Source organism: Hyaloscypha bicolor, assembly GCF_002865645.1.
Source record: "Hyaloscypha bicolor E unplaced genomic scaffold K444scaffold_57, whole genome shotgun sequence".
Classification (NCBI taxonomy): domain Eukaryota; kingdom Fungi; phylum Ascomycota; class Leotiomycetes; order Helotiales; family Hyaloscyphaceae; genus Hyaloscypha; species Hyaloscypha bicolor.
In genome coordinates, this window is record NW_020194559.1 from 566254 (window position 1) to 797398 (window position 231145).

At 35.2% G+C, this 231145-nt stretch overlaps 39 protein-coding genes across 39 annotated transcripts; 19 read left to right on the plus strand and 20 right to left on the minus strand.

The window, feature by feature from the left end:
- Positions 1 to 11059: 11059 nt before the first annotated feature.
- Positions 11060 to 11905, minus strand: K444DRAFT_628968 (uncharacterized protein; the record flags this gene model as incomplete). Its single annotated transcript, XM_024882986.1, has 1 exon — positions 11060 to 11905. The coding sequence occupies one exon, from the start codon at positions 11903 to 11905 to the stop codon at positions 11060 to 11062; it is 846 nt and encodes a 281-aa protein (XP_024737846.1).
- A 604-nt stretch (positions 11906 to 12509) lies between these two features.
- On the minus strand, positions 12510 to 16315 carry K444DRAFT_560330 (uncharacterized protein; the record flags this gene model as incomplete). Its single annotated transcript, XM_024876895.1, has 1 exon — positions 12510 to 16315. A coding segment is annotated over exon 1 (3471 nt), but the record flags the coding sequence as incomplete, so codon positions are not given.
- A 2581-nt stretch (positions 16316 to 18896) lies between these two features.
- K444DRAFT_662915 (uncharacterized protein) lies at positions 18897 to 32131 on the minus strand. Its single transcript, XM_024886763.1, has 2 exons — positions 27640 to 32131; positions 18897 to 27592 (listed from the first exon to the last, which is right to left on the minus strand). The coding sequence occupies exons 1-2, from the start codon at positions 32107 to 32109 to the stop codon at positions 18983 to 18985; spliced, it is 13080 nt and encodes a 4359-aa protein (XP_024737848.1). The 5' UTR covers positions 32110 to 32131; the 3' UTR covers positions 18897 to 18982.
- A 1408-nt stretch (positions 32132 to 33539) lies between these two features.
- Positions 33540 to 35554, plus strand: K444DRAFT_560350 (FAD/NAD(P)-binding domain-containing protein). The gene is made up of 6 exons (XM_024876896.1): positions 33540 to 33879; positions 33936 to 34203; positions 34253 to 34425; positions 34480 to 34937; positions 34996 to 35322; positions 35386 to 35554. Exons 1-6 carry the CDS (start codon positions 33843 to 33845, stop codon positions 35431 to 35433), a joined length of 1311 nt encoding a protein of 436 aa, XP_024737849.1. The 5' UTR covers positions 33540 to 33842; the 3' UTR covers positions 35434 to 35554.
- A 1637-nt stretch (positions 35555 to 37191) lies between these two features.
- Positions 37192 to 37951, minus strand: K444DRAFT_612226 (uncharacterized protein). Its single transcript, XM_024880088.1, has one exon. It carries the CDS (start codon positions 37820 to 37822, stop codon positions 37367 to 37369), a length of 456 nt encoding a protein of 151 aa, XP_024737850.1. The 5' UTR covers positions 37823 to 37951; the 3' UTR covers positions 37192 to 37366.
- Positions 37952 to 38850: 899 nt separating this feature from the next.
- K444DRAFT_527363 (Di-copper centre-containing protein) lies at positions 38851 to 39938 on the plus strand (the record flags this gene model as incomplete). The annotated part of the gene is made up of 4 exons (XM_024874633.1): positions 38851 to 39067; positions 39123 to 39219; positions 39270 to 39655; positions 39718 to 39938. 4 exons carry the CDS (start codon positions 38851 to 38853, stop codon positions 39936 to 39938), a joined length of 921 nt encoding a protein of 306 aa, XP_024737851.1.
- Positions 39939 to 43930: 3992 nt separating this feature from the next.
- On the plus strand, positions 43931 to 44844 carry K444DRAFT_527671 (uncharacterized protein; the record flags this gene model as incomplete). Its single annotated transcript, XM_024874651.1, has 2 exons — positions 43931 to 44174; positions 44240 to 44844. 2 exons carry the CDS (start codon positions 43931 to 43933, stop codon positions 44842 to 44844), a joined length of 849 nt encoding a protein of 282 aa, XP_024737852.1.
- Positions 44845 to 45030: 186 nt separating this feature from the next.
- Positions 45031 to 45930, minus strand: K444DRAFT_628975 (uncharacterized protein; the record flags this gene model as incomplete). Its single annotated transcript, XM_024882987.1, has 1 exon — positions 45031 to 45930. One exon carries the CDS (start codon positions 45928 to 45930, stop codon positions 45031 to 45033), a length of 900 nt encoding a protein of 299 aa, XP_024737853.1.
- Positions 45931 to 46832: 902 nt separating this feature from the next.
- Positions 46833 to 47172, plus strand: K444DRAFT_720644 (uncharacterized protein; the record flags this gene model as incomplete). The annotated part of the gene is made up of 1 exon (XM_024888484.1): positions 46833 to 47172. A coding segment is annotated over one exon (340 nt), but the record flags the coding sequence as incomplete, so codon positions are not given.
- An 834-nt stretch (positions 47173 to 48006) lies between these two features.
- On the minus strand, positions 48007 to 49167 carry K444DRAFT_628977 (uncharacterized protein; the record flags this gene model as incomplete). Its single annotated transcript, XM_024882988.1, has 1 exon — positions 48007 to 49167. One exon carries the CDS (start codon positions 49165 to 49167, stop codon positions 48007 to 48009), a length of 1161 nt encoding a protein of 386 aa, XP_024737855.1.
- A 4665-nt stretch (positions 49168 to 53832) lies between these two features.
- Positions 53833 to 55741, plus strand: K444DRAFT_652458 (para-nitrobenzyl esterase; the record flags this gene model as incomplete). The annotated part of the gene is made up of 6 exons (XM_024885796.1): positions 53833 to 54111; positions 54156 to 54446; positions 54493 to 54668; positions 54721 to 55088; positions 55140 to 55433; positions 55484 to 55741. The coding sequence occupies exons 1-6, from the start codon at positions 53942 to 53944 to the stop codon at positions 55739 to 55741; spliced, it is 1557 nt and encodes a 518-aa protein (XP_024737856.1). The 5' UTR covers positions 53833 to 53941.
- A 1879-nt stretch (positions 55742 to 57620) lies between these two features.
- K444DRAFT_588391 (homogentisate 1,2-dioxygenase) lies at positions 57621 to 59557 on the plus strand (the record flags this gene model as incomplete). Its single annotated transcript, XM_024878053.1, has 5 exons — positions 57621 to 57734; positions 57793 to 57815; positions 57870 to 58044; positions 58099 to 58701; positions 58750 to 59557. The coding sequence occupies 5 exons, from the start codon at positions 57621 to 57623 to the stop codon at positions 59329 to 59331; spliced, it is 1497 nt and encodes a 498-aa protein (XP_024737857.1). The 3' UTR covers positions 59332 to 59557.
- A 1892-nt stretch (positions 59558 to 61449) lies between these two features.
- Positions 61450 to 62729, minus strand: K444DRAFT_560361 (FAD dependent oxidoreductase; the record flags this gene model as incomplete). The annotated part of the gene is made up of 2 exons (XM_024876897.1): positions 61450 to 62264; positions 62439 to 62729. 2 exons carry the CDS (start codon positions 62727 to 62729, stop codon positions 61557 to 61559), a joined length of 999 nt encoding a protein of 332 aa, XP_024737858.1. The 3' UTR covers positions 61450 to 61556.
- A 1322-nt stretch (positions 62730 to 64051) lies between these two features.
- On the minus strand, positions 64052 to 65941 carry K444DRAFT_612232 (uncharacterized protein). Its single transcript, XM_024880089.1, has one exon. It carries the CDS (start codon positions 65864 to 65866, stop codon positions 64235 to 64237), a length of 1632 nt encoding a protein of 543 aa, XP_024737859.1. The 5' UTR covers positions 65867 to 65941; the 3' UTR covers positions 64052 to 64234.
- A 1224-nt stretch (positions 65942 to 67165) lies between these two features.
- K444DRAFT_588400 (enolase) lies at positions 67166 to 68995 on the minus strand. The gene is made up of 4 exons (XM_024878054.1): positions 68804 to 68995; positions 68457 to 68752; positions 67663 to 68366; positions 67166 to 67612 (listed from the first exon to the last, which is right to left on the minus strand). Exons 1-4 carry the CDS (start codon positions 68892 to 68894, stop codon positions 67327 to 67329), a joined length of 1377 nt encoding a protein of 458 aa, XP_024737860.1. The 5' UTR covers positions 68895 to 68995; the 3' UTR covers positions 67166 to 67326.
- A 191-nt stretch (positions 68996 to 69186) lies between these two features.
- K444DRAFT_588403 (citrate synthase-like protein) lies at positions 69187 to 71094 on the minus strand. Its single transcript, XM_024878055.1, has 4 exons — positions 70885 to 71094; positions 70645 to 70829; positions 69898 to 70596; positions 69187 to 69847 (listed from the first exon to the last, which is right to left on the minus strand). Exons 1-4 carry the CDS (start codon positions 70930 to 70932, stop codon positions 69352 to 69354), a joined length of 1428 nt encoding a protein of 475 aa, XP_024737861.1. The 5' UTR covers positions 70933 to 71094; the 3' UTR covers positions 69187 to 69351.
- A 293-nt stretch (positions 71095 to 71387) lies between these two features.
- Positions 71388 to 73226, plus strand: K444DRAFT_642814 (isocitrate lyase and phosphorylmutase; the record flags this gene model as incomplete). The annotated part of the gene is made up of 2 exons (XM_024884784.1): positions 71388 to 71787; positions 71836 to 73226. 2 exons carry the CDS (start codon positions 71388 to 71390, stop codon positions 73224 to 73226), a joined length of 1791 nt encoding a protein of 596 aa, XP_024737862.1.
- A 2015-nt stretch (positions 73227 to 75241) lies between these two features.
- On the plus strand, positions 75242 to 75886 carry K444DRAFT_527288 (acyl-CoA N-acyltransferase; the record flags this gene model as incomplete). The annotated part of the gene is made up of 1 exon (XM_024874625.1): positions 75242 to 75886. The coding sequence occupies one exon, from the start codon at positions 75242 to 75244 to the stop codon at positions 75884 to 75886; it is 645 nt and encodes a 214-aa protein (XP_024737863.1).
- Positions 75887 to 78616: 2730 nt separating this feature from the next.
- K444DRAFT_628986 (uncharacterized protein) lies at positions 78617 to 78985 on the minus strand (the record flags this gene model as incomplete). The annotated part of the gene is made up of 1 exon (XM_024882989.1): positions 78617 to 78985. One exon carries the CDS (start codon positions 78983 to 78985, stop codon positions 78617 to 78619), a length of 369 nt encoding a protein of 122 aa, XP_024737864.1.
- Positions 78986 to 80910: 1925 nt separating this feature from the next.
- On the plus strand, positions 80911 to 86087 carry K444DRAFT_384319 (WSC-domain-containing protein). Its single transcript, XM_024872367.1, has 10 exons — positions 80911 to 81591; positions 81644 to 81734; positions 81786 to 81885; positions 81932 to 82219; positions 82275 to 82541; positions 82591 to 84162; positions 84219 to 84445; positions 84494 to 84539; positions 84592 to 85303; positions 85352 to 86087. The coding sequence occupies exons 1-10, from the start codon at positions 81208 to 81210 to the stop codon at positions 86012 to 86014; spliced, it is 4350 nt and encodes a 1449-aa protein (XP_024737865.1). The 5' UTR covers positions 80911 to 81207; the 3' UTR covers positions 86015 to 86087.
- Positions 86088 to 88210: 2123 nt separating this feature from the next.
- K444DRAFT_662928 (uncharacterized protein) lies at positions 88211 to 89910 on the minus strand. Its single transcript, XM_024886764.1, has 3 exons — positions 88785 to 89910; positions 88567 to 88734; positions 88211 to 88515 (listed from the first exon to the last, which is right to left on the minus strand). The coding sequence occupies exons 1-3, from the start codon at positions 89527 to 89529 to the stop codon at positions 88412 to 88414; spliced, it is 1017 nt and encodes a 338-aa protein (XP_024737866.1). The 5' UTR covers positions 89530 to 89910; the 3' UTR covers positions 88211 to 88411.
- A 2011-nt stretch (positions 89911 to 91921) lies between these two features.
- K444DRAFT_527429 (uncharacterized protein) lies at positions 91922 to 92713 on the minus strand (the record flags this gene model as incomplete). Its single annotated transcript, XM_024874636.1, has 1 exon — positions 91922 to 92713. A coding segment is annotated over one exon (792 nt), but the record flags the coding sequence as incomplete, so codon positions are not given.
- A 2270-nt stretch (positions 92714 to 94983) lies between these two features.
- K444DRAFT_720655 (uncharacterized protein) lies at positions 94984 to 95190 on the minus strand (the record flags this gene model as incomplete). The annotated part of the gene is made up of 1 exon (XM_024888485.1): positions 94984 to 95190. A coding segment is annotated over one exon (207 nt), but the record flags the coding sequence as incomplete, so codon positions are not given.
- Positions 95191 to 95932: 742 nt separating this feature from the next.
- Positions 95933 to 96204, minus strand: K444DRAFT_612242 (uncharacterized protein). Its single transcript, XM_024880090.1, has 3 exons — positions 96159 to 96204; positions 95983 to 96125; positions 95933 to 95957 (listed from the first exon to the last, which is right to left on the minus strand). The coding sequence occupies exons 1-2, from the start codon at positions 96178 to 96180 to the stop codon at positions 95983 to 95985; spliced, it is 165 nt and encodes a 54-aa protein (XP_024737869.1). The 5' UTR covers positions 96181 to 96204; the 3' UTR covers positions 95933 to 95957.
- A 206-nt stretch (positions 96205 to 96410) lies between these two features.
- K444DRAFT_612243 (cysteine proteinase) lies at positions 96411 to 99172 on the minus strand. Its single transcript, XM_024880091.1, has 3 exons — positions 98886 to 99172; positions 97943 to 98827; positions 96411 to 97893 (listed from the first exon to the last, which is right to left on the minus strand). The coding sequence occupies exons 2-3, from the start codon at positions 98680 to 98682 to the stop codon at positions 96690 to 96692; spliced, it is 1944 nt and encodes a 647-aa protein (XP_024737870.1). The 5' UTR covers positions 98683 to 98827; positions 98886 to 99172; the 3' UTR covers positions 96411 to 96689.
- Positions 99173 to 99723: 551 nt separating this feature from the next.
- K444DRAFT_384401 (uncharacterized protein) lies at positions 99724 to 100271 on the minus strand. The gene has a single exon (XM_024872368.1). It carries the CDS (start codon positions 100087 to 100089, stop codon positions 99808 to 99810), a length of 282 nt encoding a protein of 93 aa, XP_024737871.1. The 5' UTR covers positions 100090 to 100271; the 3' UTR covers positions 99724 to 99807.
- Positions 100272 to 100788: 517 nt separating this feature from the next.
- On the plus strand, positions 100789 to 105651 carry K444DRAFT_642817 (uncharacterized protein; the record flags this gene model as incomplete). Its single annotated transcript, XM_024884785.1, has 9 exons — positions 100789 to 101028; positions 101078 to 101606; positions 101659 to 101885; positions 101936 to 103370; positions 103420 to 103731; positions 103809 to 103920; positions 103972 to 104080; positions 104129 to 105223; positions 105463 to 105651. 9 exons carry the CDS (start codon positions 100789 to 100791, stop codon positions 105649 to 105651), a joined length of 4248 nt encoding a protein of 1415 aa, XP_024737872.1.
- K444DRAFT_384405 (HET-domain-containing protein) lies at positions 105507 to 106191 on the minus strand. Its single transcript, XM_024872369.1, has one exon. It carries the CDS (start codon positions 106070 to 106072, stop codon positions 105707 to 105709), a length of 366 nt encoding a protein of 121 aa, XP_024737873.1. The 5' UTR covers positions 106073 to 106191; the 3' UTR covers positions 105507 to 105706.
- A 40998-nt stretch (positions 106192 to 147189) lies between these two features.
- Positions 147190 to 147411, plus strand: K444DRAFT_527260 (uncharacterized protein; the record flags this gene model as incomplete). Its single annotated transcript, XM_024874623.1, has 1 exon — positions 147190 to 147411. A coding segment is annotated over one exon (222 nt), but the record flags the coding sequence as incomplete, so codon positions are not given.
- A 23624-nt stretch (positions 147412 to 171035) lies between these two features.
- Positions 171036 to 171701, plus strand: K444DRAFT_628993 (uncharacterized protein; the record flags this gene model as incomplete). The annotated part of the gene is made up of 3 exons (XM_024882990.1): positions 171036 to 171085; positions 171171 to 171207; positions 171450 to 171701. The coding sequence occupies 3 exons, from the start codon at positions 171036 to 171038 to the stop codon at positions 171699 to 171701; spliced, it is 339 nt and encodes a 112-aa protein (XP_024737875.1).
- Positions 171702 to 172309: 608 nt separating this feature from the next.
- K444DRAFT_384442 (uncharacterized protein) lies at positions 172310 to 174100 on the minus strand. The gene is made up of 4 exons (XM_024872370.1): positions 173632 to 174100; positions 172938 to 173530; positions 172710 to 172862; positions 172310 to 172578 (listed from the first exon to the last, which is right to left on the minus strand). The coding sequence occupies exons 1-4, from the start codon at positions 173837 to 173839 to the stop codon at positions 172372 to 172374; spliced, it is 1161 nt and encodes a 386-aa protein (XP_024737876.1). The 5' UTR covers positions 173840 to 174100; the 3' UTR covers positions 172310 to 172371.
- A 669-nt stretch (positions 174101 to 174769) lies between these two features.
- K444DRAFT_483701 (ankyrin) lies at positions 174770 to 175039 on the plus strand (the record flags this gene model as incomplete). Its single annotated transcript, XM_024873056.1, has 1 exon — positions 174770 to 175039. A coding segment is annotated over one exon (270 nt), but the record flags the coding sequence as incomplete, so codon positions are not given.
- Positions 175040 to 183997: 8958 nt separating this feature from the next.
- K444DRAFT_527470 (ankyrin) lies at positions 183998 to 184507 on the plus strand (the record flags this gene model as incomplete). Its single annotated transcript, XM_024874639.1, has 1 exon — positions 183998 to 184507. A coding segment is annotated over one exon (510 nt), but the record flags the coding sequence as incomplete, so codon positions are not given.
- A 182-nt stretch (positions 184508 to 184689) lies between these two features.
- On the plus strand, positions 184690 to 185424 carry K444DRAFT_527474 (putative ankyrin repeat-containing protein; the record flags this gene model as incomplete). Its single annotated transcript, XM_024874640.1, has 1 exon — positions 184690 to 185424. A coding segment is annotated over one exon (735 nt), but the record flags the coding sequence as incomplete, so codon positions are not given.
- Positions 185425 to 185736: 312 nt separating this feature from the next.
- K444DRAFT_506083 (ankyrin) lies at positions 185737 to 186069 on the plus strand (the record flags this gene model as incomplete). The annotated part of the gene is made up of 1 exon (XM_024873392.1): positions 185737 to 186069. A coding segment is annotated over one exon (333 nt), but the record flags the coding sequence as incomplete, so codon positions are not given.
- A 1456-nt stretch (positions 186070 to 187525) lies between these two features.
- K444DRAFT_384468 (uncharacterized protein) lies at positions 187526 to 188020 on the plus strand. The gene is made up of 2 exons (XM_024872371.1): positions 187526 to 187541; positions 187639 to 188020. Exon 2 carries the CDS (start codon positions 187681 to 187683, stop codon positions 187894 to 187896), a length of 216 nt encoding a protein of 71 aa, XP_024737881.1. The 5' UTR covers positions 187526 to 187541; positions 187639 to 187680; the 3' UTR covers positions 187897 to 188020.
- A 7092-nt stretch (positions 188021 to 195112) lies between these two features.
- K444DRAFT_628996 (uncharacterized protein) lies at positions 195113 to 196432 on the minus strand (the record flags this gene model as incomplete). The annotated part of the gene is made up of 1 exon (XM_024882991.1): positions 195113 to 196432. The coding sequence occupies one exon, from the start codon at positions 196430 to 196432 to the stop codon at positions 195113 to 195115; it is 1320 nt and encodes a 439-aa protein (XP_024737882.1).
- Positions 196433 to 197235: 803 nt separating this feature from the next.
- Positions 197236 to 198087, plus strand: K444DRAFT_628997 (uncharacterized protein; the record flags this gene model as incomplete). The annotated part of the gene is made up of 1 exon (XM_024882992.1): positions 197236 to 198087. One exon carries the CDS (start codon positions 197236 to 197238, stop codon positions 198085 to 198087), a length of 852 nt encoding a protein of 283 aa, XP_024737883.1.
- Positions 198088 to 199057: 970 nt separating this feature from the next.
- Positions 199058 to 202543, plus strand: K444DRAFT_662934 (uncharacterized protein). The gene is made up of 2 exons (XM_024886765.1): positions 199058 to 199132; positions 199191 to 202543. Exon 2 carries the CDS (start codon positions 199247 to 199249, stop codon positions 202190 to 202192), a length of 2946 nt encoding a protein of 981 aa, XP_024737884.1. The 5' UTR covers positions 199058 to 199132; positions 199191 to 199246; the 3' UTR covers positions 202193 to 202543.
- Positions 202544 to 231145: the final 28602 nt, after the last annotated feature.

The following is a 231145-nucleotide window of genomic DNA, read 5'->3' on the forward strand; positions in this document are numbered from 1 at the left end:
AAGAATTTCTTTTAAGTATATTCCAAAATAAAAAGTAAATTAGAATAGTTTTAGATTATATAAAGGTATTATATATATTCGAGTTTTTCTTTCTTTCTAGTAAGAAAATAAAGCTAAAATAGTAATATATATAATAGGGAAAGTAGATATAATAATTAGATATATTTAAAGTAATATAGTTATAAATTAGAAATAATTATAGAAAGTAAAATATAGAATTAGGCTTCTATTACAGAAAAGAATATAAATATATATATCTAAAAAAAATATAATTAAGGAAATAGTTAAGGCAGGTTAAACTAAATAGTAATAATAAGGAAATAAGAAAATAATATAATAGAAATATAAATATAGTAATAATATTTAAAATATTAAAATATAAAAGAAAATAATAAAATTTTTATAATATAGGTATATTCTAATTCCCTATTTATTTAGAGATATCCCTATTAATTCAAAAAATAGTATAAAAGAAGAGAAATAATATAGGAAATATATAAAAAGTAAGATATATAAGTATACTAAAGATATTAGGGAAAATATAAAATAAGTATTAATAAAAAAGAAGTTAGAATAATAGAATTAAAAAATAACTTAGAATAAAGTATTACTCTTTCTAAAACTAATTCATATCTCTTCTAAAGGCTAATTATATTTATTTAGTACTTATTAAAGTCGACTTTATATAATATAAAACTATTTAGTTAGTTAGGACTTTAAAGTAATATTTATATTTATAAAAATAATACTAAAGATATTAGGATATATAGAAAAAAGAATTATAAGATAATATAAATAGGATTTATAATACTATTATTAAATTTAGAATAATTAATATTAAAGTTAATATAGAATATAGAAAGATTAGATATCCTGAATTAGTATTAAGAATATAGTATTAAAAGTATTTTCTTAATTATTTAGATAATATTTAATAATAGGAAATAGATTAATAGTAAGAAATAGTAAATTATACTAGCTTTTTAAAGAAGTAATTAGTTCCTAGTAATAAAATAGTATTATAGTTAGAGAATAAGTTCTATATAAGAAAAGTTTTCTTATATAAAAGTAGGAATATATAATATACTAATTAAGCCTTGGTATTAGTTTTAAGAACAGCTATAGTTATATTAAAGAGAAATAGGTTTTCTAATATAAGATAGGCTTTAAATAAGTAGATCTAGTTTATCTAATATTTAATAGATTCCTAGAATTATATATTATTAAGTATTTTCGGAAATAATTATTGGGTTTAATAAGGTTTCTCTTTTTTCTTATAGGGCTTCTAGTTTATTTATTTTATTTATATATAATTTCTAATTAGGAAATTTATTTAAATATTATAAGGAAACTTATAATAGTAGTTTAAGTTAAAGTTAAGATCTATAGATATTATAGTTAAGCTTTAGACTAGTATAAGCTATAAGAATAGCTAGGTAAAAGAATAAGTAAAGCTTTTAAAAGATTTCTAGTTTAGTAAGACATATATAAAAGGCCTCTTTCTTTCTTCTCTTCTCTCCCTATTTCTAAATATAGGTACTATTTATTATTATGGTTCGGAATTAAGAATTTATAAAATAACCTCTCGATTTTCTATTTATTTTTATACTAAAAGAAATTCTTTATATTTAATTTCCAAAATCCAGTAGTAGAATTTCATATATTAAGAATACTATCTAGTAATAATAATTAGATAATAGTAAGAAATAAATAATAATAAAGCTCGTCCGATTTCTAGAATAATAGTTTAATAATAATATTTTCTAAAAGTTATAAATAATAGTTAAAAGAAAAATTCAAAAAATATATAAGAAATTAAAAATAATAAGCTTTATTTTAGATTAAGAAAAGTTCCTATTATTAGATACTTCTTCCTAATCTTCTATAAAGAAAATATATTTTATTTTCTCTAATTTTAGTAATTCTAGAATATATATAATAATACTAATAGCTTTCTCGATTTCCTAAATACTATTTTGCTTATAGTATTCTATAACTACTTCTCTTTCTAGTTCTATATCTATTTTAAAACGTTTATTTATAAATATATATTTATTATTAATTTTATTTTTAGGGAAATACTAGAATTTATTTCTTTTAATAAACTATTTAAATTAATTCCTAGTATATATTCTTTGGAATATAATACTATTAAGTTCTTCTAGTATATAATATTCTTTTAATTAATTCATATATTTTACTTTATATAAACTAAACTAATAATATAATAGCTTTATATTCTTTAACTTATCTTAATTTATTAATTTAATATTATATATAAGAATTAGATTTTTTTCGGAAATAGGCTTTAAATAAATCTAGTAAGTAGTATTAAATTACTTCTTTTCCTCTCGGTATTTTTTATTTTTCTTTATTCTAGCTTCTTTAATATCTTTATTTCTTATTTATATTTGCTTTATATATATTTTTAGAAGTATTTCTCTATTATAGACTTTGTCTTATTTAAGTATTCTCTAGGTTAGAAAGTATATTTCTATAAGTAATATAGCTTCTTTATTATAAACTATATAAAAAGAAATAAATCTAGTTAGTTTATATATAATAACTCGATTAGTAAATAGAATATATAATAGTAAATCTATCTAAGGCTTCTTTTTACCTATTATAAGTATAATAAGTACTTAAATAATTAATTAATATTCTTTTTTAATTATATTATTTCTTTTAGAATTATAGGCTAAAATAATAATTCTATTAATTCCTAGCTTATTAAGTTCCTAAATTACTATTTTTTTTAAATTCCGATTTACTATTTACCTTAAGCTATTTAAATAAACTATATTTATAAATAATTTCTTCCTAAATAAACTTAGTAATCTTCTTACTAGTTAGGTTCTTTAAAAGTCTAGCCTTAATCTATCCTGAGAAATTATTTCTAGTAATAACTAATAAGTTATATCTTTTATAATCTAGTAGTTTAATTATATTAATCCCAAGATAATAAAAAAGGAATATAGCTTTTATTAGATATAAAGCTTCTTCTTATCTTCTTTTACTCTTATATTAATAGACTTTACAGGTACTAATATACTTTTATATATAGTTATAGTAATCTTTCTAGTAATAGTAGCTAGTTACTAAATAAAAAGTACTTTTTCTTCTAGTATATCTAATTTTATTATATAGCTCTTTAATAATAATTTCTCTTTACTTTTAATTATTAATAATAAGTCGAGGCAGGTATACTTTAGATATAATTCTCTATAATAATTAATCTCTTATATTATAATTTAAAGCTTTCCTACTTAACTTTTGAAACTTAGTTCTAGATATTTCTTCTAGTCTAAAAAATATTATAAGATATTATATAATATTCTAGTATTATTTAGAATAGCTATTATTTAAGAGATCTAGTAAAATAGTTAGGTTATTAAATAAAATATAAAAGTTAGTATTATTATTTACTATTTTACTAGAGATTATATATAAAAGGCTATAGCCTTTATTATATAACTTCCGGAATTTATTATTTTTTAATATTACTAATTTGCTTCCAGATATAGTAAGGCTTTAATTATTAATCTCTAGTAACTAAATACTATTATTTAAATATCTAATAAAAGTCTTAGAAATCTAATTTCTTAAAATAATATTATATAACTAAACCGGAACTGCTTTCTTTATTCAAATTTTCTGCCTAATAAATATTATTCTAATAGTATTAAGCTCTATTACTAATTATTTATTAATATCCTTATTATCTTTAGTATTACCTTTTTATTATAGATATCTTAATAATTTATTAGTAGTAATATATTTGGTTCCCTTAATATACTTAACTTTAAAGTTAAATAACTAAATCTATACTAGCTAGTAAGTAACTAGAGCTTTAGGAAAATCTATAGCTATTTTATTTAGTTATATAACAAGTATATTAGTATCTAGTTTAAGAATAAAATAAACTTTATATAGCTAGAATTATACTTTTTATAAATACTTTACTAGCCCTTAGTATTCTCTCTTAATAATATTATATTTCTATTTAGTATTATTTTAGATTCTAGATTTATATTATATAACTTTCTTTTTCTCTTTATTATTATATTAACTAAGAGTTCTACCTTATCTATTTAGGCTAGTATCTATTACTAATATAATTATTCCCTAATCTTCTAATAAATTATAGTATAACTTATAAAGTATTAAAATAGTAATAAGCTTTTTCTAAAGAATTTATATAGCTTGCTTTTATTTATTATTTCAGTTCTATATTATACTCTTTCTTATTAAGTAGTAAATAGGTTTAGTAATAATTATAAAGCCTTTAATTCAAATATAATAGTAAATAATAATTCTAATAAATACCTTGCCTTTAGTTATACTATTATAATACTTCTATTTTAAGATCTTAGTAATTCCTGAGCTTAAAGAACTTCTTCTAAATACTTTATAAATAAAGCTAATAATAACTATATTATTATAATAGAACTATAATTTTTCTTCTATATTAGCTCTAGCTTATTTAATTCTATTTAGGATTATATCTAGGTTTTAAAAATATTCAAATATAAAATACCGAATTCTAGGTAAAATAAGCTACTTATTATAGTTTATATAAGGTTTCTTAACTCTAATATTATTAATAAATAATATAGTAATTTTAGGAAATAGATTCTTTAGAATAATTATAATAATTCATATAAACTATATAATAGAATTAGTAGCTTCCTGAGATAGTATAATTATTCTTAATAGTTCTAGAGATATTATAAATATAATTAAATCTTTATTATAAGTATCTAGTATAAGTTAATTATATCTAGAAAAGAAATTAATTAGAGAAATATAAATATATCTAGTAAATTTCTCCGAGATCTTATTAGTAAATAGAAATAAGTTAGTATTTTATAGGATTACTAAATTCGTCTTTATAATAGTATTAATTAGTCTATAAGTTCTAGTAATCTTTTTTATAACTAAGAACTATAGATTTCAGTAAAATCTATTATATTTCTTAAGGATTTTATAATCTAGATATTCTAATAATATTTTTATTATTACTAGTATTAGAGCTTTAGGATATGGGAAATTCTTTTTTTATTAGGCTTTATATTTAATAATCTTAATTAAAATAAGTAAGTTAATATTCTTATAAACTTTTCCTATTTTTTTCTAATTAAATATAATTATATTTTCTTAATTAATTATTAATTCTCGAAATATAGCTAGTTTCTCTTTCTAGAGCTAGTTATTAATATCTAATTATTCTAAACATTCCGGAATAAGTTATAAATTTCTTAAAATAACTAATATTTTTAATAAAAAGTAATTCTTATATTTCCTAGTATATTTCTATAAGTATTTTCTAGCTTTAGATCTCTTAAACTAGTTTGGATATTTATTAGGGCCTTCTCTAATTCTATTATTAGTATTTACTAATTAAATCTTCTTATTCTTTATTTTATATACTTCTATAACTAGAAATAAACTATAGTTATTATTCTTTTTTTTAAGAACTATAGCTATTTTCTCTAGTACTCTTTTTATCTAATTTCCGGAATTTATAACCTTCTTACTTAGCTCCTTTCTAGTTAGATATAAAAAGCGCCTTTTTATCCGGAGTCTTAATATATCTTTCTTAAGCTCTTATATATTTCAGAATTCTTTCTAGTCTTGGATTTAATATTTCTTAACTTCGGGAATATATTTCTTTATTATTAGGAGATACTACTTTATCTCTTTTTTTTAGAAATATCTTTACTTAATATCCTTTTTATTTCTTTTTTTATTAATTCCGGAACTATTCTTAATAATATTCTAATTAGAGCCTTTTTTATTTTAATTTCTCTAAAAATATTATTAATTTCCTGAATTTCTAAACCCAAAATAAAAAAATCTATAAGAAATCCCGATATCTTTCTATTCTCTCTAATATTACTACTAGTTATAATATTAGGCTCTATTTTTCCTTTTTATCTTTAGTTTCCTGTTTTATATTATTTAATTCCTTAACTCTAGAAGCTTAGTACTTTTAAACTATTACTTTTTTCTATTTCCCGGTATTCTTTAAAAATAGAATAATTATAATAGTATAGGTATTCTAGTTATTTTTAGGGTTAGTAAATCTTTTATTCTATAAATTATTACTCTAATATATAATATTTATCTTTATTTTTACTAAGAATAATTAACTAAGCAGGATCTTTAGAGCTTTTTTAATTAGGAAAAATATTTTTTTATATCCTATTCTATTTATAACCTTAGCTCTAAGCTTTATTATTTCTATAAATCCAAATTTAGCCCTAGTAATAGTAAATATTTAATAATTTATAGTATTATATATTACTTTACTAATATTTCTAGAAATCTTTTCGGGGAAAATATTAACTTTAGCTCTAGTATTAATTATTTTTTTATATTTAATACTTTCTTAAGATTCTTAAAATATGAATTAGAGATATAGTAATTATATAATATATTTATAAGCTAGTAATATTCGAATATTAATATTATTATTTTTAAATTAAATAATCTTATTAGTATTAGATACCTAAGCTAGTATTTCTAATTCCTTAAATATTCTATTTATTATATAAGCTATAGCCGCTAGTTTTGCAAATCTCCTAATATATCTAATTATATTTAATATAATAGTATTTCCTATTTATAAAATAGTAAAATAGAAAGTATTATTCTTAATTTATTAGTTCTAAAATATAGTAGCTAGATCCGGTATTTTTAAAATATTAATAAGTATTTTCATTTCTTTCTAAGTTTTTAGAAATAAAATAGTTACTTTTTTTAGTAGCCTTATTAGAATATTATTAACTTTAGGAGTCCTATACTTATTATAATTAAGAATATACTAAGTTCCTAATTTATTTAGTTTATTTCCGGAAGTATTAATATCTATATCCTTAGCTAGACTATTTCCTTATTTATTATTTCTTAAAATAGTATTCTTCTGGCCTTTTATATAAGATAGCTTTTCTTCTATTCTGGCTTGTTTTTAGAAAACCTTTTTAGCTATTTCTACCTCTTTTCCCTTTCTTCTTAATAAGAAACCTATTATAATATTAATAGAAATACTATTTATAGCCAAATCTTAGTATTATTTATTAATTCCAGAACCTAAAGTATTAGTAATTCTAATATAATTTCCTTTAAGGCAAAGCGGCTATTTAGATTCCCTAGATATAACTTACTTACTTCTATATATAGATCCCGGTTAGCTAGTTCCCTTTTTTCTTTCTTGCCTAATAAACTAGGTATTTCCTATTAATCTCTAAATATTTTTAGGTTAAATATTTAAGTTATAATTAAATTCTTTTCTTTAGACTTAGGAAATAATTTAGTTAAACTACTAGTACTTACTAGTAAAGAAAAAGGAAATACTTTCTTATCTAGGCTTAAATAGCCTTTTATATTATCTTTTATTAAATTAGTAAATATATTTATAATTTATAAGTTCTTCTATTAATAAGTAATAGAACTAAGAAATATAAATATATTTTGAGTTAATATTATTATTCTTATTTCTACTATAATACTTATAGTAAATTCATTTTCTTAGTTCTAGATTTATATTATAGGCTATATTAATTTAAATAGTATTTTCTAATTATACTTAAGACTAACTTCCTCTAGAATATAATTATCTAGACTCTTTACTTATTCTAGCTTAATTACTATAGCTACTATAGTATTCTCTATATTCTTTACTATAACTTCTAGTATATCCTCTTTAAAAACCCGAATTATACTTACTAGGCTATTAATACTATTATATTTACTATAGTTAGCTAGATTATATAAATAGGCTATAGATATTCTCCCGAATTATAATAGCAGCTATATTAAATTATTTCTATAGGTTCTCTTAAGTTATAGTAATAATAAATAGTTTTTCTAGATTTCTTATTAGCTAGTTAATATTATTTCTTTTAGGTTTACTACTTTTAGTAGGTTTTATATAATTAGTTATAGGCTAGGTTCTTCTCTTATCTATATCTATAATAGCTTCAGGAAATATAATAGGAAGAACTAGTAAAGAATAATTATTTTCTAGTTTAAGAACTATATTATAAACTATTATATTTAAATATTCTTATTTAAGTCTAAATATATCTGGGTTATTAGTAATATTAAAATAATATTTCTTCTCTTTATACTAATAGGATATTACTACTTTCTTATATATCTTACTATATTTATAAATAAAAATATTTATAGGCTCGAAATTCGTATTCTTAAGAATATAATTCCTTACTAGAATAGATAATTCTCTTATAAACTCTTAATACTAAGTAATTTTCTCTATCTCTTTTCTCTTTAGTAATTTCTTTAATACTTTATTAAATATATTAATATAAGACTTAAAAGAAATTCCTTTATTCTAGGCTTATATAATAATCTAATTAAGAAAGTTATAGCTGATTTTAAGTATTTCCTAGTTATACTCTCGGAATTTCTTTAGTAAGGCCTTAAAGAACTTGGTTTCCTAGTAATTTCCTGGATTATTAGTATAATACTCCGGTATAGCCTTAATCTAATTCTTATAAATAGGAGAGATATAATAGATAATTCTCTCTCTTTTAATATTATTAGAAATATAATAGTTTTTATATATATTTATATACTATTTCAAGAATATAGAGATATTATTTTCCTAAAACTATAATATTTCAGGAGCTCTTATAAATAGCAGGTTTAAACCTAGTACTAGTATATACTTATTCTTAGCTATATTAATCTTAATAATTTCTTTTATAATTAATTATAGAGTTTCCATACCTAAAACTTCTACTAATAAGGTTCCTAAAAAACTAATTTCCTACTTAAGTATATCTTTTAGTTTAGGAACCGGGATTTAGGAGAAACTAGTTAATAATAACAAATATAGTTAAGGTTTAAGCTTTAGTATTAGTAATAATAAGGTAATAGCTTTTCTAGTCTTATTTCTATTACTTATACTTTCTTTTCTGCTCTATTAGCTTAATACCTATAGTATTTCTTCTTGTTTTTACTAAACTAGATATATTCTATAGTATTATTAATAAATATAATAAAAAATAATAATAATAAAAACGATTTTTTTAATTCCGTTATTTTTCCTGATTTCTCTAAATTCTCCTTATTATCTCTACTTAGTAATCTCTCCTTTCTCTAGAGACTTCTCTAATTTATTTATATAATTTCTTATTTCTAATTTCCTTTTAATTCTTTCTAATTTCTATTTATTATTTTATTTGAAATTAAGGGCATTCCCTATTTTAGGTATCCTCTTTAGACTTAGGAGTAAGCTTTATTACTAAGATTAAAGCTATTTTAATTTCGACTTTTATTATAACTAAAAATAATATATAAATTAATAATATAATCTCATTTCCGAGTACTAAAGTCTAATTCTAACTAAGGTCTAACTTATACTATCTTAGTATAATATTTCTTATTTTATTTCCTCCGTTTCTTTTCCTTCTATAATTAGCTTCTATTCTTATTACTCTTATATACTATACTAGTAATTATATCTTATAGCTAACTCATATCCAAGTTACTAGATATATCGGAAATTAATATAAGATACTAAGATTAATACTTATATATCCTTAATATTTTAGCTTTAGGCTCAAGGTATTATAATAGCCCTTTTTCTCTCCTAACTTACTAAGCTAATAATCCGCCTTATAGACATCTTTTAGAACTTTATAAGAGTATTACCTTAACTATAAAGTTTCTATTCTTTTTGTATTATTTACTATAAAATATATAAAAGGGAAACTATAATAAGACAAAAACCTATATAAAGTATATAAGAGTATAAAACATAACTTAATAGTAAAATAATAAATTAAAAGCATAAATAGTAAAGTATAAATAGTATATAGTATATAAAAGCTTAATTAATTAAATACTTATAAAGGATTATTCTCTAAGTCTATAGAAAAACCAGCTTTCTTATATGATTTCTGCAAGTTATATATAAAAGGCCGCGGCCTTTACTATATGACCTAAACCTTAAAACCGCCAAAATAACATGATTTTCGATAAGTATGGCCTGCCGTACTATACTAGCTATTTTCTTTATATATAAAATTAGAAGCCTCTGGGAAATATATTCTATATACGGGTACTAGAGAGCTTAGCTTTACTTACTTAGCGGCTCTCTTTTATTTAGCTAGATCTAGAGACTTTCTTTAAAGCTTCTTTTAATTAGATAACTATTTATATAAAATTACTATTTCTTATTATTTATAATACTAACTCTTTATTCTAATAAAGAATCTAATTGAATTATTCTATAAATATTTTTATTTAATAAATATATACTTTATAAACTTGTTCTAATTATTTAAGGCCTAAAATTTAAAAAATAAACCTTTAATATATATAAATTTAAAAGAACTAATTAGTCTTTTCTTATAATTTGAAAAATTAGATATATAAGAAATATAGCTTAGAGCTTATATTGCATGGCAACTGCGTGCTAGTAGTCACGTGCAGGCTCACGTGACTACATTCCTGTATTTAAGCTTTGGCTATTTATACCACACCTCTCTTTCCTTAAATCTATTAATATATTATTATTATAATACAATAATAATGTTTTATTATAATAGCTTAGATATATAAGCTATAAGAGGCTTTATAGTTCTAGATATTAATATTCTAGAACTTTTATATTTTAGTAAATTATAATAAATACTTTATATTAAATCTCTAGTAAAGTAATTTAAACTAAGAAAAAAGAGAGCTATTTATATAAATATAACTAAATTCTGAAACTATACTTATAAATATATATTTAAAACTACTAATAGTAAGAGCTAATCTTTTAGTTATATAATAATAAGTAATAGATTTTTAGCCCTAACTTTTATAATTACTTAATATATGAGATACGAGATAGCACGTGGAAAACTGCTTTTTATAACGAGTTTTATGCCTTAGGCTATATATTTACTTGATCTTAGCCGCACTTTCATTGTGGGGAATAATAAATACTTGACTTTCTAATAATTGAATTATATTTCTTGACTAATAACGAACTAAAGAGAAGAGGATAAAGACTTAGTAAGGCAAAGCAATCCCACTTACCTCAAGCCACAGCCTCACCTCTAATATACGTCATCCACCACGGACTAACGACATCCTCAATTTCTGCGAGATAATTGTCCGGATCAAACAGCTTATTACAAAGCGGACAACTAACCCGCATCTGCACAAAATGCCTTGCCAAGCACCGCTTCCCAAAAACATGACCACACGGTAACTCGACCGGCTTCTCCTCTTCCCTATCTTCGTCCTCCTTCGCGACAAAACTCTCCATGCATACCGGACATTCCCTCTCATCCCTATCCAAATCCATAACGTCAACAGGCATGCAAAGTGCCCGCCACGGGAACTCGATTCCTGGAATACACCCGACATGTTGGTCAAGTGCAGTATTGAAGACAAAGAATGCTTCCTCGATGCCATCAACGTGGGCCTGTTCGAGAACCCTGCCAAGGTTTTTCATCAGTCGCAGTAGGCGGAATAACTCGGCTTGACTTTCAGAAGCAGAGGTAATCCGCTGCAGCATCACGGCTTCTACATAATCCTGCACGTCGCCCAGTACTTCATCGTCTGCGTTCGTGATGCGGCCGATGAACGGTCCGCCCTTGCCTTCGGGAATCGGGACGTGTCCTTCGACGAGCAAAGAGGCGCGGATACAGGTCTCCTCGATTCCGGCTTTGGCTTTGAGGAGGTTGACTTTGACGTCGGAGAACCGGGAGAAGAGCCTGGATGGGGTGTGGGCGAGAGGGCTGGTGCTGCATTCTTGGCAGAGGTGACGGACGTCGACCTCGGCTCTTGTTTGAGAGTAGCAGGGTGAGGTTGTGTGGCAGTAGCGGGTCTCTGTGCGGAAGTGCCCGCAGCAGTTGCCTATTGTGTATTCGCGGCACATTGTGCTCCTCTGTTTTGTCCTCCTTTGGGTTGATGCCTGCTCGGAAAATTGGCAAGAAAGATTGATTGAGATTGATTTGTCCAATCTTCGACAGTATTTATGTGCAGGAGATCATTCTTGTTCTTCGAGGCTGTTTATCTTTCAGTAATTGAGACAGCTGTTTCATCTTTGTATTTGAGAACAGGTTGTCAAGAGGAGTAAAAGTAGAACATTCGAAAAGTAGGGAACACTCGTCTCTGCTGGTTAGGATGTTCTGGGGTAAGTAGCAATAATCAAACAGTACTCTTTGTCTGCTTATTTCCCGGCGGATCTAGCTAGGCACAGATATAATATATGACAGAAGGGACCATTCGTGCAGGAGAGAGCTACTCCCATGCGATAGAAAGGAGGGGTAATGGTCAATCATAGAGCGCAAATGTATGCAAGATCAACATGATTATGATTGGATTCCATCCCTTGAATCTATGAAACCATCCGACTCGATCCCAACCGTCTACGCAAACGCCATACAATGAAAATAACACAGTTCTATATGCAAATGCATCCAAGGAAGTCTGAGTCTATGACACATGATCTACATCCTCCCGATTTCGTCAACTTTCAACCTCCCATTTCAACCAGCGTGAGTGGGAAAGGAATCTAGGACTCGTCATCCGTGTCTGGCGGGTGGGGAGTTCCTTTCGGTGAGTTGAGCCTGTCATCACATTAGCTTTTGAACCAAATGATACTGGAACGTGGTGTGGGGGAACAAGCCATTCAATATGCCTCAATCTTCTCCTAACCTCGCGCTCCTTCAACTCCTTCTTCGTCATCTTCTTCTTCTTCTTCGCGCGGAACGCCATATCGCTTCCATTGTCCTCGGCCCCTGAGTTCACAGCAGACGCATTCGCACTTGACACCGCACTCGATGCCACAGAGCTGTTGAATCCGCTATTGATCCCACTTCCCGGGCGACTACTATCCTCAAATCGATCCGCACTCACAGCCAAGTGACCCTTGTGAGTTACCCGGCCATCGGCAACATACCACTGCTCAGGGCACAGCGCGCCCACGAACTCTTCGTTATGGGAAATCATGACCACGCCTCCTTTGTAATCGCGGATAGCGACGGCAAGACCGCCGAGGGAGTCACGATCCAAGAAATTGGTCGGTTCGTCGAGAACGAGCAGATGAGGATTATTCCACATCGCTCCAGCAATCACAACCTTGACCTTCTGCCCACCCGACAGTCCAGAAATCTCATTATGGTTCGCAATCTCCGGGTCCAGACCAAGATCCTCGAAGTGCTTGGAGATGACTTTTGGCGAGAGTTCGCGGAAACCGAGACCTTCTCGAGAGGCTTCGTGGTCGTCGAATTCTTGGACCAGTTTGTCGAAGCCGAGTTCGATGAGCGTCTCGCGGGAGATCTGGGAGTTGTATTTGGGCAGCATGCCGACCCATTTGACCTCGTACTGGAAGGACTTCTTCCATTTTTGGCGGCCCATGATGGCTTCGACGCGTTTGCCGCCCATGCCGTCACCGAGATCGACCATCTTTTCCATTTGTGCCTTGTCAGCTTCGGAGAGTACGCGCGTTTGCTTCATGTACACTTCGCGGTCATCACCATTGGCGTAACGCCACTGGAGGTATTGGTTGGGCGTCTTCTCTAAATGCATTTCGACGTGCTCGAGGGCGTGTTGTTTGATGTACCCGATTCGGAGGTTGGGGTGCTTCTCTACTTTTCCGGTAGTTGGGATAGTCTCGCCGGTGAGAAGTTTGATGAGGGTTGACTTTCCGGCACCGTTTCCTCCAATGATTGCGGTTCGGGATGAGAGAGACAGTTGGCAGGAAACGTCGTGCAGGGATGGCTTCGAAGCGCCCGGGTAGGTGTATGAGCAGTTGGTCATTCGGAGGATGGCTCGGGTCTGTGACTTGACGCCGGTGAGTATACCTGGAGGTGGAAACTTGAACTGTGCATTTGAGGCGGAAAGGGTGTAGTAGCTCTTTGCTTCAGGTCTCTCCTTGACAAATGCTGCCAAGTTGCCTTTGTAGGACTTCAGCTTCTTCCCTGGCTCGTAATGGTAGATGTCCGTGCAGACTTCGTCAAGGAACCCTGAGTCGTGAGAGACGATCAAACTCGTGATCTCGGTGTGAGACTTGAGGTATTCTTGTAACCATTTAACGTTGGCGACATCCAAATGATTCGTAGGTTCGTCGAGAAGTAAAACATCGGCCTTCATCAACATAGCTCTGGCAAGAGCCAACTTCATCTTCCATCCACCAGACAAAGATCCAACCTTCTCGGATTGACGGCCTTGAGGGCCAGCAGTGAAGCCGACCTCGGACAAAACCTGGGAGATACGCTCGGTTCCTTCCTTGCCAATCTCCGGATCTTTGGCAACGAATTCCAAAATGCTGATATCGGCATCTTCTCCCTGGTTGTGTTCGACAAAACATGTCCGGAGAACATCATGGGATGGAAAACCTTCCAGCTTGCCATTGGCAATGCTGCGCATCAGAGTGGACTTCCCGGCTCCGTTTCTGCCGCAAAGACCATATCTGTGTCCCTTCAGGAGACGAAGATTGGTGTGAGACAAGAGGAGCATGCCACCGTAAGCCAAAGAGAAATCAGCATTGACAATTTCAACTTCTCCGTCATCTTCTTTCACTGGCTGACCATATTTTCGATGATCCTCCTCAATGTAGAATTTTTGAATGGCATCGCCGACAATTTGGGCTGATCCTGGTTCCTTCATGATGTGCTGAAGATATGGGGCGCTTCTGGCTGAAATGCGAGAAATTTGTCGGTGGTTGATGTCCTCTGCAACCATGCTGCAGATATACGGTCTCGCGAGCTTGAACACATCGAGATCTCCACCAAGGCCACCTGCTTTCTTGACCTCGGCCTCCAAAACCTTTGCAACATCTTCAGCAGTTGTTCTTGCAATAGCACCGCTTGCAACGCTTCCATCATCGTCACCCATAGCCTTGTTGATAACGCTGACTGCTCGGGAAGCCATTTCTCTGACCTCTGGGAGCGAAGCACGATCCTCCACAGCCTTCACACCGGGTTTCAACTTTGGCAAGAAAGTTCTAGCCTCAATCGGGTCGTGGACAAGCTTAGTCAAGTTCTCAACTACAACAACTGTTTGTCTGAGAACTTCTTGAGCTGTGGTGGGAGTATTGAGAGATCTTTCTAGGAGCGGCGTAAGAAGGGCCAGGACGGGAGAGGTGACAATAGCAACAAAGGTTGTCTGTGAAAGTGCGTGGATTGCCTTCTGGAGGGTCTCTGTCGAGGGATTTTGCATGGTTGCAATAAGAAGTGGAATTCGCGGAGCTACATCGTCGTTGGAGAGGAGTGTCGTCAAGGAAGTCATTGTTGCAACAGCCTGCTTCTCAACCTCGGCCTTCAAATCGTGCATTCCGGCCTCAACAACTGGAATCAGGCCTGCCAACTTCGTTCCCATAGCCTCGCGCAAGATGTCCTTGTTCCCAGCCTCCTCTTTGCTGACTCCAACTTCCATCTTGGCCTTATCTGCCATTCTTTGCAGTAATTTGTATCCACCAACTGTTCCCTGCCATTTTCCTGATCTCTTCAAAAGGTAAGTGTTGAGAACCGGCATAAGACCAACAACGAGAGCCTCGGAGCTCAAATTCTTGAATAACTCGTCAAGACCATATTGTGCAGCATCCCGAACAACTGGTCCCTTGTCTGCTAGTGCATCCAGCGCCCAGGCAACCATTCCTCCATCTTGTAATAATAACACAACCTCACTGATGGGTTGCTGAGGTGGCATACGCTCAAACAGAGCACCGAGCAAGTTCTGAGCACTTTCTCGTCTTGTTCCACTCTTTTTATCGGCGGCGGCCTTCTTGATCTCCGCGAGAATCCCATATTGCATCAACCCGCGGAACCCGACAGAGTTCAGCATCAAATCACACAATGCATAGGATGCCGAGACTGAAGCATCGGAACTGGGCGCATTGAAGACGGTATCGAGGAGAGCGGAGACCTCTGCTTGCGTCGGCGCGGGGCCATCGGAGGTTTTCGAAATCATCGTGGGAAGTGCGCGGGGAGGCGAAACCTGGTGGGGCATGCTTGAGCGTGGAACGCCCTTGAAATTCGCGCAGTTGAATAGCCACAGGCCGATGAAGAAGATAGTCGGTGCGAACGGGTCCAGCTATGTGGAAATGTTTGTTGGTGAAAATTTGCGCGAAGTTGCGAACGGTGTTCTTTTTCCAAGGAACGTGGCCGAGGCACTGGTCGCAATCGCAGAACCGAAACAACGTTTGGTAGAGTGGAGATTGTCGATCCGAAGATCTATCTGGCCAAGCAGACGCCGTCAAGAAGTGAAGAGTGAAGGTATTCGAAGTCTCAGCCGCGGGTGGCAGGAGACGGGAGGGTGGAAGAGGACAAGAAGAGGGATGCAGATATGAAAGCGGGCTGAGCGAACGCAGTTTTTTTCTTTATCGAGATTGTCAGCCAAAATTAAAATCCAGCCCAGCTGTTTTAGGCTAGCTCGCAGAGGACAGAAAAAGCGTACTAATTTTTCGATGGCCCAAGTCACCCTGGGCCTATTTCAATACTTCACGTCCGGAAGTTCCTTCGATTTTATGTATGTCCAAAGTCTACTTGCTGCTATTGTCCTTGAAGTTCAATAACATTTATAAGTTGTCTCCTTTCAATGGTCAGTTTGGCTGATAATTATTGCCGCTTTTTCTGCCTATCCAAGGCTAGCCTGAGCATCGGCTTACTCAGCGCCGGCGGTGGCGGTGATTGGCGAGAATGCCGATAAGTGATAGGAGATCTCGCCTTTATTTCGAAACTTCACTTCATCCGCAAAGTGCTGTGTGATCCCCCCATATTTTCGGTCCTCCTTATCTATGTCCAACCCTTCTCCTCTCCTTCACTGTCATGAAAGTTCATCAGACTTCTCTCTTTCACAGAGAGGATAAGTCCAATCAAGTAGAATGGCCAGAGGTATTTATTACCATTTCGTTTACTACTTGTATAATTAATATATGAGCTTTATATTTATATTTCTCTACTTACTAGACTTTATTTTCTCTCTCTCTTTTTAGCTAGCTACTTAATGTAATATAATCTTATTATACTAATTAATACTTTACTTAAAATCCTGTTTTAGAAAGTATAATAGTAATTTAATTACTTTACTTATTAAACTTAATTTTATTAATAAGAAAGTAATTACTTCTTTTATAAAAAGACTAATATTATACTATTTGAATTAAGAGAATAACTTATAATATATTTTAAAAAAAAAAGTTATTAATTAGTAATTATTTAATTATTCGGCTTCTAACTTAATTTGTTTTAATTACTAGTTAATAATTATAATTAACTGAATACTTTAACGCACTGAGAGAGAGACGTTCTTACGGCGACTGGTCATGTGCGCTCGGCGTCTTGGTATTGGTGGGGCTTTATAGCAGGGGAGGTTAAGCGTTCCAGTGTTTCGGGTCCATCGATTAGTTTTTGTCAATAATTGGTGCTGGGGCGCGCAGCGTTTGCCGGTCAAATTGTAACGAACCTGCGATCATAGGTCTGTGTTCTACAGGGCATTTTGCCGAACTTCACCCACCTAAAATTTCTCATCCTCTTCCACCCCTATTATGGCGCCTTCTACACCCCCACTTGACGACTGGCAGTATCAGAAAGGCTTTGAAATTGCGACTAAGCATAAGGAGGCCATACGCCAATTGCACTGGTTTGGAAAGGTACCAATTTGTATGCTTATTTTACGATATAAGGGGCTAAAAGAGAGCTCGATTCGCAAGATCCTTGGCTACCCTCACCCAGAACGACGACGCCCTAATCGAACAGGCCCTACCTTCCTCCTATCCGATCAAGAAGTTGACGAAGCTACCGTATTTTGCTTACAGCGGTGGGAGACACATATAATGAATTGGTGGAAGGTACGGGAGGAGCTTGGTTTGATATGCTCTCTATAAACACTCAAGCGCAGGATGTACCAACGAGGCTATTACCGTTGCGTAGCGTGTCAAAAGCCTTATTTAACTCTTGTACAAGTTACAGTACGATATCTCTGGGCAATCGCACATCTCTTCTGGACTGTGGAGTAGCTACGAGTCTTGTGGTCAGACGAAGTTACCTTCCTTGTAGGAGGACGATCCATAAAAGCTAGGGTTACAAGGAATACGAAGAAGGGACAATCGGAGAGATATTGTGAAGACTGTATTCAATACCAGTTTTACCGTGGTTATACGATACCTGTCAATGCTTGGGGGGCTATTGGATTTGGCTACAAAAGCCCCTTAATCTTTGTCGACGGTACAGGCAAGAAGGGGGCCTTTATACAAGTCGATTATCTAGTACAAGTCCTCAAACACCTTCAACCTATTCTCGACGCCTTTGCTCTTGTCACACACGCCCTTGGGCTTACGCCACTATTCATGGAAGATGGTAATTCAGCCTACGGCCACAAATCAAGCACGAACTGCTATACGCGATACCGTTCAAGGCACGGCATTATCCTCTTACCTCATCCTTCTACCTCTCCCGATATGAATCCTATTGAGAAGTGCTGGCGTTGGATCAAACAAGCTCTCCATCGACGATCCCACCAACCTACCACTGAGGCAGAGATGAGGCAGGCAATTTTGGAAGAATGGGAGGCGATACCACAGGAATGGATAAACAAGCTAATTTTGAAGCAAGAGCATTGGGTCACAGTTCTAATGCAGCGCCATGGCTGGTCTACTCCTAATTAAATCCTGCTTTTTACCCTAAATTTGATGATTTTGATGTAAAATGCCCTGTAGAGCACAGACCCATGATCGCAGGTTCGTAATGCTTCACCCTGATATTTGACGCCGTGATGGTTAGCGAGCTTGGCACACACATGTAGATACAATTAGTTTCTATAAGTGTTCCCTAATTTTACTGCTTTTAGACCAGCTCAAGAGAGGTCCTCACTTTGCTTTTACTTATGTATATTCAATTTAGGTTGAGAGATTGCCCATTGAATACCACCGAATAAATGAAGAAACTCAAGCAAATAAGTAAAATCTACATCCTACCCAGGGCTTGTTGAAGTACATAACTTTTTGATCCAATCAAAAATATCCATATTGGCGATCTCTTACTCCCCTCTGTTCAATCAACACAGCTTGACCTTCCAAAGTATCATTATCTATAACTTCCCTCGCAGTCAAACCGTAACCTTCCTGCTGAAAACGAGACGCTAAAATGCAAGCAGAAACGAGATCTGCGCCGGGAAGAGAGAAGAATGATGTCGATGGAGGTATATCCGACCACCTATTTTTGAATTGTCCCTTATCCAATACGCTGTGCCACAGAGATTGCAGTTTTGACTCCAACATACTCAAATGTCGAATACTGGCTACAGCTGACCCTGGAGTTAGTCCAGTCGAGTTGTTTGTGGCAGAAGGCGTAGAAGTTGAATCAACACTGGGTTCTCTTCCCTTCGCCACGTCAAAATGCGCGACGTCAATATTCGCCACCTTGGTATCGAGGATGTCAGAGAGCTGTGCCACTAGACGGCATAATATTTCAAGCCAAATATTTGCCTCTGGTTGGGAAATAACCTCCTCACAGTATCCAATTTCAACCTTCAGCTTTCCGTCCAACGTCATGGACAGAATCTCAATATCACTGGTATCAATAGCGTCTCTGTACGCAAATGCCTCACACTCCACACCATCCATCAAAACCTTCTTCTTCAACTCCGGGATGTTTTGGTGCTGTACCACTGAGCTGTATCGCGTGGAAGGGTGCCAGTCAGCGACTTTGACAATTTCTCTGAAGCCTAGTGTTTCGAATGGAATTGATGACAACTGTTGGTTTTGGATTTGGCGCAGGAGTTCCAAAACAGTACATGAGGGATCAAGGCGGACTCGCACCGGAACGATATTCAAACAGGGACCAACTACTCTATCCAATGAAAGACTACGACCAGAGACAAGATTTCCGAAGACGAGGTCGCTTTCGTTGGCGATATGAGACAGAACAATTGACCACGAGGCTTTGATAAACGTAGCGAGCGTGAAATCAGGATGAATTGAAGGTAGATCTATTATCTGATCGATGGTTTGATCCAGTGGCCTGCGGTATGAGGGGCTGAAATTACTCGCTATAGACGTCATTTTGGAGTTTGCTAGCAGGTCTTTCCAGTATTCTCGGGCATCTGTTTTGTCTGCAATAGCACTGATGAATGTCGAGAAAGGGGAGCTTGATGGGATATCTTGACCTGCGTATGCTTGGCTAAGAGACTTCCATATCGATGGAAATGAAATCCCATCATATTGAGCATGGGATATACGCATAACGAGTCGTTGGTCAGTCTTGTGGGTCAGGAAAACAAATTTGACGATGTTTTCCCCCAAGCGCAATTGCTGTTGCTTCTGAAACCATTGGTGCCAAGTGACATCGATACTCTCAACACATTTGATACGCTCAAAGTGGAGCAAGGGGTTCTTCAAGACCACTTGGAGAATTTCATTCCGATAAAGGACAAATGTCGTCCTAAGGATTGAATGTGATGAAACAACGTCACGACAAGCCTCCTCCAATCGATCTTCGTCAAGCTCCTTTGCAGGAATAAGATTCATGTAGGTGATGAATCCTGCATTCATTGACCCATAAGAAACTGCCCACGCTTGAAAGTCTGTCGATGGCATTACATCTTCAATTTGGCACTCTGGGTCAAAGAGCCTGGAACGGATCTCCTTGAAAAATGCATCAATGTTGGTATTGCAGAGAAGAGAGAAGGGCTTTGGTGCTTCTTCATGCAGCTGTGTCCCCGGTACGAGAATCTTCGCCATGCCATCAAGGATAGGAGTGTGGAAAATTGACGCTACTGAAAGCTCCCATCCCTGTTTTGAAGCATATCCTGCTAATTTCATTGCAGCGATCGAGTCTGCTCCAATATGGAAGAAATTGTCGTCAGCACCAATCTCTTCAACAGGCAGATTCAGCACAGTGGACCACATTTTCCGCAACTCCAATGCAAATCCCATTGGCTCACGTTTGGTACCGTCTGAGAGCGCGTATTGTGTTCTTTGTGTGTTCCAAATTACTGTAGCAAGTTCCTGAAGCCGCTTCCGATCCACCTTGCCGGAGGACGCGAAAGGCATTTCATTTATCGGGATCCAGAGGTTGGGAACCATGTACGTCGGTAGAGTAGAGATCAGCAACCTTTCAAGTGTCTGCAGATGCAACTTGAGAGCTGGTGTCATTGTGCAAGCTTCTGCAGACTGAACATCCAATTCCTGAGTGTCTTTGATGATGAGGACTGCGACTAATACCCGGGCGTCATCCGTGGTAATTGTCTCCACTACTGCTTGCTGTACGAAATGCAAAGCTCGCATGATATGGTGCTCAATTTCACCCAACTCAATACGATGCCCATTGATCTTCACCTGCATGTCTTTCCTACCAACGAAGACTATCGTCCCGTCAGGATCATACCGAACAAGATCACCCGTCTTGTATAGCTTGGAGCCACGTCTCTCAAGCCATCCGGGATTTTCAACAAAGGCTTGAGAGGTCTTCGTCTCATCATGGAGATAACCTCGAGCAAGTGTAGGCCCCTCTATGATTAATTCCCCAATGCAACCAATTGGGACCAGCCGTTCATGATTGTACATGTCCGCAATCCACGTCACACACCCGACAGCATGTCCAATATTCGATCTCGCAGCTGCCGTCATCTTCTCATTCATTACCGCCGAAAGCGATGACTCTGTCGGCCCATATCCATTAATCAAATGGAAATAGATTCTCCATCTCTCTACCAACGCGGGCGGAGCCGCCTCACCAACCACAATCACAGTCTCCAGTTGTGGAAGCTCCTCTGGTGACATAAGTGACAAGACAGAAGGCGTCAGCGCTGCCACAGTAACACCCATCTCATTTAACGCAATTCCCAACCCATTGTTTCGTCGAGAATCACTGCAGATGCATGTGCAACCACCCATCATGATTGAAGTAATTATCTCCAGACATATTGCGTCCACACTGTAAGAAGCAAATTGTGCCACTCGTGATTTAGAATGTATGCGGTGCACAGGGCCATGGGCGATAGCAGATGTTGAGTAAGCCTTGTGTTCAATCACCACCCCTTTCGGCTTTCCTGTGCTGCCACTGGTATAAATGACATATGCAGCTGTGTGAGGATCATCGTGTGGTTCCAGCTCCACGTCTCGCTGGTCAAATAATCCAGGGTCCACTACGAATGTAGTTTTGGCCAACCCTGAGCAGAGAACTGCAGTTTGTTTTGATGTCACTACAACCTCAGAACCTGTTTGTCGAATCATTTCCTTCCTTCGTTCTTCTGGATGGGCGGGATCCCATGGGAGAAATGCGCCGCCGGCTTTGAGAATTCCAAGCATCGCAACCACTACCCAGCCAGACCTCTCGAAGCACATAGGAACTATATCTTCCGATTTAACTCCAACTTGAATCAGGTCGTAGGCTAGATATGACGAAAGTCTATCTAACTCAGCGTGAGACCATTTCACATCCCACGCCCAGACTGCAGGTGCATCTGGTGTTGCAATCGCCTGGTTATGAGTGATCTCGTGGATACATTTCTCTATAACCTGTGGGACGTCTTTGTTCCATTTATCGAGTACATTGTAATCGTATGGGCTAACTTTTGATAGTTCTCCAAGTATATTTAACGACTCCTCACCGAGCTGTCTGAGAACATGCTCAAAGTGGTGTAGTATTCTGTGCATCTGGGTCTCGCTAACGATGGAGTCGTCATAGTAGCCAAATACATCCACACGTCCGTTGTCGATCTTACACTCAATGGCTAGTGGGTATGAACTGATGTTGGCAATAGGTGTCAAAACAGGGTCAAGGCCAAGAAGGCGATTATCGCTATTGTCGTCTTCCTCTGGTCGAATCACCAGAAGGCTCGGAGCATCGCAAGCTTTCATCGCATCTGTGCTTATGCGCCGAATGTTTTGCAGGCCATACTGCTCGAAAGGAATCATGGCACCTGTTTGGGATTGAATGGCTTGAAGGAAGTCTTTGCCTGATTGCTTTAAATCCACGTCAATACGAATAGGCACCGTCGCGATCGTTGGTCCTGTGATCCCCATGATTCCTTGCAATGGTGTGTTTCGCCCACTCAAAGTGGTACAGAAAACCACATCCTTACAGTTCGAGTAACTTCCTAGAGTTACGGCCCATGCACCGCGTAGCAGTGTAGAAGTGGTGATTTGAGACTCGCTCGGTCGCGAGATTGAGATGGACCGGCGAATTGTCTTTGTCTCTGATGGTGTATAGCTTGGCGTAGGTAGTTGTGGAAAATGTGAGGTATCCAAGTCCTTCAAATACGTTGCCCAAAATAAAGCCATTGATTCTTTGTTGTCATTCAGGATGTAATCAATGAAGCTATTGTATGGTGTTGGTTTGCTGACCAGTCTCTGCTCATAGAATCGGGTGACACTATCAAAGAGTTTAGGAAGGCTCCACGCGTCGAAGGTGGTGTGATGGAGTAAGAGAACAAAGTATTGACCACCATCAGCCGTCTGAACAATCATGAAGCGACTCAGCCTGGCTCCAAACCCAACTTGTAGGGTATTCTCGCGAAGAAACCCGTCGAGATCAGCCGTTGAATGGTTTTCAAATTTTGCAGCTTCCTTGACAACCACTTGCAACATCACCGAGCCTTGCAGAATAATCCGAGTCCTAAGGATAGTATGGAGTTGGCTGGTTGAATTCCATGCCTTCTTGAAATGTTCCAAGTCAATGGAATGCGGTATACGGAAGATGTACTGTGCCACATACGTCCCAGGTTGCTTCGTTGACAGAGCCATGAGCCCCTCTTGTAAAGGCGAACAGGGGTATAAGTCCTCAATCTGGCCAGCCATAATGCTGCACTGTAGAGCAACAGATTCCAAAACGTCAGTTTCGGACGATTCAATCAAAGCGAATGGCGCTACCGTTTCCTCATTCCCATTCGTCGTCTCCATCTCCTTCGCCATTTCGGAGAGCGTTGGATTATTAAAAATAGTGGCGACTGGCAGGCTAATATTCTGAACCCTGGCCGCTGCAGTGAGCTTGATAGCAGCAATTGAATCTCCTCCCAAACGGAAGAAATTGTCCTCTAGGCCAATTCGTGTCGTCGATATTCCTAAGAGACGGCTCCAAAGCTTCTGCAGTTGTTTCTCAGGCTCTGTCAAAGAACAAAAATCCAAGGGTTTGTACGATGGAAAAGGGGTTTGTAGCCTTGTCTCCTTCCAGTTGCTCTCCAGTTTCTCCTTTAGCGACTGCGCGTCGGTGTTACTTGTGTGGTGGTGTTCCTCTTCCCTGGCTTCAAAGACCATCAAGTCGCCAATTTTCGCATCGATTTTCCCGCTAATCTGCTGAAGAACAAATTGGAAGTCTTCCAGTACTGCATCCATTTTCTCCGAAGAGATTATTTGTTTGTCGTAACGAGCGCATAGGATACTTTCAGCCTTGGCTCCTGGCCTGTATTCTAATACTAATGGATAGGTATCAAAGTCCGCGTTCATGACATGCACAATCTCGGAGCCCATGAACTTGATTGAGTCGATATCAGTGTCCTTAGATTGTACAACAATGACACTAGTGAAAGCGGCGGCATCCTTATTCTTGCTATAATTCTTAATCACTTGTAAGCCAGCGTGTTCATGAGGAATCATTTCTGTGGCATGTTTTTGCAGGTCTTGTAGGAAGTCGGAGATTGGTTGTGACAAGTCTAGCTTAACACGAATTGGTACAGTCGTGATTGTAGGGCCAACAATTCTCGTTGCTTCAGCAATGGGAACATTTCGTCCACTTAAGACCACCCCGAATAGAACATCGTTGGATACCGTTGCTCGAGCAATAGTAATTGCCCAGGCAGCGCGCAGAATTGTTGACGGTGTTACGCCTGTTCCAACGACTTCCACGTCTTTCAATTTTCGTGTTATCGACTCATGGCCACGGCAAATATACCCATCGTGGACAGGGTCTGGGAAGTGGTGGATATTAGCACCCAGAAATTGTGTGTGCCAGTACTCACTGCTATTCCCGTTCGCCTCAGCCAAGTGCGCAATAAATCGATTGAAAGGTGTCAAGTGCTGTGGCGAGTGTCCACCATACAGCGCTTCTACCTGCTTGAACACGAGAAATAGTGACCAGCCATCATAGATTGCATGATGTACTGTCAAGCGAAAGAAGCATTCTTCTGGGCCTTCCAAAATCTCGAAGTGTTGTAGTGGCATGCCAAGCTGTATGGGTGCCACATTGTGAACTGCAGTGGTCGGAGATTCTTGAATTTGGCTGTATTCCCAATGTATTTTCTGCTCAACAACGGCTTGCAGGATGGTCAGGCCATTCACGACAATTCTAGTCCGGAAAACTTCAGTAGTGGCAACCACGTTTTCCCAAGCAGCCTTGAAGCGCTCAACATCCAGCCCACTCGGTAGCTGAAGTACGTACTGGGCTACGTAGCATCTAGGCTGTTTCATAGACAGGGCTATGAGGCCTTCTTGAAGCGGTGTGCATGGATAGATGTCGTGGATATTATCTAGTGAGAGCGCACACTGTAATGCTACGGAAGTGCGGATTTCTTCCGTGGATCCACGGATGCCTCGAAGGAGTGTAAACGGCTCGATGTTAACCACAGGGATTTCGTTCAGTGACCCTTGGGAATCGAGATAAGCCGCCATGCCTTGAAGAGTAGGGTCTTGGAAGACTGCCGAAACAGTGAGGAAAAGTCCTTCGTTGTGGGCGTTTGCTGTGAGCTTCATCGCAAGAACCGAATCCCCGCCTATTTTAAAGAAGTTGCTTTGTGATCTGATTTGTTGAGGGCCAATTCCGAGCACTGTGCACCACAACCTCTGCAGCATCTTCTCCGTCCCTGTTTGTGGCGCAACGTCTTGGGCAACGGCCTCGGCTAGTGAATATAGCGATATCTGATAGTGTGACAGACAGTCCACTAATTCGCGCAAATACGCCCGGTCTAGTTTTCCTGACAATTTCAACGGCATCTTCGTTAAAGGTATGAACATATCAGGGACCATGTATTTAGGCAGTGAAAGCAGCAGCGACTGGCGAATTTCGCAAAACTGGTATCTGGTCGTTTCATCCATCTCCAGGATGGTGTCGCCTGATGACTGACCAGGCAGGACGATGAAGGCTATCAATTGTCCACGACCCGCAAGAAGTTTTCGAAACACAACCGCAACCTGACGATGATTAGGCAAGAGAGAACGCACACCATCCTCAACTTCGCTAACCTCTACTCGTTGACCGCGAATCTTCACTTGTGATGTATCCTTGCGACCAACGAAAGACATACTCCCGTCAAGACTATACCGTACTAGGTCACCTGTCATGTAGATATGCGGATACTTTGTCTTGAGCCACGAAGGAGGCTCAATAAAGGCCGCAGCTGTCTTTTCTGGATCATCGAAGTATCCACGAGCGAGAGTTGGGCCATCAATAAAGAGTTGTCCAAGAGCTCCTGGAGGAACCAGGTTTTGGCAACTGTCTAGTATCCAAACTCTACATCCTACTGGATGACCGATGTTAGATGCAACAGAGTTTATGGCATCCAAGTTCAACGTCGCGGCCACCGTGGCTTCTGTTGGCCCATAGCCGTTGATGAGATGCGTGGAGCAGTTCGCCCAAGAACGGATTTGTTCTTGAGACATTACCTCCCCAGCAACGACGAGTGTTTGAAGGCAAGGCAGATATTCTTTCAGTAGGACATCTGCTACCAAAGGGGTCAAGTTGGCCCATGTTATTTCAAGATCGCGCATGGTTTTTGGGAGATTGCTCGACCTATCAGCTTCAGTTGGTACGCAAACTGTGCCACCCGAGATCAATGTTGTAAGGATCTCCAAAAGGCAAGCGTCGAAGCTGTATGACGCAAATTGGAGGACTCGCGAGCTGTTCGTCATCTCCAACGGCCCGCTATGAGCCTTTGCGGCAGACACAAATGCGCCATGTTCGATGACAACTCCTTTCGGCTTTCCGGTTGAGCCAGATGTGAATATGATAAAGGCAGCATCCGTAGATTTCAAGCCATCTGCGAGGGTAATCTTCTCTGACTCTCTCGATCGCTCAACTATATCTGGCCCAACCTCGAAAACAGTCCCGACAAACGACGACGCAAGTTCTGTTTGCTGCCGAGATGAGATCACAACGGTCGGAGAAATCTGAGCTACGATCTCTTCCAGCCTGGCTTTTGGATGTGACGGATCCAACAGGACGAAAATGCCGCCTGCCAGCATCACAGCAAGCATTGCCACGGTTGTCCATCCCGACTTTTCGAATAGAAGAGGAACCACTGCCTGGGGACCCAGTCCAATATCTAGTAGGCCCTTTGCGACCAGGAAAGATATTTTGTAAAGTTCGCCGTATGAAAATGATGCATCCCAAGCATCGATAGCGGAAGCTTCGGGGCAATAAGCAACTTGTTGCTTAATGGCAGAGTGGATGCACTCGGTTGATCTTTCAAGCTCCTGGGCCGCAAACGATAATATTGCATCCCGCCCTTTATTGCCGACGCGATTGACAGTTCTGATATCCTGGGAAGGGTTGTCCGCAAAGGCGCTCAGAACTGCGTTGAGTGTGTCGATAACGTGTTCGGCATGATCTCGCGAGAGTAGTTCCGATTGAAAGTCCATCTTCACAAAGATCTTCCCATCAAACACGTGTACGCCGACGGCTAGGTCATACTGAAACAACGTTAATTCATTACTGCCGAAGTATATGGTCCACGTACCTCGCTTGGGTCATACTCTCCTATCTTCTCAAATTCAATGCTGGATTTCACTGCGACTTTGCTTGCTTCATGCCGTTGATAAGAAATGATCGTGTTGAACAATGCGGGGACCCCGAGAACGTTATGTACATCTCCAAGAGAGCAAAATTCATGCTCCAGACACATTAGAGCATCAGCCTGCATGGATTCAAGTGCGGACGAGACCGAATCCATCTTTGATAGATCGGCACGGCATATTAGCATGTTCGAGAAAGCGCCAACGAGGTCTTCGATACCGGGGAGGGGAACATCCCGACCAGAAACTAAATAGCCGAAACAGACATCATTAGTGCCAACGTATGATTGTAAAACTATTGCCCAGGCGAGTTGGAAGAGCGTTGACATTGTATAATTTTCTTTCTCGCAAAATTCCCATAACTTCTTGGCTTGGCCGGGGGAAATCATAGACCCCATGCTCCGTAGTTCTTTTTTCACATCTGAGCTCACCTCGAGCGTTGGAAACAAGCAAGGTTCAAGATCTGCAAGGCGTACCTTCCAGAATCGGAGAGATTTTGTGTGGTCCAGGCCACGGAGGAGTGATATGTAATCTCCGTACGATGATGCAGGAGCAGGCGGCAATCGATCGTCATACGCCAGGAGAATGTCGCGGATGATGTTGTCGATTGAAAGGCCATCCATGACCAAATGGCTAATATTCAAACTGCTGAATACCCTCCCGTTCTCAGCTTCATAGATCGTAAATTGGAGGGGAAGTTGAGCCTGGCCATTTAATTCACCGCATGGCTGATGTAATTCAAGCGATTTGCTAACCCATTGCCGTTTAACAACTTTTACTTCGACGTTCTTCAATACTACTTGATGGAAGGACTCGTTTGCTGTGACGTTTTCCACAAATATTGTCCGTAAGCAAGGGTGGCGAGAAACGACCTGCCGCCATGCGTGCTCAAGTCTCTCTATGTCAACCCTTTGACTTCCTGGGCTTGACTCTACTTCCCACAAGGTATGAGTGTTGTAGCTCGCTGAACCTTTGACCTGACTTATTAAAATTCCTTGTTGCATTGGAGCACAGGGATATATGTCCTCAATCTCAACATTTGCAGTCATGCCCGGATGTGATAATACCTTTTCAGCTAAAGTGTCCAGAGAACCATACGTCAATCGAGCTTTTGGAAAGTCGCTGAGAGTGTACTGGACTGGTAACTGCCTGATATTCTCTGCCAGATCTTTGAGACACTGTTTAACTGATACGTTCCACTTCTGAATGCGTTCCTGATGAGCCATGCGGGAATTAAATTTGAAGGAGAACCGGAGGCGGCCCTGCTCGACATATGCGTTGACTTCAAAGAGACTGAAACGGGTCATTGACTTGGCTGCAGATTCCTGCATTGATGACTCAACCTGCTCCAAGAGACCATCAGGGCGCTCCAGTTGCTGGTACAACCCAGAGTAGTTGAAAACGAGCTCCATCGGTCCATCTATGGCTAGTGTCTTCCTCCCCTCTGGATTTAGGTATCGAGATGCGAAATAGCCCCATCCTTTGTGTGGAATCGCTTGCCGGACATCTTTTGTAAATCGTACCACATCAATTATTGTATCGTTGTCACCAATTGGGATATGGAGTGGGCAAAGTGTTGTAAACCATCCAACTGTTTGAGAAATATCGATATTAGAGTCCCACACCTCTCGACCATGACCTTCCACGTGTATTGATGGGGTTTCGCGTTCTGGAAATGCTTCTCGGAAAGAATAAAACAGAGCTGACAAGAACAGATCCATCGGCTCTGTTCGAAGAGCCCTATGGCAATCTTCACCCTTCAGGAGCGAGGTTGTCAATTCTTCATCTAGCTCAAAGACTTCTTCACGGGTGTCCCTATGAAAATTGTGTGCAATGTCCATCTTCCAGAATTCGGGGTTTGGCGGTTCGACTGCGAATGGGTATGCGGCTCCAGGAGTGAGATGTTCTTGGCTGTATTCTGCCTGCAGTATACACCAATTTTGAAAAGACACAGGGACATCCGGGAGACTATCTCCTGGCTCTAGCGATTGCTCTAGGTCGTCGAATATGATCCTCCACGAAACCAGATCGACCACAACATGGTGAGCAATAACAGAAACAAAACAACCTTGCTTTGTATAAAATAAATCACAGACGAGGACCGGTCCATTCATGATGTCCAGACTTTCCTGTCGCGAATTCAGGATGGGGAGAATTGCATCGAAGGATGCAGATTTGTGATATTGAAAGCGGTAGGAGCCAGACACATTGTTCGTTATTCTCTGTACCCATAAGCCAGTTTTATCAACGACGAAGCGGGCACGGAGCATAGAATGTCGCTTTATGACCGCTTCCAACGCTCGCTGCATCTCGCTCGACTTAATCACACGTTTCGCTCGCAGAAGAAAGCTCTGGTTGAAGTGAGTTTCTCCGTTCGGTGATGTTTCGAAGAACATTTGTTGGATTGGCGATAACTTGAATGGCTTCTCAATTGACTCCTCTCGAATAGGAGCAAATTTGACGCTGACCACGACCTGTGGAAGCAGTCGTGAGATAGTTTTCCATTTGAGGATGTCTTGCACGGCTATTTTCATTCCTTTTTCTCGACACTTTGACACTACTTGGATTGCTGATACCGAATCTCCCCCGTAGGAAAGGAAGGACTTATCCAGGAGTATCTGATCGGATGGTATATTGAGAACTTTTGCCCATATTTGTGACATCATGAGCTCCAGTTTCGTCCTTGTTGTGCGTCCATCTCTGTCATCCTTTCTCGTTTGAATATCAAGTAAGGTTGCATCGTCAAGGCCTCCAATCCACTCAGTCATTTGAGATCTGTTGACCTTTCCAGAAAGCAGAAGTGGAATGGCCTCAACCGGCAATATGACAGCCGGAATCATGAAAGAGGGCAAGCTGACTTCTGCTCTCGCCATGAGCCTAGAAAGATACTCCTGCGCCTTCACCGATTCTACCCCCCGAAGAAGCCGGAGATCTTTGGTATCCACCATCTTGTTCGATAATGTCTCTAAACAAACGATTCCGACTAAGCGGCAAGCATATGGACCAAAATTTGGCCACACTACAACCGTTTGTGAGACTCCATCTTCCCCAGCCAGGCATTGCTCAATTTCCCCAATTTCAACTCGCTGGCCTCGAATCTTGATTTGCATGTCCTTGCGACCAACAAAATCCAAAGTGCCATCAACATTTCGGCGCATCAAATCCCCGGTTTTGTAAAATCTTTGTCCAGGCTTTTGCCAGGTGGTGTTGTCAATGAATGCAGCTCTCGTTCTTTCTGGATCGTTCAAATATCCTCGAGCAAGATTGGGCCCTTCGATTAGTGCCTCTCCGATTTCGCCCTCGGGAAGAAGTCGATTATGGTCATCTGGATCAATTATCCACATGTGACATCCAACAGGAACACCAAGATTTGCGGGCCCAGCCGCCTCAGTCACTCGAGAGTTGACAGTTGCAGAAACTGAGGCTTCGGTTGGGCCATATGCACATAACAGATGTGGAATATCGGCCCAATCTTGAATCTGAGACTTCTGCATTGTCTCCCCGACCATAACGAGGGTCTTCAGCAGGGGAATGGCCTTGGGAGCTAATAGAGCTGCAACAGTGGGTGTGAGGATTGCAAGATCTACTCTCAACTCGTGCATTGCCCGAGCAAGATCATTGACGCGATCTATCGCGCTTGGTACACAACAGCAGCCGCCTGACATAAGAGTCGTTAATATTTCGACGAGACTGGCATCAAAACTGTAAGATGCAAATTGCAGGACCCTAGATGTCGATTCGATCCGGTGAGCTGGACCATGAGCAACAGCACAAGCGCAAAATGCCCGATGCTCGACAACCACACCCTTTGGCTGACCAGTACTTCCAGACGTGAAGATCACGTACGCTGCACTACTTGGTTGCGACGAGAAAGAGGCAGCATCGCTGGGCGCTGGCAGCTCATCAAATGTAGAGGAGCTCACTGGAAGCAATTTCCGGACCAGGGGCCTGCAGAGATCGGTATATTGAGTTGAGGTGAGGATTAAATTCGCGCCAGTCTGGTGGATTATTTGTTCCAGTCGCTTCACGGGGTATGAAGGGTCCAGGGGTACAAATGCTCCTCCAGCTTTCAACACTGCCATCATGGCCACAATTGTCCATGCTGATTTCTCGAAGCAGAGTGGCACCAACACTTCCGATCCTACGTTTAATGAAACGAGCCGAAAAGCAAGCCTCGAAGATAGCGTATCCAGCTCCGAATAAGAAAACTGTTGATCCCAGCCACAAACAGCTTCCGAGTCCGGACTCTCCCGTACCCGTTGAGCGAAGACTTGGTGAATACATGACTCCCCCATCCCTGGTACCGTGGTTGTAGCCGCTCGTTTCTGGTTTAGATGGAGCGTGTTCTCTGAGTGAAAAACATCGTGATGTGAGTTGAGAGCTGGGCTTTGCAGCATATGAGTCTCTTGCGCCATGACGTAGATTGATATTCCCAGTGTTCTGCTAGGATACGTTGCCGTTGGAATGAAGCGCTCGATGATTGCCTCGATCTTGTCAGTCTCCAGAGTGAGAATTAAACTGTATAATGTTCCGTTCACATCAACATACACATATCTCTCTAACGTATGATGCGTAAGGCGACACGAGTGACCGCCTTAGCCTCCGTAACGGGAGAGTGGACGACATGAATTAGGCGAAGAAGGGAAACAACGTTGTGAATATCGAAGATAATGTCAAAAGCGCCCACAAAAACACTTCCGCCGACATACCACCGGTTTCGTGCTTCTCGGAGAGCGCTATCAAGGGTCAGCCATTGGCTTCAACATTGAAATCGACATCCTTGCGGAGAATCAAGCCAGGCTAGTTAAAAACCATTGTTCCCGAGTCGATCATCGAAGAAGTGTACCGTGTAGCGAGGAGGATTCGTGTCGCGCTTAATTGAGTTTGCGTTTGCATGGTTCTAGGGGGAAAAGTAAAACGACAACGCCCCGGGCATCGATTGGGAGCTAGACTAACCGACTAAAAGCCTTACTAACCGAAAGTAGAGTCGCTCATATAGGAATCACAAAAATCTGGTTTTCTCTTTAAATTTAATTTGATTTATAAGGAATTAATAGAATTTAATACATTATTTTATTCTATTATAGAACTAATTAAGGTTTCTTAGAATTTAAACTTCTTATAAAAATACTAATTCGTAATAATACTTTAAATTAAAGAAGTTATAAAGTTAATATTTTATAATCTAAAAGTAGCCTTTAAAAAGCCTAGAAATTTAGTAATTAGGTTTCTATAACCAGATATAAGAGCTTTATAGCCCCATAATTTATAGGCTCTTATAGGGCTTAAACTAAAATTTTATTAATTAATATTTAAACTCTTTTAAATTAAATTTATATTATAAGCCTTGTAGTATACTAGCTTATCCTAATATTAAAGAAATAACTTAAGGTCTCTAAAGGGCTTAAGTAGCTAATTACAAGTTGCTAATTCTCTAGCCCCTATTCGATATCTGGGTGGGGTGTCTCATTACTTTTTTCCGGTTCTAGTAGGATAAGCCACGTTTCTGGGCATTCTCTCAACCCGGTTACACCTCCGTATTCCGCTAAATAAATCGCGCATAGTTAATAGCGAATAGGACTAAGGTTAATAGTAAGCTTACAGCAAGCTTACAGCAAGCTTACATTAAGGGCTCGGCCCGTTTCAAAATATGGCATCGGTCGGACACGTACGTGGGATTCCTAACGTTAAAGGGAAACTCTTCAACTACCGTTGAGCTTCACGTAGTAATGAAAGCATCTAAAATATGTTAGTGTAGAATCTCGCGGACCAACCCACGTGCTTGAGTCTTAATCACTATTCAATCCAATGTAAATTGCCCCGTGGTCTTGTTTTCATATATTTTCTAAATTCTGGGTCTGGCGTCCGGTGCACAGTCCAGTATAGCCAGCCTCTTGGGAAATGAAAGAATCATATTCCGATGAAGATTCTCGATTTCTTTAGTCAACGGTTTACCTGGACTGAAAGGATCTCGAATTTTCTCTACGTGTTACATGGTTGGATCAACTGACTCCCACCATTGCCACCAAGTGTCTCTTCATGCGGAGCACCGGTTGCTGTCGCTTGATACCATACGACCAACGACCAATTCCAGCGTTTAAATTGTGAATTCCGACAGAGCTGAGCCTAGAGGCTCACACAGCTGAAAATGGCTTCCAAATTTCACGTTATTATTGTCGGTGCAGGTAAGTGCATTCATGGCATTTGTTAGTTCAATTCTACAACTCACACGACATCACAGGAATTGCCGGTCTGGGAGCGGCAATCGCTTTGGCAGATAAGGGGCACAAGGTCACGGTTCTCGAGCGCCATGGGCAGCTCCAAACCTTAGGTAGTGTCATAGGCATCATGCCTAGCGGCACGCGTGTTCTCGAGCAATATGGCGTCTTAGACAAAGTGTTCAAAATATGCGGAGATCGTTCAATGATGATGATATATCGAAGATGGCAAGACGGAAGCGTATTGTTATCACAGATTCCCTCTACGAGAGAGAATCTATGGGGAATTCGGTATGTGCACTAGGGTTTATCAGCGAACGTAGCTGAGAAGCACCTGCAGTGGAGCAAGCGGAAAACGAGGCGATTTCCAACATATTCTATATGAGGCAGCTACAGAGAGAGGTGCGATTATCCGGTTTAACTGCCAGGTGGCCGATGTCGATGATGAAGGCCCGTCTGTCACACTACGCGACGGAGAGGAGATAGAAGCAGACCTTATTGTGGCAGCGGATGGTACGTTATAAAAGTGACCCCAGTGTTGGTGGTGAAGGATCTCACTTCGTCCAGGTATCAACTCTGCTATTAAAAGGGTATTCTATCCAGACAAACGCCAACTCTTCAGCGGGATCGATGACTACATGATAAGTGTTCCGACTACCGAGATCAGACGAAATCCAAAACTTGCCCCACTCCTTGATACTGCAAATTCCTGGTGGGGGCCAACTGGTTGCGTGATTGCTGGTGTAGCTGGAATCGGTGAAGATGTTGAATATTGCATGGAATTCTGCATCCTGAGCGAGGAAGCTGGTAGCGAGGGAAACTTGGTCACAATTACCAACATCGACAAGATCAAGGGGGCCTTTAAGGGATGGGATCCTGCGTTAATTGAGCTGCTCAACTTTGCTGAGCAAGCAAGAACTTGGCGGTTGACGTATACGACCCCGGACTTGGACTGGGTGAGCAAAAGCGGCCGAACAGTTCTCATCGGAGATGCTGCTCATGCAATGCTACCACATGCGATGGCGGTGAGTTTAAATATTTTCGGCGCCCCTCTTCTTATAATTCTTCTCATGCGAATTTCAGGGGGCCACGACAGCTCTAGAAGATGGTGCTTCCCTGGCAGAATGTCTCGCCAGAGCAGGTCATAAATCTGAAATCCCGAAATTTCTTCAAGCTTTCGAAGCAATCCGCAAGCCTCGCCTCACTTACATACAGAATGAAGCACTGGGTAGAGCGAAGATGTTCCATCTTCCAGATGGTCCAGCCCAGAAAGCACGTGATAAGATGTTTGCAGCAAACCCCACTATGGTACCGCCATCGTGGGATGGCAAACACATTGACAACCCACCAGACGAGACTCGGAGAGATCTGGGAGTTGCCTATGTGGTGGGGCATAGGGCAGTAGACTTGGTGAGTTCCCTTACTTATTCTGTCACATCCCCGGACCGATTGCTGACTCAAATTATCCAATAGACAAACAGGAAACTAGATGAGATGTGTGGTATGGAGTCAAAAGCGTAATCAAAACGAGCGTGTAGTTCATATTAAACAGGGTCAGAAACGATGGAAGCTATTGTCCAAAAGCAGTAACTCAATTACCGATTACCCATTACATGTCGTGAACCAATGAGACAAGAATAATTAGCTGGTTATGCCTCAATATTCGTATCCCCGAAAGCACTAACAAGTTTCGGAGTGTTGAGAACTTGAGTTGCGTTTGCCGAGTCTACATGTAAAGTAAAATCTAGATATTACGAACCTCGAGATAACAAACACATACATTTACCTCACCGTAACGGAGCATACGCAAAACACTACGGGATAGTTTGTAAGAGAATAGGCGTTCTATATCACAGTCTCTCGGTATATCAAAAAATTTAACCTCTCGCCCATACCAATTTCTCGTGTTCGTTATAACGAGGTTTTACTGCAACCTTCGGATTGTTACCACTCTTGCAGAACACTGCGCTCATGATTTCTAGTCTCTGCATTTAAACACGCAACTCAACAAGTTCGACGCTTGCGGATTAGTGACTACCCAAAGGGGCAAATGAGGGGTACACGTCAGTTTTGTCGGTGCTCCAGGAAGGAGCAGACACAGCCCAAGAGAAGTCGGCCCGAGAGGCTATTCGAAGTCACCCGCATGGCACCAACACCGATCCGGACTGGGGTCCAAGGGGTACTCCGCATAGCTTATGTTTCAGTCAGCAGCAGACACAGCCCAAGAGGAATCGGTCCGAGAGTTCAGTTTCGATATCACTTCGTGGACTCGACTTACTCATATTTTGACAGTCAAAATGCCAGTTTTCTTAACGGTCCCCCACACACCAACATGAACGTCGCCGATCGCTTATCTCATGCGTCGGTTCCCTCCAAGTCGACGGAAGCAAGTATCCCATTTCGCTGACAAAAATACTCTGTTTGGAATTTGTCAAGGAAAATCAACTTTAAAGTGAGTTTTATTTATTGATAGCCACACATCAAGCACAATAACTTAAGAAAGTAAAAAGTACCAAAATCCATTGTGTTTCAAGATGAAATTTGAAACGGAACACTTCCTTCTGTAGACTAGGAGCGAACCAACCTATGCGATGAGCGCTCGACGATTGGTGTTTGCTTAACTTGTTCGGCGAAGGTGAGGTTGCAGCGCATATCAAAGTCATACGCGAACAGAAAAATTGCTGCACGCTGACGATGTCCATTGGATTGGAGAATAGGACACCAGTCGACTAACGATATATCGAATTGGTGTTGCTTATTCCTGAAGAACCCCTTGGTATTTTTCTCTACGTGCATTTAAGGTTCGGCGCCAATTGCTTATATGAGCCAAACCAATCGTGGTTTAGCAAGCTCCTTGTTCTCGGTTGCACACCGTTCTCGGCGTCCCTTCGTGCAGCTGCCAAAACCTACGCTAGCAGGGGTGAGATTTTGCAGTGGGAACGTCGCCTAATTGACGAGATATTGTCTGCGGATATAAATCCTTCGAAATTTTAAGGAGCGAATGAGAGTCGCGTATTCAGGGGGCCTGCTTGCGTAGGATTGGCGGGCGCACGAGGGGATATTCATCACCGAGAATAAACGCCATGTATCGCCCATCTCTCACGGCAGAAAGGGGAATTAAACACACAACGGACAAGGGAAGGGTTATGAATTAGGAGCTAAATTGCACAGTCTACAAGTGAAATGAGAGTAATTGCTGCCAAACGACTTGAATTCCGGCTCATAAAAAACTGTTCCCAAATTTTAACCAATGAGACTCCACAAAATACTGACCACTAACTGACTCCTCAGCCCCCCTACAGTTCTACTTGATCCACAACTGCGCGATGTCCCAGTTCTCCACTTTTGAACCCTGGTCACGGATTAGGTTGCTTGCTTCGAGGTCGCGAGGTCCAGACAATCTACACTAACCTGGGTCTGAATCGTTCCGCGAAGTTGCCAACTACTTAACGGTCTAGTGACCGAAGTGGGGATGACTGTACTCCCTCTTCTCGTAAATAGCAGGCTTGTCGTATGAAGACGGTTTCTCGTATGAAGATGGCTGTTCATACGAAGATGGCCTCACATATGAAGATGGCTTCTCATACGAAGAGGGTTTGCTGTACGATTTGACCTCGTAGTTGGCTGGTTTGTCGTATGAAGATGGCTTCTCATATGAAGATGGCTTCTCATATGAAGATGGCTTCTCATACGAAGAGGGTTTGCTGTACGATTTGACCTCGTAGTTGGCTGGTTTGTCGTATGACTTGGTCTCATAACTGGTGGGCTTATCGTATGAAGTTATTTTATCATACGACTTTGGAGTATCATAGCTTGGAACTGGACGTGCAGCAATTTTGGCTGGGATTGCGAGCCCAGTGGCGAATGTGGAGAGCACGACCATAATACCGTAGTGTTGTAGAAGCTTCATGATGGGAAGAAGATACTGCAGCGAGGCTTGTATCAAAGAGGCTTGTAGGAGGTTTGTATGGTGCAGGATATGAGAATATCAGCGAAAGGTGGGGAGCGGAAATGAGTTTATGTGGGAGTAGCAGAAAATATATAGGTGAAGAAAGTCTGGGAAAAGCAACTTTGGCTCTTCTCGTCTTTAAACACGCTTACAGAGACGTCAAGGATAACAATGTAGCGCACTGGAATCATTAGCTTGAAACGGTCTTCTGCAAATCTCTAGTGCCAAGCAAAGTCCACAGAGTCAATGCAAGAGTAAATTCACCTAATATATTGAGCAGTAAAACAACTTAGGTATACGCAATTTGCGGCATGAAACTTCGGGGGTATCTTGAAAATTCTAAGAGCAAGGTCTATACAGTCTCATGGCTAACTCAGTTCTTACGCTTTTCAGCTTAAATTGGGTGTGAAGTACAACCTGCGCTTGTCTCTCCCACTCGGCAGGACTGTCGGTCCAACTATGGGTCCAACTGTCGGCCCAACTGTCGGCCTTATATGAAACGAAGGATTCACGGGGAAGAGTAGAATGGCGCTCGATGGCAAGCGCAATACGTGCCTCACAGATTAATACTGTAAGTAGGCGCTGTCAAGAAGTGTAGACCATAGAAGAGCTCTAACTTATTGGAGTGTTAGGAGCACACTTCTTCGCTGCCACCTAGACTTGGTGTCCTTTATAATTCCGATTCTTTCTCCTCACTCCATCTTCCAATTTGTGTTCCAATCTGCAACTTCAAAACTGCTATATTGCACGCAGTTATTTTCCGGCCATTTATTATGTGGCCATTCAAGAGTCAGCAGCGATCGTCTGAATGTATATACCTTCACCTCGTCGATGGGTCAGAAAACGGCTTCGAAAGCGACAAAATCGAGGAGGGCCAATCTTCAGATCCATACAGCAGGCGGTATTGCACAGCGGTTGCTTATTTCAGCATAGTAACAATTACGCTCGCCACAGGGTTTATTGCTGGCTTTTTCATGGAGAGAAGAGGAATGCTTTACTTAACAGAAGCAATTTCAAGTACACATTCATCACATACTTTATGTCATAATCCAGATACTCGTCGTGAATGGCGAAGTCTCAGTCTGGATCAGAAGCACGAATATCTCGAGGCTGTGCAGTGTCTTCGACATATTCCTTCCGCATTGAATCCGAATATGTCACTCTATGATGACTTCCCATATTTGCACAACACAATTGGGGATTACGGTACGTGAAATCGCTTGAAATTTACCATATCGACGCATTTTCTGACTACTACCAGCTCATATGGCTGCTCCATTTTTGGCATGGCACAGATACTTCATTCACTTATACGAGAGAGCACTCAAAGAGCAGTGTGGCTACAGTAGCAACCTGGCGTGAGTAAAATTCTGCCTAAAACAGTATTTAAAAACTAATTCCAAGGTAGCTATTGGGACTGGAGTCTTGACTGGGAAACCATGCCATACGCTCCGGTTTTCAGTGCTGAACACGGCTTCGGCGGTGACAGTCATCCCAACCGTGCACCCAGTGAAGATTTCATTATCGGCGAAGACCGTTGCGTTGACAATGGTCCTTTTGCCGGTCTCGAAGTTCACTGGTTTGGCAAAGAAGATTTCCCTCACTGCTTATCACGTGGCTTCCGTGACGGAAGCCCAATGCCGGAAATGGGTTATCTTATTCGACCAGAGGCCATAGAAAATCTTCTTCGTGAGACCGATTATGAGAAGTTCTTTTTGGGCTTGGAAGAAGGGCCCCACAATGCTATCCCGAGTGCTATTGGCGGGGATTTCTCGTACACTATTGCGCCTTATGGTGAGTATTTTTTCCAGTTTTGGCCCATCAATTCCAATGTTACTTTCCTGACATAAATAAAGATCCATTATTCTTTCTTCATCATACTCAGCTCGACCGTACTTGGTGGCGTTGGCAACAACTCCATCCGTCACACCAGATGCAGTACTTTGGCGCTGCAAAGCACCATTCTAATAAGTCAGCCTCCTTGGATGATATTCTTCCAATGGGGGGTTTCGCACCTGGAATCATGGTGAAGGAAATTATGAATACTGAATCAGGTTTACTTTGTTACCGATATTAGAAACTTCAAGGAAATACTAGGCATTACATAATGTTGTTCTTTGTTATTGATTGCTATGGGTATCGGGTGGACATCCTTGTGGTAGGAGGTTTTGATTGTTATCTGTGGGCACTATACTTCGAGGTGTTCTAGACATTTGTCTCAATATTGTTCAAAACCACAAAATTATGGGTTCCTGGCTAGCGCAGTGTGGGCTCCGATAAATTATCGATCGTAATTATCGATTAGTAATCGTTATCGGCTAAGCGATCGATAGTCGATCGATATCGATAATTATCGTCAATAAAAGTGGGCCCAGCCATTAAGCGAGCCCCATTACATGAATATCTTGCTTTCTAGTTCAATTATAAACCGATTAGTATAAAGATTAGTATAAAAGTAGACTATTATTACTATACTATTATGTTTCTATTTAATAGTCTATTATATAATATAGATAATATAATTATTGCTAATACTATTGATGTAATGGGGCTCGCTTGATGGCTGGGCCCGCTTTTATCAATAATTCCATCGATAAAAGGGGGCCCAGCCAGCCATTAAGCGAGCCCATCGATAATTCCATTAATAATAGCGGGTCCCAGGGCCTTGGCAATACTGCAGGGCCACTACAGGGCCACTACAGGGCTAATACGCTATATTTATAGGCCTTAGACCGCCTTTATAGTACTAAATCTATTAATAATAGTGGGTCCAGGGCCTTAGTAGTACTATAGGGCTACTACAGGGCTAATGCGCTATATTTATAGGCCTTATACCGCCTTTACTAAATCGGAATTCTGCTATAGTAAAGAAAAGGTGGTATGAGGCCTATAAATATAGCGTATTGGCCCTATAGTGGCCCTATAGTGGCCCTGTAGTATTTCCAAGGCCTTAGTTCGATAATTATCGTAATTGATAGTCGATTATCGATTATCGAAAAATTAGCGCGATTATCTAATCATCGCTTATCGAGCTTATCGGAGCCCACACTGGGCTAGCGAAGTTTTTGTTGAAGTGCCAAAATGGATGTCCTGCATATTGATTCAAACTCTAGCCTCGCTAATAAATGAATAATTTCCACCCCTTATTTCAAACTACATTATTATTTTCCTCAAACTAAGATTCGGTTCGACTCCTCTTTATACTCATTACTAAAAATAGCTCTTAGGAATCCTTTAAAGCTTTACTCACCCTTTTGCCTTTCAAATACTTATAATTCATATAATATAAACCCGCTTTGAACCTTGTCTATTATACTATTAATAGAACGAAGTCTGCTTAAAATAAAGGAATATTAAAAATCCCATTTCTTTAACTTATATTAATCTCTAATATATTAATAAAATTTGAAGCAAAAATTCTATATTTATAATATAAAACGTTATTTAATATATTATTAAAGTAATTATATAAATATTATAGTATAAAGTAATAGAATTATAGAATATTTATATTTATATAAGGGTTTTAGCAAACTTTAGAATATGGCTTAAGATACTATACCTGCTATAAATCTTATAACTCTAGGCTTAAAGACTTAAATTAGGGTATAAAATATTATAAAATGATAGAAAATCTTTAGAAATTATAATATAATAGGGATTTTACTTTTATTAGTCACGTGGTTCTATTATATAACCTCCGGATATCTGTAGTTTATAGTTTGCTTATATTACTTCTTTCTCTTTTTTAGTTCTTAGAAATTAATTTACTTTTACTTCCCAATTTCATATCTTATTTATATATTATAATTCCATATTATAGAAGCTTATTCTTTTCTATATATTACTATTATAATAATATTCGAATATTATAAAAGAAGTTATTATAAGGCCTTTTAATAACTTTATTTTTATAAATACAAGAAATATATCTTTTAAAAATATAATACTTTTTTATTTATAGTTTATAATATACTTATAAGAAAATAGCCTAGAAATATAATTGGCTTTAATAAATAAATAAAAAGCAGCCTAAAAATAAACTTATAATATAAATTCTTTATTTTATATTATAATCTTTATATTTGTTATTTCTTTATAAAAGATTACTTGAGTTCAAGTTTAGTTAAAAAATTATAAGTGAAATTTGTTTTTATTAATAGTATAATAAATATATATTCTGGATATTATTTTATTTTTAAAAAAAATAAACTAGTATTATAAATATTAAATAATTATAATTAAGTTTATTTTCCTGGTTTAAAGGCCTTAAAAGCAAGGCTAGATATAAGTAGTATATAAGAGCTATAAAGTAATAATTATACTTATTACTTTTTAATTTCTTTTTTTAAAAGTAATTATAAAAGAACTAAATTATTTTTAGAAAAGCTATAATATTTACTTTATATTTGCAAGCATTTCCGTACCCGGTTCGGGCTAGTATATATAATATACTAATACTATTACTTCTAATAATAGCTTCTTTAATAATTCTTTTATAATATTAGAATTACTAAACTTAATTTATTAATATAAGTTAGCTTTAGTAAAATAAAGAATTACTAATAAATAAAGCTTTATTAAATAGTATTTAATTTAATTTAACTTAATTAAGCTATTTTTTTTAAAAAAAAATTCTTTTAATATTACTTGAAAATATATCTTATATATTATATCTCTTTTCTCTTTATAATCTAAATATATTATAATATAACTATATTTAATATAATATTATATAAGTAATAAACTTTAATTTTTATTATATACTAATTTTTAATTTTTTTAATAAAATTTATTATATAACTTATATATAATAATAATTTAATTTATATATTAAAAATGTTTTAAACTTTATTTTTATATATATTATTTTAAGTCTTTTAATTAATAAGAATATTATAAGAAATTAGTTTAATTTATTTAATAAAGATTTATATATAATTACTTATTATATAAAAGAAGTTATAATATTTTATAAAAAATTCCTAATATAAATAGTTTATATTATAATACTAATTTAAAATTAATTATAAAATATAATAATATAAATAATATTTATTTAATTTATATAGTATTTTTTAATAAAATTATTTTTAAACTATAATTAATTATTTAATTTTTAATTAAATCTTTTATTATATTTTATATTAAATTTCTTTTTAAATATTATATTTATAATATTTTTATTATAATTAAATTATTTATATAACTAGCTCTTTTATATCTTAAGATATTTAATTAAAACTTTTATTTTATAAGTAATAAATAGCCTTTTTTCTTTTAATTTCTTTTTTTATAAAAAAAATATAACTTTATTATAATTAAAGCTTTAAATAAGTTAATTTTAATAAATATCTCTATTTTATAAGTATATATTTTGCGGGGTTTAATTATTTCAGGCTAAAAAGTTAAGAAATAAGCTCTCAATTTAGTAAAGAAGCCTAAGTTTTAATACATACATATTTAGCAGCAGTGACCGCCCTCCTTGTATGATCTTAGAACCCACGTACGTGGGAGATACACGGGCTATGAGAGGCCCTATAGCTTCAGGTATTAATACCCTAGGGCTTCCTGCGTTTCAGTGGATCATGGCAGAATGCCCTAAGCGAGACCCCTAGCGGGACAGCCCAGGCTGTCCGTACAGACGTCGTGGTTTCAAATTGTAGGAGATCACTGTTACATGAGTTCTGGCTCAAAAAGGAATTAATAGTTGCATTCTACTCGCATCTTGACCTCGCTGTTCGCCTTGATCCTGCCTTGACCCCACCTACTGTACCACTACCTGGCCTCTAACCCTACCTTGACCCCACTACAGAAATGGCAGCCGAGATCAAAATTCACTGCATGCCTAGCCAGCACTTAATCCCTTTTTAGACAAGCCTTCCTGAGTCGCGTTCGTTCGTCATGCAGCATCAAAATTTCGTAGGGCTGTCAATTATTGGCGAGCTCATCCCGAATTCCCGAACAGTGGTGTTCGCGATATCGCAGGAAAAAGTAGGTCTGTTTGCTTTCCTTCTTCTTCTTCTTCTTCTTCTCTCTCACGATGCTTCCCCAACACCGCCAATCGCAATGGTGAAGAATCCTCCTGTGAAACGGCAATCCGAACCCGCTCTGCCAACAACAGAGGACCGCTCTCCCAGCAGATCTCTGGCCAAACCTCGACAGACCGCATGGCAGTCCGCCCGCAGCCACCTCGGCAACGAAATCTCCCTCTCGCACGCAGACATCCCCATCATAGCATGCTGTCTCGTCTCCGGGCTCTGCGACAGCAGCGCCTACAACGCCTGGTCGTGCTTCGTGTCCATGCAAACTGGTTCGTCCTCGCCTCCCCACCCACCCCTTCCCCACTCTCGCCTTGACTCACAACCTCTCCTCCAGGTAACACCATCTTCCTCGCCCTCGGCGCCTCCGGTCAGCCAACCAGCCATCCCGACGGCTGGCTCAAATCCCTCCTCAGCATCGCCTGCTTCCTATGCGGCTGCTTCTGCTTCGCTTCTACCCGACTCATAAACCCGAAAGCGCGGGGCACACTCGCGGCATCCTTCCTCCTCCAAAGCATATGCATAATCGTCGCAGCGGCGTTAGTACAGGCACACGTCGTCCCCGAGCCCAAAGGCCTCGTCACGGAAAACAACCTGGGCTTCGATCCCTACGAACTCCTGCCATTAGGTTTCCTTGCTTTCCAGTCTGGGGGGCAGATCGTGACATCTAGGCTACTGGGCTTTAATGAGGTTCCGACGACGGTATTGACGAGTGTTTATTGTGATTTGGCGAGTGACCCGAAGATTATTGCCCTGGATAATGTGAAGCGGAATAGGAGGGCCGCGGCTGTGCTTGCGATTCTCATCGGGGGTATTGCCGGCGGGTGGATTAGTAGGAGTCAGGCGGGGATGTCGGTGAGTTTGTGGGTAGCTGCTGCGATCAAGTCTGGGATTGCGGTGAGTTGGTCGCTCTGGAAGCCCAAGACCGCCAGTCTGCTGTGATCATACGTGGAAGATGGATTTTCTTGGTTACGAATCACGATTTAGACGACTATTTAGACGGGGACTGCTTGGAAGGACACCCTCTTGCGTTTTCATCTGTATGATATTGCATTTCAATCTATCATTGTATCCTGCAGGGTCCAGCCCATCCCTCTCTTCAACATCTCGGTTCTTCTCTTCTCTCACTCACACCAGCTTTCTGCCCTGTGGCTTCTCTCCCGGAATTGCGCCCACGAGCTTAAAGAGTTCTTGTCTCTCAAAACTCTCGACATTACCCGGGCCAGGCAGCTCGTTTTCCCACTCGTCCAACTCAAAAGCATCAGGATGGATCAAGCCATCTTGCACCGGCCATGTCGGCGGAGGGACAGCATGTTCCATCTCTTGCGCATTCTCGTCAAGCTGGACCAGGGCAAGGCTGTCGAGGCGTCGAGTGCCGAGATCTGCTCCTTCGGCGCTGGGAGCGCGGAAGAGTGTCTCCGTGGAACTGGAACTGGGTGATCGAGGTTGGGACCGAGATGACGGCGATCTGTGAGGGACGGGGCCAGGCCAGAGCGTGCACGTCGAAGACACCGAACTCCTCCTCGACCTCGACCCCTCTTCTCTGCCCCCCTCCAATCTTTCGCCAGAACTCCGATGGTTCTCCCGGTCGGTAGACGGTCGTAGATCGGATGCCAAGAAGGTATCAAGGTCGCCCTGCTGTGGGTGACTATCGTCAACCCGATCACTATCTTGGCTCGTTCTGTCCTGCCTCCAGCCGTGACCCTCTTCTTCTTTGAGAAAGCTAACAAACCCCTCCGCCTCCCCCACAGCCGGTCTCATCGCCCCCTCCCACGCATTCCTCCTCCTCCACCCCACGACCCTTTCCCTGGCTTCCTCCCCTCCGATCCCTTGATCACTCCAAAACTCATCGCATTTTGGACAGAAATTGGCCGATACCGTCGTTTCAGAAGTGCGGATGCATCGCGGCGGTGCGAAGACAGAGGATAGGAAGCTTGGGAGGAGGTAACCTGTTGATGCTGTGCAGGGGTGCACGGTTGTGAGGGTGTGGCGGCATGGATTGTGGAGGGTTTGGAGTGTGTGGCACATTATTGGTAGATTTTTGTTTCTAGATCGAAGAGAGAAGGGTTCGGGTGTTGTTTTGATTTGGGTGTTGGAGGTGAAGGTGATATCGGGCAGGGCTGGACTGTGTGGAGTGATGAGATGGGTAAGAAGAGGCGAAGGGAAGGGGGAATAGTAATGGTAATGAGATACAATGCAAGGAAGCTATTGTTCTGTTGTTTACGGGTGAGACATTCACCGTGGTTTGGAGGCGAAGTCTTCTTTGTTGAATGGGGTGATTTGGGTACTGTCTGAGTCTCCACAATGTGTGTTGAATGGGGATAAAGGAAGGAAGAGGGAGGAGTGGGTTAGTTCCAATTTGATTGAGATACAGAATTCTAACGGATGGTGAGGTGTGAAATCCCTTGTTATTACCATTACTCGTAAATCATTGTAAACATTGGGATTGTTCTTTCACGTCATGTCCCCCCCACCCCAAATATATATAAATTATAAAAAATGGTATACAATTAAAAAGCACTTTGGTAGGAGATGTAGGAGATTGTGGTTTTTGACGTGCCGTAGGAAAAGAGAGAGTGCATGAATACGGATCTACTTTACGCCGTATTCCCGCCTGAAATATACTTCCTCCACGACTAACTCGCAACCTCCTCAGGCTTTACGAGATCCACGCACTCGGCAGGGCCAGAGCGGGCTTTGCAGACAGGACAACAGATCTGCATCCTCAGGTTGAAATCCTTCGCCAAGAAGTGCTCCCACAAGCAACTCGGTCCGAGAATGTGTTCATAGGGCAGCTTACACGGTTTCTCCTCTCGTCTGCCGTCGGTCTTGGTCGAAAGGCATTCTTCCATGCATATATTGCATTCCCTCTCCTCCCTGGCGAGATCCATAACGGACGTGAAGGACTAGAGAACCTTCGCCGCGTACGCATGTTGCAAAATCTCTTGTTCGCGGAGATTGATCTCGGCTTGCTCGACGCAGCAATGCAGTTGCACGAGAAGACGCAGGGGTCCGTGTTTATCATTTTCGATGGCAAGCCTATGCGTGACTCTCTCTGCTATCCTTTCAACTGCTTTAAGGCAGTCCAGATCGGCTTGGAGGATCCTGCCGTGGAATGGGCCGTCGGCCCCTTCTGTGATTGTGATAGAGAAACAGTTTGGATTGGCGAGCTTGAGTGCATTAGTGACTTTGTCGCAAATGTGGTTGCCTTCGAGCGCAAGGGCATCGTCTAACGATGGTACGTTGCGCTGGAGGTCCTTCATGATATTTTCCCTGCAGCCCTGGCAGAAGTGGTCTATAGTGATCTCGAACTTTGTTATAGAGCAGGCCCGCAAGGTCGCAACGGGGCGGCAGAGTCTTGTCTCTTCGCGAGAGTGTCTGCAGGCGTTGGTAACAACATATTGTTGACACAATTCGAGTATTCGCTTCTGCTCCTGATGTTTCTTTTGTGCAAGTCTTGCTTGAAAATCAGACCTTAGGGTGAAAGCTGAAACTCTGTCTCCAGTTTCTTTCTCTCAAGTTGACGTTGTATTACAGGTTCCTTCTTCCAGCAGGAAAACCTTTCGTAATTATACCCAACACTTTTCTTTCACCGCTCAATATCATTGTCCTTCAATAAAGTAGTTTTCTTTCAACGATTGTCACGGTGTCTTCATCTCTGTAATCGAGACCAAGCCGTCATAGAAGATGAGTTTCTTTTACTTCCCCATATAATGAATTGGAGAACAATTCCATAGATCGCGAGGCGGACAGTAGCGACGACTATACCCACAATCCAATTTCCTAGGCGAACACTTCATTGATATTCTATGACACAGAAATATAGGGAAAGAGGATCTTGCTAATTAGTGGATGAGATCATAAGATAGTCAGAGATGGGATTCTGTCGTTTGTTTCATTTTTTCACAATGCAAGGGGGCCAACGATCCAACCTTAATTTGGAAGGAGGCGGTGAATCGAGGACTTATTTTCGACGAACTCCGAATTATTGCATGGAATGGCCATACCCGAAATGTCTATTATTAAAGATAATTGAATATGGACGAAAGGATAGGGGTGAATTGAATTACTAAGAACTTTACAAAAGAGTGTCCGATACTAGTGCTACGTGTACGATCTGAATGCCTCTCGAACGCGAGTGGGAAGGAGATTCACGACTTGCGTCCAGATTCTCGGGAGAGCCCTTGGTCGATAATCAAATTCGAAATGGAAACCAAACATTCTTTCCATATCGACAATTGTGTGCCGCAGGCGAGTATTAAAGGCATCCTCTTCACTATTAGACGCGTAGCCGCCATTGTCCTTCTCATATTCTTCTTCTTCTTCGTCTTCGCCATCCTCGCCCTCGTCCCCCTCTTCCATGTCGGTGGCATCAAGAAGAGCAATCATCCACTCTGGAGTTTGAGCTCTATCCATTCTCACAATTTTCCCACACCAGTTTTTGAACTTTACTTGGCGTTTGTTTTGTGTGACAGGCTCCTCTTGGACTTCAGGTTGGGCGTTAGGAGTAAGGATGCCCTGGCAAATGGGGCAGGACCACTCACCTTCATTCTTAGTTAACCACGCAGCCATACATAGATTACCAAACATGTGGTTGCATGAAATGGTCTTGACGCAATGCTCCACTTTGCCGTCTTCGTTTGGGATACCGAGAACTTCATGGCAGATATTGCAATAATCATTCTCAGCGATATCTTCTTCAGGCACAACAGTAGTAAGAGAGTTGATCTGGTCTGCTCTGCGCTGAAATTCTTCCAGAGCAAAGTAAATAAACCCTTGGTCTCTGACTTTGATGAGCTGGAGGATCAACATTCGCTCTCGCAGCGTTGGCTGAGGAGAAACATTGTACTTGATTCTTGCCCAAAAGTCCCGCGTGAGCATTTTGAGCACATGTAGGACAACCGAATTCCGCGTATAGTCAAACGTTGCACCGTCCGGGGTCACGAGGGCCAAGATGTCATTCGCCCCAGAAGTAGCTTCGTAATATTTTGCTGCCCGCGCGTACATTTCCTTGGCTCGATTTCGTGTAGAGTGCCAACGGGACGTGATTCTCATGATCCGATATACTTCATATGTGTACGGCCTTTCCACATATTGACGGAAATCTACAATATCCATTAGAAAACACTCAGGACAAAAGTCCAGAATCTCGTCGTCTGCCACAACTAGGGTGACCTTCGTGCAGCTCGGAGATCCACAAGGCTTGTACTCCGGCTGGCTATGATGGCCGCAAGCCTCGTATTCGATTCTGAATTGGTAACACATATTTGGTTATTGGAATGTTCCAAGAATTGAAGTAATGTAACGTTGAAAGTGAGAATGATTGGATGGTTGACGCTTTTATGAGATGAGTTGAGTGTAGTTGAACTAGCGAGTACAACACGAATCGTAGGGATTGAGACCAAGAGTATATTCAGAGTATCAGGTGCTGTTCCCTAAAACAACATTTCCTTGTTGTTCCTCATAAATTTGTTTCTAAATGAGAAAACTGCCTTCAATTGTTCAAAGGAAGCTGGAGCCTGGAGAATGAACAACGAAAGAGGAATCGAGAGATAAAATTTGAGGTCTGCGAGGAGAATCTAGGCATTCACGTTAGAAAACACTCTTAGCAGAGTAGAGTAGGAGGATTATCTATTTTCTAAATGTACGATGTAAACATACCGAAGAGAATGCTGAGCATTTATTTCAGATATTGTCATATTTTGACAGTCATCCATTGATCAAACGGATGTAAGCAACAACTTCTATTGCTGTTTACTTAGTTAAGTGTAAATCCAAAATTTAATGCGGCGTTTCGAGAGCAAAACGAATACTTAGCAATCGACTAGAAGAACAGACGTTTCACGAGCAACCAATTGTTCATAACATTTAAGTTGCTGGACTTTCCATTCTAGACCTTCGTCATCCAACACAAAAAACTTGATGGTACAACAAGCACACAGATAGAAACGGCGATGAATATTACGCATGTGGTCATACCATGGAACTGGTAAAGTGGAAATTCATCTCTGACCACTCTGACCAACACCAGGAGAGGCGCGATTTTACCATTACAAATGGAAAGAAAACAGACGGCGATCGTTATCCAGTACTCTGCAACAAGTGCTTTCTGCTACCCGACCCAAGAAAGTCGGAGAATTTCAAAGCACGTGGTCAACACTGGTACATTGGAGCACATACAGAGAATTCTTCGAGAATGAGCACGAGATAGCAGAAGGTATGCTAGAGATGGCAAAGAAGCCCGGAATAAATGAGTTCTCGGACCCGTTCGACTTCGTCAAGGCAAGCCTTCCAGACGACGGCGACGCCTTTTTTCAGGATGGAATTGTCCCCGACATTCCGTACCTTGGTAAGGACATTGTCATAAATCTCGAGGCGGCGCACAGAACGCTGCCTGCCACCTTTTGGTTTTCACTCGTATCAAGAAAAGTGGAAATTGCACCCTTGAACATCGCATTTTGCTATTGCAGCTACAGAATTACCTCAACTACAGCAGATTTGCGTTCAGGGCAAGAAGAAAATACGCCGCCAACCCAACCTTAAAGGACTGAATGCTTCAGATCCATAAAGAGGTGACAACAGTGTCACCGAAATACTTGAAGAAAGAAGAACGAGTGTGCAATATCTGCATGGTGCCGTTCGACGGCAACGAGAAGGGAATCTCAAGCGATAAAAAATGACTGAAATGCCGGTCGTAACCTCTTGTGCACATGGCGGGCATTTGATTGGTGGAAAATGTCTCCGATGCTGGCTCGAGACCAATGACAGTTGCCCACTTTGCAGAGACCGTCTTCTTCCACTGGGGGCGACTAAAGCTGAGTTTGAGGCCGGTGAAGATGCAGCAGCAGCGAATCAGAAGATTCCTGAGTGGGTCATCACCCTCCTCGGGAAGAATCCTAGTGAATAGGAGAATTAAATGAGCCAGCAGAGGAAGTATCTCCTTTTCTACAACCCCAACAGATTGCTTTAGACGCAAATTGCTTTGGTCGCAGGTGCGTGGAACAGCTTAGACGAGAGACGCAAAATACAGAATCACTCTCCCCGAAAAAAAATTATTCCACAATGCCCTACACAATTCATGGTTGTGTGATTTTATACAATAAGGAGAATAATATTTGCCTATGCTAGTTGCGAAGGTAAGATAAGAGTGTAAAAGAAAGCGAAACTGTTTCGCTTATAAGGTAATGTCACCCTGGTATTCAGGGGTTCGGTTAGCCGTTGTGAGGGGTTAGCGTGGCCCCAAGCGAAGCGCTAGGAACGAGCGATTATTTAAGGAACCTCTGAAATCGTAGCTTCTTAGAAATCAAGTCCTCTGGACCCTACCTCTCTTCCAAGCCAATTCAATCAACCGGGTCTCACCGTTCGGAGAACGAGTGGATTCTGATTAATAAGTGCTGTAATTTGTCCGAGTTCTGTCTTTGAGCACCTAGACGTCGCAATATTGCGTGCAGGTGGAATCTGGGAAATGCGCCTGCGTAAGGGATAAGGTGATTGGTGGGGCCTCGTCGTGGACTGTAAATGCGGTATCAATACTCGTCGGCATTTCATCACCCTGTTTAGGCCATAAACTCTCTCCTACAAGTTGATAGTTATTCAAAAATACAAAGTATATATCTCAAAAGGCAGTACAACTTGCAGAGGCGAGGTTATTCTGACAATTCTGGCCCTCGCCGATCATGAGGTCTTGAATGTGACCGGGGAGAAGAGGAAGCCTTTCAACGCACCTCTTAAAAACTCCAGTGGATGAAAGCTTATGGCAATATTAATTAAGCAAGTTTCAAGATTCTCTTTCCCACAGTTGTAATTGCTGCACATCCAAAAAAAAAAAGGTAAAAAAAATCCAACAGATGATGCTAACTATCCGCTTCTTCGAGTGTGTCCCCCGAGTACATGAAAGTGGTTCTGGGATTGATAGATTTAAGAGGCGGGATTGAAAATATTCAGCTTCCCACATTAGCAGAGGTGATTGTCAGGTAGGCAACTGCGTCCATTGCTAGGCAGCTTTCCACAAAGCCATTAACAAAGAGATCTCCAGAGGAGTCCTTGTCAAGGCTCTAAATAACTCGTCAAAACAAGTCCACCCACCCTTGCGCGTCTACGAGTCCTCTACTGCCTCGGTGAAAGAGCGGGCTATATCGTCTTCCAACGTTCCTAACCATGGGGGAAACGTCATAATTACTTCCGGCGAACTCCTAATGAGGGAATAACCGACACGACGTTTGAGTTTCTGAATCCCGTGAGAGCTGTTACAACGGGTATTGATCATCATCTCCGAGGCTAACTCGCTGGATTGACACTTGGGGAAATAGCCGGGACACGATTTGGGGTTCAGCACTACTCTTACCACTGCCTTCTTCTGAAGAGCTCAAATCTGCAGCGCCAGGTCCTAATTTATACGAATGCTGCCACCTAACCGCCATAATCTTTAGCGCAGTAGTTTTGTTCCCGATTCCGAACATCTACGATGTGTTTCAAACACCAATTCGGCAGCTCAAAGTAGCAGTTAAAGTTGAATCGATTAAACTTCGAGGAATGGATAGCGGCGGTGAACACTTTGAAATTCCTTTTGTGGATTTTTGTACTTGGAGGAATTGACGCGTTACATAAACCGGAAAGACCTTGTTATGTTTTGCAATTGGCAGCTGTCACGGAGACGTTGGAAAGAAGAACAGACTTGGAAACTGTTGAGTCCATCATGGAAACCTTTTTGTGACTGAAAGTGCCTGTGGTTCTAGTGGGCACTGTGGGCGTGGGTTGTGGGAGGAAGTCGAGTAATTGGTTAAAATTGAAGTAGGGTGACGAGGGTCGGAACAAGAAACGGTGGTGGAAAATGGAGACGAACGCGGGAAAGCCAGACGATGGAACTTTAATTAAGTCTTATATTAAGTCTTATATAATATCCTAGCCCTTAGCTCCTTTTCTTTTAAGCTCACGTGACTAATTAATTAATTATACTCAATTTAATTAATGGATTAATTAATTATAAATTAATTATTAGGTTTCTAAGCTACTATAATTTAATTATTTCGTAATTGTTATAATTAATTAAATTACTTGAAACAATAATATTAGCGAATAGCCCTAGGAGAGAATGAGAGTTTGGGGAGGAATACCTACCAAGGTAGTGACGGAGGGGGCCAACCGCGATAGACAGGAAAAGCGGCACTTTTCTCCTTTCCAACTTTCTATGTCAAAGCTGGACAACCACAGATACTTTCCAAATATATCCTCCCTCGAGTTGTGGTATATTTGACTGCTATCTCATGCAGATATCTCGGAGGGCTAAAATTTGGAGCTCTTTTCACCGTCCAAGTTCACAAATATGTTCAACTTTGACTTGGTATATTGAAGATTAAGTGCCGCCTTCACTGTCCACCACGATACGGGTTCTGTGTATATATTCAGGTCACTCATCAAAAGAGGGGGTTTGTTCGACTAATTTATGACTCCTGAGCCCACGCAACTCACCTCAGGCAACCACCGCGAAGGTTGTGTAAGGTTTGATTAAGCAAGAATGGAGAGTACTAGAAATTTCACAACCTTATGACAGACACCAGAACTGAAAACCAACACTTGGCACATTGTAAGCTTAGGTAAGTTTTGAGAGGTTACACAGCAAGAAGTATTGCGCCCCACAAGGGGGTTTCCCGGGAACCCACCAACAAGAACGGCCCCACGAATCGCCGACATTTGCTATTTGGGGCTGGTGGGGTAAATTGGGGGTAATTTTGGGGTAAGATCTCACTTGTCGGGATTCAGCTCTGAGCAGACCGGCGCATGGCCAGTGGTGGACAGGTGTAGATCAACCATCCTGAGGCCTCATCTGCTCATTAGAGCATTGGCTAGTGGATTTAAAGTGTGACTGGGAGCAAGTTCGAAAGCAAGACAACACGTGATCGGCGACTCTCAACCCCGCGGCCGTACAACCGAGCCTGAACCCGCTCAAAGGTTCATAAAGGGGATACCAAGGCAACAGAATCTCTCTCGAGCCACACCCCCCTATCACAGACGATAGAAACAAGAGAACAAAGCCAGCAGCATGTCAGCTCAAATCAAACACCAGACGCTGGGTGAGATCCAGGGCCGACAAGGAAATGGCGTCGTCCAATTCCTTGGCATCAAATATGCTTCCTTGAAAGACAAGTTTGCTGGGAGTGAATTGGTTGAGTATGGTGAAACACAAGGTGTGATAGATGGAACACAACTCGGGTATGTGACTTTTTTCGAGTCTCGAGCACCTTCTGACTGAATAGTCCCACGGTCATTAATCCTCCCATGGGCCTCGAAAACGAATTCGGATTCATTCAACAATCACTGCCAGTCCCTAAGCTGACATCTTCTGACTTGGAAGGTTTGAATCTAAACATCAGTGTCCCTTTGCTTGAAAGCAAACTTCCTACTCCTACTTCCAGCCTTCCGGTGTTTGTATTTGTTTATGGTGGAGGATATGGCCTGGGTTCAAATGCATGGCCGCAAAATGATCTAGAAAGGTTTGTGAAGCTGTCCGCTGATATGGAATTACCGGTGATCGGAGTGGGAATCAAGTAAGGGGCACCCAAACATTATAGAGCAATCATTGATTTCCCCAAGCTACCGATTGGGAGCAACCGGCTTCCTGACTTCTCAAGAACTGCGCAATGCGGGGTATCCTAGCAACAATGGTTTGAGAGATCAGATTAATGCCTTCCGTTGGGTGAAGAAGTATATTTCCGACTTTGGTGGAGACCCTGCGAATGTGTCATTCATTGGGGAGAGTGCAGGATCAGGTATGTAATTTCATCCCCGATCAGCGGAATTTCTGGATTTATTTCTACCTAGTGGCCGGAAACCTGCTCCTCCATACCAAGGAACCCCTCTTCAAACGGTACATCAGCATGTCTGGTACCGCTCTGATGCTCCAACCACTTCCGCCACCCGTCTCGGAATTTGTTTACTCAAATGTGATCAAGAGCATGGGTGCAGAAGATCTATCTAGCCAAGAGCGTATCAAGAAGCTCTTGGACTTGCCAAACGAGGAGCTTCTAACTCTCGTCCCGCCAAATCTCCCTCTTCTTCCTATTGTCGATGGTGGAGTCATTGCTGGCAATTTCAGCTACGCTGAAATCTCCTCGAAGGAAGGCCCTGCTGTTTCAATGCCGGGGAGGAGTTGGTGCGAAGAGCTCCTGATAGGAGATTGTCAATTCGATGTAAGTTCCTGCAGCGTATCCCTGGAAGAGGTGCTGAAGATACACGAACAGGCATCAATCTTCGGGTTCATGCTTGGCCCTCGAATAGCAGGTATTGCAAAGACGTTTTGCAACATCGTCCATAAGACTCCAGGAGATGTCGGTGAGAAAATACTCCAAGCTTACGATATCAATCCAAGCCTCTCGGACAAGGAAGGACTTTACAGAATCCTCAAATTTTCCACGGACATTAACTTCTTCGCTCCAGCCATTGCAATTGCAAAAGGCTGGCCTGGAAAAGCCTACGTCTATCATTTCAACGAACCCAATCCATGGGACGGAGAGTGGAAAGGTGAAGCGGGGCATGTCTCGATGTTGCGTATCTTTTCCAGAACTATAATGAATTTCTGGATGAGGCTCAGAGACAGGTAGCTGTCGCCTTTGCTGGAGATTTCATCAAGTTCATGAATGGGAAGGGCGCGTGGGCAACCTTTGGCAGCAAGGAAGGTGCGCAGGTTTATGGGCAGAGTGGAAAGGGCTTTACCTCGCAGTACGTGGAAGGAGTTGCAAGGGAAAAGTCTGGGAGACGGAACACGATCTATCAGCTGGCTGAGGATGTCGGATTAGATAGTCTGGCGGGAGCTTGGGTTACTTTCCTTACTACTGCGGGCTAAGTCTCTCAATAGTAGGGAGTTGACTGAAAAGAATGTCTTATATTGAAAAATATGAATGAATCTCGTTTTCTCAAATTTCTCCCCAAAATTTGGGACTTTATCTTCACTTGGTTTGTCAACATGCGAAAGTGGGGAAAATGTAAAACGACCTTTCCCCCCCCCGCGGGTGTCGATTGGGGGCCAGACCGCTACTACCCAAAGTAGAGGCGCTCGGACAGGAATACTAAAACTCTGACTTTTTCCTTGATTTCGTTTAATTTTATAAGGAATTAATATAATTTAATGCTTGTTTTTATTTCCTTATAGCGCTAATTAATTACTGTTTAAATTTTTTTATAATAAAATTCAAATTAGTAATAGCTCTTTAAATTAAAGAATTAATGATTTCATATTTTATACCCCAAAGATAAGCTTAAAAAGCCTAGAAATTTAGTAAATAAGTCCCTAAAGCCAGATATAAGAGCCCTATAATCTCCTAGTTTATAAAGCTTTATAAGGCTCAAAAACTAGAACTTAATTAATTAATATATAAATTTCCTTAAATTAAAATATTATTTTAAGGAATCTTTTTATTATAAGTTAGAAAGCACGTGATTATAATATATTAGCTTATACTTATATTAAAAAATCTAACTTAAGATTTTTAAAGCACTTACGTATAATAGCCAATTACAAGTCATTAATACCCCTGCCCCAATCCACACCCCCCAGTCGACACCTCCGGGGGGGGTGTCGTTTTACCTTTTCCCGGAAAGTGTGGCATGCCCCAGAGAATCTCCTTTCTTAGAAATGATTCGTGAGGTAGTGAGGGAAGTCGAATAGTTTTGAACGAAGCTTGACAAGGTCTTCTCAGAGGGTATACACCCTATACGGAGATCGCGGCATAAATTATCGGGAATATAGGGCATTGGGAGAATTTTACACCCTCTAGCGTACAGATCAAGGTAGCGAACCCGATAAGGCCCTATTCCAGGCCCTTTCCCAAAAAGTAGTCTGTGCGCCTTTGACAAGGGCTGCCACACCATTTTAGGGCCTCTTACAAAGAAGTCATTGCTAAGGAGGCCTATAATAGTTGCTCGTTTAACGTCCAAGCGCATAGTTACTCTGCTAATAGCTCTATAACTCTAGAAGATCTACTTATTCCCTCAGAAAGTCTTATAGCGCCTCTTTACGTCGATTTAGGGAGCGCTGCCTGAAGTTATAGGGGCTTGTAGCGAACTCTTATCCTAAATTCGCTCTCTATAAAATACCAAAGGTTAAAATGCCCAGTATTCCCGATAATCTATGCCGCGATCTCCGTAGATCTTTCGGCGAGGTTGTCGGTTAAAGTGCCGAAACCATGTCGTTTCACAGGTAATTCCTACGATTTCTTAAAATGTACCTCGCACTCCGACCTTGATCCAAACCGGCAAGATTAAGCCGATGACCTGTGGGGATGCTGTTGGTGGGGTAAAATCCTTTGTGAGAATTTGATCAGAATTAATAACCCTTTACCCCACTTAATGTACCCGCCATCTTGGCGCAATTGGCCCAGAGCAACGCCAAGAGCTTGGCGAGACAAACCCAAACAGGGTTAGTTCCAGCGTGCCGAGTGAGAACGGGGGACGGGGTGTTATCCGAAAGGGGGTTTTCCTGATTGCGTCGCGCATTCACAAACGTCAGCAATCTTCAGATGAAGCCTTTGAAGGGGGCGTAGTTCTCAGGCCCTGATACGTTAACATGACTACTATTTGTGCGGGGCACTCCTGTCCGCTATAAGAGTCGCTCAGATATGTAGGTATCCGGCTTCCATTTCATTCTTCCCGTCCTCCGAGCTTCAACATAGATATCAGGTTCCAACAAATAGCTCGCTGGAGTCGATTGGAGTTCTCTAATCACAATGCCTGCCCAGCTATCTGACCCCACAGAGTACCAGAATATCTTCCACTGGGCCGAGACCCAAAAAGATGGGGCCATTCCTTCATTTGCTGTGAGAAAGAATGATCCGTATGAGGTGAGATCTCTGAGGCATCAGTGAACCAGGCCCAGTATGGGTTGTTAACAAAGTCTAGTATCAAGTTGGATTTGGGAATCAGTGAGTCTCGAGCAAAACTTGACTGGATACCATGACCTGATGGGTGATGAAAAGTTTCGAATCTGAAGCTGTTCCGGGAACAATCCCACAGGGACAAAACAGCCCAAGATGTGTCCGCTTCGGCTTGTACGCAGAGCAGATGACTGCATCTGCTTTCGTCGCTCCTAAAGGAAGTAACAAGAATGCCTGGTTGTACAGAGTCCGACCAGCTGTGGCTCATGAAGGCTTCGTGAGTTTCAACATCGTGTGCCAGGGGCAAGTTGTGCTGACAGCCATGTGCCAGACTGATCTTCCAGACAACAAGGACATGGAATCAAACTTTATACCCAGCAATCCTAAAGTCCACGTTTCTCCTACGCAACTGGCATGGCTTCCATTCGATATCCCCACAGAAGGAGGTATTGACTTCGTTTCTGGCCTGAAGACGATCGCAGGCTCAGGGGAACCAACACTGCGAGAAGGTATCGCTACTCACGTCTACACAGCAAACACGAGCATGAGGCAAAAAGCTTTTGTGAATTCTGATGGCGAATTCTTGATTGTCCCTCAGCAAGGAAGCCTCGACATCCAAACTGAATTCGGCCCACTTTTCGTGCAGCCAGGCGAGATCTGTGTCATCCAGAGAGGTGTCCGCTTCCGTGTGGAACTTCCAGATGGACCATCTCGTGGCTATATTCTGGAAGTTTACGGCTCATACTTTGAGTTGCCAGAACTTGGCCCTCTGGGCGCAAATGGCCTTGCCAATTCACGTGATTTCCTCTATCCCAAGGCCAAGTACGAGATCAACAAGGACGGGTGGGAGATCGTGTACAAGCTCGGTGGGAAATTCTTCAAGAGCACTCAGGAGCATTCTCCTTTTGATGTTGTTGCATGGCATGGCAACTACGTGAGTTCCTCTTCCCCATCCAGGATACAGACTCCTGACCTCTCTCAGATTCCATACAAGTACGATCTCACCAAGTTCGTCAACGTTGGATCAATTTCCGTAGACCACATTGATCCATCGATCTTCTGTGTTCTCACCGCCAAGTCAAGAGATCCAACTGCACCTCTCGCAGACTTCCTCATCTTCTCGCCTCGCTGGGATGTAGCATCACACACCTACAGACCACCCTACTACCACCGAAACGTAGCAACCGAGCTCATGGGCCTGATCTACGGCGGCTATGGAGGAAGATCTGATTCCTTCCAGCCAGGTGGCGTTTCTTTCGAGTGCGGGATGGTTCCCCATGGCGTCGCATACGAGGAATTCAAAGCAGCTTCTGCCCAACCACCGCCTGAAATGCAGATCTCGAAGGGCGCCATTGCCTTCATGTTCGAGTCGAGCAGACCGTTTACTGTCACGGATTATGCTTGGAATAGCAAGAAGAAGCATGAGCATAACCCCAAGATGTGGGATAATTTGGTGGATAACTTCTCCACGCATGCGAACGAGATTGAGGAGATGTTGAGCAGGGCGGCGAATGGAATGAAGATATTAAATGGGCGTGGGTATGCTTCTGGTAGTGCATGGTGAGATTCTGGGAAGGGAGAATGACCGCTGGGTAACTGCTCTTCGTTTGTATTTGTTGTTGTTGCGGAGATGTTGGCTGAACTTGAGGAGGCTGCAAGCGCCAAAGGAACAGCTTCGATTTAGCAAATTGTTGCGTAGTTCTTCATGTCTACGACGATTAATATTCATATTACTTCTTTGTTGTCCAAGTAAGGATCTGGGGCTCAAAGGTGGACTCAACAAAGCTTCGGTCACATGATCAAAGTACCCCTATTCACCTACTTTTGCAGTGCCCCGATGTCAACAGGGCCAACATTTCTTTTTTGCCTTACAACAAATCACCTTTCGACGCAATCTCCCTCCAGACATGGGGAAAATCTCCGCGGATGACCATCAGATGAGAAGGAGTAGCACAGCGAACAGAGCAGACCGAATCGACCTGGGCAGACTCGGTACAGCATTCTTTCAAGGCAAAGGTGAACGGCTTTGAACTTTGGTCATGTAATTGAACTTCCTTCTCACCTAAATTTCTCGCATGATCTAGTACTTCCGCTACCCAAATAAAAAATCATTTCAAACCCTCCATCACCGCGCAACCTTTCGTAGCTAGCATGATCGCTGACACAACATTCTGGATGAGCACCTGCAAGCAAATCCCTATGCAGTTTCTCAATTACCAAACAGGAAGAGGGGTACTTTCTTTCCTTATGTGGGTGCCTGCTCTGTAAAGGAATGTTTTGAGTGCAAGGCTCAGTTTCGATGCGAGTACGCCCAGCAAACCCGGGACTACCTACAGTATACGGCGGGTCTGAGCATCTCCGAGGCAAGGAACATCTTTACAAGGCTGCTCTATTAAATTGTACTGACTCTGGACAGGCGAACCAATTTTCGAAGTCCTGCTCTACATCGATCCAAGGTGATCTGACCTACTTGCGTCAAAAGGTGGCCAGCCATGGAAATGCAATTATCAATCGGTGGAAGAAGAAGCGCCCAGAACAAAGATGAGCAATCCTCCTCTAAGCCTTTCCCAAGATCAACGAGAAGCAGTGGATTTTGATTCATGCTAAGAATAGCGACGATAAAGAAAGGTATGTCTAACTTTCTTTGTGTTTCTTAGTAGTAAAGGTCAAGCATATACTAGGATTATACCTGGCGGGACGTTGGGTGGAGGTCGAGAATAGAGGAGTGCGAAATAAGAAAGGGGTAGTGTCCCTTTAGCAAAATAAGTATTCATTTTATCTTAAGTTCGAGCATATGCAAGACGCTAATCCCTACTATGGAAAACACAAGGGTATTTGTGCTAATTAATAGTAGGGAACAGCTGAAGAGATAGTAGGGCTCAGCTTCTGGATCCGAATCATGAGCTGAGTGGTTGAATCTCTTATTAGTCATTGTTACCACTATTCTTTGATACCTTGGCCTGAGCGCACATATCTTTGACTAAGAGTACGCGCCTTGTGCTGTTGATCATAAACATTTTCAGGAATTAACTTACACTAATGGCTTGGAAAGATTCCTTCAAAGATTGACCTTATTAAATAAGCAAGTTCTTCCCTTTTAGCATACGAAATCTCTTTTGATTTGCCCATTTCCTGGTCATAAGACTTCAGGTTAGATATAATTCTATCTACCTACTTCGAAGTATCATTTTTATGCAGTGCGCAAAACACTATAATAATATCCTTCTCCGAAGTCAAAATTTATCCCTCAAGCTTCGTCTTTCTATCTTCATTCACTTTGCTTGACTCACAATGCATTTCATATCCCTCCTCCTAGCTCGTTTTCGGCGGCGCCTGTGGTGACTTATTTGAGGGTGGAGGTGATAAACTTCGAAAGTTTTGCAATGATATGAATACTAAGGTAACTTTCTTCCATCTATCTATAGCTTCTACCTGGTATAGATAGGGTTATGAAGTGCTAATGAGGTAGAATTACAATGCGAATATTGACATTCATGTCGCTCTTGCCGATGAGGTAAGTTGAAATATTTGGGAGCGAAGGAGAAGAGATCGTGTGGAAGAAATGTTAATATTGGATAGTTTACCACACAGAATGATGCAATTTGTTTGCAAAGGCAGGTCAGGGAGTTGCATGGAGATCCTTGCACGCCTTGAGTGAGTGGGCGAGTGACTACTGAGAAGTGGTGCTTGAAGGGAATGGGCTTTAAATCGGTCTTGAAAACTACTTGCTATCTTGATCCACATGTCGTCTCCAGTCTAGAGGTTGTCCGAATCCAGGAATCTTTCGCATCAATTTATACTGAGTGGCTCGAGAAGCCGTAGCACTTCTTCTGCACAACCGATGCTGTTCTGATATCCAGCCCCTGAATGTCCATAATTATGCACCACCCAAATGCCATCAATCTTCCCCTTGTCTTCGACCTCAACTCTAGGCCCCCCTGTCCTTCCCGGTCGGAAGCCAACCTGATAACTCAAAACCTCAAAATCCCCACCTTGTCCTCTTAGCTCATCACACAAACCAAATCTCTTCATTCTCGCGACGATCCTCTCATTGAGCTCCTTGTCGACTTCCTCACTCCAGTTTCCAACTTGTTTGCACCCACCTAAGATGGTGGTTCCTGTGCCGGGACGTGGAACCACGTACAACATTTCTGATTCAGGAGCGTCAGGAATCCCAACGAGTGTCCTCGTCATTTCTGCCTCTCCTTTCACTAAGATAGTCTGTCCCCTGATTGGAAACAATGACTTTGCTTCATCATTTTCTAGAAAATGCCGTGCTGCAAGACCAGTGCAGTTCACCATCGCGAACACCTCATCCAACCCATTTTTTCCAAGCACAACTTTAACAGATCTCACCACACCAGAAAGTCCCGAAGCAGTGTCCACAGATATCTTGATGACTTTTACTCCCAACTCCTGTACCTTTTTGAAGAGGTAATCGAGGTATTTCGGCGGGTTGAAGCAGATACTCTTATACCTAATCCCCATTACCGCACTCTCTGGGACTTTCTCCCTCCCATTCTTCCTCATTTCGTCAAGGTCCAAAACATCAAACCCAGCAACCACATCACGAAACCAAATTCCTCTTCCGTCTCTGCCTTCCGTCTCAGCGATGTCTTTCCCCCAGTAATACCGAGCCGGTCGGAAACCGATCCCCATTTCCTCTTCCACTTCGGCCCTCCCCTTGGCATCGCGAGTTGTGTATGCGGCGTTGAGCATCTGTGTCCATGCTTTATAGGTTCCTGAATCATAAGACCGAAGTGCGCTATCAGAAGGAGATGTCCCGGCATGAGAGCGCCAGTGCCCTCCGGCCCATGGAGATGTGTACGACGGTGAGAAATCACCAGGTGTATGACTTGCAATTATAGTCACACGGTAGCCCCGCCGGAGGAGGGAAAGAGATGTTTGCAGGCCTGATATACCGGCGCCAAGGACGAGGATGTGTTTTTTTGCTGCTGCCATTGTTGTGATGTAAGACTGCTGGGATGAGGTCTAACGCGAGAACAACAAATTGGCGGAAGAGAGAGTTAAAGTGAGGACTGAAGGGATTCTAGGCTCTGTTCACTTATTGGTAAGATACTTTTGAGGTGGATGAAGCCGGACTGATGTTTAGCCGATATGATTCCTCTTGCGCCTCACATGACTAGACGTTGAAGGTGGGGGGATGTGATAGGAAACTTCTCACGGCGATCTACGGCATGTCAGCAGCTAAATATTCTGGTCCAATAGGACTCCAGTGGTTAGAATATGGAAGATATATTTTAAAACCCGAGCATAATGCTGCAGCAACACGATTGAGGTGACCACTTGGCTACAAATTGAATGGCGTACGGAATCTTCTCCATTTCTGGAACTTTTTAATTGCTCAATAGAGGCAGATGCATTGCATATAAAGTAAGTAAACCCATTCGACAACAGATTTGTAAGCCTACTTGAGACACTTGGGGCGGTTGGGGCGGTTGGGGTGAAAATCCCGTATGCTCCGCAGTCACAACAAGAGAAAGAGTTGAACATCAAAAAGAGGTAAGGCACATGGCTTTAAATATATTGAGGTGCTTATCAAGATTCCACGTCGTAAGCCAGATGGTCACTCCAACGCAACAACCATAAGCTGCTGGTTATCCCGTTGGACGAACAACCCGGCAAGACATTTCGTGGAGTCGGACCTGTTCGGTGCGCCGTGAGACGTATTCCGGTTCTGTGAGGTTAGTACGAGAAGCCTGCATAAATCCTTTGATTACCCCATCTTTGCCATCTATTCCTCGTTCCCCGTTCAGTTATGCAGCCAGTGGGTGGCTATGAATTGAAGTGATACATAGTTCTACAAGTGAGGTTACTTGAGAAAGAGAGAAAGGCAGGTATTGCGGTTATCTTACTTACTTGGGACGTCTGTGGTGATGTTTCAATAGATTCAGAACATGCAAATAATAGTTAAACATCCTATCCTTTAACCACAGGTTTCTAATCTTGGGCTTCAATGGCTCATGCTTACTTTAAGAAATAAGAACATTGGGCACAACGATGCAAGATAGGAGGTGTGGTTGGCTCAGGCCGATTGCACTTCATCATTGTCTTTCTCCGAAAGGCAAGAACCTTCTTTAAGGCGGTGTTGAACCTGGGTCGAATGCACAAGGCACAGCCAACAAGAGGCGCTGTAGAGTATTCACTGTTGGCCGGTAGTGTTGAGTAAATACGAACCCCTCTCATTCACTCACAGGCTCCCGGGATACCCGCAACATTTGCTACAACTATAGCATATATTTTGAATACACTGATCTTGCGTACAAGAAAGTTATTGGATATTTCCCATTCCTTCAGACGCCGTCCCATACTCTTACGTCTAAGAGGGTTTAGCGGAGAACCTGCCATATTTATGCTACCATTGGAGATCTCGTCTCGGCAACAAATACTAAACCAGCTGCCGGAAATCAGCTGTTGTCGTGATTTACTACTGCCGCTCTACCCTTTCACCTTTCGTTGTCGGGCGCAGGGAACTCCGCTTTCCTTTCCCTTCGTTCGAGAAGTAGAAGCAAGCTCTGTCTCTTCCTCATCAATGCCTCAACAAGCTCTTGCCGCCAATACAAATATGCAAGCATCATCAAGACCGGAACCGAGACCACCCAGAACACCCAGGCTTTCGGGTTGCCAGGCAGAAAGTCGCCACTCATTGAAAAGATACTCGCAACTGTCGATAAAGGTATGAAGAGCATGGTCAAAACTGTGATCTTCGACAAAGTTTGTGCGTTGCCATTCGAAATCCGCGCTTCTTGGATCGAAATGTACTGCAGATATCCCGTTGCCAACGCATTCGTTAACCCGTCTAGGACATGCACAAGATCTAGCACCGATCTCCATCCATCGATTTCCCATTGTGGCGGCCCTCCCGCGAGGCCTGAATTCCAGGCGGTTTCATTCTTCATTGGTAGGCCGAGTGAGACCATGTTTTCTTCCATTTCCCGGATGAGCTCCTTCATTGCCGCGCAACTGCCGACGATAAAGTCGAAGAATTCGTCGTGCCAACTCGAGAGTGCGCCTTCTGAGAAACTGCTGAGGTAGTTATGGCGAAAAGTCTGATTGGGCTTGACATGCGTCTTTTGGATTCTGAGAAGGTTCAGATACCGACGTCGTAGGAAAGCCAGCATTATCCCGATAACGAGTTTACGGGGAAACTTGACTACGGCCATCGGATTGTCCATTTCACAGACATCCTGATTCCTGGATGCAAACTCATTCACCGCATCATCGAAGATGGAGATATACTGCGGACATTCATAGGCGCTGGCCCATTCCGATACCTCCTCGGGAAGTTCTTGCAAAGCATTCATCTCAGGATACAAGCAGAGTTTCGGTATTGAACTTTCGTCTAGAAGTTCGTGTCGAACCGGTGCCAGTTGCATTGATGGCAAGCACTTAGCGTGTCCTCTGAGAGGCGGGTCTACGAGCAGCACAGCGTCCCAAGACCCATCCATTCCGAGCGGAGAGCTCCAAAATGAAAGGATATGATGACTCCTCATTTCGTCGTAGAGAGGGCCTTTCGGGTCGTATGCATGAAGATACCGACACACGTTTGTATTGAAGGCGTACATGCTGCTCCTCTTGTGTGGTGGAACATCGACTTCGGCGCGGTGCGAGTTTCCATATCTGACACGGAATTGCGATTTCGTGTGGCGTTCGAATGGGTTCCGATGATTGAATGTGGAAGATGCTGGATCGTCATAATGGCCAGCGAAGAAGCTGGGTGGTATCCTTAGCCGTGAGCCAAGTGTCAAGATGTAATTACGCGGGAGATCCTCCAATATGAAGAGGCGCCGTTTAGGTTGCTTCTGGCAACCAGTTGCTGGTGATACTGAAGTTGCTAACAGATAATGCCGCAGCTCCGCTGAGTTTCCGAACGAAGAGGTTCGCTGGTTGAATCCCTCATTAAATTCTACCACTGCACATCTTCCAATTTCTCGTTCAACGAGCGATTGTCTTGAGAGGGCTGCGGCAAAATTGGGAAAGAGAGGTCGGATTTGATTTTGTATTAAACCCATGTATTCCCGCTCGTTATTGTCAACGAAGTGGAAAGGCCACCCAGAGGTATTGGAGAGGTGGTCCATCTCTTCCGCAGGCGTATTTGGGGTGAGTCGCTTCTGATTAGGACCGTCGATACAATAATATATGACAACCAGCCGAAGGCGGGGTTGAGTGGCTTACCATCCTCGTATGCGACCGCGGAAATTGGCCCATATTCCCTTTAGCTGTTTGACAAGTTCTTCTCTAGTAGCTTTTGGGAGATCTTTTCTCCGCGTTTCAAGAACAATTCGATGGTTACCTTCCTTTTTAAGGGCGATCAGTGGGACCGGAGAGAAGGCTGAAACTAGGGCTGAAACCTTCGGACAGCTATTCCCCGCCTTCCTTCGTCCTACTTCAAATAGGGGCTGACATTCCCCAAAACAAACCGTGCGTGAGATTCTCAACCGTTCTTAAGATGGACACACCTCCGTTTCTAACGGTCGTTGTGCAGAGCCTTAATCGAGTCTCCTACGCCGACACCGGCGAGGCGCAGCCCTGTCGCTTCAAATTCAACTCATCAGGGTCAAACTTCTAAACCTCGCAACTGCTGACAGAAGTCTGTGGTTTTAGCGAGGTTTTCAGGGGACGCAAAACAAAGTCACCTATTTCACTTAGTTTCATAATAAATACAGATTAAAAATCTTACATAATTTAAGCGCACACGATAAAAGCAGTTAGAATAAGTTTAGAGGGCTTTTAAACCAATTTTAAATATAAAATAAAAGCGTCGAAAACACTTACAGGGTTCGTTCGTTGCTTGGCAAAATGCCCTAAAGCCGATGACTTTTATCAGGCTCGTCACGAGGCAACGAGCCTACGGACCAAAGTCCGTATTTTTAGCGGTATTTTCAGATATCGCAAAACCAAACTCGCCACATTCACTTTACAATCTCTTAACAACTATAGATTAAAACTTTACATACTTCAAGAGCATATAATAAAGGAAGCTAGAATGAATTTAGAAAGCCTTAATAATTAATTTTGAATATAAAAGAAAAGCATCCAAAATAGTTATGGGGTTCGTTTCTTAGCGAAATGCCCTAAAAACACAGACTTTGGTTCACAGGCTTGTAAGTCGAATCACCAGGGGCTTATCGCCTAGCTACAGGGCGATCGCCGCTAGCACAGGAGACAGGATTTAGATGCCACAATCCATTTCTAGCAAATAACCCGGCACCTCATTTTACTTGAACATGTGTATTTGGTCTAGGGAGAACCCCTTTATTTAGTGATTGCTTAGTTGACAGTGCCGAGTTATGTCGTAATGCCTAAGATATGAGGTGATAGTCTGCCTTCGTCAGTCCTTGCCAATGGGCATTGTTCTGCACGGTACAACGTTACGGGCCCCCGAGCCAGTTTTATTCTATTTTATTTATTTCTTATCCTAGTTACATTCGAACTTCTACTAAGGCTCTTTGAGTCTAAACAGAGATATTTGGAATAAACCAACGTACAAAAAATATGTGAAATTCAATTCCGTCTCTGACTCTCTAGACCAAGTTTCTCAATAACCGTACACGTTGAACGGAATCTTCGGGTCCTGCAACTTCCCATGTGCGGTTCTGAAATTTACACCAGCATACTCGACTTCCTCCCCGATCGCATTAAGCTCATCTTCGATATCCATCAAGCGGTTGTACTTCACCACTCTCTCCCCTCTAGCCGGCGCACCAGTCTTCAAGTGTCCCGTCCTCAGACCAACAGTCAAATCCGCAATGAAGTCATCCGTCGTCTCTCCAGAGCGGTGAGAAACGAAGATGCCCCAGCCATAGCTGAATGCTAAGTTTGCCCTACCTCCCCTGTTAGTAAATAAAGAAATTTGGAAGGGAGAGAGACGTACGCAGCGATAGCCTCACTCACAGTTCCAATCTGATTAATCTTCAAAAGTAAACCGTTACACGCCTCCTTCTCTTGCGCCTCCCTCACCCGCTCCACATTCGTAACCGTCAAATCATCACCCACAATCTCTGGCATGCCCTTCATCTCCTTCCCCTTCTCCATGAACTTGCTCCACGTCTCCCAATCATCTTCCGCAAATGGATCTTCCAGCAGAACAATCGGATATTGGACAAACAACTCTCTGTACAAGTCCGCAAGTCCGTCAGGGGTCAGTTTTGGAGAGGATCCGTCTTTGATGCCAAGATCGTAGTTCCCTTCACGGAAGAATTCCGAGGAAGCAGGATCCATAGCAAAGTGAATCTTCCCCGTGTGCCCCGCCTTCTCAACCGCCTCGACTAAGAGATCAAGAGCTTCACTCGGCTTTGAAATCGGCGGCGCAAAGCCGCCCTCATCGCCAATGCCAGTAGCAGCTGGTCCGAACTTCTTCGTAATCACCGCTTTGAGAGCATGATACGTCTCAGCACCCATCTGCACGGCCTCAGTGATGGATTTGGCGCCCGTGGGCGCGAGCATGATTTCCTGGAAGGCCATCGTGTTGCCCGAGTGCACGCCGCCGTTTAGCACGTTGAAGAAGGGGACGGGCATTATGTAGGGGGTTTTGAGCGTCCCGGCTTCGAGGCGGAGATGCTCGTAAAGGGGGATTTTCTGGGTCACGTGTCAGTCCATCTTCTCTTACTACTTGACCGATTTTCTCTTCTTTCGCTGAAAATTTGAAGAGAGAGATAGGGTCCATACAAGACTCGCAGCACCAGCTCTAGCACACGCCATACTGACGCCCAAGATCGCGTTGGCGCCCAGCTTCTTCTTCCCCTTCGTGCCATCTAGCTGACACATAAACGCATCGATCTCCTTCAGTTGAGTTTCGACATCGAATTTCCTTGCAAGTAGAGCTGGAGCGATGGTCGACGTGACGTTGAGAACTGCCTGGTTGACTCCTTTCCCCCCGTATGCGGTGGAGGAAGTATCGCGCAGCTCAAGAGCTTCGTGGATTCCGGTTGAGGCACCCGAGGGGACGAGACCTGTGAACGTACCTATGAAATATTAGCAGACTTGTCCAAAGATCTTATTGATGGCATGAGTACCTTTATCCGTCGTAAGGCGCACTTGTACGGTTGGGTTACCCCGAGAGTCGAGACGCTGAGCGGCGGTGATGGAGGTGATAAATGAAGGCATTTTGAATTTTTCGTAATATTTTGGGTTGGGATTTTAATTATGGGTTTAAGAAAAATGAAACGAATGGATGCACTGGCTTCTTATATCTTGTTTGAGGAGAGAAATATTTTGCGTGTGGCATGATGTCGCGTATTAACATGAGCGTGGGTGACGCGGGATGTGGTGCGGGGGAAAGTGGCGTGATGGGAAAATATTCGAGAATGAGGTGCAAAGGGATGCAGGATTGGTTGCTGGATGAACGTACCGCCGACTTACGATTTCTGTGATGTTCTAGATGTTGAGATAACCTTGTGCAGCAGCTTTTCCTTGGGATATTGTTTTCCTATATAAATGAGACGAGTAGTAGTAATTAGATTTTTTTGAGTCGTGTGGTAAGTACGGGAGTAAAAATACACCCGTCGAACGCCTTGAAAAGACAACTCTAAACAAATTTTGAGGTAAGTTTCTGAAGAACAATTTACGCGCTCTCAGCGAGCTTGAGCAATCCCTCCAAATTAATGCTTTTTGGTCGCTCAATGGGCAAACCCAGAGCTCGGTCCCAGATCAACTGGGCCAGAGGTCCCAAACCTCTGCTAACACCAAAGGTAGCTGTGTAATATAATGTCTCGTGGAAACCATAATGATGGAACAGGACACCGGAGCTGGAGTCGACGTTTGGATAAGGGTTCTTGGTCTTCCCATGCTCCTTCAGCACCGTCGGGGCAATCTCGGAGTTCTTCTTCACTAATTGGAAGACAGGGTCCCTTGCGATTTCAGGACGGGATGATGCGTAGTCCATGAGAGCTTCGAATCGGGGATCTGGTTTACGGAGAACTGCGTGGCCGTATCCAGGGACGACTCGTCCGGACTTTAGGGTTGACCAGAGATAGTCGGAGACATCTTGGTCCGAGAACTTTGTCCCAACGTGTTCTTGCATTTGGAGAATCCATCTCAGGACTTCTTGGGCGGCAAGCCTAGAAACTTTTAGCAGACAATTAAGACTGGGAAGATGGCTGCTACTAACCCATGCAAGGGTCCAGCAAGACCTTGAAGACCGGCACTGTAACTCAAGAATGGATCGCTCAATGCACTACCAACTAAATGTGTAGCATGCGCCGAGACGTTGCCACCCTCGTGATCGCCGTGTAGGGCCAAATAAAGTCTCAGCAGATCTTGGAAGTTCTCGTTCTTCTTTCCTCCCTTGCCGAGCATGGCGGCGAAGTTGTACGACCAATCCTGCTCCAAATCAATCTGGGCTGGAAGAGCTCCGCCACCTTGGTATGAATTTTGGTAGATCTTGGCAGCAATGACTGGGAGCTTCGCAAGCAAAGAGATGCTGTCATCAAAAGTTGGTTCCCAATAATCAGCCTTGTTAATACCTTGCTCGTAAGCCTTGGCAAACTTCGAGGTGTGGGAAAGGGCAGAGACCGCAATAGCGAATTGGGTCATTGGGTGAAGGTCTTTGGGGAAATTGTCCAGTATCTTGTTGACAAAGTCTGGCAACTCTGCCTTTTCCGCCAGCTCTCGGGAGAAAACTCGAACTTGTGATGTAGAAGGGACTTGGCCGGTCAAGAGCAGCCAGAACATGGCTTCTGGCAGCATTTCTGTGCCAGTTGTGCCCTTCGGAAGCTCTTTTTGGCAATCCTTGATCGTGCGTCCGTGGAATCGAATACCCTCGTTGGCGTCAAGAACTGAACCTTCCCATACCATAGCCTTCAATCCTCTGTGTTTGTGTCAATCCCGTCCCTCTCAAATATGTCAGTATGCCTACCTCATGCCGCCAATTGTGTTCTCAACCTTAACATCTCCAATAACCTTGCCGCCCAGCGCCTTGACCTTTTTCAGTAGTTCGCGCTTGGGTGCAATGCACTCTTTGAAGGTCGTTTTGAGATCTGGCTCGGAAGAGGTCGCATAGCTTCTGTAGGCAGGAACAATGACTTGGCGGACAGCAAGTGGCTAGCACAAAGTTAACAGAGCACCCCGAGAGAAGTATTACAATTGCAAGACTTACTCGCAGGGCTCTTATAGCCCGAGGGGCAGATCTAGCATTCATAGCCATGCTGACAGCTTGCCGCGGGGCACTGAGGGGTAATTGTTGATGCTATGAAAATGCTCCTGTGTGGAAGGCGTTCCAGAGGCAAAAATCCAAGAATGATATGCGTCTCTCAAAGCAGTGTAGCAATCTGGCCGTCTTATGTCAAATTTGTAGAATTGATCAAGGTTGGAGAATGCGAAAGGTTTTGAGGAGCTTCGTCCACAGGGCTGGGGCCGTCGCTGAGCCGAGGAAGTGGATTGACCACTCACGGCGCATCGGATTTGGCAGGTGCAAGCAAAACAATGCCGAGCACAACCGTCGCCCTCACCCGAACAGCCTTGGATCTGGATCAACATCCGTGATCGGATGGAAAAGGACTTGCTGCTTGATTGATTAGCAGCGGTGGGTAAGAGTAGGTATCTTCTTGGGCGACCCTTCCTTCTCTCGTTTTGTCTTCTCCCAGGTTTGCATTCTTCACAATGCTTCGCAGAGCGGCGGCGACGGTCCCACGGCGAGTGGCGGCGGCGAAGTCTGCGAATATTTGCGTGCGGAACTTTTCAATATCAGCTCAAAGGATGGCTGTGTTGAAGCCACTCGAAAATCCCGTATCTGCGGCTCTTCCGTCCGACACCTTTCAGCTCCTCCCAGAATCGCAGAAAGCCGGGGCCGCAGAAGATGCCCTCTACGACCAGCAGATAAAGGATGTGGAGGCATGGTGGGCGAGTCCAAGATATGAGGGGATAAAGAGGCCGTACTCGGCGGCAGATGTTGTGTCGAAACGGGGGACCCAGCTGCAGTCATACCCAAGCTCGGTCATGGCGAGGAAGCTGTTCAATTTGATCAAGGAGAGGGAGGCAAAGGGAGAGCCAATCCACACAAGTACGCTCTGCAATCTTGTCCACAATGCCTATTCCTAACACTCCGCAGTGGGCGCCATCGATCCTGTACAAATGACACAACAAGCACCGAACCAAGAAGTCCTCTACATTTCCGGCTGGGCATGCTCCTCCGTCCTCACAACCACAAACGAAGTTTCTCCCGACTTTGGCGACTACCCCTACAATACCGTACCAAACCAAGTTCAGAGACTCGCTAAAGCACAATCAATGCACGACAGGAAACATTGGGATGCGCGGAGGAAGTTGGCTCCAGAGGAGAGAGCAAAGACACCATACATCGACTACCTACGGCCCATCATTGCAGATGGAGATACTGGACATGGTGGACTGTCAGCAGTTTTGAAGCTTGCCAAGCTGTTTGCAGAGAATGGAGCTGCGGCTGTACATTTCGAAGATCAGATGCATGGCGGGAAGAAGTGTGGGCATCTTGCCGGAAAGGTTCTTGTACCCGTTGGAGAACATATCAATCGTCTTGTCGCTGCACGATTTCAATGGGACGTTATGGGATCGGAGAACTTGGTCATTGCAAGGACGGATTCTGAGAGTGGAAAGCTTCTCAGCAGCGCCATCGACGTTCGAGACCACGAATTTATACTTGGAGTCGCGGAGGAAGGCATCGAACCTCTGGCCGAAACTTTACAGGGAATGGAAATGGCCGGAGCGACTGGTGCTGAAATTGATGCATTCGAAGCACAATGGGTCAAAAATACCAAGCTGATGACTTGCGACGAAGCTGTGGTCAAGCAATTGAAGGCTTACGAGGTGTCAGAAGAGGACATTTACAATTACCAGACAACCACGAGTAACAACCGCGATATGTCGATCACGAAGAGGAAGCAACTGGCATCACAATTCACAGACCAGCCTATCTATTTTAATATCGATATCCCTCGAACAAGAGAAGGCTTCTACCACTACCAGGCAGGCATGAAAGCAGCCACAAAGCGAGCCATCGAATACGCTCCCTTCGCAGATCTATTATGGGTCGAGACAGGCGATCCAAGCGTCGCCAACGCAGCCCAATTCTCAGGAGAAATTCGTGAAAATCACCCAGGAAAAGGGCTCGTCTACAACCTCTCACCATCTTTCAACTGGATGGGCCATGGCTTCTCGCCCGAAACATTGAAATCCTTCATATGGGATATCGCCAAGCATGGGTTCGTACTTCAACTTATTTCTCTCGCTGGATTACACAGCGGGGCTGTGATCACGAATGAATTGAGCAAAGGATTTAAGGAGGATGGAATGTTGGCTTATGTCAATCTTGTGCAAAAGAGAGAGAAGGAATTAGGTGTTGATGTTTTGACGCATCAGAAGTGGAGCGGTGCGCAGTATATTGACGGAATTCTGGGGTCGATCCAGAGTGGAAGCAGCAGTACTAAGGGCATGGGAGAAGGGAACACCGAGGGGCAATTCTAGAGTGGCCGCACGGCTTGGTAGGAATATTTATGAAGTGCTGGGTCCAATCTTTTCTTTCGTTAGTGATTTTTGCCAGTTGGTCTTCGCTGAAGCCATGAGAGTGGAATAAGCTGATGACCTGAGCTTCATACGGGCTACTACAGTACCCCCTCTGAAGTTCTAGGTGCGGTAAGGGTCTTTCTGGTATGGCTAGTCATTGTATTATGAGGTTCTGCAGTTCATTTAGGGGCCGCGCCGCCGACCTGCATCACTCCGTCCCCTTCGTACGAGTCCTGTAGTCCTTAACATATATAATTCCCGGCAAGCGCTTCCACAGCTTTCTATTCCCACGATCAAACTCTGTTTATTTATCTTCCGTCTCATCTCACTTCGCCTTCACCATCACACCTCTCCTTCTCTCGAAATGAACCACAACATCACGCTCCGCCCCGGCCTACCCACCGTTCTCCCGGAAATCGCCACCCTCGACATAGCAACATACCCCCACCACCACATGGCGCGCCTAGCATGGAGCAATTCCTCAAACACCTGCCCGATCCTCCTTTCCCGCTATGAATTACTCTTTTTTTTTTTTTTTAGCGCACTACCATTTCCTAGTCGCCATGCAGGCAGAGGTGGCTGGCTTTGTGATCTAGAAAGAATGCGGAAAGAATGCGGTGACCACGAGGACCCGGAATTCAAATACCAGTCTCCAGAAAGTGCGAATGTGGGCATGATTACGTATTTTCTGGGGAAGAATGGGGAGCTTCAGAAAGATCTGAGGATTGAGGGGATGGCGGAGTTGGAAGTCCTTGGCGTGAAGCCGGGGCATCAAAGGAAGAGGATTGGTGCGTTGTTACTTGAAGAGGTGGTGAAAGAGGTATGCAAGATCTTGTTTTAGTGTTGATGGGTGTGAGAGATGAGAGAGCTAGGGCTAAGTTGCTGTGTAGTTGGACGAGCGGAACGAGAAAATGTATGTGAGGAGTAGTCGGGTGGGGAAGGGGCTCTATGAGAGGTTTGGGTGGAGGGTTATGTGTTGTGACGTCAGCGTCACATGACCTGGCCCTAGCGTGGCACCCTGTACTTAGCTCGAGCTCCCCGCTCCTCTCTTCTCTCTTTAGACGCACATACACACCCAAAAAGAGCTGTTTACCAGACCAGGTCTTCAGCCCAGGGACGTGATATTATGGGAGGAGAGGAGGGGAAGGGGTTTATAATCGAGTTGAAGGTCTGTCCAATTCCTTGGAGTATCATTCCCTCCCGGCCTTTGTATTGGTTGCAGGGGGTTATACAATGTTCAACAGCTCCTGGAACATTCTAATCCTGAAAATACTTGGAAGAAGTATACTGACTCCAATCTGTTAGCAGTAGGATTGTGGGGTTGATGAGGGGCATACTGCTTAGGATATGGTGAGGGAAGTGGGGGCGTTAGGTAGGAGGCTTTTCAGCCCCGATTTTCTTCAGCGTGAGTGCTTTGTTGTTCGTTTGCTCGTTTATTACTTCGTGACGAAGGGAATCGATTGTACCATTCTCCCAAGGAACATTGGTAACGCATGGTGCGATGATTGATCCAAGGGATCGGTTTTGCGGGCACTGAGTCCTCAGTCGGCTGATGACGTGAGCTTGTCGCCGTCTTGGTCCTGCCTTTAATCCGAGCCACAGAAGCGTGTGGAGTCTTTATTGTCCTGATTATTTTATCTGTTCGGCAGGGCGTCCAGGGACAAAGTTATTCGGGATGCAATTTGTACCTGCCCAATTAGGTAAGAACATATCCCTATCGCGTTGATTGAGCCAAGGCTTCTCACCCGCCGCAACGGCTCACCCGAACCCCGCCCCGAACGCCGAGTCTTGCGCGAGTCCTTAAGACATATAAAGTCTTGGCAAGCTCCTCGTTTAATGTGATTTCATCACTTCAATTCATTTCCTCATTCCAAATTTAGTATTTGGTTTCTTACTTAGACGTCGCCTTGCTTGCACAGACCAACCCCTGTTTACCTTACTCTAGCTCTCACTCTTCACCTCTTACAGTCCACAAAATGTCAGCAATAACCCTCCGTCCAGCAACACCCGATGACCTCCCAGCAATAGCCCAAATCGGCATCGACACCAACATCTCCTTCCCAATCTACTCCATCGGCCTCGCCCCACCCGCCGACGCATTCGTCGTCTCCCTCGCTCGCACCAAACACTTCTTCGCTCAACCCTATTATCACTTCACCGTCGCCGTTGAGGCAAACTCTCCAGCTGAAGTGGTGGCCTATATATGTTTCAAAGATGGAGGAGAGTTCGAAGAGGCTCCCTTTCAGCCCGACCTCCCCGAAGGCGCGAACGTAGCTTTTATGGAATATTTTCTCGGCACGAGTGGTGAGCATAAGAATACGCTACCAATTAAAATGTTGCCAGAACTGGAGATGCTGGATGTGAGAACGGGGTATCAGAGGAAGGGGATCGGGAAGATGTTAGTGGAGGAAGTGGTGAAAATTGTGGATGGGAGGGGGGAGGGGTGCTATGTGCACAGTTCGAGGATGGGAAAGGGGCTTTATGAGAAGTTTGGGTGGAGAGCGCTGAATGAGAAGGGGTTTGGGATGGAGTTGGTGCAGTTTGGGGAGCGGGAGCCGTTTGTGACTTGGGATATGGTGAGGGAGGTTGGGGGTGCTGTGGGTGGTAGGAAAGAGGAATGAGAAGGCGGCCGTCAAGGTTCCTGAGCGGACCTCGTAAAGAAGAGTGGACAGAGCTGTCCCTCCGAGAGGCCCCTTGAAATGGCACAATTGTAGGTTGAGGCGACAAATGCTGCCAAGTAGCGTTCGATATCATCAACATATCCCATGTGTTGCTTCAGACCAAGGAGGCTTTCCTTCGCGGGTTTTGTTGTCCACTAACTCCATCTCCGAGGCTCAAGTGGCCGTTGTCTTCCATTTTGTGGCCTTCACCAAATCTAGACCGGCGAGAATAATGACACTAGTGTTCTTGCGATTGGCGGCGTTAATCAAAAGTCGACATAGCTGAGGGTTGCTATCTAGGCAGGAGTGAATATTGAGAATGATATGGAAATATTGGCATGCACGTGCGAATTGACCCAGGAGTTTCTCAGCTTTTGCTCACTTCACTCAGTGTGTCAAATGAATAGAGTAAAATAGAATAATGGCTGTTACTCTTATTTTATTCAAGCATAAACCCTATTACTGTGGTGGGGATTGGGCTGACATTTGGCATGATCACATGTTCTCACGTGATCTCTTAGTTCTTCTCTCCTTGTTGTATTTAGCCTTCGCCCTGCTCACGAAGGGAACATTAAGCAATCCAACACACACTTCACCGGTACGATGCCTCCTTGATTCGTGGTTACTCCCAGTCAGTGTGCGAAAAAATTAATCTGATTAATTGATTAATTCATGAATATTCATGAATAGCGTGAATAGAATTTGATTAACGTGATACTTATGTAATTTGATTAGATTAGAATAATTAATCATGATTATTCATGAATACCTTGATTAATGTACACGTGATTACAGCACGTGATAGTCTAGCCTAATTAAGTAAGGTTCTTGCTCTAGCACTGCCTTAGCGAGCTTTTCTCTCTAGAAGCAAGGTAGCACTAGAGCCTGATCCTTACCTAATTAGGCTAGCCTGTCACGTGCTGCGGTCACGTGTACATTAATCAAGTTATTCATGAATATTCATGATTAGCTTAATTAATTCGTGAATAGAATATGATTAATGAGAAAATTTCATGAATAGATTAGATTAATAGCAATTAATCTAATCTAATCTATTCATTTCTCACACTGCTCCCAGTCGATCTCCTATTATATATTATATTCCCTCTTACCTCTCTTTATTACTTATATTTTATTTATAAATATTCATAAATAACTTGAGTAATACACGTGATTTATATATGTAATAAGGCTAGCCTAGTAAGGTAAGGCTTTAGGAAGGCTAGTACTTAGCCCTATCTCGATATCTAATTAGGTAATAATAGTACTTAATAAGTAAATTAAATCTTAATAATACTAAAGAATTTCTAAAACTAAAAAAAATTAAGATTTCAAAGAGAATAATTAGTTTATAATTATATAAAATTTAAATTTAAATAGCCTTAAATAAGTATTAGTTTAGCTTATATAATATTATCTAATAGATATCTTAGTTCTTTTTTAAAAATTTAAATATATATTAATTTATTATAATTACGTGACTTTCTTATAATTATTATTTATAATTATTTATAAATAATTATTCTATTTTACTCAAGTTATTTAAGCTACTTATTATTTATATTTTATTTAAGTTATTTATAAATATTTACGAATAACTTAAATAACTTAAATAATTCTTTAATATACTTATTTAGCTTATATTAGAACTTTTAGTTAAGAAACTAACCTTATAACTATTTTCGACGCTTTTATTTTATGTTTAGAACTGTTTTAAAGATCTTCTAAACTTAATCCAGCTTCTCTTATAGTATGTGCTTAAGTCACATAAGTTTTAAATCTATGAAGTGAAGTGGGCAATTATGGTTTGTAAGACTTGAAAACATCGTTAAAAATACGGACTTCTACCGGCGGGCCCCTAGTTACTTAGGCTCTCTTCATCATTTTCCATACATGTTTCTCAATCTATCCCGGCTCGCACAGTTACCATCAAACCTTCGTCCTGCCACGCCTCTCGTGCTGTGAATCGTATTTTTGCGACGCACGCGATAGAAATTCAGCCATCTCCCCAAATCAACAACATATTCAAAAACCCAGGATATATCGGGAAGCTTTTGAAGCACCAGACGGAATAGGAAACTAAATGCCAGGAATAATTTCCGGATCGGCCAAGTACAGAGCCAGAAAATTCTTTTCGCAGCCCAGATAATGCACCAGAGGCAAAATGAGATGCAGAAGATGATAGAGGCGAAGCTGTAAGCAATGAGAGCGAACCATAGTTTTCTGAAGCCAAATTGGATTGTGCCGAGTAGAACTAGCAATGCAGCCGTGTCTAAGGACTCGAGATTCAAGGGAGTGTTACACTCCGTGTCGCTGAAGCTTGACCATAGGGGCGGAGGCGTTGTCTTTGCTGCTTTTACAGCCGGAAGTGTAACGGTGTATGTCTGAAAACAAGGGCCATAGAAAGTCAACTTGTCAAAGGCTGGTAAAGGAAGGATAGGATATCTCCAGTCCATATCAACGAGTTCCCAGACCGCATCACTGATTCTCGCAGGGAGTATGCTGTCGACTGTATTATGTGTAAGAGTTGCCCAGTACTCCCCACAAAGTAAGTCTCCATCCTGGGTACACTGGCGTTCATTTTGTATGCCCAGAACCACGGTTGCCTTCGTACGGCCTCCTCGCAACCTCCACCTTCAACTTCGTTATTAAGTTTCTCACTAAGCCGCCTGAGATACTCGCTGGAATCGATCATCGTGTCATCATTGGAGCCCCCCGCCACCAATCCTCCTTCGTGTGCAGCTTCTCATAAGCCTCGTTTACCAAGATCATCGCTGCAGTGGCATTTTTCTTCTGTGCCGAATCGCGGATCTTGTCCGGGTGGAGACGTAGGATTGTTCGGCGCCATTCGGCTTTGATTCCTTCAGTTGATGCACCCGATTTGAGACCGAGGTTGCGGTAGTGAGGAATATAGCCATTTTCAGGGCATTTGCGAAGGTTGGTTTTTGGTGTAGACTCTGGTGGTAGAGTGCTTGAGGAGGTGTACTTTGGTTTGCGGCGGTTGCTGAAGGTCTCTTTTGCTGGCTTCGGACCGGAGGCGCCGAAGAAATTGAACTTCATTGTGAGAGATTTATAGGATGCCGAAGCAAGAATTGAGATAGCGTCATACCGCCCGAAAATCGAGGTGATATTGACTTCGAGTTTCTTTGTTGCTCTTTCCGGCCTTGTCCCTTATGCATCATCGTGAAAAATGGACGTTTTGAGATGAATCAACAAGGAAAACAAAGGAAATTTACCATTTAGCTTTGATCAACATTATTTGGGCTAAAGGTAAGAAAGTTGTGTTTGAGTTACCTTGCAAACGTGCGAGCTGTAAAAAAGAGCCCTCCTTTGATCGAGATTTGAGGGAAAAGCCCGAGGGAAAACACAATGTATAATAGAGCTCCTTACCTTACTTCTGGCTGCTGATTAACGTTGTTTGTTGTTAATTATTGCTAGCAACTTTGGAGTTCCCAAAGTATATTCTTAGTTCTCAAATAAACTTCAAATACGCTAAGATCTTCTATTTAGTGCAATGTCACAACAGGATTGAGGATATTCTATGACATATGGACATTTTACGAAACTTAGATCTAGTAGCACCTCCTACACCGACCTTGTTCCACCTACTTCGAGCTGTATTGTATGGTGAAGAAACTATGATTATAGCTCTGCCATAAAGAGGAATGCGAGAGATTTGATTCAGAAGAGGTTACCAAGTTGGCCTGTATCACGTGATAAAGGGAAAGTTGATGCGCAGAACATGACTTCAACTATAAGACTGTGTCTTTTAGTGGCAATTTAATTTAGATAATGCGGTTTTGAAAGTACTCCCTCGGTGATAGGGGGAATGCAGACACGTATAAACTAACTCCAAGGAAATCAAAATGCAGGCAATTTTACTAATACGGAACGCAAAATCATGAAAGCACTTGCCACTTCATGTTCTTTGCAGTGCTATATAGTTCTCTTATTGATTAATGAGAGCGAGAGTGAGGAAGAAAGATTACAGCATTATCTAATGGCCGTGAGCGGCCGACTTTAGCGAGCTCAGCCTGAATAAGGGCTGACCCGACCTGTGCTATTTTTAAGGGTTACGAGTTAGCGCACTACAGAGACCTCCTCTGGGCCAGAACTTTGCTTGCTCTCGCCACACTTCTCTTCCACCACAACCTACAAACAATGATTACTCATGTCGTGCGCTCTGTGCCATGGGTAAACAATATACACCTTGGGGACCCCCCGGCCAGAGCTGCACCAGCCTCGACAAGATCAGGAGCTGGCGATCGAGGGGTTCTGGATCGCTCGGTCATCGCCAGCCCCACTTTACCAGGTCCTATCACCGCACCATTGAGCGCGAACTATTCTAGGCCGGTGTCTACAGTAGTACCTGTACCATTGCTCGGCTTTCAGCAGCACACTTACCGCCACGTTCTCGTTCACTATTGATGTTGATCCGATATTTTCTTATCAAAAAGGTTTGGACCAAGACTTTCCCCCGTTTCCCTATCACTGGGATCTTCGTCTCACTCGCATACACAGGGGTTAGAATTCCCATCTTCAACTGTTGCACATGGATGACATGATGACATCGAGGACAAACAAGGCAGGCAAGCCCTTACTTATCAACGCCAATCTCCCGCGTTCAGCGAGTAATCCAGGGGCGAAAGCTATTTGGATTTCAATTGAACCTCACTGGTTTGCCAAGGCTGAAGCTCAGGGCGGAGGCTTGATGGGCACCAATCACTGGCGTTCAATAGTGCGGTCTCAACAAGCTCCAAGCTAATGCTGGCATGTTGCAGACACGAAAAGCAGACTCAGTCCTGCTGCAGACTCATGCCCCACAGAGCAGGCGGCTTTGCCAGATTTATATTAAATCTACCTCCCGCTTGGCAGACCCTCAACTCCGATTCGAGTGCCAGGGCGCGTCGCTCCCCGTGGGCTGAATCCTGGCAGGATGGATCCCCTCAGCCGATTACGTGCCAAGCCGCCAAGCAGCCAAGCAGCCAAGCATCTACTGCAAGGTGAGCCTGACCCTGCGTGCAATTTGGACAAGTCAAGCTTGGTAGCTTCCTGGAGCGTGCATGGTGGAAAGTCCCGCCAGCGTGGACCATCGTGGCCGCGTGCGACCTTCCTTCTGTTTCCTCCTCGCGGAAGCCATTACTCGCACCACTCCCGTTCCTCTCCAGCCTCCTTCTGGTCAATAAAGATGACTTGACCTCCTGTGCCCCGGATTCTACATCCACTGTCGCTCATTCTTTATTTTTTCCCCCCAGCAGGCATCGCAGCTGTGGAGGGGTAATATGTGGCCCAAACTTTTCCTTCTCCTGGCGCTGGTGCCGACCTTCGTTCACTCATTGGCTGCGACGGACGAAATTCAAGATGCCGACCCGGCTCAATCGGGATACATGGGTAATCATAATATGCACCCTGCGACTGTTGGATCTGCGATATTTGGTCAGCTATGGAAGAACTTTTATGGGAACAATAAAGAGAAATGGTATGCGAAGCCCTTGGTTTATACGCCACCTGGAGGATCACAACTCGTCTTCCTCGCATCTACGCTGAATATTATTCGAACTGTCGATGCTGTCAATGGGACTCTTCTCAATCAGAGAACTGTTCAACCGCCGTTTCTTCAAAGTGATATTGGTTGCACGGACATCCCAGATTACATTGGCATCGTTGTATGTATTCCCAGGCGAGCGAGGAACCCGGCCGTTGTTGATACCTGCGCAGGGAACCCCAATCATAGATCCAAACACGAACACTGTCTTTTTCTTCTCAAAAGGTTACAAAAATGGAGCGTCAAATGGCGGCGTTGCAAATGGTGAGTGACACCCAATGTTTGCGCTTGAACTTTATTGATTCTCTTGGGAAGGCATCTATCAATTTTATGCTGTCGATATTCTCACCTTACAAGACAAGCCAGGCTTCCCGATTTTGGTTGACGGGCGTCCGGCAGATAATGATAATACTAGGTATGAATTTCCACTTCTCTCACACCTCCTGTACTCACCTCGATAGATACTTCATCGGAGGCACGGTCCTACAGCGGCCATCCCTCACCCTAATTAATGGCTATGTAGTTGGTGCCTTTGGTGGCCATTGTGATCTCTTCAACTATACTGGAATGCTGGTTTCCATCAGCACGCTACCTTGGGTTGGAGTCGCCTCCATTTATGCTATGGAAGCGAGTCCTGGAGCCCCACCGGTTCAACCTGACATCATGGTTCAGAAGGGCGGCAAAGCGGGGATCTGGGCAAGTGGAATGGGTATTGCAACTGACAGTGGTCGGATCTACATTGCTACAGGGTAGGTCCTCTTCCCACCAGCACATTCTTAGGAGATATTTGCTAAGAGGTGCAAGAAACGGAATTGGTCACGCCAACGGCGATGTGGCAGCCTCCGGGAGAACTCCTCTTTCTACCCTTGACGAGGTAGTAGGAAACTTTGCAGTCTCTTCTAACGGGAAGATTACTTTGTCCGATTACTTTGAGCCGTACGAGTATGTATCTATGGATGCTGGAGATCGAGACTTGGGATCCGCTGGTGTGATGCTTCTCGACCCTACAACGTTTAGTGGAGCAGGAATCTCGAGAATGGCAGTTACCATCGGGAAAAATGGCAAAGCTTAGTAAGTGTTCCAAATCGCATCTATTGTGTTTCATCACTGACAATTCCAGTGTCTTGGATGCCAACAACCTTGGAGGCTTCAAACAGGGTTCTGGAGGAACTGACAACGTTATTCAAACCATCATTAGTGCCGGAGCCGTCTTCGGCGGCCCAGGGTCCTATCCTCTGGAAGGAGGCTACATCTACTTTACCCCTGTTGGGTATCCCACGGTGGCCTACAAGATGGGTTTGGATTCAGCGGGAAAGCCAGTCTTCACCCAAGTCGGCGCGACGGCAGCTAATGCTGCTGGGCGAGTTGGTATTGGGATTCCAACGGTCACGACTTACAAAGATCAACCGGGCACTGGAATCCTCTGGATCTCCGATCCTTCTGCAGGCCTCCAAGCATTTAATGCTGTGCCAGTCAATGGGGTGTTAACCCAGATTAATATACCGGCAACCGGAGGCTTGAACAAATTCCAGCGACCAGCGTTTGGAGACGCAAGACTCTACACTTCAGATTCTAACGGCCACGTCATATGCCTTGGATCCCCTGTTGCCCTACCCCTTAATTGTTCCACGCCTGTTGATTTCGGAGATGTCTCCATTGGCAGTACTGCCACGAGAACCATCAACTGCACTGCGTTGATCGCAATTAGCTCCATCAATGGCTGCACCACCGGCAAAAAGGAATTCCAATGCTCAAACGCAACACTTCCGAAGGGAGCTCTCTCGGCAGGACAAACCTTCTCCTTTCCAGTGACGTGGAACCTTACCCAGGCTGCTATCAACGATGCCCAGAACGCTTCCTATGGCATAGTACTTCCCGGTGTCGCGGGTACCAACCTCGATATCTACACAACAAATGTCCCTGCCAAGTACAGCAACGACCTCCCCATCTCACTGACCGGAAACACTGTCTCCCAGGACCCATTCCTCACCATCAACCCGCCAGAAGTGGACTTCGGAGGTATCGTCGTCGGTTCACAGGCTTCCCAATCCGGACTAGATGCAGCAGTGATCCTATCCAATGTCGGTGCTCAGAGCTTGAAATTCTTAGGCTCAGCATGGACAGGCAGTATCATGCCAGGCGACGGCCCAATCGTATGGAACAATATCACAAACGGCTACCTCGGCAACGGCTTCAGCTCTAGCTCACTCCCTAACGTCGGCGACATCCTGGCTACGGGAGCATCAATTTCCGTCCCGCTGAACTTTCTTGTATCTTCAACAGGCGCATACACTACGTTCGTTCAATTCTGGACGACAGGAGGAAATAAAAACGTCCTCTTAACGGGCTCCGCATCCACTGCCCCCATTGCCAACATTTCAGTCTCTACTGTCGAAGGCGGATGGGATTACTCCAATCCTGTTGTTATGGATTTCGGGAATGCTGCAGCGGGGAGTACCACTTCGAGATATATTCAGATTTGCAATTCTGGAGGGTCGAGTCTGACGATCACGAAGAGCAAACCGCCTATTCAGCAGGAGTTGCTAGCGCCTAATTCGAATACGGATTTGCACGAGGGGCAGGTGGTTCCGATTAATTCTTGTGCTAAGGGACAGGTGAGTATTGTTGCTGCTCCTCTCGGTGTTAATCGTCTCGATCATTCGGTGAGCGACGTGTGGATCTTGAATACGGAGTAAGTCTTTCCGCCTGCTGCGTTGGAAACAGCTTTGGGAGCTGACTAATGGCTAGCGATGTCACATTTGGCGTCCACGATGTTGCGGTCCAAGCAAACATTGTGACTCGACAAGTTGGACCTTTGCTCGCCAACGGCTCCGCAGAGTATCTTTACCTTGGATGCTATTCTGATGGCAGTGGACGGCAGCTGCAGAAGCAGTACAACATCGCGAGTAACGAGAATGGGGTTTGTCAGACAACTTGCTTTAATGCAGGCTATAAGTTTGCTGGAACGGAGTATCGTAAGTTTGCCATATTCTCCCTTGTGGTCAGAAGGCTAACAGAGATAGATACCGAGTGTTGGTGTGGCAACAAACCGCCAGCAGCTTCAAGATAGTAAGTCGTTGCGATTGATTTCTAGTTTTTTTCCCCAGCTAATCTGTGTTAGTACCGCCGACTCGTTGAAGAAATGTGCTTTCAGCTGCCCAGGCGATACCTCGCAGGCTTGCGGCGGCGATGGTACTTATATCTCCGTATATTACGATCGCACGAAGTATACCCCAGGTCTCGACTCGATTCCTCCCCCTGTTTCATCAAGCTCCAGTGTCTTGACCTCCACCTCGACGAGCATCTCCTCTGCCTCCTTGCCGACTGTCTCTACATCCTCTTCAACAGACCTTCCTGTTTCACCAGGCTCCAGTGTCTCATCCTCCGCCTCCTCGTCGGCTGTCTTTACACCCTCTTCAACAGACCTTACATCTTCCTCCTCGTCAGCGGTCTCTCCATTCTCGTCTTCAATCAGCTCAATCCCAACCACTTCGTCTTCGACGTTTTCAATCGTGCCTGGGACGAGCACAACGCCTACTAGCGCAAGCACAGCCCCCAAGCCGACAGGACCTACGAACCTGCCTACCATCGGCGCATATTCTTATATCGGCTGTTACACCGAAGCTACAACTGGCCGTGCCCTGACTGGTAAAGCGTACTACAATAATAGCATGACGATTGAAATGTGCTATGCTCAGTGTACTGGATTTGCTTGGTTTGGGCTAGAGTATCGTAGAGAATGTTTTTGTGGGAATAGCCTGCAGACAGGAAGTGCAGTGAGTACGAGTGGGAATACTTGTTCGTTGACGTGTCTGGGAGACGGGACCGAATTGGTAAGTTTCATGTCCAGATGGGGGTGAGGTATGCTAACCATTCATCAGTGTGGTGGTTCATCGAGATTGTCAATGTACAATAATCTTTCCCCAGTTGGCGGATCAAGCTTGAGTAGTTCGGTGAGCAGCACAACCTCGCCATCGAGCTCTAGCTCTTCGAGTGTGCCGCCGTCGACAATCGCTTCTCAGTCTCCAAGCGAGTCAAACCCAACAAGCACAACCTCCTCGACACAATCCTCAACAACCTCAATACCAGCCGTAACTTCTACCTCTACGACCCTCGCAACAACAACCAAACCCACCTCTACAGCCACTGTAGTCAGAGGCTTCTCACCCGCCGGCTGCTTCGCCGACCCCGCCGGCGGACCATACACAGGGCACAACCTCCCGAAGCTCTTCAGCAACGACAGCATGACACCCGATCTCTGCATTTCCTCCGCTCTGGCCCGTCTCTCCGCCACACCAGCAACAACATACGCCTACGTCGGCCTCGAATATGGACGAGAATGTTATGCGGGGAGTGTGGCGCCGACGCCTGAACCGACGAGTTTGGCGGGGACAAAGGTGTGTACGATGACTTGTAAGGGGGATGCGAAGCAGAGTTGTGGAGGGCCGAATATGTATAATTTGTGGGTTGCGACGACAGCGACGATTACGGGGACCGCGAGTAGTCAGTGGCAGAGTGCACCGGCAGTTAGTACTGTTGCTTGAGTGAATGGCGGATCTGGTTTGGATCATATTTGGAAAAGGGTGGATTAGAAAAATGGCGTTACCAGACAGTACATGCATGGTGTTGAGGGGGTACAGAAATTTTCAATTCACTTACAGTACCCACACTTCTCCGAATCTAAGATACTCTATAGACGAACATGTCTTTTGCTTCGCGTTTCAAAGGGAAGGACGCAACTTGAGCGCAATTCAGTGACCAATGCCAAGGAGTCACGATATGGCACATCCCTCGAGCCCGTAGTATTGGCCCTCTTTATATGATTTCTTGTCCCACCCAAACTACCAAGGTCTTCGTCTGCGACACTGCTCTGCATCTCTACAATCAATCACCATTTAGTCAAACCAATAATTATGAATTGATATTACCCCGCCACCAAAATACCGGAAGTTGAATGTAAGTGTGTCTCTTGGTTAGCCAGCATTATAACTTTATGCAATATATCCACACTTCATCCCTCTTTTGAGTATATAATATCAAGATACCAGCAAAATGAGCTCCCTAGCTCATTTAACTCTATTTACCTCTATCTTTTGTGTGGGTTGGGGTCTTGGGGAGCAAGCAGAGGGCCCCAAGGACAATCTGCAGAAAGTGGCAACGGGAGGAACATCGAATTCCGAGCACCCTGTCTTTGAGGTAGATAGTTCCGGCTCAGTACGATTTGAGACTTGCTGGAAAGCTGCAAAATCTACATCCCCTGGATGGAGTTCATATAAACATACACCTCCTCATAATATCACATTAAACGTAAGCCCACCTCTTCCCTCCAACAACCTCACCCGCAAACCACACCACCCCGGCAATATTGAAACCAAGGGAATCCTAACAAACAAACAAACCTACAAAAACGTGACCCTCTCCTTCCTTCGAAGTCCTAAACATCCCCCTTTCCGCAGCGTTTCTGGCTGTTGAGTATGAAAATTAAGGCCCTTGGTTTCATAAACGAGAATGAAACGTTAGAAATGGAGATTAATAGGTGGAGGCTGGACGGCAGGCAGGTGGTAGATTACTGGTCAGATTGGATTTTTTTTTGGTTTGGGCCAGGGAGGACGGGGAGTTGGTATTTGGGGATGGAGGCTTTTGATAGAGGGGGGAAGGGGGTTCATATAATGGAGATTAAGCTTAAGGCGAGTAGTGTTTCGGATTGGCGATTGGCGGGTTATGGTGCAGATTGTCGGTTTGCGGTTGATGATTTGAGGGTTAGGATTTTGGATGGGGAGGGGGATGGTTGGGAAGAGTTGTAAGATAGGCATGTCAGGAAGTTGCAATTACCGGCAAGGAAAATGGAAAGTTGTAGTTCAATTTGATAACCTTTCCAAGTGGATGAAATTCATGACCGAGAGCCGCCACCGTTCTAATGGTTATTGTTATTAATATCAATAAAATCACCGCCGCCATTTGCAGCTGCGCCTCCTGTTTACAATCACAAATATTAACATATAATAAAAGGGATAGACAAATTTCCAGACTTATCACGCACCTTTTCATTCTCTGACACTTCTCAATCAGATCTTGCAGACCTCCCGCCGGTTGGCTGGCAATAGCATTCGCAACTGGCCCTTCTCTATTCACTGAATAACCATATCCTTGTCCTTTGATCAAAAACTCATTGAAATATGTGCCGTGAGGAGACGTAGAGCAGGCTTTTATGTTCCATCCATTGAGGTCATGTATCCAGCCTGGGACGACGTCGAGATGCACGGCACCGCGGCTGCTGTGGCAGCACGAGTATCAGAAGAGACGAGAGCGATCACCACAATCACTCGTAACAAGAGTCATGCCATGACTGAGTTGATACTGCCATATTGGTTGATTGTTAATATATTTAGAGGGCAACTCTTCGATAGAATGCTGGAATTAAGGAAGAAATTGCGGACGAAGATCTTTTATCCACCGCAAGGGCTTCAACTTAAGGCTGCACGCATTCGCTTACTGCAATGGAAGACACTGACTCCCGAGCAGTCACCGCTCTTCACTTCCAGAAGGATCTCAAAGTGTTGGGACTTTGGGAACATCAGAACGACTTCAAGATTCACCCACGACGTCAAAGGCGATCTCGGTGTGCCGAGAACCTTTGGAGCATTAGACATAGGAGAATCAATTTCTTTTACCTATGGGGATGTGGTAGTGTCGGAGAAGGCTGGGCGACTTGTGGAAACCAACCTAGCCGAGAGAGCTTGCTCCAAATGTGTGTGTTGTTCAATTATTATCCCAAATTACAATCCCAGAATCCCAAAACGCCAACGAAATATATATAAAGTTAGGACGTAGTCAAACCTTTCGTATCGACACAGTACATATTACCGGGTATAAAGAAACACAATAAAGTAAACGTATTTGAATAAACCTAGGCAAGAATTCTCTTCTTGGAAACTAGTATCTTAATGATATATAAAGGAGAGAACAAGCAATAGAGCCAGAATCGCGAGGAGAGAGGTTATGAGATATTTCACTTTCAATGGCATTGGGTTTCTCGTTACCGATCCTGGAAAAATCATCAGCATTGATATCAATATTTTGGGCCGGGCGTACACACCTTGTCCTTGCAACGGATTCGTTGTAGGGTCAACTTTCTTGGGGCTAACAGCCCGTGGCTGCTTTAGACGTCTGTTCGATTTCCGTAACCGCATAGCTTGACTAGGAGGAGGGTTGGTTTCATTTCGGCATCTTGATACTTCTGTGAGCTGGAGGTTTTGCTCCGTATCTGCGATCCTTGGTTAGAATGCGAGCATTTGAGATTCCAGGGGAACTCACGAGTATGTTTCTCTTCAGCGCCCCAATCTGCCCGTGGCGTGGCCGGCTGGTTTCCCTCCAATTTCAGAACCGTTGACGTTATCTTCAACCTTTCCTCGACAACATTCGCAGCTTTGTCCAGCATCTCTCGCTTGAATTTCAAATCTTTCTGGCTCTCGCCGAAGCCAAGTCGCAACCCAGACAGCGAAGACTGCAGTCTATCGATGCCCGTATACATATCATATAACCGAGATACAAGCCTCTCGCCTTCCAGCGCGTTACTTTCTATCTCCTTTTTGAGCTGCCCCATCGACTCAATCCATTTCTTTCGAATCCTCCCATCCTTTGAAGAAGAAGCGTTCAAGTACTGAAACGGAAGCAATTTCTCCCATCCTTGGACTTTAGTCTCATCCGCACGTCTGATATCCTCGTATGAGAGTGGATTGATGCAAACGACACGGTCCAGGGAGTAGCAAGCCTGAAGGAATTGCCATAAGGCAAACGCCGGAATAGGATGCTGGATGAAGAACGCGGAAAATTCCAGGTCCTCTACTTTTTTGAGATCCTCAAGCTTTACATCTGGCGAGTCTGGATTGGAATGCTTCTCCAAAAATGATTTGGTGCGCTTGAACCATTCAGTCGAGAAGATGTCATCAGCGGCGTCGCTATTGCGCGCTTCGTGCCAGCTGTACACTGCTCGTTGTTGTCGCGTCGGATTTGAATTGGAAGCATCGATTGCTTCCACTGGAACAGATTTCGCGCCCATGGTGCTAGTTACAGTAGCTAAGGCGGTGAGTAGGGTGAGGTTGATAACAAGGAGATCGGCGGGGTGTCTGATGAAGCTCGATCCCAGTTGACACAGTGAGCGCGTCTCTCAGGTTCGTCAAGCCTTTGATGGTGCTTTGCAGTGTCTTCTAATCCTTTGATGACAGGCAGCCCTTCATATCCTCATATCTTCGAGCCTCGACGTGAAGAACGGACAGAATACCGATCTCGGTGAGCGAACTTGATGTGCTGAGCCTGGTGGTATTGCCGAGATGAAACCAAAACCGAGGAAGTTTTGCTGGGGTTTCGCGACTGAACACATTCCGCCCAACCCGGCTTTGCTTTTGACGGTATGGGACGTGGCAACCGGGCGGCAAATGATGTGCAGAAAGTCACGTCTATTGGCGAGTGTGAATAAAACTGTTGTGAAGGGTGTGGCTCGGGGCCAGTGGGGCACCCTTCGAACTGGCCTTCGGGAGAACCCCTCAGCCTCACCAGAAAGTAAGGTCAGTTTTGGAAAGGCTACGAGGGGCAGTGTACAGGCAGCAATTGACAATAGCATTGACATGCAGTTATATAGCCTCACTTCAAACACGGCCTTAACAGTCTCTCCTGTTCTCGAGGCGCGCGTGGGAACGAGGGCATTCTCTCTTGCCGTGTGGGTTTTCTTTTTCTTGGTTGTGCAGACAATGCATAAAGATGGTGTGTATGGCCTCCACATCGGGAAATGCAGCAAGCCACACTGGGCAGAGCGTGATTGCATCAGGTGCACAAAGTCTTCAGCCGTGTCTTTCGCAATGAGGAATTGCTAAAGCTCCGATTCTTTTCACTGGGAGAGATTTCGATCGCTTGCAGAGTCAGTACTGTTGAGTTACGGCTGATGCTCCAGGACTGACGGACGTTGAACACATGGCGAAAGTAGCATGCTACCTATGCAACGTGGTCTACAGTCACTGGGGTTGGTTTTCTAGTTTCCTGCGACCAGGCTATACACCCCTTGGGCATCAAGTTCTGCCTCTAAAGTTTGTTTGCCATGATCTTTACATGTTAATGTTGACTCACCGGGTGTTGGATATGGATTGGATGTGTTTGCAATATTCTATGAAGAGGTTCTTCATTCAAAATTACAATTAGATTAGTGTGTACCCCTGCACCTCAGTGTATGGATGCGGTGGGATATCAGGATGCAAAGACTCGCCGTCCATCTTCCCGTGGACATAGCACTCCCCAATGAACTGGTATAACCCTGGCTGTTTCCTTGATTCACGAAGAACGACTGGTACACTGCAGCCGAAAAATATACAAATGATGTCGTTTTCCTTAGCTCCAGCTGGAGCCAGTCCATAATTTCCCCGATTTCCTTCCTCGTTTCCGTCGGTCAAGAAGAATTTTCTACACCAAACAACTCCTCGCACTCTTTCCAAAAACAACTTCATTGTCCTTGGGGTGTCGGGAAGCGCAAGGTCTTTGAACTCGTTGGTATTCAGATCTCCATTCGTGTTGGTGTGGTTGAGGCATTCACGGCAAGCTCGTCGATACCAAGTTGGGGCATTCGTGCCATCAGGCCCTCTGTCTGCTACTAGAGTGCGCCATATGCACTCCGGAACATCGTCAGGGTATTCGCTGTCCTTCGACTTTTTGGGCCAGCCTCCAAGCTCAAACGCTTCATGCGGGATCACTCCATTTAGTACGCGACCAGATAGATTTGAAATGGTGTCCAGTTTGAATCCTTTGACATGAAGAGTTCCGTCGAACTTGTCCAACCTCGGCCGTGCTTGCTTTTCGCCGCGCCGCTGAGATGCTGTGGCTTCTGCTTCCCTACTTGTTGAGTTTCGATTTGATTCGTCTTCCAACCATTGGTCATTAGGCGGCATTTCCTTGTTCTTCCCAAACATCACTGCTGGCTTCAAACCCTTAGAGGCTCCGTAGTGCTGCTGGTTTCGTCTTTCAACGCAGCCCACAAGACTATCAGCATTCTTCCTTCCTTCAAAGACGCCCAAGGGTTCGCCATAAACGTGTCCTTCAATTGATGGAATCCAGGTTGGTCTATGTTCCGTCTGCTCTTTCAGACCTTCGATCCTCAATCTGACTTTTTCACTTTTCGTGGGCCTCTTTGGCATGGGAGCCCAGTGGCGACAGAGTATGTCCAAGGAATCTGACGTCTCAATACAGTATTCCATAAAGTCTGCGCACACGTCTGTTAGACTCTTCTCATAGTCCGGTGCAATTCGATCGTCCAAGTAGACAGAGTATGGGTCTGGTGGGGGCGAGAGCTCTTTGGCCACACGCACAGATCCGAAGTACTGATAGATGAATGCCACACGGCAAAAGACGGCTTTGAAAATTTTCCCGGCTGAGTAATTGGCATCTTCCATCCACGGAGGACGCCCGATGGACTTAGGACGGGGCATTGTGTCTTTGGCCAGGGACAAGACCGCATAAATGGTGTCTCGCGGTTCCGAAGCTTCGAAGGCAAGGAACATAGAGGATACCAAGACCTCCAGGTCGACGAGGCGATCTTGGATCCTTTTTCCGTCATCAGATCTCCGGAACAAGTTCGTAGTGGCATCAACGAGAGTGTTAGCACCCAGTGCTTGCGGTTCTATCAGGCCCAGATGCGCATCGTGGTCTTGTTTGTCCGAAAAGGTTTTCGGCTTTTCCAGGTACGCTTTGATCTCATCATGTCTAGTCATGAATAAAGCAATGGCATCAGCGAAGTCCTTCCAAAGCATGCGCTCTGGGCCCCACTGAACTGTCGCTTTTTTTGCCAACGCTAATTCCTGGATTACCCAGCGTCGAGTGAACCAAGGTAGTCTCATCAATTTGACGATCAACATCCACTGCTCATATTTGTTTGTATCCTTGATCAACTTGTCGAGCTCTTGCAAGTTCAGGATTGACCTCAGAAGTTTGAATGTCTTGCGTGTTTCGGTATTCCCTTCGCCGAGCCAGACGACGACCTCTTCTGCTTCACTATATATCTCGTTCATTCTCGAAACCTGCGTTTTCTTCTCTATATTGTCTCTTTGGTTGATACACAAAGCATCCACCCAAACATTGACGTCACTGTATGGAGATCTGAATTGTCGAAGCGCCGTATCCAGGTTTTTGCGAACATGAAATACGCGGCTTGTGGCTAGTTGAACAATGGCCACACCCTCACGCACTCCGGTATCGTGGAACATCTCGACCTGATGAGAAGCATCATCGTCGAAGCCCCAGAAGTATGAAAGAGCTGTGTATGGGTAGAATTCGAGTTTGGAGTGCCGACTCGAGGAAGGAACTGCGCTTGGAAAGAGCATGCACATCAAAGGGTCATTTTGGTTTCCTTTCAAAATCTTGAGGATTCGAATATCGTTATGGAAATCGATAGGTGTGTAAGTATACTTGTTAATCTTCGGTGTGGTTGCTTTCTTGGCCATCTCCCAATACCCACTGGGAGCCTCGCTCTTTGCTGATCCTTCTCCTCGGGTCCCTTGATTGTTCGATGGTGCCTTTTCTCCGTGATCATGGTCGGACATCTTTCGCAGTCTGCGAGTTCCAAAACTCGAAATCCGACAAAAATAGAGTAGACGTTGTCAATTTGCGACGGCGAGGCTGCGCTCTTTATCACCTCCTTGTGATGCATTCGGGAGGTGGGCGGGAGCGCCTCCGATTCTCCGATCGGGCAATCGCCACCATAGTGGCGTTCCAATACGGCAGCAGCCGTGGAATTACACCATTGCAGCAACACATACAGTATTGGTTCTCCAGCTGAGGTGCCACCGTGATCTGGGGTGCATCTTGGGAAACAGTTTCAGTCCCCAACCAATAACGATTGTGAGGCGTCGTCGATGGTGGATTCAAGTGTGTTGCCCACAATAGCTGGCTACATTGCTCATATGCACACCAACCATACTTGCTTTTTTTGCAATTGCGAACATCTCAGGGGCTCACGGGGAGCGGAACCGGGGTACCATTGACCCGGATTTATTTGTAGAAATTGACCCATGCAGTGCGGGGCAGGAGGCTCCATCAATACAGTAGGGTGCCATAAGTATTCGCACATGGCCCGTGCGGACCCACTGTATTCAACCAACTACAATTCACGCTGAGACTTCTAAGAGAAGTGATTGGCTGATGAGCACAGACCCTGTGCGAATACTTATGGCACCCTACTGTATTATGAAAGGCGGCTCGCGGATTTATGCAAGCTGCAAGCTGCAAGCCATGACATCCACATCCGATTGTATTGGGCGAATGCTTCGGGAACATTCAGCTTCCTTCGGGGGCTTAATAGTCGGACTTGACGTCGCGCTAAAGGGGCCCTTCCCTTTAGTCGGGGAAAGCGAAGTGTCCCGGGAAAGCGAAGTGTCCCGCACCACACCAAAATTTCTATGCAATCGCAGACACTTGAATTGCACTACACAACCAAATAACCCTTAAATTAATACGCAATTGAGGATATAATCTCTCATTACTCTAATGCTACAAAATCTGCATTTTGAGCTATTGAATCAGTCGATATTACTGATCTAGGTGGTAAAGAATACAGAATCACCTCCTCCCCACTAACCCCACCATTTATACCCTCTCGTGCCTCCTCTACCTCCTTATCTGATCCCCTAGACTCCTCTAATATTGCCCGTATATATAATTGACTAAGAGGGTTCCCCTTTACCCGGTGAGCTTATTCAGATGCGAGTATTGCAGGATTAATAGGGATATCGGTAAAGATTGCGGGATCTTTGGCCTGCACACGATCGAATTCAGCTTGCTCCTTAGCTACCTTATCATAAAGTGATTAGTGCTTAATTCGAATGGCTTCAAGCTCGCTTTCCGTAGGTTCGTTTTGGGGATCGCGAATTGGTATTAGGAGCTCGGGAGGAATAATTATATCGGTTCCAAGGACTTGCTTCTTTGCTTATACCTCCAGATCTCTCACTCTCTTCTTCCTCTCTCTCTCTGCCGCTCGTGCGGCGATTCCTACTCTTTTGAGAGCTTCCTTTTCAGCTAATTCAGCCTTTGCGAGCTGTCTTTTAGCCTTCTTTAGCTCCTCCTCTGCTGCGTTCCTCACTTTAATCTTCTTCTTTTCCAGAGTATCAGATGCATTTAACCACCCCCCTCTTTGGAAACTAAGCCGTACATTTAGCTTAGCCTTATAACGTTCAACCTGTGCCTTACGAGCATTCTGGGCATCCAGCTCTTATAAACTTCCAAGCATTAGGTGGTTCTTGGTAGCCTTAATTGTGACTAAATACTCTTTGCGAGGGGAGGAGCTTAAAGTATCCAGAATCTTGTCGTTAAGATTATCGAGCCGTAGAACGCATTCGTTATATGAAGAAGGAGGTTTTGGAAGGGTAGGTAATTGGTATTCGTAAACAGGAGCAGGAGCAGGAGCAGGCGTGGTAAATCGTGCGTTTTCTGCGTTTTCTGCGTCCGATTCAGTTTCCGATTCAGATCCAAACTCCAGAAATTAAAGGCCAGTATCTTTCCTTCCCTTTTTGCCATACTCCTTGAGCTTTCTCCGTACTGCTTTGAAACTGACAGGCCAAATTCCAGCGTTCTGAAAAGCGTATTTGATCATACGGATAGTAAATATCTTCTCCCGTATTCCAGGAAGATCGCAAAAGAAGTACTGGACATTATATTCCGGCTCGTACGAGCGAATTGCATTCATAATATTGACCTGTTAGTAGTGTTTCCATTTCCTAAAAATACCAATATCGCATGGTTAAAATAGGTGGGTTTAATAAGAGGGGAATTAGACGATTCGTATCTTATTAAACGTAGCTTTTAGGATAAAATCGTCCGCTTGGTAGCAAGTTACTCCGTTAATCAAGAGAATACGCCATTCCTTGTCAGGACCGCAGTTATTATACTTAATAAAATAGTCTAACTAAACCATATAAATACCCTCGTTCGTATATCCTATAGGAGAGACTATAATAACCTTATAACCGGTTATATTTTCATGGAACCAAGAAACCATAATTATAATTCCAGGGACAATTACTACTAGAGGAATTGCCTTGCTATCTGCAGATATATACTCAATTATCGTAAGAGATATGCGATTTTCTGGTATTCCTGTATATATCTCCTTGATTCCAATTAGAACCACTACTTCCTTTTCTAAAGGCATACAAATTCGTATGCCTTTCTCGTCTATATTATATATCCGATCCCTATGGCATATACCAGTTTCCTCTAATACCGGACGATATTCAGTCTCAAACTAATCGCGGAGGCTCTATTCGGTATAGAGATCGATACGGTGGCTCGCAATGGGCTTCGTCTTAATTATATGGAGTTCTGGAGTGCTCTTTAGCCATTGAGAGAACCATTTCCAAGATAGAGCTATTTTATTATTCTCCGTTCGCATCTATATTGCGCAGTTATATATTATTTGCTTTATAGCTCCTTTCCCGCTATTAATCGCATGTGATACCGCATACTGAATTAATGCCGCGTATTAATCAGGACGGAGGATCTTATTCTGCCCCCCTTTTTGCACTCTTACTATCCCCATCTTCTTCCTCTCTCTCTGCCACGCTTTCCTTACTGTATCTTCATTTCGTACGCAATACGCGCGTGCCGCAGTCGCAGGAGTCTCTTCTGGGTTGGCCTTAAGGAACTAAATAGCCTTACGGAGCTTATCCTTCTCTGGCATATTACGGAGAAGCGTGTTTTTGGGGAGGTTGCTTAGGCGAGCCATTGCTGTTGAATTTGACTGATTTTCAGGGAAATTTGGGCTGGTGGTGATCAAATTGATTAATTTTTACTATGGGTGTTCCATACAAATTGGAAATTTTTGCGATCGGTGCGGGACACTTCGCTTTCCCCGACTAAAGGGAAGGGCCCCTTTAGCGCGACGTCAAGTCCGACTATTAACACCTCCAGCGCGTAAAGAGAAAACGAAATTTCTACATTTGAATCATGAGCAAATATGTCAAAATCAAATGCGTTGGCGTTTAAGATCTGTTTCAAGGGAAATCATCAGTTTGCTAATTTCGAGCGCAACCAAATAAAATAGAATGCGCTAAAAGTATTGGCTGATTGCATAGCATGAATTTGATAGATAGATACTGGTACAATGTCATTGAGAACTCCAAGAATTAATTCCAGAATGCTAGTTCGAGGATCACATGCCAACACTCAGCACACGCCGCTCTATATTGCCTACTTGGCTACTTTCTCAGTGGCGTCCTTCTCAGGATCATCAACATCCAGATTAGCTTTCCCCACAGCAGGTGCCGCAGCAGTTGGCTTGACAACTCTAATCGCAGCTGCCATACCAGGCGTAAAGACCTTCAGTCCAACAACGCAGACGGCATCCCATGGAGCCTCATCCGACGCTGGATCCGGCTCTGTATCAACTGTGAAAGCAGCACCCACGGTTGTCCCAGCAGCACCAGTTGCGTCGACATTGCTGGCATCCACCGCCACAGCAGGTTCAGATGGTGCCGATGGCGCAGCATCGGCTGTCATCGTCATCACGCTGGCGGTTGGTTCCGGTTCCGGTTCCGGTTCCGATTCCACGCCCTGTCCTTTGGCATTTGCAATATCATACGAGAGGCCAATTGACATCAACTTCTCCCGGCGAGCAAGCCAGTTCTGTTTAACGACATCCTCAACTTTCGGGAGACTGTCGAAACGCTGGCCGGAGATCTGCAAGAGGACTTCGTAGGTGCCGGCTTCGAGGTCGACTTCGGTTGTAGCAGACCTGTCTCCGCTTGAATAGCCTCGAATGATATGTTGCTTTTCACCAGATTTATGGAGACGGAATGAGAGCTGGAAGGTATACTGACCGGTCAAGCCCATGAAGTAGCGAGTGTCAAGCTGGGACAGTACAATCACAGCCGTTGCAGGTTTGGGCAAGTCGAACTCAAATTTCGTATCATTGTAATCTCCTGCCCACGGAACTTGAATGGTAGTCCAGTGCTGGGCAATGTTCCAGTCGTCAGTAAAGAGTCGAGTCCGCCAGATCTGATCATATCGGCGAAGAAAGTCGGCGTATGGCATCCAGAATATACCCTCGTTGCCAAATTTGTGTTCGAGGGCTTTCATCGCCTCCGGTGTCCATTCTTTGGATCCATCGCTCCAGGGTCCGTTCCATTCGGTTTCGCCCCACGGGTTCTTTACCATACAGAGGCGGTTTCCGTTGTAGTCGACTGCTCGAAGGAGGGAGTATGCATGATCGTCCTCAATTCCTTGACGCCCAAGTTCATTGGGGTCGGCATGTCCGTATTGTCGAGTACCAGAATTGAACAGGAATTCTTTGTTGACCCTAAGGAAACCCTCATTCCAGAGCAGGTCTTTGTCGAGGATGTCGGCGGAGACAATCTCGGTGGTAACACCGCCCGTGAGGTCTTCGATTCCCTCCCTTTGAAAAAATTAGTATATTGCCAGGAAGACTTGAAAGAGAAACATGCCCTGGCCATCCACCATCAATGGCGTTAAAGTCCCCGTGTGCTTTGGCAAACGCTTTCTCAATTAAGGGGACCCACGTCTCATTCGGGTCAGCGCAAGATCCAAAAAAGAGTGCATCAGAATTGCTCTGAAATGTCTTCCTGTATTCTTCCCGCAAGACAGCTGGATCCAATCGGCTGTGAGAGCGATCCCAAACCGCTCGTCTCTCATCATCACAGTCGTCATAATCAGGAGCTCTGATATACAATTTGTCATCGATGATCTCAGATATCCATTCCCCATCTCTGAAGAAGACAAATCCATATACGCCAACCTTCTCATCCCGTGCCTCAGGAGGGCAGAGCTTAGCGATCAACTTGGGAAACTGGACGTCGACGCACAGACAGCCGAGAGATGAAATAAACCAGCAGTCTCCTTCAGCTCCTTGGCGCGTATCCATCACATGTGCATCTTTATGGACGAAGAATTGGGGCTTGTCGAAAATATCTCCCACTCTCTTCGCGCATGCGGGTGTGGCTTCGGAGGGTCGTCTTGTTCTGCAGAAGCAGACTGAACGTTTCCCCAGAAAATAGGCCCGCCGGTTGATGTAGCCTTCTGCGTCACATCGAAGGTAACAGTGTTTTCTTGAGTTGTATCGTCGGCAGACGGCGCGTCGGAGGTAGCAGTGAGGGATTTCAGGCAGTATTCCATATCGTCGAGGTCGAAGTGAGGGTCGGTGTATTTCTGGTTGTTTCGGCGGCATTCGGCGACGATGGTTTTGACTTTGGCAATGCAGTCTTGGACTGCTTGTTTGTAGGAGACGGCGATGCTTTGGCCTTTGACCTCGCCCTGGGGCATACTCTGTCCAACGAGCTGTGCGAAGACATTGCTGGGGAGGACCGTTGGAGCTTTGCGTGAGTTAGAGAACGACTGCAGCTTGGAGATCTACATCTTCGAGGAGCTTACGCCTGGTGGTCGGCTTTGCTGGAGCTAGATTGGTCTGCCAGAAGTCATCGATGATATCCTGGGTGGTTTGAACTGGCGGAGGAGGTTGGGGTGAGGGCGAGAGAGTGATGATTGCCATTGCTATGGTTCTAGATGGTATGCTGGAAAGCTTGATGATGCTCAATGTAGAGTTTCAGATGGGAGAACGAGTGATGTTTGGAAAGAAGGGAAGCCATCTCGAAGGCTGGGAGGAAGGTGTCAGCTTCGTTTACGAGTGACAGCCCCGGGGAGCTCAGCTGAAAGCTGATGGGGGGAGGGCGAGGGTTCAGGGAATTTCAGCTGAAGCCACCACGCGCCGTCTGAAACACGGCACGAGCCGCGCTTGCCAAGAAAGGTTAACGTTCACCCATGTGGGGGAGGGCTATTTATAACCAATGGTTTCCCCATATTCCAGCCGATTATAGCTTCTTTAAAACACTACATTCTTTTCTTTTAAATACCGTGTGTATATTGTTCACGATTTCACTTCTTAGGAGTTACATCTCCCGAAAGACCAAGGTCACATCCCGAAATCAAATTTGCACAACATTTTATGCTTTGTGCCAATACTCAATACAATCTTGCCGTTATTTCAGGGATAAAATTTTTCTTTGAATCATGATTTGCGTCTTGTTGCAAAATTGTGGAAGTTTCCAGCAGCTGGTATAAACTCGAAGTGAAGTTTGTAGTCCAAAGAAAGTTTTCAAACGGTGTTCGCAAGCACTGCATCGCTTCAAACCAAGTTGTTGTTTGTTGAACAGGAGATAAATAGGCGTCAATCTTTTCGGTTTTAACACGTTCAAAAAAAGCACATTTGACTCGCAGAATAATCATCCGGGTCTTCAGTATTCAAACGACTGCTCTCACAGCTACCATTGCCTAGCTACCTGCAAAACCTCAAGTCTCAGCTCTCACAAAGCAATCTCGGCGGACCAATCCACAAAGCACCGCAATGGGCAAAGACTCTCAAGATGATCAGTTCAAGGTGTTGTGTGTTGATCACCAAATCCTGTTCGGTCGTATGGATCCGCCTTGCACTGTCGCTGGGCAGAGGTGTGGGTTTTGCAATTGTCAGATGCCTCTTGCAAGGAATCGCACGAAGAACCTGGAGAGAAAGAAACGCAAGGCTCGCAAGTGAAGTTGCTGGACTAAGAAAAACCACCTCCTCGTCCTCTAAGTAGAACATACTGCTTCAATACTTGATAGCTGTAGTCTCGCAACTTCAATAGATAGGCGAAAATCAAACGCCCACGCGTTCCATTCATCTGCCAGCTCATGTTTTTGAGTTTTTTTGAATGGTAACTCAATATTTTCCAAATATTATTCGAGACCGAATGAATGAATTTTTTGTCCCAACTCTGAGTCCAGAAGAGGGGATGAAGCATATCGAATAATGGTCAGCTTCCGGATAGGGTCGCAGCTGTTGTCCCGCGTCCATTTAGGACATGATCGGCAACTCAAGGATGATGACTAGGCAGCAGGCAATGTTAAAGCAGGAAGTCAATGGAATGATACCTACCACTCCGACTTGATTTATATATCATGCGTACGTGGAATGAGGTTTCCGATACCGGATTGAGAGTGATCGATGAAAATCGGGGTTGTTCGGGGTACTCGGGGTACTCGGGGGACTGGGGTGCTCCCCGTGGTAGCGAACGATTCGCCCAAGTGGGAAGGTAAGCTCTGTAGATCCAGGGTGTTTCAGCGAATGGGAGCGGACAACGCGCTTTAGCCAAGGCGTATTTAGGGCACAGACGGTTTGTTACTAAGATGTCACCGCAACCGTCTTCCTCTACTTCAATGCATTTCTCTCCATCCTCATGCGAGCCTTTCAAAATCGCGATAGACAACAACTTGGGTTCGAACGCTTCGACTCTCCAGCACGATGAATATTTCAGGTTCAATATTAGCTTCAAGCCCGGCGTGTCTTCCTGGCAGTGACAGCGAGTTTGGGCCTGCTGTTGCTACTGGATGCCGTCAATTTGACTTTACTTTGTACTTCGAGCAGATCTTCTGTTCTCTCGTACCATCTTTGCGCCTCGTTCTTCTGTCTCCAATTCGCGTTGCAGTAGTTTTCCGTCGCGATATCAAGACTTTGTCAACGCCTTTTCACGCTGCAAAAATCGTACGTGTGCCTGTCGACACGTAATAAGATTTGAAATTGATAATCCCAGGCTTTAGCAGTAGTCTACGCTGCCCTCCAATTTGCCTTGCTGGTACTTTGGTGCCTCTCGCCAACAGAACGCACTCCAGTTTCCATATCCGCCGCGGTATCTTCTTTAGTTGCCTCAGCATTCACCTGCATTCTATCCCACTTCGAGCACATCGAGTCGGTCCATCCGTCAACCATTATCAACATCTATCTGTTCTTCTCGATTCTCTTAGATGCGGTGCAGCTCAGAACACTATGGACAATTCACAGTTTGACGACCATTGCCAGTGTTTTCTCCGCGTCGTTCTCGGCCAAGGCAACACTGCTAATCCTTGAAGCCATTGAAAAGGGGTCATTTCTGGCACCTCCTTACCTTTGGACAGCCCCAGAAGCGCTGAGCAGCGTCTACAATCTGAGCATCTTTTGGTGGCTCAACCGTCTTTTAAAAAGTGGTTACAGGGGAGTTCTCGCCTTTGATGACTTATATGCTCTAGATCCTGCTCTGCAGTCAGAAAAGCTCAATATTGAAGCACGAGACGCATGGCATCGAGGTACCTAAGTCCATGGAACCATCCATTTAAGGTGGTTTACTTATTTTTACAGTCGATAAGAATACAAAACACCCCCTTGTCAAGAGTACTTTCGAAGCATTGAAATGGCCTTTCCTAGCGCCTGCCCTTCCGCGACTTTGCTTGATCGGGCTCAACTATGCACAGCCATTTCTAGTCAACAGAACCGTAAAATTCGTCAGTGAACCGTCTACTGCAGATAATAAGAATATTGGCTTTGGGATCATTGGTGCAACCGCAATCACCTATGTGGGCCGAGCAGTAGGCAATGGAGAGCAAATAGCTTAATTTTCGTCACTGATCGTAAGCAGATTGCCACAGGGAGATATAAACATACAACGTATCGAAGTATTACAGTAATACGTGGGGCCTTGGTCTCAATGATATATTCCAAAACCCTCAGCTTAAAGTGGCCCGGGTCACAAGATGCCCCTGTCGTGAGTTTGATGTCTGCTGATGTTGGTGGTATTACCACTACCGTCGATGGTCTACACGACATATGGGCAAGCATGATCGAGGTCGGTATTGGTATGTACCTATTATGGGTGTATGCTGGAGTAGGCTTCATTGTCCCACTCTTTCTCGCTGCCATCTCCATGTGCATCAATTACTTTGTGGTCGGCAAGAAAATGGTCAGTTATCGCAAGATATGGAATGAAGCTACTCAGCAACGACTTGGACTTACAGGCTCGGCACTTTGCGATATGAAGAGCTTAAGGATGATGGGCCTTGGACCACGTTTACAGTCGCTTTTGCAACATCTCCGAATCCGCGAGCTGCACCGCATGAAGGGATTACGCCGGGCGGTCATCTGGATGAATATTATTGGCGGCCTTGCTCGACTTTTCTCGCCCCCTTTCGTCTTAATGGTCTACTCTGTTCGAGCCAGGGCCAGTGGATGGCAGCCTTTAAACGCCGCCCAAGCCTACACTATTCTATCAGTACTCAGTCTTACCATCGAGCCTCTATCCATGGTGTTGACAAGGATTCCTTCCACAATGTCCTCCCTTGCGTGCTTCGACAGGATTCAGCAGTATCTCCTTCGAGAGGAACGAGTGGATGACAGATTGCTCAACGGTCGGATGGATGTTGGATCTCCAGATCGAGAGTCATCAGGCATTGAATTGGAAGCCATGCCATCAGATGGCAAGGGAGTTCAGAACAAGGAAGCAATCCTCCTCAGCGATCTATCCCTAGGCTACGTCAAGGATACAGATGTAGTCCATTCTGTAACATCAACCTTGAAAAGGAACACAATAACCATGATTATCGGACCAGTAGGAGCTGGGGAGAGCACTATTCTCCTTGGATTGCTTGGAGAGCTGCAAAGCAACAAAGGTTTTGTTCGCTTGGATCATGAAATCATTGGATACTGCAGCCAGAATGCATGGCTACCAAATGCTACAGTCAAGCAAATCGTAGCTGGGACCGATAAGACTTCGGATGAGGTCGACGAAGTATGGCTCCGTAGTGTCCTCCAGGCTTGTCTCCTCAATGTCGATATGCAGCAATTCCCGAATGGAGAAGATTCCGTCATCGGAAGTCGGGGTCTATCCTTGAGCGGCGGACAACGGCAACGTCTTGCCCTTGCACGAGCAGTCTACCAGAGGCCAGGTTTAATGATCTTGGATGACGTCTTTAGCGCTTTGGATGCTAAAACAGAGGGCTTGGTATTCGAGCGTCTATTCTCTACGTCTGGTCTCTTCAGACAGCAAGCAACCACTATCGTTTTGGCCACACATGCAGGTAAGTGCACAGCCACGCATTCAGACTACAGTTCGTCTCATCAAGATAGTTCGTCACCTCCGCTTAGCAGATCACATAATTACTCTTGGCCAAAAAGGCAACGTAATTGAGCAAGGCACTTTCGCAGAGCTCGACTCTACAGACGGATACCTCAAGTCATTGGCCATTGCAGAGGCAAAGAAAGATGGGAGAAAATCAACTGATACAGAAGAAGAAAATTCTAACTCTCGAGCGGTCACTGCTCCCTCTCATGCTACCACCACGGGTGACGATGCGAGGCGGCTTGGAGACTTTTCAGTCTACAATTATTACAGGAAGGTACTAACCTTGTGGCGTCTATTACTCTTCGTGGTTCTTGAAGGTATCTCCGTTCCGTCCTATCGATTTATACGTGAGTATCTGCACCATACAATTCTACCAATGCTTACTTCAATGAAGAGCTTCTTGTCGAGTGGTGGAGCGCCGCGAAGGGCCGCCACACCGATTTATTCATAACAATCGCTTTCTTGCTGCCTGTTTTGGCACTAATCACACAAATTACCTACTTGCGGTGGGTCATAGGAAGCGTGATATGTTACTGAAACCGACTGACTTTCAATAGCATTATTTTGGTCAATATGTGCCCACTTGCGAGCCGGCGTCTGCACTGGATACTTGCACGTGTCGTGTTTGCAGCCCCATTGGCTTTCTTTATGGATATTGACAGTGGTGTCATCCTTAACCGCTTTAGCCAAGGCATTTCCATTATTGATTATTAGCTTCCGATCGCGCTGTTACAATCTATCCATTACATGTTTGAGGTCCTTTGGAGCCTTGCTCTGTTGTGTTACGCTGCCTATTACTTGGTTGCATTTGTCCCGTTCCTAGGAGTAGTGGTGTACGCAATCCAAAAGTTCTATCTGAGAACCAGTCGACAAATCCGGGTTCTCGATCTTGAACTACAGTCTCCCCTGGTGGCTCAGTTTTCGGAGATAATTGAAGGGCTAGCCACCATTCGAGCGTTCGGCTGGCAAGAAAAATCACTTAAGGCTTTCCTCGACAGATTGGATGCGTCACAGCGGCCATTCTATCTACTTTACTGTATTCAGCGGTGGCTTAACTTCGTTATGGATATGGTGGTTGCCTGCATAGCAGTTTTGCTGGTGAGCTTCGGCACACAGTTCAAGAACACAACTTTAGGGGCGGCAGTTGGTGTCGGCCTCCTCAACGTACTAAATTTCGGGCAGAATGTTGCAGCTCTAATTGAACACTGGACCAGCTTGGAGACATCAATAGGTGCAGTTGCCAGGCTCAAGCAACTGGAAGCGGATATCAAGCCGGAGGCCTTTCCCAGCGAGGCGTCAAAGCCTCCGGAAAATTGGCCTAAAGATGGCGCCGTATCATTTCACAATGTCTCTGCCAGCTACAAAGCCAATTCGAGTCCCGTCCTACACGAGATAAATCTGGAAATCAGGGCTGGAGAGAAGATCGGTCTCTCCGGTAGGACAGACAGTGGCAAGTCGACAATGATAGGTCTCCTTTTTCGTCTCGCCCCCGAGCACACCGGTACTATCACTATTGACGATCAAGACCTCTCTTTACTCCCCAGAGAGGAGATCCGCAGTTCTATAATCACAATACCGCAAGAGCCATTCCTACTTTCTGGCAGCGTTCGTTTCAACGCCACTCCACTTACTGCCAATATCATGTCCGAAGCCGAATCGCAACGGTTCAAAGCCCCGGAGGCAGCAATGATCACCAGTTCAAATTTAATACAACCGGTGTCCGACGAGACCATCATAGGCGCCTTGAAACGAGTGTCCCTCTGGGACCAAGTCGAGCGAAGTGGCGGCCTCTCGGAGCCAATCGACTGCGTAGGCCTCTCCCACGGCCAGAAGCAACACACCAAAAGAGATTGCTTTAACCCTCGGATCATCCCAAGTCGTCCTCTTCGCATTGTGATCAACAAAGCACTTCCTCCCACTCTCACTCAAGTTCGCCACCCACATCTTTGGCAACTCTCCGTTCTCTCTCGGCTCTTCCTCCCCCTTCTCCAATATTCCATATCTCGGATTGTCCCCAGAAGTTTCCCTCTTATTTGTGATTGACGAAGTACGATCTCCCTTCACTTTCGTCGTCGTCGAGCTGGCGCAGAGCTTCCCAACCAGTAGGCGTGGGGCCTCCCTCGAGGGTTGACGCGGTATTGGAAGGAGGCTGGCTCGGTTCTGACAGTGCCCTAGGAAAGCCCACACCTGGCACCAAACTTCTTCACGACATTCGAATACCAGCTCGCTGTCTGTGAAATGCACAAACCTGGGGGATAAATAACGTTCTTGAAAGGCCCACCCACGGGAAATCTATGGGAAATCTGAATATTGCCACGAGAAGTCGTTGATAGGATAAGGAAGGCTGGAACGGAAATAGATTTGGTGGCCAAGCTCTTTGGCTACATATTCCGGGTTTAAGGAGGAATAGAGACCCTGGTTGCAATTCTCAGATGTCGTTGCTGTAATTGTAATGTGCGAATTCTGGTATATGGACGCCATAGCTGCGGCTTCACGATGCCAGTCCGTAGGGCCATCCTGCAAGATGCATAATGTATTAACCCACAACAGTCCTGGGCTGGGTTGTTTCGTTGCCAGAGCAGTATCTTGGAAAGCCTTTGGGAGTAGTGGCCATGGGATATCCGTTCGAAGATATCTTTGCTCAATTCTGTGAGACATAATGGCCGGATTAACCCCTAGCGGTGGCTTAAACAGACGTAGCTTCCGGATTGGTCCTCTCCCTTAATCAGTCGAATCCGCGGAGTCGAATCCTGCCCATAGATATGGAGAACTCTGGTAGGGAGAGCGGTGTAATGCAGTGTGGGCTCCGATAAATTATCGATCGAAATTATCGATTAGTAATCGTTATCGGCTAAGCGATCAATAAACGATCGATATCGATAATTATCGTCGATAAAAGTGGGCCCAGCCATTAAACGAGCCCCATTACGGCTTTCTAGTTCAATTATAAACCGATTAGTATTAAGATTAGTATAAAAGTATACTATTATTACTATACTATTAGACTTTTTAAATTTTTATTTAATAGTCTATTATATAACGTAGACTAGCTAGTATTTAATCCAGTTATCGATAATTCCATTGATAAAAGTGGGCCCAGCCAGCCATTAAGCGAGCCCATCATCGATAATTCCATCGATAAAAGTGGGCCCAGCCAGCCATTAAGCGAGCCCATCATCGATAATTCCATCGATAAAAGTGGGCCCAGCCAGCCATTAAGCGAGCCCCATCGCCTCGATAATTCCATTGATAAAAGTGGGCCCAGCCAGCCATTGAGCGAGCCCATCGATAATTCCATCGATAAAAGTGGGCCCAGCCAGCCATTAAGCGAGCCCATCGATAATTCCATTGATAATAGTGGGTCCCAGGGCCTTGGCAATACTACAGTGCCACTACAGGGCCACTACAGGGCCACTACAGGGCCAATACGCTATATTTACAGGCCTTAGACCGCCTTTATAGTACTAAATCTATTAATAATAGTGGGTCCAGGGCCTTGGTAGTACTACAGGGCTACTACAGGGCTAATGCACTATATTTATAGGCCTTATACCGCCTTTACTAAATCGGAATTCTGCTATAGTAAAGAAAAGGTGGTATGAGGCCTATAAATATAGCGCATTGGCCCTGTAGTGGCCCTGTAGTGGCCCTATAGTATTGCCAAGGCCTTAGTTCGATAATTATCGTAATCGATGGTCGATTATCGATTATCGAAAAATTAGCGCGATTATCTAATCGTCGCTTATCGAGCTTATCGGAGCCCACACTGGTGTAATGCACGCGACAACACCGTAGATGCTTCTGCGTGCATGTGCCTAACCACATAGATAGATACAAAAACAGTGTGCCCCTGATAATCCCTATAGACCCCCCTGTTTAGCTCGTGTAGCATTCCCAAACCAGGGTTGTCCGCTCAAAGCAGTAATTTTTCGCGCTCAACTCTCTTTAAATCATATAAGCACCCTTCCAGAGCAGCTCTGGAAGGGTACTTATTAATTGAGAATTTCATTTCCTTTTAGTCCCCTTCCCCCGCACTTAGAAGGCTAATTCTTTTAATTTTATTATAAGGTAAGGCTTTATTTTTCGGCTATTCTTTAGCCCCCGGTACACGCACATAAGACGAGTACGAAGCACGTCCCTTTCTTACTCTTATAATTGCTTAAGAAGTATATCTTTAAAGTATGCATGTTCTAGCTTGCTCGAGTACGTAAATGCAGCTTTATCCTTTTAGGTCGGACCTATTATTCCTTTATTTACTGAAATATTACTAGTGCTAGCAGCTATATATAAATGCAAATAATATAATTAGAGGAATTTATTATATTTTAATTAAATAAGAAATATTTATATATAATTACTAATATAATAATATCTTAGTAAATAAAGCAATAATAATTTATAAAAGAGATATTACTTTTTGCTAACTAGTTTATATTCATTTATATTATAAATTTAGTAAGAAATATTATAAAATACTAATATAGCTAAATTGCTTTTATAAATTATTAGTAAAAACTAGTAAAAGATATAAATAAGTAATAAGACATAGAAATAAATTATTATATTAAGTAATTTAAAACCTTATTTTTAAGAATTATATTACTAATATCTTTTAACTTAAAAGTATAAAATATACTTTTTTATATAAATTATATTTAAATTAACCTCCGAAATAATTTAATAAGAATATTAGCCAAATATAATAACTATATAAAATAATGGCTATTTAATATAATATAAATCTCTAAAGTAATGAAATAATTATTTAAGAAACAATTATAGCTAATACAAATATAAATAATACGAGAGCAGATAAATCTAAAAGATTAATTAATAATACTTCAAATATAAACTTTATATTTTTAAATTATATTAGGAGTGGTATATTAAATAAATAGAATAAAATAGAATAATAGCTATTACTCTCATTTTATTCAAGCTAAAAACCCGTTACTCTTATTTTATTTATATATTATTCAAGTTATTTATAAATAATTATAAATAACTTGAATAATACACGTGATCTATATACGTGATTGAGCTAGCCTAATCGGGTACGGCTTCGGGGGGGGGCCGCACCTAATACTACCTAATGCCACCTTACTACCTAATTAGGTAGTAGTAGTAATTGGTAAGCGAATCGAACCTTAGTAATAATTAGTTTATTTATTATAGAAAATCTGTATTTAAGTAGCCTTATATAAGTATTAGCTTAGCTTATATAAGACTATTTAATAAATACCTTAATCCTTTTTTTTAAATTTAAATATATATTAATTTACTATAATTAATTAATTTCTATATAATTTCTATATAGATATTTATAGTTATTTATATTATTTATAAATAATTATTCTATTTTACTCAAATTATTTAAGATATTCATTACTCTTATTTTATTTAAGTTATTTATAAATAATTTATAAATAACTTGAATAACTTGAATAATCCTTTAATATACTAACTAGGGAGAAAAGTAATATATTAATGGCTTATTAATAATATTAATAGTATATTAATAATATGTATTTCGGGTTATAGTAAGTCCGAAATTTTAATACTAATAGAAGTAATTGTTCGGTACTTCTTACCTCTAACTCGCTTAGTATATCTTATAAGTAAGGGAAGCAATATATAACGAAATAGCTATATATAACGAAATAGTAATATATAATAAAATAGTAATATATAAATCTGAGATTTTAGTAGTATTCTACCAAAAATCTCTCTTTTTCTTCCTTAGAATTCTTATAATATAATGTATTAAAATAGTATCTAAGTATTAGAAATTAATCCTAAGATATTAACCCTTTAGCTTAGTAAATTTTTAAGACTAAAAAATTAAGGCATTATTATAATACAAATCTACCCGATTTGCCTTTCCAAATTTTGATATAATTTGCATACCGCTATTGTGGTACGGCAGGCCGTACTTGTCGAAAATCGTATTGTTTTGGCGGTTTTGAGGTTTAGGTCACATGGCAAAGGCCGTGGCCTTTTGCACGTGACTTGCGGAAATCACATAAGAAAGCTGGTTTTTCTGTAGACTTAGAGAATAATCCTTTATGAGTATTCAATTAATTGAGCTTTTGCATACTGTATACTATTTATACTTTACTATTTACGCTTTTGATTTATTGTTTTGCTATCAAGTCACGTTTTACGCTCTGGTATACTTTATGTGGGTTTTTGTCTTGTCGCAGTTTCCCTCCCACACTATCCTATAAGGAGTACTAAGCGAGTTAGAGATAAGAACCCTTACTAATAGAACATTTCCCCCCATTCCCTCTCCCTCTCTAATATAATTAAAGTTTAATAATAAAAACAAAAACAAAAACAATATATATAATTCCGGTAAAGATTAAATAATAAACATAATATATATAGTATATTAAATAATTAGATTAGACTAGATTAATAGATATTAATCTAATATAATTAAGGAAATTTATTATTAATTATATTCTAATTATATTCTAATTAGATTAATTAATTATTAATTAATTAATTTGATTAATAGAATACGTAACTAAATACGTAATAGTACTAGCTGTATTAGGAGTATGCTTTACCGTATTAGGGCTATAGCCACCTAGTAGTAGCCTGGGCTGCAACTTACTAAGCTAAGTAAAGTATCCAGAACCTTCTCGATTTTTCGATACTTCTACTCCCTTATAAATTATATTAATTATAAATAAAATAATTAGAAATCAACCTTTATTAATAATAAATACTTTGAAATCAATATATAATTTTTAATTAGAAGAAATATTAAGAACTCTTTAGAATTAAAAGTTTCTTTATATAAGAAGCTTATTTTCCTTAATAATTTTTCTAATATCTAAACTTCAAATATTAATATTAAACCAACTACTATACCTATTAAAAAGCTTTTAATTATAAATTTACTTTATTTTACTTAATATATTCGAAAATGTTTTAGTAATCCTTAATCAAAATTAATTTAACTCAATATCGAAATAATTTTAAACTTAAACTATTTAAGAAATAATCTTCTCTCTTTTAATTTAAATATCTCCAAAAGATATTAGACTCCCCCCAAAAAAATCCCAAAGATATTCGAATATATACTATTAAGTACTTAGTTTGAGGATATAGGTAAGTAATTATTATAGTTTAATTTTAAATTTTAAATAATTTTATATTAGGAAAATCTGGCTTAAATAACGAATTTATGGCTTTACGGGTAATTATTATATTTATTTTCGATATTCTTATAAGTTTATAAGCCTTTTAAGCTTAAAGGCTAGTAAGATTAATAATAAATTAATTAATATTAAATTTTTAATTAATTTAACTAATATATATATTAGATAAAAGCAAAATATTAAGCTAGCCTAGTTAATTTAGTTAATCTACTATAGGCCAGCTATTTAATAAAAAATACCGGCTAATATAAAAAAAGCTTTACTATTAATTACTTTAAAAGATTATTATTAAATTTTATTATTTCTAATAATATATCTTTTAGAGCTATTATTATTTCTAGCTTTAAAAAGCTTTTAATTTATTTAAATTAGTAAACGACCAAACGGCAAACCCGCATACGGAAACCGCAACCCCTGTATTAGGCAAAGTATATATACGGGCCCGCTACTGCTTTTGCGGGATATAAGAATCTTATATTATCTATCGCTTGCTCCTTTCCCTCCTTCTTCCCTTTCTAATAACCCCAATAGCCCCTCTATCTTTGCGACCTTTATATATATTCGGCCCTTCTGCCTAGAATCCGATCCCTTCCCACTAGGCTTGTTACGATTCAGCTTTCGACCTCGTTAGCTGACATGGTCAGCTGACATGGTTGCCCATGTCCTGTTGCCCATGTCCCGTTGCCTCCTAGACATACGTGATGCGGCCGCCTCGCTAGGGAAGTAGGCTTGGAATATACTGGAGATATTTAGAAGGCTAAGCCCCTTTGGGACTAGCGTACTATGGGGTATATATACTCCCTCGCAGCCTCTTGTATTCTAGTTTTCCCTTCCTTAGCTTTGAATTGTCTTTGTAAGGGACCTTCTACCTTGCTTTCCAAGCCCTGAATACCGTACCCGTAATAGTATTTAAAGCTTATTTCCTTTAATCCTATAGAGGATTTTAAATAAACTAATTTAGAACTATTAGAAATATAGGCGCCGCCAAGACAACGGAACCTCAGAAATACAAGTAATAGATTCCAGAATAATAAAAGTAAAAAGCTTTAGAATCCTTAGAGAAATCAGGTATTTATATCTTTATAAATATATACTAGTAGTATATTAGAAACTTTCCTGAAAACCCGAAAATCGAAGAATTTCGAATAAAGGCTACTTTTTAATCAAGTCCTAGAGTAATAGATATATATAGGCCAGTAACCTGACTACTACTCTCAAGCCCTATCCTATAACCTTATAGGCCCTATATATATACCGGTAATAAGATTACTAGGGAGGATATAGTAGAGGAAAAGTATAATAGGTTAATTTCCCAGGATACTATATAACTAGGAACTATATTAACTTCCGCCAAGGCTTCTGGTAAAGCTCTTACTAGTTCAGGTCGTCCCGTTAGCGGCCCTTTCCGAACCAAATATCCTATTAGTATTTCTGGAGAGTTTATAGACGAGTCTATAAAAATAGAACCCTCTGCTTTTATTTTAAAGCTTTTAGATACTAATAATTATATTATTACTAGAGAGTTATATAAATGGGCCAAGAAGTCCGATCTCTTGCTTTTAGATATTAATATTATTATAAAGAGCTACCGGGAAAACGTTTAGAGGGCCTTTTTATATAAGAATGCCTATAGTTATAATAAAGCTATTCTCGAGAATACCAAGCTCTATAATACTAAACTCGAGAATAATATTAAATACTATATAGCTATAGTAAATTAGTTTATAATAGCTCTAGCTATTCTTGCTCTATTTGCTCCGAACCCCTCTTTAAAGGATTCCGAACTATCTCCCGCTTATTTCTGTCTAGAATTCCCTATATCTTATACTTTCTTTAGAGATACTAGAGTTACTAAGCTTCCAGATCTAATTCTCTTTACTAGAGATTATACTGTCTTTAATAACTAGCTAGTTTAGATTAAGAATAAGCTATAAGGAAATACTAATTTATATTTCTTAGAGAATCTCAAGATTATTTATATTTCTAGTAAACTTACTAGTAATATTCTTGTCCTAACTAATTCTTATATAAATAAAAATAGTCCGAATTAGTACTATTAGCTTTTAGAGTTCTATTCTTACTTGAAGAAGCTATTTTCTAATCCTAATAAGATATAGAACGCCTGCTATAACTTTGGTAAGCTTTAAATATATTCTAGTTAAGTATTTTAGGAATTCTATACTTTTTTCTTATAATTATTTATAGAAAGTAGTATTAGTTTTTAAGATATTAAATATAAACTAAATAAGAAGCTCTTATTAAAGCTCTAGGAATTAGTATATATATATTATAATAATTCTTCTATTAATACTACTTGCTTTACTTAGTACTATATTACTAATAATTAGTAGATTAAGGCTATATATAAGAAAACTAAGGAGTATAAGAAGGCAAGAGCTATCCTAGCCAAGTTTATTTCTAGTATTATATTCCTATATATTCCTAAGAAGTATACTTCTAAGAAGAAGCCCAAAAAGCCTATATTAACTACTCTTATTAAATATATATTCCCTTATAAGCGCAAGTAATATCCTATAAAGACCGAGGATCTCTTAATTATTAAATACTTTAATTATAATAAGTTCGGTTACTATACTAGATATTATTTGCTTTTATATAGTAAGGAAACCAAGATAGCTTTCTTTAGAATTAAGCTAGGCTTAGTTCCTATTTTACCGGAATATACTATTCTAGTAAAATATTTAGAGAATTCGAGCTCTAATTCTAGTATAAAACCAGAAAACGAATACCCCTAAAGAAAGTCTCTACTTTAGGGGCTTATAATATGGATTTGGTAGAGATTAACTTAACTTGTCTAATAGAAGGAAATACTCTTATAATACTCTATATTATTAGTATAAATGAATTAGGAATTAAGTCTTTTTCCCTTATTAATACTAGAGCTAATAGTTATGCTTTTATTAATATAAAGCTTATTTAGCTTATAGAATAATTCTTAAAAGTAGAACTATAATCTTTTCTCTTATCCTATATTATATATGATTTTAATAAAAAGTTAACTAAGTTTACTAAGAAATATATAAAAGTCTTATTTCTAATAGACAAATAAAGTATTAATATATTTATAATTATCCTAAACCTTAGAGATTATAATATTATCCTTAGTAGAAAATAAATAATATATATTAATATTCTAGTTAATTATAGAAGATATAGGCTTATATAGCTAAAGAATAAGCCTAAATCTGTATGATTTAGTTATATTATTAGTACTTCTTAGTAATAGCTAGAGAAGTAACCTAATAAGAAATATTAAAAAGATACTAATTAATAAGATTTTATTATAAGCTATTTCTGGAAATCTTTTATTCTTAAGTATTCTTTCTTCTTTTAGACTAATTAGAAGGAATTATATAAGACTATAGAAAAGGAGCTTTTATAGCCTAATTAAGATATAATACCTAAGTAAAAGCCAAAGAAGTAGGAAGAGGTTCTTAATAAAAAGTAAATACTAGACCTAGCTATTCTTATTTCTATAGTATTTAATTATATAGCTAAAAAAGAAAATAATATTATTAGCCGAATCTCTATTTATAAGATTAATAAAGAGCTTAAAGCTCGGAAAAAAGAAGCTATCTCTGGCCCAGAGAATTAATAACCGGAAGAAATAGAGCTTTAGTAATTATAGAAAATATTATTTCCGGAACTTAAGAAATATGTCTTTATTTTCTCTAAGAAGAAATCTAATACTTTTCTTTCCTATAGATTATATAATTATAAGATCCAGATTAAAGGCCTAAAGGAAACTAAGAGTATTAGATATTAATTCCTCTAGTAATAGTTTACTTAAGAGCTTTTAGAAATCAAGTATTTCTTAGAAAATAATCTAACTAAGGGCTTTATTAAAGCTAGTCAGGCTCCCTTTATTTTACTAGTTCTTTTTATAAAGAAAGCAAATAGAGGTTTATACTTCTATATTAATTTCCGCCGTCTAAATAATATTATCCGGAAGAATTAATATTTCCTTTTACTTATTAATAAGACTTTAAATTAATTATCTAAAGCTAAGATTTATACTAAATTAGATATTTGCTAAGCTTTTTATTATATAGCTATAGACCTGAACTTTTAGGAGCTAATAATATTTCATACCTACTATAGAGTATATAAATATAATATCCTCTAGAAAGGCCTTATAAATAGCCTAGCTATATATTAATACTATATAAATAATATATTTTTTCGAGTATCTAGATAACTTTTATATAGTATATTTTAATAATATTCTTATTTACTTAGAGAACCTAGTAGAATACAAATAGTATATATGAAAAGTACTAGATTACTTATATTTTACTAGCCTTTAAGTAAATATTAAGAAATCGGAATTCAAAGTTATATATATAAAATATTTAGGCTTTATTATTTCTATATCTAGTATTAAAATAGATTCCAATAAAGTCAAAGTAATATATAACTAGTAATTCCTAAAAATACTTAAGAGTATATAGTTCTTTCTTGGCTTCTATAACTTTTATAAATACTTTATTAGAAAGTATAGACGAATTATTAGATCTCTTATTTTATTTATAAAAAAGGGTATTCTCTTTAAATAGTCCGAGTAATATTAAAAGGCTTTTACTTGCCTAAAGAAAGCTATAATTTCTATTCCGGTTCTATAATATTATAATTCAGATCTGCCTATAATAATAGAAATAAATATATCTAAAAAAGTAATTACTGGCCTATTCTCTTAATAAGACCCGGAAACAGGCCTTTAATATCCTATAGCTTATTTTTCTAAAACTATATTCCTAGTAAAGCTTAATTATAATATATATAATAAGGAAATACTTACTATAATACAAGTACTAGAGAAATAGAAAGCTAAACTAGAAGGCCTTTAGGATATTTCCTTTAAGGTCTACTCTAATTATTATATTTTAAAGTACTTTATAACTACTAAGAAACTCTTTTCTTAATAAGCTAGATAAACTAAGCTCTTATTTTACTATTATTTTAAACTTATATATTATTCTAGAAAATCAAATAAGTAAGCAAATACTTTATTATAAAGATAAGATAAAGTAAATGCCTAGGGCCAGATTAAGAAAAAGTTATAAACTCAAGTATTTCTTCCTAAAGATAAGATTAATCCAGAGATTATCTATAACTTATAACTTGTAGTAATATTTTATAAAGTTGGCTTATTTAATCCGGAATTCAGCCCTAAAAACCAAGTATATACTAAAGACTTCCCGAAGAAAAATACCTCTATTAGAGGCGTAATTCTTCTAAAAGAAAGTATTTTCTTAGAAGCTTTACTAGTAAACTCCGCTATAGTAGCCCCTATAAAAGTACTATTAGAAGCTTCTACCGAGTATAATAGTTTATAACTTATAGATAAGATTCTATAGGATAATTATATATTACCTAATTTAGAGAAGCTATATATAATAGCCCAAGCCAAAAGTAATATCTAGATATTATAAGACAGCCTTCTTTTATATTATAAGAGACTTTATATTATAAAGAATGAAATAATCTCTAAATTACCTTTATAGATTACCCTAATTCGTAAAGTATATAATAAATTCCTTTCTGGATATCCTAGATATATAAAGCTCTATTAGCTACTAAAGAAGTAATATTACTAGCTATTTATAGGTAAGGATATTAATTAATATTATAGTAATTACTATACTTATAGGAGATTATATATATCTAGAAATAAGAAGCCTGGTTTGCTTTATTTCCTTCTAGTTCCTAATTACCTCTAGTAATATATTACTATAGATTTCAAGAGCTATCTAGAAAGCAAATTGGGCTATAATATAATTACTATATTTGTGAATTATTTGTCCAAATACCTAATTATAATTCCCGTATAAGATATAATTATAGCCAAGTAGCTAGTATTTCTATTTTTACTTTATATAATATACTAAGTAGGTATTCTAGAAATAATTATATTAGATTAGGAACCCTAATTTATATCCGATTTTTGAAGCGAATTCTATATAAGAATTAGTATAAAGCTCAAGCTCTTAATAGCTAATTATTTCTAAACGAATAAATAAATAGAAGCTAAATAGGAATAAAGCTAAAGTATTAGTAAATTAATTATATAAATTATAATAACTTACCTAAGATAATATAAAGTAAATACAAGAATAATATATAGTATAAGCTAATAAATACTACTATCTAATTAATTTCAAAGTCGAAAACAAGATATGAGTTACTATAAAATACTAGAAATCCGATTATCCGAGCTAGAAGCTAGAGAACTAGATAGAAAACCCGTTTGAGATTCTAGAATAGTATAGCTATTTATTTCTCCTGAAATTACCGGAAATTATAAAGATATATCTAGTTTTTTATATAGAGAAGCTATAAAAAGACTCCCAGAATTCTCTGCTAGGTTAAGTAAATCCGGAACTGCCTCTATTAATACTAGAGAATAGTAAATAAGAGTACGGTATTAAGCGGGTTATTATAGTTAAGCTAGTAAGAAATAAGCTAAAGTATAGAATTTATTAGGTTAGTTAGAATAAGGATCTAGTATAGTATCTAGCTTTAGTACTAAGTAATAGCCCCCTGGTTTTATAAAGTTTCTATAATAATAATATTAATATACTAGAATCTCTATAAAACCTATAATATTAGCTAGACTATATAAAAAATAATACTTATCCAGAATTATACGGAAATAATAATAAACTCTCCTAAATTATATAGTAAAAGCACTAGCCTTTTATATATAATATCTATATATGAGATACTAGTTTACTTTAGGAAGGAAAATAATACAAAATTAGATAAATTAACGGCTTTTATAAAGCTCGGGAACAAGCTTATTCTAAAAAAAGAAGTAATATTATAATTTAGCTTTTAACCTCATTAGCTAATATAGTTAGCTAATATAATTACCTATATCCCGTTACTTATATCCCGTTGCCTCCTAGATATATATAATGCGGCCGCCTTACTAGGGAAGTAGGCTTGGAATATACTAGAGATATTTAGAAGGCTAAGCCCCTTTAGGACTAGTATATTATAGGATATATATATTTCTTTATAGCCTCTTATATTTTAGTTTTCCCTTTCTTAGCTTTAAATCGTCTTTATAAGAGACCTTTTATCTTGCTTTCCAAGTCCTAAATGCCGTATCCGTAATAAGGCTCCCCTAATTAGCTATACTATAGCTAAGGAAAGGAAAACTATATCTAGTATATTAAAGAATTATTTAAGTTATTTGAGTTATTTATAAATAATTCATGAATAACTTAAATAAAATAAGAGTAACGGATATCTTAAATAATTTGAGTAAAATAGAATAATTATTTATAAATAATATGAATAACTACGTAAAAGTCACGTGAAAATCAATTAATTATAGTAAATTAATATATATTTAAATTCAAAAAAAGAAACTAAGGTATTTATTAAGTAGCCTTATATAAGCTAAGCTAATACTTATATAAGGCTACTTAAATACAGATTTTCTATAATATATAAACTAATTATTACTAAGGTTCGATTTGCTTACCAAGCGCTACTACTACCTGATTAGGTAGCGAGGTGGCGCTAGGTGGCACTAGGTAGTGTTAGGTGCGGGCCCCCGGAAGCCCTACCCGATTAGGCTAGCTCAATCACGTGTATAGATCACGTGCGTCATTCAAATTATTTATGATTATTTATGAATAACTTGAATAATATATGAATAAAATAAGAGTAACGGGTTTTTAGCTTGAATAAAATAAGAGTAATGGCCGTTATTCTATTCTACTCTATTCATTTGATATACTGACCGTACCCAGGCGAGATACGGGGTAGCTTCGACCAGAATCTGTAATTGCCTCCTATAGTATTAATACTACCGAGTAGCTGTAATACCGATCCCCCTTACAGATGCCCCTTGCATTGGCCGAGTTACGAGCTCAGTAGTATCCAGACCCGCTTGTAATATGCCTCGCTATTATACTATTACCGCCCCGTACTATAGTACGCTCCGGAGGCTGAGAAGCCCTGGATACGGCCTGCCCTCGTTATAGTATAATGGCCAGTTACTGAAATGCCTTACGGTAATATGGCCTGGCTTCTGCCTAGCTGAGCCCCAGGTACCGCAGGTGGATAACGTATTAGGGGCTTCCTGGTAAATCTCCCTGCTATTGCAGTACCTATTGCATTCGTCTTGGTTACGTGGCCCTGGAATAATTCGAGGCGGCAGGATCATATAAGGCTCTGCCAGGAGTATTACTTGGAGGATTCGCTAATTGGACCATACCAGCTACAGAATTAGTAGCTAAAACGCTAGATAACGGGAAGGACCTGGATTATACTAGTTTGCCTGAAGCCTTTGGACAGGCGGAGAGGGCAATATCCGAAGTCATATATTGCCTCCTCGTATAATGATTATTGCTCCTTTCTACTCAGCTATTTACGGCCTTACCGATAATCGAGAGATAATACTAAGATCGGCTAATTATAATATATAATAAAGCGGGGATAATAGTTGCGGATAGGCGTATTCTGGTATAAGAGTATAGGATTGGCAGTATTAGGGCCTTATAGCTGTAGCAGATCTCTCTATACGAGAGGGGCCGCATTAATACCGAGGTATTTTTGACCGGAAAGGTAGTTAGAAGAAATAAAGCCTAGTATGGCAGGTATAGACAGCAGGCCATAGAGCGTATTCCGGTTCTGCGAGGGTAGTACGAGAAGCCTATATAAACCCTTTAATTTCCCCGTCTCTGCTATCTTTCTATAGTTCAATTATATAGCCAGTAGCTAGCTGAAAACTTCTCGACTACTTCTAATTAATTCCATATATTCGAGATAGCCACTCTTGCCTTTAAACCGTATATCTATAAGCTAACTCTTCCGTATTCCAAGAGTATAGTATCCGGCTATAGACCTGCCCTAAAGGAAGTCAATATTCTTAATAAGCTCTAGTAGATTAAGTCGAGTAATATATTACTTAGTATACTATAACTAGTAGTAGTAGTAATAGTAATAGCTAATAGTAATAGGGGCTATAGGCCCGGAATTCGAGGTATATTCCAAGGTAGAGATATATTTAACTTATAGTAATAGTAACTAATATCTGGGAATCTGAGTAGAGACCGGTACTATTTATAGATATAGTAATAAAACAAATAATAAAGAAAATAATAATAATAACTGTAACCTTCCTATTATTAAAGAACTACTGCTTACTAAGCTATAAGAGCAGGGCTTTATAGCGGCTAATTCTAATCCAGGCTATAGAGAGTAAGGAGTTAAAGAGGCAGCTATAAAAAAGAGAAGCGGTACTATTAATAATAATGGTTTAGTATTAGGTAATAATTCTAGTAATAGCCTAGGTAAGTATATCTACTATTTCCTCTATTATAGAAATAAATAACTAGTTTTACTAATATAATATAGAAGATCTAATTATCTTATAGGGAGATAGTAATTCAAGTATCTCTAAAGCCGAAATTAATAGTAATATTCTTTATACCAAAAGTATAATAGTACTAGGTACGGGCCTTTTTAATAGCCCAGAAACGGCTATTAACTCGATAACTCCGGCTTCTTCTAGTTCTAATAAGTAATATAATATTAATAACTATTTCGAAACGGCTCTGTATTTATTACTTATAGAATATAGAACTTTAATATTAAACTCTATATATCCTTATATCCCTTTTTTATATCTCTCGAGCAAGCTATTATATAATAGTATTAGTATAGAAGAATTATACTATACTAGATCCAAGGCTATAATTCTCTTTTTAAGCCTATCTCTATACTATTATAAAGTATTACTAGAGACCCAGCTCTATTAAGAGGGTTATCTTTATACTAGTCAAGATATAGCAAATAAATACAGGCTAGTTAGTCCTATATATAATACCGACCCTATTAATAAGAGAGAGAGGCAGTAATAGTAGTAGGAGGTAAAATAGAAAAAGAACGAAAATAATAATAAGGATATATCTTCTAAGAGTAAATATCCTTTAAGCCTCTAAGGTACCTTTATTAGGAAGTATAGACCTCTTTATAAAAATAGTACTATTCTGGATATAGAAGCAATCGAGCCTCTATAGGCAGATATTAATTTATTTAATTAGGAAACAGATTCTATAGCTCTAATATAATTAAAGATATAGTTAAGAGTATTTACGGATCGGGATATAAAGGCAGTTATAGATAACTAGCCAGAGGAATTATAATAAGAGGTAAAGGGTATAGTAGTAAAGCTAATAGCCAAAAGAATTAGTAATATTTATTTATTTAGTAAGGTAGACTATAGCTTAAGACTAGCTAAGTAATAATAGCTACTTCCTAATTATAAACTATTACTAGTAATAAGTTATAATAAGATAGAATATAATAGTTATAGTAATAATAGATTTAATAATACTAAATTAGATAAGGATAATAAGGAACTATATTCTATAAAGCAGAAATAGTTATTCTTATTTTAAGATAGCTTAATAAATAAGAAGCCCAAGTACTATCTATAATAGAGGCCTACTAGCTAATAAAGATAATACTTCAAGCCTTATAGGTACTTTCTCAAGTTATATTCCCTATCTAATTAGGCTTCGAGAATTATTATAGTTCCTAGTCCCCAGGCTTGACTTTCTATACCTAATACTATAGATATAAATATACTACCCGACTATAGTAACCTTGACTAATTATCCAGAGCCGTTCTACTAATACTAGCTAAGGATATATTCTATTCGTATTCTATAAATTACTACTCTTTTATAGTAGTAATCTATACCAAGTAAAGAGTCTCTTTTAGCTAGCTTAGCTAACTTATTATAAGTATTAGCTATATAGAAAAGGTTAATAACTTTACTATTAAGCTAATAGAGTAATATTTGTTCCTTATTACTAGCTTTAGCTAGTATATCCCATTCCGGCTCTTGTCTAATAGTAAGGCTATATTAACTATTATAGAAGCAGGCTATACTTATAAGGATATAATATATTTCCGACCCTAATATAATAAAGCTATATATACCTAACCTCTTATATTATAGGGAAGTAAGCTATCTAGTAGTAATAATAATAGTAATTTAAGTAATAGTAATCCTAATATTAGTAGTAATAATAATGGGTATTCGAGTAAGGCCAAGAAGTAGAGCGGTTTAAGTATAAGAGTAAATATCTTATAGGACCCTATAGACGAATAGTACTTAGTAATATGGAAGAAGGAGGGCAAGCCTTGGGACTAGATCTTTAAAAAGTTTCTAGGCAGGACTTATTCCGTAATATATATATATTAAAGTATAATTTATCCCAGAAGCGAGTAAGCTTCCTCCTATAAGTAAATAGAAAGTAATTCAAGCTCTATATACCTATTTGCCTCTGAGTATTATAGGAGGGAAACTATAATAAAACAAAAACCCATATAAAGTATACTAGAGTATAAAATGTAATTTAATAATAAAATAATAAATTAAAAATATAAATAGTAAAGTATAAATAGTATATAGTATATAAAAGCTTAATTAATTAAATACTTATAAAGAATTCTTTTCTAAGTTTATAGAAAAACCAGCTTTCTTATATAATTTCTGCAAGTTATATATAAAAGGCTATAGCCTTTACTATATAACCTAAATCTTAAAACCGCCAAAATAATATGATTTTTAATAAGTATGGCCTGTTATACTATATCTAATCTCCTATTTATTTATACTTGTTTCCTAAATACTAAAAATAATAGAAAAATCCTATTTAGAATTCGAAATAATAAAATATTTAGAATTCTCTTCTATTAGTTAATCTAATTTCTTCTCTATATATCTAAAATAAGACTTATTACTTTTAAATAGTCTTATTTTGTATTCCCAAACTTGCTTAAAAATAATCCGAACCCGTTTAGCTATATTTTTATATTAAATCCAATATAGTTCTCTATATTAATTAGTATTTGCCTTTAATTATTACTTAATTTCTGCCTTTACTATAGAATATTAAGGAGGCTTATTATAGCGAATTATATTATAAATTATACTAATATACTTTAAATAAATAGCTTCTTCGAATTTCGTATTATCTATAGTATTCTTAAATTAACTTTTAATAAAAGAGAAAAGCTCTAGATAAGAGGCTTTAATAACTTTATAAGAGACTTTATTTTTATATATTCTATTCTTAATAATAACTAGATTTATAGGAATTATAATAAAAGGCCTATTAAGTAGTAAATTATTATTAAGCTATTCTTTGACTTATATATTATTCGAGAATTAATACTTTCTTATAATTCCAGACTTATAGATTATCTAGCTAAAGGTATTTATTTATCTAATTAAATAGACTATATTCGGAGTCTTTTTCCTATTATCTTTAATAAATACTTGCCTATTTCCTTAGCTATTTCTAGTTTAAATTTATTAGAAATAGAGAAGTAATTAATATTTTTAAAGAACTTCTTACTAAAGATAATAGTCTTCTTATAATCCGTAAGGAAAATATAGCTAATATTCCGATATTCTTTACTAAGGTAGAATTTGCTATTTAAAGCTTTAGTAATAGCCAGATCTTTAGTATTACCTTTATATTAATTATAATTAATATTTTTAGGAATAAAGTATTAGACTAGCTAAGAGTAAATAACTAGATAGATAGGATACTTATTTAATATCTTATAAAATCCGAGCCATATTAATAAATCTGCTATTAAAAGTAAAGAGGCTAAGGTAAAGTAACTATTACTAAGATCTTTATATATTAATATATTATCTTTTTAGAGATAGAATTATAGTATCTCTATTTTTTCTATTAAGAGCTCTCGAATATTAAACTTTTTAATCTATTTCAGGTAATTCTTCTTATAAATATAGCTATTAGTATTTAGATTAGTAGTACTAAACTCAGGAATAGGGATTATAGTATTGAATTAAAGCTATAGATTAGGGCGGAATTAATTAGAAATATAGTATTTATATCTATATTTCTTAATTTTCTAGTTCTTAAAAAAGAAATCTCGTATTTCCTTATTTACCCAAATAATAGAAATATGCTTCTTGCCTTTAGTAACTTTATAGATCTTAGTAACTAGCTTTAGAGTATCCTTAATTTCTTATATATTAATAGAAAAAGTATTAGTAAGTTACTAAATATATATTATATAAAGAGCTTCGAAAAATTTATTATTAATCCTATAATATTCTCGTTTATAGATAGGTTCTATAATACTACTATATATTTCTTTAAAGATATACTTATCTTACTAAATAAGTATTAATTTCTATTTAGCTAGTATTTTATAAATATACTAGATATTTTTATTAAGTTCTCCGGATTTAATATTCTTAGTCTTCTACTTCTTAGTTCTAGGTATAGTTATAAAAATCTTCTTAGATAGTATCTTTCCCTTTAGAATAAAAAATTCCTTTTTGCTTTCCTCTAGTTTACTAATCTTATATTTAGTCTAGTATTTAGATCTCTACTATTTATTAGGAGTTTTAGGCTCAGCTTATTTTTTATTCTTACCAGGTTCTTCTTATCTAGTTATACTAGTTCTACTAGCTTTACTAGTAGTTTTCTTACTAGATTCTACCGAATTAGCTCTATTTTTCTTAGTTAGATCCGGTTAAGTTAAAGCTAAAATTATAATAAGAGTCTATTATTTAGGCTTATTTTGGAAAGTAGGAAAAGGCTTATTACTATAAACTTCTTTAATTAGGATTTCGGAAGTATTAAAGATATATTATCTAGCCTTAAGATTATTAGCTAATAGTAGCTTAAACTCTAATTCTCTATATTTTGAAATAGTTTTAATATATTTAAGTATTTTAGTAATATCTAATTTAGTAAATATACTAGTATTCTAATATTTCTTATCCTTAATATACTTTAAAGTAGCTTTATTAATTAACTAAATAGCTTTATATACTAAAGCTTTTATCTTAAAAAAAGAATATAATTTTTTATAAATATTTTTACTAAAATTATTATAGATATTATTAATATATTAGCTAAAAGCTTTATTATATAATATAATTCTATTCTAATTCTTAGTATTAAGACTATTTACTATAGTTTTAATCTTATTAAGCTTCTCTTATTTACTTTTGGAAATGCCTTTAATAATACTCTCGAATTCCCTATTATTAGCTTAATAGTTCTTTAGCTTCTCTTTAGTTAATTCTAGTCTAGTTCCGTTTCTAATAAAGATTTTCTATTTTAAGAGCTTATTATATATATTACTTAGCTTATCTAGGATATTTATATTGAATTCGGCAATTATAGCTATCTTTTCTAGTATTAGTAAGCCTTTTATAATTACTCAAGCTTTTTTAATACTTTAAACTTTAATACTATTAATCTATAAGCTTTCGATAATACTATAGCTTATAAGGACTAGCTATTATACTTTACTAACTTAAGGAATTTATTCTTTAGCTATTTTATTATTTTTAATAGATTATAAAAATATTATTAGTATAATAGTTATAAGTTATAAAATTAAAGATTTTCGAAATTATAAGAATTTCTTTTAAATATATTTTAAAATAAAGAATAAATTAGAATAGTTTTAGATTATATAAATATATTATATATATTCGAGTTTTTTTTTCTTTCTAATAAGAAAATAAAGCTAAAATAGTAGTATATATAATAGGGAAAATAGGTATAATAATTAGGTATATTTAAGGTAATATAATTATAAATTAGAAATAATTATAGAAAGTAAAATATAGAGTTAGACTTCTATTATAGAAAAAAATATAAATATAATTAAGGAAATAATTAAGGTAAATTAAACTAAATAGTAATAATAGAGAAATAAGAAGATAATATAATAGAAATATAAATATAGTAATAGTATCTGAAGTATTTAAATATAGAAGAAAATAATAAAAATTTTATAATATAGATATATTCTAATTTCCTATTTATTTAGAAACGTTTCTATTAACTCAAAAAATAGTATAAAAGAAGAGAAATAATATAGGAAATATATGAAAAGTAAAATATATAAGTATACTAAAGATATTAGGAAAAATATAAAATAAATATTAATAAAAAAGAAATTAGAATAATAGAATTAAGAAATAATTTAGAATAAGGTATTACTTCTTTTAAAACTAATTTATATCTCTTTTAAAAACTAATTATATTTATTTAGTACTTATTAAAGTCGATTTTAAATAGTATAAAACTATTTAGTTATTTGGGACTTTAAAGTAATATTTATATTAATAAAAGTAATACTAAAGGTATTAGAGTATATAGAAAAGAGGATTATAAGATAGTATAAATAGAATTTATAGTATTATTATTAAGTTTGGAATAGTTAATATTAAAGTTAATATAGAATATAAAAAGATTAGGTATTTCGAATTAGTATTAAAGATATAGAAATTATTTAGATAATATTTAATAATAAGAAATAGATTAATAGTAAGAATTAGTAAATTATACTAGCTTTTAAAAAAGTAATTAATTTCCGGTAATAAAATAGTATCTTAATTAGGAAATAGGTTCTATATAAGAGAAGTTCTTTTTATATAAAAGTAGAAATATATAATATATTAATTAAGCCTTAATATAAGTTTTAAGAGTAGCTATAGTTATATTAAAAAGGAAATAGGTTTTCTAGTATAAGATAGGCTTTAAATAAGCAGATCTAGTTTATCTAATATTTAATAGATTCCCAGAATTATATATTATTAAATACCTTTAGAAATAACTATTAGGTTTAATAAGGTTTCTCTTTTCTCTTATAGGGCTTCTAGTTTAGTTATTCCGTTTATATATAACTTCTAATTAGGAAGTTTATTTGGGTATTATAAGGAAACTTATAATAGTAGTTTAAGTTAAAATCGAGATCTATAAATATTATAGTTAAGCTTTAGACTAGTATAAGCTATAAGAATAGCTAATTAAAAAGGCAAGTAAAGCTTTTAAAAAGTTTCTAGTTTAATAAAATATATATAAAAAACTTTTTTTTTCTTTTTTCCCTAATTTCAAATATAGTTACTATTTATTATTATAGTTCGGAGTTAAGAGTTTATAAGATAATCTCTCGATTTCTTATTTATTTTTATATTAAAAGAGATTTTTTATATTTGATTCCTAAGATCTAGTAATAAAATTTCATATATTAAGAATATTATCTAGTAATAATAATTAGATAATAATAAGAAATAAGTAATAATAAAGCTTATCTGATTTCCAGAATAATAGTTTAATAATAATATTCTCTAAAGATTATAAATATTAGTTAAAAGAAAAAAACAAAAAATATATAAAGAATTAAATATAATAAGCTTTATTTTAGATTAAAAAAAGCTCTTATTATTAAATGCTTTTTTCTAATCTTCTATAAAAGAGATATATTTTACTCTTTCTAATTCTAGTAATTCTAGAATATATATAATAATACTAGTAGCTTTTTAATCTTCTAAGTATTATTTTATTTATAGTATTTTATAACTATTTTTTTTCTAGTTCTATATTTATTTTAAAATATTTATTTATAGGTATATACTTATTATTAACTTTATTTTTAGGGAAATACTAGAATCTATTTCTTTTAATAAACTATTTAAGTTAATTCCCGGTATATATTTTTTGAAGTATAGTACTATTAAGTTCTTCTAGTATATAGTATTCTTTTAGTTAATTTATATATCTTACTTTATATAGACCAAGCTAGTAATATAATAGCTTTATATTTCTTAACTTATCTTGATTTATTAATTTAATATTATATATAAAAACCAGATTCTTTTCGGAAATAGGCTTTAAATAAATCTAGTAAATAGTATTAAATTACTTTTTTCTCTCTTGATATCTTTTATTTTTTTTTATTCTGGCTTTTTTAATATCTTTATTTCTTATTTATATTTGCTTTATATATATTCCTAGAAATATTTCTTTATTATAGATTTTATCTTATTCAAGTATTTTCTAGATTAGAAAGTATATTTCTATAAATAATATTATTTTCCTATTATAGATTATATAAAAGGAAATAAATCTAGTTAGTCTATATATAGTAATTTGATTAGTAAATAAAATATATAATAGTAAATCTATCTAAGGCTTCTTTCTATCTATTATAAATATAATAAGTATTTAAATAATTAGTTAATATCCTCTTTTAATTTTTTAATTTTTTTTGGAATTATAGGCTAAAATAATAATTCTATTAATTCCCAGCTTATTAAGTTCCTAAATTACTACTTCTTTAAATTCTAATTTACTATTTACCTTAAGCTATTTAAATAAATCATATTTATAAATGATTTCTTCTCAAATAAATTTAATAACCTTCTTACTAGTTAGATTCTTTAAAAATCTAGCTTTAATCTATTCTAAGAAGTTGTTTCTAGTAATAACTAATAAGTTATATTCTTTATAGTCTAGTAGTTTAACTATATTAATTCCAAGGTAATAGAAAAGAGATATAGCTTTTATTAGATATAGAGCTTCTTCTTATCTTCTTTTACTCTTATATTAATAGACCTTATAAGTATTAATATACTTTCGTATATAGTTATAGTAACCTTTCTAATAATAATAGCTAGCTATTAAGTAAAAAATATTTTCTTTTCTGGTATATCTAATCTTATTATATAGCTCTTTAATAATAATATTTTTTTATTCTTAATTATTAATAATAAGTTAAGGTAAATATATTTTAGATATAATTTTTTATAGTAATTAATCTCTTATACTATAATTTAAAGCTTTCTTATTTAACTTTCGAAACTCGGCCCTAGATATTTCTTCTAGTTTAAAGAATATTATAAGATATTATATAATATTCTAGTATTATTCGAAATAGCTATTATCTAAGGAATTTAGTAAAATAGTCGGGTTATTAAATAAAGTATAAGAGTTAGTATTATTATTTATTATTTTACTAGAGATTATATATAAAAGGCCGTAGCCTTTACTATATAACTTCCGGATTTTATTATTTTTTAATATTACTAATTTGCTTCTAGATATAGTAAGACTTTAATTATTAATCTCTAGTAACTAGATACTATTATTCAAATATCTAGTAAAGGTCTTAGAAATCGAATTTCTTAAAATAATATTATATAATTAAACCGGAACTATTTTCTTTAATCAAACTTTTCGTCTAATAAATATTATTTTAATAATATTGAGTTTTATTACTAATTATTTATTAATATTCTTATTATTTTTAGTATTACTTTTTTATTATAAGCGTTTTAATAATCTATTAGTAGTAATATATTTAGTTTTTTTAATATACTTAATTTTAAAATTAAATAGTTAAATTTATATTAGCTAGTAAATAACTAGAGCTCTAGGAAGATTTATAGCTGCTTTACTTAGCTATATAACGAGTATATTAGTATCTAGTTTAAGGATAAAGTAAACTCTATATAGCTAGAATTATACTTTTTATAGATATTTTACTAGCCTTTAGTATTCTTTTTTAGTAATATTATATCTCTATTTAGTATTATTTCAGATTTCAGACTTATATTATATAACTTTCTTTTTTCTTTTATTATTATATTAACTAAAAATTCCGTCCTATTTATCTAGGCTAGTATCTATTACTAATATAATTATTCCCTAATTTTCTAATAGATTATAGTATAATTTATAGAATATTAGAGTAATAATAAGCTTTTCTTAAAGAATTTATATAGCTTACTTTTATTTATTATTCTAGTTCTATATTATACCCTTCTTTATTAAGTAGTAAATAGGTTTAGTAATAATTATAAAGCCTTTAATTCAAATATAGTAGTAAATAATAATTCTAATAAATGCCTTGCCTTTAGTTATATTATTATAATATTTTTATCTTAAGATTTTAGTAATTTCTAAGCTTAAAGGGCTTCTTTTAAATACTTTATAGATAAAGCTAATAATAACTATACTATTATAATAGAACTATAATTTTTCTCTAATACTAGCTCTAGCTTATTTAATTCTATCTAGGGTTATATCCAGGTTTTAAAGGTATTTGAATATAAAATACTGAATTTCAAATAAAATAAACTATTTATTATAGTCTATATAAAGTTTCTTAATTCTAATATTATTAATAAATAATATAATAATTTTAGGAAATAGATTTTCTAAAATAGTTATAATAATCTATATAAACTATATAATAGAATTAGTAGCTTCCTGAGATAATATAGTTATTCTTAATAGCCCTAGAGGTATTATAAATATAGTTAAATCTTTATTATAAGTATCTAGTATAAGTTAATTATATTCGGAAAAGAAATTAATTAGAGAAATATAAATATATCTAGTAAATTCCTCCGAGATCTTATTAGTAAATAAAAATAGGATAGTATCTTATAAGATTACTAAATTTATTTTTATAGTAGTATTAATTAGTTTATAAGTTCTAGTAACCTTTTTTATAACTAAGAATTATAAATTTTTATAAAGTCTATTATATTTCTTAAGAATTCTATAATCTAGATATTCTAATAGTATTTTTATTATTACTAGTACTAGAGCTTTAGGATATAGGAAATTCTTCTCTTATTAGACTTTATACTTAATAGTCTTAATTAGAATAAGTAAACTAATATTCTTATAGACTTTTTTTATTTCTTTCTAATTAAATATAATTATATCTTTTTAATTAATTATTAATTTTTAAAATATAGCTAGTTTCTTTTTCTAGAGCTAGTTACTAATATCTAATTATTTAAAATATTCCGGAGTAAGTTATAAACCTCTTAAAATAGCTAATATTTTTGGTAAAAAATAGTTCTTATATTTCCTAGTATACTTTTATAAGTATTCTTTAGCTTTAGATCTCTTAAACTAATTCAGATATTTACTAGGGCCTTTTCTAGTTCTATTATTAGTATTTACTAGTTAAATCTTTTTATTTTTTATTTTATATACTTTTATAATTAGAAATAAACTATAGTTATTTTTTTTTTTAAGAACTATAGCTATTTTCTCTAGTACTTTTTTTATCTAATCTCTGGAATTATAACTTTCTTATTTAGCTTCTTTTTAGTTAGATATAAAGAGTGCCTTTTTGTCTAGTATTTTAATATGCCTTTTTTAAGTTCTTATATATTCCAGAATTCTTTCTAGTCTTAAGTTTAATATTTCTTAGCTTTAGAAATATATTTCTTTATTATTAGGAGATATTACTTTATTTCTTTTTTAAAAATATTTTTATTTAATATTCTTTTTATTGCTTTTTTTATTAATTCCGGAACTACTTTTAATAATACTTTAATTAAAGCCTTTTTTGCTTTAGTTTCTTTAAAAATATTATTAATTTCCTAAACTCCTAAACCTAAAATAAAAAAATCTATAAGAAATTCCGGTATTTTTCTATTTCTTCTAATATTATTACTAGTTATAATACTAGGCTCTATTTTTTCTTTTTACTTTTAGTTTTTTATTTTATATTACTTAATTCCTTAATTCTAAAAGCTTAATATTTTTAAACTATTACTTTCTTCTATTTCCCGGTATTCTTTAAAAATAAAATAATTATAATAGTATAGGTATTCTAGTTATTTTTAGGATTAGTAAATCTTCTATTTTATAAACTATTACTTCTATATATAATTTTTATTTTTATTTTTACTAAAAATAGTTAATTAAGTAGAATTTTTAGAGCCCTTTTAACTAGAAAGAATATATTTTCGTATTTTACTTTATCTATAACCTTAGTTCTAAACTTTACTATTTCTATAAATCTAAATTCTATTCTAGTAATAATAGATATTTAATAATCTATAATATTATATATTATTCTATTAATATTTCTAGAGATCTTTTTAGGGAAAATATTAATTTTAGCTCTAGTATTAATTATTTCTTTATATTTAATACTTCCTTAAAATCCTCGAAATATAAATCAGAAATATAAAGCTTATATAATATATTTATAAGCTAGTAATATCCGAATATTAATACTATTACCTTTAAATTAAATAATTCTATTAGTATTAGATACCTAAGCTAGTATTTCTAATTTCTTAAATATTCTATTTATTATATAAGCTATAGCTACTAGTTTTACAAATCTCCTAATATATTTAATTATATTTAATATAATAGTATTTCTTATTTATAAGATAGTAAAATAAGAAATATTATTCTTAATTTATTAGTTCTAAAATATAATAGCTAGATCTAGTATTTTTAAGATATTAATAAATATTCTTATTTCCTTTTAAGTTTTCGGAAATAGGATAGTTATTTTCTTTAATAATCTTATTAGAATATTATTAACTTTAGGAATTCTATATTTATTATAATTAAGAATATATTAGGTTCCTAATTCGTTTTATTTATTTCCGGAAGTATTAATATTTCTATTCTTAGCTAGGCTATTTCCTTATTTATTATTTCTTAAAGTAGTATTCTTCTGGCCTCTTATATAGGATAGCTTCTTTTCTATTCTAGCTTGTTTTTAGAAAACCTTTTTAGCTATTTCTATTTCTTTTCTCTTTTTTCTTAATAAAAAACCTATTATAATATTAATAAAAATACTATTTATAGCCAAATCTTAGTACTATATATTAATTTTAGAACCTGAAATATTAGTAATTCTAATATAATTTCTTCTAAAGTAAAATAGCTATTTAGATTCCCTAGATATAATTTACTTGCTTTTATATATAGATCTCGGTTAGCTAGTTCTTTTTTCTCTTTCTTGCCTAGTAAACTAGGTATTTCTTATTAATCTCTAGATATTTTTAGGTTAAGTATTTAAGTTATAATTAAATTTTTTTTTTAGACTTAGGAAATAATTTAGTTAAACTACTAGTACTTACTAGTAAGGAAAAAGGAAATGCTTTTTTATTTAGACTTAAATAGCCCTTTATATTATCTTCTATTAAATTAGTAAATATATTTATAGTTTATAAGTTCTTTTATTAATAGGTAATAGAACTAAAAGATATAAATATATTCTAGGTTAATATTATTATTCTTATCTTTATTATAGTATTTATAATAAATTCATTTTCTCGGTTCTGGATCTATACTATAGGCTATATTAACTTAAGTAGTATTTTCTAATTATATTTAAGACTAACTTTTTCTAGAATATAGTTATCTAGACTTTTTATTTATTCTAGTTCAATTATTATAGCTATTATAATATTCTCTATAACCTTTACTATAACTTTTAGTATATTCTCTCTAAAGACTCGAATTATATTTACTAGGCTATTAATACTATTATACTTACTATAGTTAGCTAGGCTATATAAGTAAGTTATAGATATTTTCCCGAATTATAATAGTAGCTATATTAAGTTATTTCTATAGGTTCTCTTGAATTATAGTAATAATAGATAGTTTTTCTAGATTTCTTACTAGCTAGTTAATATTATTTCCCTTAGATTTATTACTTTTAGTAGGTTTTATATAATTAGCTATAAGCTAGGTTTTCTTTTTATTTATATTTATAGTAGCTTTAGGAAATATAATAAGAGGAACTAGTAAGAAATAATTATTTTCTGGTTTAGGAATTATATTATAGACTATTATATCTAAATATTTTTATCTAAATCTGGATATATCTAGGTTATTAGTAATATTAAAATAATATTTTTTTTTTATATTAATAGGATATTATTGCTTTCTTATATATCTTACTATATTTATAAGTAGAAATATTTATAGGCTTAAAGTTTATATTCTTAAGAATATAATTTCTTATTAGAATAAATAATTCCCTTATAAATTTTTAGTACTAAGTAATTTTATCTATTTCTTTCCTTTTTATTAATTTCTTTAATACTTTATTAAATATATTAATATAAGATTTAGATAAGATTTCTTTATTCTAAATTTATATAATAATCTAATTAAAAAAGTTATAGCTAATTTTGAATATTTCCTAGTTATATTCTCGGAATTCCTTTAGTAAGGCCTTAAAGAACTTAGTCTTCTAGTAATCTTCTAGATTATTAGTATAGTATTCCGGTATAGCTTTAATCTAATTCTTATAAATAGAAGAAATATAATAAATAATTCTCTTTTTTTTAGTATTATTAGAAATATAATAGTTCTTATATATATCTATATACTATTTCAAGAATATAAAGATATTGCTTCCCTGAAACTATAGTATTCTAGGAGCTCCTATAAATAGTAGATTTAAATCCGGTACTAGTATATACTTATTCTTAGCTATATTAATTTTAATAATTTCTTTTATAATTAATTATAAAGTTTTTATACCTAAGATTTCTACTAATAAGGTTCCTAAAAAACTAATTTCCCGTTTAAATATATCTTTTGGTTTAGAAACTGGAATTAGGGAAAAACTAATTAATAATAATAGATATAATTAAGATTTGAATTTTAATATTAGTAGTAATAAAATAATAGCTTTTCTAGTTTTATTTCTATTACTTATATTTTCTTTCCTATTTCTTTAGCTTAATACTTATAGTATTTTTCTTTAATTTTACTAAATTAGATATATTTATTAATATTATTAAAAGTAATAATAAAAATAATAAAAATAATTTTACTAATTTTTCTGACTTTTCTAAATTCTCTTTTCTTTTTTTACTTAATATCTATTTCTTTTTCTAGAAGCTTTTCTAGTTTATTTATATAATTTCTTATTTCTGATTTCTTTTTAATTCTTATTTCTAATTCTAGTTTACTATTTTACTTAAATTTAAGAATATTTCTTTTTTTAGATATTTTTTTTGAACTTAGAAATAAGCTTTATTACTAAGATTAAAGCTATTTTAATTCCGGCTTTTACTATAACTAAAAATAATATATAAATTAATAATATAATTTTATTTCCGAATACTAAAGTCTAATTCTAACTAAGGTCTAACTTATATTATCTTAATATAATATTTCTTATTCTATTTCCTCTATTTCTTTTCTTTTTATAGTTAGCCTCTATTTCTACTACTTCTATATACTATACTAGTAATTATATCTTATAGCTAACTCGTATTTAAATTACTAGATATATTAGAAATTAATATAAGATACTGAGATTAATACTTATATATCCTTAATATTTTGGCCTTAGGCTTAAGGTATTATAATAGCCCTTTTCTCTCCTAACTTACTAAGCTAATAATTCGCCTTATAGATATCTTTTAAAACTTTATAAGAGTATTACCTTAACTATAAAGTTTCTATTAGTTCTTTTTTTCCCTAACTTACTAAGCTAATAGTCCGCCTTATAGATATCCCTTAGAACTTTATAAGAGTATTATCTTAACTATAAAGTTTCTATCTTCCCTATATTACTTACTATAAAATATATGAGAGAGAAACTATAATAAGACAAAAACCTATATAAAGTATACTAGAGTACAAAACGTAACTTAATAGTAAAATAATAAATTAAAAACGTAAATAGTAAAGTATAAATAGTATATAGTATATAAAAGCTCAATTAATTAAATACTTATAAAGGATTCTTCTCTAAGTCTATAGAAAAACTAGCTTTCTTATATAATTTCCGCAAGTTATATATAAAAGGCTATAGTCTTTACTATATAACCTAAATTTTAAAACCGCTAAAATAATATGATTTTCGACGAATACGGCCTGCCGTACTATAGTATTTACTAGAACGAATATCTAATAAGAACCTTATTCTTCTATTAGCTAGTCCTAATGCGAGAATATATATAATTGAGGGAAGTAGTATTTAAGATAAGGAGAATAAATTAGATATAAGTAAAACCCCAGAAAAAAAAGTAAAGAGGTTAATATTAGCAGGGGATATAAGGTATAATGTTTTTATTAGTAATAATTAATATATTATATAATAATTAATATATTATATAATAAGTTATATGTTTATTAGTATTATATTATATTATATGGTTTTCCCTAGTACCTATCTATCCTATATTATAAAAAGATATATATAGATGAAAAGAACTAGTCTTTATTAAGCTAATAGCCTAGAAAATCCTTCCGTATTAAAGTTCGGCAAATCCCAACTAGAGCTCAGGCCTTTTATATTACGTGATATAAAGCCGTTCTAAAGTAAGTAGTCCATAATACCGGAATTAGTTATATATAAAGCTTAAACGAGTCTGCTGCTCCTATACTAAAAGATGATTATAAAACCCTTAAGCTCTGCCTATTACTTCTACTATTCTTCCCATTATCCAAGAGGTTTATTTAAGTAAACTATTATGTAACTATAGTAATAAAGTCGTATATAACTATTTATTTAGCCTATAAACTCTTTTCCTATATATTCGAGAAATGCTTCCGTACCGCTACTAAATACTATATTTAATTCTGCGGGAATATATGATTTAATATATAATATTAGAAAACGGAACATATTATTAATAAGGCTAAAGTACTAAAACTATTTGCTGGAATAATAATCCCGGTTCCCTAGTTTATCTAGTATAGCCAGAATAATAACGGGTCTATATTTCTGGAAATAAGTCAAGTTAATAGTATTAATCTAAGTAAAATTAGTAAGGAATACCAGAAGCCGGATAGTATAAGGTATAATAACGGCAGTAAATATAACGAATATAAGAATATTATAAAGCCTAATACTAAGTACTTTATCTAGGCTATTCTTCTTCCCGAGCTTGCAAAGTTATATTCTAATAAAATAGGACTAGACAAGTTTATAATACTACTAATATAAATACTAGAATATAATATATAATTATACTAGAATATAAAGATATCTTTATATAAAGAGTTCGTATTTACTTATAGTAATATAGGCTCCGGTAATCTAATAATAGATCCGTATATATTAATAGTAAAGTATATAGTTAATTAGGAGTATTCGGGATATTTCTTCCCGGAATTCCAGAAATAGCCGGTTAATAATAGTACTTATTATACTCTATATAAAGATTATTAAATAATTTATAAGCTTACTAGAAGTATTAAGCCCTGATTATATTTCCCAGAAAAAGTAAAGTTGGACCGGCTTCTATTAGGATTAGTAAGACAAGCGGAGAGTCGCTAAACCCGGGGATATAAACCGTAGTATGAATAGATATAGAATATATAATTAATTTATATAAGGAGTAAATTAAATATATTTTAATTCGAGATAAAATATAAATAAGTAAAAGTAATACAGAAAATGGGGGAACTGGCTATTCTATAATCCGCGAATTCGTAAATCCGCAAAATCTCTATCCTAACTACCTATATATCGAGCGCCCAGGTAACTCAAGAAGTCTATAATTTGATCTAGTCCTATCCAACTTCTTCTCCATTTAGTAAAGCTTCCTGGTAGGCCGCTAGGTAGGATTATATACTATGGCATCCTTATAATAGCCTGCGGTATTACAAGTAGTAAATACTATAATATCCTTGCCAGTACTTTGACTACAGGATTAGCATTTATATATACTAGAGTTAAGCTATACCCTATAGTACTAGTATGGTTTCTGAGGCATTATGGCTATTAGTAGACAGAATATTAGCTTATAGTTTGGTAATGGCGATTAGGAGTTAGGGACTTGCTAATAGTAAGTAAATATTTCGGAACTGGATTTGGACTCGTAAATACAGGATAGAAGACTGGTAGAGCTTAGGCAGATAGAGGTAGGACTAAAAAGACTCAAGGGGACTTAAAGTTTGGGATTCTGAATTTCGAACCTTTAGGGTAGATCCCACTATCTTTAAATGAGCCCTCGCCTCTTTTATGAGGCTGCGAGTGATCCCTTGATTGGTTCTCTAGCACTTCCTTTCTTATTAAATATAACTCTATTACCTGGGCTATCTCGACTTTGCAGCATTCCTCAACGAATCGCGATACGAGCCGTTTACTAGCTCGCCCATTAGGTTAATTAGTTTCGAGCATTTTCAAAAAGTACCCTGAAGCAGGCGGGCTAATGCCCCGCATATACGTAGTACAGCACTCGGCCGCAATCAGCCCAGTAGAGCGTAGCTTGCCATTGTCCCTTATTACAGGAGTATACGCCGAGGGATTGGACTATTACATCCATATTGAAACTCTTGCATCCATCCTCAAATTTTGTGTGATATTCTTGACGTATATCGGAGTTACGCAGTTATACAGATTTGATTGGCAGTCCTTCCCTCTGCTATTGGAGTTACGAGCCTGATCGCATAAGTCTGTGCTTTTAGCGATGTTTCCAGGCCTTGCGAAACCAAAGTCGATGACTTTGCCTTGTATTTATTTAAGAACTACTAACCCTATTTTCTTTAAACTCGAGCGCATAAGATAAAAGAAGTTAAATCGAGTTTAGAAACCTTATCCTAAGCAATTATGAAAAAAGTCGGAATTGTCAAAGTTCTCTTCAGTGAATAATCGTTAGCGAAATGCCCTAAAAGCACAGACTTATGCGATCAGGCTCGTTAGTAGGGCGATTTGAACTAGTGGGGTCGACAGATCACCCCTTGGTACGGATATTAATAAATCAAACGGGTGTTATGCATTACTATGTCCGGAAGCCAGTATCGGTGACTCACATCACATTTACCGTATCCGGAAGAGGCCGCAGCAGGAGCAGGGTGGTTGGTGCGCGACGGGTCACAGTGCGTGCATTTCTAGGCCTGTAGCCTAATAATAGCGAGGCAATGAGGGAGGACAAATTACAGGAGATATGGCCGTAGAAAAGTGACTGTTGCTGTAGACTACCTAAACACATGGATCGTTCTAATCGAAGAACTTGCCAGGGTTAGTAAAAAGTCCGTCAGAAAGACTTTGACAGGACGCCTCAGGGTCTAAGTGGAGGTACTTCCGCTTCCGGTTCGGCGAAGTCTCCTGAAGAACTAATACCCTAACCTGCTTTAAAATCTCTGATTGCTCAAAATCCACTAGTACCATATTTCTAATGTCGGGATTCCATAGTACGTTCGGTGGCCGTATATTACGATACTCTATCCCGTAACTCAGTATCTTTATAACTGCCCCGTTCGTTTCCGTAGTTAAATCTCGTCCTATAGCTAATATTAAATCCTTGCGTGCCTGCTCGCCTGCCTATAATATGAGTAATATATAAACTATTCTAATCCCAAAGTCAAGAAAGTAGGGACGGACGAGAGAGATATTCCTAAGGTAGACTAATATAAGCTCTCCTTAAACTTTGTCCAAGTATTAGTAGATTAAATATTCGTATTTCAACTTTGCTATAAATACTATTATAGTCCCTTTTATAATAAAAGTATATCTATATAATTCCAGAATTAATCTAAAAAGAGTACTATAGGTATCTTACTTTCCGAGTAGCTTATATCTATTATCGGGATCTTTAGTAAGTTAATATAATATAAGTTTCGCAAGGGATTTCCGCCCTAAAGTATAGTAGTTACCGGCCCTATAAGTATAATATATATTAATATTTGGATAAATATTATCTAAGAGATATTTTTATATAAGCCTTAATAAGCAGGCTTATATATAGTATTATTAGTAGCGAATATCGCTCTCTTTAGCTACTTATAATAATTTGACTAGATATACCTATCTAGTATCAGACTAGTATATATAAGCCCTTGGCTTACTTAATATTTTAATATCTGAGGTCTTATCTAATAAGCCAGATAAACTCTATAGATCTTTATATATAATTATATTTATAGAACTATAGCTATTCCTTGCCTTCCGTAACTTTCTAGGTCTTAATATAATTAGTAACTACTAAATAGGATAGATTTATATATGAAATACCGAGGGCAGAGAAGTTAAGGTCTTTTCTTTAGTAGGTATCTGTTATAAGATTACTTCGTAATTAATTACAGCCCTATAAGTAGTCTCTAGTATGTAATTTCGCTATTTTTGGTTACGAGGCTTCGAGTCTAGTACTATTAAGTAAAAGATTAAGGTCTGGCTTATTATAGTATAATAAAATAGGATATTAACCTTATTATATATTTCGGCTTTAATCTTGGATTCTATAAGATAATAATAAAGTATATTTAATTTATTCTCTGTAACTTAAAGGAAAACATTAGCTTCTCCCGTTACTAATTTACTATACTTAAGGCCGTTTTTAATTATATAAGTATATATTTATATAAGAGCTACTACTATTAGTTATTTAGAATAATATATAAACTTGTTTTCTGGATTAGTTAGTATTATAATCCGATTAATAACTTCCTTCAGAATATTAATAGACCTATTATTAGCTTATAAAAGTCTAGTTTATAGATTAAAAATAGATAGCTTATAAGACGGTTTATATTCTATAACTATATATAAGCTCTATATACTATCTGTCTCCTTATATATATAAATCTAATTAGTATTTTGCGGTTTTAGATTCGAGTTTAAAGTATATTTTTTACTTGAGATATAGAGATTTCATAGACTTTACTAAACCTCTTTATTACTATTACTAAGTATTAGTATAATTCTCGAAAATAATACTAGTATCTAGATTAAACTTCCGGTAAGCTTCTTCTATTTACTAAAAATAAGAGATAATATATATTATTAGTTATTTAATAGCTAGGTACTAATATGCCTTTAAATTCTTTTTATTTACTAATAGTCGGTTATAGAGGTTCTACCCGAGCTTAGTAAAGTATTAGATAAAGCTAAAAAGTACTATATTTTATAGGATATATTTATAAGTTCTTTTAAAAAGCTATTACTATAATATTAGAAACTTTACCTAAGGCTTTAATAAGGTCAGGCAGGATTTATTCTTGGGACTAGTAATTAAGCCCTATATACTAAGGCTCTTATTTATCTAGATATAAAGTAGTTTCGAAAGAAGTATATAGCAGGTATATATATATTCTTCGAATATTATTAGTTTTGTTTTCTTTTCCTTAATCTGAATATAAGACTCGGCTTTTTATTAATTTCGCTATTTATTTTCTATATATCTTTTTACTTCTTATTAATTTTACTACTTATTCTTAGTATATTATTATTTATATTCTGCCCGCTTATTTACTTCTTATTAATTTCGCTACTCTTCCTAAAATAATTACTCTAGATATATAAAATCTAAGTTCCTTTATAATAATATTTTATAGATATAAGTTTGTTATTAAATTAAAAGTATAAATTAGAAGCTTGTTATTAATTAGGCTAGGCTATTATATTATTATCTAGGTAATAGTTCAGATATAAAACGTCTTTTTTAGGCTATATAAATACTAGCTCGAAAACTTTATAACTATTATAGCTAGATACCCTTAATTTATTTAATAGTACTTAAAGTATTTAATTTGATATAAGATATATAAGAATTCCAAAAGTTTAATTTCTGGAATTTTCGTAATTAAAAATTAGTATTTTCTTTAGTCTAAAAGACATTCTTTTAAGTATTATAGCCTAACTATACTAAGTCTTTTAGTTACTATCGGATTACTAAACAAATTATATAATATTCGAGTTCTATTATTATATATAATAATTTCTTCTTATAAATAAATAATCTTATTAATCTCTTAAACTATAAGTAATAATTCAGATATTATTTAAGGTTATTTTTAAGTAATAATAATAATTCAAATTACTTTACCCGACTAGCTCTATCTAGTTCTACTAATAGATATTATCTTATCTTATATTAAAGAATAGCTGTTTTGCTTTATTTTCTGCTATATATTAGTATTTTATCTAATAAAATATTTTATTAAATTTGTTTCTCTTTTCTATATATGCCTTATATTTCTTTCTTATCTTTAAATAATATATAGGCTATTATATTTTATTAATATCTTTAGATATTAGATATATATAAATACTATTATAGAAAATATTAACTATAATAATCTCTTTTAAAAATATAAGAATAGCTTTTATAGAAAATAAGTTCTATTATATATAAGATCTAATATTAGGGTTATATATTTTAGAAATAAAATAAAATAGTATCTAGTTCTCTTTTTTATTAAAAGCTAAACTAGAATTCTATAAATCTAATATTCTAAAGAATAAGATTAGTTAAAAATCGAAATCCTATTATAATTACTTACTAATATTAATAGTATATTCGAACTATTTTTAAGTCTTTTTTTAATTAGTATAGTTTAGAATATTACTAGAAAATTACCGAAAACTAAAGTTATATCTCCTAGCTTAGAAAGAATAGTAAAAAACCTAATATTTTATTTATTTACTTATAGAATAAGGAATTATAAGTAATATATTTCCCTGATTTATATTTAATCTCATAAAAAAGTATTTATATAGTAAATTATATATAGGAGATTCTATTTATTACTCTAGTATAAGTAGGTATTTATAGAATAAAAATTTTCTTTAAAAATAGTAAATTATAAATTATTATTTTCTTTTTTACTTATTTCTTCTAATATATATTTTTAAGAGCTATTCTAGATATATAAATTGCTTTTAAAATAAGATACGAATCTCTAATTATATATGAATTTACTATAGAAAACGAGTTAAGAATATAGCTAAAGCTAGTTTTACTAGAATTAAAGAATTCGGTTCAAATAGTTACTAAATTAGAAATTAAAAAAATTAGTATATATTTTATAATTTAGAATAAGAGCCAAATAAATAAAAATAGAACCGGATAATAAATTCTAGAATATAATATTCTATATATATAGTTCTAAGTAATTACTTATATAAACCGGAAAACTAAATAATAATAGTTTTTATTACTATATATAATATCTCGTTTTCCTATAAATTTGGACTATCTTACCTATTTACTATTTATTATTATAATTATTATACTTTTAAAAGAATATACTAATTATAGCTATTTATAGCTATATAATAATATATGGGATTACCCTATAGTCTTAGTAAACGCCTACCCCCCATTATTTGCAGGTATTACTAGTACTGTTTTAGTAAATACCCACCTACTATTATTTGCAGATATTACTAGTACTATCTTAGTAAATGTCTACCCGCTATTATTTGCAGGTATTACTGGCACTATCTTAGTAAATGCCCACCTGCCGTTATTTGCAGGTATTACTAATACTGTCTTAGTAAATGCCTACCCACTATTATTTGCAGATATTACTGGCGCTATCCCAGTAAATATCTACCTGCTATTATTTGCAGGTATTACTGGTACTATTTTAGCAAATGCCCACCTGCTATTATTTGCAGGTATTACTAGTACCGTCTTAGCAAATACCTATCCGCTATCGTTTACAGGTATTACTGGTGCCATCTTAGCAAATGCCTACCCGCCATTATTTGCAGATATTACTGGCGCTATCCCAGTAAATGTCTACCCGCTATTATTTGCAGGTATTACTGGTGCTATTTTAGCAAATGCCCACCTGCTGTTATTTGCAGGTATTACTAGTACCGTCTTAGCAAATGCCTACCTGCTATTATTCCTGTATATTATTGAGGTTGTAAATGTCCACTCGCTATTGTTCGCCGGTATACCTATAGTTATCTCGGAAGAAAAGATTAATTAGGTATTACTCGAGGGTCTTATTATAACTGCCTTAGTAAATGTCTCGTTAGTATTACTTATTACTATAACCTTTATTATTTCAGGAGATATTAACTCGTTATCTATTACTAAAAAACAAGTAATAGGAAAATGGAATTATAAAGATATATTTACTAATAGAACAGGAATTTGTATTATCTTAATCTTTTTCTATACCTTTATTAAGTTACTATTTACAACTTCATATACCCGTTTTCTAGTATAATTCGGAAGGCTCTATAACTAATCTAGCTCCTTATTAACTATTCTATTAAGTTATATAACCCGGTACTATATATATATATATCCTTTAGATTATTCGAGCTATATTTATATTTATATCTAATAAATTAATAAATATATCTAAATATCTTATTATAAAAGAAATATATATTATAGTATTAAATATTTATTAGTAAAGTTAGTAGCCTATATATAATAAGACAAAAAATATATATATTTGAAAGTACTAGATAAGATTTAAATATATTATAAATGGCTCTATTTATTTATATTTATAAAAGAGATATTAAAGTTAGCCTAGTTAAACTATAGGTTTATAATTATTATTTTCTCTATTATAATTATTATTATTATTATTATTATTATTATTATTATTATTATTACTATTATAGAATTAAATAAAATATAGTTAATATTATTCTAATTTAGTAACTAGTAGCTATTTCTCAAACTAATTAATTAATAAGATATTAGATAATTATAAGATACTAATTCGGTATTCTTTAATATATTAAATTAATTCTTAATTTATTAGAAAATAGATAAAGTAAGTATAATACTAATAGTACTATATATACTTATTTAATATTTTAGTAAAGTAGAATAGTAATAGAATAAAATCAAGTTAGAATTATAAGCTTTATATATTTCTTTACTTTATTAGTTTACTAGTTAATATTTCTAATTAGTAGAAAGATATAGTAACCCTAATATAGTAATCCTAATATAGTAAAATAGATATAGAATGCTTTTAATTACTAGACTATAATATAATATATCTAGATAAAGTCTTAATAACTCTTGTTTTTTATAATAGACTTTCTATTTTATATATCTAATACTATTTCCTAATAATTATTACTAAGTTTGCCTTTATTAACCTTTACTAACTTTTATAATTAGAAGCTATCTAGTAGAAAAATAATAAAATATAAAAAATATAAAAGTAAAGGTATTAAAAAAAGCTATATTTATACTACTTATAAAGGCAAAGGCCAGAGTTCCTATATTATTAGGTCTTTTACTAATAAAGTTCAATATAAGGCATTTATATATATAATAGAATATTTTTTCTTTTTTTTTAATTTTAAATATAATAACTAACTAAAATATTTATAATAGAATAATCTTATATTATTCTCTATTATATTAATAATATTAAAATCTATTAATATCTTACCTGTAATATATTATTATATAGAGATTAAAATAGATATTATATTTCTTTTTATTTAATAAGAAATTAGTTATTAGATATTTTATCTTGTTTTATAATTCTATATATATATTAAGATAAATAAATAGTATTATATAATAACCTAGAGAATTTCCCTGTTTTAATAGTAAATTAAATATATCTATTATTACTCTTATACTATATTTTAGTAATATTCCCTAATAAGTATTTTAACTTTTAATATTTATTATTATAATAGACCTTAGTAATTTTCTATAACCCGAGAATTAGGGCCTTAATAAAAGAGTATCTATAAAATAAAAGTTTCTATAAATCTTATAAACTTTTTTATATTTCAAGTCCTTATACTTTATACTCGCCTAATTAAATAATATTATTAATAACTCGAATATAAGAAAAGTCTAAAGATATAATATCTAGTTAAATTACTATAATCTCGGAATATCTGTCTTATAATAATATGTTTTTACTAGTAAATAAACTATTATATTAGTTATAAAAATAGGCCCGGAGATTATAGGTTCTATTAATTAAATTAGTTAAGATAATTATATTTTTGAATTACTTCTATTATATAAGAGCCTAATTTATTAATATTACTTAATTATATTTTTAAGAGTATTTCTATTTTAGTATAATTATATATCTATAATTACCTCTATTATATAAAAGCCTAATTAATTAATATTACTTAATTATACTTTTAAGAATACTCTTATCTTAATATAATTATATATCTATAATTACCTTTATTCTTAATATATTATATAATTTTAATTTATAAATTAAAAATATATATAATAGGAATTATAAATATCTCATATCTGGATCCTATAGAAAATAATAAAAGCTCTCAAATTATATTAGAAGATTATAAGAAAAGAGTTAATTTTATTACTAATATTCTTTTTATTTCTTAAATTAATATATTTTCTAAGGAAATATATAGTTATTAGCTTTCTTTTTTATTAAATTATATTAATAAAATATATAGAAGAACTTAGGGAAACTTCTTAAAAGAATTACCTACCGAGCTTATATTAATATTTCCGGAAAAGTATAAATATATTATTTTTCTCGGCTTATTAATTAGAATTATCTATATTTTAATACTAATAGCCAGATTAGAAGGTTATATATATTAGATAACTAGATAAATTAATAATACTATAACTCTTTCTCTAAATATAGCTATAGCCTATATAAACGGGTTATTTCTCTTATATTATTATATAATAAATCGATATTCTATTAATACTTTCTAATATTATTCTATAAATATATATTTCTCTTTATATTATTTATATAAGAATACTATATAGAAAGAAGTTAATTATTAGAATATAGAATTTCTATTTATAAGTTATAAAAGATATTAATAAAACTTTATTAATATTCTATTTTAATATATAATTTCTTCCTATATTTCCATATAATAAACTAATAAAGCCATTATAATTATCTAGAGACATATATTATACCTCAATTATAGGCTACTAGCTGCCTTAAAAATAAGAATTCTATTAGAAAAAGAATTTATAATATATTAATTTTGCGGTTTCTAAAAATGAAATATTTCTGTATAATACTCTCTCTATTATTAGTATTTCTAATTAGTTAAGGTAATACTATAAAGTATTAAAGCTTATATATAATACTTTATATTAATATTTTACTTTCCCTATATTACTATATAGAGAATTAATAAAGCTATCTTAATTATACAGGTACTAATATATTATATTATAACTATAAGCTATAAATATATCTAAGAATAATCCGGCTTCCTTTATTAGAAGTCTAATATTAATATAGACGGATATATAAAGATATAATTTCTCTAAAGTTTTTATTATTATTATTCTTTATATTCTTAGTATTTAGTTTTTCTAATTATTTTTCTAAATCTTCTTATCTAGTATATATTTTATTTATTATATATATAAAATAATCTATTATTCGTCTAAAAATATTCTATTATTATTTTATAGAATAAGAAAATAGCAGAATATATTAAGAATATTTCCTTACTAATTTAACTATTTTCAGATATTTAAGCCTTAATCTTGAATTTTTTATTTCCAGGCTTTACTTATATATCTATTACTATTTAAGAGTATTTTACTATTAATTTAAATATCTATATTCCTCTACTATATTTCTTTGAATTAATTATATTTGGTTATAAATATATTTGCAAGTATTTATTAGAATTACTTAAGATTTATTATAGTAAAAACTTTATTTATTTAAATAAAAGAACTTATTTTCTAATAATAAATAGCTTTAACTATTTATCTTTAATATTATAAGAATATATATAATATACTTCTATTATAGATATCTTTTTAGAACTTTACCCAGAATATTTACTTCTTTTTTATTATTACTAACTTGGCCTCTTTATTAAACTATTCGAGAAATAATTCTTTAAATAGTAGAAATATAAATAAAAAGACTTTATATTATATACCCTAAAATAAATACTTTTTTATATAATATAAGGGCCATTAGCTTATATTCCGGTATTAATATTAAACTAGAGATTTTAGTAGCTAAGAAAAGATCTCTATTTCCTATTTAGACAGATTTTTATAAATTCTTAAGGAATTATTCTCTAAATATTATACCGAGTATATAAAGCTTATTTAGAATAAAACCTGTTTTTATAAGCTATAATAAGATAATATTTGGAAAAGATCTATAATATTAAAAATAAAATATATCTTAATTATTATTTTTAATAAAAATAGGAAAAGAGAGCTACTAGAAGATATTAGGGAGTTCTTTAATCCAGTATTCTAATAATAGTATTCTAATTATAATAGTCTCTATTAATGGAATTACTTACTATATAGATTTTTTAGAACTAGAAAATCGAGTTTAAACTCGGCTATTATTAGTTATTTTAGTTTGAATATCTATATCTTTAGGCTTTCTACTATTAGTAAAGCTAGCCTAAAGAGCCTATTTAATAAGCTTCCAAGTTACTATATTATTCTTTTAAAAGATATTAATACTATTAGTTCGAATCGAGATACTAAAACCGAGAACTCTTATTAGATTATAGCTAGCTTTCTCTCTCGAATAAGTAAATCTACTAGTAAAAAAGTGTCTTTATTAGCTCTTTTGAATATTATTAATAATATAGAATTATAAGAAGGCCGGATCTTAATTATAACTACTAATTATATTATATGTCTTAATAAAATATTTATATAATCTGGCTATATAAATAAAAAGGTCAAGTTTGGATTTACTAATAAAAAAATAATAACTAACCTCTTCTATCTCGTTTTTAAGCCTATAAAAGGCAATATTACTCTTCTAGAGAATACTTAATTAGGAGAGAATAGAAAAGTCTATATAGCTATAGTAAGTTAGAAGAAAGAGACTAAGAGAATTAAGTAATTAGTAAAAGGGTTTACTATTAAGGTACCGGAACTAAAATTCAGTCTAGCTAAAATTTTCTCATTTCTTCTAAAATATAGGAAATTACTGGAATAAGCTATTACTAATATAGAGTAACTTATCTCAAAGCCTATTAAAATAAAGTTAAAGCCGCCGAGAATATCCGAAAATACCAAGCCTTAAAATACTTAATTAATATATATCTAATAAAATATAAATAAAAACTTTACTAATAATTCATTTAGGTAGAATAAGAAGTCCTTAATAATAAAAGTCTTAACTAAAATAGTTCAAACCTTCTTTGCCTTTATATAACTAATTATACTACCAAGTAGCCCGAACCTATTACTCTCTAAGTACTTTATTACCTCGAGTAATATTAAGGAGTTGGCCAAATCGGTTATAGATATATAAATAGCTCCAGAGGCTTCTCGAGGATCTCAGTTTATTTGCTTTTATATATCTCTTTTAGAAGTAACCTTAACCGAGCCCTATTTACTAACTTCCGGTCCTGTATTTCTAATAAACCAGCTATTAATATAGATTATAACTATTGAATATATCTAATAGTTCTTGGATATTCTCAAGTCTCTTAATATTTAATAGAGGCTTCTACTAAAATTACTAGACTTAGCCAGGATAGCTAAAAGTACAAAAACTAATCTTCGAGAATAGCTTGAAATAGCTCTAGTTTCCAAGCTAGATTTCAAAACAGTAAATGAAATATATATCTATAATAATATATAAATCAAACTTTATTAATAATCTAATTAAGTAAGATAAGAAAGAATCTAAATATAAGATTTAGAAACCTTTAGTAATAAAAGTAAATATACTAGATAAATATATATTTATTATATATATATAAAATAATAAATAGTACTTATCTTTAAATATATTCTATATTAATAAGCTCTTAGATAGAAATACTAAAAACTCGACCTTTTATATTAATATTAAATTAAAAGAGCTTCGAAATATCTTAAAAGAGGTTCTAAAGGATATTTATAGTATAAATTTAATAAAAGAAAAGCTAATAATAAGTCTTTTCTTATAGGAATTAACTCCTTATTAAGCCTAATATAGGTTAAGTAATATCTTCTATACTATTATTTTCTAGAACTTGAATTATATTAAAATACTATATATATTAATATAATATCTATAAAGTATCTTAACTTATTAATTAACTATATAAAGAAGATCTATATTCTTATAGCTATATATTTTCTTCTGCTTCTTAAATATAGTAAAATTATATATAATCTATTCTGAATATTCTTTAAGCTAAATATCCCGATTTATACTACTTGTTTTAATACTAAAAAACCGTAATATATTATATATAATTCTTTTAAAAAGAAGATTAATAGGGCAAAAAAGAAGTATTTTTAATATAAACTACCGATTTTTCGACTTTAATAATAAAATATTTAATAAGGCCTTTATTAAGCTAGTTATTTTAAAATTCCGGAAAGTAAAGTAGATTAATATTTTACTAGCTTTCTTTTTTAAGTATTATCTAGTATAGTATAGCAGGCCGTACTCGTCGAAAATCATATTGTTTTAGCGGTTTTAAGGTTTAGATTATATAGTAAAGGCCATAGCCTTTTATATATAACTTATAGAAATTATATAAGAAAGCTAGTTTTTCTATAGACTTAGATAATAATTCTTTATAAGTATTTAATTAATTGAGCTTTTATATACTATATACTATTTATATTTTACTATTTATACTTTTGATTTATTATTTTATTATTAAGTTATATTTTATATTCTAATATATTTTATATAGGTTTTTATCTTATTATAGTTTCCCTTTTATATATTTTATAGTAAGTAATATAGGGAGAATAGAAACTTTATAGTTAAGATAATATTTTTATAAAGTTCTAAGGAGTATTTATAAGGCGAATTATTAGTTTAGCAAATTAGGAGAGAAAAGGGCTATTATAATACCTTAAGCCTAAGGCCAAAATATTAAGTATATATAAGTATTAATCTTAGTATTTTATATTAATTTCTAATATATCTAGTAATTTAGATATAGATTAGTTATAAGATATAGTTACTAGTATAGTATATAGGAATAATAGAAATAGAGGCTAATTATAGAAAGAAAAGAAGTAAAGGAAATAGAATAAGAAATATTATACTAAAATAGTATAAGTTAGACTTTAGTTAGAATTAGATTTTAGTATTTAGAAATAAAGTTATATTATTAATTTATATATTATTTTTAGTTATAGTAAAAGCCGGAATTAAAATAGCTTTAATCTTAATAGTAAAGCTTATTCCTAAATCCGAAAAAGATACCTAAAAGAGGAAATACCTTCAAATTTAAATAGAATAATAAACTAGAATCGGAAATAAGAATTAAAAAGAAATTAGAAATAAGAAATTATATAAATAAACTAGAAAAGCTTCTAAAAAAAGAAATAGATATTAAATAGAAAAAGAAAAGAGAATTCAGAAAAGTCGGAAAAATTAGTAAAATCGTATTTATTATTTTTATTATTACCTTTAATAGTATTAATAGGTATATCTAGTTTAGTAAAATTAAGAGAAAATACTATAGGTATTAAGCTAAAAGAATAGGAAAGAAAATATAAATAATAGAAATAAAACTAGAAAAGCTATTACCTTATTATTACTAATATTAAAACTCGAACTTTGATTATATTTATTATTATTAACCGGTTTCTTTCTAATTCCGGTTCCTAAACCAAAAGATATACTTAAATAGAAAATCAGTTTTTTAGAAACCTTATTAGTAAAAGTCTCAGGTATAGAAACTCTATAATTAATTATAAAAGAAATTATTAAAATTAATATAACTAAGAATAAGTATATACTAGTACCGGGTTTAAACCTACTATTTATAAGAGCTTCTAAAATACTATAGTTTTAGGGAAGTAATATTTTTATATTTTTGGAATAGTATATAGATATATATAAGAACTATTATATTTCTAATAATACTAAAAGAGAGAAAATTATCTATTATATCTCTCCTATTTATAAAGATTAGATTAAGGCTATACCGGAGTATTATACTAATAATTCAGGAGATTACTAAGAGACTAAGTTCTTTAAAGCCTTACTAAAGGAATTCCGAAAGTATAATTGAGAAATATTTAAAATTAGCTATAACTTTCTTAATTAGATTATTATATAAGCCTAGAATAGAAGAATTTTATTTAAGTCTTATATTAATATATTTAATAAAATATTAAAGAAGTTAATAAAAAGAAAAGAAATAGATAAAATTATTTAATATCGAGAATTTATAAGGGAATTATCTATTCTAGTAAAGAATTATATTCTTAAAAATACGAATTTTGAACTTATAGATATTTCTATTTATAAATATAATAAGATATATAAAAAGGTAATAATATCCTATTAGTATAAAGAAAAGAAATACTATTTTAATATTACTAATAACTCAGATATATCCAGATTTAGATAAGAATATTTAGATATAGTAGTCTATAATATAGTTCCTAAACCAGAAAATAATTATTCTTTACTAGTTCCTTCTATTATACTTTTTAAAGCTATTATAGATATAAGTAAAAAAAGAATCTAGTCTATAGCTAATTATATAAAACTTATTAAAAATAGTAAACCTAAAGGAAATAATATTAACTAGCTAGTAAGAAGTCTAGAAAAACTATTTATTATTACTATAATTTAAGAGAACCTATAGAAATAACTTAATATAACTATTATTATAATTCGGAAAGATATCTATAGCCTACTTATATAGCCTAGCTAACTATAATAAATATAATAGTATTAGTAGCCTAGTAAATATAATTCGGGTTTTTGGAAAAAATATACTAGAAATTATAATAAAGGTTATAAAAAATACTATAATAGTTATAGTAATTAAACTAGAATAGATAAAGGATCTAAATAACTATATTCTAAAAGAAGTTAGTTTTAAATATAACCAGAAAATACTATTTAAATTAATATAGCCTATAGTATAGACCCAGAACTAAAAGAACGAATTTGCTATAGGTACTATAATAGAAATAAGAGTAATAATATTAATCCAGAATATATTTATATTTTTTAGTTCTATTATCTACTAATAAAAGAGCTTATAAATTATAGATATACTTACTAATTTAATAAAAGATAGTATAAAGAGCTATTTAAGCCTAAATAAGAAAGTATTTTCTTTTTCCTTACTAGTAAATACTAGTAATTTAATTAAATCGTTTTCTAAGTTTAAAGAAGAGAATTTAATTATAACTTAAATACTTAACCCAAAAATATCTAGAAATTAATAGAAGATATCTAGTTTACTAGATAAGAAAGGAAAAAGGAAACTAGCTAACCGGGATTTATATATAGAAATAAGTAAGTTATATCTAGGGAATCTAAATAGCTATTTTATCTTAGAGGAAATTATATTAGAATTACTAATATTTCAGGTTCTGAAATTAATAAATAGTACTAAGATTTGACTATAAATAGTATTTCTATTAATACTATAATGGGTTTCTTATTAAGGAAAAAGAGAAAAGAGATAGAAATAGTTAAAAGGGTTTTCTAAAAACGAGCTAGAATAAAAGAGAAACTATTCTATATAAGAGGCTAGAAGAATACTATTTTAAAAAGTAATAGATAAAGGAATAGCCTAGTTAAGAATATAGATATTAATATTTCCGGAGATAAATAAAATAAATTAGAAATCTAATATATTTTTAATTATAATAAATATAGAATTCCTAAAGTTAATAATATTCTAATAAGATTATTAAAAAAAGCAACTATTTTACTTTTAAAGACTTAGAAGAGAACGAGAATATTTATTAATACCTTAAAAATACCAGATTTAGCTATTATATTTTAGAACTAATAGATTAAGAATAATACTTTCTATTTTACTATTTTATAAATAGGAAATACTATTATATTAAGTATAATTAGATATATTAGGAGATCTATAGAACTAGTAGCTATAATTTATATAATAGATAAAATATTTAAGGAATTAGAAATACTAGTTTAGGTATTTAATACTAATAGAATTATTTAATTTAAAAGTAATAATATTAATATTCGAATATTATTAACTTATAAATATATTATATAAGCTTTATATTTCTAATTTATATTTCGAGAACCTTAAAGAAGTATTAAATATAAAGAAATAATTAATACTAGAACTAAAGTTAATATTTTCCCCGAAAAGATCTCTAGAAGTATTAGTAAAATAGTATATAATATTATAGATTATTAAATATCTACTATTACTAGAGAAAAATTTGGATTTATAGAAATAGTAAAGTTTAAAGCTAAGATTATAGATAGAATAGAATATAAAGATATATTTTTCCTAGTTAAAGAAGTTTTAAAAATTCTATTTAGTTAACCGTTTTTAGTAAAGATAAAGATAAATATTATATATAGAAATAATATTTATAGAATAAAAGATTTACTAATCCTAAAAATAACTAGAATATCTATATTATTATAATTATTCTATTTTTAAAAAATACTAGAAAGTAAAAGAAAGTAATAGTTTAAGAGTATTAAGTTTCTAGAATTAAGGAATTAAGTAATATAAAATAAGAAACGGAAAGTAAAAAGAAAAAATAAAGCCTAGTATTATAACTAGTAGTAATATTAGAGGAAACAGAAAGATACCGGAATTTCCTATAAATTCTTTTATTTTAAGTTTAGGAATTCAGGAAATTAATAATATTTTTAAAGAAACTAAAATAGAAAAGATTCTAATTAAAGTATTATTAAAAGTAGTTCCGGAATTAATAAAAAAAGAAGTAAAAAGAATATTAAATAAAGATATTTCTAAAAAAGAAATAGAATAGTATTTCCTAATAATAAAGAAATATATTTCCGAAGCTAAGAAATATTAAACTTAAAACTAGAAAGAATTCTGGAATATATAGGAATTTAAGGAAAGTATATTAAAATACCAGATAAAAAAGTATTTTTTATATTTAATTAGAAAGGAGCTAAATAGAAAGGTTATAAATTCCGGAGATTAGATAAAAAGAATACTAGAGAAAATAGCTATAGCTTTTAAAGAAAAGAATAATAACTATAGTTTATTTCTAGTTATAGAAGTATATAAAATAAAGAATAAGAAGATTTAACTAGTAGATACTAATAATAGAACTAGAAAAGACTCTAGTAAATATCCGGACTAGTTTAAGAGATCTAAAATTAGAGAATATTTATAGAAATATACTAGAAAGTATAAGAATTATCTTTTATTAAGGATATTAGCTATTTTAAAAGATTTATAACTTATTTCGGAATATCTTAAATAATTAGATATTAGTAACTAGTTCTAGAAAGAAAAACTAACTATATTCCAAGAATTAATAATTAATTAAGAAGATATAATTATATTTAATTAAAAAGAAATAGAAAAAGTCTATAAGAATATTAGCCTATTTATTCTAATTAAGACTATTAAATATAAAGCCTAATAAAAGAATAATTTCCTATATTCTAAAGCTCTAGTACTAGTAATAGTAAAAATACTATTAGAATATCTAGATTATAGAATTTTTAAAAAATATAATAGACCTTACCAAAATCTATAGTTCTTGGTTATAAAAAAGATTACTAGAACTTATAGACTAATTAATATTACTATAAAGATAAATTTAATAATCTTATAAGATATTAATCTATTTCTATTTACTAATAAGATCTTAAAGGAATTTATTAGATATATTTATATCTTTCTAATTAATTTCTTTTCCGGATATAATTAACTTATACTAAATACTTATAATAGAAATTTAACTATATTTATAATACCTCTAGGGCTATTAAGAATAACTATACTACTTTAGGGAGCTACTAATTCTGTTATATAGTTTATATAGGTTATTATAATTATTCTAGAAAATCTGTTTCCTAAAATTACTATACTATTTATTAATAATATTAGAGTTAAAGGATCTTATATAAAATATAATAAATAGTTTATTTTATCCGGAATTCGATATTTTATATTCGAATATTTTTAAAACCTAAATATAACCTTAGATAAAATTAAATAAGCTAAAGCTAATATAGGAGAAAAATTATAGTTCTATTATAATAATATAATTATTATTGGCTTTATTTATAGAATACTTAAAAGAAGCTTTTCGAGTTTAGGAATTACTAAGATTTTGAAATAAGAGTATTATAATAGTATAATTAAAAGTAAGGTATTTATTAGAATTATTATTTACTACTATATTTGGATTAAAGGCTTTATAATTATTACTAAACCCATTTACTATTTAATAAGGAAGAGTATAATATAGAACTGGAATAATAAATAAAAGCAAGCTATATAAATTCTTTAGAAAAAGCTTACTATTATTCTAATATTTTATAAGTTATATTATAATCTATTAGAAGGTTAGAGAATAATTATATTAGTAATAAATACTAGTCTAAATAGATAAAACAGAACTCTTAATTAATATAATAATAAAGAGAAAAAGAAAATTATATAGTATAAGTCTGGAATCTGGAATAATATTAAATAGAAATATAATACTACTAAGAAAGAATACCGAGAGCTAGTAAAGTATTTATAGAAAATATAATTCTGGCTATATAGAGTTTATTTTATTCTTGAACTAGATACTAATATACTTGTTATATAGCTAAGTAAAGCGGCTATAGATTTTCCTGAAACTCTAGTTATTTATTAACTAGTATAGATTTAACTATTCGATTTTGAAATTAAGTATATTAAAGAAACCAAATATACTATTACTAATGAATTATTAAGATATTTATAATAAGAAGGCAATAATAAAGATAATAAGAATATTAATAAATGGTTAGTAATAGAGCTTAATACTATTAAAATAGTATTTATTAGATAGAAAATTCGAATAAAAGAAATAATTCCGGTTTAGTTATATAATATTATTTTAAGAAATCCGATTCCTAAGACCTTTATTAGATATTTAAATAATAGTATCTAGTTACTAGAGATTAATAATTAAAGCCTTATTATATCTAAAAGCGAATTAGTAATATTAAAAAATAATAAAATCCGGAAATTATATAATAAAGGCTATAGCCTTTTATATATAACTATTAGTAAAATAGTAAATAATAATACTAACTTATATATTTTATTTAATAATTCGACTATTTTACTAGATCTCTTAAATAATAGCTATTCCGAATAATATTAGAATATTATATAATATCTTATAATACTCTTTAGACTAGAAGAAATATCTAGAATTAAGTTTTGAAAGTTAAATAGAAAAGCTTTAAATTATAGTATAAGAGATTAATTATTCTAGAAAATTATATCTAAAATATATCTATTTTAACTTATTATTAATAATTAAGAATAAAGGGATTTTATTATTAAAGAGCTATATAATAAGATTAGATATACCGGAAGAGAAAGTATTTTTTATTTAGTAGCTAGCTACTATTATTAGAAAGGTTATTATAATTATATATGGAAATATATTAATATTTATAAGGTCTATTAATATAAAAGTAAAAAAAGATAAAAAGAAGCTTTATATCTAATAAAAGCTATACTTCTTTTTTATTATCTTGAGATTAATATAATTAAACTACTAGACTATAAAGGATATAATTTATTAGTTATTATTAGAGACGACTTTTTAGAATAAATTAAAACTAGATCTTTAAAGAATTTAACTAGTAAAAAGGTTACTAAGTTTATTTAAAAAGAAATTATTTATAGATATAGTTTATTTAGGTAACTTAAAATAGATAGCAGATCGGAATTCAAAAAAATAGTAATTTAGGAACTTAATAAGCTGGAAATTAATAGAATTATTATTTTAGTCTATAATTCTAAGGGAAATAATATAATTAAAAGAGAATATTAACCGATTATTCAAGTATTTATTATATTTATAATAAGTAAAAAGAAGCCTTAGATAGATTTACTATTATATATTCTATTTACTAATTAAATTACTATATATAGACTAACTGGATTTATTTCCTTTTATATAGTCTATAATAAAGAAGTAGTACTATTTATAGAAATATATTTTCCAATCTAGAGAATATTTAAATAGAATAAAGTTTATAATAGAAAAGTACTTCTAAAGATATAAATAAAGTAAATATAGATAAGAGATAAAAATATTAAAGAAGCCAGAATAAAAAAGAATAAATAATACTAAAAGAGAAAAGAATAATTTAATACTATTTATTAGATTTGTTTAAAGCCTATTTCTGAAAAGAATCTGGTTCTTATATATAATATTAAATTAATAAATTAAGATAAGTTAAGAAATATAAAGCTATTATATTACTAGCTTGGCCTATATAGAATAAGGTATATAGATTAACTAAAAGAATATTATATATTAGAAGAACTTAATAGTACTATATTTCGAAAGATATATACCGGGAATTAATTTAAGTAGTTTATTAAAAGAGATAAATTCTAGTATTTCTCTAAAGACGAAATTAATAATAAGTATATATTTATAAATAAATGTTTTAAAATAGATATAGAACTAGAAAAAGAAGTAGTTATAGAATACTATAAATAAAATAGTATTTAGGAGATTAAGAAAGCTATTAGTATTATTATATATATTCTAGAATTACCGGAATTAGAGAGAATAAAATATATCTCCTTTATAAAAAACTAGAAAGAAATATCTAATAATAGAAGCTCTTCTTAACCTGAAATAAAGCTTATTATTTTCGATTTTTATATATCTTTTGATTTTTACTTCCGACTAATATTTATAACCTTTAGAGAATATTATTATTAGACTATTATTTTGGAAATTAGATAAGCTTTACTATTACTTATTTCTTACTATTATTTAATTACTATTATTAGATAATATTTTTAATATATAAAATTCTATTACTAGATCTTGGAAATTAAATATAAAGAATTCCTTTTAGTATAAAAATAAATAGGAGATTGAGAGGTTACCTTATAAACTCTTAATTTCGAACTATAATAATAGATAGTAATTATATTTGGAATTAGGGAAAGAAAAGAAAAAGAAAAGAAGTCTTTTATATATATTTTACTAAACTAGAAACCTTTTAAAGGCTTTATTTGCCTTTTTAACTAGCTATTCTTATAGCTTATATTAGTCTAAAGCTCGACTATAATATCTATAGATTTCGACTTTAATTTAAACTACTATTATAAGTTTTCTTATAATATCTAAATAAACTTTCTAATTAGAAGTTATATATAGATAGAATAAATAAACTAGAAGCCTTATAAAAGGAAAGAAAAACCTTATTAAATCTAATAGTTATTTCCGAAAATATTTAATAATATATAATTCTAGGAATCTATTAGATATTGGATAAACTAGATCTACCTATTTAAAGCCTATTTTATACTAGAAAACCTACTTCTTTTTTAATATAACTATAGCTATTCTTAAAACTTATATTAAGGCTTAGTTAGTATATTATATATTCCTACTTTTATATAAAGAGAACTTCTCTTATATAGAACCTATTCCCTAATTGAGATATTATTTTATTACCGGAAACTAATTACTTTTTTGAAAAGCTAGTATAATTTACTAATTCTTACTATTAATCTATTTCTTATTATTAAATATTATCTAAATAATTCCTATATCCTTAATACTAATTCGAAATACCTAATCTTTCTATATTCTATATTAATTTTAATATTAACTATTTCAAACTTAATAATAATACTATAAATTCTATTTATACTATTTTATAATCTTCTTTTTTATATATTCTAATACCTTTAATATTACCTTTATTAATATAGATATTATTTTAAAATCCCAAATAACTAAATAGTTTTATACTATTTAAAGTTAATTCTAATAAGTACTAAATAAATATAATTAGCTTTCGGAAGAGATATAGATTAGTTTCGGAAGAAGTAATACCTTATTCTAAATTATTCCTTAATTCTATTATTCTAATTCCTTTTCTATTAATATTTACTTTATATTTTCTCTAATATTTTTAGTATATTTATATATCTTACCTTTTATATATCTTACCTTTTATATATTTCTTATATTATTTCCCTTCTTTTATATTATTTTTTGAGTTAATAGAGATATTTCTAAATAAATAGAAGATCGGAATATATCTATATTATAAAATTTTCGTTATTTCCTTCTATATTCTAATACTTTAAATACTACTATTATATCTATATTTCTATTATATTATTTTCTTATTTCTCTATTATTACTATTTAGTTTAATTTACTTTAATTATTTCCTTAATTATATTTCCTTAGATATATATATTTGTATTCTTTTCTATAATAAAAGCCTAATTCTATATTTTACTTTCTATAATTATTTCTAATTTATAACTATATTACCTTAAATATATTTAATTATTATATCTATTTTCCCTATTATATATATTACTATTTTAGTTTTATTTTCTTACTAGGAAAAAAGAAAAACTTGAATATATATAATATATTTATATAATCTAAAACTATTTTAATTTACTCTTTATTTTGAAATATATTTAAAAGAAATCCTTATAATTTTAAGAACTTTTAATTTTATAACTAATAATTATTATACTAATAATACCTTTATAATACCTTTAAAAATAACAAAATAGCCGAAGAATAGATTCCTCAAGTTAGTAAAATATAGTAGCTAGTCCTTATAAGCCGCAGTATTATTAAAAGCCTATAGATTAATAATATTAAAGTTTAGAATATTAAAAGAGCTTGGATAATTATAGAAGGCCTGCTAATATTAGAAAAGATAGCTATAATTACCGAATTTAATACGAATATCCTAGATAAGCTAAGTAGTATATATAATAAGCTTTTAAAGTAGAAAATCTTTATTAGAGACGGGACTGGACTGGGATTAACTAAAGAGGAACTAAAGAACTATTAAGCTAATAATAGAAAATTCGAGAATATTATTAAAGGCATTCCCAAAGATAGATAAGAGAAGCTTAATAAGATTAAAACTATAGTAAACGGTCTTAATACTAAGAGTTAGAATAGAATCGTACTATATAGTAAAGCTTTTGGCTAATATATTAATAATATTTGTAATAATCTTAATAAGAATATTTATAAAAAGTTATATTCTCTCTTTAAGATAAAAGCTTTAGTATATAAAGCTATTTAGTTAATTAATAAAGCTACTTTGGAATATATTAAGGACAAGAAGTATTAGAATACTAGTATATTTACTAAATCAGATATTATTAAGGTATTTAAGTATACTAAAGCTATTTCGGAACCTGGAGAATTAGAGTTTAAGCTACTATTAGCTAATAACCTTAAAACTGGATAGTATATCTTTAATATTTCCGGAATCCTAATTAAGAGAGTTTATAGTAATAAGTCTTTTCCTGCTTTCCGAGATAAGCCTAAAGAATAGGCCCCTATTATAATTTCAGCTTTAATTTAACCGGATCTAGCTGAGAAAAATAGAACTAATTTAATAGAACCTGGTAAGAAAGCTACTAGTAAAGCTAGTAGAACTAGTATAACTAGATAAGAAGAGCCTAGTAAGAATAGAGAATAAGCTAAGTTTAAAACTTCTAATAGATAGTAGAAATCTGAATACTAGACTAAGTATAAAGTTAGTAAAATAGTAGAAAGTAAAGAGAAGTCCTCTATATTAAAAGGAAAAATACTATCTAAAAAGACTCTTTTAATTATACCTAGAACTAAGAAGCAGAAGACTAGAAATATTGAATCCGGAGAACTTAATAAAAGTATTTAGTATACCTATAAGATATTAGCTAAATAGAAATTAATACTTATTTAATAGAATAAGTATATTTTTAAAAAAATATATAGTAATATTATAGAACCTATCTATAAGTAAGAATACTATAGGATTAATAATGGATTTCTTAAAGCTTCCTATATAGTATATATTTAATAATTTACTAATACTTTTTTTATTAATATATAAGAAATTAAAGATATTTTAAAAGTAATTACTAAGATTTATAAAGTTACTAAAGGCAAGAAGTATATTTCTATTATTTAAATAAATAAGGAGATATAGGATTTCTTTTTTAAAAACTAGGAAATTAAGAAATATAGATATAAGTATTATATTTCTAATTAATTCTACCCAAATCTATAGTTCTAATTTAATACTATAGTCTCTATTCTTGAGTCTAGTATTACTAATTTAGGTACTAATAGCTATATTTATAAAAAGAATTACCTGAAATAAATTAAGAAGTTTGGTATTTAAGAACTCTTAATAGAAGAGATAGAGATATTATAGTTCTATTTCCGAAAAAATAATATATTAATATATAGAGATCTTAATAATAGCTACTTTATCTTAGCCTCTTAACTTTTAATAGCAGATCTATTAATATAGCTCGGATTTTATAAGATATTAAGTAAGTATTCTATTTATCTAGTTATTTACCTTTAGCTAGCCTAATACTTTATTTCTGGAAATATTAATTATAATTAGTATAAAAGTAATACTAAAGATCTAACTACTATTAAAGCTTTAAATAGTAAATTCTACCTTAGTAAAAAGTATTGGAATATTAGCTATATTTTTCTTATAGATTATAAGAAGGCTATTATCTTTAGTAAGAAGTTCTTTAAAGATATTAATTACTTTTCTATTTCTAATAAATTTAAACCGGAAGTAGCTAAGGAAATAGGTAAGTATCTACTAAAGGTAATAGGAAAAAAGACTCCGAATATAATCTATTTAACTAGACAAATAAATACCTTTAGCTAGGTAATTTATAAGTCTGGAATTATAAGAAAGTATTAATTCTCGAATAATATATAAGTTAAAGAATAGCTTAATAATAATTTATTACTTAATAGGCCTTTTACTATAGTTCCTATAAGTCTAGTTACTATTAAGGATAGAATATACGAAAATGAAATCTCCTATAAGGTTATTAAAGCCTCTTATCTAGAGCTTTCCCCTCCTATTAAAGGTCGATTTAAGAATACTATAGATAATACGAAATTCGAAAAAGCTATTTATTTGAAGTATATTAGTATGATTTATAATATAATTTACTATAATAAGCCTTTTTAATACCTTATAGTAAAGGCAGAAATTAAGTAATAATTAAAGGCAGATACTAATTAATATAGAGAACTATATCGGATTTAGTATAAGAATATAGCTAAGCAGATTCGGATTACTTTTAAGTAAGTTCGGGAATATGAAATAAAATTATTTAAGGGTAATAAGTTTTATTTTAGGTATATAGAAAAGAAATTAGATTAACTAATAGAGGAGGATCCTAAATATTTTATTATTTCGGACTCCAAATAAAATTTTTCTATTATTTTTAGTATTTAGGGAACAAGTATAAATAAATAAGAAGTCGGATATAATATAGCAGGCCGTATTTATCGAAAATCGTATTATTTTGGTAGTTTTAAGGTTTAGGTTATATAATAAAGGCTATAGCCTTTTATATATAACTTGCGGAAATCATATAAGAAAGCTGGTTTTTCTATAGACTTAGAAAAGAATCCTTTATAAGTATTTAATTAATTAAGCTTTTATATACTATATACTATTTATACTTTATTATTTATACTTTTGATTTATTATTTTATTATTAAATCACGTTTTATACTCTAGTATACTTTATATGGGTTTTTGTCTTATTATAGTTTCCCTTTTATACTATCTGGTTACTTACCTTTAGCTAATATAAGAGAGAAACTATAATAAGACAAAAACTTATATAAAATATATTAGAATATAAAACATAACTTAATAGTAAAATAATAAATTAAAAGCATAAATAGTAAAGTATAAATAGTATATAATATATAAAAGCTTAATTAATTAAATACTTATAAAGGATTCTTTTCTAAGTCTATAGAAAAACTAGCTTTCTTATATAATTTCCGCAAGTTATATATAAAAGGCCATAGCCTTTACTATATAACCTAAATCTCAAAACCGCCAAAATAATATAATTTTCAATAAGTATAGCCTGCTATACTATACTAGTCCAATATTTTACTTCTAGAAATATTAATTATAATTAATATAAAGGCAATACTAAAAATCTAGCTATTACTAAAGCTTTAAATAGCAAATTCTACCTTAGTAAAGAGTATTGGAATATTAGCTATATTTTCCTTATAAACTATAAAAAGGCTATTACCTTTAATAAGAAGTTCTTTAAAAATATTAATTACTTCTCTATTTCTAATAAATTTAAACTAGAAATAACTAAGGAATTAGGCAAGTATCTACTAAAAGTAATAAAAGGAAAGATTCTAAATATAGTCTATTTAACTAGATAAATAAATATCTTTAGTTAGGTAATCTATAAATCTGGAATTATAGAAAAGTATTAATTCTCGAATAATATATAAATTAAAGAATAGCTTAATAATAATTTGCTACTTAATAGGCCTTTTACTATAATTCTAATAAGTCTAGTTACTATTAAGAATAGAATATATAAAAATAGAATCTCTTATAAGATTATTAAAGCCTTTTATCTAGAGCTTTCCCTTTCTATTAAAGGTTAATTTAAGAATATAATAGATAATACGAAATTCGAAAGAGCTATTTATTTAGAATATATTAGTATAATATATAATATAATTTACTATAATAAGCCTCTTTAATATCTAGTAGTAAAAGCAGAAATTGAGTAATAATTAAAGGCAGATACTAATTAATATAAAGAACTATATCGGATTTAGTATAAAAATATAGCTAAGCAAATTCGAATTACCTTTAAGTAAGTTCGGAAATATAAAATAAGACTATTTAAGGGTAATAAGTCTTATTTTAGATATATAAAGGAGAAATTGGATTAACTAATAGAGAAGAATCCTGAATATTTCATTATTTCGGACTCTAAATAGAATTTTTCTATTATTTTTAGTATTTAGGAAATAAGTATAAATAAATAGGGGGTCGAATATAGTACGGCAGGCCGTACTCATCGAAAATTATATTATTTTGGCGGTTTTAAGGTTTAGGTTATATAGTAAAAGCTATAGCCTTTTATATATAACTTGCGGAAATCATATAAGAAAGCTGGTTTTTCTATAGACTTAGAGAATAATCCTTTATAAGTATTTAATTAATTAAGCTTTTATATACTATATACTATTTATACTTTACTATTTATACTTTTGATTTATTATTTTGCTATTAAGTTATATTTTGCGCTCTGGTATACTTTATATGGGTTTTTGTCTTATTACAGTTTCCCTCCCACACTATTTGGGTATTTTGCTATCCGAAATCGCATAAGATAAAGGGATATATGAATAGGACATATATTACCGTAACCCTGTACCCTGCCAGTAGCTGTTTCGGCTCGGGCAGCTATACTTCTTCCGGCAGCAAGAAAAACATGCCCGTATTAGGCTTTTCGGACAGGTAGGTAGTTACTGCTCTATAGAGGTACCCCGAGATAACTGCCTTTATAATATTCTAGATTAGAGATATCTATCCCCTAGTATTTTATTAATACAGAAAAGAATTAGTTAGAAGAAATAGGAGGATATAAGTTATTATAAGCAGTAAGTACCTATATAATTAATTAGTTAGACAGATAAGGTGAAACTGGGCTACTAGAAAAAAAGTACTATATATAACTATAGTAAGTCCGGCCTGAAAACATGATTAATAAAGACCGGATATATAATATCTTTACTATTATGAACTCTCGATATCCCAACTACTAGCTATAAAATACTAATATATAATATCGTTTCCCGACTCTGTTTTATATCTTTATATCTATAGCTCCGAGCTTACTTATATCTCGCAATATTAATATAGCTAGAAAGATTCTACCATTAATTGAGACTAGTAGTAATTCTTTATCTGCAAATGGTAATATACTTAGTAATAATACCTATATAAAAAAGGGATACTAGAGCCAAATGATCCAGAGGCACGGCTAGCCTGGGGCCGAAGATATTACGGGGAGGACTGGTATCTAGAAGAAGTAGCTGGCTATAAAACTATATAGAATACGCGATATAAAAAGGAGAAACGCAAAAGGATTAAAGATGAGAAAGTAGAGGCAATAAGGAAGCTTTGGGAGACAGAACCTTGAAAATACGAATATTGAATAAGGGAATATAATCTTTAGCTATAAGGACTTACCAAAGTACAAATCGACAAATCCAATTAACCTCTTCCCGAAGCGGTAATTAAAAGCAATTAGGAGGGCTTTTCTACTCTTCTCTAGGGCAGGACTCTATAACCTACTACTACAGACAGTGCTAATACTCGCACAACCCGCTACCGATCCAAACGAGCTGTACCGATACTTATAGAAGCTCTGGTAGATGAGGAGAGCGCTTCTAATATAACCAATATCAAAGTTCATTAGTCAAAGCATAATAAGACAAGACAGCGAAAGGTATACAAGGGGGAGCGAGCAAGTCGAAGACTTGCTAATAAACCGGTCGAATGTGGTATATTCGCAATTCGAAGTATGGCACTAGTCCCCAATGACCTATAGCGCAATCCTTCGACGCGTAAGCATAATCCTGCAGGCCCTCGCAGCAAGAAGAAGTCAATAGCAGTCGAGCCCGCAAAGTATCGAGGGGCTTTGAAACCTGGGCGAGAAGGGACACACCGTTCGAGATCGAAGAAGCAATCTGGAGGCTGAATATACGTTGGAGGAGGGGGATCTGAACGATGGGGAATTAAGGATTGAGAAGCTTATACGTGAGACGAATGAGAGGGAGTTGCAGACATTCAGGGAGTATCAGCAGGGAACAGAAGATTTAATTCCATAAAGCATATATCGAGTCATTGCAAAGCTTCGGTCATGAATTTTACGTAATCCTTCCCCGGCACAACATCCAAGATCAAGACCATATGGCGGCGCACGATTAACAGGAGTGGGGATTCCTAGCTCTGTGCATTCTGATTTGCTTTTGAAGTGGTAGATCCTTCCCAGAAAGCTCAAACTAGGAGATCAAATGGTTATCATGATGCTGAGAGCCTCTGTATAGAGGGTAATTGCCACTGGTACTAGTCGTAAGTCAAATGTAGCTTGCAGATACAAGTTGAACTACGCTTGATTACAGCGCCTGCATGTTGACAAGTCCGTTGTTAATGACTATGGGACTCTTGCCTTACGGCAGCGAAAACAATATAAATTAAGTAGTATAATAATAGAGTTTGCGAACTTGTGCCTCCGAATGTTTGTTACTGGTATCCGTAGGGTTGAGCTCGAAATGCCAACTTTCTGCCCTGTAGCTCCTATCTAATCAGTCCATAGAAGCGATCTTAAAGCAAAACAGGGGATTCTAATCTACCCACTATTAGCGTGCCTGCCTTACCTTACGCCTCACACAATCTGCTCACCAAAACAAAGGATTGCATCAACATCGAGAGCCGCACTCATGGAGGAACATTATAAAGCCATCTTGGGCATTCAGCATGATGTCTCCTTTGCAACATGGGACTGTTAATCAAGAACCAAGCACTGCGCAGCTCACAATTTTTATACCTGGACCGGGAATCTTCACGTTTTGCTGAGTTCCACCATTAATGGCTCCGAATATGACCTGGCTGGCTAGGCGTACTGTGTGGCAGACTGTCAGATCCGCGGGGAGTGCTCGCAGGGACTGGAGACCCTCTATAGCGGGAACGTCCAGCGGAACAGAGCCCAAGCAAAAGGTGTGCTTTAACATCCCTTATTTTCGTTTCAAATTTTGCTAATACTTGGAAAGAATCAGTTGTATACTCGAGATAGCCTTCCCAACCGTCAACGATCCCTCGACCCCTCAACTTGTCATCGTATCGACTACAGAATTCGAAGTGGCACAACAAACTCGCCGGAACTCCCTCCCAGCCTCCAGAAACCAGAGCTCGAACTCACCACCGATAACGTTAAGTTAGGGGTTCAAGATGGGGGTCCGCAAGGTCTTTCGCCGGCATATCTAGGCCCGGCTCGCTGATCTCAGGCAGAACATTTGGTGCGTACACACCACTTGGTTTGTGCACACCACTTGGTTTCTACAGACCACTTGGTGCAGAAACCAAGTAGTGTGTAGAAACCAAGCTTTTTGGATGATCTCTATCAGGATGGACCCCTTAGCCTTTATTTAGAAGGCGGACCTTCCGCTTGCCCAGGACCGTCATTCCGGTTGGGACAGTTGCTCTGGCTCAGCGATCGTGCCCGCACAATTGGGCTGGCTTACATTTTGTCCTGGCCCAATTGTGCTGGGACAGATGGTGTCCCGGCACGTGGGACAAGGTTGGGACAGTTGCTCTAGCTCAGGGATCGTGCCCGCACAATTGGGCTGGTCCACCCAATGCGCCAGCACAAATGGGCGAGATCTGTGTATGGACCCGCCTAGTTCTGGCTCAAATGCTGTCTCCTCAGAAGCCGCTAGCCTTGCGGCGAAGAACTTCCTCAAACGGAACTAACATGTTTTTTTATTTATCCGGGGATGAGCTTTCAGATTGATAAGCGGATGTTGCAAGGCTGAGAACAACTACTGTAGATTATAGCCGTGCAACCGCAGATCCAGCTATTGTAGGCCAGCTAGAGGAGTAGGAACGATAGTCAGGTGGAAGTATACGGGCTCGTGCGAGATTTTGAGCTTCTACGAGTTCACATGCTGGCACGAGAATCAATGCTGGTACAAGTTCGTATTCAACTACCAAGTCGGAAATCCGCGCAGACATCACACGAGTCGAAGATGGCATTATTCAGACGGGGGTCGAAGTCCTGAAATGCTCAAGTCGTAAAATGAGATTTCAAAGTGCAAGGACTGGCTATCGAAGAGGGGTGGACCACGTCGCCATGGAATGCATGATCAGGTCGTGTACTGTTTTGTGGACGGCACATTCACACTAGTAGAACCCATGAGATTTCAAGACTATTTGGCAAATCCAAAGCAGCTCCTCTTTATACAGCAAACGACCATATTATCGACCGAATTTCCTTTGGGAGATGGCCGAATCGATCTTTCGTACAAGTCGCGAGCAGCTATATGATATGAGGCGGGCTGTCTTCCGTGTACGTTGGCGATAATTAGAATAGCTGAGTGCCTGATTAGTCTTTGTAGATATTTAAAGATCTCGGGATAAAACGTACTTGCTCCTAGTGCTTTCATGTTAATGAAGTCGCAGAAGGCTCGTGAATGCGATGGCGCCCTTGTCTGTGTTGCCGTTCGTGGAGTTGACGGAGTTCCGACAAGTGGGGCTGCCTGCAAGTTGGCATTGATATGCGTAGCACGCAGGTGGCACCACAAGCGACAGAGCCGCATTCTCCCATCACCTCCAACATCTACATCCAGCCCCTATAATCATCATTATTACGTCTTTGCGCCCCCTTTTCAGTCAATGTTACAGACGGACCTATCCACATATCCTGCATTCACCATCAAAACACTCGTCATCTCCCCACTTCGAGAGTCCTCGCATCTACGAAGCTCTCGTCTCATCATCGGCGTCTTTCAAGCTGACTTCACTTTCCCTGATAGCAGCAGTTCGTTATTGTCGAGGGTGAGAGTGCCTCACCTCGAAATCTGTCAACGACCGCATCACCCGTGAAATGGCGCAGCATTCCCATCAAAACAGCCCTCATCTATCAATACGCCTGCAAAACGGCTCCGCGCTATCTCCTTATTAATGCCGAGCTCACAGAAGCAAGATAGCCAGTCTCGCCAACCTGTCAACTATCCAAGCCCGACCTCATATCCCTCGCCATCGATGTTGAAGGCCCAATACAACTACCCTTCGCCAAATAACCAATAGATGAACGAACCGTATCGCGCAAGCCCTGCTGATAGTAACGGCTCGATATCTCTCCCGAGCATGCAATTATTAGATCCTCTTCAATAACAGTAGTAGCATATGGGTTCACCTTTGCCTCATCTTCCGGTCGCCGAAATAGGTGGTCCTTATTATCACAACCAAGGCTAGTCTTTGCCCTATCCGTCCCAATACCCCGATGTTACCTCAGATCCGACCGGTCAAAATATTCGATGTGCGCTTCCTGTCACCGATTCTCGAGCGATTGTACTGGTAGAATTTGAGAGCTGGCGGGTGCTATTGCCACTGGTTCAAAGATCTGGTTCGGATGCCGGCTTGAATGTTTCCTCTAGCATGACCTCTTCACTACAACCACAACCACGGCTTTGCTAACTATGCCTCTATACTTATCTAAACACCGAACAACCTCAATAACCTGAGAAATGCCAATCCGATATACCTTCCTCTTTGCCTCCCTCTACGCCTGCCATTAAATAATACGGAAGACTCTATACTCTTAACTACCTCCGTTAAACCTTTCTATATAAAAAGCCTTATAAATACTATATTACTTGTAGCTAAAAAACCATATCCCCTATATTCGGCCGGATAGCCGAGAGAAGCGAGCGGAGGTATAATAAAATAGTAGGGAAGGGTAATTAGCTAGATAATTAGGACTATATTAGTACTATAAGATAGAGAGATTTGGGGTCGAAGTTCTGGAAGACAGACTCTAAAGTATATTAGTATAGTTTAGGTAAAAGTAATATTTTTTATAGGAGTTACTATTTTTCCGTTACTCGATTATAATTAGTATTTGGTTTACTCTTAAACTATTAGTAGCTTTCTTATCTATCCGTAGATTAATCCTATTATTACTTATTATAAGTAAGGAAGAAAATTTAGAAAGTTTATAGTTAGATTAATAGTTTAATTAAATTCTATTATAGAAATATTTTATATTTAATATATAAAGATTTATTAAATAATATTTCTAAAAGAAAAAAGACTTTATATAATATATTAAGTAAGTAGCTAGAGATATTATCCGAGTTTTTTCGAGATAATATCCTAATTATTATAATTACTAAGTTAATAGTTTCTGACTAGGCTCTAAGTAGCTAGTTCTAATATCCGGTATATAGTAATAATATTCGGATATACTTTATAAATATACTTGAGGAGTAATTTAAGGTATATATAATTATAATTAGTAGTCGAGTAACTAGATTATATATTAGTATAAGTAATTATTTAATAATCCCCGATTAGATTTATTTATATATTCTTTTCTTAATCTCTAGCCTAATAAGTAAACTAATCCCAATACCTAGACCAGGTATTAGACTATCTTTCTTTTTATTATAACTTTCTATCTAGATTACTTATTACCGGGCAAACTAGAGGTCCTTTTTAAATACTATTACCGGGGCTATTACTAGAGTCTCTGGATAACTATTTAGAAATATATATCTTATATATTTTTTATAGGCTTTATTATTATTATTCTTATTACTTCCGTAAGCCTATATATTATTAATTCTTTACTTAGTTACTTAATAGTAAAACTTATTATAGCCTTCGAGGGTTTGGTATTTTGCTATAAACTAATACTATTACTAGAGGTTATTATCCGTTTCTAATCTCTATAAGATTAAATAATACTTATAATACTAAATATAGACCGGGCTATTAATTATATTAAATTACTAGAAAGGCTTATATAATTAATCTATAAAGAGGCTATAGGCTTTTAATAGCTTCTAATACTTATTAAAGATATTAATAAGATCCGGCCGGGAAAATAGGCTAGTAACTATTTCTAAGGAGATATACTTACCTCTTTTTTATATAGTATATTCCTGAAGCTTCTTATACTTCTTATAGTTATAGTACTAGTATATAGGGATATCCGGATTGGTTTTAGAGTAGGAACCCTGGTTATCTAGAGAAAGGCTAGACCTATAACTAATACTTCCTATTAAGTCTAGTAACGGGCCAAAGATCTTATCTAGATTATAGTTCGATAATATTAATACGTTTCCTGGACTATAACTACTATTCTATATAAAGGCATATATCTAAGAATTATCTTTATTAGGGCTACTGGGATCTATAACTACTTGGGAATTAATACCCGAAAGGTTATTATCTTTATAATATATTATAAAGTATATTAAAATAAACTAATTTATAGTATTTTTACCTAGCTCGGATTCGAGTTCTAGAAATAGATTATTAGTTCTTTCTTATAGGTAAGAAAGGATCTCTATTATGGCTTAAAGGTACAATTATTAGATAATAAAGGTAAAGAACGGGGGGCGGAGGTATTAGATTTATGGGTTATAAGGGACCTGCAAACTTTACTTTTTATAGGTAAATAAGGGCTTGTGAACTCGACTTTTTTATATATAAGTAGCTTTCCTAGTATTTATTATATAATATAATATAGACCCTATAATAGTAAAACCTTTTTAATTTTGAAATTGCTATTTATAGGAAAGGTCTTATAGTAACTCAATTACCTAGTCTAATATGGATATTAAATGTTTGAAAAAAAAAAAGTTCTTAGCCGAATTCCCCGAGTAAGCCGTTCTAGCCATAGTACCGCAGCCTCAGCCTTATCTTACCAAATCTCAAAAGCCTATAAACAACTATATATAAAGTTAGCTATCCCTATTTACGGTTTATTATAACCTATAAACAGGTAAGTTATATTTCTTTTTTTACGAATACTATCTTCTTATACTTCCCCTTATCCCTATTCCTTAGTACTAGTTCTAACCCTAACCTTTATTATAACTACCGTTCGAATCTTCTATATATTCCGCAGTAATATATAACTGTTTTACCTGCTGAGATCGCTATATAGATCTTAAATTATATTATTACGGATGCTCGGCCGCTACCGTATTATGATATATAGTACATACTACCCGATTGTATTAGTATTACGGATTTTCCGTTCGATCTTTTACGACTATTCCTTACTTAGCTTTGACGACAGACGGAGCGACTGCTCCGGTCAAGCTCAGGATTGGCGAAGCTCTCGAGTTCAATGACCAGAGAACCCTGGTAGCCTTTTTCGAAGACGGTCCTGGTGGAGATGCTATAACTCTATACAACGTTCGGTTGCTCGGCGTATCCAATCTTGACGACCATACAGCCACAGGCTGGAAAGGGCGGACTGCAAATGTTTGAAGGCGAAAACACATACGGTCACATTGGCACTTCGAATATACAGACACACAGAGCCAGAGAAGGGCTAGGAATGGCCTGACAAGTATTCGCATAGGCAGGATAGCTATTTGAATCATTTGAGGATGCATTTTAGATATACAGAAGTCGAGGAGGGCCAGGAAAGGCCTGACAAGCCACAGATACAGGACAGTTATTAGAGCTATAAGTAGAGGTGCAACTGCATCGAAGGAGAAGGGGAAGCAGTCTGGCGGGACAGCTTGCTGGGATCTAACTCCAAGGGCGGCTGGGACAGCCTATGAACCAATTAATCAATCGTATTTCAACTATGGTTATCCCGAGAGCTAGGTTACTCCCGGAATCTTTTCTCCTGGGAGTCATAACGATTCCAAGAGCCCACGGGCTCCCAGGAGTAAAGCTCCTGGAAGCCAATACGTTCCTGGAAGCCTTCCTCCCAGGAAACCTGCTACTCTTGGGAGCATATGGGTTCCTAGAATCCACACACCCAAGACTGAGGTCTTGGGCACGTGACGCGTCAGCCTTAGCCTGAGCCACAGCGGCCTGTGTGGCTTCTAATTCAGTCTCGCTTCTCGATTTCTCCTTTTCCAGGTAGTAATACAATATAACGAAAGCCAAACGGGCAAATCCCAAGACGATTGGGAATGGCGCCGACTCAGGCTTCCTTAGTGCCGGCCTCCTCCCGGGCCGCTCTCCTTTCATCCCTGTTCTTGCCCCTCTGGTGCCAGGCGTAGAAGCCCATGATGGCCATGACAGCCACAGTCAGAGGTGCGGCCACCGCCCAGTAGATCCAGAAATGGTTGCTCATGACGTGGGTCATGGTCGCCGCACTCCAGTCAAAGAGCGGCATTGCGAAGAACGTCTGCTGTCTCGTCAGCCGCGGATTGCGTCCGGTGATGAATCGGGAGGTAGATACGAAGTTCGAGCACGCTTGTAGCTCGACATGAGTCAACGATCTACTAGGGGGCTCCAGATGGCTCCTAAATTGCCTACCGCTATAAAAGTCCCCGGGAGGAATAGTGTGGTCATGAGGGCAATGATTTTCATAGCAGAGCTGTCTCGCTTGCTTGCCGCAGCCAGCTCCTTAGAAGCACGCGCGATCCCAATGTTCAGATCGTTGTCTCGCTGTGAGATCAGATTGAAGAGCTGTGCGAGGTGTTTCAGTAACTGCACGCCTACTTGGGTCTCGTCTCAAGGGTTGGCCCGTGGCTAGGTACTCACAACATTCTGCTGCGCCTGCATGCGCTCGCGGATGGCGCCGAACATCTCGATGTGCCGCAAGTTGCTCGCCAGGAGCTCGATCCGCTGCCGCAGACACTCGCTATTACTTACGGTTTGCAGCTGGCGGAAGCGCGACGAGGTGGCGTAGGCCTTCATCTCATCCATCTCTTTCATGGTGAAGTCGCTCATGGAGATGGTGCAGCGGACGGCGACGTCCATGAAGGCATATCGACAGTTCAGCGAACCGAGCATGCGTGCCAGCTGCTGGTAGTCGTGATCTGCGTCGGCAGCGCTGGCCGCTGCCACGGCGCCGTCCCAGTCGCCGTAACCCGTCTGGATCTCGACCTTGGCGAGGTGCGTGTGGATGTCGTGGAGCTCCTTCATAAGGTCCGCGGCCGTCTGCTCCATCAGCACCGTCGGGACGAGCAGCGGATGGCTGAATTGGGCAAATTGGGACTGGATAGTCGCGCGCACGGCAGGAGCTGAGATGCGCGGGCCCAGCAAGAGGTAGCCCACAGTGATGTTCTCGACCGAGTCGTAGCGCAGCACTGTGGAGATGGTGCCGTTGTTATTAGATCGGTGATATAAGAAAACTGCATCACGTTATACTCTTGTGCTCCACATTCCGCTGCTCGCCGTATCACGGGAGAAAGAGCACGGTAACTCACTTGGCTGGCCACCTTTTGCAACATACTTGCCACAAGCGCCAGCATTGCACGTGACCAGATAGTCATGGCTTTCCGGCAATCCAAGAACTTTGTTGATGGCCTTGAGCGTGGCCTCGTCGAACGGCGGCTCTGTGGATGCCGTCTGCTGGCGGCATACGAGCCGGAGCCCTGCCACCGGCGGCAGATCATCAAATGAAGACGGGCCTGGCTTGGCCAGCCAGCTGGCAATGTCATTCTTGTGGATGATGTTGCATTCTGACTGGGTTGGTTGGGCACCTTTGTAAATCCAGCACTCAATGCTGTGGATTTCCGTCTCCTTGTCAGCGGCGACAGGACGAGGCGACGGAGGATGTTGCCGTGGTCGGCGAGGCTTCGAGTGACGAGCCGGCGGTGATGGTGGAGGTGGCTGATCCATAGGAAGAATTTCCTATGAGCGTCTTGATACCCACTCAATTGCGGTGTTTAAGGGCGCTAATAACGGTGCTGGGTTAGAGATCAGACTTTGTCGGCATCTCAACTACCTAAACATGTGTGGGCATCTAAATCTTTTCCCTCTTTAAAAATAGAATCGGATGAGGCTCTGGCTTGCCTGCAGGACGTGTCTGCCACTCATTGGACATTTCCTAGGGCCTGGCTTTGAGCTTTCAGCCTTCAATATTATAATACAACACCTCGGCAACGGGAGGTCTCCAGACCACAATTTCCCCCTTCTATCAACATCAAATGCAGCAACGAGAGCAATTTATTTGGGCTTAGATGCTCGCTTCAACAAACCAGAAACTCGATGCGCTCGCAGGCCCACAGCCCGGACTTATCGAGAAGTACCTCCTGCATGAAGACGTATGGCAGACCAGCAACAGCCCAACACGGGAGGCTCGCACTCGAGCGGACATGCACCGGGAGCAAATACAGACGCAGGCAATAATTGCGACTGCGGTGGCCATGGCGGCCGCAACGACCGTCTCACAGACGTCTAAGGTCGGCAGCGACCTGGTGGCAGCCGACCGGCGCGGCTGGGTGCTGACCTGGGCGGCGCGCCAAGGGCTCACCAGCGCAGCGGAACTCCTGCTGAGCCACGGCGCAGATGTCGAAATGAAGGACGAAACGGAGCGGACCGCGCTGTCCTGGGCAGCGGGCAATGGGCATGCCGCTACGGTGACATGCCTGCTCACTGCGGGCGCTGAAAGTATCGAGGCTGAGGATGCGCGTGGGAGATCAGCCCTCTCGTGGGCGGCCGGCAATGGTCACGTGGCATCGATGCTGGTGCTGGTTGAGCACGGAGCCGACCTGGAGTCCCGAGACGCGGGTGGTCGCACGGCTCTTATGTGGGCCACCAGCGGCGGAAACGCAGCCGTGGTGCGGGAGCTGCTGGAGAGGGATGCCGATTCAGAGGCCCAAGATGTTCAGGGCCGGACGCCATTGGCATGGGCAGCTGCGAATGGACATGCCGCAGTGGCGCAGTTTACTGAGGCCATTAGCGGGCTAGCGGACAAATCCGAGAAGCGAAAAGTGATTTTCTGATTTTCTGATTTTCTGATTTTCTGATTTTCGCCCCACCACACCTCACTAAAAAAAAAAAGTATAGCATACACGCCTTATTCTCGACTACTCCTAACCCCCCCTTAGCTTGCGTGGTCCGTAAGGCAAATCCCATGGATTACGAGGTATATCTCCATCTCCCTTATTCTCTATATCCTCCGTACTGCCTATATTACTCGAATTATCTATATCTCCTTCGTTCCCTTCTCCTCTAGTATCCTTACCCTCCTCTGCTATAACCTCCTTCCCTATTGCCTTCTGACCTTGTATCTGTCTTTATACTCGCTTTCTATATCTTATAGGCGGTCGAGGCTTTGGTATAAAGAATTTTGCAGATACGGAGCGAGGCTTTCCAGACTTAGTAGGATTAGTATTAAATTAATGGAAAGTACAGACTTTACTATTATTATTATATCTGTAATTTATATAAGTACTATTAAATTCGCCTTCCATAACTATATAGTATTTGAAAGGGCCCCTTAGTCTTTTTTTATTACTATAAGTAGTATAAGCTTAAGAGAATTCGGTTCCGCAAGTATATATTAAGCTTGCCTCTAGATTTGCCTTACCTTTCTCTAATTTCTTTAGCTCCCTGCCCTAGTATAGCTCTATCTCTCTAACTTTAGCCTTATTATTAATTCACTTTACTACTTTAGTAGTATTATTAGATAGTATAAGGAAATTAAAGTATTATTATAGAGAAAAAGAAAGAAATTATATATAAGGAGGTCAAGGAATAGAGGGATTTATTAGTTAAACATATTAATAGGAGAGGATATTATAGACTAAGTCTGGATTATTAGAGAATATATTATAAATATTATCTTTCTATTTATTTATAGCTTTATTATTTTTTTTACTACTTTTGCCTTTACTAGAGCCGCTACCTGAAGCCATATTTAATATATCTTTAATAAAGGAAAGCTTTAATAATAGTATTATATATTAGAATCAAAGTTGTTTTCGGAAGGAGGTTAAGGTTAAGATTAAGGCTAAGGTTAAAGCTAGTATAGCTATATTTTTATTATTTATTTTTAGGATATAAAGATATATATTTAATATAATTATTTAAATCCGAATAAATTTATAATAAATAATACCTGAAAATAGAAATATTAGTATTTAATAGCCCTAGATTAAATATATTTAAATATTAAAAAAATTATAATTTTAGGTATTATAATTATAAAAATAAAGATATAAATATTCTTTCTCTTACTAACTTATAAAAGCTAAGGTATACTAATAATAATTAAACTATATTCGACCTATATAGTTAGCTAATTTACTTTACTAATTATAAATAATTCGAGGTAATTTAAATCTCCTTAAATCTCTATATATAGCTTATTATATAAATTTCTATATTTCTATATTTAGTAATACTATAATTATAATTTTTGAATAAGAAAAATTCTCTTATTCTAGTATATATAATTATATTTATTTCTTATTTTTTAAATATATAGTTATTAAATTAGAGAGGCTTAAGAATTCTAAATAATACTTTCTCCTAAGAAGTATATATTCTTAATAAATAGTAAAAGTAAATATAGAATTATATAATAATATAATTACCTTATACTAGTAATTTTATTTTCTATAAAACTATAATTCTATTCTATTTTTATTCTAAAACCTTTATTCTTCTTCTATATTTTTTTAATTTTACTATTAATACTAAAAGCTTCTATTCTCTACTAATATCTTCTCTATTAATATCTTTATTAATATCTTTATTAATACCTCTATTAATACTAAGAACTAGTATTTGACTATCTTATAACCTTCCTCTTTTCCTTTTTACTTCTCCTTACCCCTTCTCTAAATCCCTCTTCCGAACCCCTTTTCCGAACCCCTTTTCCTTTAATACTTCTTCTATTAATATTAAGAGCTAGTATCTAATTGCCTTATAACCTTTCTCTCCTCCTCCGAATCCCTCTAAACCCCTTCTCCGAACCTCTTCTCCTTTAATACTTCTACTAATAATACCAAAAGCTAGTACCTAATTACTACTTCCGGATTACTTTTATCTAGAACTTCTATACTATAAGTCTTTAACCTACTTACTTCTTAGAAAGCTAAATTTTAGATCTCTCTTTCCTTTTTCTAATATCTTCTTCTTCCCTTTTCCGATATCTCTTATATCTTTGGGCCCTTTAGAAATATTCTCTCTCAAATTTCTAAAAAAGAGGCTAATTCCTATTTAGATTTCTCCGAACTTTAATATCTTCTTTCCTTCTTTAATACTTATAAAAGCCTTTGGGCTATTATTAAATATTTCTATTCTTTATCTTGGAATATATACTAACTTATTCTTATAGGAAATAGCTCTTTTCTCTCTAATCTCGACTTCTTTAATATATACTTCTTGCTTTTAGGCTATTTAGATATCTTCCCGTTTGCTTTTATAGAATATATACTAACTTACTTTTTAGTTCTCCTTGCCTTATCTTTCCTTTAATATTACTATATATATATCTAGTTAGTACTAGTTCTTATAACCTATAGTTAGGCTTTCTATTTATTAAATATCCGGGTATTTTATTTTACTTTTACTTTATATATTTTGTTTTATATATTTTACTTTCCTTTTATTATAGGTTAGAACTTAAATAGTATTTACCTTAAGTACTTGTATTCTCGGATATATAAAACTCCTATAGATCTTTCGGAATTATAAACTAGCCTACTTTAGTTTAGGGAAGCTTTCTTGAGAATATTTCAGGAATTATAGTATTTATTATAACTTCTTCCAAAAATTAATATAGTATAAATATTTCTAGTCTATTCTTTTTCTATAGAGTAAACTGCTACCCTAAGTCTATATAAAAGTCCTAATTATCTTTTGAGTTAAAATATAGGTATTTCTTATTTCTATTAAATTAGATATAAAGGATAGCAGGTGCTTTTGGGCTAGACTATAGTACTAGTTAAGTACTAAGACTTTTTATACCTATTTTGCAAACTTGTAGTTTAAGATATATTATATTTAATAGGGCTTCTATATCTAATTACTTTATATTATAGTAAAACGTCTTGGTATTATAGTTAGGGGAATTCTGTTTTATAATCTTATCTATTACTTATAGATTTTCTAGCTAATAAGTCTTGGCTAATAGCTAAGAAACTTATTAGCTACTTTATTTAAAGCCTCTAGGAGCAGGAAGTTGCCTTAATAAAGACTTAGTATTAAAAATAGGTTTAACTAATTAATCCAAATAAGGAGTTTATAGTAGGAGTCTCTATATATAGGTAATTCTATATAATAAACTCAAGTTCCTGTCTCTAATTATATAAGTAAGCCATATAAGAAACTCTTTTTGGCCTATTAGAGTAATTCCTATCTCTGGTTATATAAGTTATAATATATAATAAACTCAAACTTTTCTTGGATTATCTTTAGAAGAATTAATAAGCTTTTCTAGATAGACTTATTAAGGCTTTAGTTTTTAAAAATATTAGTCTAGCCTTCTTACTTCTTTCTTAGATAATAGTTTGGCTTTTAGGAATTATATATAAATATTAGAATAAATAAGGAAATATACTATATATACTTTCTAGATAGATTAGGATAGAACTTATAGGATTCCTGTAATATTTTTATTAAATCTATAATACTGGCTAGTAAAGACTTTAATAACCTTAATAAGACTTGAATTATAAGTCCGGCCCTCAGATTTCCCGTTTAACTTAAAGATTAAGTAGTCTATAATAGGTTACCTATTATAGAATATATTATACTCTTTTCCTAAAGAGTACCGGATACTAGTAATAGTCCGGAAGCCCTAAAGCCCTTAAGACTTTTCGTAAGTTTCGGGCTTTGGGGCTTTTCTATAGCTAGCTAATTATATAGAGTTATATAACTATACGGGTCCGGTATTAATATAAAGTAATTAGTAACTTTATATATAGATATAGTATGGTTTTTAGTATAGCTAGTCTAATATATTATATATCTATATATAAATACCTGTAATTTCATTATTATAATATAATATATTCTTAATATATCCTTAATATATCCTTAATATAAAAATCCCTTTATAACCCTAGACTTTTAGAAGCCTCCTCTATACTAAAGGTAGAGTATATAATATTATTTGGGTATTAAACTCAAAAGGCAAAGAATTATAAAGGCCTTAATAATTATAAGACTTTATAAACTTGGATAGATTTAAGTATTATAAAAGTATTGAATTTAGTAGCCTGACTTTTAAATTATATAAGAACTAATTAAAGAATATTACTTTAAAGTATTAATTATAAATTCCAAGTATATATATATCTATAAGGAAATAAGACCTAAAATAGTACTAAGCTAATTATAAAATATAGGAAAAAGTATATTAGATATTAGGCCTATTTTTTCTTAATTACCTTAACTTCGGCGGATATTTATATATAATTTATTAGACCTTATATAATAGGTTTACTTAGAAGAAATAAGGTTAATTAGCCTAGGGAATTTAATAATAATAGTTAGACTTCTGTCCGGGGTAATAGGTAAAGTACTAGTAGTAGCCCGGATACCTTAGGTTTTACCTATAAAGCTAAAAACATTATACTTATTAATTCTCTATATCTAATAAGGAAGAGGGGTAATATATTTATATCTCTAATATACCCATTACTATAGAATAATACTTATATGGTTTATAAGATTAACTATAGTTCCCTTTACTAGAAAAAAGAATAGTAAAATTAAAAGAGGATCTAATAGCCTACTACTATTATTATTATTATTACTATTGGGATTAGCTTTAGTAGTACTTTTAGTAGTACTTTCCGTATTATCTTATAGCTTTTAGAGGTTAGTAAATAGAAAAGAATCCTGATATATATAAGTTAATTAAACCTAAAAACAAAAAAGGATCTATAGAAAAAATAAAGAATAAGAGCCAGAATTAAAAGAGAGAATTATATATATATTTTTATTTATCTACTGGTTTATTAGATCTCTTCTTATTCTCAAAGTCTTATACTTATACTAGTAAGTAATACTTTCCTAGGCTTTCTAGGCTTCTTTAGTCTATTATTTAATCTCCTCAAATTACTATATCTTCTAAGTATTTTCTAGCTCTTTATAAATAATTTTAAAATAGAGATCTTTATATAGAATCTTTTTCTGAGTATTTTCTAGCTTTTTATAAATAATTTCAAGACAGATATCTTTATATAAAGTCTTATCCTAGTATAAAATAAGGAAAATTATCCAGATATTCTTAGGGCCCAGATATATATTATAGCGGGAAAGATTAAAGATAGTTTAAATAGAACCTGGTAAGACTATAAGTTCCTGGGCTCTTTTATTATTAGGACTAGTATAGAATACTAGTTTATTTATATTATTAATAAATTAATAATAGTAGATAAGTCTGCTAATATAGAAAGAGAAATAAGGGAATAGCTACTAAGAAACTATATTAGAAAGAATAGAAAAGACTTAATTATTTATTTTAAATTAAAAGCTACTTATTAAAAAATATCTATTAGAATTCGTATAGAGAATCTAGTAAAAGAAATAAGAGAAAACTTATTACTGATTTCTTTAGAAAGTTAAATAGTTCTTTACTTAGCTCTCTAATTCTTTATATTATTAAATGCCTATTTATAGAGAACTAGCTATAAAACTATAATCTATAATTTTATAAGATTAGATCCGGCCATATTTTAATTTATAAGACCTTAAAGGGCTTCAGGTAGCCTATTACCGGTATAAGGAGCTATGGCCTAGGTAGTAGCCTGAATAACTCTCGTATTTATAGCCTATTAAGCTTATATAGTAGTATAAGTATTACTAGAAGAGTAATTAGGTCGAGTAATATGGCTTATAGTAAAAGGAAATACGGAAAAGAGTAGTTATAGGGCTATTAGAGCAGGAGAAGCCTGGGATAAAGTAGAACTAGTATCTGGCAGCTATATAGTAATAGTAACTAGAGGAATAGATATAGTAGATATTCCTAGAAGAAAAGATACGGAATAAGAATACTAAGAAAAGCTAGGGATCTAAAGTATTTCAGGTATAAAGAGGAAAGCAGATACGGATGGAATTCTAGAGTTATAAGATTTAAATTTATTAGTATTATTACTCTGGATAAGTAAAGTAATAGTTTCTATATTATATTTATTATTAGTAAATTAATAGAACTTGTAATATTAGATATTACTATACTAGTATTTGGCTATAGGGCATATAGTATTAGGGCAGGTTTTAAGAAACAGTAGTATTATTTTAAGAGATAAGAATTTGAGGATATAGAATATTTATATAGTAGATAAACTTAATAATTCTATTAGTATTACTCTTAAAAGTAAGAAGGGGGTTTCGAAAATAATATATTTAATAATAAATAATACCTATTTTAATATATCTAGTTATTTTATAACCGGCTTATTTAATTATCCTATATTATTAGAAATATTACTAATAAAGGGCTATTTCTAAATAAAGTCCTGAACTATTAGGAACTATACGAGTATTCTTCTGGCCTATATATTATTTATATACTTTATATTTATTAGAATAACTTACTTGAGAATCCTATTCCGTATAATAGTAATATTATATCTACTAGTTAGCTTCTCGGACTTTCCTAATATTAGTAGCTATCCTGAGGCTATATATATTCGGATTATATATTAGAGCTAGTAATAAGCTTAAATATATAGTCGGTTACTATTTCTATTAGTATTTCTTATATAAATATTAGCTATATTTATACTATAAAATATAAGCTTCTAATAATACTACTTTAGTATTTCTCTCGATAGAAACTCGTTAATATTTATATTAGTATATAAGTAAACTATTCGTATAAAACTATATAAGATTATATTACTTACCCCAAACTAAGTAATTATTAAGAATTATATTATAAAGCTCTATATCTATAAAGTAACCCCAGTACTATATCCTGCCTAAGGGCCTCGTATATAGTCTAAATGGCTTGCCGGCTACTATATTAGGCCTAGATCTGTCTTTTCTAATCCTGTAAATATTTTACAAGTCTATAAACCTATATATCTCGTTTTGGATCTACTATATATAAAATACTAGTAAAGTAATCCGGTCCTATAGGTATTAGTAATTATAATTCCCGGTATAGGCCAGTTCCTAAAAATAGTTCTATATATACTAATCGGAATTAGTTATATAATCCGGTACTATAATACTAGACCTAATAGCCTTAATAAAAAGTAATATAATTATTAGTATCTAATACTTCCTCCTAATAATAGAAAGAATAAGGGGCAGATATAGGGAAACGAAATTACTTATATACTACCGGTATAGCTGGCTTTTCTAAAGCTCCTACTACCAGGATTTAATCTACTAATTCTCGGTACTTTTCCCAGAAATAAAGTAGTCTTCTATATATATAACTAATAGATTGGCTATCTATAAGAATATAAAGTATACTTCGGTAATAAGAGGGAATTTAGAGCCTCGATTAGCCCTAAAGAAGTAAAAACAGTAGCCTATTTAAATATAAATCTGAAGATACTATTATATAACCGAATAGGTAGTCTGATTAGAGATTCCGATATATATCCAGATAATATTATATAAATAAGTATTAATATAAGTATATATCTTAATCCCAAATAGTAATAGCTTATTATATTTATTAATTAACTAAATCTAGTCCGGCCTAGGTATAATATATTCTCCCTTCTTGAACTATATCTATTATATTTATAATATAATTACCTTGGGATCCAGGAATCGTAATATTATATATAAGCTCTCTTTATAGATAATAAAATACATTAGTAAATAAGGCTCTAATCTTCTAAGCTAGGGCAAAATAGTAAAATATAGAAAGACTAACCGGGTTACTAGTAAACCTTATTAATGGAAGTATATATATAAATACTATTATCTATAATCTATAACCCGCCTATTATTTAGCTTACTTTATAGTATTATAAATAGTTACTTGTCTGCCGCTTACCTGTCTATTATAGTTATATGGCAAATGAGACTAAGCTTCTTATATATATAAATAACTCTAGTAATTAAAGCTATATAATTATAATTCTTAAGATCCTTAAGTATTTCCTTATCTATATCTCCCAGATAATACAGGATTATAATCTATATATAAAGGAAAGGCATATCTACTATTTAAGTATATATTTGAATATTCTATTCTTATAGTCGCCGTCGGACTATATATGGATTAACTGAGATTTTATATAAATCTTTTAATCTATTCGCAATTTTTTCTTAATTAATATTTATATAAGCCTATTTAGTAATAGCTTTGTAATATAGTAATAGATTTATTAAAAATTATAGTATTATTTTAATAAAATCTATTAAGTTATTTTAATAGAGATTAAGTTCAGGGTATGCTTTACTATTATAATATACTTTCTAGTAATATAAGTACTAAAAAACTCGAGTAACGTTACCCCTATATGATTTTGTTAATTAATTACCAAAAAAAAGTAATTAGCCGGCTTCTTAGTTATTTTAATAGTTTAATTTTCTTATTTCTAACCTCGGGAATATTAAGGAAGTTATTAGACCCTGTTAATAGTAATTATCCGTGACCGCGGGGCGTGGGGGGGGGAGGAGGGGTTCCGTCTTAAGGATTAATCCCCATATCGTGGGTGTGCACTGAAAGCCGAACCTATTGCGTTGTTATCATTCCGACGAACGGAAAATCAGAAAATCAGAAAATCACTTTTCGCTTCTCGGATTTGTCCGCTAGCTAGCTGTGGGCCTCAGTACAGTTGCTGTTTGAGAAGGCAGTCGCGCTGGAAGCGAAGGCCGAGTCCAAAGATGGAAGTTCCTGGACACCATTGTACCGCGCTTCGCGATATGGTCCGAAACAGGAATTACGGTCCATCCTGGCGAAGTACGGCGCCGATCCCGACCCATGCGACCATGGCGATCGAACGCCTTTGTCGGTGGCGGCTGAATTTGGGCACGAAGCCGTCGCGGAGCTTCTGCTCAAGAACGGTGCTGATGTCGACCTCGAAGACGCCAACGGCAGGACTCCCCTCTGGTGGGCGGCCACGAACGGGCATGCTGCTGTTGCGGAGCTGCTGGTAAAGGCAGATGCCGACATCGAGCACGCGAATCAAGACGGCGAGACGGCTCTTTCACAGACCAAATACAAAGGGTTCGAAGCCGTTGTAGACTTACTCAACGAGAAGATCGTCGGCCCTGCGTTTCCCAAGAGCGACCGAGACGCACTGCTGTGGTGGGCGGTCACGGAACGACACGCGGCTGTGGTAGAGGCACTCCTGGAAGACGGAGGCGACCCAAACAGGCCGGGTCCTATCGGCCAGTGCCCGCTACTGTGGGCTGCTGCGAATGGGTACAAGACGTTGTTGAGGTGCTGCTAGACAGAGGCGCGACACTCGAGCCCAAGGATCGATACGATAGCTGGAAATCAGTCGAGACTATTGGGTACGTCGACGGAGATCAGACTCCATTGTCCTGGGCCGCGAGGAATGGACACACGGCCGTCGCGGCGCTGCTGCTTGAGAAAGGGGCCGACCTGGAATCGAAAGACAAGGTTTCCCGAATGCCGCTGCTATGGGCAGCTGCAGAGGGACACACAGCAGTTGTGGAGCTACTCCTGGAGAAGGGAGCAGACCAGCAGCCAAAAGAACGAGATGATAGCTATGTGCTTGACAGCTGGAAGACAGAGAAGAGTGGTCATACCGCGCTCTGGTGGGCTAAGAATGGGAACCATAGGGCGGTGGCAAAGCAGTTGATCGACCAAACAGTCGCAACAGAAACGAAGAAGGAATCCAAGGATAGGTATGGCCGTACAGTACTCTCGTGGGCGGCCGAGTTTGGGCACGAGACAGCAGTAAAAATTCTATTATCAAGATGGCATGTCCAATGGGACTCGTCCGACTACGAAGGCTGGACGCCGCTCTCGTGGGCAGCACAGAAAGGAAGGCATGAGATCGTGGAATTACCCTTAGCGAAGGGCGCCAAGCCGGACTCGTCCGGTAAAAATGGCCGTACACCGCTATCGTGGGCTGCCGAGAACGGAGACATGGCGGTGGTTAGTCTTTTGCTTAAGAACGGTGCTGATATGGAGCGAAAGGACAAATATGGCCGGACCCCGCCGTCGTGGGCAGCCGAGAAGGGACAAGCTCTAGTAGTTGCTCTGCTCCTCGAGGAAAGAGCCATTCCGGATTCGCGGGATGCAGAGGGTCGGACTCCGCTGTACTGGGCCGCTGAAAAGGGGCACGAAATTGTAGTGGCAAAGCTTCTCGCTGCAGGTGCCGAGCTTGATGCAAAAGATAGTTGGAATAGCTACACGCCACTATGTCGAGCGGCAAAGGAAGGTCGGTTCAACGTGGTATGTATGCTTCTCGAGGGAGGTGCCGATCCCGACCCGAGATCAAAGCATCGTGAGACACCGTTATTGCTCGCTGCTAAAGGTGGCCACGCTGCGGTGATGGGGGTACTACTGGAGAGGGGTGCTGATCTCAACATGGTCGGGTCTTGGACCGATCGTACTCCTCTTCAGGCGGCCGCGGCCAGTGGGAACGAGGCAGCAGTGAGGATGCTGTTAGTCAAGGGCGCCCCCGTGGACTTTAAAGGGAAGCACTACGATGGTGAGACCCCTCTATATCGCGCGGCCGAGGCGGGGCACGAAGTTGCAGTAAAGATTCTCCTCGAGAAAGGCGCGGACGCCGAGCCAAATAGCCCGCTCACCCAGTCTCCGTTGTCGCACGCCGTCAAAAATGGCAAGCTGCATATGGCTAAAATGCTTCTCGACAAGGGCGCCGCACTGGAGTCCAAGAATAAGTATTATGATCAGACGCCATTGTCCATCGCGGCCAATGAGGGCTACGAGGCTATAATCAAGCTGCTCCTCGAGAGGGGTGCCGAGTTAGAAACCAAGGATTCTTACGGTCGAACTCCCCTCTTTTTAGCGGCGGAGAATTTTGGGAATGGTGGAGACAAAGAGGCTGCGATAAGGACACTGCTCGATGCAGGTGCCTATGTAAAATCTGTGGATGAGCGCGGGCGGACACCGTTGTGCATGGCCACACAACATTACCAGAGTGTGGCTGTCTTACAGTTGCTGCTCGAGAGAGGCGCCGACCCCAACTTAGGTGCCGAAGATGGCGAAACATCATTAATCTTGGCTGTTCGAAACGAGGCGGACGCAGTGAAGGTGCTGCTCGAGAATGGCGCCGATCCAGAGTTAAAGGACGGCAAAGGCCAAGCACCACTGTTGCTTGCAGCAAGGAATGGATACATGGATGCTGTACAACTGCTAGTGGAGAGCGGTGCGAACTTGGAGACGGAGGATCCAAAAGGTCGCACGCCTATATCGTGGGCTGGGTGGAATGGCCATGACGCTATCGTGAAATTCTTACTACAGAAGGAGCTGCTCCTGCATTCGTGGGCCGCGGCCCATCGAACCGGAGGAGGAGAAACCGATATTAGTAAAGCGTTTAAGTTGTAGCCACATAGGCAATTGAATGCTATGCCAGAAGTGCAGCCCAGCCTCTTGCCCAGCTACCTGCTTCATGCAGGTGCATATAATAGGTGCTTTGCACCCGTCTAGACAGCAACAATCAATGCTCAGTTCACCAATTCTAACATCCTAAGTAGTAGAGGTCTTGCTATAGCGAAGTATACCGATATAAAAGGCCAGAAAAAATAAGGGAAAATCGAGGAAGTCGAAGTTATATCAAGAACCCGGCTTGACTTTGATGATTTGATCGGACGGCAGAATACCTACCGCTTTAATCACGATGTTGTTGCAAAACAGTAGAAGTTAGTTAACGGCTTGCTTTCTCGGCACACGCGGGATAGGCACTTTCATATATCCATCTAGCATCTACACGTCCCCAACAAATTCCAATCCTTCTATATGGTACACTCCATTAGCAGAGAGTTTGTTTGCCTACAGTCGCCTCACTCACCGTCTTCCCTAATTCTCTACTCTCTATTCAAACTGCTGCCTCCCGTTCCGACGCTGGATATAAAAATATAAAACGGCTCGTCCTCTTTCTCTCTCAGAGGTGCGGTCCCGCTACCATCGACTGAGAAGTGTGAGGAAGCTTTGCGTGTCGTGGGATTATATTAAGGCTTAGGATAAGGTAGGTATTAATAAACACATTTATCCTCGCCTACACTTCCCCCTTTCTTCCTACCGCCTTGTGATGGGCACACGTGATGGCGCATGGACAGGTGTCAGATGTTGTGGATCTAGTTTCCTATTTTGGGTAAAGCTTGCGATCGGAATCGTACGGATCGCATGGGATCGCGTTTCCTAATTAAGTAAAGGGCTTCGCATGCTTGGCTAAGTACTAGGGAATATATAGGGAGACGCTCCTAGCTTTGGAAAGGGGTATCGGTTAGTCTTTTATTGGAATCAACTTTTGGAAATCAGCTATACTTGTAAGCGTTACTCTGCAGCTTACTTACCTTAACTACTTGTATATTACCCTACTATTACGTGCCTTATATTCTAATCGATCCAACCTTCGGGGAGCAGTTCGTTATGAGGTATTCAAGCCGTTAATAGACAAAATTATTAATGGCTGGAGTATTAACCAGAAGAAGCGCCTCTGCTATTACTGGGGCGATCCAGTCGGGTATCCAGGGGAGCGCCCAGTTAGGTACTCTTGGTACCGTCCAATCAGGAGAAGGAAATGGGACTCAGATACTACCAGAACCAGCTGGTAAGATGACGATAACGGAGAAGCTGGCGGCGGCTTGTTATTATATTACTGAATTAGAAGCGGAGATATAATAAAGGGGGGATCTGGAAAAGCTAGAAGCTCAAATTTATTATCTTGAGAATATTCGAATACTCATTATAGAACCTATTATATTACCGGCGGTATATTTGATTTATAGAACTCCGAAAATCCGAGAATTACTAACTTATAAGAGAAAGAGTATTAAAGAAGCTCAGGACTTCTTTTACTAGATAGAACTAAAATAGTATAAAAATAATAGAATTACCTGGGCTATAAATATAATAAAAGTTATATATTATATTTTCTGTTTTAAGAATATAGCCAGAGATATCTGGAAATATAGAAAGCAATTAGTAGATATTAATATTATAGATTAGGAAACCTTTATTAAATTTATAAAGAATTCTATTTTGGATTCGGAGAACTATAGTAATAATATCCTTACCAAATTCAAGAATATAAAATAATAGCCAAGTTAGAGTATTTAAAGCTTTATATCTTACTTGGATAGCCTATTAGATAATTTGGGATATATAGGTTTACTATAAAAGCAAAACGACTTATTTAATAGCTTGAGATAGAAGATTCGAAACAAGATTAATTATTAAGGAAATACTCTATAAAAAAGGGAAAAGCTTATCTCTATAGCTATAAGAGTCGAGAATAACTTGAATCTATTTACTTAATAGAAATATAATAATAAGCTAATAGAATAATAAAAGAAAGGAAATTAGAAAAAAGAAAAAGGAGATAATAAAAAGAAGCAAAAAAGAAGTATATTTCCGTTATAGGATTTATATAACCGGAATAGTAAAGGTATAATAATAGGGTCTAATATAGTATCCGTATTGAAATCTATAAGATCGGATATAATTTACTTTATCTACTAAAAAAAGAGTTACTATATTACTACCTGCCCAAATCGGGGAAAACCGACTTGCTATAACTATAATAAGTCTAGCTATAAAGTATATAAGTACTTAGAACCAAAAAAGACGGGAAATAGTTATACTTTATAATAGTTATACTCGTTTATATTATAGAGGGCAAAGCTCCTGAAACGAGAATAGTAATTGAGATTATTATTAAAATAAGAAAAGATAAGTATAGGATTAGAATATTAGTTAATTCGGGTATAGAAGCTAATTATATAAAGAGAAAACTAGTTTTAAATATGGGAATTCCGTTAATATTAAGAATAACTCTCTTAATTTTACTAGAGGAAACCAGGATCTATTTATATAGAAATTATATTCTTGGAATTATTACCGAGGATATACTAGGAAACCGAAAAAAGGCTAATATATATTTTATATTATATAATTTTAATCTAAACTATATTAATCTAATACTTGAATTTCTATAGCTTTACTAGGTTAATTCCCTGATTTCCTTTAGGGAAATAATATAGAAATATTAGATTTGACTATAGAAAATTGAAGTTCTAAATACTAGGAAGTTTACTAAAGTAGTAAAGTATAAAATATATGTTTTTCTATTAATTACCTATCCTATAATAGATAACTAAAGAATTATTACTATTATTATAAATAGAATAGCTATATTTTTCAAGAAGTATTAAAACCTTTTTCAAGTATTCTCAATAAAGGCTATAAATATATTATTTAACTATTATATAATAGAGTATTATATAAATCTGAAACCAGGATTCCAATTACTATATAGTTCTATATATATTTTATTAGAAAGAGAGCTTGAAATTCTTCGGGAATATTTTAATACTAGCTTGAAAAAGAAATAAATCTATTATTCTATTAGCCTAGCTAATATTCCAATTATATTTGTTTTAAAGAAAGAAGGCAGCCTATATTTCTATATTAATTATTAGAGTCTAAATAGAATTACTATTAAGAACCGAATACTATTACTACTTATTAGTAAGATAATAGATAGGCTTTATAAAGTAAAGATATATATAAAGCTAGATTTGAAAGATACTTAATATTAGTTATAAATCCGGAAAGGCAATAAATAGAAAACGGTATTTCGAATATACTATAAATATTTTAAATATTATATTATATCTTTTAAACTCTCTAATATTCTAGTAATATTTCAGGTATATATTAACTATATATTAGTAAGCCTTATAGATATTATTTATATAGTTTATTTAAATAATATTTTAATTTATTTAGAGAACCTAGAATAGTATATAGTAGTAGTCTAATATATATTCGAGTAATTATAATAATACTAGCTTTTTATAAACTTAATAAAACATAAGTTTTATATAGAAAAGATAGAATTCCTGGGATTTATAATTAGCCCAGATAGTATAGAAATAGAAGCTAGCCGGATTATAGTTATTAGGAAATAGCTGGCCCCGAAAAATAATATCCGGAAAATCCAAGTATTTTTGGGTTTTATTAACTTTTACTAGAGATTTATTTATAGATATTTTAGGATAATAAAAGAATTAACTAATTTATTAAAAACTAATAAAAAACCGTAATATTATTTTAGCTAAACGAATAAAGCAGATAAGGTTTTTAGGGAGCTGAAAATTATATTTATAATAGTATTAATTTTTTATTATTTTAATCTAGTTTTAAAAATTTATATAGAAACGAATATTTCAGGATTTATAATTATAGATATAATTTCCCAGCTTTTTAGTAAAGAGATAGAAGCCAGATAATATCCTATTATCTTTTATTTAAAAAAGATAACTATAATTAAAAATAGATATAAGATATATAATTCTGAATTTTTGGCTATTATTCTAGTATTCTATACTTAGTAGTATTATCTAATATATATTCGGTATATTATTATTATTAAAATAGATTATAATAACTTAAAATATTTTATAATTAAAAGAAAACTAAATGGTTAATAGATAAAATAGATAAAAGAGCTGGCTGCTTTTAATTTCGTTTTAAAATACCGGCCGGAATATAATAATTCCGCTAATAGACTATTAAGGAGGCTAGACTTTATAATAAATATAGATAAAGATATTTTACTATTTATATTTTATAATAAGCTATAGAATATAGAATAGAGAGTTCTATAAGTAGTAGTAATAAAATACTATACTATTTTTATAATATTATAATATAAGGCCCAAAAGAAAAAAGATAAATACTTTTTAATTAATAAAATACTAAAGAATTCCGAAGAGGAAATCTATTTTAGTAATAGAATAATACCAGAAATATTACTATTTGAGTCTATTATTAGTATAACTAGTTATAAATAGTATATATTACGGATTTTAGCTATATAGATAACTAGATCTGAAATAATATATAAAAAAAGCAGAAAGATATTACTTGAACTACTATTATAGTATTAAAGACTCGATCTATTAATATAATACCAGTAATATAAATAGTTCTTAAAAGAGACTTTTATTAGAGCTATTAAGATTTGGGAACTTAATATATCTAGATTATTAAGATATTAAAATACTATCTATATATTAAATAAGCCGGCTCTTAAAGAAAAATTACTATAAGCTAACTATAATAATTCTATAAATAGGTATTTTGGAGCTAGTAAAATACTAGAAATTCTTTAGAGAAAGTATTTCTAGTAAAATATAAGAAAGAATATAAAAGACTATATTAGAACTTATCTTATATATTAATAGACTAAGGTAAAAAGATATTTACTATATAATATATTTAGTTTATTTCCTATCTCCTCTAAGCTATAACAAGAAATTACTATAAACTTTATTACGGGACTGTTTTTTTCTAGATTTTATAATAATATATATAATTCTATACTTATTATTATTAATAAATATACGAAAATAATATAATATATTCCGATTATTAAAGAGATCTCAATTCCTGAGCTAGTAGAGCTATTTATATATTATATTATTAAAGGCTTTAGTATACCTACAGATATAATCTCTAATAGAGGATCTGTTTTTATAAATAAGTTTTAGTTAAATCTGTATTTTTATTTAAAGATTTAATAATAGTTAAATATAATATTCTATTTATAAACTAATAAATAAATAGAGAATCCAATCCAAACTCTAGAATAATATTTAAGGTATTATATTAGCTATTAATAAAATAACTAGGTAATAAAGCTTACTTTTATAGAATTTATATATAATAACTCTATATATTTAATAATAGAAATATTTCTATTTTATATATTATATAGATTCTATTCTAGTATTAAACTATATATTAAGAATAATATTCTAAAAAAAGAAATACCGGTAATATAGAAAAGAATATAAAGAATTCAAATAGAATAGAAAGTACTAGAGAAGTAATAGTAAAAAGTAGTAAATATATAGAAAAAGTACTATAATAAAAAATATATTAATAAAGAGTTTAAAATATATAATAAAGTTATACTTTATATAAAAAATATTCGATAGCTATAACCTAATATAAAGCTAGTAAATAGATATCTCGGCTTCTTTAAAGTTCTAGAAATTATAAAAATATATAAATAGATATATTATTTGAAATTACTATTATTATATTAGATCTATAATATTTTTTATATTTCTCTCTTAAAACCATAATACCTATAAGCTAATACTATAGTAGAACCAGAACTAGTTAAGATTAAAAATAAAAAGGAATTCGAGATAAAATCTATTATAGCCTATAAAAAGGGCAGAAAAAAAAGAGAATATTTCATTTATTAGAAGAGCTATTTACTAGTAGATAATATATAAGAACTATTAAGTAATCTAGAGAATATAGCTTAAGAATTATAAGAATATTTGGAAAAGAGTAATATTATAATACTATTAGCTAAATAGAGATATAAAAAATAAATACTTTTATTAGAAAACTATTAAAAACCATATATTTATTTTTAGAAAAACTATATAAAAATTATTAAAAACTCTAAAAACTTTAATTTCTATATTCTATAAATATTCTATTTTTATAACTACTTTCTATTATTCTTCTTATTATTTTTATTAGAATTCTCTCGAAAAATAGATAGTAAATTGGCCCAGAAAGCTATTAGCTATTAGTAAAAAATAAAGAGAAAATAAACTTATTTAATACTAAAGAATATTAATTATATTTTTAAGAATACTTTATATTTATATTAAGCTAATAAGAATTACTTAATCTATTTCTTAGATTATTAAAGAAATCTGTTAGCTTTAAATAATAGCTTTAATATAAGAAGTATATAAAGTTTAATATAAAAGAAAAGTAGTAATAGCCTTTTCTCTTTTGGGTAAAGACTAGATAAGGTACTTATATATATCTATAGCTTAGAAAAGGCGGTTTAACTATATTATATATATTTAAAGAACCTTAAATAGTATTAGAATAGGGAATTAAAAAAGGAAATTATAATTTATAGAATTATATTTTTTATTCTTAGAATAGTAGTAATTATATATTAAATAGTTATTATTCTTAATATAAATAAGGTCGGGAAATTTAGTAATATTCTTGAAATATCGAAAATAATAAAAGTAAATTAAGACTATAGAAGTATTAGCCAAATAGTTAGTAATAGGCTAATAAGTACTAAAAGAAGGATTTATCTTAATAAATAAAGAAGTAGAAAAAGAAATTAAAAGAAAGCTTGAAAAAAGCTTAAAGGAACTTAAAAAAGACTTAAAAAAGGCTTAGAAAAGAAAGATAAGAGATAAAAAAAAGCTAGATATAGTATTATAATTAAAGGAAAAGAAGATTAGTTAATAGAAAAAGAAAAGCCTTTTTATATTATTTTTTTCCCGAATAGTAATTATAAATTCGAAACCGGCTTTATATTAGAAATTTCCAGAAATTTCTAAAAAAGAAATTTATAAATAAATTAAAAAATCGGATTAATTTTTTTAAGCTTTTAGGCCTATAAAATAATAATTTATTTATAAATAGAGGCTAAATTAGAATTTATAAACTAATTAAGAAATCGAATAAGCTTTATATCTAATAATATATATTATATTTATATTATTTTTATAAGAGGGAATTATTAGAAGTAATTTATAAGTTAATTAGATAGAATTAATAAATTATATCCTTAATTCTATTATCTAATATAATAATAGAGTAATTATAGAAAGTCTTTAGAGAAAGCTAGTAGCCAGGAAAGTTTCAGGAGAATATTTATAAAGCTATTTGTAGTTTTCTCAGGCCTTTTAGGAATAAGAGCCTAGAAAAGGAATTAATATAATAGATATATATAATAGTATATAGATAAATATTAAATATTATAGATCTAGTTTTCTATTTTAGATAAAGCTTATAATTGGAATTATATGAATTATATAAAATCGCATTTCCTAATTAAATAAAAGGCTTTATATACTTGACTAAATACTAGAAAATATATAGGAAGATACTTCTAGCTTTAGAAAGAAGTATTAATTAGTCTTTTATTAAAATTAACTCTTGGAAATTAATTATATTTATAAGTATTACTCTATAGCTTATTTATCTTAACTATTTATATATTATCTTACTATTATATATCTTATATACCTAAAATCCTATAGCTAGATTTATATAACTCTTGAAATTAGATAGATTTTAAGCTTTATATTAAGAGTTAGTATAAGAAAAAAATATTTATATTATTTAAATAATTCTAGAATAGTTTTAAATAGAATAGAATAGAATTAGAATAATACTTCTTTAAAATAAAGTAGAATAGAATAGAATAATAAATATATAATTAAAACTATTTCAAATATATATATATATATATTTATTTATAAAGGCTATATTATATATAAAAGAAGTAAATTAATTACTAATTATAAAAATTCTCTATAGAATATATATTTTTCTTTAGAAACTCTAAGAGCTAATAAGTTATATATAATAAAAAAGATATATTTTTTACTTAATTTATTTAGAAAGAAATATAAAATAGGATCTTTTATATTATATAATATATAAGAGAAATATACTTTATTTACTTAAGTAAAAAAGAGGCCTAAAATAAGGGTTTCCGCTTATACTTATATTATATATCTTAATACTCTAGCTATTTATCTATATTCTAGAATATTCTAGAATAAAATAGAATAGAATTAGAATAGTAACTATATTACTATAGTAGAGTATAAGTAAGGCCTACTACTCTACTCTATTCTATCCTACTCATTTCTCATACTATTAAGGATAGGGTGTAAATATATAAGATAAAGCTAGTAAGGATAAGTTTAGGGTCTAACTTTCGTAGTAAAGTCACATGAGCTAAGCCCGACTTTGCGCACGTGATACTCGCTAAGAAACCCTGAAAAATCAACGAAATCTAACAAATACGCTCCGCTATACCACACTACTTATTGGGTTCTTTATAGAAACCATCCACCCTCAATGCATTGACCTTCCTCTCTATCTCTGCCCTACGCGGATCATCCTGGGCCATTCTCTGAAGAGCCTCCTCACCGAAAGAGATGGCTTTCTGAAGGTCTTTTGCCTTGCCAAGATCCTTCCTTGCAAGCTTAGCATTGTAGCAGGAAGACAATAAGTCAAGCAGCGCCACTCGCTCCGAATCGTTGGGCACAAGCCACTGGGCCGAGACGCCTTTCTCTCCCGCTGAGATAGCTTCTAGAAGGACCTTAACAGCCTCTGCTGCTTGATGCTTATCTGTTGCTTGATACTTCTTGAAAAGAAAGCCGCAGAGGAGGTAAAGACAATGTGCCCGGGCGGGATCTGCGTCACACAAGACCTTGGATTGTTCCCGGCGACAGTAAATACAGTTATCGAGATCCTCTTCGTTCAGAGTTTTGGCATATTTTGCGTCGTACTGATCACCCAAGATGCGGATATTCTCTTCCCACTGGAGCTGATTCAAACCCCCCGCTGCCTTAAGGGCTTTTTGTCCATAGACAATTGCGCTGTTGATTTCCTTGAGTGACTGGGTTTGCTTATAACTGGTGCTACAGCATTTCACAAGGGCGGTGAGACCATACGGATGTTCGGGACAGAGCTGCTCAGATTTGCGCGCAGCATTGGCGGCTTCGTCGATATCGCTGCGCGCCTTGGTCACCTCATACTTGGCCTGGTAGCAGGCGCTGAGAGCAGAGTAGCCCCAGACTGGCAAGTCTGGGGGCTTTGTAGCGGCTATGCCATCCTTACAGCATTTAATGGCCTTGTCGATGTCTTGTATATCTTTTGTCTTCTCAAATTTTGAGATGAGACAATCGCCTAGTGAAAGCATACTGGTCATCCGATACTCGTGGCCAGGTGGTGTAAGGCGGACTGCCTCCTCGTATAGCTTTTCCGCCCTCTCGAGATTTGCGTCTACCTTCTCCCTTCGGTATTGTTTCATGAGGAGGTCTCCATATGTGATCAAGGTGATCGGTCGATCCGCGTGTTCTGGCGTTGCCAATGAGATAGCCTCTTCGCAGGCATTGACTGACTCTGTGAAGTCCTGCGCTTTGCCGCTGCGTTCATACAAGTATCCGCCCCAGCTGCCTCGGTCCCTGAGCAACAGTGCGCGTTTCGGGTGGTCCAGTGGCGCCTCGTCAACTGCCTCGCTCAGAAGGCGGACAGCTAACTGAATTTTCCCGAGTTTGCCATCCTTCAAAAAGTCGTTTCCTCCGTAACAACCCTGAGCGTGCAGCTTCTCCGCTTTGGACTCGCCACTGCCCATGATGCTTTGCCAATGATGCTGGCAGCTGACGTTTGGGGAGTCGAGTACAGCAGACAAGCAACCGTGGATGGAAAGATAGGCACTGAGAAATGATATTTAATGTCGAGTGGCTGCGTGAAGGGGAAAAAACTTCTGCACATGAAGCCTTGCGACTGCTCGCAAATAAGTACAGCGGAATATTGACCAACTTACATACATCGACTGCATATCTGACACCATTGTGACTCGGCTTGTTTGTGGTCCTAGTCCCAATTCAAACCATCCAACGTTTCAGCTTTCTAGGGTATCAAAAGGGGGTGTCTCTTGTTGGTCTGCGCCTTTCGCACGGTGTCCGCATATTTCTCCTTAACTAGAAAAAATAGGCGAAGGTACATCCCGATCAGAGTCCATATCCAATCGGCAGGCACGGGTTCCCAATGTGAACTACTCAGCCAGCCACGCCAGCCGTATTTTATTAGCTGAAGCACTCGTAATGCGTTATTCTTGGGCATCAGAGCCAGCAGCCCGATGTCGCTGTCACAAGGCTGTACGTATTGAGTGGATGGTTGGTCCCCAATGTAACCGCGTCAGCCGTGCGAGCCGTCTTTAATTGCTGCAGTACTCATGCATTATTCCTGGGCATCAGAGCCAGCAGCCCAATGTTGTTGTCACATGGCTGTATGTATTGAGTGGGTGGTTGGGAGCTTGTAAGTAACTGCTTATTTACAGCAGCTTTGGTGAACAAGGGGAACAACGTCGATGCTAATTCATCTCATACAAAGAACAAAACAACATCGAAAAACACGGGCTCTAATAGCACAACAATGAGCAAGTACTTCGTCCCAGGTGTTGCACCTCTTCGCGAGGCGTTCCAGCTTGCATCCCTCATCCCACACCTGAAGCAAGCAGAACAAGATGGATTCCCAACCCCGAGGCACAAGGCCGGTGAGGATTATCCCGAGTTGACTGAGCCCTTGGATTACCGAGTACAGCCGCAGGTGAACCTGGGCAAGCTCTTGGAGGAATCCAACGACAACACCTTCAAAGCAAAGGTCACGAAGATTCTGTCTACTTCGTTCGGAAAGTCCTCGTCCAACACGAATTGGCTCGGGCCATGTGAGGTGCGAAAGTACACGCTCATCAACCCCAAGCTTCTGTTCAAAGATCTCATCAAGTGCGACTCCGTGCGGGAGTGGTTACAAGACGCAATCGAGGACGGGGTCACGAAGGTGTATTTTGTTGTCGGCTACTACACTGTTCTCGATGCGACAATACTTGACAGCACTCAACAGAGCTCTAACTACGGAGTGAAAACCGACGTCCCTGTGGGGGACATTGTGACTCATGGAGCGACCGCGCTTATCCCTGGAATGCTGGATCTGGATGTGGGCGGCTCTGTTGAGCACAAGGTTGGCCACACTACGTCTCGGGCTTCGTATCTCCAGGGCGAGCGAGTATACGCCTTCTGCTATCGCAAGGTCAAGTTTAGCATCTTCCCTTTGGGGAGCAGAGCGGCGTCCGCAAAACTCCAGCAAGACAACTGCTGGTCTCTCACGGCAGATAACAGGGGCGAGGAGGACGGAGAAGACGACGAGGGTTTACAAGTTGATCTAGAGGACAACGAAGAGGCTGGGCAGGACATCTTTGAGGTCGCTGGAGAGGATGATTCCGATTGAGACGAAGAGGAATGAATGCTAGGGGGCAACCGAATCGTTGAGACTATCATTTGCAAACTAGCTGCTAGGATGATGAGATTTTAATTATATAAGTTGTCAGTTATTCAGTCAGTTAGCCAGAACGATAGAATTTAATAAGTCATTCAGCTAAAGAATCGTCTAGCTGATTAGTGCTTATTAGCTAGAAATTTAAAATTTAGCCTATTTTATCCCAAAAACGCTCGATTTGAGCTTCCTTTCTCTTAGGGATATTAAATATCAACAATTACCTAAGTCTAATATATATATAATAAGTATAAGCTCTTCTTATACACCTTAGTCAAAGTAGAAGGTACTTAAAAGTTCAATTGTGAAGATATACTTCTTTTACAAATTTTTACATACAAATATTGTCTGTGCGTGTAAATTCAGCGGCTGATAAGCCGAAAGTAGTTGGCCAGTCAGTTGAATGCCGCGTAGGCCTTCAGCCGATGACTGACTGACGTGTTCATCACCCTAGTAGCTGGTTAGCCGAGGCTTTGCTGTTTGTACGTGAACGGAGTAGTAAATTCTGTGCCGGTATTTCTACCCGAAACGGGACTGGAAGTGTCCTCGAAGAAATCGAAACTCGGTGAGGTGATGGATCAATGAAGACATTTGACTCGTCAGCGAAGGTTTCAGCTGAAGGGGAAGCCGGCAAGCCATCCGGCACCACATGCGCAGTCTAACTAATGCACTCCCTCATATTTTCCTGTGGCTGCCAGGGCTGAACATTGTGCTGGCCGCCTACACACGGGTGAACATCGACGTGACCACAAAGCCGCTGTCGGAGGCTTCCCGAGCTGGATTCATTTATTAGCATCGCGATGGTTCAGTCCGATGCAGCTGACTGCAGTACATGGACTGACGGCCCACCTGAGCGACTACTAATTCTGCTTCGTCCCATAATCCCTCTCGCCCGCCGTGAGTATTCCTCTTAATTATGGCTAAGAAAAAAAAAAGCCGAACTCTCTCTCCAGGTTCAAGTTTTCGTGCCAAGCGACTTGCTACGGAAAACCTTTACTGAGTAAGCTCAGAGCACCAGACCAGCGCGCAAAACGAAGCACACGAGCTGACTACTGTAGCAAGACCTTCAACAGCTGATCGTCGCCCTCGATCAGAACGGCCGCGTTGATCAAAAATGTTCAAACCTTTCCAGAACGCCAAGGCTTCCGAGAGGGGCGGGCCTACGACTGCGACGGCGAAGAAGGAAACCCAACGGCCAGTTCGTAACCCGCCGCTCCCCTACTACGACTGGGCGAAGCATGTTCGCAAATTCGGATTCTTCGATCACTGGACAGAACACCTGGATGTCTCGGATGCCCAGGAGGATGCCAAGGAGGACCCGGGCTCGGCAGACAAGCAAGAGGCCTTGGCCGATCTTCTCGTATGCCAGACCCAACACTGGGGTGACGCCAAAGTGGGATTCTTCTTTGATTCTGGCGGCCTCTTCCGCGCAATGAAGGAGGCAATCTCCCTGACGTCCCCGGACCAGGCGTCCCAGCTACTTCGACGGCAAAGCAAACTCGCCATGTGCTACGAGAAACGGTACACGCTGAAGCAAGACGTGAACGACTTGCGATCTGGCATCCTCCTGGCTGAACACGTGGTGGACCAGACACCAAACTCTGATCCCACAAAGCCGTTTCGCCTTACGTGCCTCGCAAACCTGCTCGGCCATCGATTCAAGAGGGGCGGCGATCCAAATGATGGGCACGGGGCAGTCACGTATGCTGCCCAAGCAGTTGAGCTTGGCGAGAGATTGGAATTAGCCAACGACGATGCTGTTGCGCGGCTGAGGCGGACCCTCGCCGTTCTTTTGGAGGCGCGCTCTCACCGGACTGGCAGCCTGAGTGATCTGGAGCAGGCTATCCAGCAGACGGAGCAGGCTCTTGAGCGTATAACTGCCAGTAATCCGGATCGGCTGGCCTACATCGGCGAGGTTGGAAATATGCTTGTCAGGAAGTTCCAGAAATCTAGAGACAAGCGTGACCTGGACAGCGGTATCACGAAAATGGAGCGAGCTGCATCTGCCATTCCCAAAGGAGACGCAATGCTGCCGAGGCTGCTCGACAACCAGTCAAACGGCTATCTCGAGCTGTACGGACAGACCGGGAACATGGAAGTCCTGGCGCTGGCCGTCAAGAAGGCCGAGGCTGCACACAAAGCACAGTTCATCATTGACCGGACCTACACGCAGTCAGGGAAGTATTTTAACAGCGTCGTGCGGATGTACGAAGTTCAGGCGCAGGCATCTCAACAACTATTTGACGCAGGCATGATGGTGGCCTTTGCCAAAAGAGGTATAAAAGATCTCAAAACTGGGCATCCAGACAAGGCCGAAGCTATCGAATGTCTAGCCGACGCAATGGCTCTGGAATTTCACATAGCAGCACGCCTACGGCCAGAAAAGCGAGAAGAGTTCATGAACAAGGCAGAAGGCCACTACCGCGAGGTGGCAGGTCTTGAGAATGGCCATCCCTTCACAAGGATCCGCGTCTGCAAGAAACTTGGCGACTTGAGATCGGTAAACATGGACTCGGACGGTGCCGCAGAAGCATATGAATTGGCCATCAGCCTCTGGCCTAGGCTGAACCCGCGAACAATGGCAAGGGAGGACGTGGAGTATGTTATCAGTCAGCTATCTGGCTTAGGCCCCCTTGCGGCCTACTATATCTGTCGTTCCAAAAAAGGCCGGTCTGCCTCGGAAGCTCTCCACGCATTGGAGTCCGGTCGCGGGATCATCGCCAGCTTGACCATCGAGGTGTCTGATCTGAAGATAGAACATGGCGAGCTTTACGATCGGTATACGGAGCTGTGCTATATCATATCTTCTCCCCTGGTGCGGATTAGCCACGATGGTTCCAGCCTCTCGCCTGCCGCAGCTATATCGCGCCGGAACCAGCAAGTCAAAGATCTAAAGCTGCTCGAGGACCAGATCCGTGCCCTGCCTGGATTCAAAACGTTCCCACGCACACACTCCACGACCAACTTCACTAAACTTGCCAGCCGTGGGCCCATCGTGTGCTTCAGTACCACTGGGGACGTTACTTATGCGTTTCTTGTCACCAGGGACCATGTCGAAGTTCTTCAGCTCGAGAAGATCAAGCACGAGGACCTCCAAGCACATGTCAAGCTATTAGTCCGAGGAAAGTCCCCTGCTAGTGTCGCCACGTCGAGGAGGGCAGAAAACAACGAGCGCGTACGCGAGACCCTGCAATGGTTATGGAATTGTGCAGTCAAGCCGGTCCTCCAACGCCTCAAATTCATCAAGAAAACCTCCCCGGAGAGGCTTCCGCGCATATGGTGGGTCACAAGCGGTCTCTTGGGTCTCCTGCCGCTACACGCTGCGGGGAGTGGTTGGGGCACCTCCACGGAGAACACCATGAGCCATGTTGTTTCCAGCTATATCCCGACCCTCAAGGCGCTCGCATACGCCAGGAAGAAACAGCCGAGACCGCTGGGAGATCCGGGTACCGAGCTCCTCGTCATTAGCGTGCCCGAGAAGAAGGGATACAAGAAACTGAAGGTCGGGGCCGAGATTGACGGAGTGGTCAAGAACTTTCTGCCGGACACGGTGAAAAGTTCAGTCCTTTCGATGCCGTCTCGAAAGGAGGCACTGGGGAAATTGAAGTCAACAAATATTGCGCACTTTATCTGCCACGGGATTTCCGAGGCCAGAAGTCCTTCCCAGGGCGGACTAGAGCTAGCCGACGAACGACTGACAATTCAAGACCTTAGTCAGCTATCTCTCGACCAAGTGCAGATAGCCTACTTGTCGGCTTGCTCGACGGCGAGGAACAAGAACAGCGAGATTGTCGATGAGTCGATTGCCGTGGCGAGTGCCTTCAGTCTAGTTGGCTTTCCCCATGTCATCGGAACTTTGTGGGAGGCAAGTGATAAGATTGCCCAGAAGATTGCCCCGAGATTTTACAAGATGCTCCTTGAAAAGAAACAGGAAAGGTTTAGTGACAATGACGCTGTAGCCCATGCGATGCATCAGGCGACGGTCAGCCTCTGGAAGGATAGGACAAATGCACAGGAAAGGGTTGATGAGTGGGTGCCATTTATCCATCTTGGAGCCTAATGGTTAGTAGTGATTATAATTAGTTAGAATTAACCAACGGCGACCTAAATAAGGGTAGTAATTATCCCAATGCAGGTTGGCAGTGCTGCCACCACTGTCCCTACCCTAATCCCAATGCAGGTTGGCAGTGCTGCCACCACCTCTCCCTACCCTAATCCCAATGTAGGTTGGCAGTGCTGCCACGATATAGAAGCGAGGCGTAGGAATCCGAAGCATCGTTCTAGATCGGAGCGGGTAGAGGAAAAGGCTAGGGCGGAGGAGGGGCTAGAGGGGCGAGTAGGCAAAGATTAAGAAGGGCTTAACGGAGCTGATATTTGTAATGAGAGTTATATAATTAAAGGACGAAACAAGTTTAATAATTAACTAAATATCTTAAAATATATGGACTACTTATTACAAATGATAATATACAAATGCGAGATGCTATAGAGACGAGATGACTTCCGGAGTACCCCAAAAAAGAAAGAGCTAAATAATAATAACGAAGATAAAGAGCCTATACCGCCTAAATGCCCTTAGAAATATATTATCCCCGTTTTCCCGTACTTCTCCTAACCAAGTAAATAAAATCAAACTATATATTATATAGTACTAATATTAAGTAGTATATTATAAAACTATTCTATAAAATCTCTCTATATAGTTTAGTAGATATATCCAATATAAAAGTACAGATCCTTTACTTATAGACTACTTGCTAAACTATCTATTTATATAACTATTATAATTACTAAATATATAAGTATATAAAGATAAGAAGAGGGAATTATAGAAACTATTACGGTTATTACGATATACGGTACTAGTAGGGGTTAGACTAGAGCTAGAGAGGCATCTGGCATCTGAGCGAGGCATCTATAGTTACCTAATTATTACACGTGACCCCGAGCTTAAGCTAGTACGTAGGCCCATATATAGCTCGCGATTATTTAGATCCGAGGCTTCTTCGGGATCCTCTTCTCTCTTTAGCTTTGAATCGTCGAAATAGAGATAGTCTAATTACGCCTTCCAGGTCCTAGATCTTATATTCGTAATATAATTTAAAGCTTATCTATTTCTTAATCCTGCGGAAGATTTAAATAATATATATCCGATCAGTTTTTAATAAGTACAGATGTAATATACCGTAGCTACTCCCGAACCGGTTAACTAATATTAGAATAAAAGAAAGCCCTAGAATAACTAGGCAAGAAAGCCCTGGACTGGCCAGGCAAGCGGATAGGCCAGTAACCTTATTACTAAACGAAGATCTATAAGAAAGCAAGTTCCGGAATAACTAGGCAAGTCAGAAGGAGCTATAGTACGAGATACTACTAGTATACTACTAGAAGGTGAACTAGAGCCTCTTATTAAGTCTCCTGAGGGATCCGAATATCCCGTTAATATTTATAGTAGAAAAGATATTCTTTTCCAGAGAATAAAGGAAAAAGAGGAATCTGCCTTATTAAAGGCGAAGTTCCAAGAGTTACTTCGGAACCCAGAGACTTTATATAAAGAGATTATTAAGCTAATTCTAAAGATATATAATATCCTTGCCTATAGCGAGAATTATTAGGATTAGCTAAAAGAAACCAAGTAAGCCCTATAAAAGAATAAAGCTATTATTAAGAAGCTTATTATATAGCCTGCCGGAATAACTGGTTCCCTTACTCTAGAAAGTAAATACTTAGTTAAACTTCCTAATTCTCTTATTTTTGAAGATATAACTAAGGATAGTATTACCTTTAATAATTAGTTAGTTCAGATTAAGAATAAGCTTTATAGTAACTCTAATACCTATTAGATAGAGGACTTCAAGATTATTTATATATCCGGCTATATAGGTAGCCATATCCTTATACTAATCTTTTCTTACCTAAACCAGGATAGTTAATATATATACGAGACTATTAGGGAACTATATACCTATCTAGAGAAGCTATATAGTAATCCGAATAAGGAGTATAATACTTGGCAAGCATTTAAGGAACTATTTATAAAGAAGGGCCAGATCTTTTAGGAGTTCTATATCCTATTCCTAAGGCATATAGTAGATAGAAATATTAACTTATAGGACCTTAAGGATAACCTAAATAATAAGCTTACCTGGAAGCTCTAAAAGGCCATAGCTATATACTATAATAACCCGGCTATTTATACTATAAAGTTTATATAATACTATACTATAAATAACTAATAGATCCGAGCTTACTATAAAAAGAAAGAATAAGTATTCAAGAAAGCTAATAAAGATACGGATAAGCCAAGCCCAGGAGGCGCCCCTTATATAAAGCCCGCTTCTAAGACCCTAGTAATAGATAAGCCTATTATCCCGAAGCCCGGATTCTTAGATCTCAAGTACTATAACTATAATAGATTTGATTATATATTTAGGAACTATTTAGAGCCCAAGATAAAGTATATAAAGCAAGTTTTGGCAGCCAAGCTAGTAGTACTTACTATAAATAAGCTATTTAAGGATATAAAATAGGGAAATAAGGACTTCTAAAAGAAGTCTCTTCTTTAGGACTATATTATATAAATATAGCAGAAGTTAATTTGAGCTAGTTACTAGGAAATAAAGCATTTATATTTCCTTATATAGTTAGTAATAATAGATTAGGTATTAAGACTTCTTCTTTTATTAATACCGGAGTAAATAGATATACTTTTATTAATTTTAAGTTTATAAGAATAATTAAATAATTTCTAGATATTAAGCCTACTTAATTAGTATTATCCTATAATATAAGAGGGTTTAATAGTAAGCAGGCCATACTTATTACTTACTATATTAAGCTTATACTCTTAATTAATAAATAGAAGGTCCTAATATCTATACTAGTTATAGGGCTAGATAAGTATAATATGATTTTGGGATAATAATAGTTTATAAGTACTAGTATTCTAATTAATTACAAGAATAGAAGATTAATCTGGCTAGATAATTAGCCTAGAAAGAAGAATTAGGATAAGATCCTAATTACTATATATAAGAACTTAGAACCTGGGAAAAGTAACTAGTACTAAAAAGATATAAATAGAAGAAATAAAGCCATAGCTATAGATAAGTCCTGGAGATCTTAGCTTATAAAGAGGAAACCCTCTTATTCTTTTCCTGACCCGGGCTCAGAAAGCCATATATAGTAAAAGAATTAAGCTTAATACTATAGAGAAATATAAATAGCCTTAGGAAATATAGAAGTTTTTCCTAAGCTAGAAATAGAGATATTAAAATCATATTATTTAAAGGAAAGCTATAAGATCTAGTTAAGGCCCTCGGTTAATATTATAGATATCTTACTAGCCGCTTTCTAAATAAACCTATAAAAGAAAGAGAACCTTTTCTTTATAATATCGTTTTTCGAGATTAATAAAGAGCTAGAATTATAATAAAAGAATAAGTTTATTCCGGGCAAGTAATAGCCAGGAAAGATAGAGCTATAGTAGCTAGTAAGAGTCTTACTAGAGGAGTTTAAGGATTTTGCAGACATTTTCTTAAAGGAAGTATTAAATATCTTATTCCCATATTAATTATATAACTATAAGATTTAGATTAATAATCCCGAAGGCCCAGAGAGCCTAGGGTATTCCCTGCTCTATTAATAGTTAACCTATAAGCTATAGGAGATCAAATGCTTCCTTAAAGAGAACCTCTAATAGGGCTTTATTAAGCCAAGCTAGTTCTCTTTTATATCTCTAATTCTCTTTATAAAGAAGGCTAATAGAGCTCTCTAATTCTATATTAATTATTATAAGCTAAATAACTTAATATAGAAGAACTATTATTCTCTTTTTCTTATTTATTAGACCCTTATATGGCTAGCTTAAGCCAAAGTTTATATAAAGCTAGATATTTGGCAAGTATTCTATTAGATCCAAATAAATCCAGAATTAGAAGAACTTATAATATTCTATATGAGATATAGGGCCTATAAGTATAAGGTTCTTTGGGAAGGCCTAACTAATGGCCCTGCTATATATTAGAGGTATATAAATAATATTCTCTTTAATTACCTTAATATTTTTTATATAGCTTATTTGAATAATATCCTAATTTATTTAAATAATTCCCTAAAGTATAAAGACTATATATAAAAGGTCCTTTAATAGTTATAGGATACCGGCCTCTAAGTAAATATTAAGAAATTAGAGTTTAAGGTTACTTATATAAAGTACCTAGGCTTTATTATTTTTACTAGAGATATTAAAGTAAATCCAGATAAGATAGTAGTTATTAAGGACTAGTAATTACTAAAGATAATTAAAGAAATATAAGGCTTTCTGGGTTTTTATAATTTTTATTAGTACTTTATTATAGAATATAGCTATATAGTAAAGTTTCTAATAGCTCTAATATATAAGGAAGTTCTGTTTAAATAAATAAATTAGTATTAAGAAGGTTTTACTAAGCTAAAGCAAGCTATATTCTTGGTACTAATTCTATATTATTATAACCCGAACCTCCCTATTATAGTTGAGATAGATATATTAAATAGAGTTATAGCCGGTATTCTCTTATAATAAGATTTCTAGATAGAACTCTAGTATCCGGTAGTATTTTTCTCTAAAACTATATAGTTAGAGAGCTAAATTATAATATTTATAATAAAGAGATACTTATTATTATTTTCTCTTTAACTAAATAGCAAGCGGAGCTAGAAGGCCTATAAGAGATACTCTTTATAATTTACTTAGACTATTAAGCCCTTGAGTACTTTATAACTATAAAGAAGCTTTTAGTAAGATAAGTTTACTAGATAAAGTATTTTTCTTACTATTATTTCAAGCTTATATATTAGATAGATAAGTTAAATAAATAAGCGGATACCCTAAATAGGAAATACGAGAATATAATTACCCAGAATAAGGTAATAGTAGCCTACTAAACCTAAATTCTCCTCCTATAATAAAAGATTAATAATAATATTATATAGGATCTCTAGTTAGCTCTAATTAAGGCCTTTATAAGCCCGGCTCAGGAAGAAACCTAGTATAATAGTATCTAGCTAGTAGATAAGCTATTAAGCAAGAACCGAGAGTTACCGGAGCTAGAAGAGCTATGGGATAAGGCAAGAAACGAGAAGGAAGGCACTTGAATATTATAAGACAGCCTCTTCTTATAATATAGTAAACTATTTATTCCTAATAGTATAATAATACCCGAGATGCCCTTATATACTACCCTTATTTAGGAAGTATATATATAGCCCTTAATAGGATATCTAGAATAAGCCAAGCTTTAATAGCTTCTTTAGGCCCGCTATTACTAGCCAGGCCAAGATATAGATATTAATTAGTATAGGAATAACTATTATACCTACTAATAATCCTATATTTCCAGGAATAAGAAGCCAGGGCTCTTATATCTATTACTAGTTCCTGACTGCCCCTAGTAATATATATTAGTAGATTTCAAGAAGTATTCAGAGAGTAGGAATAAGTATAATATAGTAGTAATCTTTATTAATTGCCTGGGCAAGCGCCCTATTATAATTTCTGTCTGAGATATAGTAATAGCTAAAGAGTTAGTACTCCTGTTTCTTACCTATATAGTTTACTAAGTTAGTATCCCGGAGACTATAATATCTAATTAAGGCCCCTAGTTTATATTGGATTTCTGGAGCAAATTCTATAAGTATATTAGTATAAAGCTCAAGTTATTAATTACTAATTATTCCTAAACTAATAGCTAGACAGAGATTATTAACTAGTATTTTGACTAATGGCTATATCTCTATATAAATTATTACTAGGATAATTAGGACAAATGGATAGTAATAATTAACTACTAGTAGGTAGCTCTGGTCTATAAGACTATAGGCTAATTCCCGTTTCTTATAGAGAAGGGCTACGAACTATAGATATTATTTGACTAGGAAATCCAAGTATAATCGGATACTTTAAAGGAAGAGCTAAATAGATAGGAGGCAAAGGCCCTAGTAATATGGCTTTACAAATTATAGTAAAAGATATAGGAGAATATAATATAAATATAAGAATACTATATTACTTAAGCTAATAAGTACTACCGACTAGTAGACTTTGGAATAGGAGATAAGATATAGATTACTACTAAGTATTAGAAAAATGATTATCTAAGCCGCAAGCTAGCTTACTAAATAGAAGGACTATATGAAATCCTGAAATAAGTAGGATATTTCTTTAGGCTTAAGTTTCCGGAATTAATAAGAATATATCCGGTATTCTATATAGAGAAGCTATATAAAGATCTAGGTAATCCCTTTTCCGGATAAGTAAATCCGGAGCCTCTGCTATTAGAACTATAAGATAGGGAAATAAAGTACAAAGTTCAAGAGATATAAGTAGTAAAACTACTTTATAGGAAGCTAAAGTACTAAGTCTAGTAGAAAGAATAGAACCCAGATCCGGAGTAGTATCCCGCTTCCTTATTAAGTAATAGTGCCCTAGCTCTTTAGAGCTTCTATAATAAGAACCCCGAATAGCTAGGACTGCCCCAGAATCTCCCCTATTAGTTAGACTATACTAAGAATAATATATTACTAGAACTATATAATATAGACGGAAATCCTTTAAAGTTATATATAAAAGGCCCTAGCCTTTAATATATAGCCTGTAACTTGGAAATTTAATAGGGACTTTCGAAGCTCGGAAACAAGCTTACTTTAAGGAAAAGGGATAATATTATGGTTATTATAATATATGGTACTAGTAGGGATTAGACTAGAGCTAGAGAGATATCTGGTATCTGAGTGAGATATCTATAGTTACCTAATTATTATACGTAACCCCGAGCTTAAGCTAGTATATAGGCCTGTATATAGCTTGTAATTATTTAGATCCGAGGCTTCTTCAGGATCCTCTTTTCTCTTTAGCTTTGAATTATCGAAATAGAGATAGTTTAACTATACCTTCCACGCCCTAGATCTTGTACTCGTAATAGAAACCAAAGTCGTCTATTAGACTTCCTTAAATATAAGGCGGCTAAAAAGTATACTTAATAAAAGGGATATAGTACTATTACTAATATATACCCAAATATATAAAAATAGAAAGATAAACTCAAGCTATATAGCTATATACTCTTAGTATAGTCCCGTAAATACTCTCTATGTGGTTTAGGAGATACTACTTATACTATAGCTCTATTTAATAGACCTTATACTAGAGCCGGTCTCTTTCTTTAATATAGGCCAGATACTTCTACTTAAAGTACTTTATTAAGTCTCCTAGGCTAGTAAACTTAAAGGTATACTTCTGGAGCAATAAGCTCTATTTTTTTAAGTAAAAGAAATAGGTAATAGTTCGCTTCTTAGTAAATACTAATAATATAGTATTACTTAATACTTGCTTTTTGGCCTCGGTAGCTACTAGCTATAAGTTAGTCTCCCTCGACGGTATTAGACTCGCCTTTTATATTAATAGCCTTATATATGATTAGGTAATAGCTCCTTTTTTCTGGAAATAGTAATAGGTAGTAACTATATTAATAGCTATATTATAGTAGTAAAACTCTTTTTCTATAGTTATTTCCGGAAGTATTATTAATATCTTGGCTAAGTACTTCTGAATTACGGATATCTTATTATTCTAGTCTAAGTTAGTCTTTATATTCTGGCTAAACTTGAGCCTAGAGAGCTGCCGTTTGATCTCATTAACCGGATATTCCAGATCCTAGTACTTTTAAATATACTTAAAAAGTATAGCTCTTAGCTATTACCTATTATTAAAGATGGCCTGGCCAATAATCCGGTACCCGGGCTATTAGGTTACTATATCCTAGAAGTAGTACTTCTACTTCTCTTGCTCCGTAATAAGGTAGTAGACTATAGGATCCTAATTAACGGACAGAAGTTACTTAAGTATAAGTTCCTATAGCCGGTTAGAATTAATATAGTAAATTATCTAATAGGCCGCCTATATTAGGTTATACTAAGGGTTATAGCCAGAGATAATAGCTCAAGTATTAGTAGTAACCGTCCGCTAGAGGTAGTACTTAATAAAGGTATTAATTTTAGTATATTATATAATTATATTCTAAAGTATATTATTTATATTACTTATTAGTCTAAGGTTAGTATATTATATAGGCAGGAAGAGCAGAATTATAAGAAGGGAGTTATAGGATATATACTACTCTAGTTAAAGGCATTATCTATACTATATTAGAAGAAGTATAAATATATAGGTAGCGAGATTCTAGTAACTATATTAAGCCGCTTAATCTATTTTAAGAAGATTATATATAGTAATTACTAGTCGGGCAAGATCTCTCACCTATAGGGCGTCCTAATAGACCTATAGAAGACAGGAATATTGGCTATCTCTGGCTTTAGAGGCAAGAGTAGTTACTAATAGCCAGGCAAGATATTTAGCTTACTAATTCTTTTGGCTAATATAAAACTCGGGGCCAAGAATATATTATTAGTAAAGATAAGACCCAGAAGGGCAATATATGAACTAAGAACTAGGAACGGATTAAAGATAATCTCGGGAAGTAAGAATATATTTCTAGCTTTTATATAAGTTATATATTTTATTAGAATAGAAGAAAAAGAGAGGAAAGAAGAAATAGGCTAGAATAAAACTAATATATCTTTTATACCGAGATACTTCTTTATAAACTCGTATATAAACTCGATTAAAATCTAATAGGGCCCGCTATTTAGGTCCCGGAATAGAATTATTATAATATTACTATAATAGAGGTTTAGGAGTACTAAAGGTCGGTTTCTAGAGAATATATCTAGCTAGCCAAAAAGGTTAATCTCGATATAGTACCGGCTATATAGATATCTCTACTTTATTATTATTAGGTTAGTCTATAGAAGTTCGGTAAGGTCCTTAATATATATTATTATATTATTATACTTCTTTATTAATAGGTAGTACTTTTTTACTAGCTTTCTAAGAACCTATAATAGAGGACATTTATTAGCTTCTTATTTATAATAATTCGGACGGAATTAAAGCGGATAGATAAGAAGTAGTATTTACCTAATATATATAATAGTTTATTTTTCTCTTAATCTTTTCTCTAATTACTTATTTATATATAAGCCGGAAGATCTTCTAGTATATCCCGAGTATACTAGCTAACTAGATACTAGTAAGCCTCCTCTTACCTTTCACCTAGTATTAATTTAATATCTATTTAAAAAATAACTTAAGGATCCGGTAAGAGATAGCCTATATTACCCGGGCAGAATTCTTTTATATATACTTATAGTACCTATAAGAAGAGTCAGATTAGTAATCCGATAATAGAAGATAGTAGATAAGAAAAGAATAAAGTATCTACTAATAGAAACTTCCTTTAATTATATCTAGGAGAAGAAGACTACTATTACTATAGTCCTTATCTTTATTCTCGGATTTATTAGAATTATTCTCTTAATTAAGGTAGTACTCTAGGAAATAGGTATTCTCCTCTCCTGTAATCTATATTAGATCTGCCTTATTATCTCTATTAATATTAGTATTAATATCTACCTATACTATATAAGTATTATCCGAGTAAATAAGCCACTCTAGATCTGGCAGGTCTGCCTTATTGTCTCCGTTAATATCGGTATTAATGTCTATCGACTCGGTCTCGGTATTGGTCTTATCTTACTTATTCCCTGTATTAAAGCAGCTCTCGATATCTGACCTATTACTATTAGAGGAGGAAGGGCTTAGTATTAGCTATTGGCAACGATGCATATCGACTTGATCTATAGAAGGAGACTATAAAAATGATAATAATAATTAATTTAGAGAAAGGAGAAGATATAGGGAGAAACTTGCTGCCTAAAGAACCGTATTAGAGGGGAGGAGAGAAAATGGAGGGAGAGAAGCTAGTCGAATATAAGAGGTTTGGAGGAAAGAAGATAGAGAAGAGGGGGGAGGAGGATAGATAGAGAAGAGGAAGGGGAGGAGGATAGACGAAGATATAGGATAGCCGCTATCTTGAGTTACCCAGGGGATAGTGGGGATCTATTTTCTGCTTCCTGAAAAGGCTCCTCAGAAGATAGGAAGGAGAACAGAGAAGCGGTTATTAATTTTGGGTATTCCTGTAGTCGGCTAGGATCGTACCGCCTTGGCCGCCAGGTATGCAAGTATTAGAGCAGTACGAGATTTTGGCAAGTCGGCTGTAGAAAGCAGTATTCAAACCCCCCGAAAACAGCAGCCAGTTTGCCGTCTGGTTATTAAATAGAATAAGTATTTTAATTAACCTTATTTATTTATTTAATACTAATATATTATTAGTCAAATACCGCCTTTATATACTAAGGTTCTTACAGATAAATTAGAATTAAAATATATTGAAAAAAGCTTATTAATTAAAGAAGAATTACTTGAGAATATAAAGACTTAAGAAATCTTCTCTATTATTTTAGATACAAATTAAAAGGCCTTTCTTGGAATTACTATATAAGTTAATATTCTTTTAATTATTAAAGAAAAATATTAATAATTATTTAGATATTTTATAAATAATAATTTTAAATTAAAATCTTATTTACTAATTATAAGAGATTTAAGTAATATTTACTCAGGTACTTATATGCTTTCTATTTTCTTAGATATTTTAAGAGAATATAATATTAAATATAATATAACTAGGTAAGTAATTTTAATTTTATTTAAAATTATTATTAACTAACTTTAAATTAGTATTACTCGAGATAATACTAGCTCAAATAATACCTTATTAAAGGTTTTTATAAAGTATTATAATATAGAAGGCATTAAATTTCAAGGAAATATTTCTTATATAGCTTATATTTTAAATTTAATAGTTTAAGATATTTTAAAAGCTCTTATTAAAAACGATTATAATACCTCTTATTCTATAGATTTATACGAGCAAGAAATAGAAGAACTTGAAAATAGAAAAGAAGAAAAAAAGAACAAGTAATAAGTATGTTTCCTATATAATTTATAAGAGTTTTATTAATAAATTATAGATTTATTAATTCGGAGAAAGGTTTAAAAAACTATTATAGGTCTTAAATATAACCAAGAAAACCGACGGCTATTAGAAGCTCAAATTAAAGCTTTTAATATAGAAAATACTCGATTTCCTTAACTTGGTAAATAATTAAATTTTTAAATTTTAATTATTTAATTATTAATTAATACTAATTATTTATAGATTAAAAAATATAGTAGTTTTCGACTTATTATATATTAAAGAAGTTTTTATATATATATAAAGCTATTAAAGTAGTTATTAATAGTTCTAATTTAAAGGCTTCTAAAAATAAAAGTCTAGTTTTAACTAATATTAAAATTACTTATTTAAATAATATTTTAAATATAATTTTAATATTTATTAAAACTATAACTAAGTTACAAGCCGAAAATTATACGACTATATATTATATTATACCTGAGGTATATAAAATATATAATAAACTTGAAAATTTTAAAAAGGAATTTAAAGTAAGTCTTTTCTTAAATTCTTCTTATATTATTAATAATATTATACTAATATTTAATAGGACAAAATATTTACAGATGCAATTAATAAGGGTATAGCTAAATTTCGAAAATATTATCCTAAAACAGGCATTTTAGATAATAAAAGTAAAGCTTTATATTTAGCTCTTATTCTTAATCCTCGAATTAAATAAGAAGGATTAACTAGTATTGGCTTATCTAATAGTATATCTTCGGATATATATAATAGATTAAAGACCGATTATAACGTATAAGTAATTCCTTTAATTATTTTTTTAATAAATTAATAACTAATTTTATATTTAGATATAAATACAATTATAATTTATTCTATACTAGATCCAATTCCTCGGATATTAATATGGCCGATTCCAATAAAAACGGCTTAGATATATATATTACTAATAAGTCTTCTAATATAGAAGACGAATTAGTAATTTATTTAGAAGAAAAGAGAGAATAGAAAAGTAAGTAAAACTCACTTAAATTTTATTAAATAATTACCCGATATTTCCTTAATATTTTTTAATATATTAGTACTAATATATATATAAATTAAGCTATTAGATTATTAGAAGTCTAATACAGCTAGATTCCCTGTTTTAGCTTTAATAGCTAGGAAATATTTAGGAATTCCGGCTTCCTCAGCCGCTAGCAAGAGGTTCTTTTCTCAAGGCGCTCTTATTATATCTAAATTACGTAATAGACTTAATAAGAGTACCTTTGAGAAGATATCTTGTTTAAAGAGCTGGGATATATTTAAAAATGAATTAGAAGAAGCTAAAAAAGAGGAGAAAAAGGGGGCAAATCAGGTTTTGGAAGAGGATAATCAGTTTATTATTATAGAAAAGAAGTAATTAGTTAGTTTTTAGCTTAATTTAGATTTTTTTATTATAATATTATTAGTTAATTATAAGGTTATTTAATAATTAATAAGTAAAAAAAAGTCAAGAAACTCCGTTATCACGTGATTAATCAAGCATTAATCAGATTAATCAAGATTAATTAATCTAATCTAATCAAAAAAATCCGAATCACGTTAATCATAATCTAATCACATTAATTAATTAATTAATCGATTAATTTGATTAACGTGATTAATTCTTTAATACACTGGATATATGAAGGCAGTGCGAGAAATTCACAAAGTGTATCTAGAATCCTATATAATTCCGCTCATTCCTCAAGTTTTGCTCTACTCCTATACTCAAGTAGTCTTCTAGGTCGTGAGGAACTCTTTAAAACCAACCCCAACATGAAAGTCCAAGTTTTTTGCACCGCCATTGCGGCTTTTTCACTGGCTGTGTAAGCGCGATTTTCTTTTCTTTTTTCTTCTTTTTTCTGGTATTTTTTCAAGATTATACTAACCAAGCGTCTTAGTAATGGCCAGCGATACCAGTGTGCTGGAACTACTTCGAGTGGACGGTATGAGTCAACTGGGGCCCAGACCGGAAGATGGACAGGCAGGTCATGTGGTGGCTCAGTTAGAGGAGTGCTTTCAGGCTGGGGAAATACCTATTGCTGTACAACTACAACCGCGAATGAAGCTGCCTTTCGAACAACTTGTCTATCGCAAACTGATCCACAAGACCATCTGGTATTCCAAGTATGCTAAGCTTGGCTAGGTAAGAGAGTAGTGCCGTTATTAGTAAAACATGTATTATCTACTAAAATGTTAGTAGTAGAGAGCTCATTGTGGTACGGCAAGCCTTGCTCCATGCAAATCATATTGCTTTTAGCAGTTTTTAGTGTGGCTATGTAATGGAAGGCATGCCCGTCGTTATATGACTTGGCGGAAATATATAAGAGAGCTAGCCTTCTCTATACTAGTCAAGCAACCTTCTTTCCTAGTAATCAATTAACATTTTTATAATCGTATAGTATTCCTGCTTTATTGCGCATGTTCTTATTTGCACTATTCTATCACCTTTTATATTCTGCTATCTGTAATGGCAGGAAGAAAGCACTAGAACAAGGCTCAAAGATCTAAGATTCCAGTGTCTTACAGGATCTAAAGCTAAGGTGAGAAGTGAGGTGTGGCAGTGGATAAGTAGGTATGGCCAAGACCACTGAAACGCCGAGCTTGGTTTGAACCTTAGCTTGACACCTTAGCTGAAATCTTAGCTGAAACTAACTTATAGTACCTATATAATATTAGCCGTTATACTATTCTTTATACAAGTTTTTGTTTTATTATAGTTTCTTCTTATATTATCTTAGTATAAAGTCTTTTAGTTTTAGTTATTTATATAATATATTATATAAAGTATTATAATATAAGTAAAGAATTTTTTTATAATATTTCTTTTAATAATAATTTATATAAATAAATTATATTTATACTTTATTATAATTTATTTAATTCTTAATTATCTTATATAATTCTTAAAAAATACTTAAAGATATTAATACTAATAATTATATAATAATTTCTATTTTATTTAATATAACTTAGTACTAATAAAAGCCAAAAAATATTATATACTTAAAATAATATATTGAATTTTATTAAAGAATTTTATAATTAAAGCTAATTTATTAGTATTAGTTTACTAGAAATATATAATATAATATATAATATATATGAAATACTTAGTATATAAAGTTAGTAAAGTAGTTAATATTCAGAAGTAAAGATTATAGTATTATAATATTAATATATGATTCCTAAATTTGCTAAGCCTAATAGGGTCTAGTTTACCGGTCGAATTACTTATAGGATATAAGGTTATATAACCATATCTCGTATTTCATATCCCGTTACTTATATCCCATTACCCATATCCCGTTTCCCGAATCTCGTAACTATATACGTAACTCCCAAAGAAATAGCTATACTAATACTAGAACCTTTCTAAAAATACAAAAAATAGTATTTCTCTCTAATTATATACTAATTCCCTAATTCAGCCTAGTACTAGATTTTCCCAAATACTCTATATATTTATATAGTTTTTGAGGTTTTAGTTATATATTAAAAGCTATAGCCTTTTATATATAACTTCCTCTTCTATAATATCTTCTTATCCTATATATTTATTCTTTCTTATCTCATATATCCATTTCCTGCCCTATTTATATTTGATTTATTTCTTTATATCCAATTATATTATATTTGTATTAATTAGGTATTTAAGGGCATTTAATAATTTCGATTTTATTATAGAGTTAATAGAATTCGATTCTCTTTTAATTTATTTAATTTCTATAATTTCTTATTATTTATATATTTAATAAAAATATATTATATTAATTATTAGGTATTTCTCTCGAATAGTATCTAATTTAATAAGGCATTTATATAATAATTTCGAATTCATATAAATAACTAATAAAAGTTCTATTTCTAGTATTTTATTAATTATAGATTTAACTAAAGTACCTATATTAAAACTATAAACCATATTATATAATTCTAAAACTAAAACGCTTCTAATAATTCTCTTGTATTTAATAGAGAACTAATAAATAATATTAGTATATCTAGTTCTATTTACTAGAACTAGAATATATCTAATTTGAGAAAAGAGATCTCTATTATTTATAAATAAAGTATTTATAAAAACGATTAAATATAAGAATTCCTTTACTAGCTTTATAAATCTTAATCTTTTAGTAATATTCTCAATTTGCTATTAAATATACTTATTAAATATCTTAATATTAATTTCTAAAGATTTAATAGCTTAAATAGTAATTAATAGATTATATAAAGCTTTTAGTTAATAGACTAATATAATATATATTTCTTTAATATATTAGGAAATATATTAATTCTTAATAAAGAGATCTTAATATATAGTACCTTTATTACTTATAGTAATAATATTCTTAATTAATATAATTCTAAGGTTTTTATATTAGTATTTTTATATAAGGGTAATTCCAGTAATTTCTATATAAATAATACCTTTATTAAACTTGAGATTATAGTTAAAAGTAAGGTATTTATATTTCTTAGCTAAGAATTTAGTCTTTTAAAGCTTTAATTACTTTACTTTTATAAAATTATTAGTTCTAATAAATAAAGTATTATTAGTTTAAAGGCTAATAATTCTAAAGAGTTATTTATTATAAAAGAGATAAGAGTTATAAGTTAATTATTTCATAAAAAGTTTATTAATATAGTAAGAATAATAAGTCTTAAACTAGTAGTTCTTAACTTTTAATATATTATATAATAGTTTTATAACTTTTAGAATAGAATTATTCTTTAGATTTAGCTTTCGAATAAATTTATAAAGTGAGTTAATATAAAAATTATAATTAAATAAAGTTATTAATTAAATAAAGTTATTAATTAAATATAAGCTTATAAGATATTATATAAATATAATTCTATAATATTTATTATTATAGTAATAATACTAAGAATAATTCTTTGGCTAATATATTAAATAATAAATAATTGAATTAATATAATATATTTCTTTTTATTATTATAAACTTAAATAATGAGTTTTAATTTCTTTAGCTTCTTTTTAATATTTTTATTCTTAACTTTATTAATAAATCTAAAATTAAAAATATATATTTCTTTTAGTATTTGAGATCTGGAAATAACCTTAAATATATCCTTTTTTAGAAAGCTAGTAACTTTAATTTAGTAAGAGTTCTTATATAGGTTATTATTTTATAGAAATATTATAATATTAGAGTTTTTATAAAAATATCCTCTATTATACTTTAATAAAATAGCAGAAATAATAAAAGGAATTATATTTATATTACTTTTAGTTCTATTATAAAGTTCGGGTTTAGGTTTAAAATTATTAATATTAATCTCAATATTTTTTATATAAAAGAACTTTATAAAAATTAAATAGAAAATAGTATTATTATATAATATAGCTAATATATAGTTCTTTCTATTAATAGCTATTAGTTTATATAGCCTATTTTAATTACTAGATAAATTAATATTTCTTTTATATTATATAAAAATATCTGAATTTAGAAAAGATTTATAGATAATATAGTATTTTTATTAATTCTATTAATTTTAGCTATAATAATAAAATAAATATATTAAATTAGGCTATAGTAATATTCTATAATTCTAATAAAGTTATAAGCTTTTATAGAAACAATTTTAATCTTTATATTTATAATACTTGCAAGTTAAATAAACTTCTTATTAATAAACCACTTTTCGGTATTTACTATAATCTAATTAAAAGGGCCTAAATAATTATTAATTTAATATTATTTAAATATATTTCAGGTATATATTATACTAATATTTCGGAGCTATTAATCGGTTTAATATCAAGTACCTTTATTAATAATATAAAATATAAGCTTATTAGAAATATAGAAAATATTAATAATAATAGAATAATTAAAGCTAATATTATTTCTTAAATTAAATTTAAATTATTCCGGTAATTATCCGAATTTCTAAAATTATTTATAATACTTTATAAAGTATTTAAAGGCTTTTATATTAATATTATAGCTTGCTTATTCTAGTATATTTCGGAGCTTATTAACTAATAAATAACTAAAATAATAATATAAATATTATAATTCGATATTTATAAGGAAATAGAGATTATAAGTAAAGAATTCGGAAATAAAGTATTAAATTAATATTAGCTTATTAGTTCTTCTAATACCAGGTTTAACTATTAATATTAGCTTTATTACTCTCATTTATAATAGTTTACTATAGAAGCCTATAGAATAGCTTACTATAAAAGCTCAGAAAACGCTTATTAATATATATAAGTAATCTAATTTATAATATATTAAAGGAAATCGCTATCTATTAATAGATATATAAGAACTATATTTTAGATTTCTTTCTCTTCTTTTTTACTCTTTACTCTCTTATATCTAATTATTCTATAGATTATTAATCTCTAATATATTGATTTTATATTAATAAATTAATTACTTTCTAATATAAAACTTTATAATATAATATTTTAAAGTAAAAAAGAGTATTTAAAACATTATATTATAGGTATGTAATATTTAATAAAAGTAATAAAATAGTTAGTAAAATTATTAAAATAGACTTTTAGCTTATTTATATTAGCTAAGCTAAATAAAAATAAAATCTTTATAAATATAATATAAAATTATACTTGTCTAATTAGTATTTTATTATTATAGATCTAATAAAAAACATAAATCTAATACTAAACTAGATATTAATTTAATCTTTAATAATTTTATTAAGTTTAATATTATTATTAATCTATTATAAAGCTTGGAATTAATTAAAACTAGTAATTAAGAATCTAAAGGCTCTAATATTAATTATAATTCTATAAAAGTAATTAGTATTATATCTGAAAATATTATTAATTATAAAAATTTAAATATTCTCTATTACTAGTTCTATTAATAGTTTATTAGATTCCAAAATATAGTTTTTATTTATTAATTAATATATAAGAGAAAGAGAATTAAGGTTATTTATAAGAATATTAGCTATAATTATTAATATAATAAAAGCGAATAAAAGATTTAGAATTAAAATAAAATAGGAATTTAAGTATTAATTCTTTATTTTATTTATTAATACTAGAAAAGCCTTAAAAGTATTATTTAAATAAATCTTTCTATTATTATTTTTATTATTCTTATAATATTTTTTTCTTTTAATTTTAGCTATTAGTTATAAATAGCTATTATTAAACTCTTTATTAAATTAATAAGAATTTGAAGTCTTAAATTAATAGAGGTTTCGGATTCTAAATCGAGCTTTCTTAGCCTTTTATTTCTTTAATATATACTTTTAGAAATATTATTTGGGTTTTTTATATATAAAATATAACTTATTTAAATAGTTATTATAATTACGGAACTTATAGCTATTTAAATAGCTATTTTAAAGGCTATAATTATAACTAGAGTTATATTAATAATATTATAATAATAATAAAGAGTTTAAATTGAGTTAAAAGCTATATATCCGGCTAAAATCACCGGCTATATACTAAGTCACGTGCAGTGGCACCACGTGACTAGTACCATATAATAAATAATTTTCGAATAAATAGTTATTTAATTATTTTCTTAAATAGTATTATTAATTAATAAAAAGAATTTCGGTATTAATCTATTACTTTTTCTTATAAGTAATAATAGATAATTAAAGCTTATTAATAAGCTAGCTGAAATTAGAAGGAGAATCTAAAATTATATATTAATATACCGGTATATTTTAATAAGAGATAATAATTTTATTATATAGGAATTCGGTATTTTATAAAGCAAGTACTAATTTATATTATAATTAATATAGGTTATTAATTAATAACTAGATAAGCTCAAATATTGTTTTTTTAGGATATTAAGCTATTATAATTATTAAGAAAATAGTATTTTATTTATTTAAATTTTAATATTAAAAACTAGGGCCTTTAAAGAAATTACAAATATTTATATAAGCCTTTTTATATATATATTAAAAGAGCTAGTTATTATAAAAGTAGTTTTATACTAGTTCCTTTAATATAGTAAAGAAAGCTCTTATTAGTATCTTTTATAGAAGCTTTATATATTAGTAAATATTAAGAAAAATAATAAATTTATAATTAAAACTATTATTAGTTTTATTATATTTTTATATTTTAATATATATTTTTATTATTTTTCTAATTAGTTTTCTAATAAAAGAACTATTTAAAGAACTATTTAAAAATAATAGAAATAATAGAAATTTGTTATTTCTAGCTTTCTATAATTTAATACTAATAGAAATAATTATAAATAATTATAAGATATATAATATTAGAATAATATATAAATAATTAAGATAAATAAACTATAGAATAATACTTATAAATATAGCTGATTTCTAAGAATTAATTCTAATAAAAGACTAATTAATACTTCTTTTTAAAACTAGAAGTATTTTTCTATATATTTACTAGTATTTAATTAAATATATAAAGCCCTTTATTTAATTAAGAAATATAATTCTATATAATTTATATAATTCCGATTATAAGCTTTATCTAAAATAGAAAACTAGATTTATAATATCTAATACCTATTTATATACTATTATATATATCTATTATATATATCTATTATATTAATTCTCTTTCTAGGCTCTTATTTTTAAGAGGCCTAAAAAAACTATAAATAGCTTTATAAATATCTTCCTAAAACTTTCCTAGCTACTAGTTTTCCCTAAAGATTTCCTATAATTACTCTATTATTATATTAGATAATAGAGTTAAAAATATAATTTACTAATTCTATTTAGTTAATTTATAAATTACTTCTAGTAATTTCTTCTTATAAAGATAATATAAATATAATATATATTATTAGATATAAAGTTTATCTAATTTCCTAATTAGTTTATAAATTCTAATTTAGCCTCTATTTATAAATAAATTATTACTTTATAGGCCTAAAAGCTTAGAAAAGCTAATTCGATTTTCTGGTTTATTTATAAATTTCTTTTTTAGAAATTTCTGGATATTTCTAGTATAAAGCCGGTTTCGAATTTATAATTACTATTCGGAAAAAGAATAATATAAAAAGCCCTCTTTTTTTCTATTAACTAATTTTCTTTTCCTTTAATTATAATATTATATCTAGCTCTTTTTCGTTTCTTGCCTTTCTTTTCCAAGCCTTTTTTAAGCCTTTTTCAAGTTCCTTTAAGCTTTCTTCTAATTTCCTTTTCTATTTCTTTATTTATTAAGATAAATTTTTCTCTTAATATTTATTAGCCTATTACTAACTATTTAACTAATACTCCTATAGCCTTAATTCGCTTTTATTATTTTTAATATTCTAAGAATATTACTAAATTTCCCGACCTTACTTATATTAAGAATAATAACTATTTAATATATAATTATTATTACTTTAAAAATAGAAAGTATAATTCTATAAATTATAATCTCTTTTTTTTATTTCCTATTCTAATATTATTTAAGGTTTTTTAAATATATATAATATAGTTAAATTGCCTTTTCTAAGCTATAAATATATATAAGTATTTTATCTAACCTTTATTTAAAAAGAAAAAGGCTATTATTACTCTTTTTCTATATTAAACTTTATATATTTCTTATATTAAAACTATTATTTGAGGCTAATAGATTCCTTTAATAATTCAAGAAATAGATTAAATAATTCTTACTAGCTTAATATAGATATAAAGTACTTTTAAAAGTATAATTAATATTTTTTATTAATAGTTAATAGCTTTTTAGGTTAATTTGCTATTTATTTCTTAAGAGAATTATAATAAGAATAATAATAAGAATAGTAAAGAATAGTTATAAAAATAGAATATTTATAGAATATAGAAATTAGAGTTTTTAAAGTTTTTAATAATTTTTATATAGTTTTTCCAAGAATAAATATATGGTTTTTAATAGTTTTCTAATAAAAGTATTTATTTTTTATATTTTTATTTAGCTAATAATATTATAATATTACTCTTTTCCAAATATTCTTATAATTCTTAAGCTATATTCTCTAGATTATTTAGTAGTTTCTATATATTATCTACTAGTAAATAGCCTTTCTAATAAATAAAATATTTTTTTTCTTTTCTATTTTTTCTATAGGCTATAATAAATTCTATCTCGAATTTCTTTTTATTTTTAATTTTAACTGGTTCTAATTCTATTATAATACTAGTTTGCAGATATTATAGTTCTAAAAAAGAAATATAGAAAATATTATAGATCTAATATAATAATAGTAATTTCAAATAATATATCTATTTATATATTTCTATAATTTCTAGAACTTTAAAGAGACTAAAATATTTATCTATTAGCTTTATACTAAATTATAGCTATTAAATATTCTTTATATAAAATATAATTTTATTATATACTTTAAATTCCTTATTAATATATTTTTTATTATAGTACTTTTTCTATATATTTATTACTTCTTATTATTATTTCTTTAATACTTCTCGTTTTACTTAAATTCTTTATATTCTTTCTTATATTACTAATATTTTTTTTTCTGGAATATTATTTTTAATATATAGTTTAATACTAGAATAGAATCCGTATAATATATAAAATAGAGATATTTTTATTATTAAATATATAGAATTATTATATATGAATTCTATAAAAGTAAACTTTATTATCTAGTTATTCTACTAGTAACTAATATAATACTTTAAATATTATTCCAGAGTTTAATTCCGATTTTCCGTTTATTTATTAATTTATAGATAAAATACTATATTTAGCTATTATTAAACCTTTAAATAAAAATATAGACTTAACTAGAACTTATATATAAAAATAGATTTTCTATTAGAAATTATATTTATAGGTATACTAAAGTCTTTAATAATATAATATATAAATAGTTCTACTAGTTTAGGAGCCGAGATTTCTTTAGTAATCGGAATATATTATATTATTTTTATATATCTATTAATAATAATAAATATAGAATTATATATATTACTATAAAACCTAAAAGAAATTAGTTCTATAATAAAGTTTATAATAATTTCTTATTATAGCTTGGAAAAGATAGGAAATAAACTAAATATATTATATAATAAATATCTTTTTACTTTAGTCTATTAATATATAGAATAAATTCTAATATAGTTTTTTATATTCTTTTTTATATTTTACTAGAAGTACTTTTGCTAAAAAATCTCTAATATTTTACTAGTATTAAAATACCTATTTATAAAATTATTATAATTAATTTATAGTAATTCTTTTTTAAAAGCCGGTTTATTTAATATATAAATAATATTCCGATATTTTAATAATCCAGATATATTAAATTCCCAAGTCTTAATAGTTTTAGTAAAGGTCTCTTTTAAAAACTATTTATACTACCGGTATTATATTAATAGATTGAGCCTTTAATATTATAATAGTAGTTTAAATAATATTTCTTTGCTTTTTTTATATACTATTTCGGATCTAGCTATTTATATAACTAGAATTTATAATATATATTATTTATAACTAGCTATACTAATAATAGACTCAAATAGTAGTATTTCTGGTATTATTCTATTACTAAAATAGATTTCCTTTTCGGAATTCTTTAATATTTTACTAATTAAGAAATATCTAAATTTTTTTTTCTGGGCCTTATATTATAGTATTATAAAAATAATATAATATTCTATTACTATTACCTATAAGGCTCTCTATTCTATATTCTATAGCTTATTATAAAATATAGGTAATAAAGTATTTTTATCTATATCTATTATAAAGTCTGGCCTTTTTAATAGCCTATTAGTAAAATTACTATATTCTGGCTAATATTTTAAAATAAAGTTAAAAGCAACTAGCTTTTCTATCTATCTTATCTATTAACTATTTAGTTTTCTCTTAATTATAAAATATTTCAAGTTATTATAATCTGTTTTAATAATAATAGTATATTAGATATATATTAAATAATATTATTAAATATAGAATACTAGAATAATAGCTAAAAGTTTAGAATTATATATTTTATATCTATTTTTAATTATAAATTTTTTTTAAATAGAAGGTAATAGGATACTATTTGGCTTTTATCTCTTTATTAAAAAGCTAGAAAATTATATTTATAATTATAAATCCTGAAATATCCGTTTCTATATAAATTTTTAAGACTAAATTAAAATAATAAAGAATTAGTATTATTATAAATGCAATTTTCAGTTCCCTAAAAGCCTTATTTACTTTATCTATTTAGCTAAAATAATATTACGGTTTTCCGTTAATTTTTAATAAATTAGTTAACTCTTTTACTATTTTAAAATATCTATAGATAAATCTCTAGTAGAAATTAGTAAAATTCAGGAATATTTGAATTTCCCGAATATTATTCTTTAGAGCCGGCTATTTTCTAATAGCTATAATCCGACTGGCTTTTATTTTTATATTATTTGGACTAATTATAAATTCCAGGAACTTTATTTTTTCTATATTAAACTCGCATTTTACTAAGTTTATAAAGAGCTAGTATTATTATAATTACTCGAATATATATTAGACTACTACTATATACTATTTTGGATTCTCTAAATAAATTAAAATATTATTTAAATAAACTATATAAATAATATTTATAAGGCCTATTAATATATAATTAATATATATCTGAAATATTACCGGAATATTAAAAAGTCCAAAAAATATAATATAATATTTAAAATATTTATAATATATTCGAAATACCGTTTTCTATTTATTACTTTTCCTAATTTATAACTAATAGTAAATATTCTTTAAATCTAGCTTTATATATATTTTCGCTCTATAAAGCCTATCTATTATCTTATTAATAAATAATAACGATATCCGGTTCTTAATAGTAATTCTATTTAAATTCCGGTAATTAATATATAAATATAGGCCGCCTTTTTTTTTTAGAACAAATATAATTGGAATATTAGCTAGGCTAGTAAAATAATAGATCTATTTCTTTTCTAAGCTAGTATTAAGATATTTCCGAAAGACTTTAAGCTCTTTTTCTAATAAAGTATATATAGAACTATATAGTAATTAGGATCCCGGTTTCAGATCTATATAATATTCTATTATATAATAATCGAATAATATATCTATAGCCTTTATAGAGAATATTTAAAAAAAGGTTCTAATACTTTTTAAGAAATATAACTATTTCGTTTATAGTAATAGTAGTAATTCTTTAGTTATCTATTATAGAATAGGTAGTTAATAGAAAAATATATATTTTATATTTTACTATTTTAGTAAATTTTTTAGTATTTAGAATTTTAATTTTCTATAATTAAATCTAGTATTTTTGTATTTTTTTTTTAAAGGAAATTAAAAAATTAATCTAATAAAGCTATAGAAATCTAAATATTATATTAATATAGTTTAGATTAAAATCATATAATATAAAATATATATTAGCCTCTTTTCGGTTCTCTAGTATATTTTCGGTAATAATTCCAAAAATATAGTTTTTATATAAATAAATTCTTTTTTTCTTTAGTAAAATTAAGGAAATTACTTTTAATATTAATAAAATACCTATATCTAAAGCTAGCCTTCTCTTTATATAATTGGCCTCTATATCCGAATTAATTAATATTCTAATTTTATATCTATTTTTTTTTATTTTAATAATAACTTTAATTATTATTCTCGTTTTAGGAGCTTTATTTTCTATAATATAAACAAATATAATTATTATAGGATATAACCGTTTCCCGGCTTCTTTAGTTCTAGATACTTATATACTTTATAGCCAGACTTGTTATAATTATAGTAAGTCGATTTCTCCCGATTTAAATAAATAATAATATAGTAACTCTTTTTCTAATAAATAAAGCAAACTATACCCGATTTTACAGATCCTAATATAGGTATTATATTAGATTCTATTATTATATTTTTGCTATTCTGGTTATATAAATCTTATAACGGAATATATTTCTTTTCTGCTTTCCTTTATTATCTCTTTTTTCTTTTCTTTAATTTTTTTCCTTTTACTATTCTATTAGCTTATTATTATATTTCTATTAAGTAAATAAATTCAAGTTATTCTCGACTTTTATGGCTATAAAAATAAGCTTTTCTCTTTCTTATAAAATATTTCCTTAATAATTAATCTTGTCCCGAATCTCTTATCTTAAGCTACTAAATAAGTTATTTTACTCTTATAATAAACCCGTATATCCCAAGTTATTTACTAGGCTATCTAAATAAAATATAAAGCTTTAAATACTCTAATCTAGCTACTATTTTATATCCTTAAACTTAGTAAGAGTATTATTATTACGGTTTTTCGAATCTAAAATAAAATTCTTTATAAATTTAATAAAGGTTTCCTAATCTATAATATTAATATTTACTAATTACTTCCTATATTTCCAGATATCTCTAGCTATATTCTTAAAATAGAAAGTATAATATATAACTTTTATTATATTTATAGTTTAGGTAATTCTATTATTTTTATATTACTTTAGCTTTACCTAATAGAAGAAATCCTGAGCTTCTTTAATATTCTTTCTCTTATAAGTTAGTAATTCTCGGGTTTTTAGAGCCCTATAAATCAAATATACTACCGGTAATATAATAGGTTCTATAATAGGTATCCGAATATCCTTAAGATAATGAATTTAAGTTTCTAGCTCTTCTAGATTCTTTCTCTATTATATCTCTACTTCTAACTTAATAATATAATAATAAGCTACTATTAGCTTCTTTATTATTATTATTTTACTAGCTAGTTCTAGTAATATTTGAATCCTATTTCCTTTTCCTAATTAGGTAATACCTATAGTACCTAACTAGATACTTTCCTAAATATCTAATTGGGTTATTTTAGTAATAATAGAAGTACTTCTTCTAGTTAATACTCTAGCTATTAGTAATTTTATCTATTAATGGCTTAATTATCTCGTAATAAACTGCTTTTCGAAAGTTGAATTAATTAAAATATAAGATATATAATAGTAGGGTAATATATAAGTAGTTAAAATAAGTAAACTATAGAATAATACTTATAAATATAGCTGATTTTCAAGAATTAATTCTAATAAAAGACTAATTAATATCTCTTTCTAAAGCTAAAAGTATTTCCCTATATATTCCCTAATACTTAGCCAAGTATATAAAGCCCTTTATTTAATTAAGAAATATAATCCTATATAATTTATATAATTCCGATTATAAGCTTTATCTAAAATAGAAAACTAGATCTATAATATCTAATACCTATCTATATACTATTATATATATCTAATATAATAATAAAGAAATATAAGTAATAATTAATTTAGTATATTAATTTCTTATAATACTATTATTAAAAAATATATGTAATAAAATAATAGGGCCCGTATTAAAGTTTAATTTAATAGTAATAATATTAGCTATAATTCAGATATATTATTCTTTTTCCTAAATAATATTAGCTAAAAATTATATAATAATAAGTTTTTTATTATTATATTTAATATAAATATTATTATATTATAAGATAGCTTATAATTAATATAGATTATATTAATCTAATTAATTAAATATTATAAAATTAAAATTATTAAAATTATTCTTAAATAATTCCTAGAAATTATTATTAGTTGATTTCTTTATCTTATACTAAAATAATCTAATATTAAGGTAATTTAGAACTTTTTTATTATTATAAATAGTTAGATTAATATTACTTTTTTATTTCTTTATTTATATATATTTATTTTATAGTTCTATTATATTAAACTTTTAGGGCTATATTATAAATATAGTATTTAGAATTTAAAAAGCAAAATAGAAAGTTCTTTATAAAGATAATTTAAAGCTAAAAAAGAGAAAACTAAAATATAAAAGGCTATAAGGAAATATATATATCCTATAATAAACTAGTTTATAAAAGATTTAGTTTTCTAAATATATTTCTCTAATAAAATAATTATATTATATATATCTAAAAGATAATAAAATATAAATAATAGAATATAAATAATTATATTAACTAATAAAATTAAAAGCTAAATTATAATATTATTTCTTTTTTTAAAATAAGCTTATTTCCGAATTTTATAAAAACTATTAATTTATACTATTTTTCTTTTAAAGTTTTAAATAAATTAGTATCTTATATATAAATATTATATATTAAAGGCAGATATTTTTAATATATAATTTATAAAGATTTATTATTATTTTTATATAATTTAGCTAGTATTATAGGTTTTATAAAAGTCTTAATATATTAATATTATTATTATAGAAATATTATAAAACTAGAAAACTAGATATATCTTTATAGTTTCTAGTAGCTTTAGGAAAAACAAATAGCTATATTTTTCTAGAATCTCGAATAGATTCTTTATTTAATTCTCTAGCTTCTAGCTATAATATATATAGGATTATATATAACTTAAGAATATATAATAAACCTCGGATATTACAGGTATTAATTAGAGAAATTAATAGCCCTTTAATATTATAACTAACTACTATTTATATTATATACTTTAGACTTATAAATTACTAATTATATATATATTATCAGGGCCTTCTATTTAGAGAAGGCTTCTCTGGACCTTATAAGAAAGACAGAGATTAGTTCTATACTGAATTTAATACTATAGTTTTATAACTTACTAATAAATACCTTATAAGCTAATCTTTCTATTCTTAAAAGAGGTAGTTTAATAAGTAATTATATCTCGAAATCTGCGAAATATATAATTCCTTACCAAAGCTATTTCTATAGAGGAAATCGACTAAATTAATCCCGATACGGGTAATAGTAAAGGCTCGTCTAATACTTTTAATAGGGCCTCTCAGGAGCCTCAGAGAGCTAGTAATAATAACAAAAATAATTCCGGTAATAATTAAGATACCGAGATTAATACCCAAATTACTACTACCCAAGCTATGAAACAGGGCTTATATACTAAAGTCGAAGCGCTCTAATAAAAGCAAGAATTAGTAGATATAATTAATTAATATATCCTATAGTTAAAGTAATATAAGAATACTTTTCGGGATATCTTATAATTTATTATATCTTATAGAAACTCCGTTTATAAATTTACTTTATTTTCCTTAATAATTCCTATAAAAGAACTTCCTATAATAGAATTAGAACCTATCTCCTTTCTTAATAAAATGAGCTTTGAGAATAATTTTAATACTATTTATTAAAAACTACTATATAATATTCTAAAGATATATTTGAACTAAGAGAAGCTTCTTAAAATTCGAATACCTAACTTATATTATAGAAAGTTCCTTAAGAAATAGAGAACTTTTATATCTTCCTAAAAGGCAGTCTTTAGAACCTAACCTTAAACTTATAATAGATACTTTTCTAGAATTAATTCTACTATAAGTATTTTTAGAAATAAATCTTATAATATTTGAAAGGCTATAATAAAGTAAAGCCTACTAGTATATAAGATTTATTAGAAATAATTTAAGGCCTATTTAGCTAATATACTTTAAATACCTTAAACCTATTAGTAAAATACCTTTAAGGAACTTTGAGATCTTTATTAAAAGAATAGTAAGATAGTTACTAAGTTATATATTTGAATAATTGGTTTTAAAGTTAATTAGAACCTATACCTTAAAAGAAATCGGATCCGGACTCTTAATATTATTCTATCTAATTATAAAACTTATTAGATACTTATATTTATTCTCTCAGGAAATAAAGTAATATCTATTTCCGAGTAACTTAAAAAAGCTTAGAAAGCAGAATATATTACTTATTCTAGATTAAGGAAAGTAAAAACAGGAAAGTCTAATAAGAATAATTCTATTTCTAAGAATTCTAATTTAGTAAATTCTAATTTATAAGACTATTAAAAAAGGAAGAATAAGTTCCGAAAATCATATAAGAAATCCTTAGGTAGTATTTCGGTCTCTTTTAGGCCCTACTAAAGTACTAGTTTTACTTTAGATATAGTTTATTAAACTTATAATTAGAAAGAATATTTCTCAGGAAATATAAAATATTCTAAATATAATAAATAGACTTAATAGAACTCTAATAAGGCCAAGACTATAGAAAGGTTAAGGTGCCTATAAAAGCAGGTTTATATTATTATTATAGAGAAGTACTTTAGAGAAAACT

Coding starts and splice junctions, on each gene's coding strand:
- K444DRAFT_662928 (XM_024886764.1), bottom strand. CDS start 89,529: ATGGGCGCGAAATCTGTTCCAGTGGAAGCAATCGATGCTTCCAATTCA. Junction 88,735..88,784: donor CGCTGAAGAGAAACATACTC/GTGAGTTCCCCT, acceptor CAAGGATCGCAG/ATACGGAGCAAAACCTCCAG. Junction 88,516..88,566: donor GAATCCGTTGCAAGGACAAG/GTGTGTACGCCC, acceptor TGATTTTTCCAG/GATCGGTAACGAGAAACCCA.
- K444DRAFT_384405 (XM_024872369.1), bottom strand. CDS start 106,072: ATGTCTCACAGAATTGAGCAAAGATATCTTCGAACGGATATCCCATGG.
- K444DRAFT_384442 (XM_024872370.1), bottom strand. CDS start 173,839: ATGACATTGCCAGCTGGCTGGCCAAGCCAGGCCCGTCTTCATTTGATG. Junction 173,531..173,631: donor AATGCTGGCGCTTGTGGCAA/GTATGTTGCAAA, acceptor AACGTGATGCAG/TTTTCTTATATCACCGATCT. Junction 172,579..172,709: donor TCCCGGGGACTTTTATAGCG/GTAGGCAATTTA, acceptor ACGAGACAGCAG/ACGTTCTTCGCAATGCCGCT.
- K444DRAFT_384319 (XM_024872367.1), top strand. CDS start 81,208: ATGTGGCCCAAACTTTTCCTTCTCCTGGCGCTGGTGCCGACCTTCGTT. Junction 81,592..81,643: donor CAGATTACATTGGCATCGTT/GTATGTATTCCC, acceptor ATACCTGCGCAG/GGAACCCCAATCATAGATCC. Junction 84,540..84,591: donor CCGCCAGCAGCTTCAAGATA/GTAAGTCGTTGC, acceptor AATCTGTGTTAG/TACCGCCGACTCGTTGAAGA.
- K444DRAFT_612243 (XM_024880091.1), bottom strand. CDS start 98,682: ATGCCGCCGAAACAACCAGAAATACACCGACCCTCACTTCGACCTCGA. Junction 97,894..97,942: donor ATTGATGGTGGATGGCCAGG/GCATGTTTCTCT, acceptor ATTTTTTCAAAG/GGAGGGAATCGAAGACCTCA.
- K444DRAFT_612242 (XM_024880090.1), bottom strand. CDS start 96,180: ATGCCAGAGAAGGATAAGCTCC. Junction 96,126..96,158: donor GCCAGAGAAGGATAAGCTCC/GTAAGGCTATTT, acceptor AGGCCAACCCAG/AAGAGACTCCTGCGACTGCG.
- K444DRAFT_662915 (XM_024886763.1), bottom strand. CDS start 32,109: ATGGCGCAAGAGACTCATATGCTGCAAAGCCCAGCTCTCAACTCACAT. Junction 27,593..27,639: donor GAGAGTATGACCCAAGCGAG/GTACGTGGACCA, acceptor ACGTTGTTTCAG/TATGACCTAGCCGTCGGCGT.
- K444DRAFT_588403 (XM_024878055.1), bottom strand. CDS start 70,932: ATGGCTATGAATGCTAGATCTGCCCCTCGGGCTATAAGAGCCCTGCGA. Junction 70,830..70,884: donor GGGCTATAAGAGCCCTGCGA/GTAAGTCTTGCA, acceptor ACTTTGTGCTAG/CCACTTGCTGTCCGCCAAGT. Junction 70,597..70,644: donor AACACAATTGGCGGCATGAG/GTAGGCATACTG, acceptor ACACAAACACAG/AGGATTGAAGGCTATGGTAT.
- K444DRAFT_560350 (XM_024876896.1), top strand. CDS start 33,843: ATGGCTTCCAAATTTCACGTTATTATTGTCGGTGCAG. Junction 33,880..33,935: donor CGTTATTATTGTCGGTGCAG/GTAAGTGCATTC, acceptor ACGACATCACAG/GAATTGCCGGTCTGGGAGCG. Junction 35,323..35,385: donor GGCATAGGGCAGTAGACTTG/GTGAGTTCCCTT, acceptor ATTATCCAATAG/ACAAACAGGAAACTAGATGA.
- K444DRAFT_662934 (XM_024886765.1), top strand. CDS start 199,247: ATGTTCAAACCTTTCCAGAACGCCAAGGCTTCCGAGAGGGGCGGGCCT.
- K444DRAFT_384468 (XM_024872371.1), top strand. CDS start 187,681: ATGGCTGGAGTATTAACCAGAAGAAGCGCCTCTGCTATTACTGGGGCG.
- K444DRAFT_384401 (XM_024872368.1), bottom strand. CDS start 100,089: ATGTTCTACTTAGAGGACGAGGAGGTGGTTTTTCTTAGTCCAGCAACT.
- K444DRAFT_612226 (XM_024880088.1), bottom strand. CDS start 37,822: ATGAAGCTTCTACAACACTACGGTATTATGGTCGTGCTCTCCACATTC.
- K444DRAFT_588400 (XM_024878054.1), bottom strand. CDS start 68,894: ATGCCTTCATTTATCACCTCCATCACCGCCGCTCAGCGTCTCGACTCT. Junction 68,753..68,803: donor GCGCCTTACGACGGATAAAG/GTACTCATGCCA, acceptor AATATTTCATAG/GTACGTTCACAGGTCTCGTC. Junction 67,613..67,662: donor GTGAGTGAGGCTATCGCTGC/GTACGTCTCTCT, acceptor CAGGGGAGGTAG/GGCAAACTTAGCATTCAGCT.
- K444DRAFT_612232 (XM_024880089.1), bottom strand. CDS start 65,866: ATGGACCACCTCTCCAATACCTCTGGGTGGCCTTTCCACTTCGTTGAC.